Below are 259,279 nucleotides of genomic sequence, written 5' to 3' on the forward strand. Positions count from 1 at the left end.
GCCAGGTAGCCTAGGACCACAAAAATACAAGTGTGTACTCTATGATAGACTGTTTTGTCCACATGATAGAGAGGAGGATGGCATGTTTTTCTACACGCATGAACACACACACATGCACACTTAGAAATCAGAACCATGGATAGCCCCATAATATTTATCTTACGCTGATTGGACTAAATGGGGCTGCAGGGTAACCTAGTGTTTAGAGCGTTGGACTAGTAACCGGAAGGTTGCAAGTTCAAACCCCCGAGCTGACAAGGTACAAATCTGTCGTTCTGCCCCTGAACAGGCAGTTAACCCACTGTTCCTAGACCGTCATTGAAAATAAGAATTTGTTCTTAACTGATTTGCCTAATTAAATAAAGGTAAAATAAAAAAATGTATTTGGTATCTTTTAGTTGTCACTCTATTTGACTAAGCAGAGGTGATTTGATGATGTTGAAATGGTGCTGGAATAGTGGCGGCAGGGTCTCAACTTACTGTTGAGAGTTAGAATACACAAGGTGCTTAGTTGTGCATCAGCAGTTTTCCCCTTGTTATGTTACTCACTGACAGTCACTCAATTAGCCCATGTCAGTTAAAACATTTTAGATTGGTAAATTAGTCTAGCCATATTACCGAACAGGCACGAAAGAAAAAAAAAACATTCAATATCCCTTTGAGCATGTTGAAGTTATTAATTACACTTTGGATGGTGTACCAATACACCCAGTCACTACAGGCATCCTTCTTAACTCAGTTGCCAGAGAGGAAGGAAACCACTCAGGGATTTTATCATGAGACCAATTGTGACTTTAAAACAGTTAGAGTTGAATGGGAGATAGGAGTGATAGGAGAAAACTGAGAACGGATCAACAACATTGTAGTTGTTACGACTAAATGAGTGAGGCGGTGTGGAGTGAGGCGCAGAGAGCAAAAGATGTGGGAAAAAACACGCTTTAATGTCCCGGAAACATAACATGAACCAAAAGTAGAAAAACAAATGATCAGAAATATAACAGCGTGAAACCCAAATACAAACAAAATACACTCAAACAACAAAACAGACTAACAAGCCCGCACGAAACAGAAGCGGGCTGAACAAACTATATATAACCCTCCCCTAACAACCAAACAAGAAACAGGTGATACCAATCAGACAAAACCAAAGGAACACAGAACGGATCGGCGATAGCTGGTAGACCGGCGACGACGACCGCCGAGCGCCACCCGAACAAGAAGGGGAGTCACCTTCGGTAATATTCGTGACAGTACCCCCCCCCCCCTGACGCGCAGCTCCCGCAGCGATCCGGACGGAGGCGATGGAACTCACTCAACAAAGATGGGTCTAGAATATCCCTCACCGGAACCCAGCACCTCTCCTCCGGACCGTCCCCCTCCCAGTCAACGAGGTACTGCAAGCCCCTCACCCGGCGTCTCGAGTCCAGAATAGCTCGTATCTTGTACGCCGGGGACCCCTCGATGTCCAGAGGGGGCGGAGGAACCTCCGGAACCTCACCTTCCTGCATGGGACCAGCTACCACCGGCCTGAGAAGAGACACATGACATGGAGGGACAGATGTACCCCTGTCCCAGAGCCTCGGTGATATAAATTTCCATAGCCACCGTCTCCTCCTGGGACAAAGGATACACATGACTCCTGGGGAGTGCAGCGTCACCCTGGAGGTTTATCACGCAATCCCTCTGCCTATGGGGTGATAATTGGGTCGCCTTCTTTTTACTGAAAACGATAGCCAAATCGTTATACTCAGCTGGAATGCGCACGGTGGAAACCTGGTCTGGACTCTCCACCGTTGTCGCACCGATGGAAACCCCTACACACCTGCCTGAACACTCATCAGACCACCCCTGTAGAGTTCCCTGTTTCCACGAAATCGTAGGATTATGAATAGCTAGCCAGGGAATCCCCAGTACCACTGGAAACGCAGGTGAATCGATAAGGAACAAACTAATTCGCTCCTTGTGATTCCCCTGCGTAATCATCTCCAACGAAATTGTGGCTTTCCTCACCAGCCCTGACCCTAATGGTCGACTATCTAAAGAGTGCACGGCAAAAGGGGGGTCTACTTTAACTAACGGAATCCTCAACCTCTGAGCGAGTCCGCGATCTATAAAGTTTCCAGCTGCGCCTGAATCTACCAGTGCCTTATGCTGGAGAGAAGGAGAATAATTAAGGAAACAAATTAATAGGAACATGTGACCAACAGGAATCTCTGGGAGAGAGTGGTGCTTACTCACCTGGGGTGACCAAGGAGTGTTCTGCCTGCCCTCTCGATTCCCAGATGAATTCCTCCAGCACCGACCAGACGTGTGCCCTCTCCGGCCTCAACTGGTACAGGAGGAGCTTCCTCCTCCGATCTCCCTAGACGCGGTCCCTCCTAGCTCCATCGGGATAGGAGCAGGAGGGTCAGGAGGTAGAACTGACAGGACCCTTTCAGAACGTCCGCGAGCAGCTAGCAGATGGTCCAACCGGATCGACAGGTCTATCAGTCCATCCAGGCTAAGTGTAGTATCCCAACAGGCCAGCTCCCTACGGACGTCCTCTCTCAGGCTACATCTGTAATGGTCTATCAGGGCCCTGTCGTTCCACCCTGCTCCAGCGGCCAAGGTCCGGAACTCCAGCGCGAAGTCCTGCGCTACTCGTCCCCTGTCTGAGCTGGAACAATCTCCCAGCCGCCGCTCGACCTTCTGGAGGGTGATCGAACACGGCCCTGAAACGGCGGGTGAACTCCGGGTAATTGTCCTTCGCTGAGTCGGGCCCGTTCCAGACCGCATTAGCCCACTCCAGGGCTCTACCGGTAAGGCATGTGATGAGAACCCACACTCTCTCCTCCTCCGAGGGAGCCGGCCGAACGGTGGCCAGGTAGAGGTCTAGTTGAAGCAGGAATCCCTGGCACCCCGTCGCTGCTCCATCGTACTCCCTCGGAGGCGTAATGCGCAGAGCGCTGGAACCGGATCCAGATGGGGGAGATGGTAGAGTTGCTGGTGGGAGGGTCGGTGGGGTAGTAGGGAGACCATTCCTCTCCCAACGATCCATCCTCTCCATCATCTGATCCATCGCTGATCCTAGGCGATGGAGGATAGACGTGTGATGAAGGACTCTCTCCTCCATTGTAGGAAGAGGAGTGGTCGCTGCTCCTGCTGACTCCATATCGTGGTGCGGGCTTCTGTTACGGCTAAATGAGTGAGGAGGTGTGGAGTGAGGCGCAGAGAGCAAAAGATGTGGGAAAAAACACGCTTTAATGTCCCGGAAACATAACATGAACCAAAAGTAGAAAAACAAATGATCAGAAATATAAACGGACAGCGTGAAACTCAAATACAAACAAAATACACTCAAACAACAAAACAGACTAACAAGCCCACACGAAACAGAAGCGGGCTGAACAAACTATATATAACCCTCCCCTAACAACCAAACAAGAAACAGGTGATACCAATCAGACAAAACCAAAGGAACACAGAACAACGGATCGGCGATAGCTAGTAGACCGGCGGCGACGACCGCCGAGCGCCACCCGAACAAGAAGGGGAGTCACCTTCGGTAATATTCGTGACAGTAGTTACTCCACAATACTAACCTAATTGATAGAATGAAAATAAGGAAGCTTGAACAGAATACAAATATTCCATAACATGCATCCTGTTTTTATAGTTGTTTTGTTTAACCAGGCAAGTCAGTTAAGAACACATTTTTATTTACAATGACAGCCTAGGAACAGTGGGTTAATAACTGCCGTCACGACTTCCTCCAAAGTCAGTCCCTCTCCTCATTCGGGCGGTGTTCGACGCCACCGACCTTCTAGCCATCATTGATCCATTTTTCATTTTCCATTGGTTTTGTCTTGTCTTCTTTCACACCTGGTTCCAATCCCATCAATTTCATGTTGTGTATTTAACCCTCTGTTTCCCCTCATGTTATGTCGGAGATTGTTTTATTGTATGTTTGTGCAAGTCATGTGTCGGTGTGCGACGGGTTTTGTACCCACTTATGTTATTTTTTGTATATTTTGGTTTTTGGAGTTGTATGAGCACTTATTAAACGACTCTGTTTATACCAAGTATGCTTTCCTGCGCCTGACTTCCCTGCCACCGACACACACCTATTACAACTGCCTTGTTCAGTGGCAGAACAACATATTTTTTTATATTGCGGGGATTCAATCTAGCAACCTTTCGGTTACTGTCCCAACGCTCTAAATACTAGGCTAACTGCTGCCCCCTGTTTGCAACAAGGCTCTAAAGTAATACTGCAAACAATGTGGCAAAGCAATTAACTTTATGCCCTGAATACAACATGTTATGTGTGGGGAAAATCCAATACAAGGAATTACTAAGTACCGCTCCATATTTTCAAGCATAGTGGTGGCTGCATCATGTTATGGGTATGGTTGTAATCGTTAAGGACTGGGGAGTTTTTCAGGATAAACAAATAAATGGAATAGATCTAAGCACAGGCTATATCCTAGAGGAAAATCTGGTTCAGTCTGTTTTCCACCAGACACAGAGATGAATTCACCTTTCAGCAGGACAATAACCTAAAATACAAGGCCAAGTTGCTTAACAAGAAGACAGTTCCTGAGTGACCGAGTTACAGTTTTGACTTAAATCTGCTTGAAAATCTAAGGCAAGACCTCAAAATGATTGTCTGGCATTGATAAACAACCAATTTGACAGAGATTGAAGAATAATGGGAAAATGTGACACAATCCAGGTGTGGAAAGCTCTTAGACTTTCCCAGAAAGACTCACAGCCAGTGTAGTGTTTGAGACCACCTAAAGCGAGACTGATTCAAGACCAGGGGGGGGTGGGGTGGGGGGGGGGGGTGGGGGGGTGGAGACCGAGACCGGGAAGGGGGAAGGGGGACAAGGAGTCAAGATAGAGACCAGAAAAATACGAGTCCAATTTCAGACCATGATTGTAATTTTGTCAAATCACCACCATAATAAGAGTTCAAAATGTCCAGTATTTCTTTGTTCATATTTCAGACCACGTATGGATTATTTAAACATTCAGAAGAGTGAAAAAAAATGCATGCGGAGGGAAAATAGTGCCACTACAAATTATTACTAACACAAACACATTGGGGAACAATGGGCCTTCTACGCCATCAGAGAAGGGCTAAGGATTATAATTATATTATAATAATGATAATTATATTATTATTTTCAATTATCTTCTGATAAAATCATTTCAGTTTTTGTTGGAAAGGAAAGGGTTACCGCTGAAGAGAAAAAAAGATCCAATCAGGATTTTTCTTTACTGGCCTCTGTGGAGATAAATCTGCCTTCTTGAAGGCCAACAGGTCACTGCTCAGGTCATGTGTAGCGCGCATGGGTATATATTTCACGTGCTTTGCAATTGTGTATTTGTATTTATTATGGATCCGCATTAGCCAAAGCAGCAGCTACTCTTCCTGGGGTCCGGCAAAATTAAGGCAGTTTATACAATTTTAAAACATTACAATACATTCACAACACACTGTGCCCTCAGGCCCCTACTCCACCACTACCACACACCAACAGTAGTAAATCCATGTGTATGTATAGTGCGTATGTTATCGTATGTCTTTCTAAAATTATCTGCCAAAATTGTTGCAACCCCTATTACTAGCCTGTTCAACCTCTCTTTCGTATCGTCTGAGATGCCTAAAGAATGGAAAGCTGCCGCAGTCATCCACCTCTTCAAAGGAGGAGATACCCTAGACCCAAACTGATACAGACCTATATCTATCATACCCTGCCTTTCTAAGGTCTTCGAAAGCCAACTTAACAAACAGATAACCGATCATTTCGACATCCTAGGAACAGATGGTTAACTGCCTTGTCCAGGAGCAGAATGACAGATTTTTTTACCTTGTCAGCTCAGGGATTTGATCTTGCACCCTTTCGGTTACTAGTCCAACGCTCTAACCACTTGGCTACCTGTCACCCCAATTAGCTCAGTGTTCAAGTTTAATTGTTGAAGGAATGAGTGTTACACCGGACATTATGCTAAGATTTTGAAAGTATGATGTCGACACGATCAGTCCAGTCAAAGCTAATGTAGATAATGTGATTTGACATCATTTTATGGGCACTTCTAATGTAAATCTATGGCAGCACCCAAGGGGGCTTGAACTTTCTAGCTGTAGATTGGGTTAACTGCCTCTTCAGGGGCAGAACGACAGATTTGTACCTTGTCAGCTCGGGGATTCAAACTTGCAAAATTTCGGTTACTAGTCCAACGCTCTAACCACTAGGCTACCCTGCCGGCGCAAGTAGGGAAGATCAAACCCTACACATTTCCCGCTAGCTGCCCGGTGCCTGCCATGAATGACGGTCACCACTGATGCCCATTGAAAAAAAGTGATTCTTTGGCTTATACCTGCCTAAACCACTGGCTCTTTGTGTTTTACAAAAAGTGAACTCTCCTACATGACATTGCTGTCTTTTCAGAGTCACAACCTGTCACACACTGAAGGCCTATAGGTTTGCCACTACGCAAACATGTCTATAATAGATATTAAGGATGTTAAGATTTTAATGTTTCAAGAAAGGAGTGTATATATTTGGCCAGCGAAGCGGTTTTATGTGCTGACTGAATGGAAGCTGATAATTATTCATTTTTTACACTGCTGGTCTCAACCGGTCTCTGGAAGAAATTGAATCCTCACTGTGCGAGACCTGAGTCAAGACCGAGTAAACGTATCCAACAGCAAGACTAGATCAGACCGAGACACTCAATATGTGGTCGTCTTGAAAAAAATTATACAGAAATATCTCATTTACATATGTATTAACACAGCGATTACACTGTGAGTGGTGTAGTATTTGAGACGGTCTCGAGTACTGCACTGCTCACAGCTGTAATCGCTGCCAAAGGTGATCCTAGCATGTATTGACTCAGGGGTGTTAATACAGTGCCTTGCGAAAGTATTCGGCCCCCTTGAACATTGCAACCTTTTGCCACATTTCAGGCTTCAAAAATATTTTTTTTTGTGAAGAATCAACAGCAAGTTGGACACAATCATGAAGTGGAACAACATTTATTGAATATTTCAAACTTTTTTAACAAATCAAAAACTGAAAAATTGGGTGTGCAAAATTATTCAGCCCCTTTACTTTCAGTGCAGCAAACTCTCTCCAGAAGTTCAGTGAGGATCTCTGAATGATCCAATGTTGACCTAAATGACTAATGATGATAAATACAATCCACCTGTGTGTAATCAAGTCTCCATATAAATGCACCTGCACTGTGATAGTCTCAGAGGTCCGTTAAAAGTGCAGAGAGCATCATGAAGAACAAGGAACACACCAGGCAGGTCCGATATACTGTTGTGAAGAAGTTTAAAGCTGGATTTGGATACAAAAAGATTTCCCAAGCTTTAAACATCCCAAGGAGCACTGTGCAAGCGATAATATTGAAATGGAAGGAGTATCAGACCACTGCAAATCTACCAAGACCTGGCCGTCCCTCTAAACTTTCAGCTCATACAAGGAGAAGACTGATCAGAGATGCAGCCAAGAGGCCCATGATCACTCTGGATGAACTGCAGAGATCTACAGCTGAGGTGGGAGACTCTGTCCAAAGGACAACAATCAGTCGTATATTGCACAAATCTGGCCTTTATGGAAGAGTGGCAAGAAGAAAGCCATTTCTTAAAGATATCCATAAAAAGTGTTGTTTAAAGTTTGCCACAAGCCACCTGGGAGACACACCAAACATGTGGAAGAAGGTGCTCTCGTCAGATGAAACCAAAATTGAACCTTTTGGCAACAATGCAAAACGTTATGTTTGGCGTAAAAGCAACACAGCTCATCACCCTGAACACACCATCCCCACCTGCTTTTCTTCAGCAGGGACAGGGAAGATGGTTAAAATTGATGGGAAGATGGATGGAGCCAAATACAGGACCATTCTGGAAGAAAACCTGATGGAGTCTGCAAAAGACCCGAGACTAGGACGGAGATTTGTCTTCCAACAAGACAATGATCCAAAACATAAAGCAAAATCTACAATGGAATGGTTCAAAAATAAACATATCCAGGTGTTAGAATGGCCAAGTCAAAGTCCAGACCTGAATCCAATCGAGAATCTGTGGAAAGAACTGAAAACTGCTGTTCACAAATGCTCTCCATCCAACCTCACTGAGCTCGAGCTGTTTTGCAAGGAGGAATGGGAAAAAATGTCAGTCTCTCGATGTGCAAAACTGATAGAGACATACCCCAAGTGGCTTACAGCTGTAATCGCAGCAAAAGGTGGTGCTACAAAGTCTTAACTTAAGGGGGCTGAATAATTTTGCACGCCCAATTTTTCTGTTTTTGATTTGTTAAAAAAGTTTGAAATATCCAATAAATGTCGTTCCACTTCATGATTGTGTCCCACTTGTTGTTGATTCTTCACAAAAAAATACAGTTTTATATCTTTATGTTTGAAGCCTGAAATGTGGCAAAAGGTCGCAAAGTTCAAGGGGGCCGAATACTTTCGCAAGGCACTGTATGTAAATGAGATATTTCTGCATTTCATTTAACACATTTGCAAAAATATCTAAAAACATTTTCACTTTGTCTTTATGAGAATTGTGTGTAGATGGGTGAGACTTTGTCACGCCCTGACCTTAGTTATCTTTGTTTTGTTTATTATTTGGTTAGGTCAGGGTGTGACAAGGGTGGTTTGTGTAGTTTTTGAAATTTCTAGGGTGTTTTGTATGTTTATGTTTTTTTTGTCTAGGTGTTTTATGTCTATAGTTGCCTGGATTGGTTCTCAATCAGAGGCAGCTGTTTATCGTTGTCTCTGATTGGGGGCCATATTTAGGTAGCCACATTCCTTGGATAGTTTGTGGGTTGTTATTCTATGTTAGTTGCCTGTTTGCACTAGTCATATAGCTTCACGGTTCGTTTTGTATAGTTTTGTTCAGTGTTCGTTCTTTTCATATTTTGGGGAGGGGGCACACGAGGAGATTGCATGAGTCAGGTCGGAGACCTGACCCAACTCCTCGTGCTTACTGTGGGGAGCGTGTTCAGGCACCGTGTAGTGCACGGTGTCTCCAGTGCTTCTAGCCCGGTGCGCTCTATTCCAGCTCCTCGCATTGGCCGGGCTAGAATGGGCATCCAGCCAGGAAGGATGATGCTGGCTCAGCGCTCCTGGTCTACACCACGCACTAGGCCTCCAGTTTTGTATTTTTATGGGTTTTTCTAGTCTAGGTGTTTTTATGTCTATGGTTGCCTGGATTGGTTCTCAATCAGAGGCAGCTGTTTATCGTTGTCTCTGATTGGGGACCATATTTAGGTAGCCATATTCCTTGGATAGTTTGTGGGTTGTTATTCTATTTTTAGTTGCCTGTTTGCACTAGTCATATAGCTTCACGGTTCGTTTTGTTCAGTGTTCTTTCTTTTCATTAAAAGAGTCATGTACACTGTACCTTGGTCTCCTCATTATGACGAACGTGACAGACTTTTATTTAATTTTATTTTGAATTCAGGGTGTAACAACAAAATAAATAATAAATTAAGGGGTATGAATACTTTGAAGTATCATATTAACATGGCATTTGTTAACTTTTTGTTCATAAAATACTTTTCTATGAACAGATCCCACTGTACGTATCAAAATATAGTTAATGACCCGTGCTGAGTAAATGTGAGGTAATGTGTTGTGTAGATAACAGGTTGTGTTTGTAAATCGACTGAGGTAAATGAAGTTACAGCAACCAACATGATACCGGCTGGGGTGATTGTTTTGCCTATTTTTGCTATTCTCCAAATATATTTTAGAGATTTAAAAATTGTATAGAAGTGCAGTAAATGAGCTTCCACTTTCTTACCATTTCTTGGATGGAAGGGATCTTTGCTAAAACTCAGAACCTGGTTACGACCATGTCTAGAGTCATAATCATTTTGCTAAAATTCGATGTAAATTTTTTTTTTTATTCTTCTGCTTATCTAAGCATACCTCTAGAGCGGTCTGTATCCTCTCTGAATCTATGCATCACTGCTAAAATCTGGGTAAAAGATTGAAAGGAATGTGAGTCTTATACAGTGCGTTAAGTTATTGCTTGCTTTAAAAGTCTACCAACCTGGCATCAGGCATGCCAGCTGAGATAGTTAGACAAGCTAGCCACTCTTAATTAATTGAGAGCCTGAAACAGTTTATTGGTAGCTAGTTCTGAGATTGGGAACCTCTAGGCTAGCTAAAGCCAACTTCATAAAATTGCTTAGTGGCTAGTAGAATTACAAAGAAAACAAAACAAAAATGTTAATAAAAGAAACCACTTTTTAAAAATATTTTTTATTTATTTTTTAAACAGGACAGATCGGAGTTGGCACATGCCCGTGTGTCTGTCCTCTATGGGCATGACACCTCTGGAAACAATCCATAAAGGAACAGCTGTGTTCCAGGATGAAATCCTCCCTCTTCTGGGTTGCTGCTTCAGTTTGAAAACGTTTCTCCGCAGATGTTCCAGTATGAAAGTAATCTAATCTATATATTTGTTCATGTACAGTTGAAGTAGGACGATTACATACTTAGGTGTCATTAAAACTCATTTTTCAAACACTCCACAAATGTATTGTTAAATTATAGTTTTGGCAAGTCGGTTAGGTCATCTACTTTGTGCATTACGCAAGTAATTTTTCCAACAAATGTTTACAGACAGATTACTTGAAGGTACCACGTTCATCTGTACAAACAATAGTACGCAAGTATAAACACCGTGGGACCACGTGGCCATCATACCGCTCAGGAAGGACACGTGTTCTGTCTCCTAGAGATGAACGTACCTTGGTGCGAAAAGTGAAAATCAATCCCAGAACAACAGCAAAGGACCTTGTGAAAATGCTGGAGGAAACAGGTACAAAAGTCCTATATCGACATAACCTGAAAGGCCGCTCAGCAAGGAATAAGCCACTGCTCCAAAACCGCCATAAAAAGCCAGACTATGGTTTGCAACTGCACATGGGGACAAAAAAATCGTACATTTTGGAGAAATGTCCTCTGGTCTGATGAAACAAAAATAGAACGGTTTGGCCATAATGACCATCGTTATGTTTGGAGGAAAAAGGGGGAGGCTTGCAAGCCGAAGAACACCATCCCAACCCTGAAGCACGGGGGTGGCAACATCATGTTGTGGGGGTGCTTTACTGCAGGAGGGACTGGTGCACTTCACAAAATAGATGGCATCATGAGTATGGAACATTATGTGGATATATTGAAGCAACATCAAGACATCAGTCAGGAAGTTTAAGCTTGGTCGCAAATGGGTCTTCCAAATAGACAATGACCCCAAGCATACTTCCAACATTATGGCAAAATGGCTTAAGGACAACAAAGTCAAGGTATTGGAGTGGACATCACAAAGCCCTGACCTCAATCACATAGACATTTAGTGGGCTGAACTGAAAAAGCGTGTGCAAGCAAGGAGGCCTACAAACCTGACTCAGTAACACCAGCTCTGTCAGGAGGAATGGGCCAAAATTCACCCAACTTATTGTGGGAAGCTTGTGGAAGGCTACCGAAAACATTTGATACAAGTTAGATAATTTGACTGCAATGCTACCAAATACTAATTGAGTATGTAAACTTCTGACCCACTGGGAATGTGATTCATTCTCTCTACTATTATTCTGACATTTCACATTCTTAAAATAAAGTGGTGATCCTAACTGACCTAAGACAGCCAATGTTAACTAGTATTAAATGTCAGGAATTGTGAAAAACTGGGTTTTAATGTATTTGGTTAAGGTGTGTGTAATCTTCCTACTTCAACTGCATCTTTGTTTCTTAAGAGAATTGATCACTGGTCTATGAAATTAACAGAAAATATATGGACATTTCAAATCTAAAAGAAACCCTTAAGATTCAGAAAAAGTTGAAAAAACAGGAAAGGAAAAAAACATTAACCTTGTCTATATAATAAGGTGGCCTATCAATATTAATAATGAAATTAAATTAGTTCAGTCATCCCAATGGGGAGGGCTGCTAACAGATGTACTATCCAATAGCAGCCTGGACATTAATGTTTGATAGTTATGCTTAGCGTCCCACAGCCTGTTAGATGGTGACCATTCCACTCAAGGGTCTCACACAGCCAGCAGTGTAGAGGAGGAGCAGTAACACCACACAGACACACACACACACACACACACACACACACACACACACACACACACACAGTCTGGGAGAGGAGGAGAAGCAACAGGAGCCACCTGACACTGCGGGACGGGAGAAGGCCATTACTAACTGTCCCTCGTCACCATGTCGGACTGCGGATGCAAAGGACAGCCTATTGGTGCACGTCGGACAGACAAGCAGGCAGGAAGACAGGCACAAAAACAGACAGACAAAAAGAGAGAGAGAGGAGGCAGAAAGACGAGCAGGAAGGCAGGCAGAGTTGATCAGCTCCATGCTGTGTTGGCCTGAGACCACTGGGACAGCTCACCCTGCAAATATTCAGCCAGAGGAGAGCTACACATGAGGCCATATATGGAGATTTATGTTTTCAGTCAGGATTTCAGTCACATCAAGACTTACATAACGGTGTGTATGTTTGTATTGGAGAGGGGGAGAGAGGGGGAGGGTGAGAGAGTGGAGCTGGGTCTTAACAATGGGTTTCTGCTCAACAGTGCTTCACAACGAGTGGAAGATAGTGATGTGTATGTGTCACTGAATCTACTCTTAAGCGGTGTCCTATTCCAGAGGGCATCTAGTTTTCCCAACATGGCATCAGCAATAAATGGTAATGAGCTGTTCCCAGATGGGGTTGTGGGCTTATGTGTGCCCACATATCTTGTGTGACCGACGGGGCATTGAGTGAGGGGTAATTTCTTACAAGTACTGAGAAGAGCTGAAGGTTTTCAGCATCTCTGGCAGGGGAGGAGAAACAATCAGATATAAATAGGCTAGCACCCCTCCACCTGCTGTCTGGGATAGTCTCCCACTCCCAGCACATTCACTCCCTAGCTATGATTAATACAATTGTGTAGCACCTAGGCCCTATCACCACTATAAGAGATGAAGGAGAGTCTGAGGAGTGGAGTGGCTTTCTACTTTTCAATTCACATCCTTGCCTTACCTTTCGTTGTGGCTGGCAAGATGACAATTTTTCTCTTTTCTCAATTTTTTTTATTTCACCTTTACTGAACCAAGTAGGCCAGTTGAGAACAAGTTTTCATTTAAAATGGCGACCTGGCCAAGATAAAGCAAAGCAGTGGATCAAAAACGACAGAGTTAGACAAACGTATTGGTCCTCCATTGTTCCTCAAGCAAGGGGGGGGGGGGGGGGGGCACAAACAAGTCCAAACTGACTATATTGTAAAATGGTATGAAAACAAAAAGTAGCTGTTTGTCTTAATTTAAGGTTAGCATTGTCATTAAGGTTAGGTTTAAAATCAGATTTTAAGAAGATAAATTGTAGAACTAGGCGGGGCTTCTGACTTGGCCAGATCGTGATGACCAGAGAGACTCATGTGTTATAACTTCCTACCACTAGCTGGCAGTATGCACACATATTTACAATGTTTATACTCCTTCAGTAAGAGCAGAGGCAGGATATAATGACGAGATGATTGAGTCTCCATCCTAAGAATGGGATTTGTTTTCCACATGGCGGAACAGCGGGCTGTCAAGCACCCACCTATTCTGCTCTTTGGATTGGTGGATGCATCTCGCTATTTGGATATTCGATGAGGGGTGTTAACATCAACCGCCTGTATTCAATGGAGAGTGAGATGCTAGCCTCATGAATATGCATAGACCGTCTCAAATGTCAACAGGGACAACTCAGCACAGGAGGCTCATAATGTCTGGAACGGAGTAAATGGAAACCATGTGTTTGATGTATTTGATACCATTCCACTAATTACGCTCCAGTCATTAACATGAGCCTGTTCTCCCCAATTAAGGTGCCACCAACTTCCTGTGCAACTCAAATATATATTTTTTTCTTCTCAAAGTTGGGATAATGTCACGTGCATCACATATCAGTACACTCTTAACCTAAGAATTACAAAACCTCTTAGAATAAGTAAGCCTCATGTATCAAAATAGCAATACATTTTTATTTTGACAGAATTAAACACTCATTGCCACCCATACAAAAATGCCTAATAATTAATGACCTACTTAACATGGACACATTTTGGCCGGAGTTAACCCTCTCACCCTCTCAGGTATGAGCAAAGGCTGGAAACTGGCTGGAAGTGGAAATGCTTGTAGTGACAAAAATCCATAAGAACGAATACTAAACTCAGCAAAAAAAGAAACGTCCCTTTTTCAGGACCCTGTCTTTCAAAGATAATTGCTGAGAGAAGTTGGACTGAGGGCTTGTTGGCCTGTTGTAAGGCAGGTCCTCACCAGACATCACCGGCAACAACGTCGCTTAAGGGCACAAACCCACCGTCGCTGGACCAGACAGGACTGGCAAAAAGTGCTCTCACTGACGAGTCGCGGTTTTGTCTAACCAGGGGTGGTGGTCGGATTCACGTTTATTGTCAAAGGAATGAGCGTTACACAGAGGCCTGTACTCTGGAGTGAAATCGAGTTGGAGGGTCCGTCTTGGTCTCGGGCGGTGTGTCACAGCATCATCGGACTGAGCTTGTTGTCATTGCAGGCAATCTCAACGCTGTGCATTACAGGGAAGACATCCTCATGTGGTACCCTTCCTGCAGGCTCATATTGACACGACCCTCCAGCATGACAATGCCACCAGCCATACTGCTCATTCTGTGCGTGATTTCTTGCAAGACAGGAATGTCAGTGATCTGCCATGGCCAGCAAAGAGTCCGGATCTCAATCCCATTGAGCACGTCTGGGACCTGATGGATCGGAGGGTGAGGACTAGGGCCATTCCCAGAAATGTCAGGGAACATCTCACAGCAAGAACTGGCAAATTTGGTGCAGTCCATGAGGAGATGCACTGTAGTACTTAATGCAGCTGGTGGCCACACCAGATACTGACTGTTACTTTAGATTTTTACCCCCACTCCCTTTGTTCAGGGACACATACAGTTTGTTAGTCACATGTCTGTGGAACTCGTTCAGTTTGTCTAAGTTGTTGAATCTTATGTTCATACAAATACGTACAACCTTAAGTTTGCTGAAAATAACAGTTGCTGGTGAAAGGACATTTATTTTTTTGCTGAGGGGATTTTAACACTTTATAGATCTTTAGCAAGTACCTATGACTGGAAAAGCATCAGAAGACCACAAATACAATTTAGTGAAATTTAAGGCTTTCAAGAACTGCAATATGAATAGATTGTTTAAGGTGTGCTTTCAAGATTGCTTTTGTAGACACATACCTTGTCACAGGAATTGCCTGTGACAATTCCTGTGTGTTTTGTTAAGAGTAGGTCTACTCACCAAAACATGACAACCTACAAGTGTCAGCTACATTGAGTGAAAAACCACATGGGGATGGACATAGGTTCCGTGCCACTGACGTCAGCCAGGCATCCCTCTATATGTCTTGAAGATGTGAACAAGTACCCCTAGCGGTATGATGTGAATTGTAGCCTAGTTTCACCTTTGACTAGTGAGGAATCCCACATCTTTGGCTGAATTTTGCTTTTAGTTTAGGTATTAAATGGGAGATCCTCAAATTAATATTTGATCAAGGTACAGTATTTAATATATACAGCACATTGGGATGTCCTCAACTGTTTTCCCATGCAGTGTATATTCTTGCCTGTAGAGTCTGTGTCGTTGATTTCAATTCTAGCGATGATTACTTAAAATCGCTTGCCAAGTGATGGATTCAAAGCCTGCATCAGATGCAGAATAAATATTTCTTAGTTATACAGTAACAGTATGCATTATCAGACTTGGAAGTAGGTGTGCACACATGCCCTTGTAACATGGGGAATGCACCATAAATAACTTTTCCTATAGCCAATAACAATTTTTTTTTATATGCAAGGTGAGGATCTAAGCATAAGTTTCTATCAGGGAGTGGAGCATGGGAATAACCAGTCAGATAAACAAAAATATGGGCTTTATTTACAATTCTGAAGAAACTCAATGAGATTGTTCTCAGACAGAAACTCTCATGGCTTTGCATTTAATAATCTGTCAACAGAAAATGTTTACAGCTCGTTATCATAGATCAGCATCACCACAGACAAGTATTCAATCTCAATGCATCAGGTAGTTTCAATCAGAATTAAACAACATACCTAGCGAGGTACACCATGGGAGAAGGACAACCAGTGGCTACGGGCACATTTGCCACAAACATACTCACAATCCATTCTCATCATCAATTTGGTCTTGGCCACAGCCATCCGCCCAAGGCACGCCAGCCTGTACACAGTAAGAGAGATCCCTGAATAGGCGTAAACAGCACAGCTTGTATGCATGGGCATGGCAGCCACGCCCCTAATTGACAATCACAGACACCTGGTGCACCCTCGTTCACTGCATATGTGTGTGTCCTGCTATCTCTGTGTGTTCCTATCTGCACAGAAAGTGGGGGAGGGGAGGAACATGAATTCAGAGCGGCCAAGACAGATGTGATTATTGTTGTAGTCGCTTCACATGAAGCATTGCATGTGTCAGAAAATACAAACGGTATGGATTCCATTCCATGGATTCCATTCTACACAGTAATGAATTATAGAGTCCACTGGACTATAGGAAACATACACACACTGGAGTGAGTTTTAAGTCATAAGGTGAAAATGAAATGCATGTCACATGGTAGTTGTTGTGAGGTTGAAGTCCGACATCTCTGTCATAATCCAACCCCCACACTCTTAGAAAAAATGTGCCCTTTAAAAACCACCCCTTTATACAGAGGGTTCTATATGGAACCAAAAATGGCTCTTCTATGGGGAACCCTTTTGGAACCCTTTTTCTAAGAGTGCACTGTTCATGATTACCAGCTAATTTCTTCATCAAATTCTGTGAAATTGGCAGAACTGTGACCAAAACATAATTTTACATCCTAGCGATTCAATCTTTAGAGTTCTTGAGAAAATACCCAGGACTATGTGGTGCTGTACCCTATTCTTTTTCAATAAATCTTGTGCTCCATACTCCAGAATATGTGTGGTCGTTGCTATCCAAACTATAGTTTCCCAACTGTTTATTGACCCTCAGTTGTATGCACACTGAAGTTATGCATTGTAGGTAACCAGCCTCACTGCTGAAAGCCTGGCTTAGTGTATGGCCTCTAATCCACACCTCAATGACATCATCATCCAGCTCAGTTGGCCTAAATTGGGAGAGTGAGTTCAGCCAGTGATGGGTAAGGTGTGTGTGTGTGTGTATGCACTCCCACATGTATGTGTGTGAGTTCATTTGTGCACATGTTGAGCACAGGGGCGGAGAACTCTATGATGTTATTGGCTGACTAGATGTACTCCACTGATCCACAGAAGCCCAGCCCAGAAGTAGGACTTAGCTATGAAGGTCAAGACGATGAGATGTGGTGAACAGCAGATACACATTGAAGTTACCCCCAGTTAAAATAATTGTGCATTGTATCTAGGATGTTGGCACTCAAAGGGAGATACAGTAGTTGCTATAATTGCCCCTGAGAGATGAATACAGTTTATTCCGTTTAATTGTATTGAATATGACTTCTCAGTACTGTGATCACAGCCAAATCACAACAGCATTTAGTGCTTTGAACTTCTTGCTATTTAACACTTGTGATTTGGAGAGAACATCAACCCCGTTAGCACAAACACAGTCAGAGCCAGACGCATGCCAGTGTGGCGGGCTGTGTCTTTGACTACATACCAAATGACACCCTATTCACTACTGATCAAAAGAAGTACACTACTAAGGCTGCGTTTACACATGCAGCTCAATTCACTAGTTTATCTTTTGACTGATCAGACAAACTCTGAAATGAAAATATCTGATGTGATTGGTCAAAAGACCAATTAGTGGATGAAGAAAAGTTTTCACCCACTAATTTTTCTTTAAAGACTCAGCTTCAAAGTTGACTTTCAGAATAGCCTAATAACTGTGTTTAATAACTGTGTTTCACACCCATATTGTAACGGTTTTCCTCCTCTTCTGAGGAGGAGTAGGAAAGATCGGACCAATGCGCAGCGTGGTAAGTGTCCATATTTTAATGAAATAACCGAACACTTAATACACAAGAACAAGAGAAATAAATGAAAACCGAAACAGTTCTGTATGGTAAAACACAGACACAGAAAACAACTTCCCACAACCCATAGTGGGAAAACAGGCTGTCAAAGTATGGTTCTCAATCAGAGACAACGATCGACAGCTGCCTCTGATTGGGAACCATACCAGGCCAAACACAGAAATACATAACCTAGAATACACAACATAGAATGCCCACCCCAACTCACGCCCTGACCAAACTAAAACAGAGACATAAAAAAGTGACACAGATCTTGATTTGATTGGTGATTTACTGAATCCAACTTTAAGTAGCTCCATTTACAGTGAACAGTATGTGTACTGTATACATTAAATGGCCAATATGAGGTTCGAACAATACCAACGCTGGGACACCACCACTGTTTTGCTAAATAGCTGAGAGATGGGTCTTGAGAACCACTCTCAAATTCATGGTGCTCTACAGTATTTGTTTACAATTACATTGTTTACAAACAAAGGAGTAAAACAAGCTGACATTTTGTGTTCTGGTGGGGTACGGCAGTTGAAATAAACTCATGAGACATTTATAATTTATATTCTTCAAGTATCAATGTGTATATATCATTGATTTATATGTCAAAAAATTGATGTAGCAGCTGCCCCTTTAAGTGTTTGGTGATGGCTGCATTTCATTATTGTTGGCGCTAGAGGTGGAGCAGGTAATTGGCCTACCTATCCACAGCCTCTTCAGGATTATCGTCTATTTCCATCCCAGGTTCCTCCTTGTCCATCTGCCTGTGGCTGCATCTCAGTGGGGACACTCTTCGGCTGCATCTCAATAGGGCCACTCTTCGGCTGCATCTCAATAGTCTTAATAGCAATTTCCTGTTCTCGTCTCTTCATCCCTTCTCCTTCATCTCCACTTATTAAAAAATCCAAAGCAGATAAAAGCTATATGGTGGATCCCTACAATTAACTTTTTGTATTGTTACGGGGAATTGGCATCCTCCTGTCCAATTTCTATCCCATCATCGGAGATTTAAAAAAGTAGAGGAGAAAAATAAGCTATTGAGAAACAGCCGAGGACTGTTGTGACAAAGAGCTCAGTGAGAGAGAGAGAACCAGCAGGAGACGGGAAGCTCTGTTTGAAGCCTCCGTGACGAGAACAATCGCTCCCCCAAAACAGATTTGCTTAACCTTGAGTTAGAGAGAACAATGTTTTACTACATAGTCAAACTGTTGGCAGCAGTAGCCATTTTGTTGGTGTTGGTAATAACCACCCGAATCAGGGACAGACACCATGATAGTGAGATAGTGCATTTTAGTCATTTTAAATATGCACATAATGCAATTATAGACTGTGACAAAAGACTAAGCCAGAACAAGGGCTGTGACCCAGATTCATAAATCATAAGAATCTTAGCTTCTATGATGAGGCACTATATGTGTACACACAGTACAGGGACAATGTTGCTGTGCTGAAGCTGTGACATTAGAATAGAACTGATAGAATGAAATCAATAAGAATAAAATGTTCTTATTGATCTCCTCTGTTCCCAGTCCCTCTGTTTGTGACACGAGGCACTGTGGTGTGTAATGATACTGGCTGGTAATGTTGTGATATTGTCTGGTCATGTTGTGATATTGTCTGTTCATGTTATAATACTGGCTAGTCATGGTTTGATACTGGCTGGTCATGTTGTGATATTGGCTGGTCATGTTTTGATACTGGCTGGTCATGTTGTGATATTGGCTGGTCATGTTGTGATATTGGCTGGTCATGTTTTGATACTGGCTGGTCATGTTTTGATACTGGCTGGCAGGTCATGCAATGATAATGGCTTGTCATATAGTGTGGCAGGAATGATACTGGCTGGTTATGTTATGATAGTGGCTGGTCATGTTGTGATATTGGCAGGTCATGATATGATAATGGCTGGTCATATAGTGTGACAGGAATGACACTGGAGGGTCATATTGTGATATTACACTGTAAAAAATATATGTTGATTTGATTCAATGTACAATTGTAAGGCAACCAGATGAAATAGGATTGTGAGTTTGGCCAACAAAAATGTTCTTCAGCAAACTCACAATTCTATTGCAGCTGGTTGCCTTACAATTTTACATTGAATCAAAATATTTGTTAAAAAAAATACAGTGTAGGCGGTCATGTTATGGTCATGTTATGATTCTGGCCGGCCATGTTGTATGATAGTTCCAACAGTCACATGCCACTACTATTGTAGATAAGGAAGGCAGCTTTAGTGCAGCTTTAGTCTTTAAATCCATCAGCCTTACACAATATTCATCTCATATCTCTGAATCTTAATATATCTGATGGGGAGGTTCTATCTATGGAATAAAGCCATTTTTGAAAAAGTGTATATTTTCCGATTACAACCAAATTACAACCAACATATTCATTTTGTTGTAGTAGGTAGTTTCAATTTAGCTTGATTTCCATAGGCATTGAAAACAATGCAATGCACTGTCTTTCAAGTCTGTTCTGGACTATTTGATTCTTATTATAAACGTTTTAGTCATAATAGTGAAGTACATTGTAAGTGTTGGGTTAATTCTGTTTTTTTAATCCCTTTATGTACACTGCTCAAAAAAATAAAGGTAACACTTAAACAACACAATGTAACTCCACGTCAATCACACTTCTGTGAAATCATACTGTCCACTTAGGAAGCAACACTGATTGACAATACATTTCACATGCTGTTGTGCAAATGGAATAGACCACAGGTGGAAATTATAGGCAATTAGCAAGACACCCCCAATAAAGGAGTGGTTCTGCAGGTGGTGACCACTTCTCAGTTTCTATGCTTCCTGGCTGATGTTTTGGTCACTTTTGAATGCTGGCAGTGCTTTCACTCTAGTGGTAGCATGAGACGGAGTCTACAACCCACACAAGTGGTTCAGGTAGTGCAGCTAATCCAGGATGGAACATCAATGCGAGCTGTGGCAATAAGGTTTGCTGTGTCTGTCAGTGTAGTGTCCAGAGCATGGAGGCACTACGAGGAGACAGGCCAGTACATCAGGAGATGTGGAGGAGGCCGTAGGAGGGCAAAAACCCAGCAGCAGGACCGCTACCTCCACCTTTGTGCAAGGAGGAGCAGGAGGAGCACTGCCAGAGCCCTGCAAAATGACCTCCAGCAGGCCACAAATGTGCATGTGTCTGCTCAAATAGTCAGAAACAGACTCCATGAGGGTGGTATGAGGGCCCAACGTCCACAGGTGAGGGTTGTGCTTACAGCCCAACAGCGTGCAGGACGTTTGGCATTTGCCAGAGAACACCAAGATTGGCAAATTCGCCACTGGCGCCCTGTGCTCTTCACAGATGAAAGCAGGTTCACACTGAGCACATGTGACAGATGTGACAGAGTCTGGAGACGCCGTGGAGAACATTCTGCTGCCTGCAACATCCTCCAGCATGACCGGTTTGGCGGTGGGTCAGTCATAGTGTGAACATTTCTTTGGGGGGGCCGCACAGCCCTCCATGTGCTCGCCAGAGATAGCCTGACTGCCATTAGGTACTGAGATGAGATCCTCAGACCCCTTGGTCTCACAATATGCTGGGCCCTGGGTTCCTCCTAATGCAAGACAATGCTAGACCTCATGTGGCTGGAGTGTGTCGGCAGTTCCTGCAAGAGGAAGGCATTGATGCTATGGACTGGCCCGCCTGTTCCCCTGACCTGAATCCAATTGAGCACATCTGGGACATCATGTCTCGCTCTATCCACCAACGTGGCGTTGCACCACAGACTGTCCAGGAGTTGGCGGATGCTTTAGTCCAGGTCTGGGAGGAAATCCCTCAGGAGACCATCTGCCACCTCATCAGGAGCATGCCCAGGCATTGTAGGGAGGTCATACAGGCACGTGGGGGCCACACACACTACTGAGCCTCATTTTGACTTGTTTTAAGGACATTACATCAAAGTTGGATCAGCCTGTAGTGTGGTTTTCCACTTTAATTTTGAGTGTGACTCCAAATCCAGACCTCCATGGGTTGATAAATTTGATTTCCATTGATAATTTTTGTGTGATTTTATTGTCAGCACATTCAACTGTGTAAAGAAAAAAGTATTTAATAAGAATATTTCATTCATTCAGATCTAGGATGTGTTATTTTAGTGTTCCCTTTATTTTTTTGAGCAGCATTCTTCTATCCATCATTGGTATGCATAGAGAGTTCTGTACTCAGTGTCTTGTAATAGTGTCTTGTGATTATACCTGGCCTGTATTGTGCAGTATGCATATTGTGGCACAGAAAGAGGCTATTTTCTCCAATATACACACGCACGTATGCATGTGCACATACACACACACACTTCTCTCCACAACTATTTCCACTCTCCCATCCACAGGTCAGAACATTATGAAGAAAATAGGTGCTGACCTGCTGTCACCCATAGAAATGGATTCTGTTTCTATGCTGTCACCAACCTTATTATTTTCACACTATCCAACTCTCACAGTCACATGAGCCAGCGTTAGAACAGAGCTCTATTCTGAGGCTCATGTGCTGGTGTGCTGCCCAGACCACTGATTAGCCCTATATGAACCTTGGCCCTCTCTTATCACTCATGAATAAGCACTTGGGGATAACCCATCAGACTGACTAAAATCATTTTGGCTACCTTTCTCTGACACATTTGTGCCCTAAGATCTGCAAACAGCACACTGTTTGACTAAGGCGAGAGGGGTGTGTTGGTGTGACACACCCCAATAACACCCTAACACTTGGAGAAAAACAAATCACACAAAGGCAGACCATTTTGGCTGCAATAAACCATCTTTTCCCCCCAACTCATTTGGAACACAATATTGAGTGCCCTCAGATCTCTCCAAAACAGACAAATTGGGATTTACCCCAATATTTGACTATGGCTTTGGGGACCTATTTGTGTGTCCCATTGGAGTCATCATCCCCCAGGCAGATGGTAGGGAGATCTTATAGAGGGATTAATCCTCTAGGATGCCCATAACTCTTTTCATTGTGGCTTTAATCCTGGCCCACTGGCAGACTGGCAGGCCCTCTGTAATACTGCCGCAAAGCTGCTGTGTTGCTTAAGATGTGCTTCTGTTTCCAGCGGGGCAATGGAATGCATATCTGGAGAAAGCAGTGGTATCAAAGAAATAGAATGACTATAGCAGACATTCCCATTCAAGTCAACGTTGAATGTTCTTGTAATTATATTACAATGACTGGGATATCTTCCACAGAGCAGCATGAATGGATGGAAGCACGCTTCAGGTTAAGTTCCCTGTGAAGGGTTCCTCCGGTCACTGCTGGTGGGTTGTTGTGTGTAGTGTGCTGTCTACCAGTACCTACCCCCTGAGGCCTGAGTATGTGTCTGACTGTGAGTGTGTGCTGGACCGCAGCCAGGGGCGGTGGAGAACAATGAGATTAGTGGGAGGGGGACTGGGTGAGGTAGAAGAGCCCTCCTCCAGCTGCCACCCGCGGGAGGCCCCTGCGTCACGCCCCTCATCCAACCCCCGTATTGCCGCACTCTCTCCAGCCCTAATCTAGAGCTCCAATCTGCCCTCATACAGATTCCAATCTGAGTGTATTCCAATTTAGCCACAGTGAGGCTTTTCTCAGATATAAGTATTGTGTTTTTCAACTGAGGGCATCTAAAGGAAAGGAATATTATTACATTTTTTACCTTTATTTAACTAGGCAAGTCAGTTAATAAGAACAAATTCTTTTTTTCAATGACAGCCTAGGAACAGTGGGTTAACTGCTTTGTTCAGGGGCAGAACGACAGATTTTTACCTTGTCAGCTCGGGGATTCGATCTTGCAACCTTTCGCTTACTAGTCCAACGCTCTAACCACTAGACGAGCTGCCCCATAACTAGCCCCTTCATAAATCAATCATAACTTTGGTATTATACATTTTTTTGGTGTGTGCAAATTTGTATTACATACCACTATTACAGGAGAAAAACAGATCAATAAGAATTTGAACAGACAAATAAACACGTTTTTAAAGGGAGTCCCCATCATTCATATTTACTATGATGCAGAAAGAATGGACAAGTGAAAGCAGAACTGCAACATTGTGATACAGACAGACATATTCCAGTAACGTTTTCACTGTCTCTGATTTAGAAGCATTACAAAGGAGAGCCTTGTCTGCTCCTGTAGGTCACCAGAAAACAGGAGTCTTAGGGGGCCTTCATGCTGTTGTGTAATAGGCTAGCTAGATGGAACAGCACTGAGTGCAGTACAATCCCCTGAGGGGAAATAGAGGAGAATGCTCCACCACCAGTACCCACCTGGGATTACCCTAACTCAGCTGTTCTGTAGGAATCAGTAGGAAAGCCTCTAACACATCACCGCCATGCTCTGAGACAAAGCGGTCTAGGTTGAAACAGATCTGAAATCTGCCTTAACAAATCATTGCCATGCTCCAAGACAAAGCAATCCAGGTTGAATCAGACCTGAGATCTGTCCTTTCTTGCACAAATCATTAGAGCATTCTTTGTTGTGTTTTTGCTTTGTTTCCTTTCATGATCCAGAACAGTGCAAGGAGTGTTTGAAAATAAGTAAATATAGACCACAGAGTTATCTTTATGCATATTTTTTTCTTTCCATCCTGCGCCAGGCGCATGAATAATTGAAAGAGGTTTTCCACCATGATAGCTCCAGTCAGAAGACCCACAGTAAAAACGAAGAGGCAGTTTCTCTCTTTCCCTCCCTCCCTCCCTCCCTCCCTCCCTCCCTCCCTCCCTCCCTCCCTCCCTCCCTCCCTCCCTCCCTCCCTCCCTCCCTCCCTCCCTCCCTCCCTCCCTCCCTCCCTCCCTCCCTTCGTCTTCTTTGACAATTACACTGTCTGCTTTAAGACAGAAGGCTGAGAATAATCATGTTGAGCTTCAACACTGATTGTGTTCAACCGCCTTCTTGTTTAGCTTCTTGGGATGATAGAGCAGGAAGATTTTTTAAACGTTTATTTGTCAAGGACCATGTACAACATGCCATTTCACCAGATTTAGCTAGATAGCTAATTTTCATCTGTACTCCCAGGGCAGAAAAAAAAAGAACATTAATACATCACTACAATCCTACAGTATAACACACTATTAATATATATATACATATATATGTAATATTTGAGATTCTTCAAAGTAGCCACCCTTTGCCTTGATGACAGCCCTGCCCACTCTTGGCAAATTTTCTTTTTTTCATCTCTTCAGTGGGTCATATAATTGAGTGTAGTCTGGCCCAGGAGTGTGAAGGTGAACGGAAAGGCTCTGGAGCAACGAACCGCCCTTGCTGTCTCTGCCTGGCCGGTTCCCCTCTTTCCACTGGGATTCTCTACCTCTAACCCTATTACAGGGGCTGAGTCACTGGCTTACTGGTGCTCTTTCATGCCGTCCCTAGGAGGGGTGCGTCACTTGAGTGGGTTGAGTCACTGATGTGATCTTCCTGTCTGGCATGATGACTCCTTGCTGTCCCCAGTCCCCCTGGCCGTGCTGCTGCTCCAGTTTCAACTGTTCTGCCTGTGATTATTATTATTTGACCATGCTGGTCATTTCTGAACATTTGAACATCTTGGCCATGTTCTGTTATAATCTCCACCCGGCACAGCCAGAAGAGGACTGGCCACCCCTCATAGCCTGGTTCCTCTCTAGGTTTCTTCCTAGGTTTTGGTCTTTCTAGGGAGTTTTTCCTAGCCACCGTGCTTCTACACCTGCATTGCTTGCTGTTTGGGGTTTTAGGCTGGGTTTCTGTACAGCACTTTGAGATATCAGCTGATTTACGAAGGCCTATATAAATACATTTGATTTTATTTGGCATTATCTCAACCAACTTCATGAGGTAGTCACCTGGAATGCATTTCAATTAACAGCTGTGCCTTGTTAAAAGTTCATTTGTGGAATTCCTTTCCTTCTTAATGCGTTTGAGCCAATCAGTTCTGCTGTGACAAGGTATGGTGGGTATATAGAAGATGATAGCTCTATTTGGTAAAAGTCCATATAATGGCAAGAACAGCTGAGAAAAGCAAAGAGAAACTACAGTCCATCATAACTTTAAAACATGAAAGTCAGTCAATCCAGAAACTTTCAAGAACTTTGAAAGTTTCTTCAAGTGCAGTCGCAAAAACTATCAAGCGCTATGATAAAATTGGCTCTCATGAGGACTGCCACAGGAAAGGAAGATCCAGAGTTACCTCTGCTGCAGAGGACAAGTTCATTAGAGTTAACTGCTCTTCAGATTGCAGCCCAAATAAATGCTTTACAGAGTTCAAGTAACAGACACATCTTAACATCAAATATTCAGAGGAGACAGCGTGAATCAGGTCTTCATACTTCATTGCTGCAAAGAAACCACTACTAAAGGACACCAATAAGAAGAAGAGAGTAGCTTGGGCCAAGAAACACGAACAATGGACATTAGACTGGTGGAAATCTGAAATCTGTCCTTTGGTCTGATGGGTCCAAATTTGAGATTTGTGTCTTTGTGAGATGCAGAGTACGTGAACAGATGATCTCTGCATTTGTGGTTCCCACCGTGAAGCATGGAGGAGGAGGTGTGATGTTGTGGGGAAGCTTTGCTGGTGACACTGTCTGTGATTTATTTAGAGTTCAAGGCACACTTAACCAGGATTGCTACCACAGCATTCTGCAACGATACACCATCCCATCTGGTTTGGGCTTAGTAGGACTATCATTTATTTTTCAAAAGAACACTGACCAAACACACCTCTAGGCTGTGTAAGGGCTATTTGACCAAGAAGGAGAGTGATGGAGCACTGCATCACATGATCTGGCCTCAACAATCACCCGACCTCAACCCAATTGACATGGTTTGGGATGAGTTGGACCGCAGAATGAAGGAAAAGCAGCCAACAAGTGCTCAGCATATGTGGGAACTCCTTCAAGACTGTTGTAAAAGCATTCCAGGTGAAGTTGGTTGAGAGAATGCCAAGAGTGTGCAAAGCTGTCATTAAGGCAAAGGGTGGCTACTTTGATATTTGATAAAATTGTAAAAAATAAAGAAAAACCATTGAATGAGTGTGTCAACTTTTGACTGGTACTATATATATATATATATATATATATATATATATATATATAACACAGTGGGGCAAAAAAGTATTTAGTCAGCCACCAATTGTGCAAGTTCTCCCACTTAAAAAGATGAAAGAGGCCTGTAATTTTCATCATAGGTACACTTCAACTATGACAGAGAAAATGAGAAAAAAAATCCAGAAAATCACATTTTAGGATTTTTAATGAATTTATTTGCAAATTATGGTGGAAAATTAGTATTTGGTCAATAGCAAAAGTTTCTCAATACTTTGTTATGTATCCTTTGTTGGCAACGTTTTCTGTAAGTCTACACAAGGTTTTCACACACTGTTGCTGGTATTTTGGCCCATTCCTCCTTGCAGATCTCCTCTAGAGCAATGATGTTTTGGGGCTGTTGCTCGGCAACACAGACTTTCAACTCCATCCAAAGATTTTCTATGGGGTTGAGATCTGGAGACTGGCTAGGCCACTCGAAATCGGTCACTTGAAATCGGATCAGTCGTCCTGGTCCCTTTGCAGAAAAACAGCCCCAAAGCATGATATTTCCACCCCCATGCTTCACAGTAGGTATGGTGTTCTTTGGATGCAACTCATCATTCTTTGTCCTCCAAACACGGCGAGTTGAGTTTTTACCAAAAAGTTATATTTTGGTTTCATCTGAACATATGACATTCTCCCAATCTTCTTCTGGATGATCCAAATGCTCTCTAGCAAAATTCAGACGGAACTGGACATGTACTGGCTTAAGCAGGGGGACATGTCTGGCACTGCAGGATTTGAGTCCCTGGCGGCGTAGTGTGTTACTGATGGTAGGCTTTGTTACTTTGGTCCCAGCTCTCTGCATGTCATTCACTAGGTCCCCCCGTGTGGTTCTGAGATTTTTGACCACCGTTATGGTGATCATTTTGACCCCGCGGGGTGAGATCTTGCGTGGAGCCCCAGATCGAGGGAGATTATCAGTGGTCTTGTATGTCTTCCATTTCTGTCACGCCTTGGTCATTGTGTTTTGTGTTTTCGTTATATATTATTTGGTCAGGCCAGGGTGTGACAGGGGTTTATGTTATTGTATTTCGTATTGGGGTTTGTAGTATTTGGGATCGCAGCTGATTAGGGGTGTTGTATAGGCTTGGCTGCCTGAGGCGGTTCTCAATCAGCAGTCAGGTGATTCTCGTTGCCTCTGATTGGGAACCGTATTTAGGTAGCCTGAGTTTCAACTTTGTCTTTCGTGGGTGATTGTTCCTGTCTCTGTGTAGTGTTCACCAGATAGGCTGTATTAGGTTTCACGTTCCGTTTGTTGTTTTCGTATTTATTTATTTATTTCATGTATCGCCGTTTTCTTTATTAAAGATCATGATTAACCACCACGCTGCATTTCGGTCCGACTCTCTTTCAACAAACGAAGAACGCCGTTACAATTTCCTAATAATTGCTCCCACAGTTGATTTCTTCAAACCAAGCTGCTTACCTATTGCAGATTCAGTCTTCCCAGCCTGGTGCAGGTTTACAATTTTGTTTCTGGTGTCCTTTGACAGCTCTTTGGTCTTGGCCATAGTGGAGTTTGGAGTGTGACTGTTTGAGGTTGTGGACAGGTGTCTTTTATACCGATAACAAGTTCAAACAGGTGCCATTAATACAGCTAAGAAGTGGAGGACAGAGGAGCCTCTAAAGAAGAAGTTACAGGTCTGTGAGAGCCAGAAATCTTGCTTGTTTGTAGGTGACCAAATACTTATTTTCTACCATAATTTGCAAATAAATTCATAAAAAATCCTATAATGTGATTTTCAGGATTTTTTTTCTCATTTTGTCTGTCATAGTTGAAGTGTACCTATGATGAAAATTACAGGCCTCTCATCTTTTTAAGTGGGAGAACTTGAACAATTGGTGGCTGACTAAATACTTTTTGCCCCACTGTATATATATATACAACACCGTTCAAAAGTTTGGGTCACGTAGAAATGTCCTTGTTTTTGAAAGAAAAGCTACTTTTTTGTCCATTGAAGTACAATCAAGTTGATCAGAAATACAGTGTAGACATTGTTAATGTTGTAAATGACTATTGTAGCTGGAAACAGCAGACTATTTTTTATGGAATATCTACATAGGCGTACAGCAACCATCACTCCTGTGTTTCAATGGCACGTTGTGTTAGCTAATCCAAGTTTATCATTATAAAAGGCTAATTGATCATTAGAAAACCCTTTTGCAATTATGTTAGCACAGCTGAAAACTGTTGTCTGATTAAAGAAGCAATACAACTGGCCTTCTTTCGACTAGTTGAGTATTTGGAGCATCAGCATTTGTGGGTACGGTTACAGGCTCAAAATGGCCAGAAACAAAGAACTTTCTTCTGAAACCTATCAGTCTATTCTTGTTCTTAGAAATGAAGACAATTCCACACGAGAAATTGCCCAGAAACTGAAGATCTCGTACAACTCCATGTACTACTCCCTTCACAGAACAGCACAAACTGTCTCTAACCAGAATAGAAAGAGGAGTGGGAGGCCCCGGTGCACAACTGAGTAAGAGGACAAGTACATTAGAATGTCTAGTTTGAGAAACAGACGCCTCACAAGTCCTCAACTGGAAGCCTCATTAAATAGTACACGTAAAACACCAGTCTCAATGTCAACAGTGAAGAGGCAACTCCGGGATGCTGGCCTTCTAGGCAGAGTTCCTCTGTCCAGTGTCTGTGTTCTTTTGTCCATCTTAACCTTTTCTTTTAATTGGCCAGACTGAGATATGGCTTTTTCTTTGCAACTCTGCCTAGAAGGCCAACATCCTGGAGTCGCCTCTTCACTGTTGACGTTGAGACTGGTGTTTTGCGGGTACTATTTAATGAAGCTGCCAGTTGAGGACTTGTGAGGCGTCAATAGTCATTGACAATAGTATTTACAACATTAACAATGTCTACACTGTATTTCGGATGAATTTGATGTTATTTTAATGGACAAAAAAATATGCATTTCTTTCAAAAACAAGGAGTGACCCCAAACTTTTGAACGGTAGTGTGTGTATATATAAAATATACAACAATAGACAATATAACGCTAATGTTACATGAGAATTTAAATGTGCCTTGGTCCTACAGTATCTGACATTTTAGGAGTCGCAATGTCTTAATGTTCACATGACTGGTTTACCTTCAGCCACCTTTTCAGGTTTGCCTTGAAGCTAGCAAAGGTGCTGAACTCTCTCTCACACTGGTTGGCAGGTTGTTCCATAATCTAGACGCTCTGACTGAAATAGCTTTCTGGCCAAACTTAGTGGACCTAAACTGAGTTGAGCAGCCCCCTCTGGTTGAAGCTCTTGTTGTCCTGGTACTGCCCTTGCAATATGTAGCAAACTGTTTAAGAGGTGGTGGGGCAAGGTCATGAGTGATCTTAAACAGCAGAGAAGTGTCATCAAGGCATAAGAAGCTATCAAAGCCCAGTAGGTATTATGTCTTTGTGATATTGCAGTAGTGATAAGTGTTTGTTTTTTGTCCAGCACTTTCAGAGTTTGTTTACAAAGCTTTCCGAGTGGTTTCATTGCTGTGATACTAGCATTTGACCAGGTTGTGACACAGTACGAGAGATGGGACAGAACCATTGAGTACATGTACAGTTTACCACATCTGCTGACATTTGGTTTCAGATAAATTAGAAATTCACCAGGTTGTGTTTTGCTGTTCCATGCACTTTTTTAATTGCTTTTTTGAAGGAAAGGTTAGAGTCAATAATTATTCCTAAGTATTTAACATGTGAAACCATCTCAATCCTCTGTTCCTTTACAGTTCCCTCAGGCTGATGGGTCTCACTGTTCCTGATGGAGAAATACATGCAGAGATTGTCGACAGTTTTTGTTATATTCAATTTTAGACATGAGTGGTCCAACCAGTCATCTATTTTGTCCATTGCTGCTGTAAGTTTACGAGCAGCCTGTTGCTTTGTCTTGGCATGGACATAGAAGACTGTGTCGTTGGCATGCATCTGCATTTTGATCTCGGGACAAACGGGGGGGGGGGGGGGCAAGTCATTTATGTATACATGAATACTTGAAAGAGGTGTTCCACCATGACAGTTCCAGTCAGATGACCCACAGTCTCTTTCAATTTTCCCTCCATTTCTCTCCTTCTCATTATCTTCTATCACTTATTTGATGGCTGCTGAAAACCCCCAGTCAAAATGAAGAGGCAGTTTTTCCCTCCCTCTCTCCCTCTCCCCCTCTTCGTCTTCTTTGATGATTACACTGTCTGCTTTAAGACAGATAAGGCTGAGAATAATAATGTTTCGCTTCAACACTGATTGTGCTCAACCTTGTTTAGCATCTTGTTTAGCTTCTTGGGATGATAGAGCGGGAAAATGTGATGTCGCATTGTTTTGTGACAAATCCAAATCCTTCTCTGCCCCAGTCTGACTCCAGGGCCAAATGTTGCAGATAAACATGTCTTGAATAGGGTTGACATTATTCAATGTTCTGCTTGTTAGAGGGGCATGTTTGTTCTACATCATATGTGAAGTTGTTGAAGTGTTGACTGGTAGACTGGGTCAAATCAAATCAAAGTTTATTTGCTGTGTACACAGATGTTAAGGCAAGTGCAGGGAATTGTTTTTGTGTCTAGCTCTAGAAGTGCAGTAAATATCTAACAGTACAATAATAATACACAAATAATCCCAAGAAAAAAAGAAACAAGAGATTAAGTAATATCAGAATGAGCAATATCAGAGTGCTGATATAAATGTGGTTTGTATAGACAGTATGGACAATATACAGTATAAGTAGGAAAAAGGTATGTACAGCTATAGTTATGTAGGATGATGGCTCACTGTTCTGCAACAGAAACCCATTTTCTTTGCTCGTCTCAGCATCCCTCTAATCTCTTCTGTGTTCCCTCTCTCTATTATTTTTATCCTGAATGGATTGATTCCTCTCTTGGATTCCTCTCCTCTCTTTGAGACTGAGAAAGAGCTTTATTCTATATATATTTCTGTGTGGTTTCTCTCATATCAGTGGCTCTTTGGGATTATTATTGTCACAAAAATATTTCTGGCAGCATGCCAGAAGAGCTGAACAATAATATGGTGACTATATCAATATATAATCCCATTCTACCAGCTGCAATCTTTTTTTCTTCCTTGTGACCCTTCTATTCCCCTTATTCTCTTCCTGGTGATCAGAGTCTCTCTCTCTCTCTCTCTCTCTCTCTCTCTCTCTGTCCTCTCTCTCTCTCTGTCCTCTCTCTCTCTCTGTCCTCTCTCTCTCTCTGTCCTCTCTCTCTCTCTGTCCTCTCTCTCTCTGTCCTCTCTAGGCAAGGGGGATGATCTGTCTTTTGAAAGAGACCCAACCCCCTCTGCCCTTGTCCACAGTTAGTGAAAGTCTGGGGCTGGGGAAGGCTGTCCAAGGTATTATCCAAACACTCACACGCACACATGCGCTCTCGCTCTATTTCTCTCTCTCTCTCTCTCTCTCTCCCTCTCTCTCTCTCTCACATGCACACACACACACAGTCGCTGCTGCCAGCCCTCCACTTACAGCTCCAGCCTTTCAAAGCTGTTTTTCCTCTGGAGATCAGCACACGGTTTAACACCACACAGCTGCCACCGAAGAGACTGAGGGAAGGAGAGAAGAGTGAATAGAGAAAATAGGGAACAAAAAGAAGAAGACCAGGAAAGTGTTTTGAAATACTCCAGGTTTTTTGTGTTTTGAAATACTCTGGTTTTTTTTTGTTTACTCCTTGGGACCATTCAAAGAAGAGAAGAGAGTCTGAGTTCACAGGAAATTATCAGAGTGAATGGGTTGCCATGGTAACTGACACTGGCAGCCTGACACGAGAAAACTCAATGTTTAATGGAGGAAGATCCTCGGTGGTGGCAAGCAAGCGAAAGTAACAGGGATTTAAGAGAGGTGAGAGGGAACAAGAGAGGAGTGAGTGGAGGAGCGCGGTGGAAGTCCAGAATGGAGGACGGGTTTTCCAGCTACAGCAGCCTCTATGACACATCTTCGCTGCTGCAGTTCTGTAACGGTAAACTCATCCTCATCCCTGGTTATCATTATGTGGGCTTGACATGACATGTCACCACTGCCTGGTTAAACTTAACACCAAAGAAGTAGTCCCTGCCGGCAGGGCTGTTGCATGTAGGCATGAGGCTATTTTGGAGCTCAAGCTGGACTTGATGAAAGTGAAAGTGTATCCTTTGTGCTGTAAAGATGCAATCTTATGTGACAGACACAGATGGGATCGTAGGCTATAAGCTACATGACCCTAATTTAGACATAGCAGGGAACAATACTCAAATGTTGAGTTTAACCATGCAGAAATCTCGAGATTTGTCTTTCAAAACCTCCTGAGGAAATGTTTCTGCCAAGAATCTCATTGAAGGTCTCTGTGGCTGTTGTGTTCTTATGAAGCATTGTGCCTAATAATAATATGCCATTTAGCTAATGCTTTTATCCAAAGCAACTTCCATTGTACATATGGGTGGCCCCAGAGGGAATCAAACCCACAACCCTTGGTGTTGAAAGCACCATGCTCTTCTGAGTGAGCCACAGAGTCTTCTCCCTGGTGTGCTGATTGTCATCCGTATCTAGTGGATAGTTCAAGTGTGATTGAACCTTTTTACAGCAGTGGGCTAAATCAGGGTCACACAGAGTGTTTCTTGGTCCTCTTAATCAAATCTACTTTGAAACAAAAGTATGCAACTCACACACATGGTTATTGGCTTAAATAAAAGAAGACACCTGTACCATGTCAGATATAGAGTTGAAATGTATTCAATTTTGAGTTTCATCACAATATTACATTTTATATACATCACAGAAGACTGAACTATAACAAAACCGTTTGAAATAGAAACATCAGATTTTATGCGTAAAAAATGTAATGTTTATAAATTATAAAATTATGAGAAATATTAATAACATTCCACCTATGACGCCACTAGAGGGCAATTTGGACATTTGACTGCAGAAAAGGGTTTAAAAGGCTGAAGGGTGGAAGTGGAGTTGGGGTTGCAGGTTATTAGTGGAGTGAGTGAAGGTGCAGCGTGACACATCACTTTGTCACAACTAATCAATCTATTATCAACAAAGCCTGATGTCTGCTCAGATACAGGAAACACTGTCTGACACTTATTTATAGCTCTGCTGAGCCAAAGGAAGTAGGGTGAGACGCTGGTCTTGGGCCAACTAATCCTAGCTCTGTACCCTGGAGCAAAACAAAGAGAATACTCAAATTGTCTAACGATGTGGCTGATTAGTGAGTTACAGAAGGTTGGCAGTTTAAAACTTAATTACCATGGTTGGGAAATAAGAAAATCAATGACATTTACAAAGTAATGTCCTGAACATGAACTAATACTGTGTGGTGTGCTGTGTGGTGTGCTGTGTGGTGTGCAGACATGCTGATAATGTCAATGATGTCACAGACATTCACTCAGGCATGTTGGATTATCTGAAAAACAGGTGTAGGCTGAATGTCAGGTTGGATAAAAAATAAATAAAGCTTCATTTTCCAAGGATGAGTTGACCTTTTAGAGTGTTACGAGTGACACTGTAATTTAAAGAAAGAAAAAAGGCTACTGCAACATGTCATATTGTTTAATTGCTGTCAACCTCAAGGGTGTTTAATTAAAGGATTCACACACATACAGTATGTATTGGGTCAAATTCGTGCAAGGGTCAAGACAAAATCCCTTTTCCCACTATGTTGTCAAACATAAAAACATTGACTAAAGTTTTCAATGTTCTGAAGTCCCCCAATTGGCACTTACATGCATGCCCTTGTCTGACATGGTTGACATTTTCTAATTATGTAGAGGTTAATGACTTTTCTGTGCAAGCGAAAGGCCAGTGAGTGCTTCAAATCACTGCCTTAATCTGTTTGTTATTACTTCAGAAGGTCTGGTTAGCACTTACAAGCCGGAAGACGAAACACGCCAATCTGTTGTGACTCTTGCCAGGGATTTTCAAATGTACTCTCACTAGAATGACTCAGACTGTCATACTGACTGAGGGGCTCATATCAAGCGAGAGGACCCTCATTGTTCCAACATACAACTTAATTGTGTGAGTGTGTAGTCTGGAGGCTCTGAAATCACCCAATGGTGTGTTGGCCAGCTGTAGTTCTGCCTGTAAAAGTGATGTCATTTGTTCTTGAACGCTTCATGTGTTAGTGATCAGCCAACCAGACTAATGGCAGGGGAGACTGGGTCAGCGACTCAGCAAACTGGAAAAGCATGCTTTTGTCCCGAGGAGATCGGCTACTAAGGGAAATGATCCACATTAGTAGCCTACTAGTCCAATTATCAGGGAGTTGCATCTTTAGAAGAGGATCTACAGTATTGAATGTATCCACCTTATGAGTGCCTTTAATGAAGAATTGAATAAAGGTGTATATTTTTTTTACTGCCCCTATCGCTAGGTGTCTGACTTAATACTGACAGTGGATGATCTGGTCGTATTCACTTAGTGTTGTTATGACTGATCAATAGATTATGAATCAAAACAAGGTGGTCAATCCAGAGAATTCACTGTTTCACCCTTCAGATTTAACCAGACATCCTTATCACTTCCCAACACCCCCTCTCCTCTAGGGCCTGCAGTGCTGGCACTACCCGCCACATCACCAATGTCACCAAGAGATTGGTAGTTGGCACACAAACAGTGTGACACGGTTCCCTCTCCTCTTTGGTTTCTGTAAAGCCATTAATGGAAGCACATGCAGAGGGATTAGGGTTTAAGTCCTGCTCACGTTACCAACAAACCAACAAAAACAGACAAACAAAAGATTGGGCCAGGTCGGGTCAGCCCATGCCTGCCCACAGTCAAGGAATTCTGACCTGTACCCAAATGTGCTCTCTGACATTTCTACAGATTTTTGGTTTCCAAAAATTCCTGTTTTGTTGGCCTCTCCATGTTGGAGTAATGTTGACTAATCCAACTCAGTGACCACACTCTTGTGATGAGTAACCTTGCCAGAGACCTTGGGGCCTCATTTATAACCGTTGCATATATTTCACATTAAAAGACTGAAGGACAGCGAGTATTTCAGTTCTGTGGGTAAAATAACTCATCACTGCTGATCAAATATATGGTTGGCCATTGATTCCCTTTAGTTGCATTGAGCTCTCTTTCTGACTTCTGGTGATTTGTTTTCTCTGTTTGCTAAGTTGAAGCCAGACTACACTGAAGGATAAAAGTCATTTTCTCTCTTGAATGCAGAGATATTCAGAGGCAGTTTGGGCTGTTGTGGCACCGTCATGCTGCACTCCTCTGCCAACTTATCTAACCCCCTTTCTGATGTGTAAACACTTTAACTAGCAGCCAACCTGCTTGCATCAATCCCTTGTAATTACAGTAAAACACTGAAATTCAAACACCTCCCGTCAATTGAATTTTTACCTTTATTTTACTAGGCAAGTCAGTTAAGAACAAATTCTTATTTTCAATGACAGCCTAGGAACAGTGGGTTAACTGCCTGTTCAGGGGCAGAACGACAGATTTGTACCTTGTCAGCTCGGGGATTCGAACTTGCAACCTTTCGGTTACTAGTCCAACGCTCTAACCACTAGGCTACCCTGCCGCCCCATTTCATTCATCCATTCTTTCATTCATCCATTCATTCAGATTTTTTTTTACAGTATAATAATCACTTTTACGGCATTTTACTGTGTGTCATTACACAGTACTTGCTTTGATACCATAATTATATTACAGTAGGTGTACTGTAATATGAAATACAGAATGTGACTTACCACCGAGCTGCCGGTAAAAGACTGCCAAATTCACTGTAAATTCATATGCTTGACATGGTCTGCCCCATACACAGTATCTGGCTCGAAACATCCCTGATTGTCCATTGTTACCCTTCTCATTTGGTTTCCACACCATATGTAAATCCTAACTCTTACAACAATGTTGTCACTTGTCTGAACAACTGGACCGCCCAATGTTCCTAGCTGTTTGTTATTTGTGCACAAGGCCCTGTTTGTGGGAGAAAAGGTTAGCCAATCATGCACACTGAAAAAAGCATTGTGTCAAAGGAGTATTGAACGCCGTTTGGGTCTTTAGGTCTCAAAAAAGATACATGTCAAATAACACTATTTGACGTGTTAAATAAGCTTTTATTTTGACACGTCAAATAACACAATTCTATTACATGCAAGCCAAGCGCCACTACTATCAGTAGCACTGTCAAAGCTGTAGAAAAAGTCTGCAAACAAGCACACACCGGTCACGAACTATGTGTTTACAATACCGCGTTGGTAATAAGGTATTATGTGTTTGACCGCAACTTCTGGGGTAGCTAGCTAGCTTTAGCTTGGTACCTAGCTAGCACCAATACAACCAGCCTGAAAACAATGACCAGTAGAAACTGCAGTCATTTTCATTATCCTTAAAAATGATTTAAGAAACATTGTAAGTATTATTGTATTGTTGTTCGCCTATTGAAATTGAACTTCAGTTCATGACAATAAATACTTAACCCTTTTGCCCAAGGCGAACATTATAAGCAACCAGCTAGCCTCATCTGGCTAGGCAGGCTCGACCAGACTGGGTTATGTGTTGTGAATCTAGCCAAAATAAGGATTAGGCACAATAGTGGAATTTGCAGTTTTCCTTCAAAATAAAAGTACCTCGTTGAAAGTGATGCAGAAGGTTACAACTGGTGGAATTATGCCATGTTTAGACTAGATAATGTTAAACAAGGTTGGAATGTGAAGCAATGAAATGGGTTACCAGTCTACTCGGTGACACCCACAGAACACAACTGTGAAGAGTTTACACAAATATTAGGGTTGTAGCTCTTATCGCGGGACTGTGACTGTGTGAAATCATCTTCCCAGTTAGCCTATTGTGTGTATTGACATTCATATTGCACTGTACAGCTTTACCTAAGGATTGGGGATCAATGAAATGGGGTATCAGTCTACTCAATACCCAATATATTTTTTCCCAACGTCCTCCTCAGAGTTATCAGACTCCAAAACAGTTGTCAGACTCTTGTTTTTCCTCGGGAATGGTGTTCAATACACATGGATTGACAATAAATGTGGTTCAATTCACAGTTGTTTCCGAGTCCCGCAATAAGAGCTATGATGCTAATGTTTCTCTGGGTGTCACTGAGTAGACTGATACCCTGTGTTATTGATCCACAATCCATAGGTAACACGGAACACAAACCGGCTGCGCGAGTGTGCCATCATGCGCCATCGTGCATAAATGCATTTTGTCCCCCCACACCAAACGCGATATTAATTTAGGGACAGGTCGAAAAACATTAAACATTTATGGCAATTTCGCTAGCTAGCTTGCACTTGCTAGCTAATTTGTCCTATTTAGCTAGCTTGCTGTTGATAGCTAATTTGTCCTGGGATAGAAACATTGATTTGTTATTTTATCTGAAATGCACAAGGTCCTCAACTCTGCCAATTAATCCACACATAAAATGGTCAACCGAATCATCATCTCTCCTCCTTCCAGGCTTTTTCTTCTCTTGACTTCATATTGCGAAATTAGGTGCATTACCGACACTGACCTCGTTCGTCTTTCAATCACTCACGTGGGTATAACCAATGAGGAGATGGCACGTGGGTACCTGCTTCTATAAACCAATGAGGAAAAGAACTGACTACTATTTTAGCCCTTGGCAACGCAGATGCTCGTTGGTGCACACAAGCAGTGTGGGTATAATAATAGAATAATATAGATTTCTACATTTATTTCTGCAAATACGAACTGTTTTATAAATGAGGGGTGTTTTAGATGATGACACCTAACTATAGCTACTGAAACAGATTATGTCATTTTGCTGTGTTTTTGGGGAAGAATATTGTTTGCATCCATGAGCTAGCTAGCTTTCCTTTATGACCAGCACTGTAGGTGCCCGAGACAACTTTACCAGCGTATCGATGAATCGTTGTGACATATGAAATACGAGTGATAGTGTAATCATTGTGTAATAACTACGTAAAAAAATTCTGAATACGTTCAATTATTATGTGACGTTGAGGTATATTCAGGTCCTGATTGGTCAACAAGCGTATTTGACATGTCAAATTGTGTTATTTGACGTGTGTCTTTTTTGACACTCGAAGACCCAAACGGCGTTCCATAGAGGAGAGAGTCAAGCCAACCATTAGTTATAGCACTGATGATATGCCCCACTTCTTAAAAATCTAAGCGGTGTGTGTGCGTGCGTGTTTATGTGTGTATGCTTCACGGTGTTGCCATCGGGGTTCTGCTGTACCCTCCTCCCATAGAAACGTGTGATGTTGCCTAATTTCTATGCTGTGGTCTCTCTGTTCTGTCTGGGTTCCATGAGGGAGTGAGTAACTACCCTGAACTGTGGCCTGGGCAAGGCTTTGAGCAGGTCCTAGCAGATGCAGGGATGATGTACGGTATGTAGAAAGGAGGTTAATCTGGTTAGAGACAGGATCCCAATATTGTACGATGTTACCAATCCCAGAGTAGCAATTGTAGTAATACACAGTATTAGCTGTCCCTATTTTTGTTAGTGTCCAGTTTTACTAGTAAATGGGACAATTCTTTCCTCGTTTAATTGGCTGGCATACAGATTTAAAAAAAAGTTTTTTACACCAGTCTGATAAATGTCTCGTCTCAGATGAGGCCATATTGCTTTTACACACAATGCCCATACAACGTGTATTTACTCTTAATAGGCAAGGATAGTAAAATAATTGCATTATAATGTCCTAGCACAGACGTGATATTGCTTGACCAGTAAGCAAGCGAAAAAGCGAACATTTTGTAGCATCTTGCCACTGAATCTTAACCCGTCATAAAGATGGCGCTGCAGTTGATAGTGGCCGTTTTATGGCTCCTGACCTATTTTGTGTGTTTTTTTTAACGCTAATCTGAACTTTTTTGTACATAATGTCTCTGCCATAATGTCCCATGGACGAACACAGCTTCTGGACATCAGAACATTCAGGAGGCTGAAGAAATTGGCTTGGCCTTTAGACCCTCACAAACTTCAACAGTTGCACCATCGAGAGCATCCTGTTGGGCTGTATCACCTCCTGGTTCAGGAATTGCACCGTCCGCAACCTCAGGGCTCTCCAGAGGGTGGTGCGGTCAAACAAGCAAGGTTTGAAATATGTTTGATTGAATATTATGGAATTGTTGTTTTTCCTCGTCAATCTTCACACAATACCCCATAATGACAAAGCAAAAACTGGTTCCATTTTTTATTCATGACATTTACATTAGTATTCAGATCCTTAACTCAGTACTTTGTTGAAGCACCTTTGGCAGTGATTACAGCCTTGAGTCTTCTGAGGTATGATGCTACAAGCTTGGCATGCTGTATTTGTGGAGTTTCTCCCATTCTTCTCTGCAGATCCTCTCAAGCTCTGTCAGGTTGGATGGGGAGTGTCGCTGCACAGCTATTTTCAGGTCTCTCCAGAAATGTTAGACCGGGTTTAATTCTGGCTGGGCCACTCAAAGACATTTAGGGACTTGTCCTGAAGCCACTGGGTGGAGTGGTTGAAAAACAAGTTATAATGACTCCAACCTAAGTGTATGTAAACTTCCGACTTCAACTGTATTAGAGTTGATTTCTTGTTAACAAACCTTTGTTTTGGCAAGTCGGATAGGGCCTCTACTTTGTGTATGACACAAGTCATTTTTCCAACAATTGTTTACAGACAGATTATTTCACTTATTTCACTGTATCACAATTCCAGAAGATTACATACACTAAATTGACTGTGCCTGTAAATGCAACCGCTGTGTCAGATTTTTTTTTAACTTTACGAAAAAAGCATTCCATGCAATAATCTGAGACGCGCTCAGAAATACACAACATTTCTCATGTTGGAGTCAACAGAAATACGAAATTACATCATAAATATTCCCTTACCTTTGATGATCTTTCATCAGAATGCAGTGCCAGGAATCCTAGTTCCGCAATAAATCGTTGTTTTGTACGATAATATCCATTACTAGTGTCCAATTAGCTACTTTTGCTAGCACGTTTAGTTCACATGTCCAAAAGCTGGCGCCAGGCCAGGCGAACTCGGACGAAAACTTCAAAAGGTTATATTCCAGGTCGAATAAGCTTGTCAAATTAAGTAGAGAATCAATCTTCAGGATGTTGTTATCATATATCCAATAACGTTCCAACCGGAGCATTTGTTTTTGTCTACAGAGTAATAGAACGCATGGCGATATCATGAGTAATCCGCGTAACCAGGAACTGGCATTCTGCCAGACCACTGACTCACACTAGAAGTTTCATTCCATGTTCTACTGACTGTTGACATCTAGTGGAAGGCAAAGAAAGTGCGAACAGATCCATATCTTACTGGGAAGTGAATAGACGGTGAGTTTAACATCAACCAGCCCCAGAATTTTCACTTCCTGTTTGGAAGTTTGCCTGCCATATGAGTTCTGTTATACTCACAGACATAATTCAAACAGTTTTAGAAACTTCAGAGTGTTTTCTATCCAATAGTAATAATGATATGCATATATTAGCATCTGGGATAGAGGAGGAGGCAGTTCACTATGGGCTCACAATTCATCCAAAGTGAAAATGCTGCCCCCTATCCCTAAGAAGTTTAACAGCTTGGAAAATTTCAGAAAATGATGTCATGGCTTTAGAAGATTCTGATAGGCTAATTTACATACTTTGAGTCAATTGGAGGTGTACCTGTGGATGTATTTCAAGATCTACCTTCAAACTCAGTGCCTCTTTGCTTGACATCATGAGAAAATCCAAAGAAATCAGCCAAGACCTCAGAAAAAAATGGTAGACCTCCACAAGTCTGGTTCATCCTTGGGAGCATTTTCCAAATGCCTGAAGGTACCACGTTCATCTGTACAAACAGTAGTACGCAAGCATAAACACCATGGGACCACGTAGCCGTCATACCGCTCAGGAAGGAGACCAGTTCTGTCTCCTAGAGATTAACGTATTGGTTGCGAAAAGTGCAAGTCAATCCCAGAACAACAGCAAAGGACCTTGTGAAGATGCCGGAGGAAACAGGTACAAAAGTATCTATATCCACAGTAAAAAGAGTCCTATATCGACATAACCTGAAAGGTCACTCAGCAAGGAAGAAGCCACTGCTCCAAAACCTCAAAAAAAAGCTTGACTACAGTTTGTAACTGCACATGGGGACAAAGATCGTACTTTTTGAAGAAATGTCCTCTGGTCTGATGAAAAAAAATAGAACTGTTTGGCCATCATTATGTTTGGAGGAAAAAGGGGGAGGCTTGCAAGCTGAAGAACACCATCCCAACCGTGAAGCATGGGGGTGGCAGCGTCATGTTGTGGGGGTGCTTTGCTTACAGGGGGGAATAGTGCACTTCACAAAATAGATGGCATCATGAGGACGGAAAATTATGTGGATATATTGAAGCAACATCTCAAGACATCAGTCAGGAAGTTAAAGCTTGGTCGCAAATGGGTCTTCCAAATAAACAATGACTCCAAGCATACTTCCAAAGTTGTGGCAAAATGGTTAAGGACAACATAGTCAAGGTATTGGAGTGGCCATCACAAAGCCCTGACCTCAATCCTATAGAAAATTTGTGGGCAGAACTGAAAAAGTGTGCGTGAGCAAGGAGGCCTACAAACCTGACTCAGTTACACCAGCTCTGTCAGGAGGAATGGGCCAAAATTCACCCAACTTATTGTGGGAAGCTTGTGGAAGGCTACCCAAAACATTTGACCTAAGTTAAACAATTTAAAAGCAGTGCTACCTAATACTTATTGAGAGTATGTACATTTCTGACCCACTGGTCAGAAATAAAAGCTGAAATAAATTATTCTCTCTCCTATTATCCTGACATTTCACAATCTTAAAAACATGTTTTCTTTGATTAAATGTCAAGAGTTGTGAAAAACTGAGTTAACTGTGTTTGGCTAAGGTGTTTGTAAACTTCTGGCTTCAACTGTATTACCTCAACTAACCGGTACCCCGCACATTGAGTCTCACTCTTGTTATTTTACTGCTGCTCTTTAATTACGTGTTCCTTTTATTTCTTATTCTTATTCTTATCCGTATTTTAATTTTATTTTTAACTGCATTGTTGGTTAGGGGCTCGTAAGTAAGCATTTCACTGTAAGGTCTACACATGTTGTATTCATGTGACTAATACAATTTGATTTAAAAATTTGATTTGATTAATTCGTACACTTATATGAAATCCCGCTAGGACCTCCAACGAGCCGTCAAACAAGCAAAGCATCAACACAGGACTAAAATTGAATCCTACTCCACCGGCTCTGATGCTCGATGGATGTGGCAGGGCTTGCAAACTATCACAGATTACAAAGGGAAACCCAGCGACGCGATCCTACCAGATGAGCTAAATGCCTTCTGTGCTCGCTTCGAGGCAAGCAACACTGAACCATGCATGAGAGCACCAGCTGTTCTGGACGGCTGTGTGATCTCACTCTCTGTAGCCAATGTGAGTAAGACATTATAATACAGGTTAATTTTTGCAAGGCTGCAGGGCCACATGGAATACCAGGACGTGTACTCAAGGCAAGCGCTGACCAGCTGTCAGGTGTCTTCACTGACATCCTCAACCTATCACTGACCCGGTCTGTAATACCAATGTCACACCATGATCTGTTTCACCTGTCTTTGTGATTGTCTCCACCCATCTCCAGGTGTTGCCCTTCTTCCCCATTATCACCTGTGTATTTATACCTGTGTGAGCCATGACCAGCCTGGGAAAAGCAGGAGCTGTTTGTCTGTTGCCAGTTTGTCTTGTTTGTCAAGTCAACCAGTGTTTTTGTTCTCAGCTCCTGCTTTTCCCAGTCTCTTTTTCTCGCCCTCCTGGTTTTGACCCTTGCCTGTCCTGACTCTGAGCCTGCCTGACCACTCTGCCTGCCCTTGACCATGAGCCTGCCTGCCATCCGGTACCATTGCCCCACCTCTGGTTTACTGACCCCTGCCTGCCTTGACCTGTCTATTGCCTGCCCCTGTTGGATTATTAAACCATTGTTAATTCAACGTTGTCTGCATGTGGGTCTTACCTTCATTCCTGATAACCAACTTATTTCAAGCAGACCACCATAGTCCCCTTGCCCAAGAACGCTAAGGTAACCTAGCACTGATATCTATAGCCATGAATTTTTTTGAAAGGCTGGTCAGGGCTCACATCAACACCATCATCCCAGACACCCTGGACCCACTCCAATCTGTATACCACCCCAACAGATCCACAGATGACGCAATCTCCATTGCACTGCCCTCACCCACCTGGACAAAAGTAATACCTGTGTAAGAGTGCTGTTCATTTACTACAGCTCAGCATTCAGCATCATAGTCCCCTCCAAGCCAAACACCAAGCCCAGGACCCTGGGACTGAACACCTCCCTTTGCAACTGGATCCTGACTTTCCTGAGGAGCCACCCCCAGGCGCTGAGGGTAGTAAACAACACATCTGCCACGCTGACCATCAACACGGGGGCCATCAGCTGTATGTGCTTAGACCCTCCTGTACTCCATGTTCAACCATGACTGCGTGGCTGCACACGACTCCAACACCATCATAAACTTTGCTTATGACACGATGATGATGAGGCAGCCTATAGGGAGGAGATCAGAGACCTGGCAATGTGGTGCCAGTATAACAACCTCTCTCAACATAAGCAAGCATCTACATCGATGGGGCTGTAGTGGAGCGGGTCGAGAGCTTCAAGATCCTCTGTGTCCACATCACTATGGAATTAACATGGTCCCCACCCACACAGTTGTGAAGAGGGCACGACAGGGCCTCTTCATCCTTAGGAGGATGAAAAGAATTGGCATGGGCCCTCAGATCCTCAAAACGTTTTACAGCTGCACCATTGAGAGCATATCTTCCTGGCTGCATCACCACTTTGTACAGCAACTGCAAGGCACCTGACCGTAAGGCACTATAGAGGGGGGTGAGTACAGCCCAGTAACAATGGTCATCAACATTGTTAAAAACAATTAGAATAAATGCAACCATTGATGAAGATACCCCAAACTTTTTGAATTTAGAAAATCCGTCAGATATTGACTAAATTATAGCACATGAAACATTTTACTGGCATGAACAAATAATGAATGGGGTTCACGGATTTTGGTGGGAATTCAGGTACATAAAGGGGTGAAACAGGGCTGCAACCACCAAAAGGCCACTCCAGTCATTTCCACAAGCCCATTCTCCCCAATTAAGGTGACATCAACCTCCTGCGGTCTAGGCCTACATGCACTCACCTGCACTGTCTAGACTGCCTTATTAATTACTGTTGTTGTCATGTTCTGTTGTGTGTCAATTGCAGGATACCCTCAGATAAAAAATCAAGACGCTTGGCTCTAGATTATACCGATCTAGTGTATATATACTCTACATTGTTTGCAAGATCAGACACATATCACTATAATCTGAGTGTTCATTTTCAGAAGTTGCATTCATTTCAGTGCGTCTAATTTGTAAACATTTCAACTGTGTTAAATTAACAAAAAATGTACACAGATTTAAATAAAGTTATCTTTCTTCTCTTTCTTGTGATGTAAGTGTTGAGACGATGTGTTAAATCCCAGACAAAGCTACAGCATTCTTATAGATGCAACAGAAAGACAATGTATTTCATTGAGCCCATTTCAGCCATTACCGGGGTGTGTTTGACAGGTCATTACAAACATTTCCACTGTGCTAACGTTAATGGGAATAAATGACAGACACAAGCAAGAGTATGAAAGAGTCATACACTTTTGGGCACTAACTCTCCTGCACTGACTCTATGCACATACACTGGACTCTACCCACACACTCACACATACTTACACTAAAACACACAAACACGCACACACACACACACGCACATGCACACACACACGCTTTCACACTCACCACATATGTTGTTGCTACTGTCTATTATCTATCCTGTTCCCTAGTCACGTTACCCCTACCTACAGTGCCTTCAGAAAGTATTCATACCTCTTGACTTATATCAGATTTTGTTGTGTTACAGCCTGAATTCAAAATGGATGAAATACAATTTTTTTCACTCATCTACACACATCAACTCATAATTTATTTTTATTTTTTTTATTTCACCTTTATTTAACCAGGTAGGCTAGTTGAGAACAAGTTCTCATTTGCAACTGCGACCTGGCCAAGATAAAGCATAGCAGTGTGAGCAGACAACAAAGAGTTACACATGGAATAAACAATTAACAAGTCAATAACACAGTAGAAACCAAAGGGGGAGTCTATATACAATGTGTGCAAAAGGCATGAGGAGGTAGGCAAATAATTACAATTTTGCAGATTAACACTGGAGTGATGAATGATCAGATGGTCATGACAAAGTGAAAACATGAAATGTTAGCAAATTTATTGAGAATGAAATACAGTATGAAATACAGTATCTAATTTACATAAGTATTCACACCCCTGAGTCAATACATGTTAGAATCACCTTTGGCAGCGATTACAGCTGTGAGTCTTTCTGGGTAAGCCTCTATGAGCTGGATTGTACACCTGGATTGTACAATATTTGCACATTATTCTTTTTTAAATTCTTCAGACACTGTTAAGGTGGTTGTTGATCATTGCTAGACAGCCATTTTCAAATCTTACCATAGATTTTCAAGCGCTTTTTAAGTCAAATCTGTAACTAGGACTTTAAGTCAAATCCCAACTCAGGAACTCCAGTGTGATTCAGGTTATTGGCCTGCTGAAAGGCCAATAACCTTTCCACCCAGTGTCTGGTGGAAAACAGACTGAACCAGGTTTTCATCTAGAATTTTGCCATTACAAATATTTTTTATCCTGAAAAACTCCCCAGTCCTTAACGATTACAAGCATACACATAACATGATGCAGCCACTACTATGCTTCAAAATATGGAGAGTGGTACTCAGTAATGCATTGTATTGGATTTGCTCCAAACATAACACTTTGTATTCAGGACAAGAAGTTACTTGCTTTGCCACATTTTTAGCAGCATTACTTTAGTGCCTTATTGCAAACAGGATGCATGTTTTGGCAGAGCTTGAGAGGATCTGCAGAGCTTGAGAGGATCTGCAGAGAAGAAATGGGAGAAACTCCCCAAAAACAGGTGTGCCAAGCTTGTAGCGTCATACCCAAGAAAACTCGCGGCCGTAATCGTTGCCAAAGATGCTTCAACAAATTACTGAGTGAAGGGTCTGAATACTTATGTAAATGTAATATTTCAGTTTTTATTTTGAATACATTTGCAAGAATTTCTATAAACCTGTTTTCGCTTTGTCATTATGGGGTATTGTGAGTAGATTGATGAGGGAAAAAAACAATTTAATACATTTTAGAATAAGGCTAACATAACAAAATGTGGAAAAAGTCAATGGGTCTGAATACTTTCAGAATGCACTGTATATATATGTATTATTCTATATTTGTTTACATTTAAGGGAATTGGCCCTATATACAGTGCCTTGCGAAAGTATTCGGCCCCCATGAACTTTGCGACCTTTTGCCACATTTCAGGCTTCAAACATAAAGATATAAAACTGTATTTTTTTGTGAAGAATCAACAACAAGTGGGACACAATCATGAAGTGGAACGACATTTATTGGATATTTCAAACTTTTTTAACAAATCAAAAACTGAAAAATTGGGCGTGCAAAATTATTCAGCCCCTTTACTTTCAGTGCAGCAAACTCTCTCCAGAAGTTCAGTGAGGATCTCTGAATGATCCAATGTTGACCTAAATGACTAATGATGATAAATACAATTCACCTGTGTGTAATCAAGTCTCCGTATAAATGCACCTGCACTGTGATAGTCTTAGAGGTCCGTTAAAAGCGCAGAGAGCATCATGAAGAACAAGGAAGAACAAGGAATATTGTTGATTCTTCACAAAAAAATACAGTTTTATATCTTTATGTTTGAAGCCTGAAATGTGGCAAAAGGTCGCAAAGTTCAAGGGGGCCGAATACTTTCGCAAGGCACTGTATATACAGTGGGGCAAAAAAGTATTTAGTCAGCCACCAATTGTGCAAGTTCTCCCACTTAAAAAGATGAGGCCTGTAATTTTCATCATAGGTACACTCCAGAAGCTAAGATATGCATATTATTAATTGGATAGAACACACTCTGAAGTTTCTGAAACTGTTTGAATGATGTCTGTGAGTATAACAGAACTCATATGGCAGGCAAAACCCTGAGAAAAAGTCCAACCAGGAAGTGGGAAATCTGAGGTTTGTAGGTTTTCAAGTCTTTGCCTATCCAATATACAGTGTCTATGGGGTCATATTGCACTTCCTAAGGCTTCCACTAGATGTCAACCATCTTTAGAACCTTGTTTCAGGCTTCTACTGTGAAGGGGGAGAGAATAAGAGCTGATTGAGTAAGAGGTCTGGCAGAGTGCCATGAGCTCAGTCAGGCACTTGCCCGTGAGAGGTAGCTGCGTTCCTTTTCCTTTCTAAAGACAAAGGAATTCTCCGGTTGAAACATTATTGAAGATGTATGTTAAAAACATCCTGAAGATTGATTCTATACATCGTTTGAAATGTTTCTACAAACTGTAATGGAATTGGATTTGTTATTTGTGAACTAAAAGCGTGAACAAAAAGGAGGTATTTGGACATAAATTATGTACTTTATCGAACAAAACAAACATTTATTGTGGAACTGGGATTCCTGGGAGTGCGTTCTGATGAAGATCATCAAAGGTAAGTGAATATTTAAAATGCTATTTCTGATTTCTGTTGACTACACAACATGACGGGTATCTGTAAGGCTTGTTTTGATCTCTGAGCCCTGTACTCAGATTATTGCATGGTGAGCTTTTTCTGTAAAGCTTTTTTGAAATCTGACACAGCGGTTGGATTAAGGAGAAGTTTATCTAAAGTTCCATGCATAGCACTTGTTTCTTTTATCAATGTTTATTATGAGTATTTCTGTAAATTGAGGTGGCTCTCTGCAAAATCACTGGATGTTTTGGAAGCAAAACATTACTGAACATAACACGCCAATGTAAACTCAGATTTTGGGATATAAATATGAACTTTATCGAACAAAACATACATGTATTGTGTAACATGAAGTCTTATGAGTGTCATCTGATGATGGTTAGTGATTCATTTTATCTCTATTTCTGCTTTTTGTGACTCCTCTCTTTGGCTGGAAAAATGGCTGTGTTTTTGTGACTAGGTGCTGACCTAACATAATCGCATGGTATGCTTTCATCGTAAAGCCTTTTTGAAATGGGACACTGTGGTGGGATTAACAACCAGTTTGTCTTTAAAATGGTGTATAATACTTGTATGTTTGAGGAATTTAAATTATGAGATTTCTGTTGTTTGAATTTGGCGCCCTGCACTTTCACTGGATGTTGTCATATTGTTCCCGTTAACGGAATCTCAGCCATAAAAAAAAGAGGCTCTATAGTCATTAAAAAAGAAACCTCTTTAATTGGAAAAACTAGTTCTATATTAATTTGAATATGTACTCTTTATGACAGGATGATAAAATTTTGTGAAATCAAAAGTTTTTTTTATTCGCTAATACAATTTAAATTATGTCACTGCCAGTTTTGGCTTGATGGCCCAAAAAACTATCTACATTGATAAATATGTAAAGAGGCATTTGAGAGTCCTCTGAAGTGCCAAAGTATTTCTTATGCTGAATTTGGAACCCCTTTGGCAACCCAGTAGACTAGATGAGCAAAGATACAAATGTACTGTATGTACAGTACCATTCAAAAGTTAGGACGCACCTACTCATTCCAAGGTTTTGTCTTTATTTTTATATTTTCTTCATTGTAGAATAATAGTGAAGACATCAGAACTATGAAATAACACATGAAATCATGTAGTAACCAAATTTTTTTAACAAATCAAAATATATTTTATATTTGAGATTCTTCAAAGTAGCCACCTTGCCTTGATGACAGCTTTGCACACTCTTGGCATTCTCTCAATCAGATTCATGAGGTAGTTAATTGGTGTGCATTTCAATTAACAGCTGTGCCTTGTTAAAAGTTCATTTGTGGAATTTCTTTCCTTCTTAATGCGTTTGAGCAAATCAGTTGTGTTGTGACAAGCTAGGAGTGGTATACGGAAGATAGCCCTATTTGGTAAAAGCCAAATCCGTATTATGGCAAGAACAGCTCAAATAAGCAAAGAGATATGACAGTCCATTAGTACATGACAGTTACCAGCCTCAGAAATTTAAGCCCAAAAAACATGCCACAGAGTTCAAGTAACAGACACATCTCAACATCAACTGTTCAGAGGAGACTGCGTGAATCAGGCCTTCATAGTTGAATTGTTGCAAAGGAACCACTACAAAAGGACATCAATAAGAAAAAGAGACTTGCTTGGGGCCAAGAAACACGAGCAATGGACATTAGACTGGTGGAAATACGGCCAAATTTGAGATTTTTTTGTTCCAACCGTGTGTCTTTGTGAAACTCAGAGTAGGTGAACGGATGATCAACGGATGATCTCCGGATGTGTGGTTCCCACTGTGAAGCATAGCGGAGGAGGTGTGATGGCGTGAGGGTGCTTTGCTGGTGACAATGTTAGTGATTTATTCAGAATTCAAGGCACACTTAACCAGCATGACATTCTGCAGCGATACGCCACCCATCTGGTTTGCGCTTAGTGGGACTATCATTTTTTTTCAACAGAACAATGACCCAAAACACACCTCCAGGCTGGGTAAGGGCTATTTGACCAAGAAGGAGAATGGCGGAGTGCTGCATCAGATGAGCTGGCCTCCACAGTCACCCAACCTCAACCCATTTGAGTTGGTTTGGAATTAGTTAGACCACAGAAAAGCAGCCAACAAGTGCTCAGCATATGTGGGAACCAGTAGTGACCCGTCATTCAGGGCAGGTGGCGCTTTGAGACCCACATTTTTTGCTAAAATATAAAATAAATATATATATTTTGGGGGGGGTTGCATGTTATTTTTGCATGAATACGTGTCACATGTCCAATTGCAAACAATGTAAAAAAATATATAGATATAATTGAGTTAATAAAGCCGCATACAACCACGTTCTCTTTTTTGTTTTCTTGAGTAAGGCAGCTCCAAAATGCAGGTGTTTCAGTCTAGCTCAGTGCTTTCTGTGGTGGTTTGGCTCAGTACTCTGTCACTCATGAGGTCCTTGCACAATCGCCTAGCTTCAGTCCTTTAGTAACCCTTTGGGTCCTACCATGGAGTTATATTACAAGGGCCCTTCCAAGAAGGCTCAAGGTCATTGGCCACAGAAATTATGTCAAATCACGTTATATGTACAGTAGCTTTGATTGGACTGATCATGTCAACCTCTTACATTCACAGTCATCATCGTGAATCAAGTCGGCCATTGGACATAAACATTACACAAGTTGAAAATCGCAAATTCAACAATGAGTTGTTTGGAAGGAATCGGTGACAGTGGCTAACCGCAAGCACTGCAACTGGGAAGTCAGACTGGGAAAATACATTCTGAATGGTCATCAAACTCGGAATTGTAAATATTTTTCTTTGATGACAAAATTTGCCAACGAAGGGCCGACACGAACAAAAGGTAAGTGTAACGGATTTCCTCCTCTTCGTCTGAAGAGGTGTAGCAAGGATCGGACCAATACGCAGCATGGTAAGTGTCCATGTTTTAATAGAAAAGACTGAACATGACAAAATAACAAAGTGAAATGGAAACGAAACAGTCCCGTGTGGCACAAAAACTGACACAGGAAACAATCACCCACAAAATACCCAAAGAATATGGCTGCCTAAATATGGTTCCCAATCAGAGACAACGATAAACACCTGCCTCTAATTGAGAACCAATCTAGGCAACCATAGACCTACATAACCACCTAGATGGAAACAAACCCATAAATCTACAAAAAATCCTAGACAGTACAAACACCCTAGATGAGACAAAAACACACATAACACCCATGTCACACCCTGACCTAACCAAAATAATAAAGAAAACAAAGAACACTAAGGTCAGGGCGTGACAGTAAGTCCAAAAATGTCTTATATGCTGCTGCATAAATGATGTAATATGCCAGGGAGATATGGTCAACCATAACAGCTATGTTTTTTAAAAAGGCAGTAAACGAGGCAGAATGAATTGTTTCGCTGCCAGACAAGGCTGAGCTGATAGCCAGGCGTAGCGGTGGTAAGGATTCACTCCATTGTGCTGGAAAGAAAGCTCTGCTGTTGGGACAGCTTTATGTAGGTCCAAGACATTTGTGGGCACCACTTGTCGCCGTTATAGTGCATTTAATGTATTGTTTAGTGTTGTGTTGTGTAGTGTAGTGTCTTTGCTGGCATGCATCTAAAAAATAATTGGGGGGAGTTTGCCCCACCAAGATTTACATGCTACATGCCACATGCCACTGGTGGGAATTCCATCAAGACAGTTGGAAAAGCATTCCAGGTGAAGCTGGTTGAGAGAATGCCAAGAGTGTGCAAAGCTGTCATCAAGGCAAAGGGTGGCTACTTAGAAGAATATCAAATATAAAATATATGTTGATTTCTTTAACACTTTTTTGGTTACTACATGGTTCCATATGTGTTATTTCATACTTTTGATGTTTTCACTATTATTCTCTAATGTAGAAAATATACAAAATAAAGACAAACCCTTGAATGAGTCGGTGTGTCCAAACTTTTGAATGGTACTGTACATGTACTTGAAATACATTTTACGGGAAGTTAAATATATTGCCTTTTTTTCCATATGGGAAGCACAAAGCCTGAGCTCTGATGTCCAATATAGGAGCTTATCAGTGCGCAAATCTGCCATTTTCAACCTGTATACGGGTACGAGTGTAAAGGGCTACAACCCTTGTATCTAGCCATCCCCCACAATCACCCAACTGTTAGTGTTTGTCCCAGAGAAGTAGAAGCTACAATGTCAGTTGAAGTAAACAACACCTGCATCAATCAGAACACAAATCCAGCCCCTCAACCCAACTTGAGCTTATAGGGATAACCAGTGAGCAAGATCAGCTCAGTATCCCCCTACTTAATCCTCTTCCTGCAGTGTGGCCTCTTGCTCTTTGACAGAAGCTTTGGAGAGGAATGCTATTGTCTCCTGTGTTCCTCCTCTGGTCTTGTGCCACTGAGCCTGGTGAGAAAAGGAGGGTTGGGGTGTGTGTGTGTGTGCGGGAGAATGATTGTGTGTACGTATATGTGTGTGTGTGGAGGTGCAAGTAACAGTAACATATATATATATACAGTGCCTTGCAAAAGTATTCATCCCCCTTGGCGTTTTTCCAATTTTGTTGCATTACAACCTGTAATTTAAATGGATTTTTATTTGGATTTCATGTAATGGACATACACAAAATCATCCAAATTGGTGAAGTGAAATGAAAAAAAGAACTTGTTTAAAAAAATGTTTAAAAAAAATATATAATAATATGGAAAAGGGGTGCGTGCATATTTATTCACCCCTTTGCTATGAAGCCCCTAAATAAGATCTGGTTGCAACCATTTACCTTCAGAAGTCACATAATTTGTTAGATTGCACACAGGTGGACTTTATTTAAGTATCACATGATCTGTCACATGATATCAGTATATATACACCTGTTCTGAAAGGACCTAGAGTCTGCAACACCACTAAGCAAGGGGCTCCAGCAAGCAAGCGGCACCATGAAGACCAAGAAGCTCTCCAAACAGGTTAGGGACAAAGTTGTGGAGAAGTACAGATCAGTGTTGGGTTATAAAAAAAATTGGGAACTTTGAACATCCCACGGAACGCCATTAAAACCATTATTAAAAAATTGAAAGAATATGGCATCACGAAAAACCTGCCAAGAGAGGACCTGTAACGGCCGTTGGTGGAAGAAGATGAGGACCAAAGCGCAGCGTGGTACGTGTTCATCATTTATTAAATAGAACTGAACACTAAATACAAAGTAACAAAAAAGAACAACCGAAACAGCTCCGTCAGGTACAAAACAGAAAGCAACTACCCACAAAACCCATGTTTGCAAGAGCTACCTAACAACGATAGACAGCTGTCCCTGATTGAAAACAAAGAAATACAAAAAACACAGAAAAAGGAACATAGAAATCCCACCCTAGTCACACCCTGGCTTAGGGTATAGAGAAAAATAGAGAATAAAAGCCTCTCTATGGCCAGGACGTGACAGACTTTCCATCAAAACGCACAAACCAGGCAAGGAAGGCATTAATCAGAGAGGCAACAAAGAGACCAAAGATAACCCTGAAGGAGCTGCAAAGCTCCACAGCAGAGATTGGACTATCTGTCCATAGGACCAGTTTAAGCCGCACACTCCACAGAGCTGGGCTTTTACGGAAGATTGGCCAGAAAAAAGCCATTGCTTAAAGAAAAAATTAAGCAAACACGCGGGAGACTCCCCAAACATAAGGAAGAAGGTACTCTGGTCAGATGAGACTTAAATTGAGCTTTTTGGCCATCAAGGAAAATGCCATGTCTGGCGCAAACCACTCATCACCCTAAGAACACCATCCCCACAGTGAAGCACGGTGGTGGCAGCAACATGCTGTGGGGATGTTTTTCATTTGCAGGGACTGGGAAACTGGTCAGAATTGAAGGAATGATGGATAGTGCTAAATACAGGGAAATTCTTGAGGGAAACCTGTTTCAGTCTTCCAAAGATTTGAGACTGGGACGGAGGTTCACTTTCCAGCAGGACAATGACCCTAAGCATGCTGCTAAAACAACACTCGAGTGGTTTAAGGGGAGACATTTAATAATTAAATGGCCTTGTTAAAGTCCAGACCTCAATCCAATTGAGAATTTGTGGTATGACTTAAAGATTTCTGTACACCAGCAGAATCCATCCAACTTGATGGAGCTGGAACAGTTTTGCCTTGAAGAATGGGGGAAAAAATCCCAGTGGCTAGATGTGCCAAGCTTATAGAGACATACCCCAAGAGACTTGCCGCTGTAATTGTTGCAAAGGGTGGCTCTACAAAGTATTGACTTTGGGAGGGGTGAATAGTTATGCACGCTCAAGTTCTCAGGGTTTTTTTTGGTCGAATTTCTAGTTTGTTTCAAAATAAAAAATATTTTGCTTCTTCAAAGGGGTAGGCATGTTGTGTAAATCAAATGACACAAATCCGCAACATATCCATTTTAATTCCAGGTTGTAAGGCAACGAAATAGGAAAAAATGCCAAGGGGGTGAATACTTTCGCAAGCCACTGTAAATTATCATGTTTGTGGCAGTGTGGAGAATGGGAGTCTGCTGTGGAGGGTTCTGCCTCAAAGAGCACACATCTTTTGACTCCTCTGGCTGAGATTGGGGGATTAGCCTAATAGCCTATATACAGTAGCTTTAACAACAGTCCGCCAATTCCCCCTGTGCTTGCTACTGGCTCAGGTTTCTACTCCTTGTACAGATAGACAGAGCGGTTTGACAGAATGGGGGGGGGGGGGGGTGGACAATCCATTGTGCTCCTGGCACTGTATTAAAGATATGCACATGCAAGGTGCACTTTGCATGCTAATAGGGTTTCCTGGCTTTTGGCCTTTTGGCTTTAGCTGCTCTATGGGGGACAGGTGCCAAAATTAAGTGGTTCCAAGGACAGCCTGTCAGCTTCTCTTGGTTTTCATCATCAAACCGATTATCTGTTTGTTGTATCCCTTCAGCCAGACCTTTTAAACACCACATAATGCTTCCCTTATCTACTTCATTTCTCCAGATGACTTGACCTAGCCTTGAGTTCTTGGCTTCCTCACGTTCGTCTTGGGAGGTCAAAACCGACCGGTTCCTTATTAAACCCCCAAACCGGCAGGGTGGGAGAGGGGGTGTTCGCTAACGCTTTAACATGTTGACCGCTGTTTGACCTGAGGAAGGATGTGGCAGATGTCAGGAGGATGCTTGGGTAGTCCTCCAAGGACATGTAGTGGGGTCCCAGGAGGGTAGTTGACCCCCCCCCCGATCATCTAGAATCTGTACCTCTCTCTCTGTTTTCCTCCTTTCTTTCCTGCTTTCCTCTTTTACACAGGTCATCTCTGATCCACCCTGCACTATTTAAGCCAGGGCATTTGTTCATGAAATGGACTAATTGTATTCTGTCCAGCTCATTGGCTAATACACCTCTGTCAGATGACCCACCTCCTCTCAATGACAGCTGGGTTAGATTAGGCAGGATTTTTTTTACCCCTACTACGGTATGTTTTTTTGTTTGTTGATATTCAATAAACGGAGAGTGTTTGTGCCAAACTTGAAATGGGACAGGGCAGATACAGTGCATTCAGAAAGTATTCAGAGCCCTTGACTTTTTCCACATTTTGCTATGTTAAAGCCTTAATTTTTTCCCCTCATCAATCTACACATAATGCCTCATAATGACAAAGCAAAAACAGATGTTTAGACATTTTTGCACATTTATTAAAAATTAAAAGCAGAAATACCAACCTGACAGAGCTTGAGAGTATCTGCAGAGAAGAATGGGAGAAACTCTCCAAAATCAGGTTTGCCAAGCTTGTAAGCGTCATACCCAAGAAGACTTGAGGCTGTAATTGCTGCCAAAGGTGCTTCAACAAAGTCACAGATTCTCAATCAGGGAGTGACCGTTCAGACATTGAATCTGGAGGTTGCTGAACTTTAGGTGTCATCTTACAAGCCAGTCAATTAATTGTGATCTTTGTTCATGCCCTTGAGGAAAAAAGGTTAAAGAGGATAGGTTGAGTGAGTTAAAACCCCTTACACTTGGCCTCAATGGATAGGGCGAAATTGAAATGTTACTTAAAGAAAAAATATGGAAAGCATAACCATGATAGCAATTAAAAGAGAACAGTCTGGATATTATGGGAAATTATTAGACTAAAGGTGAGGACATAACGCATCTGACGCAAGATTGAAACAAAATATTACACTGTTGATTTCATGCGCATTTTACATTTACTGTACTTTGATGCATTTGTTGATAACCTCAAGGGAGGTGATGGTAGTGAACTGGATAATTATTGACCCATCTCTATGCTCTCCTGTTTGGCAAAAATTCTAGAGTCATTGGTGAATAGGCAACTACAATCTTTTTTAACTGTTAACAATACTCTTTTTAGTAATCAATCTGGCTTCAGACCTAAACACAGTACTATTATGGCCACTGTAAGTGTTGTAAATTATATTACTAATGCCCTAGATAATAGAAAGTACTGTGCCGCCTTGTTCATAGATTTGTCTAAAGCTTTTGACACTGTAGACCATGCGATACTTTTGGGAAAGCTGTCATCAATAGGATTGGGATTGGATGCCTGTCGTTGGTTTCATGACTATCTAAAGGATAAAAGTCAGGCTGTTAGAGTCGACGGCATCCAGTCGGAGCCATTGGAGTTGGTTAAAGGGGTCCCACAAGGTTCTATACTTGGCCCATTCTTTTTATTTTATTTTTTATTTCACCTTTATTTAACCAGGTAGGCTAGTTGAGAACAAGTTCTCATTTACAACTGCGACCTGGCCAAGATAAAGTATAGCAGTGTTAACAGACAACACAGAGTTACACATGGAGTAAACAATAAACAAGTCAATAACACATTGGAAAGAAAAAAGAGTCTATATACATTGTGTACAAAAGGCATGAGGAGGTAGGCGGATAATTAAACTTTTTCAGATTAACACTGGAGTGATAAATGATCAGATGGTCATGTGCAGGTAGAGATATTGGTGTGCAAAAGAGCAGAAAAGTAAATAAATATAAACAGTATGGGGATGAGTTAGGTTAATTGGGTGGGCTATTTACCGATGGACTATGTACAGCTGCAGCGATCGGTTAGCTGCTCAGATAGCAGATGTTTGAAGTTGGTGAGGGAGATGAAAGTCTCCAACTTCAACGATTTTTTGCAATTCGTTCCAGTCACAGGCAGCAGAGAACTGGAAGGAAAGGCGGCCAAATGAGGTGTTGGCTTTAGGGATGATCAGTGAGATACACCTGCTGGAGCGCATGCTACGGGTGGGTGTTGCCATCGTTTTCTTTATTTTACCTTTATTTTACTAGGCAAGTCAGTAGCGTGGGCCAGCCGACTAGAGCATACAGGTCGCAGTGGTGGGTGGTATAAGGTGCTTTAGTAACAAAACGGATGGCACTGTGATAAACTGCATCCAGTTTGCTGAGTAGAGTATTGGAAGCTATTTTGTAGATGACATCGCCGAAGTCGAGGATCGGTAGGATAGTCAGTTTTACTAGGGTAAGTTTGGCGGCGTGAGTGAAGGAGGCTTTGTTGTGGAAAAGAAAGCCGACTCTAGATTTGATTTTAGATTGGAGATGTTTGATATGAGTCTGGAAGGAGAGTTTACAGTCTAGCCAGACACCCAGGTACTTATAGATATCCACATATTCTAGTTCGGAACCATACAGGGTGGTGATGCTAGTCGGGCGTGCGGGTGCAGGCAGCGAACGGTTGAAAAGCATGCATTTGGTTTTACTAGCGTTTAAGAGCAGTTGGAGGCCACGGAAGAAGTGTTGTATGGCATTGAAGTTCGTTTGGAGGTTAGATCGCATAGTGTCCAAGGAAGGGCCAGAAGTATACAGAATGGTGTCGTCTGCGTAGAGGTGGATCAGGGAATCGCCCGCAGCAAGATCAACATCATTGATATATACAGAGAAAAGAGTCGGCCCGAGAATTGAACCCTGTGGCACCCCCATAGAGACTGCCAGAGGACCGTACGAACATGCCCTCCGATTTGACACACTGAACTCTGTCTGCAAAGTAGTTGGTGAACCAGGCAAGGCAGTCATTAGAAAAACCGAGGCTACTGAGTCTGCCGATAAGAATATGGTGATTGACAGAGTCGAAAGCCTTGGCCAGGTCGATGAAGACGGCTGCCCAGTACTGTCTTTTATCGATGGCGATTATGATATCGTTTAGTACCTTGAGCGTGGCTGAGGTGCACCCGTGACCGGCTCGGAAACTAGATTGCACAGCGGAGAAGGTACGGTGGGATTCGAGATGGTCAGAGATCTGTTTGTTGACTAGGCTTTCGAGGACCTTAGATAAGCAGGGCAGGATGGATATAGGTCTGTAACAGTTTGGGTCCAGGGTGTCTCCCCCTTTGAAGAGGGGGATGACTGCGGCAGCTTTCCAATCCTTGGGGATCTCAGACGATATGAAAGAGAGGTTGAACAGGCTGGTAATAGGGGTTGCGACAATGGCGGGGGATAGTTTCAGTAATAGAGGGTCCAGATTGTCAATTGTTGAGAAATGCTTGTTGAAGTTTTCGATAATCATGGATTTATCGGTGGTGACCGTGTTACCTAGCCTCAGTGCAGTGGGCAGCTGGGAGGAGGTGCTCTTGTTCTCCATAGACAGTGTCCCAGAACTTTTTGGAGTTAAAGCTACAGGATGCAAATTTCTGCTTGAAGAAGCTGGCCTTTGCTTTCCTGACTGACTGCGTGTATTGGTTCCTGACTTCCCTGAACAGTTGCATATTGCGGGGACTATTTGATGCTATTGCAGTCCGCCACAGGATGTTTTTGTGCTGGTCGAGGGCAGTCAGGTCTGGAGTGAACCAAGGGCTATATCTGTTCTTCGTTCTGCACTTTTTTTTGAACGGAGCATGCTTTATCTAAGATGGTTAGGAAGTTACTTTTAAAGAATGACCAGGCATCCTCAACTGACGGGATGAGGTCAATATCCTTCCATGATACCCGGGCCAGGTCGATTAGAAAGGCCTGCTCGCAGAAGTGTTTTAGGGAGCGTTTGACAGTGATGAGGGGTGGTCGTTTGACTGCGGACCCGTAGCGGATACAGGCAATGAGGCAGTGATCACTGAGATCCTGGTTGAAGACAGTGGAGGTGTATTTGGAGGGCCAGTTGGTCAGGATAACGTCTATGATGGTGCCCTTGTTTACAGATTTAGGGTTGTACCTGGTGGGTTCCTTGATGATTTGTGTGAGATTGAGGGCATCTAGCTTAGATTGTAGGACTGCCGGGGTGTTAAGCATATCCCAGTTTAGGTCACCTAACAGAACAAACTCTAAAGCTAGATGGGGGGCGATCAATTCACAAATGGTGTCCAGGGCACAGCTGGGAGCTGAGGGGGGTCGGTAGCAGGCGGCAACAGTGAGAGACTTATTTTTGGAGAGAGTAATTTTTAAAATTACTCAACTGTTTGGGTATGGACCTGGAAAGTATGACATGACTTTGCAGGCTATCTCTGCAGTAGACTGCAACTCCTCCCCATTTTGACAGTTCTATCTTGACGGAAAATGTTATAGTTGGGTATGGAAATCTCAGAATTTTTGGTGGCCTTCCTAAGCCAGGATTCAGACACGGCAAGGACATCAGGGTTGGCAGAGTGTGCTAAAGCAGTGAGTAAAACAAACTTAGGGTGGAGGCTTCTGATGTTGACATGCATGAAACCAAGGCTTTTTCGATCACAGAAGTCAACAAATGAGGGTGCCTGGGGACATGCAGGGCCTGGGTTTACCTCCACATCACCCGCGTAACACAGGAGGAGTAGTATGAGGGTGCGGCTAAAGGCTATCAAAACTGGTCGCCTAGAGCGTTGAGGACAAAGAATAAAATGAGTAGATTTCTGGGCATGGTAGAATATATTCAGGGCATAATGCGCAGACAAGGGTATGGTGCGGGTACAGCGGAGGTTTGCCCAGGCACTGGGTGATGATAAGAGAGGTTGTATCTCTGGACATGCTGGTTGTAATGGTTGAGGTCACCGCATGTGTGGGAGGTGGGACAAAGGAGGTATCAGAGGTATGAGGAGTGGAACTTGTGGCTCCATTGTAAACTAAAACAATGATAACTAACCTGAACAACAGTATACAAGGCATATTGACATTTGAGAGAGACATACAGCGAGGCATACAGTAATCGCAGGTGTTGATTGGGAGAGCTAGCTAAAACAACAGGTGAGACAACAACAGCTAATCAGCTAGCACAACAACAGCAGGTAAAATGGCGATGACTAGGCAGAGAGGGTTGGATTAACTACACACAGAGTCTGAGTTCGAGGCTGGGGCCGACAGATAAAACATAAACAAATAGAATGGAGTTCCGTGATTAATGGACAGTCCAGCAGGCTTCAGCTATGTAGCCATGTGATCGCAGTGTCCAGGGGGCAGCAGTAGATGGGACAGGGAAGCCGCCACTACGCTAGCGACACAGCGTTTAAAGTTAGTAGCCCGGGGGTGGTAGGGAGGGGTCTGATCAGGGCTGGTAGGGAGATGTGCCTGGCTCACGGCTAACTGGTGCTAGCTTCGTGGCAGTGGCGTTAGCCAAGGTCCAGAGTTTACAGCAAGGATCCGGTGGAGTATTGGGCTCTAGCCATGTATGAGTGGGGTTCGGGGGAACAGCTGAGTAGGCCGGGAGGTGGGCCTCAGGGATAGCTTCGGTACTGGGTGCAAGCTAGCTGTGAAGATCGGAAGTAGTGGTCCAGGGATTACGGCAGGAATCCAGCGTTGTTGTGGAGAGACAGTTCGATATTGGTAGACTGGCGAGTATTATCCAGGCTAAAAAACAGGGCTGGCGGTGCAGAAAGTAAAAGCCGCTAGCAGTGGCTAACAATGACTAAATAGCTAATTAGCTGGTTAGCTTCTGGAGGTGAATTACTGTTCACTCTTTATATAAACAATATCGGTGATGAGATAAGAAAGTGTCCAATTAATTTATATGCTGATGACACTGTCATGTACTCTATCGTTTCAACGACTGACCAAGCATTATCACTATTGGAGACAGATTTTAAGATATTACAAGGTTTTTTTATACAGCTGAAACTTGTTTTAAATGCAAAGAAAACACATTTTATGATTTTTAATTGGTTCAAAATGTTGGTTGAAAATACACTTGCACTTATGAGCTTAGATGGTTCTCGAATTAATCAGGTCTCTGCATAAAAATACTTAGGGATAAGGTTGGATAAGAAACTGTCTTTTAAAATGCATATTGACAAACTTTGTAAACAGCTAAAAATCAAGCTAGGCTTCCTCTATAGAAAAAGGACATGTTTGTCCTCTACAATTTGAAGACAAATTGTACAAGCTACTTTTATGTCTGTTATAGATTATGGGGATATTATCGACATTCATGCTATGGTATCAACACGTAAATCGCTGGATGCTACTTACCATTGCACTCTTAGGTTTATTATGAGTTCTAGCTACAGAACTCACCACTGTGTTTTATGTCAAAATGTGGGTTGGACTTCGCTGTTCATGACACGAGAACAACATGCTCTTGTGTTTGTCTATAAAGCACTTATGAATAAACTGCCTTCTTATTTATCATCACTCATCAATATTAGAATTAGAATTCCTAAAACCAGGTCTCAAGCATGGATTACACTTGAGGCCCATGTGATTTCCACAGAGTTGGGTATGGCTGCCTTTTCCTGTTACGCTCCTTGCCTATGGAATAGCCTGCAGACTAAACTTAAACTTGAGACTCTTGTCCCCTTGTTGCCCATTTTAAACCTTTATTGGATGATTTTTATTTTTGTATTGCTTGTAACTGTTTTAAGTAATGCAAGTTCTTGTGCTGTTAGGGGAATATCCTAAATGAAATCATCTGCTGTTGTATTTTTTTGTGTTATCTGTGATCGTTTTGTTTGTCTTGTGTAGTTTCTTAGTCATTGTACCTAAACTGTATGTGTAAACATGTATACACAGGGCCCAGCTGTAAAAGAGACCTTGGTCTCAATCAATAATAATAATGATGAAATCGGAAAATCTCTGTGTACATTCAGTAACATATTCTTTCAAAATTTGGGGTAGGTGCAACATACCACAAAAAAATGACAATGGTTTGAGTGAGAGGTCTTACTGATGTTTCCAAGTGGTCACACACCTCTCCAAAGTGTGCACAGTTCCTAAGTAATTTCAATGCACTCTTATGACTCAAAGAAGAGTCTTCAACTATAAGATGCTTTTTTGAACTTTCCTAGCTGTGCTGTTGAGGAACTAGAACAAGCATACTTGTAGTTGTTTTGTTTGGAACACAGCCCTGCTTCCCCTCCTTTACCCAAAAACAGTCCATTATAAATCGCAATCTGTGTCAGGTGGCAATCATTTGAAAGCTTGTTCTATTGCCAACATGACTAGCTAAATTCCAAAATATGATCATACAGCTGATCGACATTTGGTGCGACATTTGGTGCGCATAGAATGGAGTCATAAGTACATTCAGATGCGTTGTTGCGGCCAAGTTTCTTCACAATACAACAAACATAGGCTCTGTATATTACTTGAGTTTATGATATGGAAATGTGAAGTGCGCATTTTGCTTGCTTGTATGACATAAAAGCGGTATTTATTTTAATTCTCAATGTCTCATCTTTCAAAATACATAGAGTCCTCGTAATTTACAGCATTTCCCTCACTGAGACAACCAAACATTTGCTAAAGTTGCCCAATTAGTGGAAGAGATAGGGTCAACTTCTTCTTGCTTGCAGTGCTCAAGTTGTCAGTCAAAACCAATACAAAGCTGTGAAGCAAAGACCCTGAGCTCTGACATCATGTATAGCATGTTACTGTACAGCCACTGCATTCCAATTTAGGCGCATATCAGTGTCCAAATCTGCCATTTCAACCCATATAGGGGTACCAGTGTAAACAGTTCCAATTGTAGTCCTCAACACGAGGAGACTTGTGTCAGGGCCCAATTTGACTATTTTATATTTGAGAGCAAGTGTTAAGTTAAACCTACATTTAGAACTCACTTTGTGCTAATCTACTGGGCTTGGCTTCAGTGAAGCCAGGCCGCCAGATGGATTTTGTGTGGAAATGGGGTCTATATTGTGACTCACGGGTCCAGAGAGATGTTGTAGTATAAAACCCCTGCTGCATGTCAGTGTTTACAGTCCGGTTTTCTTCGGTCAATTTAGCTGTATCATTTGGCCTCTCCAGCCTGTTAAAGAGAAATGCAATGAACATCCATCCCACAGCTAGGATAATAATATTTTATCTTAGAGAGGCAGCTGCCTAAAAATATAAGAACATTCGGAGACAGGGTTAAGATATAATCTTATAAAGCAACATAGATGAGTCCTCTGTGGCAATTTAACTTTCACTTCTCTTGCAGTTCTCTTTCAGTTCTCGTTCATTTATCGTTCATTTCTCATCTCAACCTCACCTCAGATGCTGGGGAATAAAAGGATAAGCAAAGCAAGTCAGCGAGATGGTGAGCACACGCAGCCTAACAGGCAGAGTAGGTGTATAATTAATGAGGTTACACTGGAATACAAAGAGAGTCCCCATCTGCTTTGATCCACAGCCCTTTTTTATTCCTGTCTCCTCTGATATACCATTGACAGAAGCTGTGAATTGGACAGGGGGGAGCGGTTAAGGTGCTATGTTGCTGATCATAATGGCCTCGGGGTCTGGCATTTAAAGAAGCAGGCCGGTGGCCTTTGTCAACCATCACGACATTGGTTATTTTTGGAGAAAGGTAATCAGGGTGAGGAATATAGAGGGAATGTAGAGGATGGTGATAGATGTGTTCTGTAATGGACTCTGGCACTTCTTGGGACAGCATCTATCCTGAATGGATTGATATTGACACCGGCACTGAGGGTTAAGAGGACAGCCAGATATATATATATATAACCCACTGGACACAAACTGGTTTAATCAACGTTGTTTCAACTTAATTTGTCAACGTATTGTGAAGTGGAATCTACGTGGAAAATAGATTGGAATTAAAAAATATGAGGGGGTTTTGAGGGTGAAATTTCAACACAGGATTATGTCATAAGGGTAACCACATTTCAACATAGACAAACCATTTTATAAATATGTTGAATTTGATCCTTTAAAACAATGTCAGATCTTCAACGTTATGTCCTCTATCAGCAAAAAAAATCAATAGACTGGGCAGCACCTCCTACTGGAGAGTTGATAGCTACACTTTGGTCTCCCATCCAGGGTTGTACCCAAGCCCAGCCCCGTTTAGCTATGATATTTGTCACTGTATATTACCAATGTGCTATCGTGAGAATGACTGATGAGAGTTCTCCATTTTAAAACTAAATAGATTCATTGTTTGCTTTCCAAAGGGTAACCCTAGAGTCGATGTATGCGTGTCTGTTTAAGCTAGAGATATCCATTTTTGGGGTGCCCGCACTATAGCCAGCTAAATCGGTCCGCTAATACAGGATTAGTAAAGGCCCAGTGCATAACTATTGTGAGATTTCTTTTTTAAAATATATACTACCAGTCAAAAGTTTGGACATTCAAGGGTTTTTCTTAATTTGTACTATTTTCTAGAATAATAGTGAAGACATAAAAACTATGAAATAACACACATGGAATCATGTAGTAAGCAGTTTACTTATTTAGAATTCAAGGCACACTTAACCAGCATGGCTGCTACAGCAATCTGCAGCAATACGCCATCCCATTTGGTTTGCGCTTAGTGGGAATATCACTTGTTTTTCAACAGGACAATGACCCAAAACACACCTCCGGGCTGTGTAAGGGCTATTTGACCAAGAAGTAGAGTGATCGAGTGCTGCATCAGATGACCTGGGCTCCACAATCACCAGACCTCAACCCAATTGAGATGATTTGGGATTAGTTGGACTGCAGAGTGATGGAAAAGCAGCCAACAGGTGCTCAGCATATGTGGGAACTCCTTCAAGCCGGTTGGAAAAGCATTCCAGGTGAAGCTGGTTGAGAGAATGCCAAGAGTGTGCAAAGCTGTCATCAAGGCAAAGGGTGGCTACTTTGGAGAATCTGGAATATAAAATAAATGTTGATTTGTTTAACACTTTTCTTTACTGCATATGTGTTATTTCACAGTGTTGATGTCTTCACTAGAAAATATACAAAATAAAGAAAAACTCTTGAATGAGTAGGTGTGTACAAACTTTTTACTGGTACTGTAAATATATATTTTGTATTCATATACATTTTTTAAATTCCTACTTCCTGCAGCTATGGCTACAGCTGTGTTTGTCAGACCAGGAGACATCCTAAAAATCGGTCTTCTCAAGAAAATGTCTGTAGTGTCCGAATGGTTTGGCCTACAAAACTAACATGACCACTCTATGGAAAGATGAGACTCTCACAAACACTATGGTGTTATTTTGCGCTACGACCCCCACAAGCGTCACAGCACTTGTTGCATGTTGGTACAGCTGATCTGCCAACTTCTGTCTGTAGTGTCCAAACAGTTTGGGCTACACACTAATATGACCCCGCCAACGAAAAACATACATCTCGGTTGTTTTGCTCTAGGACACCCACAAGCTTCACAGGACTCTGAAGACTGTGAAGGTATCCCGGTACCAGTTAAAACAATTTATGAAAGTATATACTGTATGGAAGTACTTTAGTGACAAAAAAAGGGTTAAATATGGGTAAACGATTCTACAAATTATTATCCTGATCTTTCTTATATCTCTCAGACATAGGACAGACACTTAAAAACATACCTCCTTTTTATTTATTTTTTGACTACCTGTTGCCATGCATGAATATGTTATTCAATGCATTTCTATGGTCTAATAGCAGTAAGGCCAAATTCAATGTTTCATCAAATAATAAAAAAATCTTTACTTGGCTCATCCCGCTCTAGCGACTCCTTGTGGCGGGCCGGGTGCCTGCAGGCTGACCTCGGTCGTCAGGTGAACGGTGTTTCCTCTGACACATTAGTTTGGCTGACTTCCGGGTCAAGCGGACGGATGTTACGAAGCGCGGTTTGGAGGGTCATGTTTTGGAGGACGCATGACTCGACCTTCGCCTCCCAAGCCCATTGGAGAGTTGCAGCGATAAAACAAGATCGAAATGGTTGTCAGCGCAACCAAATGTCAACATTTGAAAGAGATGTTGGATTCACGTCTACTTCTCAACCAAAAATGTAAGTTAAAGAATAGGACTAAATCGAATAGATCTTTATTTCAAGTGCATTTAAAGTGAGTTTTTATTTCATTTCATCCTATTCTTTAACTTAGATTTTTGTGTTGAGATGTAGACGTGAATCCAACATCTCAATTATTAATTTGAAGACGAACTGACTTAGTCAATGGCACAGATGGAACTCTCCAAGCAGAAGATAAATCTCCTTCAAATGTTGATATTTGGTTGAAAACCAAACACAATTCAATATCACTTTTGAAATAGCCCAATAAATAGCCTTTAAACTTGTCGTAACAAAATATATGTTGGATTCACATCTCCAACTCAACCAAATGTTAAATAATGGGATTAAGCCAGTTGCTCACATGGATCTACCCAAGCAGTAGATACATGTCCTTTAAATGTGGATATTTGGTTGTGTTGTCAACCAAACACCATTCAATATTACTTTTGTAAATCTAATGGCCTAAAATTAAGGCTCTCTTACAAAATAATGTAACATTTAACCTTTAAATGAGTAACACATCCATGGCCACATTGAGGTTACTGTAACTAAACATGTATTCTTATGTAGAGCATCTATAGGTTTTCTTAGAAATTTTGTGTGTTCTTTTCTCAAGGGCTTTCTGCTTAAAAACCAATCAACTACTTTGTAACTGTCCTATGACCTTCTGATCCAGTGTTTCTCAACAACAACAAAAATACCAGACCCAAGCACTGGCAAGCTATAGTCTTTCCAGTACCAGGAATTTACAAGCAATGGTCCTTCCTCCTACGGGACAGCTTACAAATATCACTTGAGAACAGCCTAAATCAGTGTCAGCTAACCTTCTCAGGAACTGGACAGCATCATCTCAGGGAACGGTATCAGTCCATGGGCTGGATATTGAGAAACAATGAATGTACTGTCATCTTTCATGGAGGAGAACACCATGAGGTATATCACCAAGGTGTGTTTACTCTGATTAAATTGCCTGACTTATTCTCTCTGTTATTTAGCAGCCTGTTGTGTGTATAAGGAATAGTCAATTCCAGTGAAAGCCCAGGTGACATGAGTGAGCGGTACAATCGGCTAACCAATCGCAGTGGTATCAGGGCTGTGACAGGCAGTCAATTGTATCCATGCTCATACCAAGCCCTAAGCAGCTGCTAGCACTGAGACTAGGGCTTTGTACTCCTTAGAATACATTGCTGTAGTAGCAGCTCCGGCTTTACAGATTAATCTAAAAAAGGTCCATCAAATGAAACATTTATAACCTTAAAAAAAAGCCTTCACATTGGGTTAGGTGACCATTTGTTTGAGTACTGTATGTTTAAAGGCCCAGTAAGTAAGATACGCTTCTTCCTCTGTAAATATTTGTCATTGTGATTGATTCAGCATGCAGAATCTAACCAAGCTACTCAGTGGATGACAGTAGTGCAGATCCAATTGAAATGGACAAGCCACAAAAGAAGACCACACCATCTTGATCTTGATGTAAATTCCCAGATCTATCTATCTAACCATGCAGTCAAGGCTATCTGGCAGTATGGGCCAGTATGAAGTGGTTTACCTGGCCTATCTCTCCAATGGAGGGTACAGTAATGGCTGGAATCATTACTGTAGGGATGCCAAGTGAATTTAAAGTGGGGTGGCTGGAGGCCACGGGAGGGCATTGTTTCGGTGCGGGTTGGGAGGATGGGGGGGTAACTTTGTGTGTGTGTGTACAGCAAAAGGGTTTGAGTATTTGGTCATTAGCAACCCGCTCATTTAGATATATTTAGTCCAGATTAAAAATGAAAAAACCGTATGACTGAACATGAGTATTTGGGGCGGCAGGGTAGCCTAGTGGTTAGAGCGTTGGACTAGTAACTGGAAGGTTGTGAGTTCAAACCCCCGAGCTGACAAGGTACAAATCTGTCGTTCTGCCCCTGAACAGGCAGTTAACCCACTGTTCCCAGGCCATCATTGAAAATAAGAATGTGTTCTTAACTGACTTGCCTGGTTAAATAAAGGTAAAAAAAAAAAGCATATATCTCTTCACTGTCTATATGCTTAACTGGTAATGCTGTCCTTAATGTGTGCATCTATTCTATTTACCATTACATTACCAGCCATATTAGATTGAGACTGAGAATTAACATGTTTCCATATTTTGTTTATTTATGAGAATCTATGCCTCTGTCTCGACTTAATTCAACACAGATAAAAACACTATTTTGATTGCCTTATTACCAGCTGCTTCCGCCCTCTGCATAATTCATAGGGAGGTTGTTATCAATCTCCAGGGGAACACAACACTGATTCCCATTAATATTTAATCTCACTGACTTCAAAGTCTCAGCAGAGCAGACCCCTGGACTAGGCCAATACATTGGACATGATTACTATGGTGGTGTTACGCTCATTTGAACAGACAGATGGACAGACAGACAAACTGGCCGGGAGGATAATAGATGGACTTACAGAGGTACGGACATGTACTGTAGGCAGAAAGACAGACAGACATGACAGAGAGCTCATGGATAAAAATGTCTTGTACAAAAAGCCATTGTCCATTGTGTTTGAGGTGCGACGCTAAAACCAAAATCATTCAAGGACACAGAGAGAAAGCCATAATCAATATTTTTACAGATACTACTGCAAATTGTACATATTGCAACACTGTAGGTGTTCCACATCCATTGAGCATGTGAGATACATGAGAGCTCAGGCGAGAACACCAGTTTATTTATGTGTGTTCAACCCATGCTATGTGTGCTCTCATCCATGCTAAATTTGTGTCCAACCCATATTAATTGTGTCTTTCTCTACCATCCCCAGATGACAGTGCGTCGGCAGCCAGCAGCATGGAGGTCATGGACCGCATTGCCTCCCTGGAGCAGCGTGTCCAGATGCAGGAGGACGAGATCCAGCTGCTCAAGTCAGCGCTGGCCGACGTGGTGCGCCGCCTCAACATCTCTGAGGAGCAAAACGCCATGATTAACAGGAGGGGACCCACTAAAGGTAACTGATGCGTCACAGAAACAGGCACAGACAGATACACACACATGTACATATGTATGCACACACGCATGTGCACACATACAGGTATACACACATCCCAGGGAGGTTTTATTAACATTTTGAGAAGGTTTCAATAAAACACGGCTGGCTTAGGTCAACCTTTGAAAAACTCCAAGCACAGATAGGACACATGAAAATTAATTTATCATGGGAACACATTTTTTTTTTTTTGTGGCACAGCATCAGTGCGTTCCAAACCTATGATCTTCTGTTCTCTGTCCATGGAATTATTCCACTGGCCACCAGGATGGAGCTAGCGTGACATTTTTTTTGACTCAAACAAAGCTGTTCATTTTAGTGTATTCAATTAGTGGGTGTGGCCAACACACCTGAACACACTTAACAAGATAGACAATAGAGAGAGTTTTGTTGACGCTTTCTTTTTGTGTTCTATGTTTCTAAATAACATTTTTAGAACGTTACTAATGTTTTCTTAATGTTCTGATAACATGACATTTAGTAAACCCAGAGAAAACCTGCAGTACTGAACTTCCTACAGAAGAACATTAATTCTTAACCTTCCCTGAACTATTTGAGAACATTCCCAATGTCAAACCAATTGGAGAACGCTCATAGGATATTACCAATCATTTTTTAAACGTAACCATGTGTTAACTTTTAGGAAACGTTCTGTTAAAGTAATGAAATACCAATAAAATATGTTTTTTTGTCAAGTTCCTTAAATGTGCTGAGAATGTTCCAAAGCTGAAAAACAGCTTCTATCTCAAGGCCATCAGACTGTTAAACAGCCATCTCTAACATTGAGTGGCTGCTGCCAACAAACTGACTCAACTCCAGCCACTTTAATAATGGGAATTGATGGGAAATGATGTAAAATATATCACTAGCCACTTTAAACAATGCTACCTAATATAATGTTTACATACCCTACATTATTCATCTCATATGTATACGTATATACTGTACTCTATATCATCTACTTCATCTTTATGTAATACATGTATCACTAGCCACTTTAACTATGCCACTTTGTTTACATACTCATCTCATATGTATATACTGCACTCAATACCATCTACTGTATCTTGCCTATGCCGCTCTGTACCATCACTCATTCATATATCTTTATGTACATATCCTTTATCCCCTTACACTTGTGTCTATAAGGTAGTAGTTTTGGAATTGTTAGCTAGATGACTTGTTGGTTATTACTGCATTGTCGGAACTAGAAGCACAAGCATTTCGCTACACTCGCATTAACATCTGCTAACCATGTGTATGTGACAAATACATTTTGATTTGATTTGAGCTAAGCAACTATTCTGCAACATTCCCAGAATGTTGTGGGAAGGTTGTATTCAAAATAACCATAGGACAACCACACTCTCACCAAGCTGTAAGAAACACGTGGTTCTCAGAACGTTATGTGCTGGCTGGGATAGGATCTCACACACCCACACACACGTGTAACCTTTTAGTTCCCTCCCATTCACTCCCATTCTAGTCTCCTGTTGTGTTTCTCCATCTATGGTATCTCACTGTTTACGCTACTTTCATCTTCCTGTCATCCTTTCCTGGACTCTATTGTTGTGGTATGTGTATGTACGGCTGTAGACTCAGCTTTGATGAAAAGGTCCCCATCGTCAGACAGCAATGGTGGAAAGCCAGGTAGGCTCTGTCCCTTCTAACATGGCCTGTCAGGTAGGCTCTGTCCCTTCTAACATGGCCTGTCAGGTAGGCTCTGTCCCTTCTAACATGGCCTGCTTTGTGCAACTCTACTGAGCACTACTGTGTCTACTGTGTCTTTTTAGTACGGTTTACATTTTAGGACATCCCTACTCCCTATGACAAAAGTCCATAGTCTCTATGACAAAAGGGAGTAGGGATGTCCTAAAATGTACATTGTGCTACTGTGCACTAGTGTCTACTAAGCACTACTGTGTATACTGTCTGAGCACTAGCGTCCACTGAGTCTACTGACACTTAGCACATTGTCAATGAAGGACATTCTGATGTTGTTGCACTAGACTGCATGCCACTCAAGTTCCCTTAACTCAGAGTGGGTGAGAGGTATAATGCTGTGGAAACACTTGCATGGTTTTTCCTTAATTCTAGCATGTCCTGACACCCACAATAAATATCACATTATGTGTCTACAATTAATTCACAGACATACTTTGAGATGCTAGTTACTTAGGTCAATTTTGTCACACAATGCATATTTTGACTGTACCTCAGTGAGATACAGGGTAAGTAATCGCTCCTCTGCTCTACACAGAGCCGACCCATGGCACTCAAACACAGTGGTTCGTTTGAAATACACAGTCCTCACTCACTCTCTCACTCTCTGACTGGTGCCCCTATTTGATCTAATTCTGCTGTATCACACACACACACACACACACACACACACACACACACACACACACACACACACACACACACACACACACACACACACACACACACACACACACACACACACACACACACACACACACACACACACACCAGCTGGCAAAGCAAGCATTACAAACCCCACCAGCTTCTCTGCAGTGATAAATATTTCAAAGCCACTGCAGTCCATACATACAGGCCTTGCTACCCTTATCAGTGCTGTTAGCAATTATGCTGAGGAGGTAAAGTGGGCCCCTAATGGCATTAGAATGGAGCGCAGGGAGTCACTTGAGGTGTGAGTGATGGTCCAGCAGTGTGACTGCACATATTGAGGCATGTGTCTATTGAACTGTTGTTTCAATGAATCTCAAATCAATGTTATACCAAATACAATAAAATTGTATTTGTCACATGCTTCGTAAAAACAACAGGTGTAGACAGTGAAATGCTTACTTAAGGGCCCTTCCCAACAATGCAGAAAGAAAAGAAATACAAATAATAGAAAAAGAATAACACAAGGGATAAAGGGTTCCAGTCTTGGTGCATCAACACCGCTTGAACAGTCTATGACCTGGCTGGCTGGAGTTGTAAAAAAAAAATTTGGGCCTTCCTCTGACACCGCCTGGTATAGAGGTTCTGGATGGCTGGGAGCTCGGCCCCAGTGACGTACTGGGCTGTACGCACTACAATCTGTAGCGGCTTGCTGTCAGAGGCCAAGCAGTTGACATACCAAGCGGTGATGCAGCCCGTCAATATGGTCTCAATGGTGCAGTTATAGAACTTTTTGAGGATCCAAGGGCCCATGCCAAATCTTTTCTGCCTCCTGAGGGAGATGAGACGTTGTCATGCCTTCTTCACGACTTTGTTGGTGTGTGTGGACCATAATAATTCCTCAGTGATGAGGACACCAAGGACCATGAAGCTCTCGACCTGCTCCACTACAACCCCGTTGATGTGGTTGGGGGCATGTTTGGCCCTCCATTTCCTTTAGTCAGCTCCTTTGTCTTGCTGACATTGAGGGAGAGATTGTTGTCCTGGCACCACACTCCCAGGTCACTGACCTCCTCCCTGTCTCATCGTCGTCGGTGATCAGGCCTACCACCGTCCAGTCGTCGGCAAACTTAATGATGGTGTTTGAGTCATGCGCGGCCACGCAGTCGAGGGTGAACAGGGAGTACAGGAGGGGACTAAGCACACACCCCTGAGGGGCCCCCGTGTTGAGGGTCAGCGTGGCGGCCGTCAAGAAGTCCAGGATCCATTTGCAGAGGGAAGTGATTAGCTTGGAAGGCACTATGGTGTTGAACGCTGAGCTGTAGTCAATTAACAGAATGATCACGTAGGTGTTCCTTTTGTCCAGATGGGATAGGGCAGTGAGGAGTGCAATAGAGATTGTGTCATATGTGGATCTGTTGGCACGGTATGAGAATTGGAGTAGGTCCAGGGTGTTTGGGATGATGGTGTTGATATGAGTCATGGCCCACCTTTCAAGGAATTTCATGGCTACAGATGTGCGATAATCATTTAGACATGTTACCTTGGCATTCTTGGGCCCAGGGACTACGGTGGTTTGCTTGAAACATGTAAGGAAAATCTATGTGGTCTCTTAAGTTCTAATCAAGAAACAAAAGCCTTCACACGGTATATGCAGCTCGAAGGGTAACAAACGCCATTGCAGCTGAAAAGTTGTATACGTGGGTGCAGTTGTGAATACACCATTTCTGAAGGCGATGTTCAATACAGTTTGTCGAATGCTTCAGCTCAATCCCATGAATTTTCCATCAGGTCTATTACTCATACACCTATTGTGGAGGGCAGTTTATTGATTTCCATATATTTTCAAGATTATAGAGGGCGTCTGAAGAGTTTAAAAATGTTGGACACTTTTCCAAAGTTCCCAGGTTTTTCAGAAAACCCAGGATTTCAGAAAAACCCAGGAGCTTTGGGAAAGTTTCTCGCATTTTGCAACCCTATATCTGAATTTCAAAATTCCCAATAGCTGACCACTGTGAAAAGTGTAGTTTCTGCATGTTCCAGCTAGTTCAATGCGAAGCACCATTTACCCTGTGGTACTGTGTGTGTTTGTCTTACAGCCAGACCCATGATGGCTGCCCTGCCTCTAAGGCACACTGTCAGCAACGGCTCTGTCCTGCCCAAGAAAAGCTGTGGCACGCTACCGTCCCCCACCAGCTCCAGGAAGGATGCTGCTTCACCAGCAACCAAAAGGTAAACACAGCTCAAATGCTCCCCATTTCCTTCCCTTATGAAAAAAGATTGCAGTCAGAGAGCCGTATAACTCCAGTACACTGCAGTATAAATACAGTATGCTGCAAATAGTGCGACCAAAATAACTGTTTTTTTAACAACAGTAATTTTGCAGTGTAACTGCAGTTTTGTAAAGGTTATGGTAGAGGCCTTAGGCTAGGAGTTTTCCTGATCATGTGACCTGACCAGCAGGGCCAGTTTATGAGATATCTCTCAACAGTATTTTTTTGTTCTGAGTAAAAACAACTCTGTATTAGTTTTGGCTTTTTAAACCCAGAGGCTTTAAAAAACTGGAGCAGTAATGACTGTGTTTTCTAGATTTGGGGTATTAATATTGTAGTATAGTCAGACTAAATTGTACCCTAAAGCTCAATAAGTGCACACTATTTAAATACACATTTCTTCCTCAACTAAAAATGTATACAACATATGAAATCATTGCACTGTTGGTGTGTTTATTTTATTAGTCCACACAAAGTCAACACATTATTTGATTCCTGCAAACAGGAATCCGTGTGTCTTTCACTGTATTACTACTATCTCCCTGTGGCCTGTCTGCCTGTGCTAATTTTCCCCTCGCATAAGTGTACCCTCCTCTGAAGGGAGAGCCATTGACATTTAACATGAATAATAAACACAGGTACAGTGCTGTCACAGGCATCCCCATTTACACCACAGTGGCATTCAGAGACAGCATTGATTTACTGATTGGGGCTGACTGGGACCAAGGGAGTGCAGGTAATAAATCACAACTGGCAAGGGAACAATAGGCACTCCTCCAAGGATGTTCATGCCTGGTGTCTAATTATCATAATCCAGGACTCAGGAATGGATGGTATATGGATGAGACTATAGAGTAAATAGGTACGAAGGGGAGGAGGGGGAGGGTGGGAGGGAGGGATGGAGTTCCTAACATGGATGCAGTATAGGTGAACCATCTCCAGACTGAAGCAATAGATATAGAGTGATATGGAGCTGACCAGGCTAGACTCGGTAACACACTAAGGCACAGGGGAAATGTCAAAGGTCTGTTGAGTATTAATAGGACTAGAAGTGTAAATGGTTTGGCCATGCATGAAAGATAACAATGAATCCCTGGTCGTGTGCACATAGAGGCCACATTGATTCGGCCTCCTTCAGATCTTGACTCCTGAACTTTAAGCCTTTGCACAAAGGACACCCATACTTCCTAACTCTGTGTTATTTTAGGATGAGAATGAAGGAAGTCTGCAGGAAGCAGAATTGTTTACATTGGAGACTATTATTTGTATTTGTGCTGTGTGCCAATGTTTCCACAAGAGACCCCTTCATACAGGTAGACACACGCATATACTCATATTTGATAATAGACATACGGTATGTATTCCTATTCATCACAACACCATTTTCACCATACCGCCATTCAGACCAGTTGATCTCTATCTCATTTATATGGCACTTTTGCAGTCTTAACCACAGCTCTGTTCTGTAAAGGTAATATCTATCAAACTGACAATTTGGTCCAAAACCAGACTTGAGACATCCTCTTTGAACAAACTGGTATTGGCAGTGTGTATCCACTAGCCACAATACTGAACTTGATTCAAATGGATGCAAATGTTATAGTCAACTACTGTATCTACACATCAATTCTCTTTAAAAATACTCTAAATCACCAGTCTTTTTTGTCTTACCACCATTCACTGTCTCCTTTTCCACCTCCCTGTTTCCCTGTTTCCCTTCTCGGCCATGCATGCCCCTGTCTGTCCAGTCTCTCCAGTCTGTCTGGCATACCCACCAGACTTATCTACATCACTTCTCCTTACAGGTGAGAGGGTGGCCAAACTGTGACACCATCACCATCCTCAAAGCTCATAATGTTACCTCAATGTTACCCATCCCTCATAGATCCATGAATCATGGAATTAACAGATCATTTCTATGAACAATGAACAACAACATTCATCACAAAAATATCTCTCTCCCTGGAAAACAGTGGCAATTGTTGTAGTTACTGAGTGGACTATCCTAGTTAAATATTGACTAATGCTTTGTTGGGTTTAGAGCTTGGAAGAAGTGAAACTTGAAACTTAAATGAAATGAATGAATAGCTCTCTCTTTCTCTCTCTCTGTCTTTTCTCTCTCTCTTTCTCTGTGTGTGTGTGTGGTGGGAATCAGATCAACTACAGAAGGTGCTGCTCCCATGCCAACCAAAGTTGGCAAAGAGACCAAAGGTTTCAATAAATCCCCCATGGCCTAATTAACTCCATTCCTGATCTAGGTATGCCTGCTGCCTGGCATACATCAACTAACAAAGGTCCCCCCACAAACACACGCACACACACACACACACACACACACACACACACACACACACACACAAAGATACACATCCCAAACCCTGTTTCAGGGGAATAACATCAGCCACAAACGGGAGGATTGAATGGACTTTGGTCTAGCAGGCTGGATTAGACCCGGTACACATTCCAGCCAATGAACTGCTGATTGGTCCGTTCTTTTGTGAAGGCATTTTTAATGGCCCGCTTTTTAACATGTTTCAACCATCTCTAATACCATCATAAATGTGGCCATGAATGAGTCACAGGGGAGAGAGAGGGAAAAATCTCTCTCTGTCATGGATCAGTAATCTGGTTTCCTAGTATAGGGCCTTCTTTGGTGTACTATGATATTCTGTATTTACAGTGTCATATGAGGACTTGTAGTAGATAGTGTTATTGATAGGTTGCTGGTATGATCTTTGCTTGACGTTACCCTTACACTCAAAATCAAGTATGAAGTCTTTGATAGTTCCGGTGATAGATTATATTCATTATAAGGATTTGCAACTGAAGAATCTCTGAGGGGATACAGCTAAATAACAGCCTAGTTTAACACTATTCCCTGGACAGTTAAGGCTATGCTTCTTTCTTTCACCATTATGTAATTTCATCATCCATTTTACTATCTTTCCCACAGAGAGATAAATCTTGGGTACTTATTTCATGAGATTGCAAGTAAATAATCAGAATTCCTTAGACAATTTCTTTTAAGCACCTTTATTCATTCAAAATGCACCATTAGGTAGATTTATCATCCATTTTACCATCTATTCCTCCAGCACTGTGAGGAGAACCAACTCCAACGAAACGATGGGTACACTGACTCGTAAAGACAGCGGCGACTCCAAGAGCAACCGCACCCGCACCGGCTCTACCGGGAGCAACTCCAGCAGCAAGAGAGCCAGTGAAAGGTACAGCCAGCCTAATAACAATAGGCCACACTGTAGCAAAATGTTTTAAAACAGAAAACAAAAACAAGCCGTTCTTATTGGAAACCTACAGGTTATAGTCAGTTCCATAATGATTCACCCTACTGCACATGACCCTGGGATTAAGTAGTGTTTGTTTTCTTTCAAATACTTTATCTGCACTTGATTAAACCTATCTGGCGCAATGCCTGGTTCAGTGTTGACAGTTTTTTTTTTTTACTCACTCCGCAGCAAACTTAAGGAGCCCGTTTTCAATGCAGGTAAGAGTCAACTATATCAGTGATGCCATGCACTCAGTGGCTCCCTGTAAATTAGAGATTTAAAGCTTTTGAGAGACATACCGTCACATAACCCTTGAAAATGTCCTTGCTTTTGTTTTGCATGATCTACAGACATATGATAGATGTTATCAACTGACCATTTGAGCCATTGTTTGTTTAAATGGTTGGATTCATACACTTTGTCAACATTGTTTGTCAGACGTGCAAAATAAATACAAGGTATGTTACAGGTTAAAGCCAGGCTAAAGCCAGGGCCTGTGTTCCAGCAGGCAAAACTGGTTGCAATGATGTCTTTGTCACATCATTTTTGGTTATAATGATGTGGTAATGAAATCATTTAAACCACTTTTGCCCACTTGGTCAATTCCCAGCTCACGGAGTACCACTCAAGGATGTTCAGTGATGTGCTGTGATGTATAGTGGTGACATTTGTCTTGTAACATATTGAAAATGTTCATCCTTCAACCAATAATCATCACTCCATAACCACTTCTGTCCTCCCATAAGTTCTTATGAATTATTTCAACCTCCATTGTCATCTATGATTTCCTTGTTCCTTTCCATAACAGGAGTCATGCACATGTGCTATTTATTTATTTTACTGTATGAGTTTGTATACTGCAGTAGTAACAATAAACACCATGAGATAAGATTAATTGTGATGAGAAAGAAGCGTCTCCAGAATGGTATTGATCGCTGGGCAAATTAGACTGCTTGTAACCCATTAGGTTGATTTACCTGGTTTAATTCTCCCTGATAGATCATCACCCCTCTGAACCTTACTTTGGCTCGGGGTTACTTTGGCTTGAATGCTGATAAGCAGAGAAAATGTACTGAAACCACGATTAATGTAGTCTTGTTGAAGATTTAAATTAATTATTGTCCTAATAACCTGATCAAACCAGCATAGTCGCAGGGTAGTGTCATGAACGTTCAACCCTAAAGAGAAGTCATTCAGTCAATGTAAATAACTGATTAGACATAACAGCTATTGAGATGATACCTAAATAGTACTCACAAATAACATGTGAAATTGTTTACTGTTTTTTAGAATCTCTCCATAGCCCATCATAAGCTAATCTTCCAATAATCCTTAAAGAAACAAACAAGGGACACAAACAGTACATGCTTAGCCTATGGGAAATCATTAGCTGCTCCTGTTCAGACTGGTAGATCAGATAGATTGCTAGATCGATATATAAATAGATAGATACAGAAAAGACCTTAAGCACAATAGCCTAAGTGTTGCCAAGAAGAGACTGAGACACGGTGCTGGCATAAAACGGAGGTGACACAAAAAATTCAATGGAAAAAATTACAATGATGAGTAAGTCCAGGTCAGGAACCAATGCAAAACCTCACCTTGTCCTTCTGTCCCCTTCTCTGTGAAATCACAAGGGATGCGACGAGTGACACACTGCAAAGGTAGGCCTTGGTCCTCAAGCCCCCGTACCTAAGCAGCTCTCTGGACATTGTGTTCTCCTAAGGCCTTAGAAGAAAGCGTTAAAATACACATAAATTAGCCATATGTGGCATGGAGGGGTTTTTCCAGACAGACTATCCCACCATCATGGGAATTGCGCCCAAGGATATTGTCTGGTAGCTAAAATCTCACCATGCCACAATGTGGCATAGTCGGCCAGATATTACATTGCACATATCTGCTGCTATTAGAGTTAGACTACCAGCTATTGTTCTTTTCTCATGCGAGAATGTATAATAAAGGCTACTGACTCAGAATACTTTTGCCTTAGTGATTCATAGGCCCAATTCACAGAGAGCTGCCCCATGGTAGGGGTAGGGTTGGGTTGACAGTGAGTGTGATAGTAGCCCTTCCCAATATGTCAGCCAACAGTGGACTAATAAACACTCTCTAACACACTGAGAGTTTGAACTGTGTGTGGTTGATTGCAGTGCTGCTGTTACACTAGCTGTCAAACGTATTGTGGAATTGCCACTTTCTAGATGTGTTTGCTCACAGCCATGCAGCGCTCTTTTGTCCTTGTCACCATAGAAACCCCACCAAATATTTCCTGCAGTGCACACTGATCTTCTAAGAGACCCTTTTCAGAGCACAACGAGCCAATTTTATTGTGCTTGCGTTATGTATCTTCAAAAGGGCTGTTTGCATTACCAGCCGATGCAATGTCTTTACTTTATAGCTTTTGAAATCTTTAGCCATCTCTTGCATGGCTTTCAGTATGGGTTTTTGATGCACAGCTTGCGGGTCATTTCCATAAGCTTGGCTAAAGAAAGATGAATTGAGAAAGAGACATGTTTGGAAGCAGAGTGTTGTGAAAGTCATGGTCCTTTTGCCAGGCTGTCATCTTTCACAGTGGAAAAATACATTTTTAAAAAGAAAAGAAATGGCAGGTCCATGGTAAATGCTGGGTCAAGTGAAGTGAACATATTTAAATAATTCATGTAATTCACCTTGATGCCAGAAAAAGTATACCAAAAGAGTCACTTCATTATGTCAGATTTATCATAGACAATAGTTATATGTTGAGCTACTGATGCACTCTTTTTGTAAAAGTCTCAAACTTGACTTAACGAGTGAGAGCCCCAGTAATTTAGCCCACCTGCGGTTGTTACCCAGTAGATACTGAAACTTGTCTTGTACCAGTCCCGTGTTTTGTGGTCGTCCATTGTATCATAGCAGCCAGTTGTCGATCACATCTAACTTGGATATATTCTACCAACCCCTCCTACCCATTCCTTCTGGCCCCTCTCCAATTCTACCACCTCACCTACCTAGTAACCGTGCAGATATATCTGGCCCATCCGTCAAAAAGGACCGGAACTGCTGAGGCGCCAAAATCCACCGCAGCAGCCGTGTCTGGCCTCTTCTCCGCTCCCCCCACTGCGCCTGACTCCAAGAGCGCATCTGACAAGTCTGTCAGGTCCAATGGAGTCAGGAAGACCCCGACGTTTGCGCTCCCCCTGAGAAAGTCAGTCAGCCAGTCGTCCTACACCCCCTACTCCCCCTTAGACAAGCCAAGCTACAGGAGCCCCATCAAGTCCCCCAGCCAGTACTTCCAAATCTGTTACTAAGTTAGGCCTATACCAGCGTTTGGAATTAGGTTGAAAGAGCTTCTGTGGTAACTGTGGATGTAAAAATGGACTTCAAAAAAACATTCCTCTCATGACTGTCATATTTCAGTTTTTTTTGTTGTGTGTTTTTCCATCTTGTTGTTTTTGGTCACACATTGACAAGGATTTGACTCTTATTTGTGTGTCCTCTGGTTGGTTTGTTCAGATTTTGTTTTTCATTCCCCTGCTGTGGCACCATAAGCCTATGTTTTTGCTTGCGTTGTTTTCTCTTGTTTACTTGTGTGTTGTACTGTACATTAAACAAATGCTATGATGCTACATAACAATGCAAACTGCCTGCTTTTCATTTTGCACCATTCATTGTTATTGTCTGAATGTATTTGAAATTACTAATAAAAGGGAATCAAAAGCCCATCCATCTCTGTGTTTGCTAATCTATACTTTTCCTTACTAAATGAATTCAATCCTTTGCAACAAAAAATGTGTTGTACATCAACATCTCATAACCATAACTGTTGATACTTTCTCTTTGCATCTTCCTCTCAAGCATTAGTCTCGGAACCACACTTTCATTTTCACTCCTCTCATACACTGTTCTCACCATCACAAACACTCCTTCCTTGTTACCAATGAGTCATGACAAATTGTCCACTGAAAATGTCTGTTGCTTTTTTTAGAGGAAGGGTATGTGAAAATGTATTTGAAGGGACGACCCATCACCATGTACATGCCCAAAGACCTTGTGGAGACCTACTGCCTGGAAGCCAAATCGGACCTGCCAAACATAAAGCTCAAACTGGACTGGGTGTATCCTTTTTTCACTGTTGTAGGTTCAGTACTTTTCAGACAGTTAGGTGTATATTTCAGTAGATAAGAAACTGTTTGTTACGTGGCATTACAACATTTGAGTTAAGTTTATAACAATAGGCTTGAAAGTCCATGCTTTCAGGACAGAGATGTATTGTAACTCGCAAGATGTATCCCCCTATGTATTGTGAGGTTACACATTTGCCAAAGTTATATTCTTATTGCATTCTATTGCACAGGTGTGAAAGTCACATCTGGATGTTCCAATAAATCTTTTTCCCTAATCAATAAAATTGAATCAATCAAATGTATTTATAAAGCCCTTCTTACATAAGCAGATGTCCCCAGGTGCTTATACAGAAACCCAGCCTAAAACCCTAAACAGCAAGCAATGCCGATGTAGAAGCACGGTGGCTAGGAAAAACTCTCTAGAAAGGCAGGAACCTAGGAAGAAACCTAGCGAGAAACCAGGCTATGGGTGGCCAGGCTATGGGTGGCCAAATCTCTTCTGGCTGTGCCGGGTGGAGATTATAAGAGTACATGGCCATTAAGACCAAATCTTTCGTCAAGATGTTCAAACGTTCATAGATGACCAGCAGGGTCAAATAATAATCACAGTGGTTGTAGAGGGTGCAACAAGTTTCAGCGGGTGCGGAAAAGAGGGAGAGAGAGATAGAGAGGGGGAGAGAAAGAGGGTCCAAAACAGCAAGTCTGGGACAAGGTAGCACATCTAGTGAACAGGCCAGGGTTCCATAGCCGCAGGCAGAAAAGTTGAAACTGGAGCAGCAGCACGACAAGGTAGCACGTCCAGTAAACAGGTCAGGGTTTCATAGCCACGGGCAAAACAACAGAAACTGGATCAGCAACACGACCAGGTGGACTGGGGACGGGGATAGACAGGTACTGCTGAGGAATGGTCCTAGGGCTCCGGTCCTCCGGGAGGGGAGAGAGGGAGAGAGAGAGATGGGAGAATTAGAGGGTGCATATTTAAGTTCACACAGGCCACAGATAAGACAGGAGAATTAAACCAGATAGGACAGACTGACCCTAGCCCTCCGGCACATAGACTATTGCAGCATAGATTCTGGAGGCTGAGACTGGGGGGGGGGGGGCCCATCCGATGATACCCACAGACAGTGCCAATCAAGCAGGATATAACCCCACCCACTACAGCCCCCACCCCACTAGAGGGATATCATCAGATCACCAACTTATTACCCTGAGACAAGGCTGATAGCCCACAGTGATCTTCTACACCGCACGTAAGTGACTCAACCCACTATAGTCAAGTATAGCGAAAAAAGCCTGGCACAAAGTGATGCACACCTCCTAGTTGTACAGTCGTCTCAAATAAAACTGTGAAGGACCTTGGTGTTACTCTGGACCCTGATCTCTCTTTTGACGAACATATCAAGTATATTTCAAGGGCAGCTTTCTTCCATCTTTGAAACCTTGCAAAAATCTGAAACTTTTTGTCCAAAAATGATCCAGAAAAGCTAATCAATGCTTTTGTCACTTCTAGGTGTGACTACTGGCTACCTGAAAAAAGCACTAAATACATTTCAGTTAGTGCTAAATACGGCTGCTAGAATCTTGACTAGAATCCAAAAATGTGATCATTTTACTCCAGTGCAAGCCTCTCAACACCGGCTTTCTGTTAATATGTAGGCTAAAGTTGATGTCCTATTGAAGTTATGTGGATCTTGACCAAGATGCCCAGTTATGGGTACAGGGGACGTGACTGTCGCTCTAACCTGTACCTGCTACCCACGGGAGAGACGGTCTACTTCATTGCATCTGTTGTGGTGCTGTACAACGTGGACGAGCAGCTCCAGAGACACTACACCGGGCACACTGATGACATCAAGTGGTGAGAAGAAACAGAATGTGACAACACTTTATTTCTCCTGTACTGTACAACCTTTGTCTGTGAAAGAATGTTGACCTCAGCTGTACGTGTGATGCTGTCCTAATATGTACACTGTACTTGTAAAGGCGTCTGTGTGTAGCTGGTGAGATGAGTCAGGTGCAGGACAGCAGATATGAGTAATAAAATACTTTACTCAAGAATTCAAACATAACACGTAATATACACAGCCACACAATGCGGACCTCAATACAACAAACAATCACTCACAAATACAACATGTAGAACAAGGGGTTAAATAATAAACAAGTAATTGATTATTAAGTGAAGCCAAGTGTGAAAAGACAAAGGCAGAACAAATGGAAAATGAAAAGTGGATCTGCGGTGGCAAGAAAGCCGGTGACGTCGACTGCCGAATGCCGCCCGAACAAGGAGATGGACCGACTTTGGCGGAAGTCGTGACAGTACTCATCAAACACTGCCCTATTTCACCTAGCTACAGTATAAATCATTTTCACCATCATCCATGTATTCTCAGACCAACAGTAAAGTCGAGTAATTTATTAAGCAATTGCATTTTCTTTATCTACAGTATGTTTCTGGCATCCAAAGTTGGAAGGGCTTTGCAACCCACCTTGTTGCACAACTGTGTCACACTACCTTTGATATAAAAATCCTCCCTATTTCAGTACAGACAGAGCTACCGTGACACCACTGCTTTAATCAGTATTCTCATACAGTCCCATGGAATAACCCCTTCACCATAAGGCAGGCTAGGGTAAACAGGTGGCTGGTCTGCAGCTGCTTTGTCCTCAGTGATAGCGTTGGCCAGGTAATTATCTCAGACAGAAAAGGGTGGTCCATAATATAATAAGCTGAAACTCGAGGGGTCGCCCTGGGGTCATGCTCATTATGAATAATTAGAGTTGAGTCAAGCCTGGGCATAGAAAAATGTTTTCACTGTCGTACAGATCATCTTGACTTTCACTTATCTCTGTAAGGCATAGTGCACTTCTGTTGTGCCCTTCTATCGGAAGCTGATAGTCTTGTCAACATTAGTAAGAATCAATCACACATGACTTAGGCTACTGTAACTGAATCCCATAAGCTTCAGTCTGACAGACTAGAACAATATTGCTTGCTGTTTGGGGTTTTAGGCTGGGTCTCTGTACAGCACTTTGAGATATCAGCTGATGTACGAAGGGCTATATAAATACATTTTATTTTATTTGATATATTAGCAACTCATAGTTTCAGACTACACAAAACACTTCTCTTTGATATGCTTTGGGGTCTCTGTGGTTTTTCATCATTGTTCAAATCGACCTTCAGATGTTCAAAGTGTTTGCCGTCTCTCTGTTCCTCTGTTTGTGTTATATAGTCTGGCTGTCCATCCTGATAAAATCACCATAGCAACGGGACAGGTGGCAGGCACCTCTTCTGAAGGCAAAGTAAGTGACCTCTCACCCTCAAATAACTTTGAACCTATGAACAGTTCACTTATTTAATAATAAGAAATAATGTGTGTGTGTACGTGTGTGTGTGTACTGACAGCAGTTGGCTCCTCATGTGCGGGTTTGGGATTCTGTGAGCCTCAACACCCTCCACATTCTGGGGACAGGTTTCTTTGACCGCGCCCTGGTTTGTCTTGCCTTCTCCAAGTCGGTAAGCAATGGACCTTGGCAAAAAAAACTGAATACATATCATATCTCATATGTGAACCAGATTTTGAGTTTGCCTTTACTGGTCAGAAAAGCTTTGCTAAATAACTGAGGACAGGGCTGATCCATCTCTGTTGGTCTGTGCAGAATGGAGGCAACACGCTGTGTGTAGTAGACGACTCCAATGACCATGTGCTCTCTGTGTGGGACTGGCAGAGAGAGGAAAGACTAGCTGATGTCAAGGTGAGTGTCTATGTGTCCGACTGGGGTTTGAACCTGTGCACATCAAAACTTTGTTAGCCCTCTAAACTGAAGCCTAGGCATTAGCTCGGGATTCAACGCAATTCTTCAGGTCTCAGGAAAGCTTACCTGGCTTTGGAGTAGCTCTATTGATCCTCATAAACGTTTGACAAGTGTAACGATAATTTTTTCTGTCCCATTACAGTGTTCCAACGAGGCAGTGTTCGCTGCAGACTTCCACCCCACTGACACCAACATTATAGTCACGAGTGGGAAGTCACACCTCTACTTCTGGACACTGGAGAGGGGTACCCTTACCAAGAAGCAAGGCTTGTTTGAGGTATGACATGAGATTTCTCATTTATACTGCCTCATGTTCACTTGCTTGATTATCTGAGTTTTAGAGGAAATGTATTTGCCAAAATCAATATAATTTATGTCATTTTTCAGAATGTTTTATCTAAATTCAATGTAGCTTGAACAGGCTGTGTTGCTTTTGCTCTTTAGTTCTTCACCCAATGTTAGAGAATGTCATATTTTCAGGTTTTCAGTAGTTTGTTTCTCTGTAGTGTTATTGAAGCTTGCACGTCTGTCTCTGTCTGTTTTCTGACAATACAACTCTGTTTTATATCTGCCCCCCAAGTAAACAAAGCCATATTTATGTTCCTTGCAGAAACAAGAGAAGCCCAAGTTTGTCTTGTGTGTGACTTTTTCAGAAAATGGAGACACCATAACTGGAGACTCAAGTGGAAATATACTGGTGTGGGGAAAAGGTAAAACTGTCATTCGATAGAATGAACCATCAAACTCAAAAGGGTTCTACCTGGAACCAAAAAGGCTTCTTCAAAGGGTTATCCTAATGGGGACAGCCAAAGAACCCTTTTAGGTTCCTTTTCTAAGAATGCAGGTCCCTGTCCAGTTGTGTTTATTACATTTACATTTTAGTCATTTAGCAGACACTCTTATCCAAATAGACTTACAGGAGCAATTGGTGTTAAGTGCCTTGCTCAAGGGGGAACATTGACAGAATTTTAAAACATATTTTAAAAAGGGCACATAGACAGATTTTTCAGCTAGTTGGCTTGGTCCTTCAAACTAGCGACCTTTCAGTTACTGGCCCATTGTTTTTCCCCTTTTTTGCTCATCAAAAGACTCTTTATTATGAGAGAGTTGTCAGGTGGCTGGGGTCAGAATATGGTCATGCCTAGGATAGAACAACAAGGCCTGTCTTGTGAGTGAACCGCTCCTGACCATGTGTTATAGAACAAACAGCTAGCTATCTTCTGCCTTCTCCAATGGTGTTTTGTCTTTCTCTCTGTTTTACAGGCACTAATCGAATTAGCCACGCCATTCAGGGTGCACACGAGGGGAGCATCTTTGCACTGTGTATGTTGAGGAACAGCACACTGGTGTCAGGGGGAAAAGATCGGAAACTCCTCTCTTGGGATGGGAGCTACCAGCAGATCCAATCGGTTGAGGTGAGACACATGCGGAATCGTGTACATACACCCAAAAAAGTAGTCCCATGATTTTGGCCATTTCTATAGTACACTTTTTATTAATGCATCTACAGTATAAGTGCTTACAAAGTAAAAATCAAACATGGGATAAAATAAAGAAAACAACCCTCACCTTTACGGTGGGAGGAAGCATACCACAATAATATTTATTTTCCCACCTTTCCCAGGTTCCTGAGTTATTTGGCCCCGTCCGCACTGTTGCCGAGGGCAAAAGGGAGAGTGTGCTTATTGGGACCACCAGGAACTATGTTCTACAAGGCAGTTTAGATGGCGAATTTACCCCCATCACACAAGTGGGTAAAATCAAAGCCATATATATATATATATATATATATATATATATATGTATATATATATATATATGGCTCTGGTATAATTATCTGACATTCTAGTTCATGCAGACCTAGGGTGTTTTCAGTTCATTCAGACATTCTTTAAGCCCATTAGCTGGTTATTTAGTAATGTCCAGCATCTCCTGGCTAGCGTGTTTGGTGCATGTATCAATGCTAATGGAAACAGATGGACCCAGTTAGAGGAAAGTACAGAATGGGACTATATTAAGCAAGTACTCTTTCTAGCAACTGATTGCCAACGATGCTAACTATGCTCCCTAACTCTTCCAGGGTCACACCGATGAGCTGTGGGGGTTGGCCGTGCACCCTTGGAAACCCCACTTCCTCACCTGTGGCCACGACAAGCATGTCAGCCTGTGGGATGCCTCCTCGCACCAGCCTGTCTGGACCAAGACTATGGAGGTAGACAGGCAGGCAGTGCTCCCTGGGGACAACTCTGAGCCTCACACGTTATACTCAGTTAACATGAAATGTATGAGTAAAAGGGCCACAAGCTCAGCTTGTTCCCTGATATGTTTGTGATGTACAGCCAACAACTGTCACTGTATATGCAATCGTAAATCAAGTCCTTTCAACCATCGAGCATCTGAGCTTATGATTAATTGTGGGGGATAGGGATTGTGTGTGTGTGTGTGTGTGTGTGTGTGTGTGTGTGTGTGTGTGTGTGTGTGTGTGTGTGTGTGTGTGTGTGTGTGTGTGTGTGTGTGTGTGTGTGTGTGTGTGTGTGTGTGTGTGTGTGTGTGTGTGTCACATCTATTGCTAGGGGGTAGGGATGTTAGCAAGTGTTTGCAAATATAATAATTGTTTCACAAAAATGTAATGCAATGGAAATCCAGGTTATAGGTACCAATCCTTTGCATGAAATGTCAAAATTATTACGCATATTAATTGTTAATGATGGAAATTAATATATGCAAGATTTTAGAATATACTGTATATAGTTTTCTAATAGCTATATACAGTTGAAGTGGGAAGTTTACATACACTTGGAGTCATTAAAACTCATTTTCAACCACTCCACAAATTTCTTGTTAACAAACTATAGTTTTGGGAAGTCGGTTAGGACATCTACTTTGTGCATGACACAAGTCATTTTTCCAACAATTGTTTACAGACAGATTATTTCACTTATAATTCACTGTATCACAATTCCAGTGTGTCAGGAGTTTACAAGTTTACACCCTGGAGTTGACTGTGCCTTTAAACAGCTTGGAAATTTCCAGAAAATGATGTCATGGCTTTAGAAGCTTCTGATAGGCTGGTGTACCCGTGGATGCATTTCAAGGCCTACCTTCAAACTCAGTGCCTCTTTGCTTGACATCATGGGAAAATCAAAAGAAATCAGCCAAGAACTCAGAAAAAAAAATGTAGACCTCCACAAGTCTGGTTCATCCTTGGGAGCAATTTCCAAATAGCTGAAGGTACCATGTTCATCTGTACAAACAATAGTATGCAAGCATAAACACCACTGGACCATGCAGCTGTCATACCACTCAGGAAGGAGACGCGTTCTGTCTCCTAGAGATGAATGTACTTTGGTGCAAAAAATGCAAATAAATCACAGAACAACAGCAAAGGACCTTGTGAAGATGCTGGAGGAAACAGGTACAAAAGTATCCTTATCCACAGTAAAAAAGAGTCCTATATCGACATAACCTGACAGGAAGGAAGAAGCAACTATTCAGCAAGGAAGCAAGGAAGAAGCCACTGCTCCAAAACCGCCATAAAAAAAAAGCCAGACCATGGTGTGCACCTGCACATGGGGACAAAAATCATACTTTTTGGTGAAATGTCCTCTGGTCTGATGAAACAAAAATAGAACTGTTTGACCATAATGACCATCGTTATGTTTGGAGGTAAAAGCTGAAGAACAACATCCCAACCATGAAGCACGGGGGTGGCAGCATCATCTTGTGCGGGTGCTTTGCTGCAGGAGGGACTGGTGCACTTCACAAAATAGATGGCATCATGAGGACGGAAAATGATGTGGATATATTGAAGCAACATCTCAAGACATCGGTCAGGAAGTTAAAGCTTGGTCACAAATGGGTCTTCCAAATGGACAATGACCCCAAGCATACTTCCAAAGTTGTGGCAAAATGGCTTATGGACAACAAAGTCAAGGTATTGGAGTGGCCATCACAAAGCACTTTTTATTTTATTTTTATTTCACCTTTATTTAACCAGGTAGGCTAGTTGAGATCAAGTTCTCATTTGCAACTGCGACCTGGCCAAGATAAAGCATAGCAGTGTGAGCAGACAACAAAGAGTTACACATGGAGTAAACAATTAACAAGTCAATAACACAGTAGAAACCAAAGGGGGAGTCTATATACAATGTGTGCAAAAGGCATGAGGAGGTAGGCAAATAATTACAATTTTGCAGATTAACACTGGAGTGATGAATGATCAGATGGTCATGTACAGGTAGAGATATTGGTGTGCAAAAGAGCAGAAAAGTAAATAAATAAAAACAGTATGGGGATGAGGTAGGTGAAAAAGGGTGGGCTATTTACCAATAGACTATGTACAGCTGCAGCGATCGGTTAGCTGCTCAGATAGCTGATGTTTGAAGTTGGTGAGGGAGATTAAAGTCTCCAACTTCAGCGATTTTTGCAATTCGTTGCAATTCACTCACCTCAATCCTATAGAAAATGTGTCGGTAGAACTGAAAATGTGTGTGAGAGCAAGGAGGCCTACAAACTTGACTCAGTTACACCAGCTCTGTCAAGGTTAATGGGACAAAATTCACCCAACTTATTGTGGGAAGCTTGTGGAAGGCTACCAGAAACGTTTGACCCAAGTTAAACAATTTACGGGCAATGCTACCAAATACTAATTGAGTGTATGTAAACTTCTGACCCACTGGGAATGTGATGAAAGAAGTAGAAGCTAAAATAAATCAATCTCTCTGCTATTATTCTGACATTTCACATTCTTAAAATAAAGTGATGATCCTTACTGACATAAGACAGGGAATTTTTATAATGAGTAAAATGTCGGGAACTGTGAAAAACTGAGTTTAAATGTTTTCAGCTAATGTGTAAACTTCCGACTTCAACTGTATATATAATTGCAAAAAAAATATTTTGGGGACTGGAAGTGATGCAGACAGTTACTTTGATGGAAGCCAGTCTATCTGCAACATTAAAGCTGATCTACCCCCTAAATGAAAAAGAATAACAATAAATAAACTGTCATGCCAAGTATGTTGGCTATACAGCACAAACATATCTGGGACCAGGCTACCACAAGCTTTTGCTGACCACATGATCTGATTCAGAAAAACTCTGTTTTTGCCCTAGTTATAATAATGGATAAATGCGTAGGGTACTATCTAAATCTTTTGTGTTTATTAATCTCTCAAAAAGCTTCAGTCTCTCTGTCTTCTAATAGATCTTCACTGAGGCTGGTTATTTGGGTGCGGGAAAATGTATAAGGATGCAGTACTGAAATTAGACATCCTTTGTTTCTTTCATTTACAGGACGCAGCTCAGTCTGCTGGATTCCATCCCTCTGGAGCAGTGGTTGCTATAGGAACGCAGACCGGCAGGTGAGAAAGTACAGCTCGAGGAGAATATTGTTAGGACAATTAAATCACAAAAGCCATAGAGATCTGTAGTTTGTATAGTGCTTTTCATTACAATATGAATCTCAAAAGGGTGTTGTGAAACTACAGGAGAGATGTGATGTGGATAATCATGAGAGGATGGATAACTTTCCTCATACAGGTGGCAGGTGCTGGATACTGACTCTAAGGATCTAGTCACAGTGCACACAGATGGGAATGAACAGCTGTCTGTTATACGCTTTGCACCGGGTAAGTGTTCTTAAGGCTCTTATATTGCTTCATTACTTGATCTAAGCATTCATGAGGCTTTATTATGACTTATAAAAAGGATTATAATAGGTTACGTCTCTCTCTGTAGCAAATCTTCTAATTAAAACCGCTGTCATTTAGTCAGGATCATTATCAGATGATAGATTAAACGAACGTGTTGTGACATTTTTGACGCTGTTAATCTCATCTCCATTTCTTCACGTTTTACTAACCTAACATATGGAATTGTTTTAAGATGCTCATACCAACAATAATTTAGCTATTTGATTTTGAATTTTAGGACCCCTTTAGGTATCAAAATATATATGAAAAAAATATTTGCTAAAACATTTCATTTGACTTTAGCCCATAGAAACACATTGAATAACAGATTCATGCAGTAAAAAACTAATCTAAATTAATTTTGTTTTGAAGTGTCTCTCCTATATCTGAACATTTTTAAATAAAAAAATAAAAAAATTAAATGTTTTTGTTTTTTTACACATATTTAACACATTTAACACATATTGTAGGCACTAAACTACTTCCATATGAACTGAGTGTGTAAAACACATAAAACACTATTTCCATGACCAGGTGAATCCAGTAAAAAAAAATGAGTCTACAAAACTTTAGGCACACCTTTTCTAATATTGAGTTGAACCTCCTTTTGCCCTCAGAACAGCTTCAATTCGTCAGGGCGTGGAAGCGTTCCACAGGGATGCTGGCTCATGTTGTGCCAGCAACTTTCACCCTCGGAATGGCACACAATCACAATCCATGTCTCAACTGTCTCAAGGTTTAAACATCCTTATTTAACCTGTCTCCTCCCCTTCATCTACACTGATTGAAGTGGATTCAACAAGTGACTTCAATAAAGGATAGCTTTCACCTGGATTCACCTGGTCAGTCTATGTCATGGAAAGAGCAGGTGTTCTTAATGTTTTGTACACTCAATGTAGATTGACTGTGATACGGACGTTTAATTTATGTCGGGGACATTATCCGTTCTAACCTACATCTCCTGTCCCTATTCCTAGATGGCAATTTCCTGGCGATTGGCTCTCATGACAACTACATCTATATCTACGCAGTGGGGGAGAGCGGCAGGAAGTACGGTCGAGTGGGAAAGTGCTCGGTGAGCACCTTTTATTTTTAGTACACCCCTCTTCTCCTCAGCATCACATCAGGAGGGCATGCTAAATGATGCTCATTCACATCATAGTGTATTATGGTTTAAATAGGTATTCAAAGTCAGGGTCGAGGGGGAATTGCAGTGAGATTGCCAATATATATATATTTTTTTAAAGTTCATCCCCAAAAATGTTTTGGGGGAACAAAACATTTATTAGTCTATAATAATAATCATTATTGTATGGGACAATATACAACGTTTTTGAGAAAGATAATTTTAGTAAATTGAGTAAATGTATTTATTGGTTCTCTTAATTGTAATGGATTGTGATGGATTGAAGATTATTTGTTGATATTATGATTAAGTTTATTTGAACAAGGACATGTACAACCGATCAGGATGCTCTCGATGGTGCAGCTGTAGACATTTTTGAGGATCTGGGGACCCATGCCAAATCTTAAGGGGGTCTCCTGAGGGGGAAAAGGGGTTGTCGTGCCCTCTTCACAACTTTCTTGGTGTGTTTGGACCATGATAGTTTGTTGGTGATGTGGACACCAAGAAACTTGAAACTCTCGACCCGCTCCACTACAGCCCTGTCAATGTGAATAGGGGTGAGTTCGGCCCTCCTTTTCCGATCAACTCCTTTGTCTTGCTCACGTTGAGGCAGAGGTTGTTGTCCTGGCAACACACTGCCAGGTGTCTAACCTCCTACCTATAGGCTGTCTTATCATTGTCGGTGATCAGGCATACCACTGTTGTGTCGTCAGCAAACTTAATGATAGTGTTGGAGTCTTGCTTGGACATGCAGTTGTGGGTAAACAGGGAGTACAGGAGGAGACTAAGCATGCACCCCTGAAGGGCCCCCGTGTTGATGATCAGCGTGGCAGATGTGTTGTGGCCTACCTTTGCCACCTCGGGGCAACCTGTCAGAAAGTCCAGGATCCAGTTGTTGAGGGAGGTGTTTAGTCCCAGGGTCCTTAGCTTAGTGATGAGATTTGTGTGTACTATGGTTGAACACTGAGCTGTAGTCAATGAACAGCATTCTCACACAGGTGTTCCTTTTGTCCAGGTGGAAAAGGGCAGTATGGAGTGCGATTGAGATTGCGTCATCTGTGGATCTGTTGGGGCGGTATGTGAATTGGAGTGTGTCTAGAGTTTCCCGGGATGATGGTGTTGATGTGAGCCATGAACAGCCTTCATAAAACTGTCCCAACAGCGGAGTCCCAATAGCAGTCCCTACACCTTACCATTGTTACACCTGGCTATCAGCAGAGCCTTGTCTGGCAGTGAAACAGTTCATTCAGCCTCATTTACTGACTTTAAAAAAACATAGCTGATATGGCTGACTTGCTTACACAAATGTGGTTTCTACTGACAATTGAGATGTACAGACTATGGCATCAGGGAATGATGAGTGGATAAAAGGCAATCCTAATTTCAATTAAGACATTAATGAGAGAGCTAGGACGGACGTAGTCAATGAAATGTACAGCGACAGAATTCAGAATATGGGCCTTTCTTACAATATTATCCCTGTACAACAAGTCAGAACCTTAGCATAAATAAAGGGGGCATATAGGCAGACAATGAAAGCTCTTACAACATTCAATGATGATATTTCTCTGAAACAGTCTATAGGCTACATGTGCACCACCAAGTCAGTAGGCTAAATTATGAGGGGAAAAGGGACCACATTATTAGGGTGAGGCACATGGGCTACTAACAGCTTACTACAAAACATAGTATTACTTCCTTAGCTACAGTATACATATCTCCCTAGCATATTACGTCATTTATGCTGCAGCATACAATACATTTTTGGACTCACCTTGTTGTGTTGTGCTCACTTGGACAGGAAGGGGGAGTGGTGGTCCTTCGTGGCAAATTTTGTCATCAAACTTTGTTATCAAAGACTGGCATTCTCTGGTGCTTTCAAGACAACTGGGAACTCGAATCATAACCTCAGTGATCTTCAGGTCGAACTCACTGAACTCACTGAAGTCTGAGATGTAGTAGTTCCGAGTTTCCAGTTATTTTGAAAGCGGCAGAAGTCATGCTGGATTGACAGCATGGCTAATTTTCAATGTTTATCCTTTTAAGCTTGGAAAAAAGACCCTTAAACCCAGACTTGGACCACACATCCACTCCACTGAGTAGCAGGCTAGTGATTGCATTGCAATGCTTGCAGTTAGCCACTGATTTCTTCCAAACCAATTATTGTTAAATTTGCGATTTCTAACTTGTTGTGTAATGTTTATGTCCAATGGCCAATGAGCACCGATACCTTTTATCTATAATTTCTCTACATATTACAAGGATTGAAAATAATTTGCCAGTAGTTTGTTAACTTGATTCATGATGATGACTGCTACCTTGCTAGCTCAGTCCAATCAAAGCTACTGTAAATATAACGTCATTTGATGTCATTTTATTTGTAGCCAATGACATTGAGCCTTCTTCTAATGTAACTCTATGGCAGCACCCAAGGGGCTTGAATTTTTGAGCTCTCCCTGTTGATTTTGTGGTGATGTATTGTCCCCATCAGTGACAGAACACTGAGCCAATCACGGCGCAACTAGAGAACATTACCAACCTCTATGCTAATTTTTTTCCGCTGGCTGCCCCACCACCACAGAAAGCACTGAGCTAGGCTAAAACATTTTTTTTACACTGTTTGTAAACTGATATGTGACACGTATTAATGCTAAAATAACATGCAAAACAGGCACCACATTATTATTATTATTATTTTAACTAAACAGGTGGGCTAAAAACAGGTGGGGCTCTTCGATGACTGAAATGGCCATGGCATATGGTTTACGTTGTTTTCATGTTCATCAAACCATTCAGTGATCACTTGTGACCTGTGGATGGGGGCATTGTCATCAAATGGGGCATAGCCATGGTAGCCAAAATAATAACCAAATAATGCATTTTTATACATGACCCTAAGCATGATGGGATGTTAATTGCTTAATTAACTCAGGAACCACACCGGTGTGGAAGCACCTGCTTTCATTAAACTTTGTATCCCTGATTTACTCAAGTGTTTCCATTATTTTAGCAGTTTCCTGCACTGTATATCCAGACACAATAAAGGATTGGTGACATGATTTTTCCTTCTGAGCCAAAGCTTTAGCTTAGATGCAACTTTTTCTGCAGTTGTGGCATGTGTATATAACAGTATAATCTGCATACATGTGTATATCAACACCATTACTGTCACGTTCTGACCATAGTTCTTTTGTGTTTTCTTTGTTTTAGTGTTTATCAGGACGTGAGCTGAGTGGGCATTCTATGTTGTATGTCTAGTTTGTCTATTTCTATGTTTGGTCTGATATGGTTCTCAATCAGAGGCAGCTCTTAGTCATTGTCTCTGATTGGGAACCATATTTAGGTAGCCTGTTTTGTGTTGAGTTTTGTGGGTGGTTGTCTTCTGTCTTTGTGTCTATGCACCAGATAGGACTGTTTCGGTTTTTTCACATTTGTTGTTTTGTATTTTGTAGTGTTCACGTTTATTGTCCTTAAACATGTTGAACACTAACAATGCTGCATTTTGGTCCTCTCCTTCAACGGAAGAAAACCGTTACAATGACACACATGAGGCAGGTCATTTATATATAAACTAAAGATTAAAGGCCAGGTCCCCAGACAATGAGACGTTCTGTTTGATTCTAACACACTATTCTGTCAGATAAATATGAATCCATCCATTTTAAAGCATTTGGGGAGAAATTACATTCAGCTAGTTTAGAGAGTAGAATTCTGTGATGTACAGTATCAAATGCTTTTTGCAAATCTAAAAACACAGATCTTACCACTCCCTCTATGTCAAGTTTAAATGTAACCTTCTCCATAAAATAACCGTTTTCTGACTGTAATGAGAAATCACTAGTATTCAAGTGATCAGTCAATTACTCAGTAACTACCCTCTTTCCAGCCTTTGAAATGATTGGCAAAATACGTATAGGTCTATAATTATTGACCATAAAACAATCAGCAGACTTGAATATTAGGTTAACAACAGCTGACTTCCATTCCCCTGGGAATTTATGGGAAATTAATCAAATCTGTTATTGGCAGGGGCGCAACATTCTGAATGTCACATCCTGACCATAGAAAGCTTAAATGTTCTATGGTAGAGTTGGTCAGGGAGTGACTGGGGGGATGTTCTAGTTTATATTTTCTATGTGGGGTTCTAGGTTTATTTTTCTATGTTGGTGATTTGTATGATTCCCAATTAGAGGCAGCTGGTTATTGTTGTCTCTAATTGCGGATCATACTTAAGTAGCATTTTTTCCACCTTTGGGTTATGGGATATTGTGTATGTTTAGTTGCCTGTTAGCACTGCATTGTCGTCACGGTTAGTTTATTCTGTATTGTTTCTGTTTTTTCTAAGTTTCACTTTCTTTAATAAATAATGTGGAACTCTATGTACGCTGCGCCTTGGTCCGAACATTGTGACACTGAAATTGCATTCTGAAAACCCCCCTCCCACAGTTTATAATTGGAATGTGATATAAACGAGGCAACTGTCACACTGTTTATTCTCTGTGTTGGTTGGTGTATGATAGTGACTTGGGTGGATCATCTAGGTGAATTTATGGTGGCCTCATATGGTTCCCAATCAGAGGTAGCTGTTTATCATTGTCTCTGATTGGGGATCATATTTATTTAGCCATTTCCCCATGGTTATTCGTGGGATCTTGTCTACATTTAGTTGCCTGAGTGCACACCAGTAGCATCACGTTTCAAATCAAATCAAATTTATTTATATAGCCCTTCGTACATCAGCTGATATCTCAAAGTGCTGTACAGAAACCCAGCCTAAAACCCCAAACAGCAAGCAATGCAGGTGTAGAAGCACGGTGGCTAGGAAAAACTCCCTAGAAAGGCCAATACCTAGGAAGAAACCTAGAGAGGAACCAGGCTATGTGGGGTGGCCAGTCCTCTTCTGGCTGTGCCGGGTGGAGATTATAACAGAACATGGCCAAGATGTTCAAATGTTCATAAATGACCAGCATGGTCGAATAATAATAAGGCAGAACAGTTGAAACTGGAGCAGCAGCACAGTCAGGTGGAAGTTGAAACTGGAGCAGCAGCATGGCCAGGTGGACTGGGGACAGCAAGGAGTCATCATGTCAGGTAGTCCTGGGGCATGGTCCTAGGGCTCAGGTCCTCCGAGAGAGAGAAAGAAAGAGAGAAGGAGAGAATTAGAGAACGCACACTTAGATTCACACAGGACACCGAATAGGACAGGAGAAGTACTCCAGATATAACAAACTGACCCCAGCCCCCCGACACAAACTACTGCAGCATAAATACTGGAGGCTGAGACAGGAGGGGTCAGGAGACACTGTGGCCCCATCCGAGGACACCCCCGGACAGGGCCAAACAGGAAGGATATAACCCCACCCACTTTGCCAAAGCACAGCCCCCACACCACTAGAGGGATATCTTCAACCACCAACTTACCATCCTGAGACAAGGCTGAGTATAGCCCACAAAGATCTCCGCCACGGCACAACCCAAGGGGGGGGCGCCAACCCAGACAGGATGACCACAACAGTGAATCAACCCACTCAGGTGACGCACCCCCTCCAGGGACGGCATGAGAGAGCCCCAGCAAGCCAGTGACTCAGCCCCTGTAATAGGGTTAGAGGCAGAGAATCCCAGTGGAAAGAGGGGAACCGGCCAGGCAGAGACAGCAAGGGCGGTTCGTTGCTCCAGAGCCTTTCCGTTCACCTTCCCACTCCTGGGCCAGACTACACTCAATCATATGACCCACTGAAGAGATGAGTCTTCAGTAAAGACTTAAAGGTTGAGACCGAGTTTGCGTCTCTGACATGGGTAGGCAGACCGTTCCATAAAAATGGAGCTCTATAGGAGAAAGCCCTGCCTCCAGCTGTTTGCTTAGAAATTCTAGGGACAATTAGGAGGCCTGCGTCTTGTGACCGTAGCGTACGTGTAGGTATGTACGGCAGGAGAGATAGGTAGGAGCAAGCCCATGTAATGCTTTGTAGGTTAGCAGTAAAACCTTGAAATCAGCCCTTGCTTTGACAGGAAGCCAGTGTAGAGAGGCTAGCACTGGAGTAATATGATCAAATTTTTGGGTTCTAGTCAGGATTCTAGCAGCCGTATTTAGCACTAACTGAAGTTTATTTAGTGCTTTATCCGGGTAGCCGGAAAATAGAGCATTGCAGTAGTCTAACCTAGAAGTGACAAAAGCATGGATTAATTTTTCTGCATCATTTTTGGACAGAAAGTTTCAGATTTTTGCAATGTTACGTAGATGGAAAAAAGCTGTCCTCGAAATGGTCTTGATATGTTCTTCAAAAGAGAGATCAGGGTCCAGAGTAACGCCGAGGTCCTTCACAGTTTTATTTGAGACGACTGTACAACCATTAAGATTAATTGTCAGATTCAACAGAAGATCTCTTTGTTTCTTGGGACCTAGAACAAGCATCTCTGTTTTGTCCGAGTTTAATAGTAGAAAGTTTGCAGCCATCCACTTCCTTATGTCTGAAACACATGCTTCTAGCGAGGGCAATTTTGGGGCTTCGCCATGTTTCATTGAAATGTACAGCTGTGTGTCATCCGCATAGCAGTGAAAGTTTACATTATGTTTTCGAATAACATCCCCAAGAGGTAAAATATATAGTGAAAACAATAGTGGTCCTAAAACGGAACCTTGAGGAACACCGAAATTTACAGTTGATTTGTCAGAGGACAAACCATTCACAGAGACAAACTGATATCTTTCCGACAGATAAGATCTAAACCAGGCCAGAACATGTCCGTGTAGACCAATTTGGGTTTCCAATCTCTCCAAAAGAATGTGGTGATCGATGGTATCAAAAGCAGCACTAAGGTCTAGGAGCACGAGGACAGATGCAGAGCCTCGGTCCGATGCCATTAAAATGTCATTTACGTTTCATTTGTGCTTTATTGTTTTGTTTTTTGGGTGAGTTTCATTTTATTAAAATATGTGGAAATCTACTCATTACAACGAACGTGACTGCAACGGTGTGCTTTAGGACCATGCGGGTGCCTCAGAGCGGTCGGGTAGGCTGTTTGGAGTGTTTATCCAACTGGATAAAAAAGAAACAAAAAATATATAGAAACAATATGCCCCCCCCCCCCCACTTCTAAAACCAAAGATGTGCCCCTTGTTATTTATGATGTCAAAGTATCTTTATGTGTTTTAAAGAACACATTATCAAAACCATAGACATCTTTGGCTTTAGAGGTTTTCAAGCTGCTTAAGATTTTTTTAAACTTTCACCTCAATAGTTGGAATCATATCAAACATTTTGAGGGAGCCATCACATCGGGTGATACATAACTCGCTCACTGTAAACTTTTGCCCCAAATCTTGTACAGACTGAGTAAAGAAATTGTTAAAAGTAGTGGCTATTCTCGATTAATCTTCCATTAACTTTCAGTTTTATACCTCCTTTAATTTGTCTTGCCTGTTAAACTGTATTTTTTCCAAATTTGTTTACAATCACCTTTCGCCTCATTTATGATAATGAAAAAGTTGGCTTTGAATTTCTTAACTCGGAGAATAACTGAATATCATTCTGTCACCATCTAGTCCAGTTTTGGGCTTTCTTTAGTGCAGCATACATTTTTTGTTAACTGCCACAGGGTGTCATTTAACCAGGGTAGGCTATTATTTATATTTTTCTTTCTTGTAATTGTCTTAGTATAATATGTTTTCAAATTAGTGAGCGTTATTTTATTATATCACAATTATTTTCTAGGTCCTTGGATGTCAGGAAATCATCCCACTTGATTCTCTAAGTCATTTTGAAAATGGACCAAGCCTCTTTTTGGTATACAGTAGACAGAGGTTTGCCTTCTTGAGGGGTTTAAAATTGAATCTCTGTTTTGAAAGCTTTCTTGCAATCAGAGTTAAATTATGATCTGATAGCCTAGTTATCAAATTGTATTTAGAGTAGCTGCTCTTAGCAACATCCATGTATTTACATACACTAGTGTTGCTCTCAATTGTATTCGGTTGCACAAAAACCGTCTGCAGGAAGCCAGAAGTTAATTAAATACAATTCAATTTCAACTTACTGTGCCAGTCTGCAGGAAGCCAGAAGTTAATTAAATACAATTCCATTTCAACTTACTGTGCCAGTCTGCAGGAAGCCAGAAGTTAAATACAATTCCATTTCAACTTACTGTGCCAGTCTGCAGGAAACCAGAAGTTAAATACAATTCCATTTCAACTTACTGTGCCAGTCTGCAGGAAGCCAGAAGTTAAATATAATTCCATTTCAACTTACTGTGCCAGTGGGCAGGAAGGTTGGTCATTATGACAAAGGGAATTTTAGACAAAATATCTAAAGGATCGTATTATTAAACTGACTCTGTTTGTTGTAGTCCTACTTCCTCTCTGCTTACCTCATGTCAACATAGGGGGACGTACATTTTCTCCTTTCCTTCACTCTTGAAGTGCTGCCATAGAAATAGAATGATTGAGCTATATCTGTTTTAGTACATTAAATCCTGGCATTGTATAAATACTAGCAGGAGTTGTAGATTGTTTTTTCAGAAAGACAAAGAAAATTCAGATTGGAATCTACCAGAAGGTGTTCTAATTGGCCACGTTATGGTGTATGACTTCTGATGTTCAGGTGCCCTACACAAATTCCATTAGGTTTGAATTTAGGGTCCCACACGACCTTAGTATGGTTCACTGTTTGAAAGGTCTTAAAGGGTGACTGCACCTCCTGATTTGGCATTGTTTTGAAGATTGCTCATTAAGAAAAGCTAGTGGCCATGACTGAAGCCAAACAAGTTGTCTTGGGGTGTGGTTTGATATGGGTGTGAAATGTTTGCATATCGTACCCTGGCAGGCACTGTTGTTTTTCCCTCCAGCGTCACTGTAGCAACAACATAGCCACTTCCTCAAAATAGTAATTTCTTTAAAATAGTCAGAATTCATGTAAGACAAATCAAGAAATCTGTAATCATTTTTTTTTTTAATTCAGAGGAGGTTTTAGTAGTGCAATTTTACATCTAGCTAAGGTGTTTGGTGCAGTATTTCTCAAGTAACAAAATGTGCATGAAAAATGAGTCACTGCATACAGTCTATTGAGTCGGCAAAGTCTGGCTGCTTGCTCTGGACTGATTTCTGAGAACAATAACATGCCTACAACTTCATCGTCTGCAAGCTGTCAAACTATCGTGAATAAAGCACAAACTACACGCTGTTTATCAGTACTTGAAATCACTAAGTTCCAACTCTGTGTTTTTCAATGAAGCTAGTAAGTAGTAGCTGGCAGGCACATTGAGCAGCCAGGCCACAATCAGCTTATCAAGTCACTGAGTGGCAACGTGTGTGCTTCGGTGCCGTTTAGACTACATCGGAGAGTGGATAAACCGCCTCTGCCCTCTATTCTATTGGCGAAAGTGCAATCACTGGAGAATAAACTGGAAGAGCTCCGTTTGAGACTATCCTATCAATGTGATCTGAAGGACTATAATATCCTACGTTTCTCTGAGTTGTGGCTGAACAACGACATGGAAAATATACAGTTGAAGTGGGAAGTTTACATACACTTAGGTTGAGTCATTAAAACTCGTTTTTCAACCACTCCACAAATTTCTTGTTAAAACTTGTTATGGCTGGGGGCAGTATTGAGTAGCTTGGAAATAAGGTGCCCGAAAGTAAACTGCCTGCTGCTCTGGCCCAGTTGTTAATATATGCATATTATTAGATAGATTATTATTGGATTTGGATAGAAAACACTCTGAAGTTTCTAAGACTGTTTGAATGATGTCTGTGAGTATAACATAACTCATATGGCAGGCAAAAACCTGAGACAAAATCAAACCAGGAAGTGGGAAATCTGAGGTTTGTAGTTTTTCAACTCTTCGCCTATCGAATATACAGTGTCTATGGGGTCAAATTGCACTTCCTACGGCTTCCACGAGATGTCAACAGTCTTTAGAAACTTGTTTGATGCTTCTACTGTGAAGGAGGGGGGAATGAGAGGGGATTGAGTCAGAGGTCTGCCAGAGAGGCATGAGCTGGCCATGCGTGTTCATGTGAGAGTTAGCTTGAGTTCCATTGCATTTCTGAAGACAAAGGAATTCTCCGGTTGGAACATTATTGAAGATTTATGTTAAAAACAACCTGTAATATAACCTAATCTGAACTAAGCGACCGCGTATTGAGCATTTGGATTACTAGGCTAAACGCGCAAACAAAAAGGAGGTATTTGGGCATAAATGATGTACTTTATCGAACAACTCAAAAATGTATTGTGGAACTGGGATTCCTGGGTGTGCATTCTGATGAAGTTCATCAAAGGTAAGTGAATATTTATAATGCTATTTCTGACTTCTGTTGACTCCAACATGGCGGATATCTGTATGGCTTGATTTGTTGTCTGAGCGCCGTACTCAGATTATTGCATGGTTTGCTTTTTCCGTAATGTTTTTAAAAAATCTGACACAGCAGTTGCATTAAGGAGAAGTGTATCTATAATTCCATCAATGATAGTTGTATCTTTTATAAATGTTAATTATGAGTATTTCTGTAAATTGATGTGGCTCTCTGCAAAATCACCGGATGTTTTGGAACTACTAAACACAAATCGCCAATGTAAACTCAGATTTTTGTATATAAATATGAACTTTATCGAACAAAACATACATGTATTGTGTAACATGAAGTCCTATGAGTGTCACCTGATGAAGATCATCAAAGGTTAGTGATTAATTTTATCTCTATTTCTGCTTTTTGTGACTCCTCTCTTTGGCTGGAAAATGGCTGTGTGTAACTTTGTGACTAGGCCCTGACCTAACATAATCATATGTTGTGCTTTCGCTGTAAAGCCTTTTGGAAATCGGACACTGTGGTGGGATCTTTAAAATGGTGTAAAATACTTCTATGTTTGAGGAATTTTAATTATGAGATTTCTGTTGTTTTGAATTTGGTTAGATCCCATTAGAAGGATTCAAGCCATAAGAAGTTAACAAACTATAGTTTTGGCAAGTCGGTTAGGACATCTACTTTGTGCATGACACAAGTGACACACACTTATAACCCACTGTATCACAATTCCAGTGGGTCAGAAGTTTACATACACTAAGTTGACTGTCCCATTAAACAGCTTGGAAAATTCCAGAAAATTATGTCATGGCTTTAGAAGCTTCTGATCGGCTAATTGACATCATTTGAGCCATTTGGAGGTGTACCTGTGGATGTAGTTCAAGGCCTAGATTCAAACTCAGTGCCTCTTTGCTTGACATCGTGGGGAAATCAAAAGAAATTAACCAAGACCTCAGAAAAAAATTGTAGACCTCCACAAAAGTCTGGTTCATTTTTGAGAGCAATTTCCTAACACCTGAAGGTACCACGTTCATCTGTGCAAACAATAGTACGCTATTATAAACACCATGGGACCACGCAGCCATTATACCGCTCAAGAAGGAGACGTGTTCTGTCTCCTAGAGATGAACGTACTTTGGTGCGGAAAGTGCAAATCAATCCCAGAACAACAGCAAAGGACCATTTGAAGATGCTGGAGGAAACAGGGTCAAAAGTATCTATATCCACAGTAAAACGAGTCCTATATCGACATAACCTGAAAGGTCGCTCAGGAAGAAGCCACTGCTCCAAAACCGCTCAGGAAGAAGCTACTGCTCCAAAACCGCCATAAAAAAGCCAGACTACGGTTTGCATGGGGACAAAGATCATACTTTTTGGAGAAATGTCCTCTGGTCTAATGGAACAACAACAGAACTGTTTGGCCATAATGACCATCATTATGTTTGGAAGAAAAAGGGGAAGGCTTGCAAGCCGAAGAACAGCATCCCAACCGTGAATCATGGGGGTGGCAGCATCATGTTGTGGGGGTGCTTTGCTGCAGGAGGGACTGGTGCACATCACAAAATAGATGGCATCATGAAGGTGGAAAATTCTGTGGATATATTGAAGCAACATCTCAAGACATCAGTCAGGAAGTTAAAGCTTGCACCCACAGCCAGTGAAATCAGTGCAACCCTAAGTTGCAGTCAGTTGTAGAATGATTGCTAGAAATAAAGTAGTTCTGAACATAACTAAAAGCATTGTATTCGGTATAAATCATTCCCTAAGTATTAAAACAGGTAATGAATTAAATTAGGTAATGAATAATGTGGCTGTTGATCAAGTAGAGGAGACTAAACTTATTGGTGTTATTATATCCCTTGAGTCGAATCCCTGTCTAAGCCAGGCTTAATATATAAAGACCCCTCAATATATACAACAATTATTGGGTGAAACTTTGAATTTTGCATTGCTGCTAGAAACGCATTGAATAATAGATATTCTACATGGAACAACAGAAAACAAAATTCTACAGGAAGTTTGTTCGGAAGTGTCTGTCATATATCTGAGCGATATAAAAAAGATCAGGAAACTATTTATATATTTTTTACATGTATTTATCCACCTTTTTTAGGCACTAAACTATCTCCATTTACACTGCCGTTCCAATGTTTGGGGTCACTTAGAAATGTCCTTGTTTTGAAAGAAAGCACATTTTCATCCATTAAAATAACATCAAATTGATCAGAAATACAGTGTAGACATTGTTAATGTTGTAAATGACTATTGTAGCTGGAAACAGATGCTTTTTAATGGAATGTCTACTGTAAATCTATACGTTTTTTCTATACATCTGCAGGACAGAATGGCAGCTTTGGGGAAGCCCCGGGGGTGTGTTTCTCTGTTTATAATAGCTGGTTCATAAGCTCTAATATTAAGGAAGTCTCAAGGTTCTGCTCACCTGAGTTACAATAACTCATGATAAGCTGTAGACCGTACTTTTTTCCTAGAGAGTTCATCTATATTTTAGTAGCTGTCTATTTACCGCCACAAATCGATGCTGGCATAAGAACGCACTCAATGAGCTGTATAGGGCCATAAGCAAATAAGAACATGCTCACCCAGAGGCAGAGCTCCTAGTGGCCGGTGATTTTAATGCAGGAAAACTGAAATCCATTTTGCCTAATTTCTACCAGCATATTATGTGCAACTAGAGGCAAAACAACTTTAGATCATCTTTACTCCACACACAGAGATCCAGTGGGCCTCCTGGGTGGCGCAGTGGTCTAATGCACTGCATCGCAGTTGCTAGTTGTGCCACCAGAGATCCTGGTTTGAGTCCAGGCTCTGTCGCAGCCGGCCGCGACCGGGAGACCCATGGGACGGCGTACAAGTGGCCCAGTGTCGTCCGGGTTTGGCCAGCAGGGATGTCCTTGTCCCATCGCACTCTAGCGACTCCTGTGGCAGGCTGACATGGTCAGGTGTGCGGTGTTTCCTCCGACACATTGGTGTGGCTGGCTTCCGGATTAAGTGGGCATTGTGTCAAGAAGCAGTGTGGCTTGGTTGGGTTGTGTTTCGGAGGACCCATGGCTCTCGACCATTGCCTCTCCTGAGTCCGTACGGGAGATACAGTGATAAGACAAGACTGTAACTACCAATTGGATACCATGAAATTGGGGAGAAAAGGGGGTAAGCAAACAACAACAAACAAAAAAACATAGAGATCCATACAAAGCTCTCCCTTGTGCTTCATTTGGCAAATCTGACCATAACTCTTTCCTCCTGATTCCTGCTTACAAGCAAAAGCTCTAACAGGAAGTACCAGTGACGCTCTCAATATCGAAGTGGTCCGAGGAAGCAGATGGTAAGCTACAGGACTTATTCACTAGCTCAGACTGGAATATGTTCCGGAATTCATCCGATGACATTGAGGAATTTGCATCAGTCACCGGCTTTATTAATAAGTATGTGTGCAATGTCTGTACGTACATTTCCCAAAAAGAAGCCATGGAAACATAACTGAGCTAAAGGAGTGAAACACTAATAACTAATTGAAATGATTATGTATAGTCAAACATTACATCCGTTTGGGCTTCTTGTGGACAATTTGCAGTCTACAAATGATTTGTAATTATGCTACCCCCCGGCCATCCCCTAGAGAAAAAAAATCTGTCAGCGACTGCTTTTAGATGATGATACCTGCGATAGAGCGTGCTCAGCTGATAGAGCACAATCAGCATAGCTGTTTCTCACGTGTTAGTGGGCACTGGGCAAGTTGGCATAATTGTAATCCATACCCAACCCTGCAGTCACTCATGACGAACTCACCAACAACCCTCACGTCTGGCTTTATGGCCAAAAGTATCCTATTCACACGTTTGACTTATATCAATACCACATAGGCCGTCTAAAACCAGAGACGTTTGTTCTAAGTTAAGGGGTAGTTGACCTTTAAAGGCCCAATGCAGTTGTTTTTATCTCAATATCAAATAATTTCTGGGTAACTATTAAGTACCTTACTGTGATTGTTTTCAATAAAAATTGTCAACAAAAAAATTGCTTCTGAGCAAAGAGTAATTTCTCAAACAATAATTTTTATTGTACTGTCAGGGAGTGGGGAGGGGAAAAACTGCAAAGTAGCTGTTATTGGCAGAGAGGTTTGGAACTGTCTTTCTTATTTGTCTATTAACACATTTAATAGACCATCCAACCAAAACAGGTTGACATTTCAGCCGGCCTTTTCAAACAGCTCTTACACTCAAAGTGCATTATCATAATTTTCACAATTTCACATTATTATTCCTACCTCATAGTGTGGAAATGTATACGGTACCAGTCAAAAGTTTGGACACACCTACTCATTCCATGTTTTTTCTTTATTTTTACTATTTTCTATATTGTAGAATAATAGTGAAGACATCAAAACTACGAAATAACACATATGGAATCATGTAGTAACCAAACAAGCGATAAATAAATCAAAATATATTTTATATTTGAGATTCCTCTAAGTAGCCACCCTTTGCCTTGATCACAGCTTTGCATACTCTTGGCATTCTCTCAACCAGCTTCATGAGATAGTCACCTGTAATGCATTTCAATTAACAGGTGTGCCTTGTTAAAAGTTAATACAGTATGTGGAATTTCTTTCCTTCTTAATGCGTTTGAGCCAATCAGTTGTGTTGTGACAAGGTTGGGGTGGTATACAGAAGATAGCCCTATTTCCTAAAAGAACAAGACCATATTGTTGCAAGAACAGCTCAAATAAGCAAAGTGAAATGACAGTCCATCATTACTTTAAGACATGAAGGTCAGTCAATGCGGAAAATGTCAAGAACTTTGAATGTTTCTTCAAGGGCAGTCGCAAAAACCATCAAGCGCTATGATGAAACTGGCCCTCATGAGGACCGCCACAGGAAAGGAAGACCCAGAGTGACCACTGCTGCGGAGGGTAAGGTAATTAGAGTTAACTGCACCTCAGATTGCAGCCCACACAAATGCTTCACAGGGTTCAAGTAACAGACACATCAGAACAACAACTGTTCAGAGGAGACTGTGTGGTCGAATTGCTGCAAAGAAACCACTACTAAAGGACACCAATAAGAAGAAGAGACTTGCTTGGGGCAAGAAACAAGAGCAATGGACATTTGACCTGTGAGGCCGTTGGTGAAATTGAATAAAGGCAAAGTCAGGCGCAAGACACAGTTCTGAGTAATAATCGACGATTTACTCAATAAATGGTAATATTCCAACAAGGAACATATACAATAAACTAAAGCACAAACAACGAGAACCCACATGACAAACAATAACGCACAAAACAGAGAAGGAACTCAGAGGGTTAAATAATGAACATAATTAATGGAATGGAAACCAGGTGTGTAAATAATCAAGACAAAACAAAACGAAAATGAAACATGGATCGGTGGTGTCTAGAAAGCCGGTGACGTCGACCGCCGAACACCGCCCGAATGAGAGGGACCAACTTCGGCCGAGGTTATGACAAGACCGGTGGAAATCTGTCCTTTGGTCTGATGAGTCCAAATTGGAACATTTTGGATCCAATCACTGTCTTTGTGAGACATAGAGTAGGTGAACGAATGATCTCTGCATATGTGTTTCCCAACAATGAAGTATGGAGGAGGAGGTGTGATGGTGTGGGGGTGCTTTGCTAGTGACAATGTCTGTGATTTATTTAGAATTCAAGGCACACTTAACCAGAATGGCTACCACAGCATTCTCGAGCTTAGTGGGATGATCATTTGTTTTTCAACAGGACAATGACCCAACACACCTCCAGGCTGTGTAAGGGCTATTTGACCAAGAAGGAGAGTGATGGAGTGCTGCATCAGATGACCTGGCCTACACAATCACCTGACCTCAACCCATTTGAGATGGTTTGGGATTACTTGGACCGCAGAGTGAAGGAAAAGCAGCCAACAAGTGCTCAGCATATGTGGGAACTCCTTCAAGACTGTTGTAAAAGCATTCCAGGTGAAGCTGGTTGAGAGATTGCCAAGAGTGTGCAAAGCTGTCATCAATGCAAATTGTGGATTTAAAAAAAAATGTTTACACTTTTTTGTTTACTACATGATTCCATATGTGTTATTTCATAGTTTTGATGTCTTCACTGTTATTTTACAATGTAGAAAACAGTACAAATGTAAGAAAAACACTTGAATAAGTAGGTGTGTCCAAACTTTTGACTGGTACTGTATAAAACACAAGAAAATAACTGTTTTGACTGCACTGGTTCTTTAACGGTTCACTGTTTCAAAATTGCAGGGTTTCTTCAAATATTTGTTATACTTTTTATGTTCCAAAAATGACATGTATTCAAGTTTTGAACAAATAATGTTCAGCAAATGTCTTATCTAGTGAAGTTCTGCTGCAGCAGGGTTCTCTTGCCTTTGTACTACAGCTGCATACAATCTCTCTCTGTCTCTCTCTCTCTTTCTGTCTCTCAGGGCCACTCCAGCTTCATCACCCATCTGGACTGGTCAGTGGACTCTCAGTACCTGGTGTCCAACTCAGGAGACTATGAGATACTCTATTGTAAGTATGGTCATGTTCAGTAAAGCTGTTTTGCAACTGAAAATGAAAATCTGTGTTCTTATTGGAAAACTTCAGGTAGCACCTCCACATTTCAATCCGCTGTGTGTCATTCCAGGGATCCCATCAGTGTGTAAACAGGTGGTGAGTGTGGAGACCATACGGGACATCCCCTGGGCCACGTCCAACTGCACTCTGGGCTTCCAAGTCTTTGGTGAGCAATGCAGCTGGATATGTGTTTGCTGGACACATACTGTACAATGTCTCGTGGACAGATGGACGTAACATTTGATGGTATTGTAGCATCTGTCAACAGACTGTGGGATGTGACGACTAATGAGGAACTTCCCTGTGCACAGATTTTTTGTCACTGGTCATTTGGACTAATCACGATTTCGCATCTTTCAAATTTCTGAAGGGGAGGGGCCATTTGACCCATACTTTGGCTGAGAGATTAATTTAATTTATTAAGACTTTGTTTGTCTTGTCAGTACTTCTCCCCTCAGAACCTAATCGAGCATATGATGCAATTACAGTACGCAACATTTTTGTTCTGGGTTTCCAAGATTACATACTGTATGACCATTCACTTTGAACATTTTTTGTAGGGTATAACATAATGAGATAGATACTGTAACTCTGGTCCTGATCCACAGGGTTATGGCCGGACGGCTCCGACGGGACTGACATCAACGCCGTCTCCAGATCCAATGACAAAAGGCTGCTCGTCACAGGAGACAACTTCGGAAAAGTCCAACTTTTCTCATTCCCCTGCTCTCAATTCCGGGTAAGATTGAAAATCTATTGAATATTTAGATGAGAAGAGCCTGTGAAGATGATGTGAGGCCAGTGATTGCAGTTTGATTGATTGATTTTCTTCTTCTTCCAGGCTCCCAGTCATGTTTATGGCGGACACAGCAGTCATGTGACCAACGTAAAATTCCTGTTTGACGATAGTTGCCTGGTTTCCACTGGGGGCAAGGACATGAGCGTCATGCAGTGGCGGGTAGTGTGAGGCGGCCATTTTGGGGCAACAGACAGACAGTTTCTTTATGGATCAGGGTAGGGTGGGTAGGGGAAGGGTTGTACTCATAGAGGCTTCCCTGTACAATGAGCTTACGATGATGTTGCCCCAAGAAGCTGATCTTGGATCAGTTTTGTATTTACCCCATTAATGGGTTAGAATTTGGGGAGGGCTGATTCTAGATCTGTTCCTAGGGTTGACTTCACTCCAGAGTTTAGCTTTTTGGTGGGTGGGATGGGTCATGGGTGGGCTGGGGACGAAGAGCAATCGCAACAAAGGATGATACAACAGGGAGTACCTATTGTTTCGTCTTTTATCGTTCCATCTGTCTCCTTTATTTTGTATATTTCACACCTCAGGAAACCAATAGAAAATTAGGAGCTGAATTTATTCCCTTTGCCATATCAATGGCCTCTACTCTGGCCTGGTAGAGATAGCACTCCACATTTGAAAGTGGATGGCAGGTAGCCTAGTGGTTAAGAGTGTTGAGCCAGTGAGCAAAATGTTGCTGGTTTGAATCCCCAAGCTGATTAGGGGAAAAATCTGTTGAGCAAGGCATTTTAGCCAAATTGCTCTGGGTAAGAGTGGATGCATAATGGAAGTTTTCATTTTTACTATGTGCATTTACTATGTGCACATACATTTGGTTCAAACTGATGCTGACAGAGAGTAAATGACCAATATTCCAATGATTACACTCTTTCATCATATGATGTTTATTTTATAATGAATACATCAGGTTTACCCCAGGCAGTTTGTTACTAGGCCAAGTGTGCGGTTGAATAGACGCTACATGGGAATATGAAGATATTAACTCTCTGCTGCCACTGTCTGGCTTCCTGAGGTATTGAATGGTGTCATAATGACTACTTCACTAATGCTCTGCAAACTATAATACATGATAAAGTATCACACTGGCATTTCAAAGAGCCCTTTAAAAACAAATGAATAATTATTTAAATGAATAATCAATGATTATTTACACCTGTTGAAAAGCATCATTTTGGGACACAAATGACTGAAGTTCAACTACATTTCAAACATATTTGGATTACACTGTTATATATCTGCTGCCGATGTCACTTCCTTCCTGAGCCTCCCTTATCTTCCTGTATGGTCCTCAAACTAGTTATGTAAATAAGAGGTTTGTACTAATCAGACCATTGCACTGTAATAGTTTTCTCTCCAATACCCTTTTCACACTATAGTGCCGAACCAATCCGTACCGGCTACAGTAACTACATGGAAGCTAACCAGATTAGCTCAGTACAGCTTGTTTGGCTCGGTTTGGCTCAGTAGTGTGAAAAGTCCTAATGTGTGCTCCCCTATTGTGCACTGTTTGCCATAGGCAAGTAATCACTACTCCAAGGCTCAAGGCCCACTCTTGATATTTACAGCTGTTTTTGATCTCTCCAAGGCTTAAAATAACCTGTGATTTAGCTACCATACTGACCTTGTCGTCTTGACTCATGCCTCTTGTTTACTATGAACAAAACATGTCATTCATATTGAAAGCTTTCCCAAAGCCAGGAAAAATAATCGCACCAAGAGTTATCTGTACCACACTGCTAATGTCTGAAATGGACTGGTCATTCATCTGGCGTTTGCTTTATAGTGATAAAAAGTGATGAAAAGTATCCAGAGCATGCATAACATTGGTTATACCTGGGCTGCATTCAGAAGGGCACACCATTGTGGAACGTTCATAAAGAAATATACTACGAAGAACAAACATGCCTTTCTGACATGTAGGATGAAGAATCACATCAGCTCTATTCAGCTCTAATTCCATGTCTGCTAAGCACAAACTTGAAAATTGTGAACATTTGGTGCAACTTCCAGCCCGTGTTTACTGTGAACACTTAGGCTGTACCTACTTTAAGTTACAGTTTTAACAGTGGTCAAGTTGGCTAGTGGCTATGATCATAATATAGGCTTACCAGAGTGGCCTACCATCAAAATTAATTTCAATGGAAGGAAAGCAGTGAGAAAAGGAGACGGCGGGGGACCTTTGGGCGGTGCAAAGGTGGCGTGGGAGTCGGTGAAATATATGAACTTTTATCAACTTCATGCTAATCACCAGCGGCGACCGCTGGGCAATGACCAATCATATCGAGTGGTTCCCATGACAAATGTGACGCTATGTGACCCTAGGCTGTAGACTTTCTTAAAATACTTGGATGGAAGCAAATGTAAGTGATTATAACATCATAAGGAATCATGCAAAAAAAATTACAGTTGACAGGAATATGTTAGTTAATGTATAGACAAATGATTAAGCATATTTTTTTAATCATAGAGTTAACTTAATCGCGATTTAGCATGCTAGCTGACTAGCTAACATTAGCTAGCTCATTTGAGTTAGACTGCACTGTATGTAGCTAGTTAGCTAATAATACATCGTTTTTTTTACATTTTCGAAATCTATTTACTTACTTGAATAGGTTCTCCTAGCCATGTGGACGATTGTTAACAGGGGCAGCAAAGTTGGTTTGTCACCAGAGCGTTTCTGTACAGCACTTTGAAATATCAGTTGATGTGAGAAGGGCTTTATAAATTCATTTGATTTGATTTTAGAGGATATTACTATTGAACTAGACCTTCATACAAACTTGCTATGCTGAATTATTGACGCACAATCGAACACGCTGCCACATGCTGCCAGCACGCCCAACAGCGTGTCACAGTGGGCGGCCTAAGCAGCACGCTGCATATTACCGCCATCTAGTGTACAGTACATTCACCGCGAGACTGACCAAAAAGGGTTGCTGTCTTCCAGCTGCTGGCGAAACTCGAGTCGCACCACATTATTTCTTCCTCGTGCACAAATTCATGTTGTTACTCCTATAAACAGAGAAAGGGAAATATTATTTGATATTAAAAAAGACCCAAGCCACTAATAACGCAAGCCTAGAGATACACTTTCCTACCAATTCATTACTGGTGCAGTGTAGCGCTGTGTGAAAATAAGTAGAACGTGCAATTTATGGCTTATAAAAGTGTTGAATATACAGTAGTGACAGTGCTAAGTAAGAACTTAAACAGGAATTCACTCAAAAACAGCAGCTCTTTGCTGTATTCATTGACAGTCACTCGCTAGTCATGGTTTTAAACGTTTTGTAATCTCACAGTATCAAATTTACTGTAGCTTTCTTTTATGCCTGGTACGGCACAGCACGCAGGGCAGCGTAATCGGGTGCACCTACCGCCAACAGCATGTTGGGTTTTTACATAAATGTTTGGCAATCGGTTAGGAATTCCTTGGAGATCGACATGTTGAGCGTGATTGACCAGTTGGTGACAGCTGCTCTAGAAAGTTGAGTGAAGTTCAATCTCCTACTTCTCTCTGTGTGCTGATATTTCTTCAGTCCCAGGGGAGCTGCATGGCAGTCTTGGGGCTATTGCTCACCCACACATCAATGTTCCACAATGTTTGCCTCCTGAACAAAGCCCTGTTTTTGCAGATCTAAACATAATTGGACATATGCAGATGTGACAAGTTACCATAACAAAGTAACCAAGATGGAATTATTTAATTTGAGGGGTCATTCCCTATGAGCACAAGAGATTGAAAAGACATTGAAAAACATTTTTTGTTGAAAAGACATTGAAAATATGTATTTTCAACATCTTGTGCTCACTGGGCTCGTCTTATCAAGGCAAGACCCAAATGCAGATACAGGGGGCAGATGGTTGGAGTCTTACAATGTTTATTTATTCAAAGGGGAAGGCAAGAGAATCGTCGTGGACAGGCAAAAAGGTCAAAACCAGATCAGAGTCCAGGAGGTACAGAGTGGCCGATAGGCTCGTGGTCAAGGCATGCAGAATGGTCAGGCAGACGGGTACAAAGTCCAGAAACAGGCAAGGGTCAAAACCAGGAGGCCTAGAAAAAGGAGAATGCAAAAAGCAGGAGAATAGGAAAACCACTGGTTGACTTGGAAACATACAAGATGAACTGGCACAGAGAGATGGGAAACACAGGGATAAATACACTGGGGAATTCAAGCAACACCTGGAGGGTGTGGAGACAATAACAAGGACAGGTGAAACTGATCAGGGTGTGACAGGTCTTCTCTTTTGTATATCATTATTAGAGAAGATGATTTGTTTAGAGTGGGTGTGGAACGTGGCTAGGGGTTCTGCTAGCGGCACCCATCGACAATATTCTGCTGAAAAGGCAGCGAGCGAAATTCAAAAATCTTAAAGAACAAGTGCAATACACCAAATGAAAGATACACTTCTTGTTAATCTACCCATCGTGTCTGATTTAAAAAAAGCTTTACAGCAAAAGCACAACATAAGATTATGTTAGGTCAGAGCCAAGTCACAAAAACACACACAGCCATTTCTCCAGCCAAAGGTAGGAGTCATAAAAAGCAGAAATAGAGATAAAATTTATCACTAACCTTTGATGATCTTCATCAGATGACACGCATAGGACATCATGTTAACACAATACATGTATGTTTTGTTCGATAAAGTGCATATTTATATCCAAAAATCTCAGTTTACATTGCCGTGTTAAATTCAGTAATGTTTTGCTTCCAAAATATCCGGTGATTTTGCAGAGAGCCACATCAATTTACAGAAATACTCATAATAAACATTGATAAAAGATACAAGTGTTATTCACAGAATTAAAGATAGACTTCTCCTTAATACAACCGCTGTATCAGATTTCAAACTTTACGGAAATAGTAAACCATGCAATAATCTGAGTACGGCGCTCTGAGACCAAACCAGCCAAAGAAATATCCGCCATGTTGGAGTCAACATTAGTCAGAAATAGCATTATAAATATTCACTTACCTTTGATGATCTTCATCAGAATGCACTCCCAGGAATCCCAGTTCCACAATAAATGTTTGATTTGTTTGATAAAGTTCATCATTTATATCCAAATTCCTCCTTGTTGTTAGCGCGTTCAGCCCAGTAATCCATCTTCATGAGGAGTGAACACTAGGTCCAGACAAAGTCCAAAAGTTCCGTTACAGTCTGTAGAAACATGTCAAACGATGTAAAGAATCAATCTTTAGGGTGTTTTTAACATGAATCTACAATAATGTTCCAACCGGAGAATTCCTTTGTCTGTAGAAAAGCAATGGAACATGAACTACCTCTCACGTGAACGAGCGGCACGAGTTTGTGGCACTCTGCCAGACCACTGACTCAAAGATCTCTTATGAGCCCCTCCTTTACAGTAGAAGCCGCAAACAAGTTTCTAAAGATGGTTGACATCTAGTGGAAGTCTTAGGAAGTGCAATTTGACCCCATAGACACTGGGTTTTCGATAGGCCAAGCTTTAAAAAACTACAAACCTCAGATTTCCCACTTCCTGGTTGGATTCTTCTCAGGTTTTCGCCTGCCATATGAGTTATGTTATACTCACAGACATCATTCAAACAGTTTTAGAAACTTCAGCGTGTTTTCTATCCAAATCTACTAATAATGCATATATTAGCAACTGGGACTGAGTAGCAGGCAGTTTACTCTGGGCACGCTTTTCATCCAAAGGTGAAAATGCTGCACCCTATCCCAAACAGGTTAAAGACATTGGAAGCCTTACAGGGTTGGTTGTTGTCGTTGTTTGGGTGTATGGAAACGGATGCAGAACACTCCCATTCAGAGTGAATGTAAAATGGTTCATGAATACACGTATGAATACAGTAAACACAGTGTTTGACAGTAAACACCATTTTTTGGGACTGATTTTTGGTCCTCTTCTTGATCTACATTTTTAAATTCCAAAGTTTATTTTAGGTGTGTTGAAATGATGAAATGATTGGGAAAGGAAAGGTCTGATATTTACAATTGATGCAGGGTATAATATTTATTATGATTGATTATATTATAATCGAATTATATTGTTCTGAGAGAGAGCGTGTGAGAGAGAGAGAGAAAGATGAGGGGGAGGAGGAGGAAGATGAATAGGATGCTTTTCTCGGTGGTCGTCGCAAGTGGGCAGCAATGGACCGGTCGCATCCTGATGTCGGCTATTTTATGAAATCTCCACTTTCCAAAATACCAGAAATACGGAGAAAATATGGCAACTCAGAGGCGCAGTCAACCACAATCCCCCCGTCTTCTAATTGAGACAACAGCGACCATCTTTTGAACATGGAATTAAGGATGCAAGAGAATAAACGGAGTGCAAAGCTTTTGAGAGAGAAAGAGAACGTTCGTATCCTCACATTGCATTTCAGCAACAGACTGACATTGCATTGCCAGCAGGCATACACAATTGGTATAGCCTACATTGGTGAATGATCTTTTAGTTATAGTGAATTAGAACGTTCTGCTTTTACAAACGGTCTGACAGGTAAACATCCACATACGTCCATTTTTTTCATGTCATCGTCTCATTGAATAGGAGAGAAAAATGAGGTAAGCAATTGCGCATGTGTTGGGTTTGCATTGTGGCATCATTTCTCAGAACGCGACATGTTCCTTTATAGTAATGTGTAGTGTGAACGTTTCCACTATATATTGTATATCAGTCATCACAACATGGTAGGCTACATTTTCAAAGTAGCCAATTCATACATTAGATAATTTAAACAATAGACAAATCCATTATTTGTGAAGGATCACTGGTAAAATGAACTACAAACCCCTTGGTGGCAGAACAAGGGTGCTGTTCTTCTAGAACGCCAGCAAAACAAACTATATTTACATGTTGCTTAGGTGTGCATTTCACATTACTTTTGAGGCTCGTAAGAATGTCCTGCTTAATATGTTTGTTTTTTAAGTATAATGGCTCTTTGGCCATTTTACTGGTCTAGCTAACAATTGATGCATCCAAAATAGTCATTTTGTAAAGATCCCAAACAAATAGTCTTAGCAATTGTTCAAGCAAGAAGCAAAACATCACCGTAAGCAAAACCCCAAAATGTTTTTGTTTCGAAGTAATAACTTAAATCTAGCCTATGTTGAATGGCCACAGATGGTGATGGCTTTCTTACTGCCGCCAATAGTCGCGCGTGAAGTCAGTGTGTCCTGTACAGGAAAGGGGTCTATAGAGTAGCCTACAGAACTATGGAATCAACCTTTTTTCCTACTCTAGTCCATAGCATACCATTCCATTCATCTTTCTTCTGTACACACCTATCCATTTCCTTTATTGGATTGTCTGCATGAAATAGCAATGTTGTCATTGAAAGGAGACCACACAAACTATTTTATTGACTGGTTTAGCTGCATTTATTTATTTTTCTTTAGGGGGTAGATCAGCTTTAATAATGCAGATTAGACTGGCTTCCATCAATGTAACTGTCTGCATCATTTCCAATCCCCCATATTTTTTGTAAATGTATAAAATGCAGTGCCTACGGAAAGTATTCAAACCCCTTGATGTTCCACATTTCGATACATTACAGCTTTGATCTAAAATGAATTAAATAGTTTGTCCCTCATTCTACACACATTATCCTATTAATGGAAAGCAATAACAGGTTTTTAGAAATGATTGCACTTTTTTTTTTTTAAGTACAAAAAACAAATCACATTTACATATGTATTCAGACCCTTAACTCAGTATTTTGTTAACACCTTTGGTAGGGATTACAGCCTCGAGTCTTCTTGGGTATCTTCCACGCTACAAGCTTGGCACATCTGTATTTGGGGAGTTTCTCCCATTCTTCTCTGCAGATCCTCTCAAGCTCTGTCAGGTTGGATTGGGAGTGTCGCTGCACAGCTATTTTCAAGTCTCTCCAGAGATGTTAGATCGGATTCAATTCCGGGCTCTGGCGAGGCCACTTGGCTGTGTGCTTAGGGTCGTTTTCCAGTTGGAAGGTGTACATTCTCCCCAGTCTGAGGTCCTTGCTATGGAGCATGTTTTCATCAAGGATCTCTCTGTACTTTGCTCCGTTCATATTTCTCTCGATCCTGACTAGTCTCCCAATCCCTGCCGCTGAAAAACATCCCCACAGCATGATGCTACCACCACCATGCTTCACCACAGAGATGGTGTCAGGTTTCCTCCAGATGTGACATTTGGCATTCAGTTCAATCTTGGTTTCATCAGACCAGATAATCTTGTTTCTCATGGTCTGAGTCCTTTAGGGGCCTTTTGGCAAATTTCAAGTGGGTAGTCATGTGCCTTTTACCGAGAAGTGGCTTCCGTCTGGCCACTCTACCATAAAGGCCTGATTAGTGGTGTGCTGAGATGGTTGTCCTTCTGGAAGGTTCTCCCAACTCCACAGAAGAGCTCTGGAGCGCTGTCAGAGTGACAATCGGGTTCTTGGTCACCTCCCTGAGGCCCTTCTCCCCTGATTGCTCAGTTTTGCCGGGTGGCCAGCTCTAGGAAGAGTCTTGGTGGTTCCAAACATCTTCCATTTAAGAATGACAGAGGTCACTGTGTTCTTGGGGACCTTCAATGTTGTTTTTGTACCCTTTCCCAGATGTGTGCCTCGCCACAGTCCTATCTCAGAGCTCTACGGACAATTCATTCGACCTCATGGCTTGGTTTTTGCTCTGACATGCACTGTCAACTGTGGGACCTTATATAGACAGTTGTGTGCCTTTCCAAATCATGTCTAATCAATTGAATTTACCACAGGTGGACTCCAATCAAGTTGTAGAAATGATCAATGGAAACATGATGCACCTGAGCTCAATTTTGAGTCTCAATGCAAAAGGTCTGAATACTTATGAAAATAAGGTATTTCAATTTTTAATAAGTTTGCAAAAATGTCTAAAACCTGTTTTTGTTTTGTCATTATAGGTTGTGAGTAGATTGATGAGGAAAACATGTAATTTAATCAATTTTAGAATAAGGCTGTAACTTAAACTTAAAAATGTGGAAGATCTAGCAAGATCTTATCTATTTTTGCCAACTGTCTATTAAAATGTATTGTAGTAAGATCATTTATTTATTTTGGGATATAAATATCGAGTATGTCCACTTCACCGTCACACTATTTATTGGTAAACTACACAGTAAATGTAAAAGTTGTATTTTTTAGTGATCCAATATCTAGCTGCATCATTATGGTAGATATGGTAGGTCAACAAACAACCACACACCTAAAGATTAGTAGAGACAATAGAATGATTAAGAGCTTTGACACACATTACAGTTCTCAGCTCTCTGGGCGGAGAAAGAATATTGTAAGGCTACTGCCTTAAAGTGTCAAATAAATCCTGTGCCCTGTGGGTCAATTGTATTTTGGGACCTCCGGTTATGTTGGTATGCAGCAGGCTATACAGTCACCAAGACCTGAATAGCCTACCTGAATACTCTACGGAAAAATACAGTAAGGAGTCTCTGTAAATCTATCTGTGCAATCTCTATCTGCTTGTGAAAACCAAAGCAATAATTCAAGAGATTTTAAAAAATGTAACTAGGCATGTCAGTTAAGAACACATTCTTATTTACAATGATGCCTTACCAGGTAACAGTGGGTTAACTGCCTTGTTCAGGGGTAGAACAAAATATTTTTACCTTGTCAGCTCTGGGAATCGATCCACCAATGCTCTAACCACTAGGCTACCTACTGCTCCAGATTTGCAGCTTTGGATATTCTCTGACAGATGGACACAGGTGTAGTTCCTTATCCTATACTCTTTGTTTTTAGATATTCGCTCATCAGCATGTGCAGGGCACTCTTTTGTGTGTGAACTATTTGTGGTTGCACATGTGATTGTCTTCATGGTGACAGTGATGGCATGTATGGCTGTATATGCGCTCATAGAGCTGTATAGAGCGAAGAGTTATGGCTTTATATTTAACACAGTCGAATGCCCTACAGCGGTCAAATGTTATGTTCCCACGAAGTACGTCAGACTAATATTAAACACGGGTAGCTATCAGACTAACCCTAGTGTACACACACACACACACATGCACACACCACGTGTGGTCATGCTTTCTTTGTAGCCATTTGGCACCACTGTGACGTTGTTATAGGCCTAAGGCACAGCTTTCCATTTACCCCAAATGATGAAAGATAGATAAGGTACATCCTGATAAACACTGCACAGAAAAATGTCACATTGTTCTAAGGATACATCCCCATGCCTCCAAATCTGCTGGAGTGTAACATCACTGAAATGCAGCTGATACATGTTTGACAAGTTGATGCATCTCATTTAACACCATAGCATACATGTATTATATGATTCATATATTGTCTCATTGTATAGAGGGATGAATGTGTGTAAGTGTCTTATATCATGCTTTTTGAAGCTCTCCATGTGTCCTGTTAGCCTATGTCTGGCCAGAGGCTGTTCTTTCAGTCAGGAAGCCAAAGGGAAGTCTTACATCTTCAGAAGGACACAAGGTGACTGGAAAGATTTAATTAAATGATTTATTCAACCTCAGTGATTCCATTGCAGCCACTGCACTCCACTGCTGTCCTATGCACGGCTATTTATAGCTTTAGCATTAGTGTTTTATCATGCTATGATGACTTTGTATTCTCCCTGCCAGCCATACTCAGTCATTGCATATGGAGAAAATCTCCTGGGAAACGTTAATGCCGAATGATTTTTGAGCGCGGTTACCACGGTGACTCATCTGCCGGAAAAAAAGGTCGCTGGCGATGTGAAAACGCTGAGTTATAGGTTTTCCTGCAGGCTTTTCAGATTAGTGGCTTCTCGTGTGATCCAGCTTGACGAGCCCTAACCTTATCATATGCATCGTATTCTACTAAAGATTATGTCCTCTGCAGTTTATTGATGAAGATCCAGATTCCGCTTCTTGTATTCCCACTCCATGTAGAAACCAACCATACATGTAGAAGAGTCCTTATTTTGCATGTTGTTTTCAGTGTGTGTGTGTGTGTGTGTGTGTGTGTGTGTGTCAGGATCATCATCAGAACAGACCCAATACACCCTGGTTCGACTGTCTGTTGGACTATAGATTCCCACTAGCATATTGTTTCATTGTAGTAGCAATTAACCCTATATATGGCTCCTTGAAGGCTTCTTGAAGCAATGAACCTAAACCCTCCTTTGCAGGGCTGAGAGAATGCTTTTTATTTTCCACACTTTGCTTTCTTGCATAGCAGTTTATTGATCTATGCTTGCATCAGACTGATGGAATCTCATTGAGGAAGAATCCCCCTAATTAACGATGCCATAAATAACTGCACTAAGTGTAGAAGCTGTGCAGTGGCAAATAGGTCAAGTGAAAGTCATGAAAAACCTGCTTATCCATATTAGGCATATTAGGTTCTGACAGAAATTAGGCTAAATGACCAGAGTTTTAATTTATTTGGCAACAGAATGAAATTAATCAAATGTTAATGTGAAATTGTGTAGGTATTTCAGCAAACATACTAAATCTAAGATAGGTGCATGTGTGACAGTGTTGCCAGGAGACATTTTTACAAGTTCCTATCATGCCGTTAGACTGGTCCCTGATCTGCTGTTTGGCATTGACAAAGACTATAGTCGTTGGCTATAGAGCACAAACAGATCTGGGACCAGGCTATCATGCCGTGCTTATACACTGGTTACAGGGATCATGTGGCTCTTTCAGTGCTTTCAATGGGCGAGACTCCTCAGAAGCAGATAGGCTATACAGACCTCCAATCCTTTGAGTGGACGTGGGTATAGGCAAGGTGACTGGGCTGGCGTGATCACATGTTCTCTGTTCTCTCTCTCATTCTCTCTCTCTGACTCTCTCTTACTGACTTTCTCGCACGCACTTGCTATCGCATTCTCTCTCTCTCTTTCCCTTCCTCTCTCACTCTCAGACAAACACACTGTCATGCTCACCTCTTCCATTTCTCTTCACTCACTCTCTAAGCCAGCTGCACTCTTTTTCCGTCACATCAGTTTAATGAGGATCCTTGTGCTTCTAGAATGATTATTTATTTTTACCTGTCTGAAGAAGATAGAAGATGAGGTGTGCGTTCCACATACTCTCCAGTCTCACTAATGCTTTCCTTTCCATGTAATCTCCGCCACTTTTCATTTTATGCAAAAGGATTTCACTTCTACCTCCTCCATTGACACCACCTGCCAACCATGTATTCCTTTGATGACTTCGGGTAAGGATAATTGCCTTTCTCACTGTGTTGCTTTTGCCTTGTCCATCTGCCTCAGAATTTTCTGTTTATAGTATATGTTCAGGAATAGGCTTGACTTTCTCATCCAAGATGAGAAATGGTTTTGGTAGCTAGTTATTAAAAATAAAACTGAAGTTGCTCTCTGCCACAGGGTGGCAGGTAGCCTAGTGGTTAGAGTGTTGGGCCAATAACCAAAAGGTTGCTAGATCAAATCCCCGAGCTGACAAGGTAAAAATTCTCCTTCTGCCCCTGAAGTAGTCAGTTAACCCACTGTCATTGTAAATTTGTTCTTAACTGACTTGCCTAGTTAAATAATAAATAAATAGTTCAACATTTTACTATTCAGGTGTGAAGTGTATTGATCAGAGATGTGATTGGACAACAATGTAAATACAATAATATCAAATGTTTATGGCCTAGAAGAAAATGGTTTTGGTAGGTAGTTCCTATGCAAAACGGAATCTCTGTTTTCAGCTCGGTAAGAAACCATTGGCTGTTTGTGTCAGTAAAAACACTGAACATTTCCAAGGAGTGTTTCCTTCAATCCACTGAGCTGAGACTGCAGCCAGCTGTTCAGAGGAATGAGTTTGATAAATCTCTCCATTCTTCCCAGAGGAAAAGGAGATGAGTTTCAATCAGTGTGTCAGCTTTGCCTCAGAGAGGATTGATCCCATCTTACGCTTGTGTACAGACTGTCCATGCTCAGGAATGCTAAGCTAATGCTAATTTGTGTAGTATGGTGGGATTCCCACCACAAGCTAGCTGGGTCTCAAAAACAAAGGAGATTAGAAAGACTGGGACCAGGGTTGGGGTCAATTCCATTTCAATTCAGTCAATTCAGGAAGTAAACTGAAATATAGGGGAATAGGAATACTTCTTGAACTGAAATGGAATTGGCCCTGACTAGGACATGGTGATTTGTGAGCATTGGATTTTTAGGGTTGTGTTCATTAAGTGCCAAACGGAAGGAAGAAAACGGAGTTAAACGGAAGGACATCTTGGAGATTTCGCTACAGAGTGCCCTATTGAACACAACCCAGGTGATGTCGTCAGTATGCGGGAAGAATAACCTAGGGATGCTTTATATGACATCACTGGGATTTTACAACCTCGTTGTGTTTGTGCATTGTTTGTTGATTTGAAGGAGGGGAATTTAGCTGTTTTATGACTTTCTTGATAAGGTCCAATGCCATGTTTCACACATAGGACTGTGGACAAATCTTACAACTAACTGTAGGCACAATGATGCCAGGAGTAACAGTTTTAGGAACATTGTCACTTGACAAACTGAATGCATTTACTGCCGAAGTGAACTCAGTTGGAGACCGCTGAACATTTTAATGGTATAATAACAAGCTTATAATATATATTATCCTTATGAGCTTGTGAAAATTGCATTTGGTCGAAAATAACAGTCCATATAGAATGACAAGCATATAGATTTCACTCTGGTCAGGGATCTGCATTCAGGAGGCACAACAGGGCCTGACAACCCTGGGGAGCTTTGCTGTTGCTGAACCTGCAGTTATTGGCTTTTAAACTACCTCAGCCTCTCTCTCCCCCCTCTCTAACCCTAACTCCCCCTGCTCCTCGTTCTCTCTCTGTGTCATTCTCTCCCCCTCTGCTATCTTCCTTACCTTTCAGTTGACGACTGACCCATAACATCAAACAGATAAGTTGTGTTAGGTGCTAGCCTAACTCCCTAGTGTTAGTGCTTCCTCAGGCCCTTAACTAGCTAGTCGCTACAGTACCAAATTAGCTGCATTTCCCTTTAAGGATAATGATTAGTGACAGATAGGGACCTGCATTTACAGAGGGCTTGGGGTGGGGGAAGGGCTGGATCCAGTAACCATGTGTCTACTGCTTACTTACCCCTTTCTTATCCTTGGTGATCACACACCATGTCATTACTGCAATTCCTTAGAGTTTGGAAGACTTGAGATGACCCACCCATCTCTGATGTGTCTCTCTCCAATGTTTGATACCAACAATATCTTTGCCACAGGCTATATGTTAGCATCATGGATCAGTTTTTTTTATTCCTGGAGCGACAGAGTCACTTATAGTAATTCAGCTTGACAATGGCCTATGTTCAGCCTAGTTCGTCCCAATACTCTGCTCACCAATCCTAACTGAGGAGGACTAATTTAACCAATCCAAAACAGTGGTTCAACCCATAGTGGTGCTCTCACCCTCAGCGACTCCATGTCAACTAGTCAGAGTATAGCGTAGCTATCATAATAACATTTGAGATTGTTCCTGCTTTTTTTCTGACACAACAAGAAATTGTGTTATTGAGAGTGTAGAGGGTTGGAGGACGAAGCATGGGACGGCTCATCCACACAGTGCAGTTTAGAGACGGCCCTCTGGCTCATATGTCAACCACCCACCATTACTCAAATCACAACATTCCATTTCCAATTAAGTTGTATGTGTCATGGTACTTTATGTCTACTGAGATGCGTGTATGTGTGTGTGCTTGCGTGTACAGTGCATTCAAAACGTTTTCAGACCCCTTGACTTTTTCCACATTTTGTTACGTTAAAATGGATTAAACCGTGTTTTTTTACTCATCAATCTACACACAATACCCAATAATGACAAAGCAAAAACAGGTTTTTAGAAATGTTTGCAAATGTATTAAACATAAAAGGCTTAAAGATCACATTTACATAAGTATTCAGACCCTTTACTCAGTACTTTGTTGAAGCACCTTTGGCAGCGATTACAGCCTTGAGTCTTCTTGGGTATGACGCTACATGCTTGGCAAACCTGTATTTGGGGAGTTTTTCCCATTCTTGTCTGCAGTTCCTCTCAAGCTCTGTCAGGTTGGATGGAGCGTGTCGCTGCACAGCTATTTTCAGGTCTCTCTAGAGATGTTAGATCGGGCTCAAGTCTGGGCTCTGGCTGGGCCCCTGAAGGACATTCAGAGACTTGTCCTGAAGCCACTCCTGCGTTGTTTTGGCTATGTGATTAGGATCGTTTTCCTGTTGGAAGAACCCCCCAGTCTCAGGTTCTGAGCGCTCTTGAGGAGGTTTTCATCAATGATTTCTCTATACTTTGCTTTGTTCATTTTCCCCTCAATCCTGACTAGTCTCCCAATCCCTGCCGCTGAAAAACATCCCCACAGCATGATGCTACCACCACCATGCTTCACCGTAGGGATGGTGCCAGGTTTCCTCCAGACGTGACACTTGGCAGTCAGGACAAAGAGTTTCATCTTGGTTTCATCAGACCAGAGAATTTTGTTTCGCATGGTCTGAGTTCTTCAGGTACCTTTTTGCAAACTCCAAGCGGGCTGTCAAGTGGCTTTCGTTTGGCCACTTGACCATAAAGACCTGATTGGTGGAGTGATGCCGAGATGTCCTTCTGGAAGGTTGTTCTGTCAGAGTGGCCATCGGGTTCTTGGTCACCAGATGGACCTTCTCCTCCGATTGCTCAGTTTTGGCTGGGTGGCCAGCTCTAGGAAGAGTCTTGGTAGTTCCAAACTCCTTCCATTTAAGAATGATGGAGTCCAATGTGTTCTTAGGGACCTTCAATGCTGCAGAAATGTTTTTGTACCCTTCCCCAGATCTGTGCCTTAACACAATCCTGTCTCAGACCTCTATGGACAATTCCTTCGACGTCATGGCTTGCTCAGACATGCGCTGTCAACTGTGGGACCTGTATATAGACAGGTGTGGGCATTTCCAAATCAAGTCCAATCAATTGAATTTACCACAGGTGGACCCCAATAAGGTTGTAGAGACATCTCAAGGATGATCAAAGGATACATGATGCACCTGAGCTCAATTTCGAGTCTCATAGCAAAAGGTTTGAATACTTGTAAATACATTTTTTGTGTTTTTTTTTATTTGTAAAAAAATGTGCTAACGTTTCTCAAAAAAAAAAATATTTTGGCATTATGGGGTATTGTGTGTAGAATTGATGAGGATGTGTATTTATTTCATCGATTTTTGATGAAGGCTGATACATAAAAAAATGTGGAAAAAGTCAAGGGGTCCGAATACTTTCCGAATGCAATGTATATGATTGTCTGTATGTAGACTAATTGACTTGCATGCCAGACAGATCAACTATATGTATTTGACCTTATTCAGATGGCCCCCTTCCACAAGGTGACAAATGCAAAGTGCAAACACTCATCACTCCATCATTGTCCTATTGTCTTCATTGTAAATCCAGTGCTGGATGGCACCGCAAGGGGCATCCCAATTAAAACAGACTATACGAACAGGCCCTGCATGCTGGGTGGCCATGGCGACAGCTGGCTGCTGGCTGGTTTAAGGGAAGGGTGTGTGTGTGTGTGTGTGTGTGTGTGTGTGTGTGTGTGTGTGTGTGTGTGTGTGTGTGTGTGTGTGTGTGTGTGTGTGTGTGTGTGTGTGTGTGTGTGTGTGTGTGTGTGTGTGTGTGTGTGTGTGCGTGCGTGCGCGCATGCGCATGCGCAAGCAATCTGTAAATTCTCAGTGTGTGTATGTTTGGTCTACACCCTGTCACAGCTGGGTGGGGGGTTGGGGTAGGATATAGGCTAATATCCCAGAGGCAAACAGAAGAACAACAGGAGGACAACAGCACTCAGGGGGTGATGCCTACAGGAGCAGCACCACTAGGAGCATCAGCCATCTGTAATATGATCACATGCCGTCTGCAGCAGGCCCTACAACAGGCCTTTCAGTGACCTCATCGTCGCTAATCTCTTTGTTGCTGGATTTGTGTTTACTCTGCACTCAGACTAGAAAAAAAGGGGCATATTTGGGGGGGTTTGTGAGAGTCCCCTCTTAATGAAAAAAAAAACAGTTTTATGACTACTGTCAAGTTGTTCCCTGATGGGTTTGAATAATCTTTTGAGGATAATAAAACAACTGATCTGTAGAGTTACATTTTAAAGTGTGGTATGGCATTCTGGAAGCAAGCCCAGTAATGTGACAGTTTTGCAACAAAAACAAAGAAGGTGTTTTTCAAAAAGAAGTGTTTTTTTTTTGTAATCAATATGGATAGCCACCAGCTCCAAGCACTACGGTTCTACATGCCTCAGAGTGTCAGTGATTCTGGACTCTTCTACAGCAACTACTCAGCCAGGTTGGTTGTGCATTCATTTGGCAACACTTCATGATCATTAATGAATAAGCATTAATACATGTTTTTTTTAACAGTTTGCAAGTTGTTAAAAAGTATTAATAAGCATTTATACATATGCATTAGCATTTGTAATGTCTAATTCATTAATGTTTTTAAGAAGAATAACCAACACATTTTACTATGGCCAATTGGCAACTGTTAGGGAGTTAATGAGAGTGACTTAGTTATTCTAAACAAAAAACTAAAACATTGTAAACTTCTAATGCTAATGTCACTATAGATTATAATGCATACAGCAGCAAATCCCCTGGTGTTAAAATGTTAAATGGACCTTAAATATGCTGGATTCATCTCTGAGTATTCTACCATTTAAAAACAGTATTTTATTATTGATTGAAAGGCATTTATTTCACTGGAATTGTAATGCAAACACAAATGTTTTGCAGATGTAAGTGGTTGACAGAACTTTTGAACATTTCTATTTTGACCTACTGAGTACTAACAAAGGTAGCTTCTTCATCCAGGGAATGACAGATGGACATGGAAAATGACTGAAATGACCTTGTGACTGAAATGACTGCCTGACTAAAATGACCATGTGGCTGAAATGACACATCCAAAGGAATACTTCTAATATAGTCTCTAATCATTCTAATGTATTAACCCCCTGGTGTTAACATTATATGTTAAAGCAACCAACATCCACCCACTGATCATGATAAGAATAGAACAGCATGTAAATGCTACACTGAACAATCTTTTTTCAGGGTGCACTATATTCTCTGAATCTCTGAAAAGACACTGTATAAGGAACCATGTTTAATTTACACTCGTATTGAAGCACGGCTTCAGGCTAAACTCAACTCCAATGTCCTTCTTATGTTCCTCCTGAAAAGATGGATGGAATGTTTTGTTGCTGTCCCAGATGGAGATGGCTGTATACAGTGAAGACTACTGTTCACCTGATTTCAGATCTGTTTGTGCTGTCTATAATAGGAGTTGGCTATACAGCACAACTGATCATGAATACAGTACAACTGATTTGGGACCAGGCTTACAGTAGCCTTCACTTTCCTTTAAGCATGCATTGTGCATATGACATCATGCTGGTTGCTTAGTGAGTACTGCTTCCTCCTGATTTGGCTCGCACCAAGGCTCAAACCCAGGACATCTGCCTTGCTAGCACACATAACCACCCTCCCAAAGCATCTTACCAGTCAGCAACACTTGAAAAGCTAGCTATTTGCTGGTGCAAGTTGGGACTCTTCAAGCTGAGGAGTAAGTTTCACACATCCCCATGTGCTACACATACATTAGAGACTGGTAATTAAACCTGCTTAAGTCGAGAATATGTTTTTGTAGCGTCAAATGGAAATTTGCTCACCTAACTGTTACCTCGACTTTTGTCTAGTTTGCGTGACACTAGTTTGGACTAGAGTTCGACCGATTAATCGGAATGGCCGATTTGGCAATATTTAAAATTTATTTTTTTACACCTTTATTCAACAAGGCAAGTCAGTTAAGAACACATTCTTATTTTCAATGACGGCCTAGAAACGGTGGGTTAACTGCCTTGTTCAGGGGCAGAACGACAGATTTTTACCTTGTCAGCTATGGGATTCAATCTTGCTACCTTACGGTTACTAGTCCAATGCTCTAACCACCTGATTACATTGCACTCCATGAGGAGCCTGCCTGTTACGCGAATGCAGTAAGAAGCCATGGTAAGTTGCTAGCTAGCATTTAACTTATCTTATAAAAAAACAATCAATCAATCATAATCACTCGTTAACTACACATGGTTGATGATATTACTAGTTTATCTAGCGTGTCCTGCGTTGCATATAATGGATATAATGGTGCACATTTGCAAAAAAGGACTGTCGTTGCTCCAACGTGTACCTAACCATAAACATCAATGCCTTTCTTAAAATCAATACACAGAAGTATATATTTTTTAACCTGCATATTTAGCTAAAAGAAATCCAGGTTAGCAGGCAATATTAACCAGGTGAAATTGTGTCACTTCTCTTGCGTTCATTGCACGCAGAGTCAGGGTATATGCAACAGTTTGGGCCGCCTGGCTCGTTGCGAACTAATTTGCCAGAATTTTACGTAATTATGACATAACATTGAAGGTTGTGCAATGTAACAGGAATATTTAGACTTATGGATGCCACCCGTTAGATAAAATACGTAACAATTCCGTATTTCACTGAAAGAATAAACGTTTTGTTTTCGAGATGATAGTTTCCGGATTCGACCATATTAATGACCTAAGGCTCGTATTTCTGTGTGTTATTATGTTATAATTAAGTCTATGATTTGATAGAGCAGTCTGACTGAGCGGTGGTAGGCACCAGCAGGCTCGTAGTTCTGTGTTTATTATATTATAATTAAATCTATGATTTGATATTTGATAGAGCAGTCTGACTGAGCGGTGGTAGGCACCAGCAGGCTCGTAAGCATTCATTCAAACAGCACTTTCGTGTGTTTGCCAGCAGCTCTTAACAAAGCTTCAAGCATTGAGCTGTTTATGACTTCAAGCCTATCAACTCCCGAGATTAGGCTGGTGTAACCGATGTGAAATGGCTAGCTAGTTAGCGGGGTGCACGCTAATAGCGTTTCAAACGGCACTCGCTCTGAGACTTGGAATGGTTGTTCCCCTTGCTCTGCAAGGGCCGCGTCTTTTGTGGAGAGATGGGCAACGCTGCTTCGAGGGTGGCTGTTGTCAATGTGTTTCTGGTTCGAGCCCAGGTAGGGGCGAGGAGAGGGACGGAAGCTATACTGTTACACTGGCAATACTAAAGTGCCTATAAGAACTAGAGGTCAACCGATTATGATTTTTCAACGCCGATACCGATTATTGGAGGATTTTTTTTTTTAAAGCCGATGTATTGTAATAATGACAATTACAACAATACTGAATGAACTCTTATTTTAACTTAATATAATACATCAATTTAGCCTCAAATAAATAATGAAACATGTTCAATTTGGTTTAAATAATGCAAAAACTGTTGGAAAAGAAGGTAAAAGTGCAATATGTGCCATGTAACAAAGCTAATGTTGAAGTCCCTTGCTCAGAACATGAGAACATATGAAAGCTGGTGGTTCCTTTTAACATGAGTCTTCAATATTCCCAGGTAAGAAGTTTTAGGTTGTAGTTATTATAGGAATTATAGGACTATTTCACTCTATACCATTTGTATTTCATATTCCTATACTATTGGATGTTCTTATAGGCACTTTAGTATTGCCAGTGTAACAGTATAGCTTCCGTACCTCTCCTCGCTCCTACTTGGGATCAAACCAGGAACACAATGACAACAGCCACCCTCGAAGTAGCGTTACCCATGCAGAGCAAGGGGAACAACTACTCCAAGTCTCAGAGCGAGTGACGTTTGAAACGCTGTTAGCGCGCACCCCGCTAACTAGCTAGCCATTTCACATCACATCAGTTAAACCAGCCTAATCTCGGGAGTTGATAGGCTTGAAGTTATAAACAGCAGAGCTGCTGGCAAAATGCAAAATTTCTGATTTCTGATCGTTATGAAAACTTGAAATGGCCATTTCGATTAATCTGTCAACCTCTAATAAGAACATCCAATAGTCAAAGGTATATGAAATACAAAATCGTATAGTGAGAAATAGTCCTATAATTCCTATAATAACTACAACCTAAAACTTATTACCTGGGAATATTGAAGCTCATGTTAAAAGGAACCACCAGCTTTCAAGGAACTTAAACGTTAGCTTTCTTACATGGCACATACTGTATTTCACTTTTACTTTCTTCTACAACACTTTGTTTTTGCATTATTTAAACCAAATTGAACATGTTTCATTATTTATTAGAGGCAAAATTGATTTTATTGATGTATTATATTAAGTTGAAATAAGTGTTTATTCAGTATTGTTGTAATTGTCATTATTACAAATACATTTAAAAGATCTGCCGATTTAATCGGTATCTGCTTTTTTTGGTCCTCCAATAATCGGTATTGTTATCGGCATTGAAAAATCATAATCGGTCGACCTCTAGTTTGGACACCATTCGATAGTTCTTCATTTAGGACAGAGGCACACACAATTTGCACAAACTATCTACCATTACAATGTTAATTTAAAGTTCTTTCTGAATAGCATGCATGTATACCTTCATCATTTGTTTCCGAAAATCATCCCAGCAATATGGTGACTCTGTTTCACTTCAGCTGAAGTCAGTGTCACTCATGCCAAACACGAATGTGCCAGCCATTGACCTACATACAAAGTGGTCCAAGTCAGCTTTAGCTGTTTCTGTTCGTTTGAGTGGGAGTTATAGTTGACCAAACATGATATCACAGTATCTGATTGTTATTGAACATCATTGGCTTTAGACACTGCAATTTGGGTGGTACATTGGCTGGTGGGTTGTGGTGGAGGAGGCTTAGAACTGTGTGTGTGTGTGCTGTTTTTTCACAAGCAGGGACATTTAGCTAAGAAGATAAGCACATTAATGGAGCAGGAGGAAAAGACCATTAAGGACCACATCCCTATCTCCTATATATGGCTTATTTCTCATCCATTCAACGTGCTATACTTTCAGATGTAAGAGTGGGGGGGGCAGGGTAAAACATTGAGCTTGTCTATATCATATGGTGTCCATCAAAGTGATTCCTAGGGATTGAAGTTGGAGTTTGGTGACAGAGTATTCTGTATTGTTTGCTGAAAAAAATGCAGTGCATTAATGAGCACAAAGGTTTCTTTTTTATTTATCTTTTATTTCAATACTCAGTTTACAGCTATGTAAATCCTCATACTTTATGGCATTATTGTGCAATATTTGAAAAAGTCTCAAAGAAGTTTACCATTGTCCGAAAATGGTCATGGCAGTCTGTTCTGTCCCTTATATAACCACACTTGCCACCAGGTCTTCCAACAGGTTGGAGTTCAATAGGTTACACTGTAACAAAACATTTTGTAATGGAAAACAAGTGTTTATTTTTGGACAAAATCATGTAGTCCCTCCCTGTTTCTGTCAATTTTCTACCGTTTGGTGCCTAATGAATACCACCCAGGCCTTCTGGGAAGTTGCCCTCCCTTCCAGTGGGACTTTCTCTGTGCTGAGATTACAGCCTGGTGCCTAAATGAGAGATAAACCCTAGTTAATTTAGCCTTAAAACAGGAGTGAAGTAACAATCTCCTCGGAAGTCGCCTGTAATCCCGCCACTGAGTTGCTTTCTGTCAGCTGGTGCGTGTGTGTGTGTTGGAGCTGCCCAAAAATAATTATACTGCACTGCACTCTGGGAAAAACACTAGTGTATAATCCACTCGGAAGTCGCCTGTAATCCCGCCACTGAGTTGCTCTCTGTCAGCTGGTGCGTGTGTGTGTGGTGGAGCTGCCCAAAAATGATTATACTGCACTGCACTCTGGGAAAAACACTAGTGTATAATCCACTCTATCCCCTCCCTGCTGCCCTCTTTTTAATAACAGGGAAGGAACTCCACTTCTCCTTTTTTTTCTCCTTTCTCCTTCATTCACCAAAATATGCATGCTGCTGTTTTTCTTCATCGTCGGTGTGTGGAGCAAGGAGTCAGGGAGGGTACAGAATACAGACTGAATGGGAGAGGAAACTTTAATTAAGTCTGCTGTTCTAATGGGAGTCCCCCTCTACTGCTGATGGGACTGGCAGCTCTGGCTTCATTCTCACTGGTCTCTCTACTACACCTGAGGATGAGTACCTGTCTGTGTAAGACAAGAGACAGTGCTGTACTCCACAGCATGCAAGTGTGGGACCTGTATTGAGAGACTCTTATTTTGACAGCGTAGACTCTGGCTCTGAAGTATAGAGCAGGGGTTGCTGGGAGATCTCCAGTTTAGATTTTGGTGCCACTGCAGGTGCACGATCTCTGCTTTTATTCTTTGTATTTTATTTGTCCCCTTTAGGCTCGATAGTCTCTAATTAATCCTTGAAGTCTAATAATGAAGTCATTGTCCTTGGATCTTCATTTTTTATCATCAGCATTACATTTGGAGGCAGCTGTGGAATTTCTTAATCTGCCTTACACATTTTTCATTACAGGTCTCATACTTTATTTTTGGCTTTGCACTTGATGTGACTGAAATGTGAACTACAATTAGCAGAATAGCAGACATATCATTGTTACCCAGTAAACGGAGTGAGCGAGAAAGGCCTTACAAATCAATCACATGAAGCAGCAGACAGAGAGAGTGATGCTGTGTTGTGTTCTATTATTTGGGTCTGTTCGGGTACATTCCACTGAACCAGAAGCATTAAACAAATACCCTGCCTGTCAACAAAGGGTTTGCCCACTGGCTGGCTGGTCATCACCTAGGGTTGTTGTCCTCTCATCGCTTGATGCCCGCTCTGCCTCCAGGGTTCCCATGGAAACCCTGAATTGGTCCCAGGCAAAATGTTATTTATTTGTCATGATGGGGAAATTAGGCCAACAACTTCTGTGCCAAACCGGCATCCTGCTTTTAGAAAAAACGCTGCTCAAATTGAACGCAGCTTACTATTAATTTTGCAACAAAAAATAGCGTTTCTTATTGGACAAGTTCAGGTTAGTACATCCCTGTATCTGCCGTTTGCTTCCATTTGGTTCCTAGTGAATACATCCCAGAACTGTACTACCAGAAAGTACTCAGCTAATGGATGGGGTACATACAGTACATTACACCGAAACCCAACATCCATGTTACATGAAAGACCCTGTGTATGTGCGTGTGCGTATGTACAGCAGAGGCTTGCTTTGTGTGTGTGTGTGTGTGTGTGTGTGTGTGTGTGTAGGGGCAGAGCTTGCTTAATTAAAAAGGCTAGAAACATGGTGGCCTCCTTTATCCAGTTCACCCATGAGGCTTATTTGACATGGTTAAGCACTCAATGTAGCAGAAGCCTCCATCCAGCATCTCACTCCCACTCTTCTAGCTAGAACATGTCTGGAGGCTAGCATTATCACAACTTCTGCCTCAAGATCCTTATAAGCCATCATAATGGATGTTGTACTACCTCTGTGTAATAGCTATTTCAAGGTATCCCCAAAGAAAACGCAAATACCGTATTATAATAGTGATGTGTCTGAGCACTCCTGTCCAATCCCAGTAAGCAAAGCTGGTTGTAAAGATGTCATTTCAACTGCAAAACTGGTTGAAAGTACATATTTTCAACTGGTTTTGCTCAGTGGGATAGGCCTATACACTTACACAGGTACAGGGGTGATTTTAATTGTATTTAACTACATTGTTATTGACTGGCTATATTGTTTTGAGTGTTATATTGAATGGATGTTCCTTAAAACGAAAAATAAGTCACACAAAAGTCTCCAATAGTTATTACACACACATAGCCTGTCAATGGTCATTTAATTATTCAGGGATGTTTAGAAACAAAGACCCCATATTATTGTCTGTTTTTGTTCCTTTCACGTTCTGACCATAGTTCCTTTGTTTTGTCTTTGTTTTAGTATGGTCAGGGCGTGAGTTGGGGTGGGCAGTCTATGTTCCTTTTTCTATAATTTGGGATTTCTGTGTTTGGCCTGGTATGGTTCTCAATCAGATGCAGCTGTCAATTGTTGTCCCTGATTGAGAACCATACTTAGGTAGCCTGGTTTCACTTTTAGGTTGTGGGTGATTATTTTCTGTTTAGTGTGTGTTGCACCTGACGGAGATGTTTCGTTTGATCTCTTTTGTTACTTTGTATTTCAGTTCAGTTTATTAAAAGGATGAACACTTACCACGCTGCACATTGGTCCGATCCTTGCTACTCCTCAGAAGAGGAAGAGGAAAGCCGTTACAGTTCCCCTGATAATTCTGTTAATTTGTGTTTTTTATCAATATTTTGACTAGTATTCATGACTTGGACATGAAAAGTGCTTATCCATTTTTTTAAAGGTCTTGAGTATAAGAAAGACTGACAGGGTTTAAGCCCATAGTGACTGACAAGGAGAGCCACAGTCGCCACTTACGTCCTCACTTAACTTCTACATTAATGTGGATGCAACCATAATATTTGTGCGTCAGTAACTTTCTCACTCATCATTATTCACGATTCATTCAGGATTATCCGTAATCATGGTAGCATCCACATTAATGAAGAAGTGTTTAGAAACATATTCTATTTACAATAAAAGTGACTCCAAAATGACACAATACATTATTTTTTATTCATTTCTATTGGGCACAAAATAATCTGAAACACAACCAAAACAAACAGCAAATGCATCCAACACACAAGCTTGATGTCGTCGGTGTGTGCCATGAATGTGGGACCAAATACTTAACTTTTTACTTCTTTAATACAGAAGTGAATTTGTCCCAATACTTTTGGTCCCCTAGAATGGAAGAACTATATACAAAAAGTGCTGTAAATTCTAAACGGTTCACCCGATATGGAAGAAACTACCCTCAGCTGACAGTCTGCACCTTAACCTCATAGCCATTGTATCATTTCAAATCCAAAGTGCTGGAGTACAGAGCCAAAACAACAACAAAAAACATTTGTCACTGTCCCAATACTTTGAGCTCATTGTATACTGTTTATGATTTGTAGGTGCAGTGCAGTATGCGACCTACGAGAATCGGTCTTGGATCAGGAAGATGTTGATGTTTGTATACACACCCACTACCACCAAGTGCTAATATTAGCATTCTCTAACCACAAACCAGTCAGTGGAGACTAACCCAATATAGAATGTGTTAAAAATGTGCTGCAGTTGTATGACTAGGCCTTTGTATTAGTTCCAGTGCAAATACTGTTACCATCGTGCTAAAGTGTGATGCTCATAGTTCGTCAGGGGCAGTGCAGGAGTTTGCAGTCTGTATGATTTGACCATTCCCATTGTGTCATGTAGACATTGCCCACTCTGTCACCCTAACTTGCAGTGCTGTAGCTCCCTTTAGCTTAGTTGTATTTGTCAGGCTGCCCTTTTCTCTAAGTTATTTTTACGTCCCCAGCGACTGCAAAGTATTTGAGTTCTTTAAAAATGGCTTTGGAGACAGCCGCTAGTGTCAGATGACTATTAATAAGAGGTCTGTGTCTCTTTTAAAGCATGTTATCAGGAAGAAAGGTAAGACCCAAGTGCAGATTGTGTGAAGTAACAATGTTTATTGTAACAGGGGCAGAAAAACGACAGGTCAAGGCAGGCAGGGGTCAATAATCCAGAGTAGGAGCAAAGGTACAGGACGGCAGGCAGGCTCAGGGTCAGGCAGAGTGGTCGGGTGGGCGGGTACAGGGTCAGGACAGGCAAGGGTCAAAAACCAAGAGGACGAGAAAAAGCGATGCTGGCGAAAGACAGGAGCTGACAGGAACAAGCATTGGTAAGCTTGAAAAACAAGACGAACTGGCACAGACAGACAGAAAACAGGTATAAATACCCAGAGGATAAGTGGGGGAAGATGGGCGACACCTGGAGGGGGTGGAAACGGGCACAAGTACAGGTGAAACAGATCAGGGCGTGACACATGTGGTTGTTGTACAGCAAGTATCCTCATTAAGAGTGGTCATAACCCAAATTATATTCATAGCTCTAATGTGGTTACAATAGCACTATCTTCTGTAGTGGTGGAAGTCTGGTAGAAGACAGGAATCTGAATTGAGAGTGACAAGCCTACATCAAATAAAAAAATGTAAAAAGTATGAACAATTGTGAACATTTGCACCCCAAAAATAATTTTTTTTGAAATGCAATAACAATAACGAGGCTATACAAGGAGTACCGGTACCGATTTAATGTGCTGGGGTTACGAGGTAGTCGAGGTGATTGAGGTAATATCTACATGTAGGTAGGGGTAAAAGTCACTAGGCAATCAGGATAGATAATAAACAGAGTAGCAGCAGCGTGTGTGAAAGTGTGTATGTATGTATGTGTGTGTGTGTGTGTGTGTGTTGGAGTGTCAATGTAGCAGCAGTGTGTGTGCGCATAGAGTCAGTGCAAAAAAAAAGTCTGGGTAGGTATTTGATTACCTGTTCAGTCTTATGGCTTGTGGGTAGAAGCTGTTCAGGAGCCTTTTGGTCCCAGACTAGGACGATCCGGTACCGCTGGTCGTGCGGTAGCATAGAGAACAGTCTATGACTTGGGTGGCTGGAGTCTGACAATTGTTGGGGCCTTCCTCTGACACCGCCTGGTAAGAGATCCTGGATGGCAGGGAGCTCGATGATTGAGCAATGTCAGTCAGACAAATTGACGGCGCTATGCTTTATTTCTGACTTAGCCTGGTGGGGTACTGAAACCAATGCTTCACAGAGAAGGCATATAAACCCTCGACTCCAAATGACTCCAGAAATAGGGCTTGTTTTTGTAAGGGGATCTGTCAGACACTAAAGAACTGAGTATCTCCTCAGGGACATGGGTGGTCTCTGTACTGTGTAGAAGCACCTGTTATGTGATTAGATTGAGCCCAACTCAATTTAGAACCAGATAGAATATATCTTTATGCTCTAAGTCCCATTAATGTCTTTGAAAGCTTTGAGTAAGGAAATCCATCTTGTGTAGACACGGGATATCCTCCATTGCTAAGTCCTACTTGACTGAGTAAGATAACTGGTGAACTATGCCCACAGTTGAGTCTAAAACATGTTGGGGTCTACCTGTGGTTGCCAGGATACCAGAGAGGCATAAGCTTGTTTTCTGTAAGGCTTTATTTTAGATTTATTTGAATGGCTTTTATTGATTTAGTTAATGACTCAATTGAGCCCAAGACTTCCTTATTTTGAATGTGGTAAATGAAGATGCTCTCAAACCTTCTCCTCCATTTATTGCTGTTAGCCTTCAGTTATTAGCTGTTAGCCTTTGCTTCCGTTGCTGAGATATTATTTCACCTACTGTGTCAAACTAAACCTCACTCAAAAGCTCAAATGAAGCACAGCACTGTTGCCTGCTGCGCTAACTGGCTGAGATGTCACATAAAGGGTAAACCAAACTTGCTATATCCGACTGCATGCTCAATGTCTCCTCAAGGACTTACTGTGCAATGATTGGATTTTTAGATTATCTGTAATTGATTACCACACTGCGCGTCAATTTAATTTGAAAAGCACTTGCAAGGATAATGATGGTGACTGATTGTGTGATGACTGTCTGATGGTTGATACTGAAGTGTAGTGAGAATGTGTCAGTGCCAGGCTTACAGTAGGTTAGTATTCAAGGACGGACAGCTGTCGGTCCCTGTCCTACGGCATTCTTTCAGAGCCTGACCCTCTAATATTGTTGTAGTGTACTGCGCTGGCCTGATTACACATCTGCCATAGTTGCTGGAACTGTACTGGAAAGGACAGTGTGAAAATAAACTATCTGAGCTGTTCGGTTCGGGATGGCACAATAGTGTGAAAAAGGTAGTAGATGTTGGTGCAAGAGGTTCTGAATCCTGCACTCATACTGCCTCACCCATTTGCTGTGCTGAGGCATGGCTGAAGTGTCAGTCTCCATGTCCTCCACCTCCTAGAGAGGAAGGAGATCACAGAGGAAGGCCACATGCTGGCATTTGAATGCTAGTGATGTCCTAGGGGCCTTAGAGTCTAGATGACCCATTGTCTGTCTGTGGTGGAATCTTGATTTAGCTGCGATATTTTAAATACTTATTTTGGATATTGAAAAGGCTTTCTATGTTGAGGCACCCACTTTGCAAAATATATCCTTTAAGTATTGGTGTCTTGAAATGACAGCTGTGAATGCTGTGCTAATTTGCCAGTCTGTACAATAAAGACTAAGAATGTTGGGTCGCCTGAAGTAGCTGAGTAAGATAGTTATTTAAAGCAGTTAGCTCAAATAGCAGAGCTTCGCTGTCCCTTTGGTAATCAAGGTGAACATTTTAAAACTTTGTCACTTCACAGTCCCCTGAGGGCATAAGCAAATCTCGCCTTTTAGAGCTCCATGTGTGAAACATCAATACCCTGTCATGCTGTCAGGAATATCACACCATATTGTTATTCATACTCTTAAATCACCCGCCGGGTGCACGGCTGAGTCACAAACGTATTAGCAAGATTGGATTATTTGAATCAGCTGTATAGTGCTAGGGCACAAACCAAAACGTGCACCCTGGGTGCCCCAGGAAAGACTTTGTAAAGCCCTGCTGTCCAGGTTGTTGGTGTACTGGAAACATTTTCCCTATGAGCAAAAGATGTTGAAAATACATATTTTGGGTTGAAAAGACTTTGAAAATGTGTATTTAGTTCTCTCTGGTTTGTATCAACATCTCAATGTAGATTTTTATTTACATAGATTGAAAGAAGTCATTGAAAGTGACGCATGGAGATACATGTTTTTTCCAGGACTCCGACACCACCTCCAAGGCGTTATCATTAGTGCTTTGAAATGTTCTTGTTCACCACATAAGTCAATTGTTTAATTCTTGTTGTCGAAAGGGATGGAGAGTTTGGAATCAAGTCAGTCTCTGCCTGGACCAAAACCATGGTTATTTGTGGATGCAAATTCACCATTCCTCTGGTTTGAGCTCCTGGTCTCTCATTTACTTTTAAACAGATACATTCCTCCCATCTGGTGATCAGATAGTTAATTAGACACTGGTTTTCACTCACCGTGTTATTATCATAGATCAGCAACACACACCTTTCTGCCCATGTCTCCAAACATTCTGACATATACCAACTAGCGCATGTTCCGAGAACCATTACATTTTAGTAATTTAGCAAACACTCAGTAGTGTAAGGCTGCTTTACAGTAGTGAGTGCATACTTTTTCGTATTGGTCCCCCTTTGGAATCGAACCCACAACCCTGGCACTGCAAGCATTTCTTAGAGCTTGGTGAGAGCATGGTTGTCCTATGGTTATTTTGATACAACCTTCCCACAACTTTCTGGGATAGTTGCTTGGCTTTGGAACATTCTCAGCACATTTAAGAAACTTGACCCCCAAAAAACATGTTATTTTTGGTATTTCATTGCTCTGACACAGAACGTGTCAGAGCAGTTCAAACATGGTTACATTTCATTTCAATTTTGGTAATGTTCTAGGAAAAATTTCTAACTGGGTTGACATTGGGAATGTTCTCAAATAGTTCAGAGAACGTTAAGAAAAACCTCTCCTGTGGGAATTTCAGTACATCAGCAAAACATTTCCTGCACGTTTCCTCATGGTTCTACTTAAGGTCATGTTCTTAAATTGTTCCGAGAACGCTAAGAGAACTTTCCATATGTGCAGTGGTGCAGCAGTCTAAGGCACTACATACCAATGCTTGAGGCATCACTACAGACACGGGTTCGATTCCAGGCTGTGTCACAACTGGCTGTGACTTAAGTCCCATAGGGGGGCGCACATTGGCCCAGCGTCGTCCGGGTTAGGGGAGGGTTTGGCCCGGGGGGCTTTACTTGGCTCATCGCGCTCTAGAGACTCCTTATGGTGGGCTGGGTGCCTGCAGACTGACTTGTTGTCGTCAATGGAACAGTGTTTCCTCCAACACATTGGTTCAGCTGGTGCAGCAGGTTAAGTAGGCAGGTTAGAAGGGTCATGTTTCGGAGGAAGCATGATTCGACCTTCGCCTCTCCCGTGGCAGTTGGGGGGTTGTAGCGATGAGACTGATTGTAATTGGATATCACGAAATTGGGGTGAAAAGGGGGTTTAAACAAAAAAAGAAACATTCCATGAAAACATAAATTCCATCTCAGCAATTAAAATGAACAGTTTTGTATGCGTAAAAAACATGGCATGGTAGTTCCATCCTGGTGGCCCAGTGGACTAATTCCATAGACAGAGAAGATTACAGGTTTGAATCTCACTGATGCCGTGTCACAATAAAAAATAAATGTGTTTGCATGATTAATGCCTAATGCCTTTACATGTGTTCTATCTATGCTTGTAGTTCAAAAAAGTTAACCCAAAATAAGCTAGCAGTGTTATTAAAAGTATTACTTTTATTTATTTGTATTTTATTTCACCTTTATTTAACCAGGTAGGCTAGCTGAGAACAAGTTCTCATTTGCAACTGCGACCTGGCCAAGATAAAGCATATCAATTCGTTCCAGTCATGGGCAGCAGAGAACTGGAAGGAAAGACGACCAAAGGAGGAATTGGCTTTGGGGGTAACCAGTGAGATATATCTGCTGGAGCGCGTGCTACGAGTGGGTGCTGCTATGGTGACCAGTAAGCTGAGATAAGGCAGGGCTTTACCTAGCAGATACTTGTAGATAACCTGTAGCCAGTGGATTTGGCGACGAGTATGAAGCGAGGGACAACCAACGAAAGCGTACAGGTCGCAATGGTGGGTAGTGTATGGGGCTTTGGTGACAAAACAGATGGCACTGTGATAGACTGCATCCAGTTTGTTGAGTAGAGTGTTGGAGGCTATTTTATAGATGACATCACCGAAGTCGAGGATCGGTAGGATGGTCAGTTTTACGAGGGTATGTTTGGCAGCATGAGTGAAGGATGCTTTGTTGCTATATAGGAAGCCGATTCTAGATTTAATTTTGGATTGGAGATGCTTAATGTGAGTCTGGAAGGAGAGTTTACAGTCTAACCAGGCACCCAGGTATTTGTAGTTGTCCATGTATTCTAAGTCAGAGCCGTCCAGCATCACTACTCTGGACGGCTCTGACTTAGAATACATGGACAACTACAGGTGGGCAGGTGCGGGCAGTGATCGATTGAATAGCATGCATTTGGTTTTATTTGCGTTTAAGAGCAGTTGGAGGCCATGGAAGGAGAGTTGTATGGCATTGAAGCTCGTCTGGAGGTTAGATAACACAGTGACCAAGCAGGGGCCAGAAGTATACAGAATCGTGGCTGAGGTGCACCCATGACCAGCTCTGAAACCAGATTGCATAGCGGAGAAGGTATGGTGGTATCCGAAATAGTCAGTAATCTGTTTGTTAACTTGGCTTTCGAAGACTTTATAAAGACAGGGTAGGATAGATATAGGTCTGTAGCAGTTTGGGTCTAGAGTGTCACCCCCTTTGAAGAGGGGGATGACCGTGGCAGCTTTCCAATCTTTGGGAATCTCAGACGATGCGAAAGAGAGGTTGAACAGGCTAGTAATAGGGGTTGCAACAATTTCGGCAGATATTTTTAGAAAGAGAGGTTCCAGATTGTCTAGCCCGGCTGATTTGTAGGGGTTTTGCAGCTCTTTCAGAACATCAGCTATCTGGATTTGGGTAAAGGAGAAATGGTGGGGGCTTTGGCGGGTTGCTGTGGAGGGTGCTGGGCAGTTGACCAGAGTAGGGGTAGCCAGGTGGAAAGCATGTCCAGCCGTAGAGAAATGCTTATTGAAATTCTCAATTATAGTGGATTTATCAGTGGTGACTGTGTTCCCTAGCCTCAGAGCAGTGTGCAGCTGGGATGGGTGCTCTTATTCTCCATGGACTTTACAGTGTCCCAGAACTTTTTTGAGTTAGTACTACAGGATGCAAATTTCTGTTTGAAAAACCTTGCTTTTCTAACTGCCAGTGTATATTTGTTCCTAACTTCCCTGAAAAGTTGCATATCACGGGGGCTATTCGATGCTAATGCAGAACGCCACAGGATGTTTTTGTGCTGGTCAAGGGCAGACAGGTCTGGAGTGAACCAAGGACTATATCTATTCCTAGTTCTACATTTTTTGAGAGGGGCATTCTTATTTAAGATGGTGAGTAAGGCACTTTTAAAGAATAGCCAGGCATCATCTACTGACGGGATGAGGTCACTGTCATTCCAGGATACCCCGGCCAGGTCGATTAGAAAGGCCTGCTCGCAGAAATGTTTCAGGGAGCGTTTGACAGTGATGAGGGGTGGTCGTTTGGTTGCAGACCCATTACAGATGCAGGCAATGAGGCAGTGATCGCTGAGATCTTGATTGAAAACAGCAGAGGTGTATTTGGAAGGTGAGTTAGTTAGGATGACATCTATGAGGGTGCCCTTGTTTACTGATTTGGGGTTGAACCTGGCAGGTTCATTGGTTCATAATTTGGGTGAGATTGAGGCCATCAAGCTTAGTTTGTAGGATGGCCGGCATGTCCCAGTTTAGGTCACCTAGTAGCACGAGCTCAGAAGATAGATGGGGGGCAATCAATTCACATATGGTTTTGAGGGCACAGCTGGGGACAGAGGGGATTCTATAGCAAGCAGCAACAGTGAGAGACTTGTTTCTGGAAAGGTGAATTTTTAGAAGTAGAAGCTCAAATTGTTTGGGTACAGACTAAGATAGTAATACAGAACTCTGCAGTAGATTGCAAAACCGCCCCCTTTGGCAGTTCTATTTTGGCGGAAAACGTTATAGTTAGGAATGGAAATTTCAAGGTTTTTGATGGTTTTCCTAAGCCAGGATTCAGACACGGCTAAGATATCTGGGTTGGCAGAGTGTGCTAAAGTAGTGAGTAAAACAAACTTAGAGAGTAGGCTTCTAATGTTAACATGCATGAAACCAAGGCTTTTACGTTTACAGAAGTCAGCAAATGAGAGCACCTGTGGGGTGGGAGTGGAGCTAGGCACTGCAGGACCTGGATTAACCTCCACATCACCAGAGGAACAGAGGAGAAGTAGGATAAGGGTACGGCTAAAGACTATACGAACTGGCCGTCTAGCACGTTCAGAACAGAGAGTAAAAGGAGCAGGTTTCTGGGCACAATAGCATAGATTCAAGGCATAGTGTACAGACAAAGGTAGGATGTGAGTACATTGTAGGTTAACCCCAGACATTGAGTAATGAAGAGAGAGATATAGTCTCTAGAAATGTTTAAACCAGGTGATGTCATGTAGGAGGTGGAACAACATGGTTGGTTAAGGCATATTGAGCAGGGCTAGAGGCTCTACAGTGAAATAAGACAGTAATCACTAACCAGGATAGTAATGGACAAGGCATATTGATATTAGAGAGAGGCATGCGTAGCCATGTGAATATATGGGTCCAGTGAGTGGTTGGGCTGGCTGGGGACACAGCGATTCACACATTTAGCAGGCCGATGCTAACAAGCTAACAGTTAGTAGGCCGGGGCTGAACAAGCTAGCAGCTAGTAGACCGGGGCAAGCTAGCAGTTAGCAGGCCGGGTTAGCAAGCAAGCAGTTAGCATGGGCTAGCAGTTACAGACCGGGCAGGTAAGCTAGCAGTTAGCAGGCCGGGGCCGGAAACTAGCAGTTAGTAGACTGGGGCAATTATTATTATTATTATTGAAACATTCAGTGAAAGATTTAAGAAAGTTATACAAAAACCTCCAAATAACCCATAATTTCTGTTCCCATAGCGTTAATAAAACCTCCCAGGGAAACTTTCAAGGAACCAGAGTAAAACGTTCTCAGAACCTTCCTGCAACCTAAAAATAAACATTGCCAGAACAGGTGAAATTGAGGAATTGTTTTTCTTTTTTTTTTACATTAACACCATGTCTTTGTTGTTGACCTCTAACCCTTGTGTCTTCCTCCTTCACAGTGAACAGAGTATCTGCCAAGCCCGCGCCTCGGTCATGGTGTATGATGACGCCAGTAAGAAGTGGGTGCCAATCAAGCCGGGACAGCAGGGCTTCAGCCGCATCAACATCTACCACAACACGGCCAACAACACCTTCCGCGTGGTTGGGGTCAAACTACAGGACCAGCAGGTACACACACACACACTAAGGTGAATTTGTCTGTTATAGTCATTTCTATGGACCTACATATGTGACGTAGATATGGGGGAAGACATGTTTCACTGCAAGCCTATTCATCACACACACTGGCTTAAGGATAATAATAGAGATAGAGTCCATCTCTTATGCAAGACAATCTCTTTCAAATTCAGCACTGTGATAAGAATAAAGATGCAAACAATGTTTTTGAAATGTACCAGTAATTTCTATGGCACTATTGATGGAATTCCATCTTGTACACTGATCTAAGCTGACAATAGTATTTGGCAAATAATGAATGATTGATGAGTACTTGGCTGTCTGTCTGTCTCTCAGGTAGTGATCAACTACTCCATAGTAAAGGGGCTGAAGTATAATCAGGCCACACCCACCTTCCACCAGTGGCGTGATGCCAGGCAGGTGTACGGTCTCAACTTCGCCAGCAAGGAGGAGGCCACCACCTTCTCCACCGCCATGATGTTTGCCCTCAATGTGCTCAGCTCGCAAGACGGAGGTGGGACCCTTTCCAGTGTGGCAATAACCTGTATGTCAGTCTGTTTATGTCACAGTCAAAGGGTTTATCTGGGCCGTAGCTGAAACTGATGAATGTTAATTGTCAGTTGTACTCGACACGCTAGCTACTAATTGTCAGTCAAAATGCAAATCTTTTTAGCCAGTCATTTGTGGCCAGTTTAACTCCACTATCATCCCAGGATTGTTGGAACAACAAAATATTTTGTTGAACATGTTTAGGTTGTTGTAAGATATAATATCTCTTATAGATATAATCTATTTTCAGAAAGGATTTCAACCTTTTCATTTTACACTTGGTTCAGCCAATGACATTAGTGCTGTAGGTGCTAGTCAGTCTGGTTGCTGGGTTGATCTCAACTGAGTTATTTTTTTTTCTTCTTTTTTTTAACTAGGCAAGTCAGTTAAGAACAAATTCTTATTTACAATGACAGCCTAGGAACAGTGGGTTAACTGCCTTGTTCAGGGGCAGAACGACATACAATCCCAGCTCGGGATTTGATCTAGCAACCTTTTCGTTACTGGCCCAACACTAACCACCTGCCGCCGTTCTACCTCCCTCTGCTGGATATCAAGCTCTAAGGTGAAAACAGAACCATAACTAGTGTATCTCTATGGCTCAGGCTGAAATCTTTCAGCAAAGTGTGGGAAATTGGTAATACAAAACAAACCATAGAACCCTGCTTGACTATAAACTCAGTGACCTATGTCGTGTTCAGTTCAGTTGTAGCAAAAAAAAACATTTGCAGCAAAACGTTTAAAAATGTTATGCAACGGAAAATTATTTAAAAGGTCTTATTGGACAAGATCAAATAGTACATCCCCATTTCACTTAGTTTCAAAATGTTTTTCCCTATTGAACACAACCCAGGCTAGGGCCCAGGCTGCCAGACTTAGATATGTTCAGTAGCCTGGTCATTGGTCATTTAAGCATAAAGTATGAGGGCTGATTGCAGAGAGTTGTGACAATACTGCATGCCTAATGCAACACTATCCAAACTAACCATTACAACTATTAACACTATCACACCAGGAAAGACACTTGCACACATCAATGTAAAGACCTGTAGTTAGAGGAGATGTATGGTCCTGCTAGTTTATGACAACAGAAATGTAGTGAGGTCTTTATATGAAGCCTTCCAGTCTCTACCCATACTTAACAAATAGCACATGTGCCTCTCCTATTACAGGCTGCTACTTATACGCTGTTGGGAGGGGGAGTCCGGTGACGGCTCCATTCCGTCCTCTAGCCTTCCTATTGGTGCACAGCCTGGCTAAAATACCCATGGAGCCAAACTGTCTTAGACCGCCAAATCTCACATGGCACTCTCCTTTTTTGGGGAACCTTTGAGGTGACCGGAGTGGGCCATGTTGGAGGTGAGCTGAGCTATAGGGCTCCTCAACAAGCAAACCCAAGGTGCTTCTTTAGTCCAGGGAACGCAGTCGCAGGCATTCTTCCGCTTTATACATGCTACGGTCCCATGTTGGATCACCAGACTCGTGGCTAATGCTATTCCAGTAGTCTGGCCAGCTGCCTGACTAGAAGCCATAGTTAGTACGTATACTGCATACAGTAATAGCTTGCTAAAGACACTGTAAGAACAGCAGAGAGTGTCTCACGATTATTCTTACTCCAGATATGTCACCAGCCACTATCAGAAGGTGCACTTCTGCGAAGATCATCCTCAGTAAGTAGAGTAGGTGATAGAGGGAGGGGGGTAATCAGGGTGATCTATTGCATGAGGGTGCTGCTGGCAATGTGAGGCTGATGGAATTGGCAACACCTCTCTGGGTGGCATTGTAGGGCTAAAATAGGGAGGTGATGTTCTGGAAATCACTATGCAGATGTGTAAGCTGTTAATCATCACTAATCATGTAAAGCTTAAGCTGTATGCATTTCTGTTAACTGCCAATTAAAATTGTCCATTTAAACACCTTGGTGGCCCTAAGGGGCAAAGTAGCATTTATATTTGATCATGTTTTGGGGCTACAGCACCACAGGGTGCTTAGATGTGGGGGTCCTGAGGTTTGGAATACTGTTTTTTAGCATCATATTTCACTCAACTTACATTTAGGCAATTAGGTAAACACCATCTGAGTTAGAGAGTGTGAGAAAAAGCAGGCCTATAGCGTTCATAATAACCCTCGATTGTGTTAATGGTGTTGGCTATTGTGTACTTATCTAAAAGCCTTTAATTGTGCAGTCGCTGTGAGGCTGCAGTTGCCAAGTGATATTGACGAGTGGTCCACATTGTTGTATTTGAAATATCAGGCAACTCTTTACCAGCCTAAAACCAACGTATCTTATGTTTAGTTACTTTGTTGTGTCTGGAGCTGAAAGTAAGTGGCTAATAGTGATGTACCGATAAAAAAAAACAGATACCGATAACCGATATTTAAAATGTTAGGGGCCTTAAGCATTCTAGTAGAGTTAAATAGTTAACACACACACGGACGCAGCGGTCTAAGGCACCACAGTCCCTGGTTCAAATCCAGGCTGTATCACATCCCACATGATTGGGAGTACCCATAGGGCAGCGCACAATTGGCCCAGCTTTGTCCGGGTTTGGCCATCATTGTAAATAAATAAGAATTTGTTCTCAACTGACTAGCCTAGTTAAATAAAGGTTACACACACACACACACACACACACACACACACCAACAAGTTATTTTGTTGGCATCTACATATGTCCCATAACCACTAAAACATAATCAAAACCTATTTCTTTCACTTACTTGCTGTGCTGTTTCGTTGTTTATTTGTTCTGTTTCATTCTCAACGCCGTTTTGGGTCTTTGCGTGCCAAAAAAAATATGTCAAATAACACTATTTGACCTGTCAAATAAGCTTGTTGACCAATCAGGACCTGACTATGACTACACGTCACATAATTTAACGTGCTCATACATTTTTTACTTAGTTATTACATGATAACTCTGAGGAGGATGTTGGAAAAAAATATATCGGCTATTGAGTAGACTGATACCCCATTTCATTGATCTCCAATCCTTAAGTAAAGCTGTACAGTGCAATATGAATGTCAATACACACAATAGGCTGACTGGGGAGGTGATTTCACACATTCACAGTCCCGCGATAAGAGCTACAACGTTAATATTTGCGTAAACTCTTCACAGTTGGGTTCTGTGGGTGTCATCGAGTAGACTGATACCATATTTCATTGCTTCACATTCCAACCTTGTTTAACAGTATCTAGTCTAAATATGGCATGATTCCACCAATTGTAACTTTCTGCATCACTTTCAAAGATGTTCTTTTATTTTTAAGGCAAACCGCAAATTCCACTATTGTGACCAATCCTTAATGTGGCTAGCTTCACAACACAACCCGGTCTGGTCGAGCGTCACTAGCCAGATGAAGCTAGCTGGTTGCTTATAATGTTAGACTTTGGGCAACAGGGTTAAGTAGCTGGCTAGCTATTTATTTTCATGAACTGAAGTTCAATTTCATTAGGCAAACAACAAGTGGCTACCTAGCTAATACTTACTCACAAGAATTCCGAAATCATTGCTAAGATTAATGAAATTGACTGCAGTTTCTACTGGTCATTGTTTTCAGGCTGGTTGTACTGGTGCTAGCTAGGTACCAAGCTAAAACTAGCTAGCTACCCCAGAAGTTGCGGTCAAACAAATAATGCTTTATTACCAATGCGGTATTGTAAACGCATTGTTCGTGGCCGGTGTTTGCAGGCTTTTTTGTACAGTTTTTACAGTGCTACTGGTAGTAGTGGTGGTGCTTGGCTTGCATGTGCAAATTCAGAACACACAACATTCTATAATAGAACTGTGTTATTTGATATTTCAAATTAAAAACGTATTTAACTCGTAATGGTGTTATTTCACGTGTACCTTTTTGACACACAAAGACCCAAACGGCGTTCAATAGTGTGCCGTGAAGCAAATAGCAGCGACGCTATTACTGTGTAACTCCGGTAGGGCAACATCTGAAAAATAGCACACTTGGTAATGGGCTCGACCAGTGGCGAAAGCCAACATCACCCACGACAGAGAACGGTTGATTGTCAAGGGCAGTGAATTACATCATCTTGGCGTTAATGGATTTTGCCTTTGAGTTGTCTCTCTGAAATGTTCTTACTCTTTCAAATGACTGCTCGATTTGTTGAATGCTGGATCCATACAGCAGACATTGTGGACTAGGTTAGGAATGCTGTGTTGCACGTGTAGGGCAAAATGTTATGTTATTTAGGTATGCACGGCAGCTTTGACATCGGTTTTGCACATCGGCGTTAAACTAGACATCAGGCCAATACCGATGTTGGCGTTTTTAGCTAATATCGTCCGATTCCGATATGTTCACCGATATATCGTGCATCCCTAGTGGCTACAAAAGTATGTCTACCAAAATATAGCATATTAGCTTTGCAATGGTTTCCTTTGATCGCAAATACTATACAGTATATAGTTCAAATTCTTGGTTTCATGTATTCCAAACAAAACCGTGAAAAGATCAGGTCGGAGGTGGGCTCAGGTTGGCTCATAGACACCATGATAGATTACTGCCCTCAATGGCGATTATGAGTATTTGGGCTGTTTAATGTGCTAACATTAGGTGCCAAAGCATTACAGATAATTATCAGCTGCTAACAAGGGGAATTCAGAGTAGTGTCAAGAAGAATGTAAACAAGACATCCCAAGACATCACCTATCAGAGAGCTGAAGGCTGAGAGAACAAAGAGCAGCACACACACAGACAGGGACACACACAACTAAACTCCTCATAGGCAGTGTAGTGATGAAACCATGTACAGTAGGGAATGATTTATATTTATGTGCTATTTTCTGAAAAAGGTGGCAGGAATGTGAAGCCTATGATTGGGTCTGTTTGATGATGATAGAATATTAAAATATTTCCCCTTCATGAGACGATGACTGTGGGAGATGAAACATGAAAGACTGTTTGGGATTGGGAATTAATCTAGTTTTAGAAAGTGTTACAGTACCTTATTAAAAAACAGCCATCAGCACAAATGAAGCCAACATCCTCGCCTTAGTTGCTCATTAAGAATTGGATTCATGTATTATAAAGCCAACTGGAATACATCAGTAATGTCAAGCGAATTCTGAAAACAAACCAAGATTCCAAACCTACAGATGGTTGGATATGGTAAGGACTCGTTGAAAATATGTATTTTTGGTTGAAAATAAGTATTTTCAATATCTTGTGCTCACTGGGTAAGCAGTATCCATATAAAGATGTTCCACGTGTCCCTCATGCACACAAGGGCACACAAGTTTTGCAAAGGGGCGTCTAGAGTTTATTGTTCGGTATTCCTGATATGAAATACGTGATCTCCCGGATAGCCCTTTTTAACTGCTCGGTCTCAGAATAGCGTCTCATCCTCAGTTGGGGCAGTAGGGTATGACTCAGTAACCACTTAGTTCACACTATGCAGTACCCCAGTCAGTATACACTACCAGTGATGTCAAGGCACGTCATAACGACTTCAAGCAAAGACGGCCTATTTTGGTCTGGTCACTAAAAAGATGTCTAAAAATGTCTAGTATACCTCACCATGATGTCATAATTACAGTTTTGTCCACAGTTTTTTTTTTTCACTGGGCCATTGTCCATCTATGTCCGTCATTGTTGATCCTGCTGTTGGTAACTAAGGTAACTAGCTAAGGTAACTGAGCTAAACGACTACCGCCCCGTAGCACTCACATCCGTCATCATGAAGTGCTTTGAGAGACTAGTCAAGGACCATATCACCTCCACCCTACCTGACACCCTTGACCCACTCCAATTTGCTTACCGCCCAAATAGGTCCACAGACGATGCAATCTCAACCACACTGCACACTGCCCTAACCCATCTGGACAAGAGGAATACCTATGTGAGAATGCTGTTCATCGACTACAGCTCGGCATTCAACACCATAGTACCCTCCAAGCTCGTCATCAAGCTCGAGACCCTGGGTCTCGACCCCGCCCTGTGCAACTGGGTACTGGACTTCCTGACGGGCCGCCCCCAGGTGGTGAGGGTAGGCAACAACATCTCCTCCCCGCTGATCCTCAACACTGGGGCCCCACAAGGGTGCGTTCTGAGCCCTCTCCTGTACTCCCTGTTCACCCACGACTGCGTGGCCACGCACGCCTCCAACTCAATCATCAAGTTTGCGGACGACACAACAGTGGTAGGCTTGATTACCAACAACGACGAGACGGCCTACAGGGAGGAGGTGAGGGCCCTCGGAGTGTGGTGTCAGGAAAATAACCTCACACTCAACGTCAACAAAACTAAGGAGATGATTGTGGACTTCAGGAAACAGCAGAGGGAACACCCCCCCATCCACATCGATGGAACAGTAGTGGAGAGGGTAGCAAGTTTTAAGTTCCTCGGCATACACATCACAGACAAACTGAATTGGTCCACTCACACAGACAGCATCGTGAAGAAGGCGCAGCAGCGCCTCTTCAACCTCAGGAGGCTGAAGAAATTCGGCTTGTCACCAAAAGCACTCAAACTTCTACAGATGCACAATCGAGAGCATCCTGGCGGGCTGTATCACCGCCTGGTATGGCAACTGCACCGCCCTCAACCGTAAGGCTCTCCAGAGGGTAGTGAGGTCTGCACAACGCATCACCGGGGGCAAACTACCTGCCCTCCAGGACACCTACACCACCCGATGCTACAGGAAGGCCATAAAGATCATCAAGGACATCAACCACCCGAGCCACTGCCTGTTCACCCCGCTGTCATCCAGAAGGCGAGGTCAGTACAGGTGCATCAAAGCTGGGACCGAGAGACTGAAAAACAGCTTCTATCTCAAGGCCATCAGACTGTTAAACAGCCACCACTAACATTGAGTGGCTACTGCCAACACACTGTCAATGCCACTGACTCTACTCCAGCCACTTTAATCATGGGAATTGATGGGAAATGATGTAAATATATCACTAGCCACTTTAAACAATGCTACCTTATATAATGTTACTTACCCTACATTATTCATCTCATATGCATACGTAGATACTGTACTCTATATCATCGACTGCATCCTTATGTAATACATGTATCACTAGCCACTTTAACTATGCCACTTGGTTTACATACTCATCTCATATATATATACTGTACTCGATATCATCTACTGTATCTTGCCTATGCTGCTCTGTACCATCACTCATTCATATATCCTTATGTACATATTCTTTATCCCCTTACACTGTGTATAAGACAGTAGTTTTTTTTGGAATTGTTAGTTAGATTACTTGTTCGTTATTACTGCATTGTCGGAACTAGAAGCACAAGCATTTCGCTACACTCGCATTAACATCTGCTAACCATGTGTATGTGACAAATAAATTTGATTTGATTTGATTTGATTTGAATATTTTGACAAAGTTAGACGTTTTTCCCAATGGAAATTAAGAATATTACATTCAATCCAATACAATCATGTTTGCCCTTGAATCTGGTTCAGGATTGGCAATAAAGGAAGGTTGGGATTCATGCATTTGTTATTTTGAATGCAGAATGCACTGTAGAAATTGTACCCAGGTGTGTATGGGAAGGAGGGGAGGGAAGGTCAGGTCTATTCTGGTCCACGGTGCTGCTGGCCCTGTTTAGTTGAGGTTTCCTGTGGAAATGCCTGTGATTTACATCAATCATGCTATGGGGAAAAACACAGTCTGTCTCTTCAGGGCAGAGGCATAGCACCTCATGTAATGTGTGGTGTGTTTCACAACTGACTATTCCTACCTGCATAGCCTGGTCCCAGATCTGCTTGTACTGGATAGCCAACTCCTATGTGGTCATTGTCATGCCAATGACCACATAGGAGTTGACAAGACAACACAAACAAATCTCAGACCAGGTTACCCTGCATCCACCCCACTCCAGTCATTAACTCCTTGTACTTATTAAGACCGTCTCAAAAAGTCTCAGTTTCATCATTAGGACAACTATTTATGCCTGGGCAGGTTCCAAACCCGGCATATGTTTGTAAAATAATTCCTAATGTCAAAATAAGCTGACAGACAACAATACACCACTTCCAATGTAAACAAGCAAGACCTACTAATAATGTCTAGTGCTAAATGTATTGAATCCCATGGTAATGCTAATATGCTAATGTCAACAACCAAGACATGCCATGGCTAATCATGTGTCTTTCTCGGGAGAATTTAGAGGAGAGGAGTGCGTGAGGATACACAGTAGAAGCCAGAGAGAGGACGGGGGAGGGACACACTTCCCTTGTGAGATGACACATGCCATTTGACCCAGCATGCAATTTATGGAATTAACTGGCTGTCTGTCAAAGCCCTGTCTGCATTTGAGGCGGTTATTTTGGCTGTTAGGTCGTATTGTCATTATTTTTTACATTGAACAAGATAAGACAGCGCCATGAGCAATAGTGTGGTTGTCACGACTTCTTGTTAAACTAAATTGACACATCTCACCAGATCAGCACCTGTATACTGTACAAATACAGTTTAATATGTGCTCAGTGTTGTAAAAAGACAGACCCACAGGCAAAATAGACACTGCTGCCGGACCCTTACATCATTATTTATCTGTTGGTTATTGTTATACTGTATGTAACCTCAGGCCTACATTCAATATGCTAAATATATATCTCTATTACTGCTGGGGACGGTGTGGCATGTGAAGAAACTATTCACAAACACCAACGATACACAAGAATATATGTCCTTCCGTACAGGTTGTCTTTTTCTAAAAGCTAAAGATCTGTTTCTGTTTCTCACCTCAGGCCCTGCTGTCCAACGTAAAAATGGGCCCTCCTCAGAAGACCCCGATGCACACAGGAGGTAAGGCCCCTCTGACTTTCATAAAAACACCAAATAGTGATGACAAAGCGTGGTGCACAGTAGAACTCACAAAACAAAAGACATTGATAAAGAAACTGTTTTGAAAACTTGCTTGTATCCATCACTGAAAGTGTTCTTCATTTAATTTGTCTGAAGGTAGTTTGTTTAAGGATACGAAACACATCAGGCCTACCACATACCCAGTGGCTCGTGTTGTGTTCTTAGTCCACTCTAGTAGTGGAAAGAGGTGCTAAACTCACATTAGGGTTGAATATTTTCCCTGTATTTTACAAATGTTCCATCCCGAGAATAAATCACTTTTCTCCCGTGTAACCTAGTATTTTTTTGCTAAAACCGGAAGTGTCATTCAAAAGAAAATAAATATGTCTGGATTTGATTAGAGCTTTGATCAGCATGAAAATTAAAACCTGATGCTACCTGAGCCTGATGAGCCATATATTAAATACATTTTATGAGCCGAGCCCGACATTAACAACATTTAATGAGCCCAAGCCCAAAAAGCCCAAATGATTGTGCCACTATCCAATACATACACTATATAAACAAAAGTATGTGGACACCACTTGAGTGGATTCAGCTATTTCAGCCACACCCGTTGCTGACAGGTGTATAAAATCGAGCACACAGCCATGCAATCTCCATAGACAAACATTGGAAGTAGAAAGTCCTTACTGAAGAGCTGTGACTCAACTTGGAAGCTTCATGAAACAGGTTTCCATAGCTGAGCAGCCTAAAATCAATTCTGCACAATTCCAATTGTCGGCTGGGGTGGTATAAAGCTCGCCACCATTGGACTCTGGAGGGATGAGTCACGCTTCACCATCTGGCAGTCCGACTGACGAATCTGGGTTTGACGGATGCCAGGAGAACGCTACCTGCTCGAAAGCATAGTGCCAACTGTAAAGTTTGGTGGAGGAGGAATAATGGTCAGGGGTTGTTTTTCATGGTTTGGGCTAGGCCCCTTTAGTTCCAGTGATGGGAACTCTTAAAACTACAGCATACAATGACATACCAGACGATTCTGTGCTTCAAACTTTGTGGCAACAGTCTGGGGAAAAACCATACCCGAAATGGTTTGTCGAGATCTGTGTGGAAGAACTTGACTGGCTTACTTTCTCCTGGCATCTTCCAAACCCAGATTTGTCCGTCACACTGCCAGATGGTGAAGCGTGATTCATCACTCCAGAGAACACATTTCAACTGTTCCAATGGCGGCCAGCATTACACCACTCCAGCCGACGCTTGGCATTGCGCATGCTGATCTTAGGCTTGTGTGTGGCTGCTCGTCCATGGAAAACAATTTCATGAAGCTCCCGACAAACAGTTATTGTGCTGACGTTGCTTTCAGAGGCAGTTTGGATTTCGGTAGTGAGTGTTGCAACCGAGGACAGGCGATTTTTAAGTGCCACGTGTTTCAGCACTCAGCGGTCCCGTTCTGTGAACTTGTGTGGCGTACCACTTCACGGCTTAGCCATTGTTGCTCCTAAACGTTTCCACATCACAATAATAGCACAGACCGGGGTAGCTCTAGCAGGGCAGAATTTTGCTGAACTGACTTGTTGAAAAGGTGGCATCCTATGACGGTACCATGTTGAAAGTCACTGAGCTCTTCAATAAGGCCATTCTAATGTTTGTCTATGGAGATTGTATGGCTGTGTGCTATACACCGGTCAGCCATGAGTGTGGCTGAAATAGCCAAATCCAGTAATATAAAAAGGGTTGTCCACGTACTTTTGTATAGTATATAGTGTATAAATCTAGAACAGGATTATATATTTTGGCCGCAAATGTTATGAAACTCTGGTGATGGCCCTGCAGTACAGGCTGGCAGTGTGGTGCAAGGACAACAACCTCTCCCTCAATGTGAGCAAGACAAAGGAGCTGATCGTGGACTACAGGAAAAGCCCATTAACGTCGACAGGGCTGTAGTGGAGCAGGTCAAGAGTTTCAAGTTCCTTGGTGTCAACATCAACAATGAACTATCATGGACCAAATACACCAAAACAGTCTTGAAGAGGGCACGACAAACCTTTTCCCCCTCAGGATTAAAAATGTAAAAACACATCACGACAAGAGACAACACAACACTACATAAAGAGAGACCTAAGACGACAACATAGCATGGCAGCAACACATGAAAACACAGCATGGTAGCAACCCAACGTGACAGCAGCACAACATGGTTGCTGCACAAAACATGGTACAAACATTAATTGGGCAAAGACAACAGCGCAAATGAGGATGTGGTGATTGACAGAGTCGAATGCCTTTGCCAGATCAATGAATACGGCTGCACATCGATGGCGGTTAAGATATCATTTAGGACCTTGAGTGTGCTTGATGTGCTGAGTACCGTCTAGCCATACTCACAAGTACTTGTATGAGGGGACTACCTCAAGCTCTAAACCCTCAGAGGTAGTAATCACACCGGTGGGGAAAGGGGCATTCTTCTTACCAAACCACGTGACCTTTTGTTTAGGAGGTGTTCAGAACAAGGTTAAGGGCAGAGAAAGCTTGTTGGACACTAAGAAAGCTTTGTTGTAAAGCTTTTAACACAAAATCCGGGGAGGGGCCAGCTGAGTATAAGACTGTATCATCTGCATATGAATGAGAGAGCTTCCTACTGCTTGAACTATGTTGTTGATGTAAATTGAGAAGAATGTGGGGCCTAGGATCAAGCCTTGGGGTACTCCCTTGGTGACAGGCAGTGGTTGAAACGGCAGATGTTCTGACTTTATACACTGCACTCTTTGAGAGAGGTTGTTAGCAAACCAAATACCCCTCAGAGACACCAATACTCATTAGCTGGCCCACAAGAATGGAATGGTCTACCGTATCAAAAGCTTTGGCCAAGTCAATAAAAATAGCAGTCCAACATTTCTTAGAGTCAAGGGCAATGGTGACATCATTTACGACCTTTAAGGTTGCAGGACACATCCATAACCTGAACCGAAACCAGATTACATACCCGAAAGAATACTATAGACATCAAGAAAGCCAGTCACTTAATTATTGAGTTTTTCCAAAATGTTTGATAAAAAGGGCAAAATAGAAATTGGCCTTATAACAGTTAGGATCAGCTTGATCTCCCCTTTTAAATAAAGGACACGCCGTGGCTGCATTCCAAGCAATGGGAACCTCCCCAGGGAGGAGAGACAGGCTTGGCAACGATAGGAGCAGCAACCTTAAAGAAGAAATGGTCTGAACCAGATGGTTTTTTTGGGGGTCAAGTTTAAGGAGCTCCTTTAGCACCTCGGACTCAGTGACCACCTGCAGGGAGAAACTTTGTTGCGGGGCAGGGGAAAAAGAGGGAGGATGATTGGGGATAGTCACATTAAAAGGGGTGGGAGATGAGAAAATGTTGGACAGGCAAGGAGGCATGGCAGAGTCAAATAGGAATCTTGACTTAATGAAGTGGTGATTAGAGCTCAGCCATCATTGTCAACATTAAGGGATATGGGCAGCCGTGAGGAGGAGGGTATATTCTCCAGGTCTTTAACCATTTTCCATAACTTCTTGGGGTTAGACCCACAGAGAGAGAACTGCTCCTTAAAGTAACTAACCTTTCCCTTCCGGATAGCCTGAGTGCACTTATTTCTAATTTGCCTGGATGATAGCTAGTCAGCCTGAGTATGCATTGTCATGACTCCTGGCTGAGGAGCCATGGCCTCAGATCAGCTTGGCAAATGGCTGATGATGACCACATCCCTCTCACCCACAGAAGAGGAAAGGGGGGACTGGGCCGGTTTTGACTGTCATAAATTAGGGAGGAGGAGAATCTCCATCCTGCTCTTCAGTATCAACCAAAGGAATGCCTTTGTCCCCCAGAAGACTTTTGCAGCCAAAACTATAACACCCAGAAAGTGAATACTCAAACAATATTTCTAAGATAGGAATGTTAGGAATGGTCAGTGCAGATCTAAAGAATAATGATGTCATATTACTTGTCATTTTGTGATATTAAAAACTGTATGAACTAAATACTGTAACTTAGGAAAGAAACCCCCCTTGGCTATCAAGTTTCCATCTAATACATTGTGAATACAATATGAAGAATGATTAAACTTTTGTTGCTAAGATAGGAATGTGATTTTCTAATGAGATAATGTTTTTTAATGTCCTCTTTTATGTCCTACATTAAGTAGCCACTTCCTGAATGAGGTCAGAAGAGAGTGTCAGTGTGATTAACCAGAGTGCTTAAAAGGACTCACTAAGAATGAACATACCATACCAGAGATGTGAAGATAACACTAGAGGAGCTGATGGTAGCCGATAACACCCAGCAACGGTCAACAAAGATTTATTTGAAAGCTTAATGCGTAAAACCAACAAATCAAATTGTTTGGGGAATGACTTGGTGGAGACAACCAAGCACTGAAAGTGTTCCTTGGTAAAGATTGCCACTCCACCACTTTTGGAAGATCTTTCTTGCCCAAAAATGTTAGAACCAGACAGGTTAACATCAGTGTTCAAAACACTCTTTCTTAACCATGTCTCAGTAATGACCAACACATCAGGATTGGACCTGTGAATCCACACTTTCAATTGATACATTTCAGGTAATAAGCGTCTAGTGTTAACGTGCAGAAAACCCAGGCTTTTACGAGAGCAGAAATCAGTGAAGCAGATATCAGAGCACAAATCAGAATTGGGGCTAGCAACAGTAGATGGGCTAGGGTGTACGTGCACATTTCCATATATAATCAACTGTAATACAATCAGGGCATGGCAGAGGACTGCTCTGCAGTGTTGATTGATCACATTTGAATGTGCAGTAGATGGCAACAAGATCATATTGTACAGCAATTTCATCAGGTAACATGATCACAAAGCCGACAAGAGGTGGTTAGAATAGGATGGGAGTCCAAGAGTCTGTGTAAACAATAGAGAGTCAGAGTCCCGAGTGTGGGAATAAACAGACTGTCCCCCGGTTGGGTAAACAAGCAAGTTCATAGTCAACAAAGAACACAGGAGTCAAAAGGCAAATAGTATAGAGTACAAGTGAAAAATATAACAACTCGGGGCTAGCCATTGCAAGTTCAGAGTCACTCGACTCAACAGTGCATGTGTGCTGGAGGCGATCGAAAGCTCGGGAGAGAGGGGGGAGTGTGGCGAGGGTACCTATACCAGACAAGGGGAGACAGGCCAGGGAAGATGGTGAACAGATCGCCAGGTTGAATCCAAGCAGCAGTGCAGCAGGCATCCGGGAGTAGGTGTCACACCCACTTAGGAGAAGCTTTTTTGGGAGGCAGATTCCTTGTAGAAAATCCCAGCTAGCTAGCTAATGTAGCTCGCAAGTCTCTGTCCGTCTTTTCCACGTGGAAAAGGAGATCGTTAAGCAAGCTATATCTTTCCAGTATCGACGAATGATCCTTTACAACGTCCAAACAAAGTTGTCCTGTGGCTGTTGTATTTTGGGGGTTCTGAGGAGGATATCTTCTCTGCAAAGATGGAGGGGACTTCAAAGGCCTCTGCATTTAGGTCAGGAGGCCTGTGAAACCCTCCTGCCGTTGTTAGCCTTAAGAGTTCACACCTCTCTCTTCACACTTATGTGCTAATTTCAGTCAGATTCTTTCCTAGCAGCTTGGTAGCCTTATTTAAGCTTTATATAACTAAATTACCGAGAGGTAATTGTCTTTTACTTTTGGCTTCAGAAAGTAGGTTCAGACTGAATATTACTCACTCAATTTTATGTTGGATGGTATTTCCAGGTTCCGCTGTGTTTCTTCTGTAGGTTTTGGCTTGTTAGAAGTCTTTTTTTCTTGATAGGCCTTGGTAGTAATAGTCCATTCAGGTAATTTTGTCCAAAGTCAAGGTTTTAGGTATGGAATTGTGAATTGGAACTAAGGTTTTGATGTTGAGGTTAGTATCCTGTATATGTCCTAGCAAAAAAATGCAAGTTTATCTACATTTATCCAACTCTAATTTTATATTTTTGCAGAAGAACTCAGGAGCCCATGCTCTGTGTCTATTCACTCTCTCTCTCTGAAACAATGTATTCGTGGGCCCAGATTGAAAGGCTGGAAATAGGGAGAGGCTAAAACTTGTGTCTGTGTCCTCTGTGTATCTGCAGGCAAATGATGGAGCAGCATCAGATGCAGATGCAAGGAGTGGCCCACAAAGAGAGGGAACGACAGACATCTGGCTCAGGTAAGGCCTGCAGACAAACATACTTACTGTGGACAAACACTACCATGTTAGACAAGGGTCTGTCAACACACAAGTCACAATACGTTTTACCCATGTCAGATAACATCTTAAGATGCTATTCTCTCCATGGGAATAGCATGACAATCATGGTAACCAAACACAGCCTAGTGTAGCAGCGCATATGGGTCGTATTCATTTGGCACCAATGGTGAGAAAACAGACTGAAACAGGGAGGAACTACTTGAATATGTCCAATAAGATATGCTCACTATGGTTTTCCGTTGTAAAATGTTGTGCTACAGTATACCCTAATGAATACGACCATGAGAGAGCTACCTCGGACACATCTGTGCTTGTGTTGAACCCCCCCCCCCCCCTCTTTATTTACTCATGCTTATCCATGCACAAACAGGAGCCACACTCATTCTGTCAGCGTGCTATCGGCAGCTGAATGGCAATGTGACTTCCTGCTTTCCTGAGAGTTCGCATCCTGCTTCTTTTTCTTATGTAATTGTTTGTCTCATCTTTGCTTAGTTTCTCATTATTCTCTCTTTCACATCCTTTGTTTTCTACCCCACCCTCCTACATCTGTGTGTTATAGTTGTTTCCACCCTCCAATATAAGGTGTCCTCCCCTCCCTCTCACCCGTCAAACACCCCTCCTGAGTACAGACACTACCGGGCCGCCACACTGCCGCCTTCCTACGCCCGAGTGGCCTCCAACTCCTCCCCCTCCTCCTCCTCCTCTTCCTCCTCCTCCCAGGAAAGAGAGGTTCTGGGCGGACGGGCTGGCGACAACTCCGCCCAGCTCTCCCAGCTCTCCACCTCCCTGGCCTCGGCCTTCTCACCCGTGCAGCCAGGGGTGCCCATGGCCCCGACCCGGCAGGTGCGCCAGATCCCCCTCTCTCCCCCCACTGCTCGGACCCTCCACCACACCCAGTCCCTCCACCAGGGTCATGCCCTGCAAGACCCTGTGCTGCCCCCCAAACATGGCACCTGGTCAGCCTCCCACGCCCACATGTATGGCCCTGTACCCTCCACGCCCCCCTTGGTGGGCATGATGCCTGTGCACATGCCCCCTGTGCCCCAGCCCCAGCATGTCGTCCCCGTGGCCCACCCTCTGCCGCCCCTCCACAGCCGCGTCAAGACCCACCCCCTGGACCAGCCTGACCAACCCCACATCCCGTCCCACCTCCCCCACGCCAACGGCCAATCAGAGGACTATTATAACCTTGCTCAGCAGCAGCAACAGCTGCAGCTAGGTTACGGCGAGGCTTCTTCCTTAGCCCCTCTGATTGGTCTGTCTGCCCAGGGCCCTGTCCCTGTCTCTGCCCACCAGCCCCAGTACCCATCCTCCTTTCACTCCCAGCAGCAGATGTACCAGGCCACGCCCCCACCACCACCAGCACCCCAATTCTCTCCCCCCTCATACACCACAGCCCAATCAGAGGGGGGCTCGCCCAAGCAGACACCCTCTCCTGTCGCTCAGGCTGCCACGGCCAGCTGCAGTAAGTATAAGCAGAGCTCAATGAGCAAGGCACTTGAACAACTAATGTGTGTTCTGTGTGTGTGTTGGGGGTGGGGACTCCACACACCTCCACACACCTCACACAACATGCATCTGGCTTATATGGATGGAAGCATATACCTATTATGAATACAATAACAGTTCCCATAGAAAATTCAGCCATCTGTTACTGTACTTTTGCATTTTGATTAACTTTAAATTAAATTATTCTTATCTGAGACCATTAATCTAATCAGTTCCAATCCGTGCTCGCCAACAGTGTTAGCCAATGAGGAATCTGATGTCACCTGATGTGAACCTATGCTGTTTCTCTCCCAGGTCCGGTTTCTCTTCCCTCATTGCTGGCTTTGGCCCCACCAGTGGCCCCACCTATGCCTATGCCCCCCCCTGCCCCTATGGCATCCATGGCCCCACCTCCTCCACCAGGCCCCCCGCCTCCGGCCACGGTGCCACCGCCCATGCCCCCTCCACTGCCAGTTGATGGAGGACCACCGGTAGGGGAGGCAGGGAATGAGCTGGCGCAGCCACTCTCAGGACTGGCGGCTGCCCTCGCTGGAGCCAAACTCCGTAAAGTTGCAAGGGTTAGTATCTCAGCTTAGACTTGGATCATGGTCAGTAAGAAGAAAACGTTTTGAAACAAGGAGGTACTACCTAAATGTCCAATAAGAAACTTAATTGTTTTGTTTCTTTGCAATACGTTTGAAAATGTTTTGCTACAGTGTGACCCACTGAACAAGACCATTCATATCTATGTGAAAATTGCTTGGACATTCTAACCATACACACATTACCTGTTGGTTGGCTTCTATAAAATGGAACTCGTATGGTGACCAATGTTGTGTCTCCTCAGGATGAGAACAGTCCACCAGGAACAGGTGGAGCCAAGAACGATGCCAACCGCTTGAGTGGAGGTAGTGGTGCTGGAGGGGAGGGGCTGATGCAGGAAATGAACGCCCTTCTAGCACGCAGGTGAGAGGAAAACAACAGTGTGAAAGAAATATTTATTTAATCGAATTGAAATACATGTAATTGAAAATCCCTACCCCAGCTATAGCACATCAAAATACCAAATGTTTTTAAATGAACATTCTGGAGTTCAAAAGGGTATTCCTTGATGTTATTGTAAGTAATTAGGCTACTAGCCTGTGAAATAACACAAAATGACTGGAGTTGTCTATTTCATTATCTAAATGCCTGAATTTGCTTTTCCTGCAGACGGAAAGCCTCAGAGAGACCTGAAGAGGTAATACAGTTTATCTTATTTTAAAATATCATGTATTAGTTTCCCAGGGTGGGTCTATCCAGCAACAATAATTGCATTCAAGCAATCTAAAGAGACTTGTGCACACACTTACTCGTACACTGAGTGTACAAAACAATAGGAACACCTTCCTAATATTGATTTGCACACCCTTTTGCCCTCAGAACAACCTCAATTCGTCGGGGCATGGACTCTACAAGGTGTCGAAAGCATTCCGCAGGGATGCTGGCCCATGTTGACTCCAATGCCTCCCACAGTTGTGTCAAGTTGGCCGGATGTCCTTTGGATGGTGGACCAATCTTGGCGCACATGGGAAACTGAAAAATCTAGCAATGTTACAGTTCTTTAGACACTAAAACCTGTGCGCCTGGCACCTACTACCATACACCGCACAAAGGTACTTAAATATTTTGTCAAGCCCATTCACCCTCTGAAAAGCACACATACACAATCCATGTCTCAATTGTCTCAAGGCTTAAAAATCCTTCTTTAACCTGTCGCCTCCCCTTCACCTAAACTGATTAAAGTGGATTTAACAGGTGACATCAATAAGGGATCACAGCTTTCACCTGGATTAACCTGGTCCCTCTGTCAGGAAAAAGAGCTGGTGTTCCTAATGTCTTGTACACTCAGTATAATTTTTTTATATATATATATATACACACAGTACCAGTCAAAAGTTTGGACACATGTACTCATTCAACCATTTTTATTTTTCTACATTGTAGAATAATAGTGAAGACATCAAAACTATGAAATAGCACATATGGAATCATGTAGTAACCAAAAAAACATTTAGATTCTTCAAAGTAGCCACCCTTCGCCTTGATGCCAGCTTTGCACACTCTTGGCATTCTCTCAACCAACCTGGAATGCATTTCAATTAACAGGTGTGCCTTGTTAAAAGTGAATTTGTGGAATTTCTTTCCTTAATGCGTTTGAGCCAATCAGTTGAGTTGTGGCAAGGTAGGGGTGGTATACAGAAGATAGCCCTATTTGGTAAAGTACCAAGTCCATATTATATTAGGAACAGCTCAAATAAGCAAAGAGAAATGACAGTCCCATCTTTACTTTAAGACATAAAGGTCAGTCAATCTGGAACATTTCAAGAACTTTCAAGTGCAGTCGCGAAAACCATCAAGCACTATGATAAAACTGGCTCTCATGAGGACCGTAACAGAAAAGGAAGACCCAGAGTCACCTCTGCTCCAGATGATAAGTTAATTAGAGTTAACTGCACCTCAGATTATAGCCCAAATAAATGCTTCATGGAGTTCAAGTAATAACATCAACTGTTCAGATGAGAATGTGTGAATCAGGCCTTCATGGTCGAATTGCTGCAAATAAATCACTACTAAAGGACAACAATAAGAAGAAGAGACTTGCTTGGGCCAAGAAACAGGAGCAAATAGCACAGGTGAGTCCAAATGTAAAAATGTTGTGAGCCAGAGTAGATGAAAGGATGATCTCTGCATATGTGGTTCCCACCGTGAAGCATTGAGGAGGAGGTGTGATTGTGTGGGGGTGGATGGAGAGGATGGCTGTGGTTTCATTGGCTCTTAACCAACCATGCTATTTTGTTTGTTTTTCCACATTGTTTGTAACTTATTTTTTACTGTTGAATTCTGAAGTTTACATACACTTTAGCCAAATACGTTTAAACTCACAATTCCTGACATTTAATCCAGGTAAAAATTCCCTGTCTTTGGTCGGTTAGGATCACCACTTTATTTTAAGAATGTAAAATGTCAGAATAATAGTAGAGATAATTATTTATTTCAGGTTTTATTTCTTTCATCACATTCCCAGTGGGTCAGAAGTTTACATACACTCAATTAGTATTTGGTAGCATTACCTTTAAATTGTTTCACTTGGGTCAAACATTTCGGGTAGCCTTCCACAACCTTCCCACAATAAGTTGGGTGAATTTTGTCCATTCCTCCTGACAGAGTCAGGTTTGTAGGCCTCCTTGCTCGCACACACTTTTTCAGTTCTGCCCACAAATGTTCTATGGGATTGAGGTCAGGGCTTTGTGATGGCCACTCCAATAACTTGACTTTGTTGTCCTTAAGCCATTTTGGCACAACTTTGGAAGTATGCTTGGGGTCATTGTCCATTTGGAAGACCCATTTGCGACCAAGCTTCAACTGCTTGACTGATGTCTTGAGATGTTTCTTCAATATATCCACATCATTTTCCGTCCTCCTGATGCCATCTATTTTGTGAAGTGCACCAGTCCCTTCTGCAGCAAAGCACCCCCACAACATGATGCTGCCACCCCCGTGCTTCACGGTTGGGATGGTGTTCTTCAGCTTGCAAGCCTCCCCCTTTTTCGTCCAAAGATAACAATGGTCATTATGGCCAAACAGTTATATTTTTGTTTCATCAGACCAGAGGACATTTCTCTAAAAAGTACGATCTTTGTCCCCATGTGCTGTTGCAAACCGTAGTCTGGCTTTTTTAGGTCGGTTTTGGAGCAGTGAATTCTTCCTTGCTGAGCGGCCATTGAGGTTATGTGGATATAGAACAAATTTTACTATGGATACAGATACTTTGGTACCTGTTGCCTCCAGCATCTTCACAAGGTCCTTTGCTGTAGTTCTGGGATTGATTTGCACCAAAGTACGTTCATCTCTCGGAGACAGAACGCATCTCCTTCCTGAGCGGTATGACAGCTGCGTGGTCCCATGGTGTTTATAATTGCGTACTATTGTTTGTACAGATGAACGTGGTATCTTCAGGCGTTTGGAAATTGCTCCCAAGGATGAACAAGATTTGTGGAGGTCTCCAATTTTTTTCTGAGGTCTTGGCCGATTTCTTTTGATTTTCCCAAAGAGGCACTGAGTTTGAAGGTTGGCCTTGAAATACATTCACAGGTACACCTCCAATTTACTCAAATGATGGCAAATGATTATTAGCCTATCAGAAGCTTCTAAAGCCATGGCATCATTTTCTGGAATTTTCCAAGCTGTGTAAAGGCACAGTCAACTTAGTGTATGTCAACTTCTGACCTACTGGAATTGTGATACAGTGAATTACAAGTTAAATAATCTGCCTGTAAACAATTGTTGGAAAAGTTACTTGTGTCATATACAAAGTAGATGTCCTAACCGACTTCCCAAAACTATAGTTTGTTAACTTGGAACTCCCTCTCCCGGATCCGGGAGAATTGTCATCAACAGACACTAATTAGCATAATGCAACGGACAAAAAATATTACTCGAAAATATTCATATTCATGAAATCACAAGTGAAATATATTGAAACACAGCTTAGCCTTTTGTTAATCACCATGTCATCTCAGATTTTGAAAGTATGCTTTACAGCCAAAGCAAGACAAGCATTTGTGTAAGTGTATCGATAGCCTAGCATTATGCCTAGCTAGCAGCAGGCAACCTGGTCACGAAAATCAGAAAATAATAAAATTAATTTGTTTACCTTTGATGAGCTTCGGATGTTTTCACTCACGAGACTCCCAGTTAGATAGCAAATGTTTTATCCAAAAATATGATTTTTGTAGCCGAAATAACTCCGTTAGTTCTTCACGTTTGGCTGAGAATTCGACCGGAAATTGCGGTCATGACAACGCTGAAAAATATTACAAATTACCTCCATAATATCGACAGAAACATGGCAAACGTTGTTTATAATCAAGCCTCAATGTGTTTTTCAAATATCTATTCGATAATATATCAACAGGGACAGCTATATTTTCAGTAAGACCGGGAGGAAAAATAGCTACCTCTGTCTATTACGCAAGAATTACTCTGAGAGCCCTCAGCCGGACACTTACGCAATGTAGTCGTTTACGCTCATTCTTCAACATAAAAGCCTGAAATGCTGTAGACACCTTGGGGAATACGTAGAAAAAGGAATCTGGTTGATAGCCCATTCACAGCTCAATAGGGATGCATCGGAACGCAGAGCTTTCAAAACATGAGTCATGAGTCTGATTGGATTTTTCTCAGGCTTTCGCCTGCAAAATCAGTTCTGTTATACTCACAGACAATATTTGTACAGTTTTGGAAACTTTAGAGTGTTTTCTATCCTAAGCTGTCAATTATATGCATATTCTAGCATCTTGTCCTGACAAAATAGCCCGTTTACTTTGGGAACGTTATTTTTCCAAAAATGAAAATAGTGCCCCCTAGTTTCAAGATTAACAAGAAATTTGTGGAGTGGTTGAAAAACGAGTTTTAATGACTCCAACCTAAGTGTATATAAACTTCCGACTTCAACTGTACATAATGTTGTTGCTACCGTCTTTTATGACCTCAAAGATCTTCTGGACATCAGAAGAGCGATTACTCACCTTGAATTGGATGAAGAATTTTTCTTTAATGAGTCAGACGAGAGGGATTTACTCTTGACACCCAAACAGGCCCTCATCCTCATCATTTGCAGGAGAAAGAGATGGAATAGTTATCGCCATCGGTCCCATTGGCCAACATACCATCGCTGCATAATAAATTGGAAGAACTTAAAGCACATATCCTACCAACGGGACATTAAAAACTGTAATATCTTATGTTTCACCGAGTCGTGGCTGATCGACGACATTAACAACATACAGCTGGCGGGTTATACACTCTATCAGCAGGATAGAACAGCAGCCTCTGGTAAGACAAGGGGTGTGGTCTATGTATATTTTTAAACAAGTGCACGATATATACGGAAATCTCAAGGTTTTGTATCTCATGATAAGCTGTAGACCACACCTAGAGAGTTTTCATCTGTATTTGTCGCAGCTGTCTACATACCACCACAGAGCGATGCTGGCACTAAGACCGCACTCAATGAGCTATATACCGCCATAAGCAAACAGGAAAACGCTCCTCCAGAGGCAGCGCTCCTAGTAGCCAGGGACTTTAATGCAGGAGAACTTAATTCCGTTTGACCTCATTTCTACCAACATGTTAAATGTGCAACCAGAGGTAAAAAAACTATAGACAACCTTTACTCCACACACAGAGACGCGTACAAAGCTCTCTGTCACCCTCCATTTGGCAAATCTGACCATAATTCTATCCTCCTGAAAGCTGCTTACAAGCAAAAATTAAAGCAGGAAGCACCAGTGACTCGGTCAATAAAAAAAGTGGTCAGATGAAATAGATGTTAAGCTACAGGACTGTTTTGCTAGCACAGACTGGAATATGTTTCTGGATTCTTCTGATGGCATTGAGGAGTACACCACATCAGTCACTGGCTTCATCAATTAGTGCATCGATGACGTTGTCCCCACAGTGACTGTATGTACATACCCCAACCAGAAGCCATGGATTACAGGACACATCCGCACTGAGCTAAAAGGAGCGGACTCTAACCCGGAAGCTTATAAGAAATCACACTATGCCCTACGATGAACCATCAAACAGGCAAGCGTCAATACAGGACTAAGACCAAAAATGTATTGGGGGGGGGCTCAGGGAGAGTGTGGCAGAGTCAGGGTTCAAACCTGAGCCAACTCCCCCTGTTTATCGTGAGGAGCAGCGATCACAGGACTTCTGGACGTGGGAGGAGATATTGGACGGAAAAGGACCCTGGACACAGCCTGGAGAATATCGCCGCCCCAAAGAAGAACTGGAGGCGGGGAAAGCGGACAAGGCGCTGGTATGAAGAGGCAGCACGGCGACGCGGATGGAAGCCCGAGAGTCAGCCCCAAAAATGTATTGGAGGGGGGGCTCGGGGAGAGTTTGGCAGAGTCAGGGTTCAAACCTGAGCCAACTCCCCCTGTTTATCGTGAGGAGCCAAGGAGGAGACCAGAACCAGAGCCGGTGTTGGAGGTGAGTGAAGCAGAGACTGTGAAGGAGTTAATGGGGAAAGTGGAGGAGAGAGTTATGAGGGAGTTGCTAGGTTGGTGCTTTAGATATGATATTCGCCCGACGGTGCGTGTCGGGGATTTGATGGCACTTGGGTCAGCGCTCCATACTCGTCCTGAGGTGCATGTTAGTCGGCTGGTGAAGAGTGTGCCAGCCTCACGTACTAGGCCTCCTGTGTACCTACCTAGCCTTGCACGTCCTGTGCCAGTCCTGCTCTCAGGCTCTCCAGTACACCTTCACGGTCCGGTCCATCCTGTGCCACCTTCACGCACCAGTCCTCCGGTGGCAGCTCCTCGCACCAGGCTTCCTGTGCGTGTCCTCGTCCCAGTACCACCAGTGCCAGCACCACGCACCAGGCCTTCAGTGCGCCTCGACTGTTCAGCGCTGCCAGAGCCTTTCTCCTCTCCAGCGCTGTCGGAGTCTCCCGCCTGTTTAGCGCTACCAGAGCCTTCCTCCTCTCCAGCGCTGCCGGAGTCTCCCGCCTGTTTAGCGCTGCCAGAGCCTTCCTCCTCTCCAGCGCTGCCGGAGTCTCCCGCCTGTCTAGCGCTATCAGAGCCTTCCTCCTCTCCAGCGCTGCCGGAGTCTCCCGCCTGTTTAGCGCTGCCAGAGCCTTCCTTCTCTCCAGCGCTGCCGGAGTCTCCTGCCTGTTCAACGCAGCCAGAGCTGCTAATCAGCATGGAGCAGCCAGAGCTGCCAGTCTGCATGGAGCAGCCAGAGCTGCCAGTCTGCATGGAGCAGCCAGAGCTGCCAGTCTGCATGGAGCAGCCAGAGCTGCCAGTCTGCATGGAGCAGCCAGAGCTGCCAGTCTGCATGGAGAAGCCAGAGCTGCCAGTCTGCATGGAGCAGCCAGAGCTGCCAGTCAGCCAGGATCTTCCAGATCCGCCAGTCAGCCAGGATCTGCCAGTCAGCCAGGATCTTCCAGATCCGCCATTCAGCCAGGATCCACCATTCAGCCAGGATCCGCCAGTCAGCCAGGATCCGCCAGTCAGCCATGATCTTCCAGATCCGCCAGTCAGCCAGGATCCACCAGTCAGCCAGGATCTTCCAGATCCGCCAGTCAGCCAGGATCCGCCAGTCAGCCATGATCTTCCAGATCCGCCAGTGAGCCAGGATCCGCCAGTCAGCCAGGATCTGCCAGAACCACCAGCTAGCCAGGATCTGCCAGAGCCTACTACCTGCCTGAGTTTCCTCTCAGTACTGGGCTTCCTCTCGGTACTAGGCATCCTCTCAGTGCCGAGCTACCCCTCAGTCCCGAGCTTCCCCTCAGTCCCGAGCTTCCCCTCAGTCCTGAGCTTCCCCTCAGTCCCGAGCTTCTACCTCAGTCCCGAGCTGCCCCTCAGTCCAGTGGGGTCCTTGGTGAGGGTTATTAGGCCAAGGTCGGCGGCGAGGGTCGCCAATCAAAGGACGCGTTACAGGGGGACTAAGACTTGGTTGGAGTGTGGTCCACGTCCCGAACCGGAGCCGCCACCGTAGACAGACGCCCACCCGGACCCTCCCCTATGGGTTTAGTGTGCGGCCGGGAGTCCGCACCTTGGGGGGGGGGTTCTGTCACGCCCTGGTCTTAGTATTTTGTGTTTTCTATATTTATTTGGTCAGGCCAGGGTGTGACATGGGTTTATTTTGTGTTGTGTTTATGTATGTTTTTTTTGTAGGTTTTGGGATTGTGGCTTAGTGGGGTGTTCTAGCAAAGTCTATGGTTGCCTGAGGCGGTTCTCAATCAGAGGCAGGTGATTCTCGTTGTCTCTGATTGGGAACCATATTTAGGCAGCCATATTCTTTGAGTGTTTCGTGGGTGATTGTTCCTGTCTCAGTGTTTTGTATTTCACCAGATAGGCTGTATAGGTTTTCACGTTCCGTTTTGTTGTTTTGTATTTTGTGTTTATTAGTTTATTAAACATGTATCTAACTTACCACGCTGCATTTTGGTCCGACTCTCTTTCGACGGAAGAAAACCGTAACAAAAGGGAAGCACAGCTGAGAGCTGCCCAGTGACACACATCCAGGCTGTGTAAGAACTATTTGACCAAGAAGGAGGAGTGATTGAGTGCTGCATCAGATGACCTGGCCTCCACAATCACCTGACCTCAACCGAAATGAGATGGTTTGGGGATGAGTTGGACTGCAGAGTGAAGGAAATGCAGCCAACAAGTGCTCAGTATATGTGGGAACTCCTTCGAGACTGTTTGAAAATCATTCCTCATGAAGCTGGTTGAGAGAATGTAACTAGACAGGTCAGTTAAGAACAAATTCTAATTTTCAATGACAGCCTAGGAACAGTGGGTTAACTGCCTTGTTCAGGGGCAGAACAACATATTCTTTACCTAGTCATCTCAGGGATTGGATCTTGCAACCTTTCAGTTACTAGTCCAACACTCTAACCACTAGGCTACCTGTCGCTCCAGTTGATGATACTAACGATACTAGAATGCCAAGAATTCGCGAAGCTGTCATCAAGGCAAAGCTTGGCTACTTTGAAGCCTCTAAAATCTAAAATATATTTTGATTTGTTTAATACCTTTTAAATAACTACATGATGTCATATATGTTATTTAATAGTTTTGATGTCTTCACTATTATTCTACAATGTAGAAAATGGTAAAAATAAAGAACACACATACATATACACACACATATATATATATATGTGTGTGTGTGTGTGTGTGTATATATATATATATATATATATATATATATATATATATACACACACACACACACACACACACACACACACACACACACACACACACAATCATCCATTTTCATTTTCCATTATAGGAGGATCCCAAGCCAGGACAGAACTCTACAGGTATACACACTCTTGCCTCCACATTTTTCTGAGTCTGACCATTATATTTTTTATTGCCTGTATAGAGCGATATTGCTTTTTAAAATGTGTCTCTTCTAATTGTGATCGTTTCTCCTTCTAGGTGCTGGGAAGAATCCATGGGACCGAGTAAACTCTGTAGACAACTCTTCACTGGTATTAAGGTTAGTATCGTCATCTGTTTGATAGGGGCTCCCAAACCTTTTAAAATATCTTGTGCCACAATGAGAAGGGATACAGTGCCTAGTGAAAGTCTACACACCCCTTGCACCCCTTCACATTTTGCTGCCTTAACATGTTCACAAAAAATGTATACAGATCTACAGATCTACACAACCTACTTCACATTTTCAAAATGAAAAAAAGTTATAGAAAATGTAAAAAAAATAAAAAGATGTCTTGATTGCAGATGTCTTCACAACCCAGAGCTGATACTTGATGGAAGAACCTTTGTCAGACATTACAGCTGAGAATAATTTGGAATAAGATTCTAGCAGCATTGCACAACATACAGTGTTTTCAGAAAGTATTCATACCCCTTGACTTATTCCACATTTTGTTGTTACAGCCTGAATTCAAAATAGATTTAAAAAACACAATACCCCATAATAACTAAGTAAAAAGATGTTAGTAATACATGGAAATGTTTAGAAAATTAAATAGAAAAAATGCATAATTTACATAAGTATTCACACCCCTGAGTCAATACATGTTAGAATCACCTTTTGAGAGGCGCATACGTGTACCGATAGAACAGTAGCTCTGTTTTGTACTGTCAAAACTGTGATTATATGAAGAAGCCAGACAATATAGTTTAAATTAAGCCTCTAAAGTCGTTAGATCAAGCAACCGGGAGAGAGTGAGCGGTCAGTTATATACAACAGCGAACCAATCTGTGGGTAAAGCAACGCTGTGACTCGAACCCAAACAAGCCATGGCTTCCCTTAGAGGAAAAGACAAAGAACAACTCGGAGATGAAAATAACGACCAGCTAATGGATATCCAGGATAACACAAACAAAATAACTGTTACAATCTGTTGTTAAAAAAAAGTTGATTTTCTCGAAAGGAAAGTAGAGTATCGTGTCAGATATGCATATACAGGGCGGGTGCATGGACGAACAGGACAACAAAATTTGCCTTCTGGAAACAAAGGAGCAAATTTTAGAAGAGAAACTGGACCAGCAAGAAAACAGAATGAGTGACATAACTCGCCAACTGATTGCAGCAATACTGCAACAATGGAAGAGGAAGTGGAAGGGGAGAAGGTAAGGAACTTGTCTGTTGACCCTACATTAAAGACCAAATTGGTTAAAGAAAATTGTGCTAAATAAAATAAGTATACCAGTTTCAATTAAGGACCAATAAATTGACAGCTGCGCCATACAGGTTGAAAAATAGTTGGGAAGAGATTTTTGATGTGCCGAGTCCATGGCACATGGTTTATACGTTTTGATACACAAATCAACGCAAGATTAACAACTTAGAGTTTTTCAATTTAATTTATTATACAAAATTATTGCAGCCAATATAGAATGTTATGAATATGAGGGATACAACCATCCCAGCTCAGCAGATTTTGCTGTGAAGAGACAGACTCATTAGATGACTTGTTTTGGTACATACAGTATGTAGCTTGTTTTTGGTCGCAGGTTCAGGAATGGCTAAAGAAGAATTGTAACATTTACCTGGAGCTAACTCTGCAAATGGCACTACTGGGTGACTTGAAAGGCCATAGTCAATCGATCAATAATATAATAATACTCTTAGTAAAAATGTTCATCGACTAAAAACAAATTTAAACAAATTTTTAAAAGTTAACTAATGGAAAATGCATTGGATTTGTATAAGCTGTAAGTAGAAGTGTAAGTATTGTTGTACATTAGTTTACTCCAATTAGTGGAGGAGTGGTAGGGTTAGGGGAAAATAACACAATGAGATTTGTAAAAATAAAACACAATAATGGAAATGATATTGAGCCCTGTTCGAGCCCTGAATGCTGATTGGCTGACAGCCGTGGTATATCAGACCAGGTATGACAAAACATTTATTTTTACTGTTCTTATAATTTTGGTAACCAGTTTATAATAGGATTAAGGCACCTCGGGGTTTGTGGTATATGGCAATTATACCACAGCTGAGGGCTGTATCCAGGCACTCCGCATTGCGTTGTGCATAAAACAGCCGCTTTTGGCCATATACCACACCCCCTCATGCCTTATTGCTTAATTATATAATATGTAAAAGCTGTAAGAAGAAGCCTAAGTATTGTTGTTTATTAGTTTACTCCAATTAGGGGAGGGTTGGTAGGCAGGGTTAGGGGAAAATAATACAGAAGAAAAAATATTGTAAACATTTTTTAAATACAATCTGCAATATTAACGCTGATCTATGCCCAGAGGAGAGTGAGAAACATGAAAAAAAAGTGATAAGCATACTAGGCTACATACAGTGATGCCTAAGACCAGCTTATTGTAAATTGAGACAATATTCTTTCCCCCTCCCCCCAGTAAAATCTAGACTCTATTGTCCACAAGTAACTGTTCTTCTCGAGGAAGTAACTTTAGAATTAGCAGATGCCAATAGGATACATGGACACTGAAAATACCAATATAAAAGAGGAAGTATAGCATGTACAGTGCCTTCAGAAAGTATTCACCATCCCTTGACGTTTTCCACATACAGTGGGGAGAACAGGTATTTGATACACTGCCGATTTTGCAGGTTTTCCAACTTACAAAGCATGTAGAGGTCTGTAATTTTTATCATAGGTACACTTCAACTGTGAGAGACGGAATCAAAAAAAAATCCAGAAAATCACATTGTATGATTTTTAAGTAATTCATTTGCATTTTATTGCATGACATAAGTATTTGATCTCCTACCAACCAGTAAGAATTCCGGCTCTCACAGACCTGTTAGTTTTTCTTTAAGAAGCCCTCCTATTCTCCACTCATTACCTGTATTAACTGCACCTATTTGAACTCGTTACCTGTATAAAAGACACCTGTCCACACACTCAATCAAACAGACTCCAACCTGAAAATCACATTGTAGGATTTTTAATGAATTTATTTGCAAATTATGGTGGAAAATAAGTATTTGGTCACCTACAAACAAGCAAGATTTCTGGCTCTCACAGACCTGTAACTTCTTCTTTAAGAGGCTCCTCTGTCCTCCACTCGTTACCTGCATCAATGGCACCTGTTTGAACTTGTTATCAGTATAAAAGACACCTGTCCACAACCTCAAACAGTCACACTCCAAACTCCAATATGGCCAAGACCAAAGAGCTGTCAAAGGACACCAGAAACAAAATTGTAGACCTGCACCAGGCTGGAAGACTGAATCTGCAATAGGTAAGCAGCTTGGTTTGAAGAAATCAACTGTGGGAGCAATTATTAAATAAAAATAATTAAATTACAATTGGTGGCTGACTAAATACTTTTTTCCCCCACTGTATACTGCTTACACTGAAGTTATATTTGCATGATTCAGCTTATTAATTATTCATAATTAATGAATCATTAACATTTGGTTCATGCATGTGACCGGCCAATACCTCACAAGGCTTCATCTTCCAAGCTGAGACCTTGAAACTGAGATATCCTTTTGTTCTCAAAACAAAGTTCTGGGCGTGCTGCCAAATTGAAGATACTGATAGTGACGATTTTTTCAATCAGTCACTTGCATTAACACAGAAATTGGTTATTAGAAAAAGCACAAACATAACATTTTCCATCACACTATCTTGGAAAACAATAATCCATGCTTTCTGGGAAAGTCTAAAAGTTAAGAACTGAGCTAGAAAGTTGGCTGTCCGAACTATTACAATGTAAACTTACTTTCAATCTGTCTGTCTGCATATTTCAAGACATGGCATATGGGGGTGTACTTAGATACCCAATGGGCTGGACAATTATCTTCTCATCTTGAATTTCTTTAAATAAAAAATGTGGAAATCAATCAAGCTGCCCATTATTAACACAATGGAAAAATCTAATAATGTATTATTGAAATGTGGCAAACATAGTCCGTTGTAAAACTGAAATGTGTCTTCTGCTTTTAACAACAGAGTTTCGATCCAGCAACCTTACTGACCCAATGCTCTAACCACTAGGCTTCCTGCATTCTGTAACACAACTAAATGTGGAAAAAGTCAATGGGTGTGAATACTTTCCTAAGGCATATTGTTTTTATAAAAATTGTTCAAGCTCAGTAAATTTGGTTGGGAATCATTTATGGACAGCAATATTCAAACCTTGTCTCTGATTTTCACGCTAGGACTGAGACTAGACCAATCAGGAACAGCCATTCTGGTGTGTCTTTGGCATAATTTGTCATTGTCTTACTGAAAAATAAAACTCTATACCAGGGTTAGGTTTTCAAAAGACTGAGTCAGATTTTTCTTAAACTTTTTACCTGGGCTTTGCTCCTTTCATATTTATTTTGATCCTGAGCAACTCCCCATTCCCTGCCGATGACAAGAATATCTATAACATGATGCTGCCACCACAATACTTGAAAATACAAAGGGGTTCACTCTGTGTTGTATTGGATTGGATTTGACCCAAACCTGTAGTTTTTAATTTAGGCCAAAAAGTTAATTTATTTGGTGTGTTTTCTTGCAGAGATACTTAACAGCCTTGTTACAAACAGAATGGATGATTTGAAGAGGAATTTTTAACACAGGCTTATTTGTCATACAGACCAGTAATATGGACCGAATGCAATGTTGTTGATCCCTTTATATAGTTGGGGCAATGTTATGGGTATGTTGTCACCACAGGGACTGGGGAGTTTGTTAGGATCAAAATAAATATGAAAAGAGCAAAGCCGAGGTAAAAAAACAACAACAACTCAGTCTTCTGAAAACCTATCCCTGGGATAGGGTTTTGTTTTTCTGCGGGACAATTACACAAATTGTAATGCAAAAAAAATACAACAGAATGGCTTTGCAAGAGAGGTAGAGTGTTCCTGAATGGTCCAGTATAAATCCTGACTTAAAACTGCTTAAAAAATCAAAGACAAGGTTTAAATATTGCTGTCCATCAATGATTTCCTTCCAAATATATTGAGCTTGAGCAATTCTGACCAAAAAAATTAGTTGGGCATGGACTCTACAAGGTGTCGATAGCGTTCCACAGGGATGCTGGCCCATGTTGACTGCAATGCTTCCCATAGTTGTGTCAAGTTGGCTGGATGTCCTTTGGGTGGTGGACCGTTCTTGATACTGTTGTGTCTTTGGCATCATTAAAAGTGAAGACCTGTTATTTTATCGAATCAATTCTATATAATTATTATTACGTGATTAAACTAATCTTGTAAATGTAATTAACTAGGAATTCGGGGCACCATGGAAAATCTTCAGATTACAAAGTTAGAATTTTCCGATTATAACTCTTCAGATATTTTTATATCTGATCTTCTATTAATGAATTATTCTTTACCTCATGTCAGTCTCACTCCAAACGTCGTAAATTGTTGGTTATCTGCAAGAACCCAGCCTTTATTATAAATCATCCATACACCAATTGGCTTAATCATTTATTTACTAACTAACTAAATAATCACATAAATGCATAAACAAACAAACAGTAGATATTTATGACTAACAAGGATAGGGAAGATTCTCTAGTGGGCTAAGCTGTTATGACGGCTTGGTGGACAAAGAGAAGTGGGTGTGTACTGAGAAAGAGCGGGAAAGACAAAAGTTGACACAGTTGATAATTATATTAATGAATAATTAATGAAATGCTAATTCTTTGCACATGAACGCTCACTCATTTGGGAATAATTGCTATAAATATATATTTACGCCCATGTGTCGTTGTGATCTTCTCTGTTGGAATAGTCAGTCCGTCTGCTGGAGAGTCAGTTCATCCGAGTCTCTCTCTTTCTTTTGTTGTTAGAATGGATACTTCAGAGTACCATTCAAAAATGTTCACATAGATAGATGTTTCGGTGGTTGTCGGTATTCTCATCCCAGGTTTACATAATTTCTAGCTGCAGACTATTAATTAGTATCTAAGATTTGCTCTTATTCTGTAGGGATTGATAGTCTCAGAGTTGAACCATTTCCAGCTGTGTAGCCAATGCTCCACGTGGACTAGTTTTTTAGTTTTGGTAATCAAACCTGTGCCCCCTCAGCTTACACCAAGGTATGCGTGGTCTGAACTATTTGCAATCACAGCTCACGCTGTGGGTTTTCTCAGTCTGAAGAGGATTTTCATAGCTTTTATTCGTAACAATAGGAAAGGCGGTTCTATGATGCCAGATCATGTCGGTGCTCACAGGGGCGGGCAATTGACTTAGTTAAACTTTAAAGGGAATACAATTATCTCACATTAAAGGTTTAACATCACATTACATAATTTCACAAATAGCTGAATCTTTACTCATTCATTATATACAATAATTAGATGCAAACCTTATAACTGAGGAACCTGTGTAAACAGAGTTAGGGTAATGTGGCTGTATTATCTTCCATGAGGTCACAAACATGAAACAAAATGGACCGGGTCGTAGCTGGCTTCTCCACCGACCGTTTACACATTCTCCAAAATATGGATATTATTCAATTCTCAAATTCTGGAATGTACTAGAATTTGTCTGGAGTTCCTTTGTTCTACTGTGAAACTCTCTCTCCATACTGCATGGCCAGGGGGAGAGAGTCTCCGCCGGGAATTTACGACCTGAGATAACAGAACCTGGATGTAGGAGAGAGTGAGAGAGGGGGAAGCCACGATCTATACCCAGCAAGGGCCACGTCATGACAATACACATGGGAAACTGTTGAGCGTGAAAAACTCAGCAGCGTTGCAGTTCTTGACAAAAACCAGTGCGCCTGGTACCTACTACCATTCACCATTCAATTTTTTTTTTTTGCCCATTCACCCTCTTAATGACACACATACACAATCCATACCTCAATTGTATCAAGGCTTAAAAATCCTTCTTTAACCTGTCTCCTCCCCTTCATCTACACTGATTGAAGTGGATATAAAAAGTGACATCAATAAGGGATCATAGCTTTCACCTGGATTCACCTGGTCATTGGTCATGGAAAGAGCAGATTTTCATAATACTTTGTACACCAAGTGTATTTTGCCCTAAGAGTTGTGAAAAGTTGGTAGAATCTTATTGAAAATGATTCACAGCTGCAATGGCTGCCAGAGATGTTTCCACCAAGTATTAACTCTGGAGTGTGAAGACATACGCAATCAAGACATCTTATATTTTTTATTTGTTAATTAATTTTGTAAATGTTGAATAACTTTCTTTTACTTTGAAAATGTGGAGTAGTTTGTGTAGATCTGTAAGGGGGAAAAAATATATTGAATTCCTTTTTAGATTTAATTTTAAGGCAGCAAAAATTTGAAGACTTGCGTAGACAATTATATTGTTACATTATTATTTTGCCTATTTAGTGTTGTAGATTACACTGTAATGAAAAGCACTATATACGAATGAAATGTATAATTATAATTTTTTATATGTGGGATTTTACTGATGTGTGGATTTGCTCATCTGAGGCATAGTAACTGTTTAGCCTGGTTCTGGATCTGTGATATCTGTATAGCCAACTCCTATGGCAGTTGTTGGCTATACAGCAAAACAGATCTGGGACCAGACTAAAACTTTTTAGGTAAGTAAGGGGATTTATTGAGAGGTTCATATTACGTAGCATTATGTTCTCTTAGATGAGGAAATATGTGTGTACCAGTTTATTTGGTACACACACTAGTACTGGGTCAGACCCCCCTTTGCCTCCAGAACAGCCTGAATTATTTGGGACATGGAAATGTTGCTCAATTAGTATCAAGGGACCTTACATGTGCCAGGAAATATTCCCCAAGCCATTACACCACCGCCACCAACCTGTACCGTTGACACCAAGCAGGATGGGGCCATGGACTCCACCAGCCTGTACCGTTGACACAAGGCAGGATGGGGCCATGGACGCCAAATCCATCCGCATGATGCAACAGGAACCAGGATTCGTCGTACCAGGCTATGTTTTTCCACTCCTCCATTGTCAAGTGTTGATGACTGCATGCCTACAAGAGCAGCAGCTTCTTATTTTTAGCTGAAAGGAGTGGAACCTGGTGTGGTCGTCTGCTGCAATAGCCCCACCATGACAAGGACTGACGAGTTGTGCTTTCCGAGATGCTGTTCTGCACACCACTGTTGCACTGTGCCATTATTTGCCATTTGTGGCCCGCCTATTAGCTTGCACGATTCTTGCCTTTCTCCTTCGACCTCTCATCAACAAGCTGTTTTCGCCCACATGACTGCCACTGACTGGATATTTTTGTTTGTCGGACCATTCTCGGTAAAACCTAGACACTGAAATATATTCTCAGTATTTTCAATGGGAAACAAGAACCATGGGAGTGTTTGCATAATGCATTGAGGAAGCTTGTGATGATAATATATAGTACTAGTCAAAAGTTTTATTATAGTCCCACTAAATTATAGTCCCACTAAGCGCAAACCAGATGGGATGGCGTATGGCTGCAGAATGCTATGGTAGCCATGATGGTTAAGTGTGCCTTGAATTCTAAATAAATCACTGCAAGTGTCACCAGTAAATCACCCCCACACCCTCACACCTCCTCCTCCATGCTTCACGGTGGGAACCACACATGCGGACATCATCTGTTCAGCGTCTCACAAAGACACGGCGGACTGATTTTCACCAGTCTAATATCCATTGCTCGTGTTTCTTGGCCAAAGCAAGTCTCTTCTTCTTATAGGTCTCCTTTAGTGGTGGTTTCTTTGCATCAATTTGACCATGAAGGCCTGATTCACGCAGTCTCCTCTGAACAATTGATGTTTAGATGTGTCTGTTACTTGAACTCTGTGAAGCATTTTTTGGGGGCTGCAATTGCTGAGGCTGGTAACTCTAATGAACTTATACCCTGCAGCAGAGCTAACTCTGGGTCTTCCTTTCCTGTGGTGGTCCTCATGAGAGCCAGTTTCATCATAGTGCTTGATGGTTTTTGTGACTGCACTTGAAGAAACTTTTAAAGTTCTTGAAATGTTCCCGATTGACTGACCTTCATGTTTTAAAGTAATGATGGACTGTCGTTTCTCTTTGCTTATTTGAGATGTTCTTGCCATAATAAGGACTTGGTATTTTACCAAATTACCAAATCTTCTGTATAGCACCCCTACCTTGTCACAACACAATTGATTGGCTCAAACGCAATTCTTTTTTTAAATTAAAATTAAAAAGAAATTCCACTACTTAACTTTTTAACAAGGCACACCTGTTAATTGAAATGCATTGCATGTGACTACCTCATGAAGCTGGCTGAGAGAATGCCAAGAGTGTGCAAAGCTGTCATCAAGGCAAAGGGTGGCTACTTTGAAGAATCTGAAATATAAAATATATTTTGATTTGTTTAACACTTATTTGGTTACCATATAATTCCATATGTGTTATTACATAGTTTTGATGTCTTCACTATTATTCTACAATGTAGAAAATAGTAAAAAATAAATTAAAGCCCTTGAATGAGTAGGTGTGTCCAAACTTTTGACTGGTACATGGCCCGCCAATTTGGATTTATCGCCTTAATAAACAGTGAATGGATTGTTGCCTTACATTGCTAACACCACCATGCTATATCAATATAAGATACTGTACCTTCATCTAATAATCAAGGATGAATGTTGCTTGTCACTTGTCATTAGCTGTAGAACAGTTCTGCTTTAATGTACTGTATAGGTGTTATTTACTATTAAATTAATATTTATCGATAATTTCCAATCATCCCTATGGTTGTTGTTGTTTTGCAGGGTGCGACCAGTGGGCAGCACTAGTGAAGGAGACATAGACTTTGACAGGATGAAGCAGGTAGAAATCTCATTTCAAAACTGTAAAACATATTGGACGGATCAGTGTGGCATTCTTCAATCGTTAATGGAATAAAAGTATTGTGAAAGAAGCAGAAAATGTCAACTGTATTTTTTTATCCCCACAGGAAATCTTGGAGGAAGTTGTACGTGAATTGCAGAAGGTGAAAGATGAGATCATTAATGGTAAGTGATACAAAGTGTTTATGCATGTTGTTATTGAAAAGGCTTGCCAGCATCAGTGAGCAATTTATCTGCAAACTGACTAAGGTCCTTCCTATTCATGTTCTATACACTTTCTGTAGTTCGATTCAGTTTTTCCGTTGCGGCGAACAAAGGTATCCTAATTAATTATGTCCTAAGATGATGCTAGGCATACAGTTCATCTATTTACTTCTTCATAGAAAATTCAATTTTTCTTTTAAATAGATGAAGGTTCAGTGATAATGCCGTCCTCCAGTACCCATTCTCTACAGAACACACACACACACGCACACGTGATTTTCTCAGTTTTGTGTTCTCTTTCAGCCATTAGACAAGAAATTGGTCGAATCCATACATCATAATATCTGGACAGTGGGACATGCAAGAAGTATGAAGGATAAGATCTGCTCGGAAGAAATGTTCTCAACGTTTCTGTGATGATATGAAACATTGCTGTGACGCTGCAGAAAAGTTGAGCCAACATTGAGTCTGCTGTGCAGAACAGAGGGATGAAAAAAAAGTGAGAATGTAACGAAGAATGAGAGAGAGAAAATAATGGTTAAATGAAGAAAGGATGTACGGACGGAAGGATGGACGGACGCTTGCACCATTTTTCAGTTTTTTCCTTTCCGTGCATTTTACAGACTCAGTTCAGTTTGCAGGTTTCTGCTCTGTCTGTTCTAAGTCTTACAAAAGGAAATATTTTTGTTTTCTACGTTTGTACTGTTTTATTATTTAAAAAAACGGTGATTATTTTATTATTTGTAATATTATATATAGAGACAGACAAAACTGTTGTTCTACATTGGCGCATCCTGGAGGAAACTTGCACACCATTTACATCAGCCTTTTATATTTTATATGATTTACTTTATCCTTGGGTGTTTGACCAGCACATATGGCACATACTGTGCTTTAGTCACCTGACCTCGGCAGTTTTTAAAAAGCTTTTTATCTATTTACCAGTAACAGGGCAGTGTTCATTAGGCACCAAACAGAAGACAACTGACTGAACCAGGGAGGGACTACCTGGACATGTCCAATAAGAAACACTCATTTTTGTTGTACGTTGCTAAAGGTTTTCATTTGTGGATCGTTCACAAAAAAAGTATCCAAAACTGTAAATTCACCATCTAAGTTTTCCCAATATAGATCAAATTATCCATAGGCTATCCCTACGAAACCCAAAGTAACTATACAGTATGTGTATATGATTTGTTCCTGTGTTTTACCATGCATGAATCTGATCTTTTATTAATTTTTTAATTGGGTTTTTAAAAAAAGTGGTATGTTTACAATGGTGGTTTGTTTTTGTGAATGTCCTCCTTGCTATTTAAAGTTTAACTTGAATTTGATATGTGAAAGTAGAGCCAGTTGCTCTTGCAAAATGAAAAGAATACATACATCAGTGTATGTATTATTTGTGATGATAGGAAAATGCTTATTTGAGGAAAATATTTGATTGAATACCGGTTGTAACATTATGTTAACTTTGACTAAGTTCTGAATAAAATTTCAAAATTGAAAGTAAATTAATTTAAACAAAACAATAGACCTGTCTACAGTATAGAGTGGTGTGTTTATTTATACATCGTTATGACATAGAAAAAGACACTGAGGCCTAGATTCAATCAAATCAAGCGTTAACCGAAGAGAACCGACACACGCATAGCTGATGTTTTGGCAGTGTCGGAGGTGGAACTGCATTGGAGCTGACAAATCGGTAAGCAGCTGCTGTTGATCATTGTCACAAAGCCACACTCATGCTAGAAGTTCAGAACGAGAAAGTGTAGGCTATATAGAAATAATGATGCAAAATTAAATGAAATATTGAGAAATTCTATAAACCTAATCGAGGTGTAGATTACATCTCACATTCCAGTGTTCGAAATTCTAAACAAGGCTGCATGGAATTTATCTTAATGCAACTCCATGTAGCCAATGGCAATGTCTGCTTTAGGAATAATGCTCGGAGCCGATTGTGGATTTGACAGCTCTAACGCAGTTCCACCTCGAACACCGCCAAAGCAATTGCTATGCGAATGACGGCTAAAGCGGATCTGATTGAATAGAGCCCTGAAACTAGTACTTACAGTGTAGGCAATACAACACCTGACTGATATAGAAGTTATGTGATTTTATTATGAAAACAGTTAGTTCTCGTAAAGAAATATCAGTTACATAGTTCTGGCATTACACATGTATATGCACACACAGAATCATCTCACCTTAAATAAATATAGCTAAATTCAACTCTGTTGAACATTGTTAGCAATATTTAATATTTCTCTTCTTGAATGAAAAATATATTCTGTGGGGAGCGTCAAACAGTTTCACTGAAGAATGCTCCTCTCACTGCAAGGTAAGTTTCAATGCTCATTTCATCTCTGCACTGTACTGCACGCTCATGGTGAATAAACATAAATACAATAGATTGAAATAGCTTGTTATCCTTTGTATTGAATGTATATAGCTAGGGTCTTATTTTATATTCCTATCTAACTGGTAGAGCCAGTTGATTAGCTATTGCTTGTCCCTTTATTCAAAAATTATTGGTCACTCATTTGAACAAGTCATCAGCCAATCAGAGTTGAACGGTTCTGACTCTTCTCTTGTTCTTGTGCCCATGGATTTTAGTGATGGACAGTCTTTCACTCGATTTGTGCTTCTCAAACCAGAGTTGAGCTCCTTTGACCTGTCAGAAACAAATATTTCAGTATTACAATCAGTAGCACTGGATGTTGAGGTGTTTTTGTGGCACCTACTCACTCCTGTTTGACAAGCTCATATTCCCGCTTGATCCTGGCGTATGGACTTAAGCTACCATCAAGGACAAAGTCCGACAACACCCGGGTCCTGGAAGTGTGCTGTGGTAGGGAGTCATAGAACTCTGCTGCTATCTTCTTCACCTACCACAGATAACAATTAGTTAGAGGGTGCTCTGTCGGCATGAGGAGCCAACATAAGACTTTCTGACTCACTGCAACATGTTAGTTCATTATTTGATGTTGATAATGACATATTCCTAGTAACATAACATGAAATATCACTAGGGCGTGTCATTTACAAGGAGAATACTGTGCACAAAATCATCTTTCCAAAAACTGACAAAACTACCATTTTAGAAGACAGTCGACTTTGGAGTTCATGTTTGTAGAGGTTAAGTGTCAAATGATTATATTTGTCATTCTCGGGCAGATACACCTATAGATAATGAGTTACAAATTCAGGCCAATCTTTCAATCAATATTTGCAGTTCAAATGGCTTTTGTCTGCTATCTGATGCTTCTCCCACTGGTGACATTTAGAGCGTTATCTTTCAGACAGACAACTGCAACCAGCAATCGTTTCCCTGAGCCACAACTAATTAAGTAGGCCACATATACAGTGCCTAAAGAAAGTATTCATACCACTTGACTTCTTCCACATTTTGTTGTTTGAATGGAAAATGGATCAAATTAATTTTACACACAATACTCCATAATGAAAAAGTGAAAAAAATGTTTTGAAATGTTTGCAAATATTTTGACATTTTATACAGAAATATCTAATTTACCTAAGTATTCACACCCCTGAGATAATACTTTGTAGAAGCACATTTGGCAATGATTACAGCTGAGTCTTTCTAGGTAAGTCTCTAAGAGCTGTCCACACCTGGATTGTACAACATTTTATCCATTATTCTTTTCAAAATTCTTCAAGCTCCATCAAATTGGTTGTTGATCATTGCTAGACAACCATTTTAAGGTCTTTCCATTGATTTTCAAATATATTTAAGTCAAAACTGTAACTCGGCCATTCAAGAACGTTCACAGTCTTCTTGGTAAGCAGCGCCAGTGTAGATTTGGCCTTGTGTTTAAGGTTATTGTCATGCTCCCAGTGTGTAGTGTTTTGCCTGTGCTTAGCTTCATTCGGTTTCTTTTTTATCTTGAAAAACTCCACAGTCCTTAACGATTACAAGCATACCTATAACATGATGCAGCAACCACTATGCTTGAAAATATGGAGCGTGGTACTCAGTAATTTGTTGTATTGGATTTGCCCCAAACACAACACTTTGTATTCAGGACAAAAAGTGAATTGCTTTCCCACAGTATTTCCTTTTCACTCTGTGAAATGTGACAGGGGGATACCTAGTGAATGCATTCAACTGAAATGTGTTTTCCACATTTAACCCAACCCCTCTGAATCAGAGAGATGCAAAGGGCTGCCATAATCGACATCCACATCTTCAGCGCCCACGGAAGAACAGATTTTTACCTTGTCAGCTTGGGGATTCGATTAATTTCGGTTACTGGCCCAACAGTCTAACCACTATGCTACCCGCTGGTTAGGTTAGTATTGTAGAGTAAGTACAATGTTGTTGAGCCATCCTCAGTTTTCTCCTATTACAACCATTAAACTCTGTAACTGTATTAAAATCACCATTGACCTCATGGTGAAATCCCTGAGCGATTTCCTTCCTCTTCTGCAACTGAGTTAGGAAGGACGCCTGTAAATTTGTAGTGGCGGGGTGTATTGATACACCATTCAAAGTGTCATTTATTTCTACGCATCTACCCTTCTTTGGGAGACTTTGGAAAACCTCCTTGGTGTTTGTGGTTGAATCTTTTTTTGAAATTCACTGCTTGACTGAAGGACCTTATAGATAATTGTATGTGTGGGGGTACAGAGATGAGGTTGTCATTCAAAAATCATTATTATTGCACACAGAGTGAGTCTACACAACTCATGTGACTTGTTAAGCAAATATTTACTGCTGAACTTATTTAGGCTTGCCATAACAAAGGGGTTGAATAGTTATTGACTCAATACATTTTAAAACCGTGGACAGATGGCAGCATTCGCCAAAACTGAAAGCGCGAACCACTGCAAGGTGACTGGGAATATGGTTGAATACAAACAGTGCAGTTTTGCCCTCCGTAAGGCAATCAAACAGGAAAAATGTCAGTACACAGACAAAGTGGAGTCGCAATTTAACGGCTCAGACATGAGACGTATGTGGCAGAGACTTCAGACAATCACAGATTACAAAGGTAAAACCAGCCACGTCACAGACACCGACGTCTTGCTCCCGGACAAGCTCAACACCGCCAGCTTTGAGGATAACAGTGCCACCGACGCGGCCCACTCCCGAGGACTGTGGGCTCTCGTGCTCCATGGCCGACTTGAGTAAGACATTTAAGTGCATTAACCCTTGCAATGCTGCCGGCCCAGATGGCATCCATAGCCACGTCCTCAAAGCATGCACAGACCAGCTGGCTGGATTGTTTACGGACATATTCAATCTCTCCATATACCAGTCTGCTGTCCCCTCTTGCTTCAAAATGTCCACCATTGTTCCTGTCCCCAAGAAAGAAAAGGTAACTGAACTAAATGACTAGTAACCACAAAATTGTTAAACAAATCGAAATAGTTTTTAGATTTTAGATTCAACCCTTTGCCTTGCTTTGTACACTCTTGGCATTCTCTCAACCAACTTTATGAGGTAGTCACCTGGAATGCTTTTCCAACAGAAAGAGCTCCCACATATGTTGAGCACTTGGTTGGCTGCTTTTCCTTCACTCTGCGGTCCAACTCATCCCAAACCATCTCAATTGGGTTGAGGTCGGGTGATTGTGAAGGCCAGGTCATCTGATGCAGCACTCCATCACTCTCCTTCTTGGTCAAATAGCCCTTACACAGCCTGGAGTTGTGGTGGGTCATTGTCCTGTTGAAAAACAAATGATAGTCCCATTAAGCGCAAACCAGATTGGATGGCATATCGTTGCAGAATGCTGTGGTTGCCATGCTGGTTAAGTGTTAAATTGGTTAAACTCTAAATAAATCACAGACAGTGTCACCAGCAAAGCACCCACACATCATCACACGTCCATGCTTCACGGTAGAAACCACACATCCGTTCACCTACTCTGTGCCTCACAAAGACACCTTGGTTGGAACAAAAAATCTCAAATTTGGACTCATCTGACCTGACCTATGGACAGATTTCCACCAGTCTAATGTCCATTGCTCGTGTTTCTTGGCCCAAGCAAGTGTCTTCTTATTATTGGTGTCCTTTAGTAGTGGTTTCTTTGCAGCAATTCGACCAAGGCCTGATTCACACAGTCTCCTCTGAACAGTTAATGTTGAGATGTGTCTGTTACTTGAACCCTGTGAAGAATTTATTTGGGCTGCAATCTGAGTTGCAGTTAATTGCCGATTTCTGAGGCTGGTTACTCTATTGAACTTATCCTCTGCAGCAGAGGTAACTCTGGGTCTTCCTGTGGCGGTCCTCGTGAGAGCCAGTTCCATCATAGTGCTTGATGGTTTTTGCAACTGCACTTGAAGAAACTTTATCCTCCTTCAATTCTAGATATGATAGAATATTGTTGCATTAACACAGGCCTATTTAGGCCTATGTAAATTAATCTCAACCAGATGCATTGTTGAAAGAACCATGAATTGATTATTATAGTTTGATTTAAGTTTCATTGAATAACTTTTCACAAATTCTTTATACAACAAACACAAAACTAGGCTACACAATACAATGACATTATCGATATTGTTACAATAAATGAAACAATAAATGATTCTCAACTGGTGGGGCGCTAATTAGAGCAGTGGTTCCCAAACTGTTTTTAGTCCTGTACCCCTTCAAACATTCAACCTCAACCATGGTCAACGCACTCTCAAATGTTGTTTTTTGCCATCATTGTAAGCCTGCCACACACACACTATACAATACATTTATTAAACATAAGAATGAGTATGAGTTTTTGTCACAACACAGCTCGTGGGAAGTGACAAAGAGCTCTTACAGGACCAGGGCACAAATAATAATATAATAGTAATCAATAATGATGCTCTTTATTTAACCATCTTACATATTAAACCTTATTTGTTTATCGAAAATTGTGAATAACTCATCACAGGTTAATGAGAAGGGTGTGCTTGAAAGGATGCACATACCTCTGCAATGTTGGGTTGTATTGGAGAGAGTCTCAGTCTTAAATAATTTGCCACACACAGTCTGTGCCTGTATTTGGTTTCCATGCTAGTGAGGGCTGAGAATCCACTCTCACATAGGTACGTGGTTTTAAAGGGCATCAGTGTCTTAACAGCTCGATTTGCCAAGGCAGGATACTCTGAGCGCAGCCCAATCCAGAAATCTGGCAGTGAATTCTGATTCAATTCAATTTCACAGAACCACTTGTTGCAAATTCGATGAAGCTCTCTTGTTCTAATATCGGTAAGTGGACTGGAGGCAGTTCATGAAACTAATCCAGTTGTTTGTGTCATCCGTTTCAGGAAAGTACCTAACTCACTCAGGTGCTTCGCTATATCACATTTGACATTGTCCGTAAGCTTGAGTTCATTTGCACACAAAAAATCATATAATGATGGAAAGACCTGTGTGTTGTACTTGTTAATGCTGACAGAGAAGAGCTCCAACTTCTTAATCATAGCCACAATTTTGTCCCACACATTGAATATAGTTGCAGAGAATCCCTGTAATCCTAGATTCAGACAATCCATGCAAGAAAAAACATCACCCAGATAGGCCAGTCATGTGAGAAATTCGTCAACATGCAAGTGGTCAGACAAGTGAAAATTATGGTCAGTAAAGAAAACTTTAAGTTCGTCTCTCAATTTGATTTATTTTTTCAAAACTTTCCCTTTGATAATCAGCACACAGTATGTTGTAAAAGTATTACATGGTCACTGCCCATATCATTGCATAGTGCAGAAAATACACAAGAGTTCTGGTGCTTGCTTTAACAATGTTAGCCATTTTCACTGGAGTGTCCAAAACGTCTTTCAAGCTGTCAGGCATTCCCTTGGCAGCAAGAGCCTCTCGGTGGATGCTGCAGTGTACCCAAGTGGCATCGGGATCAACTGCTTGCACGCACGTTACCACTCCACTATGTCTCCCTGTCATGGCTTTTGCACCATCAATACAGATACCAACACATCCTGACCACCAAAGTCCATTTGATGTCACAAAGCTGTCCAGTACTTAAAGAATATCCTCTCCTGTTGTCCTGGTTTCCAGAAGAGGATGTCTTCCTTAATTGACCCCCCCATAAACATAACGGACATATACCATATACCGTCACATCTGTTGACTCATCCAGCTGTAATGCATAGAATTCACTGCCTTGTATGCAAAGCAGTAATCGGGAAACAGTGTTGTTTGATGGAGGCATTGTCTGTATCGTTTTTTTTACCTTTTCCCCCAGCATTGTCCCAGCCATATCTGCAGCAGCAGGAAGAATTAAGTCCTCCACAATAATATGGGGCTTGCCTGTCCTAGCCACTCGGTAGCTCACCATATAAGACTCTTCTAGCCCCTTCATATTAATGGTACCTGTTGCTTTTATACATGTCTTACTACTCAAAAGACATCTTAATTCTAGCTCAAAAAACACCTGTGGCTTGTTTTTCAAATTGCCATGTTTTGTTTCTAAATGTCTGTGCAAGAGTGAAGGTTTAATCGAGGTGTGAGATAGTACTTTTGCACATAACACACCATGGCTGAGGAAAGGCACTACTCCCAATGTAAGTGAACCCCAAATCAATATAGTTCTACTCGCATTTGGATTTCTTAAATGGTCCAACATCTATGTCCGTTGTTCGGTGCTTTCCCGGGCAAGGGGGCAGTTGCTCTTCGGCTGCATCAGATTCACAACTGCCAGTGTCCATGCTAGCTGGGCTAACAACTAATGTAGAATTACTGATGCCAGCATTGAACGTGCTCGTGGAAGCAGAACAACTTGTATCGACGACCGATGCAGATGTAGAACTGCTGGTAGTAGCAGTACTACCAGTTGAGCTGGTAAGTGTCTCTATGGACGCTGGCCTTACTTTTTTAACCATTTATCAATTTTTTTGCAAATGGAATGAGCAGCAGCAGCTATGTTTGGCTACATATGGACCGTTAGTGGAATTCCTGCGAGAGAGCAACAGTTAATGTGATTGGATGTTAATTATTTGACTAGCCTACCTGTATTTGACATTGTGTTTTTATTTCGCTGAACATTAGATGGTTTAATTTTTTTCTTTTGCAGTGAGACGGGGCTACTAAGGCGAGAAAAAAAACTCACCCAATTGTATAGCCCCGTTGGAAAATATAAATGGACTGTTTGAAAATGTGAAGCAAAACAATATATATTTTGAATCACATTTTTATTTGGCGTACCCCCGACGGCATTGTGCGTACCCCAGTTTGGGAATACCTGATTTAGAGGATCTGGGCTGGGTTTCCGAAAAGCCTCATAGCACTAAAATCATCTTTCGTCCATTTAGTTTCAATGGAATTAAGATGATTTCAGTGCTAATGAAGCTTTTGGGAAACCCAGCCCTTGTTGATTTCGTGGTCCAGCCCAGCCAGCATCTCAAATCAGAGCGTATTAACTTTATTCATCTAGAATATGGTCAGATTTGTCATGTAATTGCTATCAAAATATACAGTTGATGTTGGAAGTTTAAATACACTTAGGTTGGAGTCATTAAAACTCGTTTTTCAACCACTCCACAAATTTCTTGCTAACAAACTATAGTTTTGGCAAGTCGGTTAGGACATCTAGTTTATGCATGACACAAGTCATTTTTCCAACAATTGTTTACAGACAGATTATTTCACTTATAATTCACTGTATGTCAATTCCAGTGGATAAGAAGTTTACATACACTAAGTTGACTGTGCCTTTAAACAGCTTGGAAAATTCCAGAAAATTATGTCATGGCTTTAGAAGCTTCTGATAGGCTAATTGACATCATTTGAGTCAATTGGAGGTGTACCTGTGGATGTATTTCAATGCCTACCTTCAAACTCAGTGCCTCTTTGCTTGACATCATGGGAAAATCAAAAGAAATCTGCCAAGACCTCAGAAAAATAATTGTAGACCTCCACAAGTCAATTATAAACACCATGGGACCATGCTGCTGCTCAGAAAGGAAACGCGTTGTCTCCTAGAGATAAACGTACTTTGGTGCGAAAAGTGCAAATCAATCCCAGAACAGCAAATGACCTTGTGAAGATGCTGGAGGAAAGTATCTATCGTAAAAAAATTCTACAGTAAAAACAAGTCCTATATTGACATAACCTGAAAGGCCGCTCAACAAGGAAGAAGTCACTGCTCCAAAACCGCCATAAAAAAGCCAGACTACGGTTTGCAACAGCACATGTGGACAAAGATCGTACTTTTTGGAGAAATGGTTCTCTGGTCTGATAAAACAAAGATAGAACCGTTTGGCCATAATGACCATCGTTATGTTTGGAGCACGGGGGTGGCAGCATCATGTTGCGGGGGTGCTTTGCTGCAGGAGGGACTGGTGCACTTCACAAAATAGATGGCATCATGAGGACGGAAAATTATGTGGATATATTGAAGCAACATCTCAAGACATCAGTCAGGAAGTTAAAGTTTGGTTGTAAATGGATCTTCCAAATGGACAATGACCCCAAGCATACTTCCAAAGTTGTGGCAAAATGACTTAAGGACAACAAAGTCAAGGTATTGGAGTGGCCATCACAAAGCACTGACCTCAATCCTATAGAAAATCTGTGGGCAGAACTGAAAAAGCGTGTGCGAGCAAGCAGGCATACAAACCTGACTCAGTTACACCAGCTCTCAGGAGGAATGGGACAAAATTCACCCAACTTATTGTGGGAAGCTTGTGGAAGGCTACCAGAAACGTTTGACCCAAGTTAAACCATTTAAAGGCAATGCTACCAAATACTAATTGAGTGTATGTAAACTTCTGACCCACTGGGAATGTGATGAAAGAAATACAAGCTGAAATAAATCATTCTCTCTACTATTTTTCTGACATTTCACATTCTTAAAATAAAGTGGTGATCCTAACTGACCTAAGACAGGGAATTTACTATGATTAAATGTCAAGAATTGTGAAAAACTGAGTTGAAATGTATTTGGCTAAAGTGTATGTAAACTTCCGACTTCAACTGCATATAGCATTAAAACATACTTTTCCAGATATTTTTGTGTTTTTTTTGCAATGCGAATATTGGGCCACGAGTAGCGACTGAGCCAACCGGTTTAATTTGGGTCGCAAGGCAAAACCAGTTGAGAACGACTGAATTAATAGCTATAATATAACCTAGTGCAAGGGCCACTCACCAAAAATGTATTGTTCCGTGCCCCAGAAAATGGAACTGCAAAAATTCAGCACCATGTTATTTATAGCCTACTGTGTGATTCAAAGCTTGTAAAAGTTGCACATACATTTTCGTTATCTTATTTGTGCATTCTGTGTTCGTCCTTGTATCAGCTCAACGGGTTACTGATCCATATGAACCTCGAAACAAGGAAATATGTTTCAACCATTATACAATGGTTTTCTCACTTAATATAAGACCTTTGGATTAAAACTAAAGACAGGACAACAAACAGCTCTCAAAACAAGCAAGGTCCTGCTGTTATGTCATCTGAGAAAAATCTGCAGTGCCTTCAGAAAGTATTCAGACCCCTGGACTTTTTCCACATTTTGTTACGTTACAGCCTTATTCTAAAATTGATTCAATAAAAAAAATTCCCAGCAATCTACACACACAGGTTGACATTTTTGCAAATGTATTAAAAATAAAAAGCAGAAATACGTTATTTACAAAAATATTCAGACCCTCTGCTATGAGACTCGAAATTGAGCTCAGGTGCATCCTGTTTCCATTGAATGTCCTTGAGATGTTTCTACAACTTTACTGAAGTCCACCTGTGGTAAATTCAATTGATTGAACATGATTTGGATATACAGTCCCACAGTTGACAGTGCATGTCAGAGCAAAAACCAAGCCACTCCTCAGTAAAAGGCACCTAAAGACTCTTAGACCATGAGAAACAAGATTCTCTGGTCTGATGAAACCAATATTGAACTCTTTGGCCTGAATGCCAAGTGTCACATCTGGAGGAAACTTGGCACCATCCCTACGGTGAAGCATGGTGGTGGCAGTATCATGCTGTGGGGATGTTTTTCAGTGGCAGGATCGAGGGAAAGATGAACGGAGTAAACTACAGAAAGATCCTTGATGAAAACCTGCTTGAGCGCTCAGGACCTCAGACTGGGGAGAAGGTTCACCTTCCAACACAACAACAACCCTAAGCACACTGTAATGAATACTCAGGGAGAAAAAGGTGTAGATTCCCACGCAAAGAACAGCAGGTGTTTATTTCTCATTCACGGCATGAATCGTGGTCACAGGCAGGCAATGGTCATACACAGGCAGGCAAACAGGCAGGTGAAGAAAAAAAAGGCTATAACTGGTTCTCACAAATTAGTTAGGAAAAGGCTGAGTAGAGTCAAAATGAACAATACCTCACAAAGGCACAAACAGAATGAACTGAACTAAATAAGGAGCTGATGAGACCAGGTGAGTAACTAACACAGGTTAAATCAATGAACAAAAATGAAAGACAGGGCTACGTTCAAGAACACAATGAAACAGAACACAAGGTTGACTAAGGAAATAAATATAGAACCTTACACACACAGCCAAGACAACGCAGGAGTGACTTTGGGACAAGTCTCTGAATGTCCTTTTTTTTTATAAACCTTAATTTAACCTTTATCCAACCTGACAAAGCTTGAGAGGATCTGCAGACAAGAATGGGAGAAACTACCCAAATACAGGTGTGCCAAGCTTGTAGCGTCATACCCAAGAAGACTCGAGGCTGTAATCGCTGCCAAAGGTGCTTCAACAAAGTACTGAGTAAAGGATCTGAATACTTGTGTAAATGTAATATTTCCAGGGGCTTTTTTAAAAATACATTTGCTAACATTTCTAAAAACCTGTTTTTGCTTTGTTATTATTGGGTATTGTGCGTAAATTGCTGAGGGGGCTTAGAATAAGGCTGTAAAATGTAGAAAAAGTAAAGCTGTCTGAATACTTTCTGAATGCACTGTATTTAGCATGTTCCAACAGCTCTGATCTTGTATTGTTTCAGGATTCCTTCAGTCCGGTAGCCTGTAGGGATGCTATAACTCTGGAAATCCCTTCTGTTTTTACTGAGTTAGGTAAATCAGTTTGTTTTATTGAACCGTAATTATGGAACAATCTAATAAATATTCTCATATTGGATGTTTTGATGCCTCTAGGGCAATTCAGAGAGCTGATCGGGGACCTTATAATGAATGTGTCTGTTTGTGTTTTCTTCTGCTTGCATTTAGTAGGCCTATTTGTATTTTGATGTTTCTATTTCTGTAATTCAGAGCTCATCTGTAAAAGAGACCTTGGTCTTAGTATGACTCCTTAAAAATATTAAACATGGCAACCTGTAACGGCTCTCGTTGGTGGTAGGAAGAGTGGACCAACGCGCATCGTGGTAAGTGTTCATGATTCCTTTTATTCAAAATAACAAACGCGAACAGTTCTGTCAGACACTAAACAGAAAACAAGATCCCACAAAACCCAAAAGGAAAGTGACAACGACAGCTGCCTCTGATTGGGAACCCCCCCCCCCCCCCCCCCCCCACACACACACACACACGGCCAAAACCAAAGAAATAGAAAACATAGACTTTCCCACCTGAGTCACACCCTGACCTAACCAAACATAGAAAATAATAAGGAACTCTAAGGTCAGGGTGTGACACAACCTCAATGTTGCTAAGGGAAATTACCCAAAATACCCCAAAAATGTGCAAAATTAACTTGTACATTTTACACGTTTTTTACCTATACAGTATTCATATTCATAAATCATCTACATAATGATGTTGGAATGTTGCCTGTTTTGGTGGGTGGCCTGTGTGTCTAGGTCACGGCTGCAATAAGAGGTGTGTGTGTAAAACACAAGTCTCGCGAGACTACGTAGCCAAAGCGAGACCCATGAAATCAGCGACATTAACTGGGTCATGGCTAGAAGGGTTCCAGGGCTTCAAAATTGCTCAAAAGCTTCAAATTAAAAGTCCTACGTTTACTTGAACAAGATCACTAATCATAGTATATTTTTCCTGTTTCAAGATACATTCTATTTCTCTGATCCTATCCACTCTCTTTGATGCCATGTTAGGAGGCATTGAGGCATATTGTTGAGTTCTAGTGGTAATTTGTAGTCTACTCCCAATAAGGGGTCTGAGGATTCAGAAACCAAATAGTTTATGCTCTTGAAACATCTGTGCATTGTTAGATGTGCTGTACATTGTTATAAACAGTTATGTTACACTGTTATTGACTGTTATAGATGTGTATAACATTATACAGCACATGTACAGTGCCTTCAGAAATTATTCACACTCCTTGACTTTTTCCACATTTTGTTGCGCCTGAATTTAAAATTAATCAAATTGAGATTTTTACAAATGAATTAAAAATGACAAGTTGGAAAGCTGAAATGTCTTGAGTCAATAAGTATTCAACCCCTTTGTTATGGATAGCCAAAATAAGTTCAGAGGTAAACGTGTTTAAAAAGTCACATACTAAGTTGTATGGACTCACTCTCTGTGCAATAATAGTGTGTAACATGGTTTTATCTGTAAGTTCCCTCGGCCGAGCAGTGAATTTCAATCACACATTCAACAACAAAAAGATCAGAGGGGTTTTCCAATGCCTCGCAAAGAAGGGCACCTATTGGTAGATGGGTAAAAATGTAAAAAGCAGACATTGAATATCCCTTTGAGCATGGTGAAGTTATTAATTACACTTTGGATGGTGTATCAATACACCCAGTCACTACAAAGACTAATTCAGTTGCCGGAGAGGAAGGAAATCGCTCAGGTATTTCACCGTGAGGCCAATGGTCTCTTTGTGACATGCACTTTTGGAGCTCAGAGCTTAAGAATTTTACTGTACCTTGCAATTACATCTGCGACCCCATTGCACGTGACTAATAAACAAATCAAATCTAACTTTAAAACAGTTATTTAATGGCTGTGATAGGAGAAAACAGAGGATGGTCAACAACATTGTAGTTACGCCACAATTCTAAAATGAAGAAATGAAGGCAGCCTGTACAGAATAAAACATATCACAAAACATACATCCTGTTTGCAAAAAGGCATTAAAGTAATACTGCAAAAAATGTGGCAAAGCAATTAACATTTTGTCCTGATGTCACGATCGTCGTATGGAGGGGAGTGAATACATTCTTCTTTACTGAAGGAAGAACACGAAGAACACTTAAACAAAAACAACAAAATGATAAGACGAACGTGACTGCTATTTAAACACTGTGCTAACATGCAAAATAACATAGACAGTACAAAAACGCATACATCACCCATGTCACACCCTGATCTAAACAAAATAATAAAGAAAACAAAGAATACTAAGGTCAGGGCGTGACACCTGAATACAAAGTGTTTGGGGCAAATCCAATACAACACATTACTGAGTACTCCTCTCCATATTTTCAAACATAGTGGTGGCTGCATCATGTAATGGGTATAATCATTAAGAAATCATTAAGGACTGGGGAGTATTTCAGGATAAAAACAAACGTAATGGAACTAAGAACCGTCTAAGTCATAGTGGAAAACCTGGATCAGTCTGCTTTCCACCAGACACCGGGAGATTAATTCACCTTTCAGCAGGACAATAACCTTAAACACAAGGCCAAATCTACACTGGAGTTGCTTACCAAGAAGACAGCGAATGTTCCTGAGTGGACAAGTTACAGTTTTGACTTGAAAATTTGCTTGAAAATCTATGGCAAGACCTAAAAATATTTTTCTAGCAGCAATCAACAAGCAAAGCTCTGACTTTCTGCACATTATCACACATCCCTGTGGCTACCAGACCTATATTATACTGCTCAGTTTATACACTTGCCCTCCATCCCTCCTTCCCAATACACGTGTAAATATTGTACTTTAAATTGTGCCTTCCTGTATTATACTTTTGCAAAAATATTATTATATTCTACTGTCATTTACTTTATATTTGTATTCTTATATTTTACTATTTCTTATTGTTCTTGTATTGTCGAGAAGGAACCTCCAAGTAACCATTTTGTTGGACAATGTATACCATGCATATCCTATACATACAACTAATAAAACTTGAAACTTGTGATGAGGATCTGTGGTAAGAATGTCAACTTTTGTCAGCGGTGATACTGAAATTGTATGGTGACAACTTCTATAGTTTTAACAGTACAGTAGAAAACAGCTGTATAGGGCTGTAAATGAGGAACTACATGTATGTTGAGAATATCCATTTTTGTCACCGGTGACAGTAGATTTTGGCTGAAAAAAGTATCTTATGCAGTCAATCTCTATAGTATGACACTGGTGTTCTGGGACACGGTAGCACACCCATTGAATCAGGTCAGGGTTACACAGCTGCAGAACTGGGTGGACTGGGGACAGGGACAGTCAGGAGTCGTCAGGCGAGGTAGAGGCATGTTCCTATGGCTCAGGTCCTCTGGGAGGGGAGACAAAGAGAGAAAGGGAGAGAGAGTGAAATTAGAAAGAGCATGCCTAAGATCACACGGTACACCAGATAAGACAGACTGACCATAGCCTCCCGGCACACAGGCTATTGCAGCATAGGGGCTGTCGGGGGACACTGTGCCCCATCCAAAGTTACTCTTGGAATGGACCAATTTGAAAATGTTATCTTCAAAGTATGATTAAATCCTGTTCTGTTACGAGTTGACACCTCTGGGCAACAGTGTTGGTATTGTGTGGTTATTGTTGTTGTTTTTTACAGGGGGCTATAACGATCAACATCATCATTATATACTGATCAAAAATATAAATGCAACATGCAACAAATTCTCATCATGGTATTTTTGTGCATTGAAATTGCCATCAATAAAATGCAATTGTTTTCGTTGTCCGTAGCGGCTGTGAGGCTGGTTGTACATACTGCCAAATTCTCTAAAACGGAATTGGCGGCGGCTTATGGTAAAGACAATAACCTAAAATTCTCTGGCAACAGCTCTGTTGGACATTCCGGCAGTCAGCATGTCAATTGCACGCTCCCTCAAAACTTGAGACATCTATGGCATTGTGTTGTGTGGCAAACTACACATTTTAGAGTGGCCTTTTATCATCACCAGCACAAGGTGCACTTGTGTAATGATCTTGCTGTTTAATGAGATTCTTGAAATGCCACACCTGTCAGGTGGATGGATTATCTTGGCAATGGAGAAAGGCTCATTAACAGGAATGTAAACAAATGTGTGTACAACATTTTAAAGAAATAACCTTTGTAAAACCTATGTAAAATTTCTGGGATCTTTTATTTCAGCTCATGAAACATGGGGCCAAGACTTTACATGTTGCATATATTTTCAGTGTAGTTAAATTGATTTCAAAAATATATTGTTCGTTTTTTCAATAGATGTATGTTTAAGTAACTAAACTATATTTGTTGTGATTTTAATTTAGTAAAATTATTTCAGGGGGACTTTTATTTTGAAAAGTAGCCGTATAATCACGTGACCTTAAAGTCGCTATTTTCACAATGCTGTGGAGACGGGAGTAGAACAGAGTTGAGTAGGTTGAAGGCAGTAAAAAAACATAACAGGTGTGAGGAATTCAGGGGTTTCCAACATGGCATCATGCGATACCCTGTACATTGAAACGGACGGCTCAGAGATGCCAGCTGAGATAGTGGAACTCCATGAAATCGAAGTGGAGACCATAGAGACAACAGTTGTTGGAGAGGACGACGATGAACAGCCCATGATCGCTTTACAGCCCCTTGACTCAGATGATCCACACTCAATGCATCACCATCATCAGGAGGTAATATTGGTGCAAACACGAGAAGAGGTGGTTGGTGAAGATGATTCGGACATGCACGGAGACGATGATTACGAGGACCAAATTCTTATACCTGTCCCAGTCCCTGCCGCGGAAGAGGAATATATCGAACAAACTCTAGTGACTGTCGCCGGGAAGAGTTCGGGGCGAATGAAGAAGGGGGGAAGCGTGAAGAGAAATAAAAAGAGTTACTTGGGTGCACCGGAGGCCAGTGGTAGAAAATGGGAACAGAAACAAGTACAGATAAAGACTTTGGAAGGAGAGTTTTCGGTGACCATGTGGGCATCGGGTAAGTTTAACGTTAGAGTTCTATTGAAAGTGTGTTCTTGCAAATTTGCCAGCTGTGTTGTTCTTGCGTTGTGTGCCTTGTAAACTGGGCCTCGTACGGGCGTTGTTCTCTGGCTAATTTTAGCAGAATTCTTAACTGTTTTTCAAGTCCGAATTGCATGCTGTGTATTTGAAATGTTTTTGTTTTTATGGGAAGCCATGTTTTATGTGTTGATGGGCGCCGCCATGTTCCCCTGGAACAGTATGGCGGACCGGAAAAATGGCGTTGATTTGGCCGGGGAAAGATGGCGGCGGTTGGGAGCGAGCGCGCTGTTGCTGGCTCCAGGAGTAGGCCGCTGTGGCGCAGTTCAGCACAGGGGCCTCTGTTCGAAACTCGTGAAAAGCGGGGGAGGGTGGGGAGGGTAGATGTCAGACTGTATATGCTACAGCTAGGCACCGTTCTAACCGCGGCGAAGAGTCGACAAGAATGGAATCTCAATTATTTATATGCGTCTTTAAAACAAAACAAACTGTGCAAAGTCTGCCTTGTTGGCTTTATGAGACCGACTGACCTGAGTGAGAAGATGTCGTTCGATTATTTGACTTTCGTCAGACAGTTCGCTATGGCTAGCTAACTTTAATTCTAGTAACAAACTAATGTGTGTTCACAAACTTGAAACGGCAGCCAGTTAGCTAGCTACGTTGATTAGAGTTTTTCCAAATCCCGATGTTAGTCTGCCTGCATTGTTGCAAGTACAGCTATTCACTAAGTCGTACCATTTAAAAACTAGGGCCATTTAAATGGAACTAAAATGTGCACTTGCTGTTCAACTGTGCCGACCAAATACTGCTTTCAACTGTAAAATATAAGATTGTATACCATTTACACAACCATGCTCCCCAGTTTTAAGGCTATACATTTTCCAGGTGCTGGGAATGGTGACTAGCATTTTAATTGGCCATTTGGGTCAGACATCAAATACACATAATATCCCTGTTTTAACTCTGCTCTTTTGCTCGGACTCAGATGACAAGAAGGACATTGACCATGACACTATGGTGGAGGAGCATGTCATCGGGGAGAGTTCCCCTCCCGATTACTCTGAGTACATGACAGGGAAGAAGCTCCCGCCTGGAGGCATCCCAGGGATTGACCTGTCAGACCCCAAACAGCTGGCAGAGTTCGCCAGGTGAGCTGGTGACACAAGCACATGTTCATTAGGCACCTAACGGAGGGAAACTGGGAGGGACTTGTCCATTTAGAAACCCTTGTTTTTGTTTTCTGTTGCAAAACATGATCTGTTTATATTTAACTAGGCAAGTCAGTTAAAGAACAAATTCTTATTTTCAATGACGCCTAGGAACAGTGGGTTAACTGCCTTGTTCAGGGGCAGTACGACAGATTTTTACCTTGTCAGTTCGGGATTTGGATCTTGCAACCTTACAGTTAACTAGTCCAATGCTCTAACCACTAGGCTACCTGCCGCCCCTGTTGCGTGATATAATAAATAAAACCATATGTAGGCTTATGTACTGTTACAATGTTCCCCTCTTGTATTCACTACACTTGAGGAGAGTTCAAGTTCTTTGACCTATCATGTCTTTTACAGGATGAAGCCACGGAAAATAAAGGAGGACGACTCTCCCAGGACGATAGCCTGCCCCCACAAAGTAAGTGTGCTCTACTAGTCATAAGGACTAGATTCCATCGTTAGCGTTGTCAAATCCACAAGTGGTACCTTTGCGTTACCTTATCGCAGACACTGCCATTGGATGCAACAAAACCACACCCTACTTTATGTCTGACAAAATCCCCTGCAGCCATGTACGTTTATGCCACCGCGCTACAAGTTCAAACATTCGAATGCGTGATGTTCTATTGTCTACAGCTTGATTACACTGATACGATATAGCCTCCCCCCCCCCCCCCCCCCATCCAGATTTACATCAAAACATGTATATAAGCATATCATTATTTCTATCATTGATAGAGCCTAGACTTTCTAGCGCCGGTTTTGAACTTCTAACTTGGTAGGTATAATAGGAAGAGTGGCTTTTGACACGAGCAGACTCTCACTGATTTGTCGGTTTGTGCTTACATGTTGTGTAGCCATTAGCGATGATGCCAATGATAACTTTCTTCTGGTAGAGATGGAAAGGCGTTCCCAAAAACCTTCTCAGTTAACTTAAAAGTAGCCCATGGCTACCTGTTAGAATGATATGATTATTGGTATCTGTCCAGTGGCCATTTGTTTAGCAAACTGCAATCATATGAGTGCTACAGCAACAATGCTTAAAACCTCTCTGAGATACGTGGGTACGCTAGCGTCCCACCTGGCCAAAAGCCAGTGAAAATACAGAGCGCCATTTTTTTTTTAAATACTATAAAAATGAAACCTTCATGAAATCACACATGTAAGATACCAAATTAAAGCTACACTTGTTGTGAATCCAGCCAACATGTCAGATTTCAAAAAGGCTTTTCGGCAAAAGCAAACGATGCTATTATTTGAGGATAGCACCATAGTAAACAAAGAGAGAGAAGCATATTTTTAACCTTGCAGGCGCTACACAACGCAGAAATAAAAATATAATTCATGCCGTACCTTTGACGAGCTTCTTTTGTTGGCACTCCAATATGTCCCAGAAACATCACAAATGGTCCTTTTGTTCGATTAATTCTGTCTATATATATATATATATATATCCAAAATGTCCATTTATTTGGCGTGTTTGATCCAGAAAAACACCGGTTCCAAATATCTTGCAACAACTTGCAACAAAATATCTCAAAAGTTACCTGTAAACTTTGCCAAAACATTTCAAACTACTTTTGTAATACAACTTTAGTTTTTTTTAAATGTGAATAATCAATGAAATTGAAGACGGGATGATCTATGTTCAATACAGGAGGAAAACAATCTGTAGCTAGCTTTCTGGTCACGCGCCTCTATCTTAACAGTACACTACAAGTGACCCTCGTTTTGAACAGGGCTAATTCATTACACAGAGGAAAAACCTCAACCAATTTCTAAAGACTGGTGACATCCAGTGGAAACGGTAGGAACTACAAGAAGGTCCCTTAGAACTCTGGATTCCCAATGAAACCCATTGAAAAGAGTGACCTTAAAAAAAACTGAGTTTCGCCTGCTAAATAAGTTCTGTTATACTCGCAGACATGATTCAAACAGTTTTAGAAACTTCAGTGTTTTCTATTAAAATCCTATCCAAATAGGATTTCTACCCAAATTCTATCCAAATACTAATAATATTAGTACCTTCTGGGGATGAGTAGCAGGCAGTTCAATTCGGGCATGCTTTTCATCCAGATGTGAAAATACTGCCCCTTGTCACCAAGAAGTTAACCAAACAGTCTCTTCCTGGTGAGCACTTGCGTTAAAGGGTAACACCCATAAATACAATTCTTACATTTTTCCCAGACCTCAAGAGTAGTCTCCTAATGTGGTTTAAACATTGTTGAGGCCATCTTTTTAAAATGGTGTGCTTTTGGGAAAACAGAAACCTGGAGAAAGGTTTAAGTGCTCTGATGTGGACCTTTTGATCTTGTCATTTCTGAAATTACACAATGATTAATTGCTACCTTTGCCTCTGCAGGGGTGCACTAAAATGTTCAGGGATAACTCGGCGATGAGGAAGCATTTGCACACCCACGGACCGCGTGTTCACGTCTGTGCCGAATGTGGAAAGGCCTTTGTTGAAAGCTCTAAACTGAAGAGGCATCAACTTGTTCATACCGGAGAGAAGCCTTTCCAGGTATGTTTCCCCCAGCCCCTTCAAAATGGCTTCTAATTGAGAGATCTACAGAGATCTTGTCTAACAATTACAGTTTCACAGGGATGCCATCTGCACTTTTCGGCGATATTTGCCATTTTGATCTGAATAGGTAATCCACATGAGTAGTGTAGAGCTGTAAAAATCGGGCGGTGGCGCTATAAAAGAGGGGCATGAACAGATCTCCCTGGGAGAATCTCAATTGCATACTCCTCGTGTCCTCTCTCCCCTCGCCTCCTCAACTCAGCAAGAGGATGCGAGGGGTATGCAATTGAGTCTCGCCCTGTGTGATCACGCACCCCACGCAACTGGGACATTTGGAATGCAACTCCAGGTAAGCAACCTGTGTTTGAAATAATACTGTGACTATAGTTGCATGTATGTTTTGAAAGCACAAATTATTACACACAGTTATTAATGTTAGCAAGCTGCTTTGCTGTCACACTGCCATAGAGGAAAAATGGAGAACAGTGACAGTCATGCTTGTGCCTTTACATCACTGAAAATCGTCAGTTTCTAGCCCAAACCACTCAAAAGTTATGCCCCATATTACCGGAGCTACCTTCTCCGCTTTCTACTGCAATACTACTCGGTATCGTGATACCTGTCCTGGTATCACAATGTCAGTAAAATTTTGGTGTTCCGAAAACCCCATTCTAGCAGTTTACACTGTTCTTCTTGTTTCCGTGTGCATTTTTGTCACTTTTTTGTGCCCTCACCAGTTTGCATCCCTGTGTATACATTTTGTTTGATTTGGAACACTTTCAACTTAACTTAAACATGGCATGTATAGCCATACACCCATAGGTGCCCAGATTGTCAACCAGCATTGTAGCCTCATAATAAAATCTACTCTCTCCTTCTCTTTAAGTGCACGTTTGAGGGCTGCGGTAAGCGGTTCTCTTTGGACTTTAACTTACGCACGCATGTGCGGATTCACACTGGAGACCGACCCTACGTCTGTCCGTTCGACGGCTGCAACAAGAAGTTTGCCCAATCTACCAACCTCAAGTCTCACATCCTCACACATGCTAAAGCTAAAAACAATCAGTGAACCAACCCCCATATCTTCGCCTAATGTACAGAGAAGAAAACAACAAACTCTAATGATGCTTAACACCAACCCTGCCACCATGGCACGATCTTGAAAGAAAAGCATAACGTTTCTTCTTGTGAAGATGGGAAGTTCTTGGACCTGCAACCGATAAGACAAGTTATTTATAATGCAGCACCCAAAGAGAAGGAATTGACATTTTAAAGTTATGTTCTCCATCAGCATAGCAAAATAATTGCTTTTAAATTTTGTACCCTTTTTTTAAGTGTGCATATTGTACACTTTCTCTGGCTTAGTGGTATTATGCATGTTTGTTTTCCCTGGGGATTGAAATCTATGATGGCTCTTGGAGGAGAATTTGCAGTTTATTGTACTTCCTTGCTTTTCCCCCCTGTAAAATGTTTATTTGGATGGGTAGGGGTGTTCTTTACAGATTTTCATTTTGTATAATTGTAACGTACACATATATTGGAATCATGTAAATAATGGCAATGTGATTTTAAGTAGTGGTTTTCTTTTATCCCTGCACTGCCAGAGAGCAAAAACATGTTATATCCATCACATTCTTTCTGTTTAGTTGAACACACAATACAACCAGAACTGGTGAAACAGTTGCGTTATTGAAATATTTTTTACAGGCACAATTAACTTTCGCTAATATTGACCTCCCCAATAAGCGGCCAATAAAAACCTGTCCATAAGCAAGCAATTATTTGTTTGTTTCAGACAATTCCTATTGTATTTTTTAATTTATTTAACCAGGTAAGACCCATTGAGGTTAAACTTCTTTTGCGAGGGTGACCTTGCAAGAAGACAAAATAAGGAAATGGCAGCGTGTACATGAGAAATTCTAAATACAAATAAGACTGTGTCACAGGTTGGGGATACAATTTAAAGATTAGAAACAACTGAAGCTATTGCAAACAGTGTTGTCAATCAGTCTTAAAGACAGGCAAGGACACTAAAGTCCCTTAACTTTATCTTTTGAGGTTCCAGGTTGAAGGGGCATAATGGGAGAAAGAAATCCACATCTCAGTTCTAGCCTTAGGAACAGACAAGGACAGCAGCGACTGTGAGCAAAGACTTTGAGTGACTGATCTGGTCAGTAAGGAACATAGATACAAAGGGAGTTGTCCTATCAATGTTTGTTTGTAAACAAGGTGGTTAAGAGAGAGGTCCATTGCACCATAGCATACAGATCACAGTGATGGGTGAGTGATCTAGCATTTGTAATAAATCTTAAAACACCATAATATACGCTGTGTCCAGAGTTTGAGGTACTTGCTGAGTCCTGCATATAGACTATCGCCATAATCCGGCACTGATAAAGTGCTTTGAACAAGATCCTTGACTAACATTGAAACGCAAGATTTGTTCCTAAAATAGAAACCCAATTTCAGTTTCTCGATCAAGTTATGTGCTGTTTAAAATTCAGCTTTTTATCTAACCACTTCCCAAGATACTTATAGGAGGTGACTGTATCAATTTGCTGGCCTTAGTTAAAATCTGCAAGTGACTCCGTCTGTTTACTTTCAGGGAAGAGAATCATAAGTTTCAATTTGAAAAGCTACCTTTGAATAACATCAAAGCCAACTAAGTCCTGAAAAGCCTCAATATTAGATGCGCTAGAATAAATTAATTTGTAATCAGCATGGAGATTTGCAGAGTCAACCGTCTTCCCTATATCATTTATATACAGTGTAAAAAGGATCGGACCTAAAATTGAGGCCTGGGGAACTCCTTTTGTAAGCCTTTGAAACTCTGATTCCAAACCCTTTGTGCTACACACTGTTTTGTCAGAAAGGTAGTTTTGGAACCAATCCATTGCATCAGCGCTTTTAAACCAACCTTTTTTTAGTCTATACAACAGCAAGGCATAGTCAAGTGTCGAAGGCCTTTGATAAGTCAATAAAATGTGAAAAACAGTGATTTTTTTCTTGTCATGGGTATCTAGAATATCACCTACAATGTTACTTACTGCAGTAATTGTACAATGCTTGGCTCTAAAACCTGACTGGAATTGAGAACTGAGTTATTATGAAGAAAGTGAGTTTACCAGGTTTTACATATATTTTGCCAGTGCAGACAGTTTAGATGTGGGATTTATTTATTTTATTTCACCTTTATTTAACCAGGTAGGCCAGTTGAGAACAAGTTCTCATTTACAACTGCGACCTGGCCAAGATAAAGCAAAGCAGTGTGACAAAAACAACACAGAGTTACACATAAACAAAGACAGTCAATAACACAATAGAAAAATCTGTGTACAGTGTGTACAAATGTAGAAGAGTAGGGAGGTAGGCAATAAATAGGCCCTAGAGGTGAAAATAATTACAATTTAGCATAAATACTGGAGTAATAGATGTACAGATGATAATGTGCAAGTAGAGATACTGGGGTGCAAGAGGGTAAGTAATAATATGGGGTTGAGGTTGTTGGGTGTGCTATTTACAGTTTGGCTGTGTACAGGTACAGTGATCAATTCAAACATTTTCAAATCAAATTTAATTTGTCACTTACACATGGTTAACAGATGTAAATGCGAGCGTAGCGAAATGCGAGCGTAGCGAAATGCTTGTGCTTCTAGTTCCGACAATGCAGTAATAACCAACGTGTAATCTAACCTAACAATTTCACAACCGCTACCTTATACACACAAGTGTAAAGCGATGAAGAATATGTACATAAAGATATATGAATGAGTGATGGTACAGAATGGCATAGAGAAGATGCAGTAGAGGGTATTGAGTACAGTATATACAGTGGGGAGAACAAGTATTTGATACACTGCCGATTTTGCAGGTTCTCCTACCTACAAAGCGTGTAGAGGTCTGTCATTTTTATCATAGGTACACTTCAACTGTGAGAGACGGAATCTAAAACAAAAATACAGAAAATCACATTGTATGATTTTTAAGTAATTCATTTGCATTTTATTGCATGACATAAGTATTTGATCACCTACCAACCAGTAAGAATTCCGGCTCTCACAGACCTGTTCATTTTTCTTTAAGAAGCACTCCTGTTCTCCACTCATTACCTGTATTAACTGCACCTATTTGAACTCGTTACCTGTATAAAAGACACCTGTCCACACACTCAATCAAACAGACTCCAACCTCTCCACAATGGCCAAGACCAGAGAGCTGTGTAAGGACATCAGGGCTAAAATTGTAGACCTGCACAAGGCTGGGATGGGCTACAGGACAATAGGCAAGCAGCTTGGTGAGAAGGCAACAACTGTTGGCACAATTATTAGAAAATGGAAGTTCAAGATGATGGTCAATCACCCTCGGTCTGGGGCTCCATGCAAGATCTCACCTCGTGGGGCATCAATGATCATGAGGAAGGTGAGGGATCAGCCCATACCTACACGGCAGGACATGGTCAATGAGCTGAAGAGAGCTGAGACCATAGTCTCAAAGAAAACCATTAGTAACACACTACACCGTCATGGATTAAAATCCTACAGCGCACGCAAGGTCCCCCTGCTCAAGCCAGCGCATGTCCAGGCCCATCTGAAGTTTGCCAATGTCCATCTGGATGATCCAGAGGAGGAATGGGAGAAGGTCATGTGGTCTGATGAGACACAAATAGAGCTTTTTGGTCTAAACTTCACTCGCCATGTTTGGAGGCAGAAGAAGGATGAGTACAACCCCAAGCACACCATCTCAACCGTGAAGCATGGAGGTGGAAACATCATTCTTTGGGGATGCTTTTCTGCAAAGGGGACAGCACCATATTGAGGGGAGGATGGATGGGGACATGTATCGCGAGATCTTGGCCAACAACCTCCTTCCCTCAGTAAGAGCATTGAAGATGGGTCGTGGCTGGGTCTTCCAGCATGACAACGACCCGAAACACACAGCCAGGGCAACTAAGGAGTGGCTCCATAAGAAGCATCTCAAGGTCCTGGAGTGGCCTCGCCAGTCTCCAGACCTGAACCCAATAGAAAATATTTGGAGGGAGCTGAAAGTCCGTATAGCCCAGCGACAGCCCCAAAACCTGAAGGATCTGGTGATGGTCTGTATGGAGGAGTGGACCAAAATCCCTGCTGCAGTGTGTGCAAACCTGCTCAAGAACTACAGGAAACGTATGATCTCTGTAATTGCAAACAAAGGTTGTTGTACCGAATATTAGGTTCTGCATTTCTGATGTTTCAAATACTTATTTCATGCAATAAAATGCAAATTAATTACTTAAAAATCATACGATGTGATTTTCTGGATTTTTGTTTTAGATTCCGTCTCTCAAGTGTACCTATGATAAAAATTACAGAACTCTACATGCTTTGTAAGTAGGAAAACAACAAGTGGAAAAAACAACAAGTGGTTGTTGTCCTTGATGATCTTTATGGCCTTCCTGTGACATCGGGTGGTGTAGGTGTCCTGGGGGGCAGGTAGTTTGCCCCCGGTGATGCGCTGTGCAGACCTCACTACCCTCTGGAGAGCCTTAACGGTTGTGGTCGGAGCAGTTGCTGTACCAGGTGGTGATACAGCCCGACAGGATGCTCTCGATTGTCCATCTGTAAAAGTTTGTGAGTGCTTTTTGTGACAAGCCAAATGTCTTAATTCCCCTGAGGTTGAAGAGGCACTGCCGAGCCTTCTTCACCACGCTGTCTGTGTGGGTGGACCAATTCAGTTTGTCTGCGATGTGTACGCAGAGGAACTTAAAACTTCTCCCCTCTCCACTACTGTCCTGTCCAATGTGGATAGGTGGGTGCTCCCTCTGCTGTTTCCTGAAGTCCACAATCATCTCCTTTGTTTTGTTGACATTGAGTGTGAGGTTATTTTCCTGACACCACACTCCGAGGGCCCTCACCTCCTCCCTGTAGGCCGTCTCGTCGTTGTTGGTAATCAAGCCTACCACTGTAGTGTCATCTGCAAACTTGATGATTGAGTTGGATGCGTGCATGGCCACGCAGTCGTGGGTGAACAGGGAGTACAGGAGAGGGCTCAGAACGCACCCTTGTAGGGCCCCAGTGTTGAGGATCAGCGGGGTGGAGATGTTGTTACCTACCCTCACCACCTGGGGGCGGCCCGTCAGGAAGTCCAGTACCCAGTTGCACAGGGCGGGGTCGAGTTTGATGACGAGTTTGGAGGGCACTATGGTGTTAAATGCTGAACTGTAGTCGATGAACAGCATTCTCACATAGGTATTCCTCTTGTCCAGATGGGTTAGGGCAGTGTGGTTGCGATTGTGTCGTCTGTGGACCTATTGGGGCGGTAAGCAAATTGGAGTGGGTCTAGGGTGTCAGGTAGGGTGGAGGTGATATGCACTTCAATGCACTTCATGATGATGGAAGTGAGTGCTACGGGGCAGTAGTTGTTTAGCTCAGTTACCTTAGCTTTCGTGGGAATAGGAACAATGGTGGACCTCTTGAAGCATGTGGGAACAGCAGACTGGGATAAGGATTGATTGAATATGTACGTAAACACACCAGCAAGCTGGTCTGCGCATGCTCTGAGGACGCGGCTTGGGATGCCGTCTGGGCCTGCAGCCTTGCGAGGGTTAACACGTTTAAATGTTTTACTCACGTCGGCTGCAGTGAAGGAGAGTCCGCAGGTTTTGGTAGCGGGTCATGTCAATGGCACTGTATTGTCCTCAAAGCGAGCAAAGAAGTTGTTTAGTCTGTCTGGGAGCAAGACAGGGCTGCGACAGGGCTGGTTTTCTTTTTGAAATCTGTGATTCACAGTCGACCCTGCCACATACCTCTTGTGTCTGAGCCGTTGAATTGCGACTCTACTTTGTCTCTACACTGACGCTGAGCTTGTTTGATTGCCTTGCGGAGAGGAATAGCTACACTGTTTGTATTCGGTCATGTTTCCGGTCACCTTGCCCTGGTTAAAAGCAGGAGTTTGCGCTTTTTGGTTGGGGAATGTTTTAATAGTTGCTGTGGGTACGACATGCCAATGCACTTGCTAATGAACTCGCTCAGCGAATCAGCGTATTCGTCAATGTTGTTGTTTGCTTCGATTACGTGGATTGGGATATGTTCCGCATTACGTCAATCTTGAAGTGGTCGGACCAGCGTTGAACAGACCTGAGAGCGGGTGCTTCCTGTTTTAGTTTCTGTCTATAGGCTGGAAGCAACAAAATGGAGTCGTGATCAGCTTTTCCGAAAGGAGGGCGGGGGAGGGCCTTATATGCATCGCGGAAGTTAGCATAACAATGATCCAGGGTTTTACCAGCCCTGGTAGCACAATCGATATAGTCTTGTTTTCAGATTAGCCTTGTTAAAATCCCCAGCTGCAATGAATGCAGCCTCAGGATATGTGGTTTCCACATAAGCTGCTCAGATAGCTGATGCTTAAAGTTAGTGAGGGAGATATAAGACTCGCACTTCAGAGATTTTTGCAATTCGTTCCAGTCATTGGCAGCAGAGAACTGTAAGGAAAGGCGGCCAGAGGAAGTGTTGGCTTTGGGGATGACAAGTGCAATAAACCTGCTGGAGCGTGTGCTTCGGGTGAGTGTTGCTATGGTGACCAGTGAGCTGAGATAAGGCGGGGCGTTACCTAGCAATGACTTACAGATGACCTGGAGCCAGTGGGTTTGGCGACGACTATGAAGTGAGGGCCAGCCAATGAGAGCATACAGGTCGTGGTGGTGGGTAGTATATGTGGCTTTGGTGATAAAACGGATGGCACTGTGATAGACTACATCCAGTTTGCTAAGTAGAGTGTTGGGGGGTATTTTGTCAATTACATCGCCGAAGTAAAGGATCAGTATGATAGTCAGTTTTACGAGGGTATGTTTGGCGGCATGAGTGAAGGAGGCTTTGTTGCAAAATAGGAAGCCGATTCTAGATTTAATTTTGGATTGGAGATGCTTAATGTGAGTCTGGAAGGAGAGTTTACAGTCTAACCAGACACCTAGGTATTTGTAGTTGTCCACATATTCTAGGTCAGAACCGTCCAGAGTAGTGATGCTAGTCAGGCGGGTGGGTGCGGGCAGCAATTGGTTGAAGAGCATGCACTTAGTTTTACTAGCATTTAAGAGCAGTTGGAGGCCATGGAAAAGAGTGTTGTATGGCGTTGAAGCTCGTTTGGAGGGTTTTTAGCACAGTCTCCAAGGAAGGGCTATCATTGATATATACACAGAAAAGAGTTGGCCTGAGAATTGAACCCTGTGGCACCCCCATAGAGACTGCCAGAGGTCCGGACAACAGGCCCTCCGATTTGACACACTGAACTCTATCGGAGAAGTAGTTGGTGAACCAGGCGAGGCAGTCATTTGATAAGCCAAGGCTATCAAGTCTGCCGATAAGAATGCGGTGATTGACAGTGTCGAAAGCCTTGGCCAGGTCAATGAAGATGGCTGCACAGTACTGTATTTTATCGATGGCGGTTATGATATCATGGTGGCTGAGGTGCACCCATGACCAGCTCGGAAACCAGATTGCATAGTGGAGAAGGTACGGTGGGATTCGATATGGTCGGTGATCTGTTTATTAACTTGGCTTTCGAAGATTTTAGAAAGGCAGGGCAGGATGGATATTGGTCTATAACAGTTTGGGTCTAGAGTGTCTCCCCCTTTGAAGAGGGGGATGACCGCAGCAGCTTTCCAATCTTTGGCGATCTCAGATGATACGAAAGAGAGGTTGAATAGGCTAGTAATAGGAGTTGCAACAATTTTGGCTGAATATTTTAGAAAGAGAGGTTCCAGATTGTCTAGCCCGCTGATTTGTAGGGATCCAGATTTAGCAGTTGGTGGGTGCTGCAGGGGGTGCTGAGATGTTGGCAGCCAGATGGAATGCATGGCCAGCCGTGGAAAAATGCTTATTGAAATGATCGATAATCATAGATTTATCGGTGGTGACAGTGCTTCCTGTCCTCAGTGCAGTGGGCAGCTGAGAGGAGGTGCTCTTATGCCTTATGTAAAGGCGTGACAGGCTGCTTTCCAGACTTTTGGAATGGTATTACTCACCAATTAAATATTTAATATGAAAGTGAGAGGGGCAGCAATGATCTCTGCACCCATTTTTTTTAAATAAGGGTTTAATTCATCCTGGCCACCCGCTTTCTTAATATCAATAGATGCGAGTGCCTTTTACAACTTCTGAAAGCTCAATCTCGGTAAAATGGATTTAGTGGTTTTCCATAATTTCGAAGACTGATGAAATATTTTTAAACAAATATTTTTTGGTTAATGTAAAAATACCTATCACATTTAGTAATGGCAGAATGCATTTGAAACTTCACACACGTTATAACTTGTTTGACTTAATATTTTTTTTATCGATAGTTGGCTGGAAAAGGTGCTTAGGTAGCGGCAGATAGCCTAGCGGTTAAGAGCGTTGGGCCAGTAACAAAAAGGTTGGTGGTTCAATTGCTGAGCCGGCAAGGTGGAAAAACTTACCGTTCTGCCCATGAGCAACACAGTTAACCGCCCAACAACTGCCCCATGGGCCTCGATCACATCAACCGTGATTTGCATTTTGGTACACCAGAAGTACATTCATTTCCAATAGAACGCTGCATTTTCCTTGCAGCATTGCGTTGCAGATGCATTGCGTTCTGTGGTGCATACGTTGGATTTAACGAACTATGCGTGGACGGTTTGACAGAAATGTTAGCAGAAGGTGAATGTTGGACTTTTGTTACACACAAATCCAGATGATGCTGTGTACTATTTTGCGTAAGACACTGTCGGTGTAATCAAGGCATAAGGCAGTCCCCGCACCTCTCTGATTCCACCCCATACAATCATATAATCGACGACTATCATCAGAAATCAAGCGATATGAATCAGACATTGGGGCGCTGCCTGACCCACTAGTTGGTCAGATAGTTCAAATCAACGTTTCATTTTGTGGTGTAGATGTACTGTGTTGACAATGACACAATAACGCGAGAACACCAGCATGGCCGACGACCAGACCTCCCTTGCCTTGCCCGCCATAGGAAGCAAAATGGTCATTAATAAATAATAAGTGCATTGCATTTGTAGCTCTGAAATTAATACCAAATATTTTAAACATTGTTTTAAACTTCCTCTGAACGAGCTCCGGCAACTCGTGACCCAGCTGGCTAGCTTAACTGACATTGCTAGCCAGTGGTCTCGTTGCTAGACCGAGGGAGCGTTCCAGGTTGCAGGCCGACACGGGTGCATTCATTGCTAGGCTGCGGTTGTGTTGCTAGCCCACGGGTTGGTTCAAATTGCTGAACCGGCAAGGTGGAAAAACCTACACGGGTGCATTACAGATGGTCTTCATTGCTTCATAATTCCTGGGTGTATTACGACGGATAGTTAACATAACAGAGTCGAATAATTGGTTCAGAAGATTTGATGATTTATTGGCCTCGTATTTATTTTTTTACAAATCCCAAATCGGAAAACCATATATCCTGAGGCTGCTTTTATTGTAGCTGGGGATTTTAACAAAGTTAATTTGAGAACAAGACTACCTCAATTCTACCAGCACATTTACTGTTGTACCCGCTCTAGCAGAAACACTGGACCACTGCTACTCTTACTTCCGCGATGCATACAAGGCCCTCCCCCGCCCTCCCTTTGGCAAATCCGACCACGACTCCATCTTGCTTGTGCCGTCCTATAGGCAGAAACTCAAACAGGATGTACCCGTGACAAGAACCATTCAACACTGGTCTGACCAATCGGAGTCCACGCTTCAAGATTGTTTTGATCGCGTGGACTGGAAAATGTTCTGGGAAGCCTCAGACAATAACATTGATTTATACGCTGACTCGGTGAGTGAGTTTATTAGGAAGTGCATTGGAGATGTTGTACCCACTGTGACTACTAAAACCTATCCCAACCAGAAACCTTGGATAGAAGGCGACATTCGCGCAAAACTGAAAGCACGAACCACCTCATTCAACCATGGAAAGAGGTTGGGGGAATGTGGCCGATTAAAAACTGTAGTTATTCCCTCCGCAAGGCAATCAAACAAGCGAAATGTCGGTATAGGGACAAAATGGAGTCGCAATTGAACGGCCCAGACACGAGACGTATGTGGCAGGGTGTACAGGCAATTATGGACTACAAAAAGAAAACCAGCCATGTCACGGACACCGATGTCTTGCTCCCAGACAAGCTAAACACCGTCTTTGCCCGCTTTGAAGATAATACAGTGCCACTGACGCGGCCCGCTATGAAGGACAGCGGGCTCTCCTTCTCCGTGGCCGAAGTGAGTAAAACATTTAAATGTGTTAACACTCGCAAGGCTGCTGGCCCAGACGGCATCCCTAGCCGCATCCTCAGAGCATGCGCAGACCAGCTGGCTGGTGTGTTTACGGACATATTCAATTGCTCCCATATCCCAGTCTGCTGTCCCCACATGCTTCAAGATGGCCACCATTGTTCCTGTACCAAAGAAGGCAAAGATAACTGAACTAAATGACTATTGCCCTGTAGCACTCACTTCTGTCATCATGAAGTGCTTTGAGAGACTTGTTAAGGATCATTTCACCTCCACCTTACCTGCCACCCTACACCCACTTCAGTTTGCATACTGCCCCAACAGGTCCACAGACGATGCAATCTCCATCACACTGCACACTGCCCTACCCCATCTGGACAAGAGGAATACCTATGTAAGAATGCTGTTCATTGACTAGAGCTCAGCATTCAACACCATAGTACCCCCCCAAGCTCATCATTAAGCTTAAGGCCCTGGGTCTCAACGCTGACCTGTGTAATTGGGTAACAGTAACTTTCTGATGGGCCGCCCCCAGGTGGTGAAGGTAGGAAACAACATCTCCACTTCGCTGATCCTCAACACTGGGGCCCCACAAGGATGCGTGCTCAGCCCCCTTTCCTGTACTCCTTGTTCACCCATGATTGCGTGGCCATGCATGCCTCCAACTCAATCATCAAGTTTGTAGACGACACAACAGTACTGGGCTTGATTACCAACAATGACGAGACAGCCTACAGGGAGGAGGTGAGGGTACTCGAAGTGTGGTGTCAGGAAAACAACCTCTCACTCAATGTCATCAAAACAAAGGGGATGATTGTGGACTTCAGGAAACAGCAGAGGGAGCACCCCCCTCTATCCACATCGGCGGGGCAGTAGTGGAGAAGGTGGAAAGTTTCAAGTTCCTCGGCGTACACATCACAGACAAACAGACAGCGTGGTGAAGAAGGCTGAAGAAATTTGTCTTGTCACCTAAATCCCTCACACACTTTTACAGATGCACAATCGAGAGCATCCTGTCGGGCTGTATCACCGCCTGGGACGGCAACTGCACCACAAGCCTCTCCCGAGGGTAGTGCGTGGTCTGTACAACTTATCACCGGGGGCAAACTACCTGCCCTCCGGCACACCTACACCACCCGATGTCACAGGAAGGCCAAAAATATCAATATCAAGGACAACAACCACCCAAGCCACCGCCTGTTCACCCCGCTATCATCCAGAAGTTGAGGTCAGTACAGGTGCAACAAAGCTGGGACCGAGAGACTGAATATCTTAAGGCCATCAGACTGCTAAACAGCCATCACTAACATAGAGAGGCTGCTGCCAACATACAGACCCATATCACTGTCCACTTTAATTAATGGATTTAATAAAGGTATCACTAGTCACTTTAAATAATGGCACTTTAATAATGTTTACATATCCTACATTACTCATCTCATATGTACAGTATATACTGTATTTCATACCATCTATTGCATCTTGCCTATGCCACACAGCCATCGCTCATCCATATATTTATATGTACATATTCTTATTCCATCCCTTTACATTTGTGTGTATAAGGTAGTTGTTGTGAATTTGTTAGATTACTTGTTAGATATTACTGCACTGTCGGAACTAGCAGCACACGCATTTCGCTATGCTCGCATTAACATCTGCTAACCATGTTTATGTGACAAATCAAATTTGATGTTCTGATTTTACAGCCCATTGTTACACAATTATTTACAAACAGAAGCAAAATCACCATTACAATAACAACACAGTAACATAAAAATACTGGTTCAGGCAACATATAATGGCAACAACCTCACTAGTGTTCTGACTTTACTTTCATTAATCTGATGACTGTTATTTATTTAATCCACTAACTATGTTTAATTGTTACCCGATTAAATAACGGAAGAGGTTGTTTAAAGAGTTACCATCTCCTGAATTAAACTCTAAGGTATATCTAGTTCATCGATAAATAGTAATCTTATTAATCAAATCAAATCAAATGTATTTATATAGCCCTTCGTACATCAGCTGATATCTCAAAGTGCTGTACAGAAACCCAGCCTAAAACCCCAAACAGCAAGCAATGCAGGTGTAGAAGCACGGTGGCTAGGAAAAACTCCCTAGAAAGGCCAAAACCTAGGAAGTAACCTAGAGAGGAACCAGGCTATGTGGGGTGGCCAGTCCTCTTCTGGTTGTGCCGGGTGGAGATTATAACAGAACATGGCCAAGATGTTCAAATGTTCATAAATGACCAGCATGGTCCAATAATAATAAGGCAGAACAGTTGAAATTGGAGCAGCAGCACGGCCAGGTGGACTGGGGACAGCAAGGAGTCATCATGTCAGGTAGTCCTGAGGCATGGTCCTAGGGCTCAGGTCCTCCGAGAGAGAGAAAGAAAGAGAGAATTAGAGAGAGGACACTTAAATTCACACAGGACACCGAATAGGACAGGAGAAGTACTCCAGATATAACAAACTGACCCTAGCCCCCTGACACAAACTACTGCAGCATAAATACTGGAGGCTGAGACAGGAGGGGTCAGGAGACACTGTGGCCCCATCCGAGGACACCCCCGGACAGGGCCAAACAGGAAGGATATAACCCCACCCACTTTTCCAAACCATAGCCCCCACACCATTAGAGGGATATCTTCAACCACCAACCTACCATCCTGAGACAAGGCCGAGTATAGCCCACAAAGATCTCCACCACGGCACAACCCTCCACCACAGCACAACCCTCTTATCATATCATCATTCTGAACAGTCGTAATCTCATGCATCTGCAAAAGCCCCAGCTGTGCTCATGATTGCACACTGAATGGCGCCGAAGGGGATGGCTGCCGCCTTATCGTCTCTTAACCAACCATGCTATTTTGTTTGTTTTTTCGTGTTGTTCGTAACTTGTTTTGTACATAATGTTGCTGCTACCATCTCTTATGACCGAAAAGAGCTTCTGGACATCAGAACTGACATTACTCACCTCAGATTTGACGAAGAGTTTTTCTTCAATGAGTCGGACGGGGGGGATATACTACTACAGACACCCGACCAGGACCAGATCCCTGTCATTCGCTGGAGAAGGAAAATGAGATTTTGCGGAAAAATATCAGGGTGCCTTGTGAGGATCAGGCAATGAGTGGCTAATCTGCCTTTGCCTTCCATCCTGCTAGCTAACCATCAATCGCTGGAAAATAAATGGGACCAACTGAATTAACGTATATACTACCAACGGGACATTAAAAACTGAAATATCTAATGTTTCACCAAGTCGTGGCTGAACGACGACATTAACAACATACAACTGGTGGGTTATACACTCTAGACAGCAGGATAGACCAGCAGCCTCTGGTAAGACACGGGGCGGAGGCCTATGCATATATGTAAACAACACCTGGTGCACGATATCTAAGGAAGTCTCAAGGGTTTGCTTGCCTGAGGTAGAATATCTCATGATAAGCTGTGGACCACACTATCTACCTAGAGACTTTTCATCTGTATTTTTTTGTAGCTGTCAACATACCACCACAGACCGATGCTGGCACTAAAACCGCACTCAGTGAGCTGTATACCGCAATAAGCAAACAGGAAAACACTCATCCAGAGGCGTCGGCCCTAGTGGCCGGGGACTTTAATGCAGGGAAACTTAAATCAGTTTTACCTAAATTCTATCAGCATGTTAAATGTGCAACCAGAGGGTGAAATATTCTTAACCACCTTTACTCCACACACAGAGACGCATACAAAGCTCTCCCTCGCCCTCCAGTTGGCAAATCTGACCATAATTCTATCAAAAATTAAAGCAGGAAGCACCAGTGACTCGGTCTATAAAAAAAGTGGTCAGATGAAGCAGATGCTAAACTACAGGACTGTTTTGCTATCACAAACGGGAATATGTTCCGGGATTCGTCAGATGGCATTGAGGAGTACACCACATCAGTCACTGGCTTTATCAATAAGTGCATCGGGGACGTCGTCCCCACAGTGACTGTACGTATATGGGGCGGCAGGGTAGCCTAGTGGTTAGAGCGTTGGACTAGTAACCGGAAGGTTGCAAGTTCAAATCCCCTAGCTGACAAGGTACAAATCTGTCGTTCTGCCCCTGAACAGGCAGTTAACCCACTGTTCCTAGGCCGTCATTGAAAATAAGAATTTGTTCTTAACTGACTTGCCTAGTAAAAATAAAGGTAAAATAAATAAAATATACCCCAACCAGAAGCCATGTATTACAGGCAACATTCACACTGAGCTAAAGGGTAGAGCTGCCGCTTTCAAGGAGCAGGACTCTAACCCGGAAGCTGATAAGAAATCCCGCTGTGCCCTCCGACGAACCATCAAACAGGCAAAGCGTCAATACGGGACTAAGATAGAATCGTACCACACCGGCTCCGATTCTCGTCGGATGTGACAGGGCTCGCAAACTATTACAGACTACATCATCGGGGTCAAGCTTCCTGTGATCCATGACCTCTATACCAGGCGGTGTCAGAGGAAGGCCCTAAAAATTCTCAAAGACTCCAGCCACCCTAGTCATAGACTGTTCTCTCTGCTACCGCATGGCAAGTGGTACCGTAGCACCAAGTCTAGGTCCCAGAGGATTCTAAACAGCTTCTACCCCCAAGCCATAAGACTCCTGAACAGCTTATCAAATGGCTACCCAGACTATTTGCATTGCCCTCTTCTACGCTGCTTACTACTCTCTGTTATTTTCTATGCATTGTCACTTTAATAACTCTACCAACATGTACACTAGCGTTCAAATGTTTGGGGTCACTTAGAAATGTCCTTGTTTTTGAAAGAAGAGCACATTTTTTGTACATTAAAATAACATCAAATTTATCAGAAATACAGTGTAGACATTATTAATGTTGTAAATTACTATTATAGCTGGAAACGGCAGATTTTTTATAGAAAATCTACATAGGCGTACAGAGGCCCATTATCAGCAACCACCACTTCTGTGTTCCAATGTCACGTTGTGTTTGCTAATCCAAGTTTATAATTTTAAAAGGCTAATTCATCATTAGAAAACCCTTTTGCAATTATGTTAGCACAGCTGAAAACTGTTGTCCTGATGATTAAAGAAGCAATAAACTGCCCTTCTTTAGACTAGTTGAGTATCTGGAGCATCAGCATTTGTGAGTTTGATTACAGGCTCAAAATGGCCAGAAACAAAGACCTTTCTTCTGAAACTCGTCAGTCTATTCTTGTTCTGAGAAATGAAGGCTATTCCATGCGAGAAATTGCCAAGAAACTGAAGATCTCGTATAACGCTGTGTACTACTCCCGTCACAGAACAGCGTAAACAGGCTCTACCAGAATAGAAAGAGGAGTGGGAGGCCCCAGTGCATAACTGAGTAAGAGGACAAGTACATTAGTGTCTAGTTTGAGAAACAGATGCCTCAAGTCCTCAACTGGCAGCTTCATTAAATAGTACCTGCAAAATACCAGTCTCAACGTCAACAGTGAAGAGGCGACTCCGGAATGCTGTCCTTCTAGGCAGAGTTCCTCTGTCCAGTGTCTGTGTTCTTTTGCCCATCTTAATCTTTTCTTTTTATTGGCCAGTCTGTGATATGGATTTTTCTGTGCAACTCTGCTTAGAAAGCCAGCATCCCAGAGTCGCCTCACTAGAATTGTACTGTCAGAGAGAGTGGTGGAGGTGAGGTTCATTAATGTTCTGTTTTATATTCTGTGAACATAAGAAATGTCTTTTTGTAATATCTCTGTGGGTTCTGGGCAAAGAATTTGGCTTAGGACTTCTTCCTTTGGCCTCACCTTTTAAATAAGACATTAATTAAAAGAATCCTAACCTTCTGCTTCCTTGGGTGGTATGGTTCGGCAGTGCCAAGTCTCAAAGCATCCCATCACTCTACAAATCAAGAACCATCCATAAATCCAGACAATTTTACTAAGACTATATGACCAGTACCAACTGCTGCTGTCAATGACCAGTACCAACTGCTGCTGTCAGGTCTTACCCCTGCCCCATGGCTAGCTATCAGAGGATTATAACTGAAAAAAGAACATTAAAATCCTGGATCCTATCCTCTGCTGTTGTGATAATAATAGTAATTCCTAAGTTATTTAAACTTTTCCCATAGCGATTTGTGTTTTGCCTCTAGTTTATATCAGGGCTCCTTTTTCAATCATCTGCTAGATAAAAAGCTGAGTTGGTGGAGCAATATTTTTGCTCCACCAAAATGTCTTTTTGTCTACTCTTAATAAAGTACTATGTGCAATTGCTCTGATTTGAAAATGTGATTCAGTATTATTTACTATTGTGTTATCTTCCTATTGTTTCCTCTAGAATTGGTTTGGGAATGAAAGAAGAAAATTGGCCCAGAGTCAAGCTGTCCCCCAAATAAAACTAAGCTCTACAAATGTAACATGTCAGCTTACAACCTGTTTATGAGGGATCACCGTAAAGCAAAAGGTGTACCCACTAAAATTCTCAGGTAGAGGGCTGACATTTGATTTATAAAAACATCTGTGGTAGCTGTGCCTTGTTGGTTTACATTGTTGATATTCAAGTAAGCAGATTTCTGGATTACTGGTAGAAGCGTGGAATAATGTGTACACTTGATTTTCCTTCACTAAAGCCATATTTCTGTTTCTGTTTAGATGAAGCAAGTGGACATGGCAGAGTTCCATATGGCTGTGGCTGCCAAGAAGGTGGTCATTGAAGTAGAGGGCATGCCAGGTGGAATAGAGTTTTTTAAAAAGCCTTCCCACTATGGCATGGGCCAACTATCTACCATTTTGGAGGCAGGCCATGGCATCAAGTTCACAATAAGTAAGATGCAACACTCTACAATGTTTCAATTCAGAATTGTAATGTCTTGGTCATTGAGATGAACAACATTGACATGTACAGTACAGGCAGTGGCTTGACCCATTTACTTTAGACAATAATGACATTCCCTTTGAACAGATGGCCACTGCTCTCGCTAAAGGGCAACGGTGGGCTTTGCTATATATGGCCATCTACCACTTGTTTTTTTCTGTGCCAATATGTCTGCTGATTATGAAAATATGGAGCAAATGTTTGATTTTTAGAATATCTGTTTTCAGCTGGGGGTGGTGCTGGGCCTAGAGCTGGCGGTAGGAGTTGAGATGGGAGTGGAGCTGGGCCTGGAACAGGGAAAATTACATCCAGCCAACTTGACACAACTGTGGGAAGCATTGGAGTCGACATAGGCCAGCATCCCTGGTGAACGCTTCCAACACATTGTAGAGTTAAATCAAATTGTATTTTTCACATGCGCCGAACACAATAGGTGTAGACCTTACCGTGAAATGCTTACTGACAAGCCCTTAACCAACAATGCTGTTAAGAAAATATTTACTAAGTAAAGTTTAAAAAAGTAGCAATAAAATAACGAGGCTATATACAGGAGGTACTGGTATCGAGTCAATGTGCAGTGGTACAGGTCCATGCCCTGATGAATTGAGGCTGTTCTGAGGGCAGGTGTTTCTAATGTTTGGAATACTCCGTGTATAGTTTGTCTGTGTAGAACTCACACGCAAACACAGACAGACATTAATTCCTCAATCTTCTGAATCACTGTCCTCCTCTACATCTGTGCTGACCGAGCCATCACTAGTCAACATTGCAAATGCTTGCTGGAGCTTTAATATGTTCTGCATTTTATTTCGGGAGCAGCATAGAGTCACCCAGGGGAAAGCGTGTTGGCTCAGCCTCACACTGCCCAAGAGAAGCAAGGGCCTCCTCAAAAAGACCCAACTCTCTCTGGCAATAAAAAAAAGGCAATTTTGTACATCTGCTTGTATAAGGTGCTTCTCCTTTGCTGCCCTAAGGCACATGTTATGCAGCATCACTGCACGCTGCTTTGCCCAGAGCAGACTGTCCCCCAAATTGTTGGACAACTAGGACCAGACTATATGGTCTTTCTGGAGAACATCCACGTACTCCAGTCTTGGGTGGAATTGAGGTGACTTGTTCCTTCAATTGTAGGCGTTGATCTGCTGTTTTATTCGCTCTCGTGTCCGCTTGATTTTTCTGGAGAGCCGCACAGCAACGGTTTGTCCATCTGAAAAACACTTTTAAGAAATGTTTATAAAAAATCTTGAATTATGATAGAAATCTTTGATATAGTTCAAAGCACCTGGGTGAATGAGATTTAGCAGTGATATGCCAAATCAAATCAAATCAAATTTTATTTGTCACATACACATGGTTAGCAGATGTTAATGCGAGTGTAGCGAAATGCTTGTGCTTCTAGTTCCGACAATGCAGTAATAACCAACAAGTAATCTAACTAACAATTCCAAAACTACTGTCTTATACACAGTGTAAGGGGATAAAGAATATGTACATAAGGATATATGAATGAGTGATGGTACAGAGCAACATTGGCAAGATACAGTAGATGGTATCGAGTACAGTATATACATATGAGATGAGTATGTAAACAAAGTGGCATAGTTAAAGTGGCTAGTGATACATGTATTACATAAGGATGCAGTCGATGATATAGAGTACAGTATATACGTATGCATATGAGATGAATAATGTAGAGTAAGTAACATTATATAAGGTAGCATTGTTTAAAGTGGCTAGTGATATATTTACATAATTTCCCATCAATTCCCATTATTAAAGTGGCTGGAGTTGAGTCAGTGTCAGTGTCAGTGTCAGTGTGTTGGCAGCAGCCACTCAATGTTAGTGGTGGCTGTTTAACAGTCTGATGGCCTTGAGATAGAAGATGTTTTTCAGTCTCTCGGTCCCAGCTTTGATGCACCTGTACTGACCTCTCCTTCTGGATGATAGCGGGGTGAACAGGCAGTGGCTCGGGTGGTTGATGTCCTTGATGATCTTTATGGCCTTCCTGTAACATCGGGTGGTGTAGGTGTCCTGGAGGGCAGGTAGTTTGCCTCCGGTTTGCCAGGGTGTGATGCAGTGTTCAACAACACTGAATTGGCTGCAGTACTTGCATACTTTCTGACCAGGCCACGATAGAAAGAGTGCTACAGGACCAGCCAATGGATTGTAGCCAGCAGACAGAGAGTCATCTTAGTCTGCAGACTTTCCATAATTGCTGCACAGTGTTGAAGAAACCAGCATACAATCCAGTTTCTCTTCTCCATGGCCTTCAACCTTTTCTCCAGGCTGAAAGGTGAACATTTCTGTCTAAAACCTCCATTGACTAACCCCAATACAGTGGGACAAATATGATGGAGACGCACTAAAAAAAGCGATTTACTATTCAAGGCGAGTAGTCAACTGAGCATTCCTATCATCAGTGATTGAAGGGGACATCATGTCAGACCTAGAAAATATTATACAAATATATAAGCTAAAATATAACCGCATCAACATAAAACTATCCAGTTTGAGTGGATTATGCAGTGTGAAGTGTTGGCACACAGGTCAGAAGATTTCATGTACAGTTGTGGCCCAAAATTTTGAGAATGTTAAAATATTAATTTTCACAAAGTCTGCTGCCTCAGTTTGTATGATGGCAATTTGCATATACTCCAGAATGTTATGAAGAGTGAGAAGATGAATTGCAATTAATTGCAAAGTCCCTCTTTGCCATGCAAATGAATTGAATCCCCAAAAAACATTTCCACTGCATTTCAGCCCTGCCACAAAAGGACCAGCTGACATGTCAGTGATTCTCTTGTTAACACAGGTGTGAGTGTTGACGAGGACACGGCTGGAGATCACTCTGTCATGCTGATTGAGTTCGAATAACAGACTGGAAGCTTCAAAAGGAGGGTGGTGCTTGGAATCATTGTTCTTCCTCTGTGAACCATGGTTACCTGCAAGGAAACACGTGCTGTCATCGTTGCTTTGCACAAAAAGGGTTTCACAGGCAAGGATATTGCTGCCATTAAGATTGCATCTAAAATCAACCATTTATCGTATCATCAAGAACTTCAAGGAGAACGGTTCAATTGTTGTGAAGAAGGCTTCAGGGTGCCCAAGAAAGTCCAGCAAGCGCCAGGACCATCTCCTAAAGTTGATTCAGTTGCTGGATTGGGGCACCACCAGTACAGAGCTTGCTCAGGAATGGCAGCAGGCAGGTGTGAGTGCATCTGCATGCAAAGTGAGGTGAAGACTTTTGGATGATGGCCTGGTGTCAAGAAGGGCAGCAAAGAAGCCACTTCTGTCCAGGAAAAACATCAGGGACAGACTGGTATTCTGCAAAAGGTACAGGGATTGGACTGCTGAGGACTGGGGTAAAGTAATTTTCTCTGATGAATCCCCTTTCCGATTGACAAGGTGAGCGCTACCATCAGTCCTGTGTCATGCCAACAGTAAAGCATCCTGAGACCATTCATGTGTGGGGTTGCTTCTCAACCAAGAGAGTGGGCTCACTCACAATTTTGCCTAAGAACACAGCCATGAATAAAGAATGGTACCAACACATTCTCAGAGAGCAACTTCTGCCAACCATCCAGGAACAGTTTGGTGACGCACAATGCCTTTTCCAGCATGATGGAGCACCTTGCCATAAGGCAAAAGTGATAACTAAGTGGCTCGGGGAACAAAACATCATTATTTTGTGTCCATGGCCAGGAAACTCCCAATACCTTAATCCCATTGTCGTCAATCCTTAAGAGGCGGGTGGACAAACAAAAACCCACAAATTCTGACAAACTCCAAGCATTGATTTTACAAGAATGGGCTGCCATCAGTGTGGCCCATAAGTTAATTGACAGCATGCCAAAAAAAGGGTCAACACTGCAAATATTGACTCTTTGCATCAACTTCATGTAATTGTCAATAAAAGCCTTTGATACTCATGAAATGCTTGTAATTATACTTCAGTATTCCAAAGTAACATCTGACCAAAAATATCTAAAGACACCGACGCAGCAAACTTTGTGGAAATTAATATTTGTGTCGTTCTCAAAACCTTTGGCCACGACTGTAGAATAGATTAAGCAGGGGAGGGGGGAACTCGTGTTTCTCGGATATGTAGTGGACAGGGTCAGGTGACAGCATGAGGTGGTGATAACAGTATAAAGTAACATGAATTAGCTATGCAGAGCCAAGAGATTGTGGGACCAGGACACAGCAAGGTATAGGAACGTGGCAGTCATTACTGGTAGGGCTAAGCCAGACAGAAAGGGGTGTTTAGAGGTGGGATAAAACCTTAGGTCAGAGGTGTAGCAACTACTTACGCGACTTACTGTTGTTCTGCGAGAGTTTCCACGTATCTCTAACAGGTAAGGAACAACATTCTCTGGCCTGTGAGGTTCTCCTTTATCTGACGGGTCCAAACTTCCACATCCGACTGTGCTGCCTACAACATAATCAAGGGCCTAATTACATCTATTGCAGAACAAAATAAACCACACTGGCAGTTGTGCTGAGTTCTACAATTGCAATGCTCACAGGTTAGAGGAAAATTATCTTAGGGACAATGTTAGGAATTTTACAAAAATATCTAATTGTTAGTGAAAGCACAGCAAGGATATCATCAAATCAAAATGTATTTTATAAGGCCCTTTTTACATCAGCAGTTGTAAAACAGCATCACAAAGAGCTTTACAGATACACTGCCTAAAACCCCAAAGAGCAAGGAACGCAGAGGCAGAAGCACAATAAAAGCGGTTCATGGTGTGCATGCTTGTCAGGCCGATAGATACATCAGAACAGGATAGAGCACAGAAAAACACTTTCAAACGTTCATGGATTTGATTTTTAAAGACCATAATTGCTATAGAGGGTGCAAACATTTCATGAAGCTAGGGTCAGATGGCTTTCATGTTTAAGGGTGGGGTGGGTTGCCGGGGCTAGTACCTTTCCGTTCACCTTCCCACCCATGGGCCAGACTACACTCGGTCATCTGACTGACAGAAGAGAGAAGTCTTCAGTCTAGACTTTAAGGTTGAGAGTCGGATTCTCTCACATCAGCAAACCATTCCATAAAGAGGAGCTCAGGAGAAAGCCTTGCCTCCAGCTACTGAAGCCCTGCATCCAATTCATCAGATTTAATTAGCAGAAAAGGATCATTACATATTAGCAAAAATTATGAAAAAAAACTTAAAGAATCTAATCTGGAATGCTGTTTAGCAGCACCATCAACTCCCTTTGCCTCAGTTTCCTCCTTCAGGCCAACGGTGTTGTATTGCTGGAAGAAATATACACAGGCAGTTAGAAAAGCTAAGGCTAGCTTTTTCAAACAGAAATTTGCATCCTGTAGTACTAACTCCAAAAAGGTTCTGGGACACTGTAAAGTCCATGGAGAATAAGAGCACCTCCTCCCAGCTGCCCACTGCTCTGAGGCTAGGAAACACTGTTACCACTGATAAATTCACTATAATTGAGAATTTCAATAAGTATTTCTCTACGGCTGGACATGCTTTTCACCTGGCTACCCCTTGGTCAACTGCCCGGCACCCTCCACAGCAACCCGCCAAAGCCCCCACCATTTCTCCTCCACCCAAATCCAGATAGCTGATGTTCTGAAAGAGCTGCATAATCTGGACCCATACAAATCAGCCGGGCTAGACAATCAGGACCCTCTTTTTCTAAAATTATCTGCCGAAATTGTTGCAACCCCTATTACTAGCCTGTTCAACCTCTATTTCATATCGATTGAGATCCCTAAAGATTGGAAAGCTGCCGCGGTCATCCCCCTCTTCAAAAGGGGGTGACACTCTAGACCCAAACTGCTACAGACCTATATCTATCCTATCCTGTCTTTCTAAGGTCTTCGAAAGCCAAGTTAACAAACAGATTACTGACCATTTCGAATCCCACCGTACCTTCTCCCCTATGCAATCTGGTTTCAGAGCTGGTCACGGGTGCACCTGTGCCACGCTCAATGTCCTAACCAACATCATAACCGCCATCGATAAGAGACATTACTGTGCAGCTGTATTCATCGACCTGGCCAAGGCTTTCGACTCTGTCAATCACAACATTCTTATTGGCAGATTCGACAGCCTTGGTTTCTCAAATGATTGCCTCGCCTGGTTTACCAACTACTTCTCTGATAGAGTTCAGTGTGTCAAATCGGAGGGCCTGTTGTCCAGACCTCTGGCAGTCTCTATGGGTGTGCCACAGGGTTCAATTCTCGGGCTGACTCTCTTTTCTGTATACATTAATGATGTTGCTCTTGCTGCTGGTGATTCTCTGATCCACCTCTACGCAGATGACACCATTCTGTATACTTCTGGCCCCTCTTTGGACACTGTTAACTAACCTCCAGACGAGCTTCAATGCCATACAACTCTCCTTCCGTGGTCTCCAACTGCTCTTAAACGCAAGTAAAACTAACTGCATGCTATTCAATCTGTATATAGACTTTTTGTTTTCAATCGATCACGGGCCCGCCCCTGCTCGCCCGTCCAGCATCACTACTCTGGACGGCTCTGACTTAGAATACGTGGACAACTACAAATACCTGGGTGTCTGGTTAGACTGTAAACTCTTCTTCCAGACTCACATTAAGCATCTCCAATCCAAAATTAAATCTAGAATCGGCTTCCTATATCGCAACAAAGCATTCTTCACTCATGCTGCAAAACATACCCTCGTAAAACTGACCATCCTACCGATCCTCGACTTCGGTGATGTCATCTATAAAATAGCCTCCAACACTCAACCTCAGCCTCAACAAATTGGATGCAGTCTATCACAGTGCCATCTGTTTTGTCACCCAAGCCCCATACACTTACCCACCATTGCGACCTGTACGCTCTCGTTGGTTGGCCCTCGCTTCATACTCGTCGCCAAACCCACTGGCTACAGGTTATCTACAAGTCTCTGCTAGGTAAAGCCCCGCCTTATCTCAGCTCACTGATCACCAAAGCAGCACCCACTCGTAGCATGCGCTCCAGCAGGTATATCTCACTGGTCACCCCCAAAGCCAATTACTCCTTTGGTCGTCTTTCCTTCCAGTTCTCTGCTGCCCATGACTGGAACGAACTGCAAAAATCTCTGAAGCTGGAGACTCACATCTCCCTCACTAGCTTTAAGCACCAGCTGTCAGAGCAGCTCACAGATCACTGCACCTTTACATAGCTCATCTGTAAACAGCCCATCTACCTACCTCATCCCCATACTGTATTTATTTATCTTGCTCCTTTGCACCCCAGTATCTCTACTTACACATTCATCTTCTGCCGATCTACCATTCCAGTGTTTAATTGCTATATTGTAATTACTTCGCCACCATGGCCTATTTATTTCCTTAACTTACCTCATTTGCACTCACTGTATATAGACTTTTTGTTTTCTTTTGTTCTACTGTATTATTGACTGTATGTTTTGTTTATTCCATGTGGAACACTGTGTTGTTGTATGTATCTAATTGCTTTGCTTTATCTTGGCCAGGTCGCAGTTGCAAATGAGAACTCAACTAGCCTACCTGGTTAAATAAAGGTGAAATAGAGTGGGGCAAAAAAGTATTTAGTCAGCCACCAATTGTGCAAGTTCTCCAACTTAAAAAGATGAGAGAGGCCTGTAATTTTCATCATAGGTACACTTCAACCCTGACAGACAAAATGAGAGAGAAAAATATCCAGAAAATCACATTGTAGGATTTTTTATTAATTTATTTGCAAATTATGGTGGAAAATAAGTATTTGGTCAATAACAAAAGTTTATCTCAATACTTTGTTATATACCCTTTGTTGGCAATGACAGAGGTCAAACGTTTTCTGTAGTCTTCACAAGGTTTTCACACACTGTTGCTGGTATTTTGGCCCATTCCTCCATGCAGATCTCCTCTAGAGCAGTGATATTTTGGGGCTGTTGCTGGGCAACACGGACTTTCAACTCCCTCCAAAGATTTTCTATGGGGTTGAGATCTGGAGACTGGCTAGGCCACTCCAGGACCTTGAAATGCTTCTTTCGAAGCCACTCTTTTGTTGCCTGGGCGGTGTGTTTGGGATCATTGTCATGCTGAAAGACCCAGCCACATTTCATCTTCAATGCCCTTGCTGATGGAAGGAGGTTTTCACTCAAAATCTCACGATACATGGCCCCATTTATTCTTTCCTTTACACGGATCAGTCGTCCTGGTCCCTTTTCAGAAAAACAGCCCCAAAGCATGATGTTTCCACTCCCATGCTTCACAGTTGGTATGGTGTTCTTTGGATGCAACTCAGCATTCTTTGTCCTCCAACCACGACAAGTTGAGTTTTTACCAAAAAGTTATATTTTGTTTCATCTGACCATATGACATTCTCCCAATCTTCTTCTGGATCATCCAAATGCTCTCTAGCAAACTTCAGACGGGCCTGGACATATACTGGCTTAAGCAGGGGACACGTCTGGCACTGCAGGATTTGAGTCCCTGGCGGCATATTGTGTTACTGATGGTAGGCTTTGTTACTTTGGTCCCAGCTCTCTGCAGGTCATTCACTAGGTCCCCCCGTGTGGTTCTGGGATTTTTGCTCACCGTTCTTGTGATCATTTTGACCCCACGGGGTGAGGAGCCCCAGATCGAGGGAGATTATCAGTGGTCTTGTATGTCTTCCATTTCCTAATAATTGCTCCCATGGTTGATTTCTCCAAACCAAGCTGCTTACCTATTGCAGATTCAGTCTTCCCAGCCTGGTGCAGGTCTACAATTTTGTTTCTGGTGTCCTTTGACAGCTCTTTGGTCTTGGCCATAGTGGAGTTTGCAGTGTGACTGTTTGAGGTTGTGGACAGGTGTCTTTCATACTGATAACAAGTTCAAACAGGTGCCATTAATACAAGTAACGAGTGGAGGACAAAGGAGCCTCTTAAAGAAGTTACAGGTCTGTGAGAGCCAGAAATCTTGCTTGTTTGTAGGTTACCAAATACTTATTTTCCACCATAATTTGCAAATAAATTAATTAAAAATCCTACAATGTGATTTTCTGGATTTTTTTCCTCATTTTGTCTGTCATAGGTACACTTCAACTATGATGAACATTACAGGCCTCTCATCTTTTTAAGTGGGAGAACTTGCACAATTGGTGGCTGACTAAATACTTTTGCCCCACTGTATATACACAGCTCAAAGAAATTAAGGGAACACTAAAATAACACATCCTAGATCTGAATGAATGAAATATTCTTATGAAATACTTTTTTCTTTACATAGTTGAATGTGCGGACAACAAAATCACACAAAAATCATCAATGGAAATCAAATTGATCAACCCATGAAGGTCTGGATTTGGAGTCACACGCAAAATTAAAGTGGAAAACCACACTACAGGCTGATCCAACTTTGATGTAATGTCCTTAAAACGAGTCAAAATGAGGCTCAGTAGTGTGTGTGGCCTCCACGTGCCTGTATGACCTCCCTACAACGCCTGGGCATGCTCCTGATAAGGTGGCGGATGGTTTCCTGAGGGGTCTCCTCCCAGACCTGGACTAAAGCATCCGCCAACTTCTGGACAGTCTGTGGTGCCATTTTAATCCATAGAGACGTGAAGGAGAAGCTCGTCGGAGGTTGATCTCTTCTCGGCTGGGTCCTCATTTGGGACCAAAGTTCCTTGTTGTTAAGAGACTCTTTCTGCTCATGCAGACGCTAACTACAGAGGCCAACAAGGCCGAGGCAAGGGATCAGTTTACGAAAAGCGATCGGGTGAATTCAACATCTTACCTGTTGGTGGATGGAGCGAGACATGATGTCCCAGATGTGCTCAATTGGATTCAGGTCTGGGGAACAGGCGAGCACATGGAGGGCTGTGCGGCCCCCCAAAGAAATGCCACCCCACACCATGACTGACCCACTGCCAAACCGGTCATGCTGGAGGATGTTGCAGGCAGCAGAACGTTCTCCACGGCGTCTCCAGACTGTCATGTCTGTCACGTGCTCAGTGTGAACCTGCTTTCATCTGTGAATAGCACAGGGCGCCAGTGGCGAATTTGCCAATCTTGGTGTTCTCTGGCAAATGCCAAAACGTCCTGCACGGTGTTGGGCTGTAAGCACAACCCCCACCTGTGGACTTCGGGCCCTCATACCACCCTCATGGAGTCTGTTTCTGACCGTTTGAGCAGACACATGCACATTTGTGGCCTGCTGGAGGTCATTTTGCAGGGCTCTGGCAGTGCTCCTCCTTGCACAAAGGTGGAGGTAGCGGTCCTGCTGCTGGGTTGTTGCACTCCTACGGCCTCCTCCACATCTCCCGATGTACTGGCCTGTCTCCTGGTAGTGCCTCCATGCTCTGGACACTACGCTGACAGACACAGCAAACCTTCTTGCCACAGCTCGCATTGATGTGCCATCCTGGATGAGCTGCACTTACCTGAGCCACTTGTGTGGGTTGTAGACTCAGTCTCATGCTACCACTAGAGTGAAAGCACCACCAGCATTCAAAAGTGACCAAAACATTAGCCAGGAAGCATAGGAACTGAGAAGTGGTCCGTGGTCCTCACCTGCAGAACCACTCCTTTATTGGGTGTCTCTTCCTAATTGCCTATAATTTCCACCCGTTTTCTATTCCATTTGCACAACAGCATGTGACATTGTCAATCAGTGATTCTTCCTAAGTGGACAGTTTGATTTCACAGAGGTGTGATTGACTTGGAGTTACATTGTGTTGTGTTCCCTTTATTTTTTTGAGCAGTGTATTTACCCCAAAAATATGTGGGGGATTGGAAATGCAGACAATTACATTGATGGAAGTAATATTCTTTCCGCAATATTAAGCTGATCCACCCCTTAAAAAAAAGGGGAACAAAGAATAGGGGTGTTAACCCTGGTGTCCTGGCTAAATTCCCAATCTGGCCCTCAAACCATCACAGTCACCTAATAATCCACAATTTATGATTGGCTCATTCCTCTCCCCTGTAACTATCCATTGCTGGATGTTTCAGCATTGCCTCAAAGAGTTTGGCGTTTGACTAGCCACATGCAGTTACGAGCCTGCTAGAGTCAGCAGCAGGCGGATGAGCAAGATCTACCATCGTAGTACAGATGAAGCCTGAGCTAGAATGTGAGGCTGGCTAGCTTTAGAAAACCCTGAGTAGATCTAGCTTCAAATCATAGTATACCCCTCTGAGTGTAAGACAGATTAACTAAGCACATTTAAGTTACATTGAGTACACCAAACATTACAAATACCTTTTGCCCTCAGAACAGCGTCAATTCGTTGGGGCATGGACTCTACAAGCTGTCGAACGCATTCCAGAGATGCTGATGTCCTTTGGATGGTGGACAATTCTTGATAAACATGAGCATGAGAAACCCAGCAGCGTTGCAGTTCTTGAAACAAACTGTTGCACCTACCACCATAGCCTGCTCAAAGGCACTTAGTCTTTCCCAATCCCCCTCTGAATGGCCCACATACACAATCCATGTATCAAGGCTTAAAAATCCTTCTTTAACTTGTCTCCTCCCCTTCATCTACACTGATTGAAGTAGATTTAACAAATGACATCAATTAAGGATCATAGCGTGCACCTGGCCAGCCTGTAATGTAGAGGTGTCCTTAATGTTTTGTACACAGTGAATATTCAAGAATCAAAATGGATGAATATCATTAATATGTCCAAAAATTGATGTAGCACCTGCAAGAGTGCCCGTTTAAGGTTCTACAGATAAAATAAAAAAATCTGTTGTGACATTTCCTATTGGTAAGGACTGTTCCCAATAGGTACCAACATGGTGTACAATGTCTTTTCAATAAAATGGTCAGAATGCCACATTTTTTTTTTTTTTTTTCCTTTCTCTGCCCCACATCTGATACTCAGACAGTGACCCATGGATAGTCATCCTGTTCTTATATCCATTTGTGGTTGGTTATTCAGTCGAATTACAGATACACAGAACGAAATACAATTTCACGTACACAGTTTAATTCCTAAAGGCAAAGACTTAAGTTAACAAGCATGTTTACAATCAATGTGACATGCAGTCTTTAATACATTGCATGGACCATTTCCCCCAAAATCTATTAAAAAGTAAAAAGAAGTGCAACAATTCTGGTGGATAGAAATTAGCCGAATGAATTTGCCCAATGAGCACATCAAGAGTAAAATCGGTAAGTATTTGGTATAGGCCTCTGTGTGCAACCACAGCAGAACATATTTTAAATCAGTAACGCAATGGTAAATGTTGCTTCTCTCCTCATACAAGATTCAGATAAATGTAAAGCACGGGCCTAACTTTAACCTCCTTTGAGCAGAAATATTTATCAGAACACGCATGCAAAAACAAGATACACAGGTTTTTTTTGTCGACCTACGTACCTTGTCATTGATTACCCCACCTGATCTGGTTACAATCATATGGCTGACTGATGAACTTGTGAAAATGAATGTACATTTTACATCACTGACCACATTAAATGAGTCCATCCTTCAAAAAGTATCAAACAACCTGAGACGAAAGAAAACGCCAAAATTGCATTTTCCATTTAAAAATAATCTGTCCAGTGTAATTTACAATGGAAAGGGACATTGCTAGACACCATATAAGGAGGCAGCTGAAATACTTCAAAATGTGTCAGGGGTGTATTCTGAGGTGAAATGTTCAGAATGTTGCAGCTAGAAATGTAACAAATAGAGCTGACACAATCCCTACTCTACACCGCAGACAAAGGTTTGTTCCACACACTACCTTCGTTACATTTCCACTTTCTGAACAGAGCCCCAGGAGTTCATTTCTCCAACACCAGGGCAGCCAGCAGAGCAGGGTAGTTGGGCGTTCCCCATCCGGTGACTGGGTCCCATGACAGTGCCGCGCAGAATCCCTGCCCCTGGACCTGCTCGTCCAGACAGCTCAGGTGACAACCATCAGTCACCTGGGGGTAGGAACAGAAAACAGTCAGTAAATGCAATGACTCCTCTCTACTGCCATCTTTTGGTGGTGTTCAGAATAGAAAACACTAAATCAGGGGTTCTCAAACTTTTAGTTTAATCTGTTTTTAGTAACATTTTAAAAATTATATACATTAATCTGGCTGCAGATCCCCTGCAGTACTCTAGGACCCCGACACAAGATGCTCCATTGCTGTGAATCAGATGGTGTAAAGTACTTAAGTAAAAATACTTTAAAGTACTACTTAAGTAGTTTGGGGGCATCTGTACTTTACCATTTATGTTTGACAACTTTTCCTTTACTTACATTCCTCAAGAAAATAATGTACTTAACTCTATACATTTTCCCTGTAATCCAAAAGTACGTTACATTTTGAATGCTTAGTAGGACAGGAAAATTGTTAAATTCAACCACGTATCAAAACATCCTAGGTCATCCCTACTGCTTCTGAGCAGGTGGACTCTAAACACAATTGCTTCATTTGTAAATATGTTTAAGTGTTACAGTGCGCCCCTAGCCATCAATCAGTAAATGCTGTGTGGTTGGAGTTTGAAGTGATTAATACGTAAAGATATTTTAGAAATGACATTTATTTTTTGATACTTAAGTATATTTTAAACCAAATACTTTTACTCTAGTATTTTACCAGGTGACTTTCACTTGAGTCATTTTTGATTAGAGTATATTTACTTTAACTCAAGTATGACTATTGGATAGTTTTTCCACCACTGCTGTGAATATACACAAAAGATAAATACATGACACTACCATACACAACAAGAAACTAGTCTTATTTTCTCCATAGCTAATGATCAGTGACTTACATCAAAGAGTCCCTGGCCCTGCAGCTGATACAGGCGGGGATTGAGGAAGCCCAGAGAAGGCAGGCCTTTCAGAAAGCGCTGGTCATTGATCAGAGAGAGGATTCCTCCAACCACAGGGGTGGAGGCCTAAAGAACAACGAGTAAATATTAATTGTTAATGCATTATATGATCCAAGAGTCGACAGGTAGCTTAATGGTTAAGAGCATTGGGCCAGTAACCGAAAGGTCGCTGGTTCAAATCCCCGAGCCGACTAGGTGAAACATATGTCGATGTGCCCTTGAGCAAGGCACAACCCTAATTGCTCCTGTACGTCGCTCTGGATAAGAGCGTCTAAAATAACTAAAATGTAAATATTATATTTCTCACATAATTGAAAACGTTTTATATATTTGGGAGATAGGCAGGTGAGAGAAGAAAAAAAATGTATAGGTGAATCTAAAAAGTCTTGAGTTTATTCTTTGCCTCCTTCTCAAAGTATATTGGAGGTTTGAGAGAAGGAACCTCAGATCTTCTCCAATCTGTTGAGGTTGTGAGAGGACATGAGGAATCAACAAAATATACTTGAGATTCACCCTATGAGATACTATTTTCTTACCGAAGTACCAGACACCCAGGGGATGGGTACCCTGTCGGTGACCACCCAGTAGTTGTCTGAGAGAGCAGCTATGTCTGGGTAGGCCCTTCCACTGGTGTTGAAGTAAGTCTTTGGAGGGAGAACCGGCACTGCTTTCAGATAACCCTCCACAGCACCGACCTGTGGCAAAAAGTGACAGACTTATTCAATCATCTATCCAAATAAACCATACGGAAATAAATACTTCACACATTTACTATGCATCATTGATGGCCAATTCTACCAGTAGACAGGACCTCATTTGTTGAGAGACCTTTGTGTGTACCTAATCTGATAGTTAGTGAATACATGTTAGTCTTTTCACTCAGTTACGTACAACATTTCATTTTAAAAATTCTAAAGATCAATTTAAAAAAAGCACAGATCTGGGAAAATCTATGGCCGTATCTGTGGGTTTATGTCCTGTATAGATACTCTTAATACCTGGTAGTCCGGCATCTTAAAAACATTGCTGAAGCCGCCGCCACTGATGTAGTCGGTGACCTCATAGGTGACCTTGAATGGATTCTTGAATGAAGTTCCCCCCACTGTCGTCACGTATGGGCTGAAAGCATATAAACTTAACTTCAGAGAACAGATGATTTGGGTATGGACATGAAAACAGACCCCACAAAGACACTGGTTCTTATTCTATTGATTTCAGATTACAAAACAGACTATTGTTGACAAGTTTAGAGACTAAGTATTTAGCCTCAGATGCGCACACATTGCACTGCTGCATTTAAATGCTGTTGCCACGTTAAACACTGGACATGTGAAATCAATCGAGAAATTCCCTTTAAAAACCGCAATGCCTATAACCCGCACCTGGATTGAACACTTTTCATACTTCATGGATTCAAATAAAACAACGAATACCCCAAAAAACACAAGTGCCATTAGTTTATTTCGACAGTGCCAATGACTCACCTTGATGCAGGAAAGCTTGGTCGGAAAGAATTCTCTCCTTTAGTCGAGTGTCTGCAGCCAGCTCCACTATCACCTGAGGCAAGACAGTTCAAGTATGAAAGCGAACGCCAAGGAAATGATCTTACTTATGATTTATGGATTATTAAAAAAAAATAAAAAAAAATAACTTGTCCACAATTTTAGTCGTCAATTTACTCAACTATACATGGTGACTTGTTCATGTTTCATAGGCCTGCCTGACTCATCTGATATTACGCACACATTTCCAGAGTAACTAAATGGCAGCCCCACAAAAACCAAGGCCACCTCACACAACATCCACAACACCTGCTTGAGTTTGAACTATTCAAATAGTCTATCATATTAAATCCGCTGTCACTGACTACTCGATCAAGATCGTAAACACTTCCAAGTAAGAAGTAAAAAAAAAAAAAAAGTAATCACATTTTCTAAGTGGCACTGACTTAGCCTGGTTCCAGAACTAGTTGTGTGCTTTTGCCAACACCATTGGTCATTGTCACATGAAATGCATGACAATTGGTGTTGGCATAAACAGATTTGGGGCCCAGGCTAGCAGACTAACCTGAGGCAAACAGTATAGAAATGCCCCGTACGCCAGCCTTCATGAACTCAGTGTTGATGCGCATCATGTAGGCGGAGGACAAGCTGTCCTCATCGTCCCCGTAGCTGATGGTGTGGACCCAAGGGATGTCTGTCATGTTGCTGAGCAGCAACATCCACTGGAGGAATGGCTCCTGGGTCTCATGCCGACCTGAGGAGCAATCAAGCAGTGTCCCATTATCAAACCACTATCAGAAAAAGGCTGTTTCAACATCAACACCATACTACCTACCTGTACTAAGAGTGCAACCCCAATGCATTGCTTCATTCTAAAGTGGTATATTAGTATGAACATATGGTACCAGTCAAAAGTTTGGACACACCTGCTCTTTCCAGGGTTCTTCCTTTATTTTTACAATATTCTACAATGTAGAATAATAGTGTAGACATCAAAACTATGAAATAATGTAAAAAATAAAATTGAAGTGTTAAATCAAAATAGTTTATATTTGAATTTCTAGTAGCCACACCATGCCTGGATGGCAGCTTTGCGCACTCTTCTTTCAACCAGCTTCAGGAGGTCGTCACCTGGAATACATTTCAATTAACAGGTGTGCCTTGTTAAAAGTTACTTTGTGGAATTTCTTTCCTTCTTAATGCGTTTGAGCCAATCAGTTGTTCTGACAAGGTAGGGGTGGTATACAGAAGATAGCCCTATTTGGTAAAAGACCAAGTTCATATTATGGCAAGAACAGCTCAAATAAGTAAAAGAGAAACGACAGTTCATCATTACTTTAAGACGCGGTCGGTCAATTCTGAAAATTTCTTCAAGTGCAGTTGCCAAAACCATCAAGCACTATGTTGAAACTGGCTCTCATGAGGACCACCACAGGAAAGAAAGACACGGAGTTACCTCTGCTGCAAAGGATAAATTCATTAGTTACCAGCCTCAGAAATTGCAGCCCAAATAAATGCTTCATAGAGTTCAAGTAACAGACACATTTCAACATCAACTGTTCAGAGGAGACAGTGTGAGTCAGGCCTTCATGGTCAAATTGATGCAAAGAAGCCACTACTAACGGACACCAATAAGAAGAGACTTGCTTGGGCCAAGAAACACGAGCAATGGACATTAGACCAGTGGAAATCTGTCCTTTGGTCTGATCAGTCCAAATTTTTTGGTTTCGACCACCATGTCTTTGTGAGATGCAGAGTAGGTGAACAGATGATCTCTGCATGTGTGGTTCCCCCCCGTGAAGCATGGAAGAGGTGTGACGGTGCTTTGCTGGTGACACTGATTAATTTAGAATAAGGCACACTTAACCAGCATGGCTACCACAGCAATACGCCATCCCATCTGGTTTGCGCTTAGTGGGACTATAATTTGTTTTTCAACAGGACAATGACCCAACACACCTCCAGGCTATGGAAGGGCTAATTGACCAAGAAGGAGTGGCCTGGCCTCTACAATCACCCGACTTCAACCCAATTAAGATAGACTGCAGAATGAAGGAAAAGCAGCCAAGAAGTACTAAGCATATTTGGGAAATCCTTCAAGACTGTTGGAAAAGACTTCCAGGTGAAGCTGGTTGAGAGAATGCCAAGAGTGTGCAAAGCCATCAAGGCAAAGGGTGGCAAATGTAGAGAATCTAAAACACTTTTTTGGTTACTACATGATTCCATGTGTGTCGTCTCATAGTTTTGATGTCTTCAGTATTATTCTACAATATAGTAAAAATAAAGAAAAACCCTTGAAATAGTAGGTGTCAAACTTTGGATTGGTACAATATGAGACATAGCTAAAGATACAGTTGGAAGAGGCTAAATATATACCACTTGGTATTTGATCTCACTAGCATTGTGGCCGTTGCTAGCTTTTCTGGAAAGGTTTTAGCCTACTTACTACAATGATATGTGGTTGTCTCAAATTCCTTCGTTCAATTAACTTATAAGTCACGTCTGCCAAAGGATTAACATACAAATTAAAATAAACCTCTCTGCACTTGCCATGTGACTAAGGCTACATTCACACTCTGGTTTGTCATTGTTAGTATACCTGGATTGGTGAAGACCCATGTAGGTATGTTGGCCCCTGTGCTCATGATGTACTCTACATCCAGGCTGGCCTCCAGACCGGCCTTCCCTGCTCCCTGAACACCAACCACCCGGTCAATCTTAGACAGGTGCTGGAAGCTCCGTCCGAACAGCGTCATGAACTCAGCCAGGTCAGCAGGGTGGTAGAACTGCTCCAAGAACTGGACAGATAAGATGATAGCTATGCTGGAATTCAAACAAACCATATCCACCATACAAATTTCACCCTTTATCTGTGAGGGGGGGGGGGGGGGGGGGGGGGTCTACCTGGCAGTATTTGTAGGTTTATATACAGTATCAAAGATCAGTTTATTTGACCATGGGAAAGAGAGATACTGAGCAAAGTGTGCTAATTCAATTGAGCCTTTAGATTCCCATTATACCAGACAGGCAAGTTCATTGTTAGAATGAGGCAAAGCGTTCGCCCCCTGTATTTTCTATCAACTGTTCTCGTCTGACACAGCTGTCCCATTGGTATTTACGTAACAAGTGGCCAAATACCTGAGCCACGGCTTGACTGTTGTTCTGAGCTGAACCCACGTCCGCTGCGGTCAGGTTGTAGCGAGACCTGAGGGTGGCGGGTGTGTTTCCAAGATGAAACTTCGCTCCAGACAGTCTCCTCTTTGTCAAGACTTCATTGAGGTCCTGCCCCTTGGGTGGAAAGCGGTGAACACCGCCAACTATGGGTGGAAAAACAAATCACATCCATAACATTGTTTGTCATACTCTTAACTTATTTGTTGTTATACTACTACCAGACGAGCTATAAGATAATAGCATTTCTGTCGATAACCTCAGAAATGGTCAAGATGAAATTGCTGCTCACCAAAGTCAAGATGTTGGAGAACATCCTCATGCACGTGGTATGCAGATGATGACCTCACCAGGGAGATGCCATCTCTTACGTAGCGGTGAAACTCAATGCCTGGAAGCAGGGCCTCTGCAACTCTGAAACGGGAGAAGTAGAAAGCCTCACTCTCTGTGCCATCTGTATGGAGTGCAGGGCCTGTGTACTGGAGCGTCGGCTCTCGGACCAACAGGTTTCAAGACAGCTTCTACCCCAAGCCATAAGACTGCTAAATAGTTCATTAAAATGGTTACCCGGACTGACTATGCACACTCACAAGATATACACACTTTCCACTCATTATGTTGCTGCTACTCTATTTATTATTAATCCTGATACCTAGTCACTTTACCCTGCCTTCATGAACATACACTATATATATATACACATACACTGCTTTAAAATGAGTGGATTCAGCCATACCATTGCTGACAGGTGTATAAATCGAGCACACAGCCATGCAATCTCCATAAACAAACATTGGCAGTGGAATGTCCTTAATGAAGAGCTCAGTTACTCAACTTGGCACCGTCACAGGATGCCACCTTTCAAACAAGCCAGCGCGTCAAATTTCTGCACAAGCTCACAGAACAGGACCACCTAATGTGTAGCGCGTAAAATCGTCTGCCTCTGGAAGCAACGTCAGCACAAACTGTTTGTCGGGTGGTTCATGAAATGGGTTTCCGTGGCCGAGCAGGCCTCAGATCACCATGTGAATGCCAAGCGTTGGCTGGAGTGGTGCAAAGCTCACCGCAGTGGAAACACGTTCTCTGGAGTGATGAATCACACTTCACCATCTGGCAGTCTGACAGACAAATCTGGGTTTGGTGGATGCCAGGAGAATGCTACCTGCCCAAATTCAGTGCAAACTGTCAAGTTTGGTGGAGGAGGAATAATGGTCTGGGGCTGTTTATCATGGTTTGGGCTAGGCCCCTTAGTTCCAGTGAAGGGAAATCTTAATGCTACAGCATACAATGACAATAATTTGTTCGTAACTGACTTGCCTAGATAAATAAAAGGTAAAAATAAAATACTTTTTTATTTTTTAATCCTCCAACTTGGTGGCAACAGTTTGGAGAAGGCCCTTTCCTGTTTCAGCATGTTTTGTCAAGATCAGTGTAGAAGAACTTGACTGGCCTGCACAGAGCCCTGAACCTCAATCCCATCGAACACCTTTGGGATGATTTGGAATGCCGACTGCGAACCAGGCCTAGTCACCCAACCTCACTAATGCTCGTGGATGAATGGAAACAAGTCCACGCAGCAATGTTCCAACATCTAGTGAAAAACCTTCCCAGAAGAGTGGAAGCTGTTATAGCAGCAAACGGGGGGACGCAATGTTAATGTCCATGACTTTGGAATTAGATGGTCAACAAGCAGGTGACTACCTCAAATCCACATTGATCAGGTACTCCCTGTATATAGCTTTATTCTTGTATACTTCATTCCTCGTGTTACTAATATATATATATATATTTTTTACTTTGCATCGTTGGGAAGGGTTTGTAAGCAAGAATTTCACAGTAAAGTCTAGTCGGCGCATGTGATTTGAGAGAGAGGCCCTTACTGCGTGTTCATGGTGCATTGGAGGAAGTCTTGAGTGAGGATGGTCTGGCAGTCTGTGACCCCGTGACTCTGCAGCCAGTGACGAACCACTTTCTGGGTCAGCTGGGATGGACGTACTAAAGCGGCCACTTCCTCTAGAGTCAGATGCTTGCCTAAGACAGAATTGACAGTGCTGTAAAGGAGTACATGGTAATGCAAAATCCATTATCAGAGGGGATAAAAGTCAGGAAGTTCAAAATCGAATGGCCTAAAATGTTTGCCGTTGTAAGCATGAAATGATTTCTACCATATTGTGCCGACTCAGGGTCCGAAACCAGTAGCAGCAGGTGTTCCAGTTGATCCACATTCTGCTGCCTCAAAGCAAAGGTCAGCTCCAACTTCTCTGTGGGGTCAATCCTGCCTACACGAGTCCAGTCTTCTGGTATCCTGAAAATACATTATGTGAAGTAGCTTCAAATGATGGTAAAAATCACACATTGTAGTAGTTCATTTACAAAAGCTGTACAATGTTAGGGTTGTTTGCTCACAAGATGTCTTGATCAGCCTCAAGATGTTCACACAAAATCAATGAGCTGCATATGAGGACACAGAAGGCCAACCTAAAATTAAAAAAAATTTAAAAAGAGGGTGTTTAAAAACAAAATATCAGAGAAAACCATTCATAAATGTCTTCTTAAATTGCGCGAAAGCATTAACGTTATACATCTGGTAAATTAAAGTACAACATTCTGAAAACGTTTGAACTCTGGGCTAAACAAAGGATCTGCGCTACTGCTTGTGCAAGGCTGCAGAGATTCTCGACAACTCCCTCAGTGGAAATCGTGCACAAAACAAAAATCTCTAGAATAGCTTAGTTAAGAAGGAAGTAACGTTATAGCTCAAAGGTCTTCATGTAAAATAGGTCAACAATGTATCCTTTTAGCTAGAAGCAAAAACCACAAGGACTTCAGGTGTTATTGTCCCATTCTAAACAATCAAACGTGGATAATTATATAATGGAAATACTTACAGAACCCTCATTTTGGTGACATTCGTTGACTCCCAACGCAAGGAACGGCTTTGTTTTCGAATTGTTGTTTGCTGGATAATATTAGTGTCGGTTCCTCATCACATGACCATATGAGCTGTAGCCTGTCACGTGACTAGTTAACGGCATAAAGGACAAAATGCTGTAAACTCAAGTCCCATGATGTTGCCGTCAGCTTTTTGCGGTGCTTATTCTTACTTTAGAATTTCATAAATAAATTATTCATTAATCCACATTTGTGGATCCGCCCCATTCTTTCAATTTTCGCCTAAAATGACATACCCAAATCTAACTGCCTGTAGCTCAGGACCTGAAGCAAGGATATGTATTCTTGATACCATTTGAAAGGAAACACTTCGAAGTTTGTGGAAATGTGAAATTAATTAATTTTTTTGCACCATCATCTTTGAAATACGAGAACGGCCATAATGTATTATTCCAACCCAGGCGCAATTTATATTTGTGCCACTAGATGGCAGCAGTGTATTGCAAGTTTAAGACAGATCCAATGAACCATTGCATTTATGTTCACTTTTTTTTTAATCAAAACTGCCCAAATGTGCCTAATTGGTTTATTAATAACTTTAAGTTCATAACTGTGCACTCTCAAACAATAGCATGGTATTCCCACCGCAAACTGAACATTTTCATCTGGATCTTCACAACTAGCTAACCGCAACCCCGGATGACTACTCCTGGCTAGCGTTTCCATCCACTTAGCTTGGAGCCCGGCCAGAGCTCCTGTGCTACCACCGAAGCATACTCCTGGGCTACAATATCCGGACCCACGACCGGTCTATCGATGTCACCGCATGAAGAGGCATAAACAGACTTAACCCCATCGCGACGTCCCCCAAAGGCTCACTTTCTAGCCCTTGCTATCTGCTTACTTGCTAATTCGGCCTGCTAACTGCTAGCTTGTTCAGCCCCGGTCTGCTAATTGCTAGCTTGTTTAGCCCCGGCCTGCTAACTGTTAGCTTTGTTAGCACAGGCCTGCTAACTGTCTGAATCGCCGCGTCCCCAGCCAGCCCAACCACCCACTGGAACCATATTTACTTTCAATCTCTTTTCGATTTTTAATTCGATTATACCTTCTGGTAACCTGCCTCACCCAATGTGATACGGAATCGCTATTATTTTAAATTTTTAGAACACATTCAAGAACCTCCAGAAACTAACCAGCTAACTAGCTACAAGCTATTTAGTCATTGTTAGCCACTGCTAGCGGCTTTTACCTTCTGCAAAGCCAGCCATTTTTCTTTTTTAGCCTGGATAATACTCGCCAGTCTAGCTTCCCTGTCCCATCCACCGCTGCCCCCTGGATACTGTGATCACTTGGCTACATAGCTGATGCCTGCTGGACTGTCCATTAATCACGGTACTCCATTCTGTTTGTTTATGTTATCTGTCGGCCGCACTCAGGCTCTGTGTGTAGTTAATCCGACCCTCTCTGCCTAGTCAACGCCATTTTACCGGCTGTTGTTGTGCTAGCTGATTAGCTGTTGTTGTCTCACCTACTGTTTTAGCTAGCTCTCCCATTCAACACCTGTGATTACTGTATGCCTCACTGTATGTCTCTCTCAAATGTCAATATGCCTTGTATACTGTTGTTCAGGTTAGTTATCATTGTTTTAGTTTACAATGGAGCCCCTAGTTCCACTCTTCATACCCCTGATACCTCCTTTGTCCCACCTCCCACACATGCGGTGACCTCACCCATTACAACCAGAATTTCCAGAGATGCAACCTCTCTTATCATCACCCAGTGCCTGGGCTTACCTCCGCTGTACCCGCACCCCGCCATACCCTTGTCTGCGCATTATGCCCTGAATATATTCTACCATGCCCAGAAATCGGCTCCTTTTATTCTTTGTCCCCAACGCTCTAGGCGACCAGTTTTGATAGCCTTTAGCCACACCCTCATACTACTCCTCCTCTGTTCCGCGGGTGATGTGGAGGTAAACCCAGGCCCTGCATGTCCCCAGGCACCCTCATTTGTTGACTTCTGTGATCGAAAAAGCCTTGGTTTCATGCGTGTCAACATCAGAAGCTTCCTCCCTAAGTTTGTTTTACTCACTGCTTTAGCACACTCTGCTAACCCTGATGTCCTTGCCGTGTCTGAATCCTGGCTCAGGAAGGTCACCAAAAAATTAGGAGATTTTCATACCCAACTATAACATTTTCCGTCAAGATAGAACTGCCAAAGGGGGAGGAGTTGCAGTCTACTGCAGAGATAGCCTGCAAAGTAATGTCATACTTTCCAGGTCCATACCCAAACAGTTCGAACTACTAATTTTAAAAATTACTCTCTCCAGAAATAAGTCTCTCACTGTTGCCGCCTGCTACCGACCCCCCTCAGCTCCCAGCTGTGCCCTGGACACCATTTGTGAATTGATCGCCCCCCATCTAGCTTCAGAGTTTGTTCTGTTAGGTGACCTAAACTGGGATATGCTTAACACCCCTGCAGTCCTACAATCTAAGCTAGATGCCCTCAATCTCACACAAATCATCAAGGAACCCACCAGGTAAAACCCTAAATCTGTAAACAAGGGCACCCTCATAGACGTCATCCTGACCAACTGACCAACTAGGATCTCAGCGATCACTGCCTCATTGCCTGTATCCGCTACAGATCCGCAGTCAAACTACCACCCCTCATCACTGTCAAACGCTCCCTAAAACACTTCTGCGAGCAGGCCTTTCTAATCGACCTGGCCTGGGTATCCTGGAAGGATATTGACCTCATTCCGTCAGTTGAGGATGCCGGGTCATTCTTTAAAAGTAACTTCCTCACCATCTTAGATAAGCATGCTCCGTTCCAAAAATGCAGAACAAATAACAGATATAGCCCTTGGTTCACTCCAGAGCTGACTGCCCTCGACCAGCACAAAAACATCCTGTGGCGGACTGCAATAGCATCGAAAAGTCCCCGCGATATGCAACTCTTCAGGGAAGTCAGGAACCAATACACGCAGTCAGTCAGGAAAGCAAAGGCCAGCTTCCTCAGGCAGAAATTTGCATCCTGTAGCTCTAATTCCAAAATGTTCTGGGACACTGTGAAGTCCATGGAGAACAAGAGCACCTCCTCCCAGCTGCCCACTGCACTGAGGCTAGGTAACACGGTCACCACCGATAAATCCATGATTATCGAAAACTTCAACAAGCATTTCTCAACGGCTGGCCATGCCTTCCTCCTGGCTACTCCAACCTCGGCCAACAGCTCCGCTCGCCCCCGCAGCTACTCGCCCAAGCCTCTCCAGGTTCTCCTTTACCCAAATCCAGATAGCAGATGTTCTGAAAGAGCTGCAAAACCTGGACCCGTACAAATCAGCTGGGCTTGACAATCTGGACCCTCTATTTCTGAAACTATCCGCCGCCATTGTCGCAACACCTATTACCAGCCTGTTCAACCTCTCTTTCATATCGTCTGAGATCCCCAAGGACAGGAAAGCTGCCGCAGTTATCCCCCTGTTCAAAGGGGGAGACACCCTGGACCCAAACTGTTACAGACCTATATCCATCCTGCTCTGCCTATCTAAGGTCTTCGAAAGCCAAGTCAACAAACAGGTCACTGACCATCTCGAATCCCACCGTACCTTCTCCGCTGTGCAATCTGGTTTCCGAGCCGGTCACGGGTGCACCTCAGCCACGCTCAAGGTACTAAACGATATCATAACCACCATCGATAAAAGACAGTACTGTGCAGCCGTCTTCATCGACCTTGCCAAGGCTTTCGACTCTGTCAATGACCATATTCTTATCGGCAGACTCAGTAGCCTCGGTTTTTCTGATGACTGCCTTGCCTGGTTCACCAACTACTTTGCAGACAGAGTTCAGTGTGTCAAATCGGAGGGCATGCTGTCCGGTCCTCTGGCAGTCTCTATGGGGGTGCCACAGGGTTCAATTCTCGGGCCGACTCTTTTCTCTGTATATATCAATGATGTTGCTCTTGCTGCGGGCAATTCCCTGATCCACCTCTACGCAGACGACACCATTCTGTATACTTCCGGCCCGTCCTTGGACACTGTGCTATCTAACCTCCAAACGAGCTTCAATGCCATACAAACACTCCTTCAGTGGCCTCCAACTGCTCTTAAATGCTAGTAAAACCGTTCGCTGCCTGCACCCGCACGCCCGACTAGCATCACCACCCTGGATGGTTCCGACCTAGAATATGTGGACATCTATAAGTACCTAGATGTCTGGCTAGACTGTAAACTCTCCTTCCAGACTCATATCAAACATCTCCAATCTAAAATCAAATCTAGAATCGGCTTTCTATTCCGCAACAAAGCCTCCTTCACTCACGCCGCCAAACTTACCCTAGTAAAACTGACTATCCTACCGATCCTCGACTTCGGCGATGTCGTCTATAGCTTCCAATACTCTACTCAGCAAACTGGATGCAGTTTATCACAGTGCCATCTGTTTTGTTACTAAAGCACCTTATACCACCCACCACTGCGACCTGTATGCCCTAGTCGGCTGGCCCTCGCTACATATTAGTCGCCAGACCCACTGGCTCCAGGTCATCTACAAGTCCATGCTAGGTAAAGCTCCGCCTTATCTCAGTTCACTGGTCAGATGGCAATACCCACCCGTAGCACGCGCTCCAGCAGGTGTATCTCACTGATCATCCCTAAAGCCAACACCTCATTTGGCCGCCTTTCGTTCCAGTTCTCTGCTGTCTGTGACTGGAACGAATTGCAAAAATCGCTGAAGTTGGAGACTTTGCTATCTGAGCAGCTAACCGATCGCTGCAGTTGTACATAGTCTATCGGTAAATAACCCACCCAATTTGACCTACCTCATCCCCATACTGTTTATATTTATTTACTTTTCTGCTCTTTTGCACACCAATATCTCTACATGTACATGACCATCTGATCATGTATCACTCCAGTGTTAATCTGCAATATTGTAATTATTAGCCTACCTCCTCATGCCTTTTGCACACAATGTATATAGACTCTCTTTTTTTCTACTGTGTTATTGACTTGTTAATTGTTTACTCCATGTGTAACTCTGTGTTGTCTGTTCACACTGCTATGCTTTATCTTGGCCAGGTCGCAGTTGCAAATGAGAACTTGTTCTCAACTAGCCTACCTGGTTAAATAAAATAAACAGCTACTGTAAATTGGACAGTGCAGTTAGATTAACAAGAATTTAAGCGTTCTGCCAATATCAGATATGTCTATGTCCTGGGAAATGTTCTTGTTACTTACAACCTCATGCTATTCGCATTAGCCTACTTTAGCTCAACTGTCCCTAGAGGGGGACACCGATCCTGTAGAGGTTTTAAATAAAAACACTTTAAAGTACTACTTAAGTAGTTTTTTGGGGTATCTGTACTTTTCTATTATACTTCACTATATTCCTAACAAAAATAAATGTACTTTTGACCCCATGCATTTTCCCTGACACCAAAAAAGTACTCGTTACATTTTCAATGGTTAACAGGTCAGGAAAATAGTCCAATTCACACAATTAACAAGAGAACATCCCTGGTCATGGCGGACTCACCAACCACAAATGTTTTGTTTGTAAATGATCTCAGTGTTGGAGTACCCCTGGCTTTCTGTAAATGGTGCTTAATAACATTAGGAATTTTAAATTATTTATATTATTACTTAAGAATATTTTAGCAATTAGATTTACTCTTGATACTTAAGTATATTTAAAACCAAATACTTTCAGACTAGTAGCATTTTACTGGGTGACATTTTCTATTAAGTTTTACTTTACTTTTACTCAAGATTGAGAATTGGGTTCTTTTCCCACCACTGAGCATTACAGGATACTAGAGAAGGTACCATCTTGGTCTGTATTCGGTGAAAAATGTATTGGAAACAACCACGATGAAAAAAATTGTCCTAAAATTTATTGCAAAAACATTTGCCTTTTGTTGCACAATATAAACAACTTTGCCTTCATTGGCACAATATAAACATTTTAAGCAACAGCAGTGGGGATTGAATCAAATAACCTAATTGACATAACTATACAGTCTATATTATCTATTGAGAATCTTGGAGTATTTCACTTCCTGATTTAAAAAAAGAAATAATCTGAACAAGGTGTAGTGCAAACCATAGCAAAACGTTTTGCAACGACTTCGAGCGTTTTCTATTGTACATATTCAGGTAGGTGCCTCCCCGTTTCAGCCCGTTTGCCTCTGATGTCTACACCAATGGTGAATCTGTAGCTCAGTCGTAATCCATGAAATAATAGTCCCCTTCTTTCCCACTTTCCACCGCATGGTCATCCTTGTCAGGGAACATTTCCCACACCACAAAAGTAGAATTATTCTCAGCTGAAAGACAAGTAAACACATTATTGAATGAATAAGGTTTCCAAATTCTCAAGTTCAGCAAAAGTGTAAAATACAAATCTTCATTCAAAAATAACACTCACCGATATTGCATCTCTTCAAAACATGTTTGGCTGATGGAGTTGGCATGTACTAGATGGAAAATGCTAATTTTACTTTTTTTATTTAACATTCTGTATACATCCTGTATAAAACAATAAGAATTCTAAACTATAAACAGTGAAATACTTTAAAAGGTCTCCTCTCCAGACTAGCACATTTTCGCCAGAGCACTACACTCTGCAGTTGCTCCTGGCATCTTTGAGACAGCTTCATTTTCACAATGGCCCAAGACATACTGTACATGACTGAACAAAGCCATTATTTTGTTGATAAGTTCCTCAGAAATATTCCAACCAAAACATACCTTTGAAGCAGCCCCCAACTTATGCAGTTTCGCTTGGCTTTTTTTCATCATTTTTTAAAAGTTGGTAGACATACGTCGCCTCTGAAAAATGAGATGAAAAGTTTCAGATTTTACAATGAGCGACTGATTTAAAAACAAACATCGCACATTACAACTTAAATACAGTATTCAATCGCTCATATAAGCAGCGTTTGGGGTAGCCTTTCATTTCAGAATATATGCAATTGTAGCAAACCCTTTTATCTAAAGCAACTTAGTCATACTTGTACATTTACATACGGGTGGTCCCGGGAATCAAACCCAACTACCCTGGCGTTGCAAGCGCCATGCTCTACCAACTGAGCTACAGAGGACCACCATGTCAGTGGGATAGTTCTGTTTACCGGTTCACTGAGCCCATCATGCTCGGGGTGATGTTGGAGACACTGAGGTGTTTTCACTGATGGGAAGCCTGATGAACTAGGGGTTTGTAGATCCTGTTCAGAGCTCATGAACACATCCTCATTCCCATTGGGAGACACTGTGGGCAACTAATTCACAAGAGAGCACACACTTAGTTCAGGCACTACCTTTCTGACTGCTGCACGTTTTTTTATAAGCTTCAGAGAAGCAAGTGAAGCTATCGGCTGTATTGAAATATACATTTTGCACATACAAGCTTTTAGAAATGGAAGAGAATTAAGTATATGTATCAGTCGTTGATAAATATACATTTTGCACATGCAAGCAAGATGACAATCTATATCTATATGGGCTTAAGGACACACGTGGGAAGAATACAAGACTTGTGTGTGGAGTCTTCTTTGAATTTTTCTGAATGTATTCTTTAACCTCCAGCTCCACTTAATGTACATATGCAATATTTTCCTAAAGAACCCAAAAACGGCAACATTGTTGAGACGTTGCACCCCAGGTGGAAAAACAACACACCTTGACCCACTTGTTGTTCTGCATGGGCGAGCTGTTAAAGATGTCATTGTGGTCATCCTTGGGCATGTGGTCCAGGAGGTTCCATGTGGTCCATGCATATCTTATGGATAAAAATGCTACATAAGGTAGATCCATTTAGGCTTTTTCTTATGGATAAAAATGCTAGATAAAGTAACTTGCATAGCTCCTTCTTTTGGGGCACTTCATTTTTCATCGTGGACTTGGTGGGAGCATGGGCGTCGTACTGCTCCTGGCACTCCTCGGCTGAACGGGTGCCCACCACCATGGCAACGTTCACCCAGAAGTTAATAATGTGTTTAGGAAATGACGTAACAGCCCTGAAAGCCAAACACACACACAGGACGTTCACATACACTAGTACAGTCATGTTTCTATATAAACAAAGCAATTTGCACACATTTAGGCCTATGTATGATAGCTTGCTTGAAACTGTTCTTCACCATCTCTTGATGTGTTATTAGGAGGCCATTGATTAACCTGAGATTAGTAAACTGAGCAATGCACGCAATTCATTGGATGACATACTTTCTCATCTATTTGAAATATTATTTTGCTACTCACTGCCATTTTCTTGTGCAAAATGACACACTGTGGATAAAAAAATGTAGACTGGACAACTGTAGGAACTCATTCATGTAGTCTCTAAAGTTCCATCTCTGTCCATTGATCTGCATTTTCTTCCTTTTTTCCCTGCTGAAACCTGGTGAATTTGCGCCCTTTTTCTCCTGGTCTCTGTGGGCCAGCCCTTTTCGTGGGCGCACGACTCCGTGTGTCTTGCCCCTCCATCTCGATGTCATCATGGAGCTTTGCTGGGAGCTTCTTCTGACAACTAACCCTTTTCTTTGGCATTTCAAGCACTTTCCGGTTTGCTTTATCTGAAACCTTCATCGGTTTCCCTGGCAACAGCTCTGAGGATGTTTTGATCCCCGGGAGAGGGGTTCTTCTCTGGCTTCGACCTCTGATAGGCCGTCACTTTTCTCAGTGGCACTGCCTCCTCCTCACTGGTGTCAGCTCGCAGTTGCTCTGTAGAACACAACGTAACACTGTCAAAATAAACTGCAGTCACCAATCTTTGTTGGAGCTGGGATACGAGGATAAAGGCATTCCCAATCTTATGTATAGAAAAAAACATAAAAAACATAAAAAAAACCTTGGGTGGTTTTGGTGGTATCAGTGACAATACTCTGGCTACAGGTGTACTTATTTGCTGAGAAAGAAGGAAAATAACATAGTTTAATGCAGTAACGCAACAACTCAATCTACAACAGTTTCCCAAACATCTCAGCAACCCCCAGTCATTCCACGTATTGGATGTATTCCAGAACCAGCACACCTAATTCAACAAATGAATGGCTTGGTGATTAGTCGATTCAGGTGTGTTGAAAGTGGAATATATTACATAAGTGGAATGGCTTGGGGTACACTGCTTTACAATATACAGGACAAAAATGGACCAGAAGCGTACCAATTGAAGGATAGATGACTCGTCATAACCCCCATGAATGGTGACGTTTATGTCACAATCCAAGATGACTCTGGCCCCTTTCCAGTACTCCAGAGGGGTCTTGAGAAGGCGGCCACTCCGGGAAACCTTAAAACTGGTATCCTCAGAGGTGGCACTGCAAGGAGCAGCTGTTGGAGGATAAATATTTAATTAACATATAATTCTAATTAAAACAACAGACATGAGTACTACCAGTATAAATACATTGAGCATTTGTGGACCCAACTTTTGGACGTACATCTCTTAGTGGCCATTAGCTTCAGGGATGTGGAAGACTGCATTTTGGTGGAGAGGTGGTTATGGTTCTGAGGCGTTACCAGGTCCTTACTCCCCTCTGGACCTTTACTGTTGTCAGCTTCTGAACTGCATTTGTCATTACAAACAATTGACAAAACCGAAGCACTAGATTTTAACACAAACAGATATGACTACAACACTTGTTAAGCGATGATGTTACTCAGATAATATCCAGTGGGCCTTTAATTGGTGTATTTCTGTTGGTTGGCTTGAACGCACTACCCATGTCTTTCTGGGGTGATGGTCGTTGAAGGTCTTGTTTGTGGACAACAAAGTAGGGATGAGTCAAAAACGTTGATTTAGCTAGTAGCTGCGTGGTAGCAAAGTGACCAGACGGCTAGCTAACCAAATCATTGTTATTGTAATCACTCGATATCTAATGTTATAAATTAGTCCAGCAAGCTGCTAAGTTAACGTTAGCTAAAAACACGAAGGAAACGACCGAATAGCCAGCTACAGTAGCTGCTACATGCAATGGCATCTGCCGATTTAAAGGTAAAGCATTTGCGCTTATTCCTGGTTTAAATAGTAAATCTATATTCCATACTATTGTGAATGCAAGCATTAATTATACACCTTTAAATGGCAAAATAGCAAACAATTAGCTAAATTTCCTCACCGAGAGAGATCCGCTGTATTTTTAACTTTGAAAGTCGCGTGATTGGACCGCGATGTCAAAATTATCAAGCAATTTCCTAATTTGAAGAGGCTGGCTATTCGCAGGTGTCTCTGTGGCCATGGACTGTCTGATTCCATTGTGCCTCTGCAGCAATAACTCATTTTAGTATGTGTAAGATGCACTGTGCTCCAAGAGCAGATATTGTTAGTGCTGTCTCAAAGCTCTCCCATCTGGCAGCTCTCTTTTATCATGGAGGCAATCATCCTAACCCAAGAGAGACATTCCACATAATGCTAAACCGCTTGCCACATTTGAAGCATCAGTCTTTGAAAATGGGAACAGAACATGGCTCTCTCACATATTATTATTTTAATCTTTCTAAAACAATAAATGGCTCTCCAGGTAAGGCACACAGTTACAACCCAAGACAACAGCCATTGATTGTACCAGAGTTTATTTTTACTGATCATACAAAGCATTGGTGGTAAAATGAATGATAGGCCTAAACCTACCACTTGGTTTCCACTAGCTGATCACTTCATAGGCCTATGTTTGGTTTAGTGTCCATGTCGAAATATTGGTATGTATGTCATTGTCTGTAGTAACCTATATCATCATAAATGGCATGTTATTCAATTCTGCGATAATGTCAATGTCTTCAGAAGAGCCGCATGTCAGGCAACCTTGCTTGACCAGTCTGGAGCTTCTTGACTACATGGACTAGAGGTTGACCGATTAATCGGAATGGCCGATTTAATTAGGACCGTTTTAAAGTTTTCATAACAATCGGAAATCTTTTTTTTGGACACCGATTTTTTAAATTTTTTAAATTTTATTTACACCTTTATTTAATCTTTATTTAACTAGGCAAGTCAGTTAAGAACACATTCTTATTTTCAATGACGGCCTAGGAACGGTGGGTTAACTGCCATGTTCAGGGGCAGAACGACAGATTTGTACCTTGTCAGCTCAGGGATTCAATCTTGCAACCTTACAGTTAACTAGTCCAACGCTCTAACAACCTAATTACATTGCACTCCATGAGGAGCCTGCCTGTTACGCGAATGCAGTAAGAAGCCAAGGTAAGTTTCTAGCTAGCATTAAAAACTTATCTTATAAAAAACAATCATGATCACTAATTAACTACATGTGGTTGATGATATTACTAGTTTATCTAGTGTCCTGCGTTGCATATAATCGATGCGGTGCGTATTCGTGAAAAAGGACTGTCGTTGCTCCAATGTGTACCGAACCATAAACATCAATGCCTTTCTTAAAATCAATACACAGAAGTATATATTTTAAACCTGCATAGTTAGCTAAAAGAAATCCAGGTTAGCAGGCAATATTAACCAGGTGAAATTGTGTCACTTCTCTTGCGTTCATTGCACGCAGAGTCAGTGTATATGTAACAGTTTGGGCCACCTAATTTGCCAGAATTGTACATAATTATGACATAACATTGAAGGTTGTCGATGTGTTGTCGATGTGTTTCTGGTTCGAGCCCAGGTAGGAGTGAGGAGAGGGACGGAAGCTATACTGTTACACTGGCAATACTAAAGTGCCTATAAGAACATCCAATAGTCAAAGGTTAATGAAATACAAATGGTAAAGAGAGAAATAATCCTATAATACCTATAATAAACTACAACCTAAAACTTCCTACCTGGGAATATTGAAGACTCATGTTAAAAGGAACCACCAGCTTATATATGTTCTCATGTTCTGAGCAAGGAACTTAAACGTTAGCTTTCTTACATGGCACATATTGCACTTTTACTTTCTTCTCCAACACCTTGTTTTTGCATTATTTAAACCAAATTGGCTAAATTGGTTTTATTGATGTATTATATTAAGTTAAAATAAGTGTTCATTCAGTATTGTTGTAATTGTCATTATTACAAAAAAAAAATATCATAATCGGTCAACCTCTAACATGGACCCCACCTTATCTGAAGAGACAGGCAGGCTGTGCAGAGACAATCAATAAAAGCATTGTTGTAAAGTATTTTTCCCCCTTCAATTCAATTTAACAGCATAATTACGTAATGTTTTATAATTCTGTTAATCAATTTCCAATTTTGACTTTGCTGCTAAGACTTTTGACATCTTTCTTTGAGAAAAAGCCTTGCCCAGTTCATCATCAATCCATGGAGATGGACGAGCACCAACTGTACTCTTTCTTATAGGGGCATGATGGTCCATTACCTCAGTGAACAAATCAATAAAACATTCTGTAGTGTGATTTAAATCATCCTCTAGATAAATCAGCTCCCAGGGTACAGCAGCCAAATCATTTATAAATAGCTCATGATTAAATGTTTTAAAATTTCTCTTGACCACAATCCTAGGGGGTTTCTTTGGAACCTTGGTGTTCATGGTTATGGTCACAATATTATGGTCTGTCCAGCCCACCGGCATTGATCTGGCTTTTAAGCATTGCAATGGTATATTACAGAAAATCAGATCAATGCATGTGTCTGACCGATGACCCAACTGAATTGATGAGTAGTATTGTTAACCATTTGTTTCAAACCACAGTTCTTGGCATATCTCATCAAGTGTGTTCTATTCAAATTATTGTGATCCTTCCAATTTATATTAAAATCATCCAATATAAATACATCTCTGTTGCTATCTGTGGCCTGGTCAAACCCAGTGCATAAGTCATCCAGATAGGACACCTTAGAGCTAGGAGGTCTATACACACATCCCACCAATATGGCTGCCTGGTGAGGCAGATGTACTTGAGCCCATAGTGCCTCTACTTGACATACATTAAGGTCATCCCTCCTCTTAAAAGGTATACGATTCTGAATGTACAGAGCTACACCCCCACCATTCCTATTCCTGTCCCTTCTCAGTAGACTATATCCTTGAATGTTAATTTGCCCATCATTTACAGATGCATCTACCGGTAAATGCGTTTCAGTCAAGGCCAAGATATGAATATGATTTATGTTGACCAAGTTAAAAACCTCATGTATTTTGTTAGGAAGGTTACATACATTAACCCAAGCTATATGCAACCCTTTCCTTGTCAAGTGAAGATCAATAGAGCATGTATTCGTTATAGTTGAAGTTGTCATGATACACTACAACACACACATTCAGATTTGAACATTGGATTAAAATAGCCAGGGTGTTACTCTAGAGCCCCGATACAGTTGGATTAAAATAGCCATGGAGTTACTCTAGAGCTCCGATACGGTTGGATTAAAATAGCCAGGGTGTTACTCTAGAGCCCCGATACAGTTGGATTAAAATAGCCAGGGAGTTACTCTAGAGCCCCGATACAGTTGCCAGATGTAAAGTTTATCCATCACCATGGAGACTAGTTGATTCAGGCAATGCTTTTCCTTCATGATGGGATATAGTTTTTCTTCTCCTTTCATTGATCTCGGTGGGGAAGAGATCATTCATTCCAAATTCAGTGTTTCTGAATTCTCTCCCCATGTTCTTCATCATTTCCTTTTGCTTAAATTTGTCAAAATATGCAATAATAGCCCGTGGCCTATTTCCAGAGGCCTTACCTATTCTATGGACTCTGGAGAAAGTGGCATTACGCACAACATCAGTGGGCAGTTTTTAGTTGAGTTGACATAAAGTCTCGGACTGTGTCCTCACAGCCCCTGCTGTTGTCATTGTCCGGTAATCCCTGAAAATAAAGGATTGTTCCGCATTGATCGACACCGTACACCAAGCAAGGTTTCTTTAAGTTGTTTGTTCTCCCTTTGCACCACCTCCACCTTGCTATGAATAGAGTCTACAGTACCTTTCAGCGCCATGTTCTCTTTCCTTGAATTCAGCCAACGTCAGATTGATGATCTTAGTCTAGCACATAATGCATTGATGTCCTCTCGTAATCTATCCAAGATATCATGGTTTGGCAAGCCTTTCATTGATGGATTTTAACAAGTCAACATCCATATCAGTAAACCTCTCCCCACTCGCCCTCTATTGGCCAACCTGGTTTTGGTTTGTTTTGTTGATTGGGTTAGTTGTCCTTAACAATGCTTGGAGGAACACCCAATTGTGTATATCAGCCGAAAGCTGTCCCCCAGGGAGCGAAACTATGCTACTATGAAGAGAGAGGCGCTGGCAATTAAATGGGCGCTAGGGTATCTGAGGTACTACCTCCTGGGGAGAAGTTTCTGCCAGGTCACCGACCATGCCCCCCTCAAGTGGATGGTGGGACAGAGGGACAACAATAGCCGGATAACGAGGTGGTTCCTAGCACTGCAGCCGTTTAAATTCAAGGAAAGCCCGGAAAACTACACGGTAACACGGATGTGCTTTCTTGCCGAGACCTAGTAGGTCTGGTTGACGCGAGCCCCCATGGGTCTGGCTTGAGGGGGGATGTGTGAGGGATCAGCCAGATCAAGTGGTCCGACTGCGCCCTCACCTGGAGGTGGGCTGCAGTACAGCCACAACTGATGAGCTCACCTGAGACCAACTGACTGATTACTGTTTATGCTCTAAGGACCTGAACTGAAGGACTGAAGGGGCAGAGGGGAAGAGTGATTATGAGCTGGAGACTATGCCAAATTCCGGGACAGTAGGATTCCCTGTCATAGATTCGGCTCAAAATGTTGGAGTGGCGTTGGGTACGAACTGTTAGTTTTAAAAAAAAGTTTTTTTGGGATAGCCATTACCCTGGCCTTTGTTTGTACCGTCCCAGGGAGATTTGAAACAAGAACTCCCAATACAGTTTCCTTCTTTTTGTTGAAGTTACGTATCTGTATCTCATTTCGCGCTGTCCCGCCTAGGATTCCAAATGCATTGTAAACAATAGGTGTAGACTAACAGTGGAATGCTTATTTATGGGCCCTTCACAACAATGCAGAGAGAAAAAAAAGAGAGAAAAATAACATGGGAAAAAAATGACACACAAGAAATAAATACAGGGTACCAGTGCCAAGAGGTAATTGAGGTAGGGATAAAGTGACTAGGCAACGGGATAGATAATAAACAGTAACAGCAGCCTGTGTGATGAGTCAAAAACAATTAGTGCAAATAGGGTCAATGCAGATATTCCAGGATAGTGAACAGTTAACTATTTAACTAACTATTTAGCAGTCTTATAGCTTGGGGTAGAAGCTGTTCAGAGTCCTGTTGGTTCTGGACTTGGTGAATCGGTACTTCTTGTCATGCGGTAGTAGAGAGAACAGTGAATGACTTGAATGGCTGGAGTCTTTGACAATTTATTCCACAGGGCCTTTCTCTGATATCGCCTTGTATGGAGGTCCTGGATAGCAGAAAGCTCAGCCCCAGTGACGTACTGGGCAATACGTACTACCCTCTGTAGCGCCTTGCGGTCGGATGCCAAACAGTTGCCATACCAAGAGGTGATGCAGCCAGTTGCCTACACTCACCACACAGGTTGGAATAATGTGAAATTGTGATTATGATACTCTTTTAGTGTCAGAACTGTTTGAAAAGACTGCCTGAAACTTCAGCCTGTTGGTGGGATGGAGTTGTGACCTGCCTGGTGACTTCACCAGGTGGTGAATTAGTTATTATACCAATGAGAAAGATCCAAACCTCTCTGCTAATAAGAACTATGAGCTAGGTTTCAGTTCAGTCTTAACAAAATACTTGCTTAAGAAATTGCTCTTGCTAAGAAGCTATTTTTGTTTATTTTTGACCATTTTGACTGAAAACAATCCTACAATCCTAATATTGAGATAATTGACAAAACCATAACTGATGTACTGTTGTGGTACCAACGCAGAGGTAAGAATAAACTGAGTTTCTAGTATAATCCTAATTAAGTGTTTAGTGTGTAATGTACACTTTTTCCAAAGTGTACTAGAGACGGAGTTATTGTGCCTCCAACAGTTGAAGCATTTGGAGGGTTTGGCGATCCTGGATGCACACAGTCCTTGTCCTCACCTTTTGCAGCCGATCCACAAGCTGCA

General features: G+C 42.0%; 4 protein-coding genes and 1 long non-coding RNA gene across 16 annotated transcripts; 3 read left to right on the forward strand and 2 right to left on the reverse strand.

The window, feature by feature from the left end:
• Positions 1-32,452: 32,452 nt before the first annotated feature.
• On the forward strand, positions 32,453-111,860 carry LOC109903821 (echinoderm microtubule-associated protein-like 1). 6 transcript variants are annotated; one of them, XM_031788443.1, is made up of 24 exons: positions 32,498-33,110; positions 69,660-69,842; positions 74,351-74,483; positions 76,273-76,329; positions 77,620-77,751; positions 78,001-78,029; positions 79,449-79,475; positions 81,782-81,911; positions 83,632-83,781; positions 85,160-85,229; positions 85,336-85,443; positions 85,587-85,682; positions 85,885-86,019; positions 86,353-86,452; positions 87,006-87,157; positions 87,367-87,492; positions 87,823-87,954; positions 91,038-91,105; positions 91,284-91,372; positions 92,413-92,510; positions 109,308-109,395; positions 109,511-109,606; positions 110,049-110,179; positions 110,282-111,860. In XM_031788443.1, exons 1-24 carry the CDS (start codon positions 32,936-32,938, stop codon positions 110,405-110,407), a joined length of 2,631 nt encoding a protein of 876 aa, XP_031644303.1. In that variant the 5' UTR covers positions 32,498-32,935; the 3' UTR covers positions 110,408-111,860. The 6 variants fall into 6 exon arrangements, with proteins under 6 accessions (XP_031644307.1, XP_031644305.1, XP_031644306.1 ...); XM_031788442.1 differs by having other exon boundaries at positions 32,499-33,110; positions 85,333-85,443; XM_031788447.1 differs by lacking the exon at positions 79,449-79,475 and having other exon boundaries at positions 32,453-33,110; positions 85,333-85,443.
• A 4,486-nt stretch (positions 111,861-116,346) lies between these two features.
• LOC109903819 (ena/VASP-like protein) lies at positions 116,347-183,358 on the forward strand. Of its 5 annotated transcripts, none has more exons than XM_020500796.2 (14): positions 116,347-116,800; positions 144,869-145,037; positions 145,383-145,560; positions 154,336-154,393; positions 160,488-160,564; positions 161,166-162,071; positions 162,410-162,672; positions 162,942-163,060; positions 163,307-163,334; positions 171,950-171,980; positions 172,102-172,162; positions 181,805-181,862; positions 181,990-182,047; positions 182,390-183,358. In XM_020500796.2, exons 1-14 carry the CDS (start codon positions 116,796-116,798, stop codon positions 182,425-182,427), a joined length of 2,049 nt encoding a protein of 682 aa, XP_020356385.1. In that variant the 5' UTR covers positions 116,347-116,795; the 3' UTR covers positions 182,428-183,358. The 5 variants fall into 5 exon arrangements, with proteins under 5 accessions (XP_020356385.1, XP_020356383.1, XP_031644308.1 ...); XM_020500794.2 differs by lacking the exon at positions 116,347-116,800 and adding an exon at positions 121,841-122,412; XM_031788448.1 differs by lacking the exon at positions 116,347-116,800 and adding an exon at positions 127,382-127,509.
• A 16,108-nt stretch (positions 183,359-199,466) lies between these two features.
• On the forward strand, positions 199,467-222,453 carry LOC109903818 (transcriptional repressor protein YY1-like). 3 transcript variants are annotated; one of them, XM_031788450.1, is made up of 6 exons: positions 199,467-200,072; positions 201,078-201,240; positions 201,661-201,721; positions 203,666-203,824; positions 221,682-221,853; positions 222,132-222,453. In XM_031788450.1, the coding sequence occupies exons 1-6, from the start codon at positions 199,571-199,573 to the stop codon at positions 222,170-222,172; spliced, it is 1,098 nt and encodes a 365-aa protein (XP_031644310.1). In that variant the 5' UTR covers positions 199,467-199,570; the 3' UTR covers positions 222,173-222,453. The 3 variants fall into 3 exon arrangements, with proteins under 3 accessions (XP_031644310.1, XP_020356381.1, XP_031644311.1); XM_031788451.1 differs by lacking the exon at positions 199,467-200,072 and adding an exon at positions 200,350-200,626 and having other exon boundaries at positions 222,132-222,376; XM_020500792.2 differs by lacking the exons at positions 221,682-221,853; positions 222,132-222,453 and adding an exon at positions 204,714-206,825 and having other exon boundaries at positions 199,481-200,072.
• Positions 222,454-233,801: 11,348 nt separating this feature from the next.
• tpp1 (tripeptidyl peptidase I) lies at positions 233,802-243,362 on the reverse strand. The gene is made up of 13 exons (XM_020500791.2): positions 243,233-243,362; positions 242,751-242,822; positions 242,510-242,649; positions 242,225-242,375; positions 240,637-240,758; positions 240,312-240,490; positions 239,773-239,971; positions 237,739-237,927; positions 237,156-237,228; positions 236,670-236,790; positions 236,208-236,366; positions 235,612-235,737; positions 233,802-234,770 (listed from the first exon to the last, which is right to left on the reverse strand). Exons 1-13 carry the CDS (start codon positions 243,241-243,243, stop codon positions 234,627-234,629), a joined length of 1,686 nt encoding a protein of 561 aa, XP_020356380.1. The 5' UTR covers positions 243,244-243,362; the 3' UTR covers positions 233,802-234,626.
• A 5,751-nt stretch (positions 243,363-249,113) lies between these two features.
• LOC116353286 (uncharacterized) lies at positions 249,114-251,255 on the reverse strand. Its single transcript, XR_004202624.1, has 5 exons — positions 250,918-251,255; positions 250,371-250,517; positions 249,988-250,068; positions 249,665-249,713; positions 249,114-249,563 (listed from the first exon to the last, which is right to left on the reverse strand). It is a non-coding gene; the product is annotated as an uncharacterized LOC116353286 (long non-coding RNA).
• Between the last annotated feature and the right edge of the window lie 8,024 nt (positions 251,256-259,279).

This window comes from Oncorhynchus kisutch, linkage group LG14, assembly GCF_002021735.2.
Source record: "Oncorhynchus kisutch isolate 150728-3 linkage group LG14, Okis_V2, whole genome shotgun sequence".
In the NCBI taxonomy this organism is placed as follows: Eukaryota; Metazoa; Chordata; class Actinopteri; order Salmoniformes; family Salmonidae; genus Oncorhynchus; species Oncorhynchus kisutch.

What these genes read in the sequence shown, in the direction of transcription:
- LOC109903821 (XM_031788442.1), top strand. Translation starts at nt 32,936, where the DNA reads ATGGAGGAAGATCCTCGGTGGTGGCAAGCAAGCGAAAGTAACAGGGAT. An exon ending in TCTGGACCAAGACTATGGAG is followed by an intron (nt 87,955 to 91,037) that starts GTAGACAGGCAG and finishes TTTCATTTACAG; the next exon opens with GACGCAGCTCAGTCTGCTGG. An exon ending in ATAGGAACGCAGACCGGCAG is followed by an intron (nt 91,106 to 91,283) that starts GTGAGAAAGTAC and finishes TTCCTCATACAG; the next exon opens with GTGGCAGGTGCTGGATACTG.
- LOC109903819 (XM_031788448.1), top strand. Translation starts at nt 127,421, where the DNA reads ATGGATAGCCACCAGCTCCAAGCACTACGGTTCTACATGCCTCAGAGT. An exon ending in TCAAACTACAGGACCAGCAG is followed by an intron (nt 145,038 to 145,382) that starts GTACACACACAC and finishes TCTGTCTCTCAG; the next exon opens with GTAGTGATCAACTACTCCAT. An exon ending in GGCTGCCACGGCCAGCTGCA is followed by an intron (nt 162,072 to 162,409) that starts GTAAGTATAAGC and finishes TTTCTCTCCCAG; the next exon opens with GTCCGGTTTCTCTTCCCTCA.
- LOC109903818 (XM_031788450.1), top strand. Translation starts at nt 199,571, where the DNA reads ATGGCATCATGCGATACCCTGTACATTGAAACGGACGGCTCAGAGATG. An exon ending in CGATAGCCTGCCCCCACAAA is followed by an intron (nt 201,722 to 203,665) that starts GTAAGTGTGCTC and finishes TTGCCTCTGCAG; the next exon opens with GGGTGCACTAAAATGTTCAG. An exon ending in TGGCATCAAGTTCACAATAA is followed by an intron (nt 221,854 to 222,131) that starts GTAAGATGCAAC and finishes ATCTGTTTTCAG; the next exon opens with CTGGGGGTGGTGCTGGGCCT.
- tpp1 (XM_020500791.2), bottom strand. An exon ending in CCCTGAGTCGGCACAATATG is followed by an intron (nt 242,376 to 242,509) that starts GTAGAAATCATT and finishes ATTCTGTCTTAG; the next exon opens with GCAAGCATCTGACTCTAGAG. An exon ending in ATGGGTCTTCACCAATCCAG is followed by an intron (nt 237,928 to 239,772) that starts GTATACTAACAA and finishes ATTGCTCCTCAG; the next exon opens with GTCGGCATGAGACCCAGGAG.